The sequence below is a fragment of the Podarcis tiliguerta genome, assembly GCF_965153285.1.
Source record: "Podarcis tiliguerta genome assembly, chromosome: 2".
Classification (NCBI taxonomy): Eukaryota; Metazoa; Chordata; class Lepidosauria; order Squamata; family Lacertidae; genus Podarcis; species Podarcis tiliguerta.
In genome coordinates, this window is record NC_139535.1 from 3040495 (window position 1) to 3325664 (window position 285170).

At 45.9% G+C, this 285170-nt stretch overlaps 15 protein-coding genes across 21 annotated transcripts in view; 7 read left to right on the forward strand and 8 right to left on the reverse strand.

The window, feature by feature from the left end:
• Window positions 1-3251: 3251 nt before the first annotated feature.
• LOC310672881 (uncharacterized protein) lies at window positions 3252-60623 on the reverse strand (the record flags this gene model as incomplete). Its single annotated transcript, XM_083430533.1, has 4 exons — window positions 3252-5139; window positions 13934-14107; window positions 33255-33428; window positions 60263-60623. The coding sequence occupies 4 exons, from the start codon at window positions 60621-60623 to the stop codon at window positions 3275-3277; spliced, it is 2574 nt and encodes an 857-aa protein (XP_083286659.1). The 3' UTR covers window positions 3252-3274.
• On the reverse strand, window positions 23146-32675 carry LOC310670618 (uncharacterized protein). Its single transcript, XM_083426218.1, has 2 exons — window positions 32050-32675; window positions 23146-25606 (listed from the first exon to the last, which is right to left on the reverse strand). Exon 2 carries the CDS (start codon window positions 25125-25127, stop codon window positions 23742-23744), a length of 1386 nt encoding a protein of 461 aa, XP_083282344.1. The 5' UTR covers window positions 25128-25606; window positions 32050-32675; the 3' UTR covers window positions 23146-23741.
• Window positions 46307-50382, reverse strand: LOC310672781 (uncharacterized protein; the record flags this gene model as incomplete). Its single annotated transcript, XM_083430432.1, has 4 exons — window positions 46307-46320; window positions 48933-49498; window positions 49874-50063; window positions 50358-50382. The coding sequence occupies 4 exons, from the start codon at window positions 50380-50382 to the stop codon at window positions 46307-46309; spliced, it is 795 nt and encodes a 264-aa protein (XP_083286558.1).
• A 7863-nt stretch (window positions 60624-68486) lies between the features above and the next one.
• On the reverse strand, window positions 68487-92375 carry LOC310670301 (uncharacterized protein). Its single transcript, XM_083425439.1, has 4 exons — window positions 92275-92375; window positions 89931-90104; window positions 78667-81288; window positions 68487-68523 (listed from the first exon to the last, which is right to left on the reverse strand). The coding sequence occupies exons 2-3, from the start codon at window positions 90061-90063 to the stop codon at window positions 79424-79426; spliced, it is 1998 nt and encodes a 665-aa protein (XP_083281565.1). The 5' UTR covers window positions 90064-90104; window positions 92275-92375; the 3' UTR covers window positions 68487-68523; window positions 78667-79423.
• On the reverse strand, window positions 69345-71475 carry LOC310672882 (uncharacterized protein; the record flags this gene model as incomplete). The annotated part of the gene is made up of 2 exons (XM_083430534.1): window positions 70895-71475; window positions 69345-69967 (listed from the first exon to the last, which is right to left on the reverse strand). The coding sequence occupies exons 1-2, from the start codon at window positions 70959-70961 to the stop codon at window positions 69345-69347; spliced, it is 690 nt and encodes a 229-aa protein (XP_083286660.1). The 5' UTR covers window positions 70962-71475.
• Window positions 92376-100195: 7820 nt separating the features above from the next.
• Window positions 100196-145540, reverse strand: LOC310672883 (uncharacterized protein; the record flags this gene model as incomplete). The annotated part of the gene is made up of 5 exons (XM_083430535.1): window positions 145397-145540; window positions 143548-143721; window positions 117948-118121; window positions 106393-107402; window positions 100196-100330 (listed from the first exon to the last, which is right to left on the reverse strand). Exons 2-5 carry the CDS (start codon window positions 143678-143680, stop codon window positions 100196-100198), a joined length of 1452 nt encoding a protein of 483 aa, XP_083286661.1. The 5' UTR covers window positions 143681-143721; window positions 145397-145540.
• A 5544-nt stretch (window positions 145541-151084) lies between these two features.
• On the forward strand, window positions 151085-159439 carry LOC310670309 (uncharacterized protein). Its single transcript, XM_083425460.1, has 5 exons — window positions 151085-151231; window positions 153143-153306; window positions 154769-154942; window positions 155386-158069; window positions 159202-159439. Exons 2-4 carry the CDS (start codon window positions 153207-153209, stop codon window positions 157086-157088), a joined length of 1977 nt encoding a protein of 658 aa, XP_083281586.1. The 5' UTR covers window positions 151085-151231; window positions 153143-153206; the 3' UTR covers window positions 157089-158069; window positions 159202-159439.
• Window positions 159440-162227: 2788 nt separating this feature from the next.
• Window positions 162228-169442, forward strand: LOC310670434 (uncharacterized protein). 3 transcript variants are annotated; one of them, XM_083425797.1, is made up of 3 exons: window positions 162228-162238; window positions 166285-166458; window positions 166903-169442. In XM_083425797.1, the coding sequence occupies exons 2-3, from the start codon at window positions 166326-166328 to the stop codon at window positions 168435-168437; spliced, it is 1668 nt and encodes a 555-aa protein (XP_083281923.1). In that variant the 5' UTR covers window positions 162228-162238; window positions 166285-166325; the 3' UTR covers window positions 168438-169442. The 3 variants fall into 3 exon arrangements, with proteins under 3 accessions (XP_083281923.1, XP_083281922.1, XP_083281924.1); XM_083425796.1 differs by lacking the exon at window positions 162228-162238 and adding an exon at window positions 163254-163331; XM_083425798.1 differs by lacking the exon at window positions 162228-162238 and adding an exon at window positions 163254-163331 and having other exon boundaries at window positions 166906-169442.
• A 7830-nt stretch (window positions 169443-177272) lies between these two features.
• Window positions 177273-185269, forward strand: LOC310670540 (uncharacterized protein). The gene is made up of 2 exons (XM_083426043.1): window positions 177273-177350; window positions 183007-185269. Exon 2 carries the CDS (start codon window positions 183045-183047, stop codon window positions 184536-184538), a length of 1494 nt encoding a protein of 497 aa, XP_083282169.1. The 5' UTR covers window positions 177273-177350; window positions 183007-183044; the 3' UTR covers window positions 184539-185269.
• A 9782-nt stretch (window positions 185270-195051) lies between these two features.
• On the forward strand, window positions 195052-212024 carry LOC310670433 (uncharacterized protein). 2 transcript variants are annotated; one of them, XM_083425794.1, is made up of 3 exons: window positions 195052-195111; window positions 208867-209040; window positions 209485-212024. In XM_083425794.1, the coding sequence occupies exons 2-3, from the start codon at window positions 208908-208910 to the stop codon at window positions 211017-211019; spliced, it is 1668 nt and encodes a 555-aa protein (XP_083281920.1). In that variant the 5' UTR covers window positions 195052-195111; window positions 208867-208907; the 3' UTR covers window positions 211020-212024. The 2 variants fall into 2 exon arrangements, with proteins under 2 accessions (XP_083281920.1, XP_083281921.1); XM_083425795.1 differs by having other exon boundaries at window positions 209488-212024.
• On the forward strand, window positions 207834-229335 carry LOC310670337 (uncharacterized protein). 3 transcript variants are annotated; one of them, XM_083425532.1, is made up of 4 exons: window positions 207834-207846; window positions 223221-223394; window positions 224465-224638; window positions 225085-229335. In XM_083425532.1, exons 2-4 carry the CDS (start codon window positions 223295-223297, stop codon window positions 226692-226694), a joined length of 1884 nt encoding a protein of 627 aa, XP_083281658.1. In that variant the 5' UTR covers window positions 207834-207846; window positions 223221-223294; the 3' UTR covers window positions 226695-229335. The 3 variants fall into 3 exon arrangements, with proteins under 3 accessions (XP_083281658.1, XP_083281659.1, XP_083281657.1); XM_083425533.1 differs by lacking the exon at window positions 207834-207846 and adding an exon at window positions 219124-219144; XM_083425531.1 differs by lacking the exon at window positions 207834-207846 and adding an exon at window positions 219729-219747.
• An 8013-nt stretch (window positions 229336-237348) lies between these two features.
• Window positions 237349-244735, reverse strand: LOC310670862 (uncharacterized protein). Its single transcript, XM_083426677.1, has 2 exons — window positions 244578-244735; window positions 237349-238382 (listed from the first exon to the last, which is right to left on the reverse strand). Exons 1-2 carry the CDS (start codon window positions 244675-244677, stop codon window positions 237721-237723), a joined length of 762 nt encoding a protein of 253 aa, XP_083282803.1. The 5' UTR covers window positions 244678-244735; the 3' UTR covers window positions 237349-237720.
• A 10266-nt stretch (window positions 244736-255001) lies between these two features.
• LOC310670322 (zinc finger protein 202-like) lies at window positions 255002-268644 on the forward strand. Of its 2 annotated transcripts, XM_083425492.1 has the most exons (6): window positions 255002-255127; window positions 258512-259099; window positions 260181-260307; window positions 262620-262708; window positions 263706-263832; window positions 264844-268644. In XM_083425492.1, exons 2-6 carry the CDS (start codon window positions 258701-258703, stop codon window positions 266025-266027), a joined length of 1926 nt encoding a protein of 641 aa, XP_083281618.1. In that variant the 5' UTR covers window positions 255002-255127; window positions 258512-258700; the 3' UTR covers window positions 266028-268644. The 2 variants fall into 2 exon arrangements, with proteins under 2 accessions (XP_083281618.1, XP_083281619.1); XM_083425493.1 differs by lacking the exon at window positions 255002-255127 and having other exon boundaries at window positions 258492-259099.
• Window positions 268645-278730: 10086 nt separating this feature from the next.
• LOC310672884 (vomeronasal type-2 receptor 26-like) lies at window positions 278731-281905 on the forward strand (the record flags this gene model as incomplete). Its single annotated transcript, XM_083430536.1, has 3 exons — window positions 278731-278916; window positions 280130-280256; window positions 280767-281905. 3 exons carry the CDS (start codon window positions 278731-278733, stop codon window positions 281675-281677), a joined length of 1224 nt encoding a protein of 407 aa, XP_083286662.1. The 3' UTR covers window positions 281678-281905.
• Window positions 281906-283215: 1310 nt separating this feature from the next.
• LOC310672885 (vomeronasal type-2 receptor 26-like) overlaps window positions 283216-285170 on the reverse strand; it is a gene marked incomplete at its 3' end in the record, with an annotated part of 9009 nt that continues 7054 nt past the window's right edge. The window contains exon 5 of the mRNA XM_083430537.1: window positions 283216-283516. Coding sequence (XP_083286663.1) covers window positions 283216-283516 — 301 coding nt within the window. The remainder of the gene's footprint in view (window positions 283517-285170) is intronic.

The window sequence follows — 285170 nt, forward strand, 5'->3', positions numbered from 1 at the left end:
GCTCAAACTTGACACTTGCCTGAGGAGGTGTTCTAGGTTCCCCCCTCTGAGGGATCCTGTGCTATCCCTGCCTTGGACTCTGTCCCTGTGGTGGACCCTGTTGCTCTGGACCATGGTCCAGAGCAACAAGTTCCTCTTCCTCCTCAATGTCTGAGTCATAGAACGGCTGTGGAATCACATTTGGATTAGCGTGCAGACGTTTCCAACCAGCTTGCTCACAGAACTCAGCGCTATTGCTGATAACAAACCTAGACTGGTTTCCACTTGGGTATGCAAACCACCAGGCCTTTGAGCCAGGCTCATACCCTACAAAGATCATTCTTTTAGATCTTGGCTCACCTTTCTTGCGTAGAGCCTGTGGAATAAGCACCCAGGCCTCACAACCAAACACGAAGGTAGTGTACTTTAGGCTTCTTTCCATGCAGCAAGAAATAAGGTGTATTTCCTACACTAGAGTTGCACACTCTGTTTTGCGTATGAACTACAAATCTCCAGGCTTCAGACCAATATTTCTGGGGTAGCCCTGCATCCCACAAGATTGAAGATACCGCTTCCTGCACCGTCCTGTTCTTTCTCTCTGCCAGCCCATTCTGTTGCAGAGTATGGAGCGGTCAATCTGTGGCTAATCCCCTTCTCCCTAAAGAAATCCTGTAAGGCAGAACCTCTGTCACTTTGAAAACCATGCACTTTGGTGCAGAATGTTACCTCAACTGCGGTGATCCAATCCCTGATCATTTTAGCCGCCTCCCCTTTCATTTGAAGAGCAAAGGTCCAAGCAGACCTCGAGAAATCATCAATCAGAAGCAGAGAGAACCTTGATCCCCCCCAGTGACTCAACTGACATGGGCCCACACAAATCTACATGAATTAACTCAAAGGGTTGTGTGGTCTGTCTCTGACTTTGGATAGGAGCATGTCACAATCTTTGCCTGTTTACAAGCATTGCAATCTAAAAATTTGTCACAAGCCTTAAATTTGCACCCTTGTGTCAGTTCGGGTGCCTTCTTAACCCCCAATTCAGATGTGCGAAGCGCCTGTGCCAAATATGCGAACAACCATGGTGGGGCGCTACATTCACACATTGCCCCTTCGCATCTTCGGTGTCATCCTCTTTTGTAGAAAAATGCACATTTACAACAAACAAATTGCCTTTAGACTGCACTGTGTACACGTGCTTCCCATTCTTGGAAAACTCACATTGGGTACCTGCAAAAGACACATGAAAACCATCAGCAAGTAAATCATGCACACTTAACAAACAGTTGGCTAAGCCAGGCACCGCAAAAGCTTTGACTTCATGCTTAAGAAAGGAACAGAAGAAAAAGCCTGTCTGTGTTAGCCGTTTTTTACTTCCATCTGCGAGCGCCACGAATTTATCAGTTTTTACTGTCCTGCAATTCCTTAAAACACCAGCAGATGCCACTAGCGTGTTTGTGGCTCCTGAGTCGATGACGACAGCCAGAGTGTCTTGTTGTTGACATTCCTGGATCGCCATGGCAACAATCTCCTCGCTACCCCCCTCCTTGGGGCCTCTGCAGAAATCCTCTCTGGTTGTCACGGCAACAGACTCCCCCCGGCAGGGAGACTTGCCCACGACCTTCACAGTTTCCTTAGATGCAACTCTCTCAGTTGCCTTGGAGACCGGACTGCTCCCAGCGTTCTCACACAAATCCACAGCTCTTATCTTTACTTGCTCCAGGTGGCCGGCCTTAAAGCCTCTAGCTGCATTCAGCTTCGCACGGCTAGGCTTCAGCTCACGGCGTAAACAACTCTTGGCAGCTTTTGGAGAAAGAGGCGTCTCTGAGCTTTCACTGCTCACTGCCCCCCCCACTACTCACGGGGCTTCCAGGACATTTGCCTGCACCCCCTCTGATGGGTACGGGGCTCCCAACTCTTGGCCTCTCTCCAGGCTCCTCACACAGACACGTTGCAACATCCAAACAGCTCCCAGGCTCAGCAAAAGCACCAGCAGCATTGCCAGCAACAGCAACAGTCCCTTCGCCCCCCAGTGGGGGCTCAAAGCTCCTCCCAGCTGTGTGGTCGGCGCCATCTTGCCTCTCCATTTCAGGTGCAGCCACGTCTCAGCCCTTGCTTCCCAAACCAGCTCCACAAGCCTTTCGGAGGGATTCCCAAGCGGCCCTTGGCTGTTTTGCACCCAGGACAACTGGCACTACATGAGCATCCACATTCTCAGCCAAAAATGCAAGCACACGCTTCTCCATTTCACTTTGCACTGCAGCCTTTTCAGCCTCTGCTTTCCCAGCTGCATACTGTGGGGGCTGGACTACGTCCCATAGCTGCTCTCCCACCAGTAAGAGTTCCATTTCAAAACTCCATTGTAGCCAATTTTGGTTATTCAGTCTCTGACATGGTAGTTTAAACTCAAAGCCATGTCCCTGGGGCTGTGCCATGCCTCCCTTCTCCCTTCTGTGGCGTTTGCAAGAGTACTCACTCATTTACGCCAACTGGGTGTTCCGGAAAGACCTGGCATCGCAGCGCCCTCGCTCCGTCAGCCTCCTCCGATCTGCCCTCTGCTTTCTTTGGCAATCGATCAAACTGACGTTCCAAGCTCTTTCTCACACGCTTCGCGTTGGTCCATAACCTGTTCCTAGATTTATTGCTTTATTGTTTGGCGCCCAGCCACGCTTCCCCTGCGAGCCTCTGCAGCTTCTGTTTACGCAGTGTGGCTTTAGAGCGGTCATAAAGCAATTAGCCGAATTACACAGCGCCTGTGTGTCGAAAGGGCAGTAAATCAGTCCAGACTTTTCTTCTGTCCTAATATCTCTTCATTGGAAACAAAATAGCATATCTGCAATGCACAACAGCCATCCGTGTTAAGCTGCATTTTCTCTGCCTCCTCTCTCTCTCTCTCCTTGCAGCGGGTGAACTGAGTGCTTTCGATTTCCACTCAGTTGACAACATACCAAGCTGCTTTCGTCACGTCCTGGCTTACTTCCCTTGTAAGCCCGTCCCCGCAAGCACGAGGCATAGAAGGCTAACCCTTCACTACACCCAACAGTTTCTCCCCTGTATGAATTATTTGATGAGAAATGAGACTCTGCCTGTAACTGAAGCTCTTTCCACATTCCAAGCACTGATAAGGTTTCTCCCCTGTATGAATTCTTTGATGGGTAGTGATATTTTCCCTGCAGACGGAAGCATTTTCCACAGTCTAAGCAGTGATAGGTTTTCTCCCCTGTATGAATTCTTTGATGGGAAGTGAAACTTTCCGTCAGACGGAAGCATTTTCACAGTTTAAGCAGTGATAGGGTTTCTACCCTGTATGGATTCTTTGATGGGAAGTGAGATGCCCACTCTGACGAAAGCTCTTTCCACATTCTAAGCACTGAAAGGGTTTCTGCCCTGAATGAGTTCTTTGATGGGAAGTGAGATTGTGTCTGTGACTGAAGCTCTTTCCGCATTCCAAGCACTGATAGGGTTTCTCCCCGGTATGAATTCTGTGATGAGAAGTGAGCTCACCACTCTGACGAAAGCTCTTTCCACAATCCATGCACTGATATGGTTTTTCCCCTGTATGAATTCTGTGATGAGAAGTGAGCTCACCCCTCAGACGAAAGCTCTTTCCACAATCCAAGCACTGAAAAGGTTTCTCCCCTGTGTGAATTCTGTGATGGGAAGTGAGATCACCACTCAGACGAAAGCTCTTTCCACAATCGATGCACTGATATGGTTTCTCCCCTGTATGGATTCTTTGATGGGAAGTGAGACTTTCCTTCCAACTGAAGCTCTTTCCACATTCCAAGCACTGATAGGATTTCTCCCCTGTATGAATACTTTGATGGGAAGTGAGTCTTTTCTTGAAACTGAAGCTCTTTCCACATTTCAAGCACTGATAGGATTTCTCCCCGGTATGAATTCTGTGATGGGAAGTGAGACTGTCCTTTCGACTGAAGCTCTTTCCACATTTCAAGCACTGATAGGATTTCTCCCCGGTATGAATTCTGTGATGGGAAGTGAGACTGTACTTTTGACTGAAGCTCTTTCCACATTCCAAGCAGTGATAGGGTTTATGCCCTGTATGACTTCTTTGATGGGAAGTGAGATGGATGCGCTGACTGAAGCTCTTTCCGCATTCCAAGCACCGATAGGGTTTATGCCCTGTATGAATTCTTTGATGTAAAGCGAGTCTGCAGCTGTGACTGAAGCGCTTCCCACATTCGAAGCACTGATAGGGTTTCTCCCCGGTATGAATTATTTGATGGGAAGTGAGACTCTGCCTGTGACTGAAGCTCTTTCCACATTCCAGGCATTGATAAGGTTTCTTCCCGGTATGAATTCTTTGATGGGAAGTGAGACTGTCCTTTCGACTAAAGCTCTTTCCACATTCCAAGCAGTGAAAGGGTTTCTGCCCTGTATGACTTCTTTGATGGGAAGTGAGAGTCTGCCTGTGACTAAAGCTCTTTCCACATTCCAGGCACTGATAGGGTTTCTCTCCGGTATGAATTCTGTGATGGGAAGTGAGATTCTGCCTGTGACTGAAGCTCTTCCCACATTCGAGACACTGATAGGGTTTCTCCCCAGTATGAAGGTTTTGATGGGAAGTGAGACTCTGCCTGTGACTGAAGCTCTTTCCACATTCCAGGCATTGATAGGGTTTCTCTCCAGTATGAAGTTTTTTATGGGAAGTGAGATGTGACATATGACTGAATCTCTTTCCACATTCGAAGCACTGGTAGGGTTTCTCCCCGGTATGAATTATTTGATGGGAAGTGAGATGTTGTCTGTGAATGAAGCTCTTTCCACATTCCAAGCACTGAAAGGGTTTCTGTCCTGTATGACTTCTTTGATGGTAAGTGAGACTGTACTTTCGACTGAAACTCTTCCCACATTCAAGGCATTGATAGGGTTTCTCCTCTGTATGAATTCTTTGATGGGAAGTGAGACTGTACTTTCGAGTGAAGCTCTTCCCACATTCAAGGCACTGATAGGGTCTCTCCCCGGTATGAATTCTTTGATGGGAAGTGAGGCTATTCCTTCGAATAAAGCTCTTTGTTTGATGCGAGGTGGACAGGGAGCTCTGATGGATGTTCTCTCCACACTTTGAATATTTATCAGACTTCTCCGCTATGTGGATTCTGTTGTGGTCCTTCTTGTTCTTCCCCACCAATTCATCACCATCTGCAATGAAGAGAGAAGCTAATTAGAGCTTCAGGAAGAAATGGAGCTCCAGATTATTGAACAAAGTTAATGCATGCTTGTGATAGAGGAAGAACTGAGGAGAGTCAGATGTGAGGCCTTACTATAATTTTCACTGCCTTTTTAAGCTGGAATTTCTTGCCTTTTATCTGGGATAGATTTTGTCTGGCTCAGTCATGGATTCCAATCCATCTTGAAGGTCAGTCATCTATTTGGTCAACAAAATGCAGACAGAAGCAAAAGCAAAAATGAGACTTCCCTGCGTGGTGCGCTCAGTGATGGGTCGAGGGAAGTGCTCTCATACAGTCGAGCACACCCGATCGCTGTAAAAGGGGTGAGGGGAGAACGAGGGCGATGTAGACTCCCTTGGATAAAAGCCAGAAAAGAGGTCTCTAGCCAAAAAAGCACCAAAGCGGTACTAGAAGACTCTCCGTATGCCGGCACAAAATGTGGAAGGTGGCAGGAATAGTCCAGCACTTAAAAGGGGGCACTCCTAACAGTGAGATGAGGAAGCACCAGGTTTCTCCAAATATTACAGCTGGAAACTCCAACCCTGGCTCCCTTAAAACAGACTATACTATCAGCAATACGTTGGAGACTGGGAATAAAACTCTATTAAAAACAGTGACATAGAGTGAATTAGAAAAAGGAGGTTCATTCTGATGTGATTTTATAAATTGGGACTAAGAAGCTTTGTGAGGATTACGTTCTAAACTAAAAGAAGACAAAACATATCAAAGAAAATAAACAAATAACTGCAAGAACCCTGTTTAATGCTGTTTAAGCAGACTGAAGGTGCGTGGTGAGAAGTGGTGGCGAAGGTGGTGGGGAGAACGAGAGAAATTGAAAGAGGGAAGAGCCAGGATAATGAGGGACTGCAAGAGTGTTTTGAGAGCCAGGAGGGAGGAGACAAAGGAAGGAGAAAGGTTTGAGGGCAGATGAAGATGGTGGGGTCAGCTTGCTAATTGCTGACTCACCCTCCCCTTGGAAAGCAAACAGGAAATAAAGAAAGAGGAAGGACAGTTAAAAAGCATTCTGGGAATTAGGAACCGGGAAAGAAGACAAACCAAGGCTAGTAATAAAAGAAGGAAAAGTGCACAGCGCCATCTGGCAGACAATTTTAAAAGTGCAGGCAAAATGTGTTGATGTGCTCATCCTCTGTATTTGAAGCCGACTCCTCTATCTCTTCCATTATTAAATAGTGGGAATAATATTCATAACCTGACAGATCCCAACAGTTTGAAATATTAGAGACTTGGATGTTCTGGTCTTATTTAAAGACATCACCAGCCAAACCTGGGCCAAAGCATATTAACCTGTGTACATAAGAAAAAGAAATGGAAGGTCAAGATGGCTGAGAAGAAAATACAATCTAAAATAACTGTTACTGCCAGCTCCCAAGGTAGGAGACTTTCAATAGCAGAAACTGATCCCAATGCAGATTTGATAGCCAACATGAACAAAAATATAAATGATAAACTGGATTCAATGAACAATAAGATTGAACAACATTTAAAAATAATAATAGATCTCCAAGGTCAGGTAAAAGACCTGACAATAAAAAATGAGTTAGTCAAAACAGTTCAGGAATTAAAAATCAAGACAAATAAACAAGAAGAAGTGTCCAAACGGATTCAGGATGAAAATAAAGACCTGAGGAAAAATCAGGAGATTATACCGGATGACATAACAGAGATAAAGAAGGCACAAGAGCTATTATTAGATCAGATTGCCGTCTTGTACATGTAACAGCATCAAATGGTTCTGCACGAGGAATTCCTGAATCTCAAAATGAACAAATTGAGAATAAAATAATCCAAGAGTTAGCAAAGTGGATGGGAGTACAGGAAGACGAATTATTAATGGATGTGGACAAAATATTTAGGATCAGATCAGAAAGATCAAACATGTACAAAGGCCCAGGAGATTGCCTAGTGTTTTTAAACTCAAGGCTACTCAAAGACAAAATATTTCAAAAAGAAGCCAATGTAAATTAGTAATCGATGAACAGAAAATCTCAATTTTTAAGGAACTGCCAAAAAGATTAGTTGAGAAAAGACAAAATTATAAAATTCTCACAGATGCCTTAAAGAAAAATTCAATAAGATATAAGTGGGAATTTCCGGAGGGACTGACATTTACGTTAAAAGAAAGAAGGAAAAAACTAAGATCAATAGAAAAAATGGCAAAATTTTGAAGAAAGTGTAAAAAGGAACTTGGATTTAGAATTTTAACATAGTAAACAAGTTAAATAAAATTGAATAGAGACTGATGAACTTGAACATAATTTCTTGGAATGTAAATGGTCTTAATAGTAAATTGAAAAGAAAGCAAATAGAGTATATTCTGAAAAAGGGAAGATGGGATGTTGTATATTTGCAAGAAAGTAGCATGTAGCAAAAAGACATAGAAGGGTATTGATAAACAAGAAGCTAGGAACAGAATTTATATCATCAGATCCCAGAAAGAAAAGAGGTATTGTAACATATATAAACCCTCAAATAGAGACAAAACTAATTTTCAAGGATGAGAAAGGCAGGTTATTGGAGTTACTATTGGAAAAAGGGATGGAAAAAATTGTGGTGGTAGGGATTTATGCGCCAAATGGGAATAAATCACAGTATTTTAAAATAGTGCAAGATAAATTATTAGAATATATAGATGAGGAGATTATTCTATTAGGTGACTTCAACAGAGTCACCTCATTGGAATATGATCGCACTGACACAAGAAAGAAGTCAAAAGGTGGTAGACTTCCACAGACTTTTCCCCAAATGGTTGAAAATTTAAATTTAAAAGATGTTAGGAGATATAAACACCCACTAGAGAAACAGTTCACTCACTATTCACAGGGGAAAAAATCAGCAAGAAGGATCAATGGTATCTGGATCTCAAATAATTTAATGTTAAAAAACAAAACAAAAACAGAAATAAAACCTAAACTACTAACAGATCATAATTCAGTTACACTGGAATTAAGAGATAACAGAAAGGTAAAAAGAAGATGAAGAATGAAAAAATTTTAAATGATGAAAAGATTCTAGGTAAAGCACAGGAATTACTTAGAGAATTCTTCCAAATTAATAAAGAGCAAGATACAGAGAGTAGAATATGGGATGTGATGTAATATGGGATGTAATATGGGACGTGAGCAAAGCTGGTATAAGAAGATTTTATATTCAACAAAATGTGATTCATAAAAGAAATAGAGAAAAGAAAATGTATCAAATTAGAAAAGAAATAGAAGAAAATGAGAAAATATTAGCCAGACATCCAAAACAAGATCAAGATAGAGCTAATGTCAAAAATTATAGACCAATCTCTCTACTTAATGTGGATTACAAAATTCTTGCTAATATATTCAGGCTTGCTACAGAGGTTAAAAGCAACAAAAAAGGCTTCTATGGGTATGTTCGTAGCAAAAGGAAGAACAAAGAAACAGTGGGGTCACTCAGAGGAGAAGATGGTGAAATGCAAACAGGGGACACAGAAAGGGCTGAACTCCTCAATGCCTTCTTTGCCTCAGTCTTCTCCGATAAAGAAAACAATGCCCGACCTGAAGAATTTGGAGCAAATGATTCAGTAGAGAAAACACAGCCCAGAATAACTAAGGAGATAGTACAAGAATACTTGGCTAGTTTAGATGTATTCAAGTCTCCAGGGCCAGATGAACTGCATCCAAGAGTATTAAAAGAACTGGCAGATGTGATCTCAGAACCACTGGCAGTCATCTTTGAGAATTCCTGGAGAACAGGCGTAGTCCCGGCAGACTGGAGGAGGGCAAATGTTGTCCCTATTTTCAAAAAGGGGAAAAGAGAGGACCCAAATAATTACCGCCCAGTCAGTCTGACATCAATACCAGGGAAGATTCTGGAGCAGATCATTAAGCGAACAGTCTGTGAGCACCTAGAAAGGAATGCTGTGATCACCAAGGGTCAGCATGGATTTCTGAAAAATAAGTCATGCCAGACTAACCTGATCTCGTTTTTTGACAGAATTACAAGCCTGGTAGATGAAGGGAACGCAGTGGATTTGGCCTACCTTGATTTCAGCAAGGCATTTGACAAGGTGCCCCATGATATTCTTGTAAAGAAGCTGGTAAAATGCGGTCTTGACTATGCTACCACTCACTGGATTTGTAACTGGCTGACTGACCGCACCCAAAGGGTGCTCATCAATGGTTCCTCTTCATCCTGGAGAAGAGTGACTAGTGGGGTGCCACAGGGTTCTGTCTTGGGCACGGTCTCATTCAACATCTTTATCAACGACTTGGATGATGGACTCAAGGGCATCCTGATCAAATTTGCAGATGACACCAAACTGGGAGGGGTGGCTAACACCCCAGAGGACAGGATCACACTTCAAAACGACCTTGACAGATTAGAGAACTGGGCCAAAACAAACAAGATGAACTTTAACAGGGAGAAATGTAAAGTATTGCACTTGAGAGGCACAAATACAGGATGGGTGACACCTGGCTTAAGAGCAGTACATGTGAAAAGGATCTAGGAGTCTTGGTTGACCACAAACTTGACATGAGCCAACAGTGTGAAGCGGCATCTAAAAAAGCCAATGGAATTCTGGGCTGCATCAATAGGAGTATAGCATCTAGATCAAGGGAAGTAATAGTGCCACTGTATTCTGCTCTGGTCAGACCTCACCTGGAGTACTGTGTGCAGTTCTGGGCACCACAGTTCAAGAAGGACACTGACAAACTGGAACGTGTCCAGAGGAGGGCAACCAAAATGGTCAAAGGCCTGGAAACGATGCCTTATGAGCAACGGCTAAGGGAGCTGGGCATGTTTAGCCTGGAGAAGAGCAGGTTAAGGGGTGATATGATGTTGTTGTTGTTGTTTAGTCGTTCAATCGTGTCCGACTCTTCGTGACCCCATGGACCAGAGCACGCCAGGCACTCCTGTCTTCCACTGCCACCCGCAGTTTGGTCAGATTCATGTTTGTAGCTTCGAGAACACTGTCTAACCATCTCGTCCTCTGTCGTCCCCTTCTCCTTGTGCCCTCCATCTTTCCCAACATCAGGGTCTTTTCCAGTGTGTCTTCTCTTCTCATGAGGTGGCCAAAGTATTGGAGCCTCAGCTTCACGATCTGTCCTTCCAGTGAGCACTCAGGGCTGATTTCCTTAAGAATGGATGCGTTTGATCTTCTTGCAGTCCATGGGACTCTCAAGAGTCTCCTCCAGCACCATAATTCAAAGGCGTCAATTCTTCGGCGATCAGCCTTCTTTATGGTCCAGCTCTCAATTCCATACATCACTACTGGGAAAACCATAGCTTTTACTATACGGACCTTTGTTGGCAAGGTGATGTCTCTACTTTTTAAAATGCTGTCTAGGTTTGTCATTGCTTTCCTCCCAAGAAGCAGGCGTCTCTTAATTTCGTGGCTGCTGTCACCATCTGCAGTGATCATGGAGCCCAAGAAAGTAAAATCTCTCACTGCCTCCATTTCCTCCCCTTCTATTTGCCAGGAGGTGATGGGACCAGTGGCCATGATCTTCGTTTTTTTGATGTTGAGCTTCAGACCATATTTTGCGCTCTCCTCTTTCACCCTTAATAAAAGGTTTTTTAATTCCTCCTCACTTTCTGCCATCAAGGTTGTGTCATCTGCATATCTGAGGTTGTTGATATTTCTTCCAGCAATCTTAATTCCGGCTAGGGATTCATCCAGCCCACCCTTTTTCGCATGATGAATTCTGCATATAAGTTAAAAAAGCTGGGAGACAAAATACAACCTTGTCGTACTCCTTTCCCAATTTTGAACCAATCAGTTGTTCCATATCCAGTTCTAACTGTAGCTTCTTGTCCCACATAGAGATTTCTCAGGAGACAGATGAGGTGATCAGGCACTCCCATTTCTTTAAGAACTTGCCATAGTTTGCTGTGGTCGACACAGTCAAAGGCTTTTGCATAGCCAATGAAGCAGAAGTAGATGTCTTTCTGGAACTCTCTAGCTTTCTCCATAATCCAGCGCATGTTTGCAATTTGGTCTCTGGTTCCTCTGCCTCTTCTAAATCCAGCTTGCACTTCTGGGAGTTCTCGGTCCACATACTGCTTGAGCCTACCTTGAAGAATTTTAAGCATAACCTTGCTAGCGTGTGAAATGAGTGCAATTGTGCGGTAGTTGGAGCATTCTTTGGCACTGCCCTTCTTTGGGATTGGGATGTAGACTGACCTTCTCCAATCCTCTGGCCACTGCTGAGTTTTCCAAACTTGCTGGCATATTGAGTGTAGCACCTTAACAGCATCATCTTTTAAAATTTTAAATAGTTCAGCTGGAATACCATCACTTCCACTGGCCTTGTTATTTGCAATGCTTTCTAAGGCCCATTTGACTTCACTCTCCAGGATGTCTGGCTCAAGGTCAGCAACCACACTACCTGGGGTGTACGAGACATCCATATCTTTCTGGTATAATTCCTCTGTGTATTCTTGCCACCTCTTCTTGATGTCTTCTGCTTCTGTTAGGTCCTTACCACTTTTGATATATAAAAGGATGTCACATAGAGGAGGGAGAAAGGTTGTTTTCTGCTGCTCCAGAGAAGCGGACACGGAGCAATGGATCCAAACTACAAGAAAGAAGATTCCACCTAAACATTAGGAAGAACTTCCTGACAGTAAGAGACAGTAATTTGCTGCCAAGGAGTGTGGTGGAGTCTCCTTCTTTGGAGGTCTTTAAGCAGAGGCTTGACAACCATATGTCAGGAGTGCTCTGATGGTGTTTCCTGCTTGGCAGGGGGTTGGACTCGATGGCCCTTGTGGTCTCTTCCAACTCTATGATTCTATGACGTAGCAGTTGAGCTGGCTGGGCCCCAAACCTCTTTCTGCTCATCCTTAGAGCTGCTGAGAGACCCTAGAAGGTTGGGAATAGGATCTGGCTCCTGCTGTTTCTTAGCCACCTCCTCATTTTCCTTATTCACGCAAAATGGAGTGATTTTTTTGGTTGTACTTTCTTTAGAGAAGCTCTCTTTGGAGCAGGGCCCGTGGCACTCAGGGAGAGACCAGAAATTTTGTAACCACTCCAGGTCAACACCATATTTTCAATAATTCCTTTTTTTTAAAAAAATACTTGTTTTTATTAGAAATTCCAACATAACAATTTAAACAAAAATACATCATCCACATCATTCCCCGCCATTTCCCCCTAAAAAAGACAAAAGAAAAAAAACCCTCCCCACCGCCAAGACTTCCTTCAGCTCTTCTCTCTTAAATTCTTCAACACATAATTTTATCTGCATGTTATAAAATTGTAAAAACCCTCAATTTATCTCTATATATTACCAATAAAGAGTTTGTAATGAAGTTGGGAAATCTTAGAAGAAGAAGGAGAAGGAGAAGGAGAAGAAGAAGAAGAAGAAGAAGAAGAAGAAGAAGAAGAAGAAAGTTTGGGTTTGATATCCCGCTTTATCACTACCCGAAGGAGTCTCAAAGCAGCTAACATTCTCCTTTCCCTCCCTCCCCCACAACAAACACTCTGTGAGGTGAGTGGGGCTGAGAGACTTCAGAAAAGTGTGAGTAGCCCAAGGTCACCCAGCAGCTGCATGTGGAGGAGCGGAGACGCGAACCCGCTTCACCAGATTAGTAGACTACCGCTCTTAACCACTACACCACACTGGCTCTTAGCAAGTTAAAACTTTGGCTCATGCTAAAGAAAAGGATTATGGTAGAGCCAAACGCTGTAGAATTCTTGGAATGTGTATCTGCTTCTTTAATGGCAGACTTTCTGTCTCAAAGAGTGTGAATAAGTTATCTTCTCCATCTGCAGGAAGGAGGTTCACATTTAGCTGTTGACACCTGGCTATCTGAGATGCCGTTTCTGTGTGGAAAAGGTTATGAACCTTTACAACTCAAAGAATCTGGATTGGCTCTGGGAATGCTTTTCATCTTCAAGGCCTTTTGATAAACAGGATTCGGCTGTCGAGGCTCCTAACAAGCCTGAGATATTGTTCTATCTAACCACTGGCGAGTTGCTTTGTTGTTGTTTAGTCGTTTAGTCGTGTCCGACTCTTCGTGACCCCATGGACCAGAGCACGCCAGGCACTTCTGTCCTCCACTGCCTCCCGCAGTTTGGCGAGTTGCTAATTAATCTGAAGAACTGATTGGCTTTTGAGTTTTGAATCCACGTGGGTTCAAAGGGGATAAAACCTAAGGAAACCAACTTGCAATTCCCTAACATACCTTGCCATGTGAGACCATTGTCTTGCAAAGAGGACTTGCCCTGATGCCAGGGATGCGGAGAACAGTTCTGTTTCACACTTTCATTCTCGTTGTGAGCATGTTCTGTAGTTAGTGATACTGAAAAATGTTTTTATTTTCTGTTTGGGATTTGTAAGAGATGTGCCAACTTTTCTGTTTGAATAATATTGGTTTTTCATTGAATTCTGGAAAAAGGACTTTTTCCTTTTTCTATCTTTTGTGCCTTTCTGCCCGGGAAGCTAAACCAGTACCTGACCACTTAGTCGCCTACCAGAGCCTGATGGATTTCTGTCTGCGCCACAGTAAAGTGACACAGTGTGGGGCAGCCCGGTAAAACTGCAGAGAAATCTCCTTCCTTAGCTTACTTTTCAGGGCTGTTCTAAGATAAGGAAGTGGTGGCACCAAACTACTGTTTCTGTTTCTTTATGTTCTGAAAAAGTTTCGGCGCACCCCACTCACTCTCATCCGGGTCTTTCCAGAGTTGGAAGGCAGGCTGGAGAGGTGAGAGAGTGTGCACGAAGGATACACAAGCCCCAGTACCTCTCCATCTCCCCTCCCCTGGGACTCACCAGATCTCTCGGAGGTCCCTGGGAGGGAATGCTCAGAGGCTGTGAGGAGGGATGCAGGAGACAACCTGACCAGGTCAACCGTCCATCTTCCCCCTTCCATCCTCGCTAGGTTTACAGATTCAGTCTCTTTCATCCTTCCTGAGGAGTCGAGAAGCCACCACAAGCTGCAGGGTCCTGGGAGAGAGGAAGAAGGAAAGGGAGCCTCAGAGGCCCTGCCGGAATTCTCCTGCCCTAGATATTCCCCTGCTCCTGGAGAAGCACAAATGGGGCAGCCCCTTCCCAACAGAAACCCCATTTGAAACATCTCCAGTGATTCCCATTTAATCTGTTTGCACCTCACCCCACTTCGTAAGGCTGGCATGGTCTGCACACTAGTGACCTGAGAGTGGACCCCATTGAACTCAGAGGGGCTTATGGACAGAACTTGGTGCAAAACCCAGGCACCATCCTGTCCCCAAGCCTGAAAACTGCAGCCCCAGAGCATGGGCAGAAAATAGCCGAGTAGCTATTACATGTAGGTGCCCCCACGTCTCAATGCAAGAGATGACTTGGCAGTTGAGCTGGCTGGGCCCCAAACCTCTTTCTGCTCATCATTAGAGCTGCTGAGAGACCCTAGAAGGTTGGGAATAGGATTTGGCTCCTGTTGTTTCTTAGCCACCTCCTCATTTTCCTTATTCACGCAAAATGGAGCGATTTTTTTGGTTGTGCTTTCTTTAGAGAAGCTCTCTTTGGAGCAGGGCCCGTGGCACTCGGGGAGAGACCAGAAATTTTGTAACCACTCCAGGTCACCACCATCTTTTCCCTTAATTCCGTATCATGTTTCCTTATACCATTTGTAGCAATTAAAGCTTTTCTAACTTTAGTCTGCAGCAACTTCTGTGTCATTCACTTAGTGTTCTGCAGAATGCGGAGGCTAGACTGGTGACTGGGAGTTGCTGCTGGAACCATGTAAGACCGCTCCTAAAGGATCTACTTTCAAAGTGTTGGTGCTGACCTTCAAAGCCCTAAACGGCCTCTGCCCAGGATACCCGAAGGAGCATCTCCACCCCCATCGTTCAGCCTGGACCCTGAGGTCCAGCACCAAGGGCCTTCTGGTGGTTCCCTCAGTGCAAGTTACAGGGAAGCAGGCTGAGGGCCTTCTTGGTAGTGGCGCCCGCCCTGTGGAACACGCTCCCATCAGATGTCAAGGATATGAGTAACTATGTAACCTATGAGACACCAGAAGGCAGCCCTGTATATTATATGTGCTGGAAGCAGCCCTGAGTGTCTGGGGAAACCCAGTCAGATGGGTGGCAGGTAAATATTATTATTATTATTATTATTATTATTATTATTATTATTATTCACACAGGATGCTGATGACGTGGCAGCTTCACCCCAGTGCCTTGCCAGGGCAGGAGGGGCATGGTCTTCCTAAAAATATTGAGCTGATCAAGGCTGGGTGCAGCTCCTGCTCCCAAGAGTGGCACATGCCAGTCTGTGCACTTGCTCAGCTGGGAGGGGGCAGATGTTTAACAAGGTTGGAAACCAGATCTCACCCGGCCCTAGTGACTCCTCCCAAGAATCCGGGGAGCCAGAATTGGTTCAGGACCCTGGGAGTTGCAAGGAGACAGCTTCAGCCCTGCTGCCCAAGGACTGCAATTCCCAGAGTGCTCACCAATCCCCCCTTCTTGCCAGGGAACTCTGGGAATTGTAGTTGGGTAGATGGTGGGAGAAGGTCTCCCCTCCAGTCTCCACACTTGGGGGAGGGGGCTGTATCTCCCCACTCCACAGGGCTTCTCCTTCCTCGGATTCCTCGGATGCTTCTCTGTGTTATGAAATGCCACTTTCCCCTCAATCTGAAGGGGGCTTATTTGCATGCCCTCTTTTTGTTGCCCCAAAGACTCCTCCCCCAAAATGAAGGCAGCATCTTGATCCAAAGGAAGAACAGAGTTGCAGACCTGCTGGACACTCAGCCCCTCCCTGGCTTGGCAGAGAGGAACTGGGGGCAGGACCCTCTGCTCCCTGACTTGGGGGTCTCCCCCCCCCATGAATGACCTGAACAGGGGGGGGTCTGCCTCCTCCCTTGCAGCCCTGGGACCCCCTTCTCCCCGCTGCACCCCAAGGGGGAAGAGACTCACCAGATTCCAGGAGGGGCACCGAGGAAGTTTTTGCAAAACAGAGAGAAGAAAGCAGCCTCCTCTTTGCTCGCAGGAAGGGACTGAGCAGGGAGGGGCTTCTGCTCGGGAGGACCTTGCCCCCCCCGCCTCCCCTTCCTGTCCTCTCTAGGAATCCCGCTCTGCTCCTTTTAACCCTTGGCAAGCCGAGGGCACCCAGACCGCCCCTCCCTCTCCCTGCCGTTTTCCTGCTTCTGCGCTCTAGGGGCTGCCCTTCCTTCTCCATCTGGGCCAAGGACTCCAAGGCCCCCCCATCTTAGTCTGACTGACGACAAGGGAGGTGGGGGTTCCCGGGTACCATTCTGCCGTGTGCATCTGGATCCTTACTTTGAAATAATTGAATGTTAAGGGGCCTTTCCTGCAAGCGCCTTCCCTGGGACCCACCGGCAGGGTACGTGGGATCCGGCTGCGAAGTTGGGGACCTGCGGGGTTTCCCTGGAAGTCTCCTCCCCCCCCCCACGTTTCTCTTTTCCTGGGGGGCCAAGAGATGCTCCCCTGCCCTGCACCCCCAGGGGCCCCTTTGCGGAAACTGAAGTGCGATGCCCACCAAAGGGAAGGTGAAGGACCCCTGGACCTTTGTCCGCAGACAGCTCCCCCCCCCTTTCTTCCCCACACCAAACATAACCACAGTTTTGAAAATCCTTCATACTCTGGGCATGTGCAGATTTTGCAGCTTTCTGTAAACCAGAGGCAGGGAAGAAGTGGGCAAAGAACCACCTTGCAGAAAAGGGGCCTTGTGGGCTGAGGTGCAGGATCCCTGAGGATCCAGTACCGGAACAATTGCCCCCCCCCCCATCATAGAGGCGGTGGCACCCCCACCTGAATCGCAGAAATAGACTCCCGGAGGAGCCAGCAAGGGAGGCGGATGGGCAGAGAGGACAAAGAGATGAAGATGCAGTGATGGGGAAGGGAGGGGACCCCAAAAAGAGCCCTTACTGGGCCCCGGATCTATGCATTCTAGCTGCAAAGTGGGAACCCAACACCTGCAGGGCTTGCCTGGCAGGATGAAGCCCCTCCCCCCCGCAGATTACCCTCCCTCCACGCACAATAACATTGGAACATTCAAAAGGTAAAGGACCCCTGGACAGTTACGTCCAGTCAAAGGCGACTGTGGGGTTGGGGCGCTCGTCTCCGCTGTCAGGCCGAGGGGGCTGGCGTTTGTCCACAGACAGCTTTTCCGGGTCACGTAGCCAGCAGGACTAAACCGCTTCTGGACTAAAACTCCTAGGGGCCAAGGTCCCGTTGTCCCCCCCCCCCCAAAAAAAAAAGTTGATTGACATTAAAATGGTGAGGGGTGTGTGGCATCATCTCACCCATTAGACTGGGAGGAAGAGGGTATGGGGAGGGAAGCCCAGCCAAGCATTGCCAGGGGACGGTTGGGGGCGCTGGCAGATAATTTCCTGGAGGGGCTCCAGAGCTGCCTTGGCATCTTCCTCCTGCTCAGGAATCTGCTTGAAGTAAAGCGGGGGGGTGTCCTATTCCCATTGCACCCCCTTCCTCCAGGGAGGTTGGATTCATGGAATCCTAGGAACTGTCAGAGCCAGCCAGCCAAAACCACAGAGAGCATGTGATGAAGCTAACCCTTTATTAGCAGAAACAAAGATTGCTCCAGGGAGCCAGGAATAGTCAGCACTCAACTCTTCTCACTAGTTGCAGAGATCCGGGTGGAAGAATTTCAATGGTCTTACATCCGACCTTAAACAATATAGGTTATCTAGGCTAGCTAGAGAGCAGGGAGCAGATATAATGTGTCTTCAAGAAACCCATAAACCAAAGAAAAGACAAGAAGCCTTATTTAATAATTTAATGATTCAGCTTGGGAGGTATTAGCAGAAGCAAGAAGTAAAGCGAAAGCAAGAGGGGTAGCAGTCCTGGTAAATAGGAGAATAGATATTAAGATGACAGAAATGGTGTTAGACAAGGAAGGTAGATTTATGCTGCTTAATGGTAAACTGGAAAATGAAGTGCTAACAATAGTGAACATTTATGCTCCAAATAAAGGACAGAATAAATTCCTAAATAAAGGACTTTAAAAAATTTAGCAGTTCTCAGAGGGCAAAATTATTATAGCAGGCGATTTGAATATGGATATCACAAAAATTAAAACGATTCATTCAGTAATTTAAAGATTCATTTCAGTAATTTAAAGATGATGCTGTTAAGGTGCTACACTCAATATGCCAGCAGATTTGGGAAATTCAGCAGTGGCCAGAGGATTGGAGAGGATCAGTCTACATCCCAATCCCAAAGAAGGGCAGTGCCAAAGAATGTTCCAACTTCTGCACAATTGCACTCATTTCACACACTAGCAACGTTATGCTTAAAATTCTACAAGGCAGGCTTCAGTAGTATGTGGACCGAGAACTCCCAGAAGTGTAAGCTGGATTTTGAAGGAGCAGAGGAACCAGAGACCAAATTGCAAACTTGTGCTGGATGAAAGCTAGAGAGTTCCAGAAAGACATCTACTTCTGCTTCATTGACTATGCAAAAGCCTTTGACTTTGTCGACCACAGCAAACTATGGGAGTTCTTAAAGAAATAGGAGTGCCTGATCACCTCATCTGTCTTCTGAGAAATCTCTATGTGGGACAAGAAGCTACAGCTAGAAATGGATATGGAACAACTGATTGGTTCAAAATTGGGAAAGGAGTACGACAAGGCTGTATTTTGTCTCGCTGCTTATTTAAGTTATATGCAGAATTCATCATGCGAAAGGCTGGGCTGGATGAATCCCAAACATACCCAGCTCCCTTAGCCGTTCCTCATAAGGCATCGTTTCCAGGCCTTTGACCATTTTGGTTGCCAACCATAGAACTCTACTTCTCTGCATACCTCTGAAAGAGCACTGAACTCAGCCTCAGTGGATGAGAGCGCTATAAGACTTTGCTTCTTGGACCTCCATCCAACTACTGAGTTCCCAAACTTCACCACTAGGCCAGACACAGACTTGCGATCCTCAAGATTAGCCCAGTCTGAGTCCACGAAACAAGTCAGTTTGACTTCTCCTTGTGCGGGCAACCTAAGACAAAAGTCTTTGGTTTCCTGCAAATACCTCAGAACTCTCTTGATGCCATTCCAGGCTTGCACACTAGGGTTTGAAGCTTCCCTGCTGAGCAGATTGACAGCAAATGCTATATCAGGTCTGCTCCACTGGGACAAGTACAGCAAACTCCCTAGAGCTGACTGAAACACTTCAGCATTTTCGAACACAGCGCGTTCTACTTGCTGGCTGTCCTTCACAAAACTAGTCTCCATAGAACTCACTCCTGCACAATCACTCATCCTGAACTTCTGAAGTTGCTCAATTTTGCCTCTCTGGCTGAGCAAGAAGCTTCCATCCTGTGCACAGTCAACACTGACACCTAGATAGGTTTTGACAGCACCAAGCTGCTTAAGCTTGAACCGTTTACCTAGCTCTTTGGCAAACTTCTCTGCCTGTTCATCTGTCTCTGATAAGTATAACAAATCATCAACCCAAAGTTGAAGAAATTCTTGTATTGCACCTGATCCTCTCAAATAAGGGCAACTATCAGCAATACTTCTTCTGAAACCTAGCTCTTCTAAGGCTTCATTCAGGCACATGTTCCAGTTTCTAGCAGATTGACGTAATCCATAGATGGATTTGTGCAATCTCCACACAACACCCTGCCTCAAGTTCTCAAACCCCGGAGGAGGAATCATGTACAGCTCCTCCTGGAGATCTGAGTTTAGGTAGGCAACATCCACATCAAAGTGGTTTACCTCCCAGCCTCTCTATGCTGCACAAGCTAAAAGCGTTCTCAGAGTCTCCGCTCGTGACGTTGGCGAATACACCTCCGTGAAGTGTATTCCCTTTCTCTGAGTGAATCCTCGAGCAACTAACCTAGCTTTATACTGTGGTTCTCCAGCGTCAGTGGGTTTCAGGCGGTAAACCCACCTGCAACTCACAGCCTGCTTGCCCAGTGGCAACTCTGTGAGAACACACCTAGATCTTCCATGGACTTCATCTCTTTGTCCATTGCCCTATGCCACTTACCGGCTTCTTCCTCAGGTAAACTCTGAATATCCTCGAAGAATTCAGGTTCACATCTGGCTGAACCTACCCAGACGCCTGAAGCGTCATACCGATCAGGAGGCCTCCTTGTCCTCACTGATCTCCTCAGTGTGAACCCTGGTGTCACTGCTGCCTCACTGGGTCCAGCTAAATCATCCTCAAATTCAGTGTCTTCCCCCTCTGACCTGCTGCGCCTCTTGGGCCTTACAGCTGGTCCAGCAGGTAAGGAAGGCTCACTCTTTGGCTCAAACTTGACACTAGCCTGAGGAGGTGTTCTAGGTTCCCCCCTTTGAGGGATCCTGTGCTGTCCCTGCCTTGGACTCTGTCCCTGTGGTGGACCCTGTTGCTCTGGACCATGGTCCAGAGCAACAAGTTCCTCTTCCTCCTCAACGTCTGAGTCATAGAACGGCTGTGGAATCACGTTTGGATTAGCGTGCAGACGTTTCCAACCAGCTTGCTCACAGAACTCAGCGCTATTGCTGATAACAAACCTAGACTGGTTTCCACTTGGGTATGCAAACCACCAGGCCTTTGAGCCAGGCTCATACCATACAAAGATCATTCTTTTAGATCTTGGCTCACCTTTCTTGCGTAGAGCCTGTGGAATAAGCACCCAGGCCTCACAACCAAACACACGAAGGTAATGTACTTTAGGCTTCTTTCCATGCAGCAAGAAATAAGGTGTATTTCCTACACTAGAGTTGTACACTCTGTTTTGCATATGAACTACAAATCTCCAGGCTTCAGACCAATATTTCTGGGGTAGCCCTGCATCCCACAAGATTGAAGATACCGCTTCCTGCACCGTCCTGTTCTTTCTCTCTGCCAGCCCATTCTGTTGCAGAGAGTACGGAGCAGTCAATCTGTGGCTAATCCCCTTCTCCCTAAAGAAATCCTGTAAGGCAGAACCTCTGTCACTTTGAAAGCCATGCACCTTGGTGGAGAATGTTACCTCAACTGCGGTGATCCAATCCCTGATCATTTTAGCTGCCTCCCCTTTCATTTGAAGAGGAAAGGTCCAAGCAGACCTCGAGAAATCATCAATTAGAAGCAGAGAGAACCTTGATCCCCCCCAGTGATTCAACTGACATGGGCCCACACAAATCTTCATGAATTAACTCAAAGGGTTTTGTGGTCTGTCTCTCTGACTTTGGATAGGAGCATGTCACAATCTTTGCCTGTTTACAAGCATTGCAATCTAAAAATTTGTCACAAGCCTTAAATTTGCACCCTTGTGTCAGTTCGGGTGCCTTCTTAACAAACCCCCAATTCAGATGTGCGAAGCGCCTGTGCCAAATATGCAAACAACCATGGTGGGGCACTACATTCACACATTGCCCCTTCGCATCTTCGGTGTCATCCTCTTTTGTAGAAAAATGCACATTTACAACAAACAAATTGCCTTTAGACTGCACTGTGTACACGTGCTTTCCATTCTTGGAAAACTCACATTGGGTACCTGCAAAAGACACATGAAAACCATCAGCAAGTAAATCATGCACACTTAACAAACAGTTGGCTAAGCCAGGCACCGCAAAAGCTTTGACTTCATGCTTAAGAAAGGAACAGAAGAAAAAGCCTGTCTGTGTTAGCCATTTTTTCCTTCCATCCGTGAGCGTCACAAATTTATGTTTTTACTGTCCTGCAATTCCTTAAAAGACCAGCAGATGCCACTAGCGGGTTTGTGGCTCCTGAGTCGATGACGACAGCCAGAGTGTCTTGTTGACATTCCTGGATCGCCATGGCAACAATCTCCTCGCTACCCCCCTCCTTGGGGCCTCTGCAGACATCCTCTCTGGTTGTCACGGCAACAGACTCCCCCTGGCAGGGAGACTTGCCCACGACCTTCACAGCTTCCTTAGATTGCCTCAGTTGCCTTGGAGACCGGACTGCTCCCAGCGTTCTCACACAAATCCACAGCTCTTATCTTTACTTGCTCCAGGTGGCCGGCCTTGAAGCCTCTAGCTGCATTCAGCTTCGCACGGCTAGGCTTCAGCTCACGGCGTAAACAACTCTTGGCAGCTTTTGGAGAAAGAGGCGTCTCTGAGCTTTCACTGCTCACTGCCCCCCCCCACTACTCACGGGGCTTCCAGGACATTTGCCTGCACCCCCTCTGATGGGTACGGGGCTCCCAACTCTTGGCCTCTCTCCAGGCTCCTCACACAGACACGTTGCAACATCCAAACAGCTCCCAGGCTCAGCAAAAGCACCAGCAGCATTGCCAGCAACAGCAACAGTCCCTTCGCCCCCCGGTGGGGGCTCAAAGCTCCTCCCAGCTGTGTGGTTGGCGCCATCTTCCCTCTCCATTTCGGGTGCAGCCACGTCTCAGCCCTTGCTTCCCAAACCAGCTCCACAAGCCTTTCGGAGGGATTCCCAAGCGGCCCTTGGCTGTTTTGCACCCAGGACAACTGGCACTAGATGAGCATCCACATTCTCAGCCAAAAATGCAAGCACACGCTTCTCCATTTCACTTTGCACTGCAGCCTTTTCAGCCTCTGCTTTCCCAGCTGCATACTGTGGGGGCTGGACTACGTCCCATAGCTGCTCTCCCACCAGTAAGAGTTCCATTTCAAAACTCCATTGTAGCCAGTTTTGGCTATTCAGTCTCTGACATGGCAGTTTAAACTCAAAGCCATGTCCCTGGGGCTGTGCCATGCCTCCCTTCTCCCTTCTGTGGCGTTTGCAAGAGTACTCATTCATTTATGCCAACTGGGTGTTCCGGAAAGACCTGACATTGCAGCGCCCTCGCTCCGTCAGCCTCCTCTGATCTGCCCTCTGCTTTCTTTGGCAGTCGATCAAACTGACGTTCAGTCTTTTAAAGTCTTCCAAGCCCTTTCTCACACGCTTCGCGTTGGTCCATAACCTGTTCCTAGATTTATTGCTTTATTGTTTGGCGCCCAGCCACGCTTCCCCTGCGAGCCTCTGCAGCTTCTGTTTACGCAGTGTGGCTTTAGAGCGGTCATAAAGCAATTAGCAGAATTACACAGCGCCTGTGTGTCGAAAGGGCAGTAAATCAGTCCAGACTTTTCTTCTGTCCTAATATCTCTTCATTGGAAACAAAATAGCGTATCTGCAATCCACAACAGCCATCCGTGTTAAGCTGCATTTTCTCTGCCTCCTCTCTCTCTCTCTCCTTGCAGCGGCTGAACTGAGTGCTTTCGATTTCCACTCAGTTGACAACATACCAAGCTGCTTTCGTCACGTCCTGGCTTACTTCCCTTGTAAGCCCGTCCCCGCAAGCACGAGGCATAGAAGGCTAACCCTTCACTACACCCAACAGTTTTCCCCCTGTATGAATTATTTGATGAGAAATGAGACTCTGCCTGTAACTGAAGCTCTTTCCACATTCCAAGCACTGATAGGGTTTCTCCCCTGTATGAATTCTGTGATGGGTAGTGATATTTTCCCTGCAGACGGAAGCATTTTCCACAGTCTAAGCAGTGATAGGTTTTCTCCCCTGTATGAATTCTTTGATGGGAAGTGAGATGCCCACTCTGACGAAAGCTCTTTCCACATTCTAAGCACCAAAAGGGTTTCTGCCCTGAATGAGTTCTTTGATGGGAAGTGAGATGTTCCTTCCGACGGAAGCATTTTCCACAGTTTAAGCAGTGATAGGGTTTCTACCCTGTATGGATTTTTTGATGGGAAGTGAGATGCCCACTCTGACGAAAGCTCTTTCCACATTCTAAGCACCGAAAGGGTTTCTGCCCTGAATGAGTTCTTTGATGGCAAGTGAGATTGTGTCTGTGACTGAAGCTCTTTCCGCATTCCAAGCACGGATAGGGTTTCTCCCCGGTATGAATTCTGTGATGAGAAGTGAGCTCACCACTCTGACGAAAGCTCTTTCCACAATCCATGCACTGATATGGTTTTTCCCCTGTATGAATTCTGTGATGAGAAGTGAGCTCACCCCTCAGACGAAAGCTCTTTCCACAATCCAAGCACTGAAAAGGTTTCTCCCCTGTGTGAATTCTGTGATGGGAAGTGAGATCACCACTCAGACGAAAGCTCTTTCCACAATCGATGCACTGATATGGTTTCTCCCCTGTATGGATTCTTTGATGGGAAGTGAGACTTTCCTTCCAACTGAAGCTCTTTCCACATTCCAAGCACTGATAGGATTTCTCCCCTGTATGAATACTTTGATGGGAAGTGAGTCTTTTCTTGAAACTGAAGCTCTTTCCACATTTCAAGCACTGATAGGGTTTCTCCCCGGTATGAATTCTGTGATGGGAAGTGAGACTGTCCTTTTGACTGAAGCTCTTTCCACATTTCAAGCACTGATAGGATTTCTCCCCGGTATGAATTCTGTGATGGGAAGTGAGACTGTGCTTTTGACTGAAGCTCTTTCCACATTCCAAGCAGTGATAGGGTTTATGCCCTGTATGACTTCTTTGATGGGAAGTGAGATGGATGCGCTGACTGAAGCTCTTTCCGCATTCCAAGCACCGATAGGGTTTATGCCCTGTATGAATTCTTTGATGTAAAGCGAGTCTGCAGCTGTGACTGAAGCGCTTCCCACATTCGAAGCACTGATAGGGTTTCTCCCCGGTATGAATTATTTGATGGGAAGTGAGACTCTGCCTGTGACTGAAGCTCTTTCCACATTCCAGGCATTGATAAGGTTTCTTCCCGGTATGAATTCTTTGATGGGAAGTGAGACTGTCCTTTCGACTAAAGCTCTTTCCACATTCCAAGCAGTGAAAGGGTTTCTGCCCTGTATGACTTCTTTGATGGGAAGTGAGAGTCTGCCTGTGACTGAAGCTCTTTCCACATTCCAGGCACTGATAGGGTTTCTCTCCGGTATGAATTCTGTGATGGGAAGTGAGATTCTGCCTGTGACTGAAGCTCTTCCCACATTCGAGACACTGATAGGGTTTCTCCCCAGTATGAAGGTTTTGATGGGAAGTGAGACTCTGCCTGTGACTGAAGCTCTTTCCACATTCCAGGCATTGATAGGGTTTCTCTCCAGTATGAAGGTTTTTATGGGAAGTGAGATGTGACATATGACTGAATCTCTTTCCACATTCGAAGCACTGGTAGGGTTTCTCCCCGGTATGAATTATTTGATGGGAAGTGAGATGTTGTCTGTGAATGAAGCTCTTTCCACATTCCAAGCACTGAAAGGGTTTCTGCCCTGTATGACTTCTTTGATGGTAAGTGAGACTGTACTTTCGACTGAAGCTCTTCCCACATTCAAGGCATTGATAGGGTTTCTCCTCTGTATGAATTCTTTGATGGGAAGTGAGACTGTACTTTCGAGTGAAGCTCTTCCCACATTCAAGGCACTGATAAGGTCTCTCCCCGGTATGAATTCTTTGATGGGAAGTGAGGCTATTCCTTCGAATAAAGCTCTTTGTTTGATGCGAGGTGGACAGGGAGCTCTGATGGATGTTCTCTCCACACTTTGAATATTTATCAGACTTCTCCGCTATGTGGATTCTGTTGTGGTCCTTCTTGTTCTTCCCCACCAATTCATCACCATCTGCAATGAAGAGAGAAGCTAATTAGAGCTTCAGGAAGAAATGGAGCTCCAGATTATTGAACAATGTTAATGCATGCTTGTGATAGAGGAAGAACTGAGGAGAGTCAGATGTGAGGCCTTACTATAATTTTCACTGCCTTTTTAAGCTGGAATTTCTTGCCTTTTATCTGGGATAGATTTTGTTTGGCTAAGTCATGGATTCCAATCCATCTTGAAGGTCAGTCATCTCTTTGGTCAACAAAATGCAGACAGAAGCAAAAGCAAAAATGAGACTTCCCTGCGTGGTGCGCTCAGTGGTGGGTCGAGGGAAGTGCTCTCATACAGTCAAGCACACCCGATCGCTGTAAAAGGGGTGAGGGGAGAACAAGGGCGATGTAGACTCCCTTGGATAAAAGCCAGAAAAGAGGTCTCTAGCCAAAAAAGCACGAAAGCGGTACTAGAAGACTCTCCGTATGCCGGAACAAAATGTGGAAGGTGGCAGGAATAGTCCAGCACTTAAAAGGGGGCACTCCTAACAGTGAGATGAGGAAGCACCAGGTTTCTCCAAATATTACAGCTGGAAACTCCAACCCTGGCTCCCTTAAAACAGACTATACTATCAGCAATACGTTGGAGACTGGGAGTAAAACTCTATTAAAAACAGTGACATAGAGTGAATTAGAAAAAGGAGGTTCATTCTGATGTGATTTTATAAATTGGGACTAAGAAGCTTTGTGAGGATTACGTTCTAAACTAAAAGAAGACAAAACATATGAAAGAAAATAAACAAATAACTGCAAGAACCCTGTTTAATGCTGTTTAAGCAGACTGAAGGTGCGTGGTGAGAAGTGGTGGCGAAGGTGGTGGGGAGAACGAGAGAAATTGAAAGAGGGAAGAGCCAGGATAATGAGGGACTGCAAGAGTGTTTTGAGAGCCAGGAGGGAGGAGACAAAGGAAGGAGAAAGGTTTGAGGGCAGATGAAGATGGTGGGGTCAGCTTGCTAATTGCTGACTCACCCTCACCTTGGAAAGCAAACAGGAAATAAAGAAAGAGGAAGGACAGTTAAAAAGCATTCTGGGAATTAGGAACCGGGAAAGAAGACAAACCAAGGCTAGTAATAAAAGAAAGAAAAGTGCACAGCGCCATCTGGCAGACAATTTTAAAAGTGCAGGCAAAATGTGTTGATGTGCTCATCCTCTGTATTTGAAGCCGACTCCTCTATCTCTTCCATTATTAAATAGTGGGAATAATATTCATAACCTGACAGATCCCAACAGTTTGAAATATTAGAGACTTGGATGTTCTGGTCTTATTTAAAGACATCACCAGCCAAACCTGGGCCAAAGCATATTAACCTGTGTACATAAGAAAAAGAAATGGAAGGTCAAGATGGCTGAGAAGAAAATACAATCTAAAATAACTGTTACTGCCAGCTCCCAAGGTAGGAGACTTTCAATAGCAGAAACTGATCCCAATGCAGATTTGAAAGACGTGATAGTCAACATGAACATAAATATAAATGATAAACTGGATTCAATGAACAATAAGATTGAACAACATTTAAAAATAATAATAGATCTCCAAGGTTAGGTAAAAGACCTGACAATAAAAAATGAGCTAGTCAAAACAGTTCAGGAATTAAAAATCAAGACAAATAAACAAGAAGAAGTGTCCAAACGGATTCAGGATGAAAATAAAGACCTGAGGAAAAATCAGGAGATTATACTGGATGACATAACAGAGATAAAGAAGGCACAAGAGCTATTATTAGATCAGATTGCCGTCTTGGACATGTAACAGCATCAAATGGTTCTGCACGAGGAATTCCTGAATCTCAAAATGAACAAATTGAGAATAAAATAATCCAAGAGTTAGCAAAGTGGATGGGAGTACAGGAAGACGAATTATTAATGGATGTGGACAAAATATTTAGGATCAGATCAGAAAGATCAAACATGTACAAAGGCCCAGGAGATTGCCTAGTGTTTTTAAACTCAAGGCTACTCAAAGACAAAATATTTCAAAAAGAAGCCAATGTAAATTAGTAATCGATGAACAGAACATCTCAATTTTTAAGGAACTGCCAAAAAGATTAGTTGAGAAAAGACAAAATTATAAAATTCTCACAGATGCCTTAAAGAAAAATTCAATAAGATATAAGTGGGAATTTCCGGAGGGACTGACATTTACGTTAAAAGAAAGAAGGAAAAAACTAAGATCAATAGAAAAAATGGCAAAATTTTGAAGAAAGTGTAAAAAGGAGCTTGGATTTAGAATTTTAACATAGTAAACAACTTAAATAAAATTGAATAGAGACTGATGAACTTGAACATAATTTCTTGGAATGTAAATGGTCTTAATAGTAAATTGAAAAGAAAGCAAATAGAGTATATTCTGAAAAAGGGAAGATGGGATGTTGTATATTTGCAAGAAAGTAGCATGTAGCAAAAAGACATAGAAGGGTATTGATAAACAAGAAGCTAGGAACAGAATTTATATCATCAGATCCCAGAAAGAAAAGAGGTATTGTAACATATATAAAACCTCAAATAGAGACAAAACTAATTTTCAAGGATGAGAAAGGCAGGTTATTGGAGTTACTATTGGAAAAAGGGATGGAAAAAATTGTGGTGGTAGGGATTTATGCGCCAAATGGGAATAAATCACAGTATTTTAAAATAGTGCAAGATAAATTATTAGAATATATAGATGAGGAGATTATTCTATTAGGTGACTTCAACAGAGTCACCTCACTGGAATATGATCGCACTGACACAAGAAAGAAGTCAAAAGGTGGTAGACTTCCACAGACTTTTTCCCAAATGGTTGAAAATTTAAATTTAAAAGATGTTAGGAGATATAAACATCCACTAGAGAAACAGTTCACTCACTATTCACAGGGGAAAAAATCAGCAAGAAGGATCAATGGTATCTGGATCTCAAATAATTTAATGTTAAAAAACAAAACAAAAACAGAAATACAACCTAAACTACTAACAGATCATAATTCAGTTACACTGGAATTAAGAGATAACAGAAAGGTAAAAAGAAGATGGAGAATGAATGAAAAAAATTTAAATGATGAAAACATTCTAGGTAAAGCACAGGAATTACTTAGAGAATTCTTCCAAATTAATAAAGAGCAAGATACAGAGAGTAGAATAATATGGGAGGTGAGCAAAGCTGGTATAAGAAGATTTTATATTCAACAAAATGTGATTCATAAAAGAAATAGAGAAAAGAAAATGTACCAAATTAGAAAAGAAATAGAAGAAAATGAGAAAATATTAGCCAGACATCCAAAACAAGATCAAGATAGAGCTAATGTCAAAAATTATAGACCAATCTCTCTACTTAATGTGGATTACAAAATTCTTGCTAATATATTGACCAACAGGCTGAAGAAGGTCATGTCAGAATATATCCATAAGGACCAGGCAGGTTTTCTGGACCCCACTGAACTCAGTGGGGCTTATGGATAGATCTTGGTGCAAAAACCAGGCACCATCCTGTCCCCAAGCCTGCAAAGTGCAAGCCCAGAGCATGGGCAGAAAATAGCTGAGTAGCTATAACATGTGGGTGCCCCCACGTCTCAATGCAAGAGATGACCTAGTGGTGGGAGGAAAAAATCCTTAAATAAGAGACACGGGGGAATGATTAATGGACTTCAATGTCTGTACACTAATGCACAAAGCATGGGAAATAAACAAGATGAGCTTGAGCTCTTGGTACAGCAAACTAAATATGACATAATAGGCATCACTGAAACCTGGTGGTATAAGTCCCATGATTGCAATGTAATAATGGAGGGATACAATCTATTTTAGAGAAACAGACCAGACAAGAAAGGAGGAGGAGTGGCGTTATATGTCAGGGATGTGTATACCTGTGAAGAGATCCAAGATTTAGAACCTCAAAGCCAAAGTGAGAGCATTTGGGTCAAAATTAAGGGAGAGAAGAATAACAGTGACCTCATTGTGGGAGTTTACTATAGATCCCCAAGCCAAACGGAGGACATAGATGATACCTTCCTGGAACAGATGGCCAAGCATGCAAAAGGAAGGGAGATAGTAGTAATGGGGGACTTCAATTACCTGAATATTTGTTGGATGTCAAACTTAGCCAAGAGCATAAGGTCAAACAGATTCCTCACTGGCCTTGCAGACAACTTCATTGTCCAGAAAGTGGGAGAAGCAACAAGAGGAACAGCCATTTTAGATCTGGTCCTAACCAATGTTGATGACCTGGTTAGTGGGGTAGAAGTGGAAGGATAATTACGCGCGAGTGATCATGCTCTTCTGAAGTTTACTATACAGCAGAAAGGAGCAGCCAAGCATACTAGGACTCAATTTCTTGACTTTAAGAAAGCCGACTTCATAAAACTTAGGGAAGTGCTGCGTGAGATCCCATGGACAGTAATACTAAAAGGAAAGGGAGTTCATGATGGCTGGGAGTTTGTTAAGAGGGAGATAGTAAAAGCACAACTTCAGGCAATACCAATGAGACGGAAACATGGAAGGTGCCTAAAGAAGCCAGGGTGGCTATCTAAAGAACTTTTAACTGAGTTAAGATTAAAAAAGGATGTGTACAAAAAATGGAAAAGGGGGGAAACCACCAAAGAGGAATTCAAATAAATAGCCAGCACGTGTAGACACAAAGTCAGAAAAGCTAAAGCACAGAATGAACTCAGGCTTGCTAGAGAGGTTAAAAGCAACAAAAAAGGCTTTTATGTGTAGGTTCGTAGCAAAAGGAAGAACAAAGAAACAGTGGGGTCACTCAGAGGAGAAGATGGTGAAAAGCAAACAGGGGACACAGAAAGGGCTGAACTCCTCAATGCCTTCTTTGCCTCAGTCTTCTCCGATAAAGAAAACAATGCCCGACCTGAAGAATTTGGAGCAAATGATTCAGCAGAGAAAACACAGCCCAGAATAACTAAGGAGATAGTACAAGAATACTTGGCTAGTTTAGATGTATTCAAGTCTCCAGGGCCAGATGAACTGCATCCAAGAGTATTAAAATAACTGGCAGATGTGATCTCAGAACCACTGGCAGTCATCTTTGAGAATTCCTGGAGAACAGCGAAATCCCGGCAGACTGGAGGAGGGCAAATGTTGTCCCTATTTTCAAAAAGGGGAAAAGAGAGGACCCAAATAATTACCGCCCAGTCAGTCTGACATCAATACCAGGGAAGATTCTGGAGCAGATGATTAAGCAAACAGTCTGTGAGCACCTAGAAAGGAATGCTGTGATCACCAATAGTCAGCATGGATTTATGAAAAATAAGTCATGTCAGACTAACCTGATCTCGTTTTTTGACAGAATTACACGCCTGGTAGATGAAGGGAACGCAGTGGATGTAGCCTACCATGATTTCAGCAAGGCATTTGACAAGGTGCCCCATGATATTCTTGTAAAGAAGCTGGTAAAATGTGGTCTTGACTATGCTACCACTCAGTGGATTTGTAACTGGCTGACTGACAGGATCACACTTCAAAACGACCTTGACAGATTAGAGAACTCGGCCAAAACAAACAAGATGAGCTTTAACAGGGAGAAATGTGAAGTATTGCACTTGGGCAAAAAAAATGAGAGGCACAAATACAAGATGGGTGACAACTGGCTTGAGAGCAGTACATGTGAAAAGGATCTAGGAGTCTTGGTTGACCACAAACGTGACATGAGCCAACAGTGTGACGCGGCATCTAAAAAAGCCAATGCAATTCTGGGCTGCATCAATAGGAGTATAGCATCTAGATCAAGGGAAGTAATAGTGCCACTGTATTCTGCTCTGGTCAGACCTCACCTGGAGTACTGTGTCCAGTTCTGGGCACCACAGTTCAAGAAGGACACTGACAAACTGGAACGTGTCCAGAGGAGGGCAACCAAAATGGTCAAAGGCCTGGAAACGATGCCTTATGAGGAACGGCTAAGGGAGCTGGGCATGTTTAGCCTGGAGAAGAGGAGGTTAAGGGGTGATAGGATAGCCATGTTCAAATATATAAAAGGATGTCACATAGAGGAGGGAGAAAGGTTGTTTTCTGCTGCTCCAGAGAAGCGGACACGGAGCAATGGATCCAAACTACAAGAAAGAAGATTCCACCTAAACATTAGGAAGAACTTCCTGACAGTAAGAGCTGTTCGACAGTGGAATTTGCTGCCAAGGAGTGTGGTGGAGTCTCCTTCTTTGGAGGCCTTTAAGCAGAGGCTTGACAACCATATGTCAGGAGTGCTCTGATGGTGTTTCCTGCTTGGCAGGGGGTTGGACTCGATGGCCCTTGTGGTCTCTTCCAACTCTATGATTCTATGATTCTAGAGTTTTCACTACCGTTGTTGGCTGGAATTGCTTGGCTTTTATCCGGGATAGATTTTATTTGGCTGAATCCTGGAATCCACCCCATATGCAAGGTCAGTCATCTCTTTGGTCAATCAAATGCAGACAGAAGTAAAAGAAAAAAACCCCACACCTGACAGAAGTTACTTCAACTTCCCTAAAAACTCTCAAGCTGGCATTTAAGAAGGCCTGGGCAGTTCAGACAAACCTGCTCATTGTTTCAAAAGGCATGACTAGACAAAGAATATTCACAAACAGTTGATATCCCTCCATTCAGGGCTCACGGTGTGGATGTTAGAATCCCAGATGCTGTTGGTCTCCATCCAAATAGTGGAGGTTCATCACATAGAGGTATGTATGGGATTTCAAAACTGATCTTATGATCCAACAGGGAGCTTTACCGAGAGGGTGCGTGATTCCACGATTCCCCTCCTTGACTTCTTTATGCAGAGCTCTCTGGTCAGGATCCAGCAATGTCCATGCCTCAACAAACAGCAACGTCTTCATTTGCACACTCCCAACAGCATTTATCTCAATCTGGTTGGTCTCAATTTAAATTTATAAATCACTTTCTTCACTTGGAACCACCGTCCCATGTTCATGAGGAGACCAACTCTGTATTGTTTCATTGGTAGCAGTAAAGGAAAAATGACTATGACTCACACCTAATGTAAGCACAACAGTCACAAGAGCGCCTGACTAGGCATTCGGCTAGGAGATGTTGAATGTACTCTGTACTCTGTACTCTCCTATCTCTCCCTTTCCCCCCCCAATTTAAACCAATTCATGAACTCAGAACTCATACACTGACCACTAATGATAAACAATATGTTATAAATTTATTCTGCTAGTTTTGAGAGTCATATCAGAAGACTGAGAAGACTCAGTCTACATATTTGTATCATATATTAGTCCTATATGATCCTTGTTTTGAAAAGAAAATGAAAAGTTATTCCTAAAAGAAAAGAAAAAGGCAAAACACAGAGGCCCCATCTGCAGTCAATCCTGAAATTAGGATCAGGTACTTTAAAGAATCCTGGCTTCTAGTGCTGCACAATGGATCAGCGAGTTCTCTGACATCGGTAGGGCATACAGAGCACAGTACTGGCGCCAATACATCGCGGTGGCCGGGGAGCTGTGATGTATTCCTAGCTGAAATTCCCCGCAGATGTCAAAGGCGCAGTAAGACAGGCAGGTAGGTGGAGGAGACCAAAAAGGTGCCCACCTTCTCAATCTCCATCCACCTGCCTGCCTCATCCCACCCCCAAAATGAGCAAGCCCCAGTACCTCTCCAGCCCCATCCACACATGTCCCCATCTCCCCTTCCCTGGGACTCACCAGATCTCTCGGAGGTCCCTGGGAGGGAGCGCTCAGAGGCTGTGAGGAGGGATGCAGGAGACAACCTGACCAGGTCGACTGTCCATCTTCCCCCTTCCATCCTCGCTAGGTCTACAGATTCAGTCTCTTTCATCCTTCCTGAGGAGTCGAGAAGCCACCACAAGCTGCAGGGTCCTGGGAGAGAGGAAGAAACAAAGGGAGCCTCAGAGGCCCTGCAGGGATTCTCCTGCCCTAGATATTCCCCTGCTCCTGGAGAAACACAAATGGGGCAGGCCCTTCCCAACAGAAACCCCATTTGAAACATCTCCAGCGATTCCCATTTAATGTGTTTGCACCTCACCCCACTTCGTAAGGCTGGCATGGTACGCACACTAGTGATCTGTGAGCAGACCGCATTGAACTCAGAGGGGCTTATGGATAGAACTTGGTGCAAAAACCAGGCACCATCCTGTCCCCAAGCTTGAAAACTGCAACCCCAGAGCATGGGCAGAATACAGCCGAGTAGCTATTACATGTAGGTGCCCCCACGTCTCAATGCAAGAGATGACTTAGCAGTTGAGCTGGCTGGGCCCCAAACCTCTTTCTGCTCATCATTAGAGCTGCTGAGAGACCCTAGAAGGTTGGGAATAGGATCTGGCTCCTGCTGTTTCTTAGCCACCTCCTCATTTTCCTTATTCACACAAAATGGAGTGATTTTTTGGTTCTGCTTTCTTTAGAGAAGCTCTCTTTGGAGCAGGGCCCATGGCACTCGGGGAGAGACCAGAAATTCTGTAACCACTCCAGGTCAACACCATCTTTCCACTTAATTCCGTATCATGTTTCCTTATACCATTTGTAGCAATTAAAGCTTTTCTAACTTTAGTCTGCAGGTCCAGCACTGAGGGCCTTCTGGTGGTTCCCTCAGTGCAAGAAGAGAAGTTACAGGGAAGCAAGCTGAGGGGCTTCTCGGTGGTGGCGCCCTCCCTGTGGAACACACTCCCATCAGATGTCAAGGAAATAAAGAACCACACAACTTTTAGGAGACATCTGAAGGCAGCCCTGTATTGGGAAGTTTTTAATGTTTGATGTTTTATTATGTTTTTATATGTGCTGGAAGTAGCCCTGAGTGTCTTGGGAAACCCAGTCAAATAAGTGGCAGATAAATATTATTATTATTATTATTATTATTATTTATTATTATTCATACAGGATGCTGATGGCGTTGCAGGCATGAGTCTTCCTAAAAATATTGAGCTGAGCAAGGCTGGGTACAGCTCCTGCTCCCAAGAGTGGCACATGCCAGTCTGTGCACTGGCTCAGCTGGGAGGGGGCAGATGTTTAGCTGCTGATCCATCACAAGGTTGGAAACCAGATCTCCCCCGGCCCTAGGGACTCCTCCCAAGAATCCTGGGAGCCAGAATTGGTTCAGGACCCTGAGAGTTGCAAGGAGACAGCTTCAGCCCTGCTGTCCAAAGACTGCAATTCCCAGAGTGGTCTCCAATCCCCCCTTCTTGCCAGGGAACTCTGGGAATTGTAGTTGGGTAGATGGTGGGAGAGGGTCTCCCCTCCAGTCTCCACACTTGGGGGGGGGCTGTATCTCCCCACTCCACAGGGCTTCTCCTTCCACGGATTCCTCGGATGCTTCTCTGTGTTATCAAATGCGACTTCCCCCTCAATCTGAAGGGGGCTTATTTGCATGCCCTCTTTTTGTTGCCCCAAAGACTCCTCCCCCAAAAGGAAGGCAGCATCTTGATCCAAAGGAAGAACAGAGTTGCAGACCTGCTGGACACTCAGCCCCTCCCTGGCTTGGCAGAGAGGAACTGGGGGCAGGACCCTCTGCTCCCTGACTTGGGGGTCTCCCCCCATGCATGAGATGAACAGGGGGGGTCTGCCTCCTCCCTTGCAGCCCTGGGACCCCCTTCTCCCCGCTGCACCCCAAGGGGGAAGAGACTCACCAGATTCCAGGAGGGGCACCGAGGAAGTTTTTGCAAAGCAGGGAGAACAAAGCAGCCTCCTCTTTGCTGGCAGGAAGGGACTGGGCAGGGAGGGGCTTCTGCTCGGGAGGACCTTGCCCTCCCCCGCCCTCCCCTTCCTGTCCTCTCTAGGAATCCCGCTCTGCTCCTTTTAACCCTTGGCAAGCCGAGGGCCCCGAGACCGCCCCTCCCTCCCTCTCCCTTCCTGCTTCTGCGCTCTAGGGGCTGCCCTCCCTTCTCCATCTGGGCCAAGGACTCTGCATCAAGGGCCCCCCCCCCATCTTATGCAGACTGACGACAAGGGAGGTGGGGGTTCCCGGGTACCATTCTGCCGTGTGCATCTGGATCCTTACTTTGAAATAATTGAATGTTAAGGGGCCTTTCCTGGAAGCGCCTTCCCTGGGACCCACCGGCAGGGAACGTGGGATCCGGCTGCGAATTTGGGGACCTGCGGGGTCTCCTTGGAAGTCTCCGCCCCCCCCCCCCACGTTTCTCTTTTCCTGGGGGGCCGAGAGATGCTCCCCTGCCCTGCACCCCCAGGGGCCCCTTTGAGGAAACTGAAGTGCGATGCCCACCAAAGGGAAGGTGAAGGACCCCTGGACCTTTGTCCGCAGACAGCTACCCCCCTTTCTTCCCCACACCAAACATAACCACATTTTTGAAAATCCTTCATATTCTGGGCATGTGCAGATTTTGCAGGTTTCTGTAAACCCGAGGCAGGGAAGAAGTGGTCCTGTTGTCCCCCACCTCCCAAAAAGTTGATTGACATTAAAATGGCGAGGGGTGTGTGGCATCATCTCATCCTGGGAGGAAGAGGGTGTGGGAGGGAAGCCCAGCCAAGCATTGCCAGGGGACGGTTGGGGGCGCTGGCAGAGAATTACCTGGAGGGGCTCCAGAGCTGCCAGCCCCTTCCTCCAGGGAGGTTGGATTCATGGAATCCTAGGAACTGTCAGAGAGCCAGCCAGCCAAAATCACAGAGAGCATGTGAAGCTAACTCTTTATTAGCAGAAACAAGGACTGCTCCAGGGAGCCAGGAATGGTCAGCACTCAACTCTTCTCAGTAGTTGCAGAGATCCGGGTGGAAGAATCTGCAGCCCTGCCCTTTGCGGTTTTGAAGCACAAGAGCCAACTCCTAGGGGCTGATCGGCTTTGCCAATAAAATATTTGTGGGGTCCTGGCACCCCCAAAGTTAACTGGCACTGCCATTCAAATAAGAGTGTGTGCACGGCAAGCTGCAACTGCTAAGTTAAGGAGCTGAAGTGAAATAACTGGAAATAAGCTCAGCATTGGCCACCCTCTCTAGACACCTGTAACATCGAAGAGGAATAACTTAAAAGAAGCAACAGAAGTTTTAAAAAGCTGCACATTTACCACTTTGTTTAGAACCCTGTATCATACACTAAATTTAGTACAATTTATTATTAAGTTAACTGTTTCCTGAAAGAACATTATCTATCTCCTGACACATCCTCTGCTTTCTTCAACTTTGTTGTGTAAAATAAATCTTTCTTGTTTGTTCAACTTCTGCCAGAGTCTCCAAGGATCTTTGTTTACGTTCAAACAATAAGTGTAAGATACCCATTGTGGTTATATAGGCAGTCAGGACTGACTGAAGAAACAGTGGTACCTTGGGGGAGAGTGTCAATGATTAAAATGGTGCTATTACCAAAAATCCTATTTTTATTTCAAACTATCCCAATAATAATTGGGACAAAATATTTTAAAAGCTGGCAAAGAGACCTTGCCAATTTTATATGGCAAGGGAATCAAGCCAGAAGAAAATCAGAACTAATGATGGGGCTAAAAGAAATGGGGGGATTTGCAGTCCCAGATTTAAGAAGATATTTTGAAGCAGTGTGCTAGAGTTGGATGAAAGAGTGGATGTTACTAAAAGATACTGAAGTTTTGGAACTAGAAGGCTGGGACAAAATAAAGGGTTGGCATGGATATTTATTCTATGGCAAAATACAATTGCATAAAGGATTTATGAACCGCCTTGTGAGAAATGCCCTATTTGAGGTATGGGAGAGAACAAAAGAGCGAATTATAGAAAGAACTCCAAGGCTGACCTCTCCAATAGAGGGAACCTCGACATTAAAAAAAAATTTGCCTGGCCAACCTATAGAGATTTAGCAGAAGGAATGAAGGAAAATATCAAATTAAAAGAATACGAATAACTCAAAATACTGGGAATAAATTGGTTAGAATATTTCCAACTTAAGGCTACATATGAGAAAGATATAAAAACTGGGGGATTTGTGAATAAAATATCAAAATTAGAAAGAGAGGTTTTACAAAAAAAAAAACAAAAAACCACTCTCTAAAATATATAGATTATTAGATAAAGTCCTCCCAGATCAAGAAGTCAAAGCAGTGAATATTCTAAAGTGGGAACGGGATTTAAGATATACAATTGGTTCTGAAGATTGGAAAAAGTTTGGGGGGGGAAATATAAATTTTACAGCTTAGTATTCATTAAGAGAGAATTACCGTATTTTTCGCTCTATAAGACGCACCGGACCACAAGACGCACCTAGTTTTTGGAGGAGGAAAACAAGAAAAAAAATATTCTGAATCTCAGAAGCCAGAACAGCAAGAGGGATCGCTGTGCAGTGAAAGCAGCAATCTCTCCTGCTGTTCTGGCTTCTGGGATAGCTACGCAGCCTGCATTCGCTCCATAAGACGCACACATATTTCCCCTTACTTTTTAGGAGGGAAAAAGTGAGTCTTATAGAGCAAAAAATACGGTATATGAAGATGCACCACAGATGGTATATGGCACCAGACAGACTGGCAAAAATGAATAGATCAAATAGTAATAAATGCTGGAGATGTAATAGAATGAAAGGCACTCTATACCATATGTGGTGGACATGTCCAGAGATCAGAAAATTTTGGGAGATGATCCATGAAGAGATTTAAAAAATCGATAAAAGTATCATATATCAGAAGGGAGAAGCATATTTACTAGGAATCTTGAGTAAGCATATCCCCAAAGACAAAATTAACATCTTTCTGTATGCAAGAACAACAGCGAAAATGTGGGTAGCCAGTCACTGGAAAGGAAATTATATCCCAACAAAAGGGGACTGATTAAGTAAACTATGTGAGTACCTGGAGTTAGCAAAATTGACGGATTTAATAAGGCATAAATCCAAAACTATAATACAGAAACAATGGGAATGCTTAAATGAATATTTATACAAGCAGGGCTCAAATACGAAAGTTTGGTTGTGTTTAGACTAACCTTGTGAAGAATATAGAGAACATAAAGATTTGACGGATTATGAAAGAACCTAAGGAAGGGAAATGATTGAAGAACAGATGTAAAGGCGAGCAAGATAACGAAGAGACGTGCGGTGAATGCGGTGGAAGTCTTTTAAAATATTTTAAGTAGGATTTATATATTGTAATGCTTGGAGGAGTCAAAATTAAGGGGGTGAAGCAATTAGCAATTCAAGCTCAAGAGCTAGCCCAGGAAAATGAAAAAAAAGTAACTACACTATCTAAACAGGGGGCAGAATTGCCGGACCTCCAGAGAAGAGCTAATATGATTTTGGGAGGAATTCCGGAAGAAATACAGGCTAAAGAGTTGGAAGAAACTTTGAGAACCTGGCTATGCTCCACCTCCATAGTTCTGCCCAGACACTGAGGTCCAGCGCCGAGGGCCTTCTGGCGGTTCCCTCGGTATGAGAAGCCAAGTAACAGGGAACCAGGCAGAGGGCCTTCTCGGTAGTGGCACCCGCCCTGTAGAACGCCCTCCCATCAGATGTCAAAGAGAAAAATAACTACCAAACTTTTAGAAGACATCTGAAGGCAGCCCTGTTTAGGGAAGCTTTTAATGTTTAATATCTTATTTTATTTTAGTGTTTTGTTGGAAACCGCCCAGAGTGGCTGGGGAAACCCAGCCAGATGGGTGGGGTATAAATAATAATAAATTAGTAGTAGTAGTAGTAGTAGTACTCAAGGAGTTAGTTTGAAGGCAGAAGATGTGGAACGAGCCCATCACTGCCGAGGGCCCAAGGGGAGAAAATCCCCCAGGAGTGTAATAATTAAATGTTCTAGAGAGAAGCTGCAACAGCAGGTATACCAGACTTTGAAGAAAATCTGGGATATCATATAGTTAAAGGTATATATAGAGGAGAGTCCTTAAAGTCATTGCAGGAAGTAATAGAGAATATAGGTAACCAATATTGGTTAAAAACTGGAGGACTATACAACAAAATTTCCAAAGTCCAAGAGACAGGAAATAGGAGTTTAGAAGAGCCAATAGAGGAACTATACGAACAAATGAACAGACAACCGAACTTATTCAAAAGATGTGGAGTAAGGAAGAACAAGTTAGCGAAGCAACGGTTGGAAGGATAATGAAAGGAACAGATGAGATTAAAGTAAGCAAATTTAGAGAGCTGAAATTAAAATTATTTCTAAAATGGTACAGAACTCCAGCCCAGCTTGCTAATATGGTAGCAGGATTGAATTCTAGCTGTTGGCACTGTGAACAAGTCAAGGGATGGTTTTCCCATATGTACTGGGAATTCCCAGAGGTAAAGGAATTCTGGGAAAAAATCCTAAAGGTTATTAATGAATTTTTAAAAATGAAGCTTTCAATAGATTTTGATTTCATGACAATGGTAACATGGCAACAGAGAAAGGTGACCAGTTTACCTTCAAAGCTATGATATTAGCGGGAAAGGCAACGATAGCTTTAGGTTGGAAAGAGAGAGGAAAATGGACAGAAGAGGCATGGAATGTTTATTTGTTTGAACTTATTCAGTCGGACATTGTCGCAGTCACGACACAGGAAACAACGTGGAAGGTCAAGTCCACCACAATAAGGAACAGAGGGAACCCCTATCTTGAATGGATAAAAACTACTGGAACAGAAGACATCCGGTGGAAACTAAAGACGCTATGCCCGTGGTTGAGGATAATTGTTTGAACCCTTCCAATGGGTATGGGGGGGGGGAGGAGGGAAAGGAAAAAGTTGTACAAGAAATTTAAAAATTGTAAGAAGATAATATATGTATGTAAAAAATTGAATTTTTTTTTTTTAAAAAGAAAGCAATGCAAAACAGATTAATCAAGTCTAGACTTTTAAAAACAACTAAAGCAGCAATTTAACATGAATTTTACTATCTAACGAGATCATTGATCCATAAAATGAAAGCAATAATCAATGTACTGTACTATAAAAGAAAGAAGACAGTACTTTAGATTAAAATTATTATTTTTTCTTACCTGCACTGATGATAGACATTGTTTGGATGGGGGTTTTATGCATTGCCGCAGTCACGCAATCAATCAAAAACAGAGAACAAGCCACAGTCACAAAAATGAAAAAGCCAAATAAATTACTTTTAGCAAAAACAAAAGCACCAAATAAAAGCTCCAAATATCACCTCAGAACACTGCAATTGGAAATGGAAGGCTTTGATTACAATGGGGGGGGGACACAAATTAGTGCAACAGTGAAAACAGAAGCTCATCAGCATGTTCGGCTTCCGAAGCAAAGTTCGCAAACTGGAACACTGACTTCCAGGTTTGCAGCATTTGAGTTCAAAGTTGTTCAGGAACTAAGCTGTTTGAAAACCGAGGTACCACTGTATATAGACATGGCTGCCATACATCCAGAATTGTAAGCAGTGTCTGGGCGGAACTTGCTGAAATGTCCAGGAAAATCTCGACATATGGCAGCCCATGTCGCAAGTGTAGATTTCAGCAAACTTCACTCAAAATAGATACGCCGCCCCCCCCCCCAGTTCCTTCAAACCCTCCTCATAAGGCTTGGTTTCAGACCCTTGATGATCTTTTTTTTTTTTAAAAAAAATGATATTTATTGATTTTTCCAATAACATAACTGCAAAACAGAACATATCCAAAAGAGAGAAGAGAATAAAAAATAAAAAGAGAAAGAAAAAATACAATGACCCAAAAAAGTACATATAAAGAAAACCCTCTTCCCCACCCCACCAACACAAAAGTTTTCAAAAAACAAAACACCCAAAGAAAACAAAGAAAATTTTCATTTTTCAAATTCCTTCTTTTTTGACTTGGTTCCTCAGCCTCCTCCCACCTCCCTCTTTGTATTCCAGTTATTAATCCAGTCGGTAATTCCTTCCAGCTTTCACTGCTTTTTCACTTATTTACTTTTAACCCTTTTAACCTTATTTCTTCCCCAACATCTCCAAACAAATAGGCATCAAAAATATATATATATATAAAGTTAGCCAATCCCCAATTTCCTAGATAACAAGAAAAGATAATAAGAAAGAAGAAAAATAGCCTTAAATCTTCTGCTCTTTAAACCTATAATAATATACCCTTATATCCTAATGTCTTAAACTCTTTATCTTATTTCCCTGGAACCAGATAAAATCCTTCCATCATCCCCCCAAAATACTTATTCAAACCATATTACATTAAATTTTACTTAAAAATTTCCAATTTATCCCACCATCTCTTCCCCCCGGTTTCGGGTACTGCCAATCCTTTTTACAAATTTTAAAGTCTTTCCAGTCCACGAGATCAGTCATTCAACCAGGTTCTCTTATATCCGAGGCCTTCAGATCATCTTCCTGGCCTGTCTGCAAGATCTTTTTCGAGCCTAAAATTGTGTCCCAAAGCACTTTCCCCCAACGTCTCCTTTGACCCTCTTCAACAAGCTTGCCCAAACTCTATAATTCCACTTGTAGGCCAAGAAATAGTCCAAAGCTTGTTCCACACTCTCTTTAAAATTGCTAAGGTTCACTTTTCCAAACTTTCTCCAGACCCTTGATGATCTTGATTGAGTCTTCTGCATCATCTTCATGAAGTTCTCCCTTAGAATGTAGCAAGCTGTAAATCTTAAATTTACTTTCCACAGTTGTTCCCATAAAGCAAAGTCAATGTTTTGTCCTATATCTCTGGCTCAGCTTCTCATTCATGATTTTATCATTTCATTCTTTGTATCCCACTCAAGTATCATTTAGATAATATTTTAACCCTGGAGCCTAATAACTCCCTTTCTAACTGTGAGTTTTGTTCTGCAAATCCGTTTTAAAAAATCTGACTTAAATGTTGCATTCAACTGATGGTAAATTGACCAGTCTCCCTCCCACCTAGAGGAAGAAGTTCCCTTTATAGGGATCCCACATACAATTAAGCAATAGCACACGGCCCTAAACCTAACCTCCCAATACATCGACCTCAGCGGGTATTGGTCTGCTGTGTCAAAGTTTTACTGGATGTTTGGACAATATTGGCAAGAGCACCTGTAATCTCACAGTCACCACTTCCCCTGGAATAAGAATCACTTCCGTCCAAACCAGTAAGTATGTCTGTAATTATGACAATCTGACCAATGCCTAGATGACTTAAGCCCTCTATCGGACTCCTCTCCATGCCCCCCCCCCCCGAATATAAAGCGTGGTCCAATCCCCTGGACATTCTCAGACATACAGAAGTCCTTCTCAAGGTCTTGAAGGAATCTGAAGAGGTGATTCAAGCAACACAAAAGGAGATTTCTCCTAAAGAGCAGGAAGAACTTTCTGATAGTAAGAGTCAGCAGTGAAAAGGAACTCCCTCAAAAGGGGGTGGACTCTCCTTCATTGGAGGTATTTAAGAAGTTGAATGGCCATCTGTCATGGATGCTTGAAATGAGTTTTTTTTCTGCATTGGCGGGTGTTGGACTAGATTCCAAATATACCATTCTATTATTCACCCTGCTGTGAGTTCTGGAATTGACTTTTTTTACGAGGGAAATTTTATCTACATTCCATGCGCTGATATGCTTTCAAGCCTGTATGAATTATTTGGTGGGGCATGAGAGTGGCACTCTGACTGAAGCTCTTCCCACATTCCAAACACTAAGAGGTTTTCTCTCTTGTATGACATCTGTCCTGGCTCAGAAATAGAGTGGCTTGAGGAAGCCGAGAAAACGGAGCAAATAGAACAATCAGTGAGTAACAACGTTGGGGGAACCTCACCCCCCCTTAAGGAGGATGGCAATGACCCAACCCCTCTCCTCCCAAAGAAAGCTAATCCGTCCAAGAGGGCAAGAGCAGGAGCAGGAGGGATTCCTCCCACTCCTAACGGTGACCCACCCATGCCTCTAGAACAAGATATCAGAGGAGCCTGCTTTCAACCAATCCAGGATACGCACCCCTACCAAGAGATTTGCATGTTGTCTGCAGAAACTATGGTTCTGGTTCTCCAAAGACTGGATGAAATCCTCACCAGAATAGTTAACATTGAGAAACAATTGGATACTAGTTCCTCCCCTTTAAATGCCCAAGGGCTTAAAAGGATGATAAGAAATGACTCTGTTAATAACTCACCAACTCAAACTATGGATGAAGTGAGGTCCTGTCAAGTCTTGCAAACGAACCAGATAATGCTTGAGATTCACCGATACACTCATAAGTGGATGAACCGCAGACAAATTACTATGTCCTTGTCTCAGCTCCCGAATTACCATTACCGAAATGTAGATCTAGAAAATTTCCACTTCCTGCCTACCTTGAGAAACACCATGCGCCTATTTATGACCTTTAGGTCATCAACCCTCCCATCTCGACTCATGGAGATAAAGGATACCCTATGGTGGCTCCATTCTCTCCGCCCAGTGAGGGTATTTAAGGACAAAACTAGGAGGCAATTGGTCCTTTGCATTGAGTCAAAGCTAATGCGGATAAAGGAAACCAAGCTCAACACTAGAAAAACTAATTGCCCGAAGGAAGAAAAGAACTTTGTAAGCCTAGAATTACAAGACCTGAAGAAGAGCCTAATGAGTATAAAGACTGAGATTTCTACCCAAAATATAAGGGCAGTAGAGCCTAGAGCACAATATTTAAAGATTTCCAACAGCTCTTTATCCCATAGAAAGACATCAGTACAACTCATAGAATCATAGAATCATAGAATCATAGAGTTGGAAGAGACCACAAGGGTCATCGAGTCCAACCCCCTGCCAAGCAGGAAACACCATCAGAGCACTCCTGACATATGGTTGTCAAGCCTCTGCTTAAAGACCTCCAAAGAAGGAGACTCCACCACTCCCTGTTCCCTTTTTAAACGACACCAAATTAGATGAGGAATTTGGCGCCTCCGACATTTCTATGGCAACAACGCCTAAAGAACTCTATGTTGCTGACAATCTGGAGATATCCAGCACCAAATCTACATCTGGACCTTTGCCTAATGTTCCAAAAACTTATCAGAATGATCAGCCTTCTTTACTGTACTCCTGGCGAGACAGGATGGACAGATCTTTCGAATTTGAATCTGGCTCTTTTTTGGCCAGTGATCCACATTTTATAACACATACCTCATTAATACTCCACAGCCACAGATAGAACCAACAATCCTCCAATTAACCCAGGAGGGAGAGGGGGATTGACAGTTAATGAAACACCATGGGACTGTCCCCCCCGCTTGGGGTGCGGTTGGTTGGGTTTTATCTTCTAGGGATACTTACCCTATCAGACCTCCACCTCTTTCCCATACCATTTTGACCCAGGAGTCCTGGCCCAAGGATGACTTGTTATTGAGGGGATGTTACTCATCTATTGGGGAGGCTAGTATGGGATCTGGGATTTCCACAATTGAAGGGCTAGGGAGGAATGGCGGTGGGGCTAGATATCTCTATCGGCGAAGGGTCTCGAGATGCAGTGATCCTCGAACCCCTTCCAATCTACGCCCCATCCCAAGGGATGAGGGTAGGGAGAGCAAGGATTACACACCTCCGTCATTGGTGCTGTGCAATGCCAGGTCCGTAGGCAACAAAACTGCCACCATGCGTGACTTTTTTTATCTCGCAGGGGATTGACCTGGCTTGCGTGACGGAGACCTGGGTACGGGAAGGCGAAGTAGTCTACCTACATGAGATAACACCCCCAGGTTTCTCTGTCCTCCGTCAATCGCGGACTGTGGGTCGGGGGGGAGGAGTAGCGTTGTTATTCCGGGAGGATTGCTCTTTCAGAGCTCTGCCGTCACCAGCGATCTCCGGCATTGAATGTGTTGGTCTCGTGTGGGGCACCAAAGAGAGCTTGGCTGTCTGGCTGGTGTACCGACCACCCAGCACACCTGCAGCCACCCTGTCAGACCTGCTGGAGGTGGTGGCGGGCTGGGCCTTGGAGTTCCCAAACCTACTGGTTTTGGGAGACTTCAACGTCCATGCCGATGCCGCTCCCTCCTCACAGGCTCTGGACCTAGTGACTTCCATGGCAACACTAGGGCTCTCCCAGTTTGTTTTGGGCCCCACCCATCAAGCAGGCCACACGCTGGATCTGATCTTTGGGGCTGGCATCAGACCATGATCTGATCTTTGGGGCTGGCATAGATGTGATCATGCTCCCCGTTGTGGAAGTGCCATGGTCTGATCACTACGCTCTGAAAGCCAAGATTGACTTCCCGCTCCTCCGTGGCTCGGGTGGCGAACCTATTTGGGCTCATCCGCGAAAACTGATGGATCCTGATAGATTCCGACAAGCCTTGCGGAACCCTGCTCCTCCCGGCGACTCATTAGATGACTTGTTGAGGACTGGAATAACCGGCTCTTGGCAGCCATTGATGAGATCGCGCCTAAGCGCCCTCTGCGACCCCGTCGAAACTGGGCACCTTGGTTTACTGAGGAGCTCCAGAAAATGAAGCGGGATCTCAGACGGCTAGAGCGAGTATGGCGACGGACTCGTGATGGAGCCTCAAGAACATCTTATAGGACGCTTATGAAAGCCTATGAGATGGCTATGAAAGCTGCTAAAAAATCTTACTTTGCAGCTTCCATTGCATCCGCTAGCTCTCGCCCGGCACAACTTTTTAGAATAATTAGGTCAATAACGTCCTTAGGAGGACAACCAAATTTAAGCACAAATTCGACCCACAGCTGTGAGGCATTCACGAGCTTTTTTGCGGAGAAAGTCCTGTTGCTCTGCCGTGACCTCCCTGCCAATTTAGATACAGTGACTGAACTGGAGGCCCCTCGACTGACTTCAGGTCCAGTGTTGGACCATTTCGATCAGATACTCCCTACTGATGTGGATAGATTCCTCCAAGTTAGTAGGCCCACCACCTGCCTCCTTGATCCGTGCCCCTCTTGGCTGATTAGGGAGTGTCAAGATGTTACGCGGACCCCCCTGGTTGAAATTATCAATTTGTCCCTTGACACGGGGACATTCCCAGGGGAACTGAAGGAAGCAGTGGTGTGTTCACTCCTAAAGAAAACTTCATTAGATCCCTTAGACCTATCCAATTACCGTCCAGTTTCAAATCTTCCATACCTGGGTAAGGTAATTGAGAGAGCAGTTGCTGAACAGCTTGGTAGGTTTCTGGAGGAAACATCGGCATTAGATCCATTTCAGTCCGGTTTTCGTCCTGGTTTTGGGACGGAGACGGCTCTGGTTGCCCTAACAGATGATCTCCGTAGACAACTAGATCGAGGCGGGTCAGGACTGCTGATCCTTTTAGATTTGTCAGCAGCCTTTGACATGGTCGATCATGATCTTCTGGACCACCGCTTCGCAGACGTGGGGATACAGGGCATAGCCCATAACTGGTTGTGCTCTTTTATCTCTGGTCGGGGACAGAGGGTGGCACTAGGGAGGGAAATGTCGTTGCGCCACTCCTTGGTGTGTGGAGTGCCGCAGGGCGCAATTCTCTCCCTGATGCTTTTTAACATCTTTATGCGCCCCCTTGCCCAGATTATCCGGAGCTTTGGGCTGGGCTGTCACCAATATGCTGATGACACTCAGCTCTATCTGTTGATGGATGGCCACACAGACTCGGCCCCGAACACACTGACCAGATGTTTGGAAGCTGTGGCTGGATGGTTTTGTGGAAGCCGATTGAAACTAAATCCTTCGAAGACAGAGGTCCTATGGCTAGGTCGGGATGGCATGGGGATGAGGGACCAACTCCCTTCTCTTGCGGGGGCCCAATTAGTGCCATTGCCTTCGGTTAAGAGTTTGGGTGTAATCCTTGACGCCTCTCTTTCCATGGAGGCGCAAGTTACAGCAACAGCCAAGGTGACATTTTTCCACCTTCGCCGCATCAAGCAGTTGGTCCCTTACCTTTCCCGCCCCGACCTGGCCACAGTGATCCATGCGACGGTCATCTCCAGGCTTGACTACTGTAATTCGCTCTACGCAGGGCTGACCTTGAAGCTGTCCCAGAAACTCCAGCGGGTGCAGAATGCTGCAGCGAGGCTCCTCACGGGGTCTCTGCCATGGGAGCATATTCACCCAGTGCTTTTCAAGCTGCACTGGCTCCCGGTGGAGTACAGGGTCAGATTTAAGGTGCTGCTTTTGACCTTTAAAGCCCTTCACGGCCTAGGACCCTCGTACCTACGGGACCGCCTCTCCTGGTATGCCCCACAGAGAGCCTAAAGGTCCATAAATAACACCCTAGTGGTCCGAGGCCCTAAGGAAGTTAGATTGGCTTCAACCAGAGCCAGGGCCTTTTCAACTCTGGCTCCGGCCTGGTGGAACGCTCTGCCTCATGAGACCAGGGCACTGCAGGATCTGATTTCTTTCCGCAGGGCCTGTAAGACAGAGTTGTTCCGCCTGGCCTTTGGCTTGGAGCCAATTTGATTCCCTCCCTCCCTCTCTTTCTTTTTTCTTTTCCTTCTCCTCCTGCGATGAGGCTACATTTTAATATTTTAATGTTCCATTATTTTAATGTTGTATTTTACTTTTGTTTTTAAGTTGTAATCATTCAACTTCTTTTTATTATTGCTCGTAAGCCGCTCTGAGCCCGGCCTTGGCTGGGGAGGGCGGGGTATAAATAAAAAATTATTATTATTATTATTATTATTATTATTATTATTATTCCAAGCACTGATAGGGTTTTTCCCCTGTATGAATTCTGTGATGGGAAGCGAGACTGTGGCTGCGACTGAAGCTCTTTCCACATTCAAAGCACTGATAGGGTTTCTCCCCTGTATGGATTCTGTGATGGGAAGCGAGATGTGATCTGTGACTGAAGCGCTTCCCACATTCCAAGCACTGATAGGGTTTCTCCCCTGTATGAACTCTTCGATGCAAAGTGAGACTGCTGCTTTCACTGAAGCTCTTTCCACATTCCAAGCAGTGATATGGTTTCTCCCCTGTATGAATTCTTTGATGGGAAGCGAGACTGTGACTGTGACTGAAGCTTTTCCCACAATCCAAGCAATGATGTGGTTTCTCTCCTGTATGAATTCTTTTATGGATTATGAGATGGGGGCGTTGACTGAAGCTCTTCCCACATTCCAAGCATTGATATGGTTTCTCCCCTGTATGAATTCTTTGATGGGAAGCGAGACTGTGGGTGTGACTGAAGCTTTTTCCACAATCCAAGCACTGATGTAGTTTCTCCCCTGTATGGATTCTTTTATGGATTATGAGATGGGGGCTTTGACTGAAGCTCTTCCCACATTCCAAGCACTGATAGGGTTTCTCCCCTGTATGAACTCTTCGATGCAAAGTGAGACTGCTGCTTTCACTGAAGCTCTTTCCACATTCCAAGCACTGATGTGGTTTCTCTCCTGTATGAATTCTTTGATGCGAAGTGAGATTGCCCTTTCGACTGAAGGTTTTCCCACATTCAAAGCACTTATAGGGTTTCTCCCCTGTATGAACTTTTTGATGCAAAGTGAGCTTGGACTTTTGACTGAAGCTCTTCCCACATTCCAAGCACTTATAGGGTTTCTCCCCTGTATGAACTTTTTGATGCAAAGTGAGGCTGTCCTTTCGACTGAAGCTCTTCCCACATTCCAAGCACTGATAGGGTTTCACCCCTGAATGAACTTTTTGATGCAAAGTGAGGCTGTCCTTTCGACTGAAGCTCTTCCCACATTCAAAGCACTTATAGGGTTTCTCCCCTGTATGAACTTTTTGATGCAAAGTGAGCTTGGACTTTTGACTGAAGCTCTTTCCACATTTCAAGCACTGATAGGGTTTCTCCCCTGTATGAACTTTTTGATGCAAAGTGAGGTTGGACTTTTGACTGAAGCTCTTCCCACATTCCAAGCACCGATAGGGTTTCTCCCCTGAATGAATTATTTGATGGCAATTGAGATTTGAGCTGCTACTGAAGCTCTTCCCACATTCGAAGCACTGATATGGTTTCTTCCCTGTATGAATTCTTTGATGGGAAGTGAGACCCTGCCTCTGACTGAAGCTCTTTCCACATTCCATGCACTGAAAAGATTTCTCCCCTGTATGTATTATTTGATGCAAAGTGAGACTGTTTTTTCGACTAAAGCTCTTCCCACATTCCAAGCACTGATAGGGTTTCTCCCCTGTATGAATTCCGTGATGGGAAGTGAGACTTTGGCTGTGATGAAAGCTCTTCCCACATTCGAAGCACTGATATCGTTTCTTCCCTGTATGAATTCTTTGATGGGAAGTGAGACTCTGCCTCTGACTGAAGCTCTTCCCACATTCTAAGCACTGATAGGGTTTCCCCCCTGAATGAATTATTTGATGGGAAGTGAGACTCTGCCTTTGACTGAAGCTCTTTCCACATTCCAGGCACTGATAGGGTTTCTCCCCTGTATGAATTCTTTGATGAAAAGTGAGATGTATGCTTTGATTAAAGCTCTTTCCACATTCTAAGCACTGATAGGGTTTCTCCCCCGTATGAATTCTTTGATGGGAAGTGAGGTGATCCTTTCGACTGAAGCTCTTCCTACATTCTCTGCAGTGATACAATTTCTCTCCTCTGTGAATTCTTCCATGTGAAGTGAGGCTATCCCTCCGAATGAAGCTCTTTCGTTGATTGGAGGTGGACTGGGAGCTCTGGCCGATGTTCTCTACATACTCTGAATATTCATTTGATTTCTCCCATATGTGGATTCTGTTGTGGTCCCCCTTGTTCTTCCCTTCCCATTCATCACCATCTGCAATGAAGAGAGAAGCTAATTATCGCCTCAGGAAGAAATGGAGCTCCAGATTATTGAACAAAGTTCCCCGCTTCCCAGCTCAATGCGAGACTTGAGAGTGCTCCGTTTCAGCCTCAAGAGGACATCCTTGAAGTCTAACTTAACGGCATTGTAGATGTGTGGCATCTTCAACCCCCCAACATTTGAGTACGCCTGAGGGTGCCTGACTCTCTTGAAACCAATGGGGTGCCATTGCCAGCATACTGTGACCGGGGCGCAGATGACACAGAACCATCAAACCCACCAACTGACCTCTCCCCCAGCAATGCACTGCCATGTTAGGGTAAGTCGTGCTAACTTTCATCGCTGTGGAAAGTTATTGGCATGGCAAATAAAGAAGAGACAGAAAATGAATACAATAACAAATTTGGAAGTGGAAGGAAGAATTATACAGAACCCAGCTGAAATTAGGAGTGCTTTTCAAAAATACTTTAAACAGCTTTATTCTCAGCAACCCCAGAAGGAAGTAGACATAGAGGAATTTCTGAAAGTGAATGGGCTACCGAAAATATCTCAAGAAAGCAGATTAAAACTGAGCTACAGGATAACAGAACAAGAGGTTGAGAGTGCCATTCAGAATATGCAATTGGGCAAGTCCCCAGGACCTGATGGGCTGACCGCTAGATACTATAAATCATTGAAAGACTGGTTAATTCAGCCTTTGAAAGAAGTTTGTAATGATATACTTCAGGGGAAAAGAGCACCAGAAACGTGGAAAGAAGCTTTTGTCACACTTATACCAAAGATAGAGTCTGAAAAACATCAACTTAAGAACTACCGCCCTATATCATTGCTTAATGTGGATTACAAAAATTTTGCAGACATTTTGGCTAGAAGATTTAAGAAAGTTTTAATAGGGGAGATTCACAAGGACCAAGCAGGCTTTCTCCCAGGAAGGCATTTATCAGACAATGTGAGGAATATAATAGACATTTTGGAATTTTTATAGGAAAAAATAAATACAAAAGCAGTTTTGATATTTGTGGATGCGGAGAAAGCCTTTGACAACATTTCTTGGAGCTTTATGAAGAAGAATCTCCAAGGTATGGGGGTAGGCCAAGAATTTGAAAATGGTATAGGTGCAATCTATTCTGAACAAAAAGCTAAACTAATTGTTAACAATGTTGTGACTGAGGAATTCAGAATAGAAAAAGGAACACGACAAGGTTGCCCAATTTCCCCCCTGCTTTTTATATCAGTCCTGGAGGTGCTGTTGAACATGATTAGAAAGGACCAAATGGTCAGAGGGATACAGGTCGGAGTTAAACAATATAAATTAAGAGCATTTGCAGATGACTTAGTCTTGACATTGCAGGAGCCAGAATCTAGTGTGAAAAGAGTTTTAGAACTGATTCATGAGTTTGGTCGATTGGCAGGTTTTAAATTAAATAAAACAAAAACCAAGGTCTTGGTAAAGAACTTAACAGAAATTAAGAAAGAAAGGTTTCAGAATGAGACAGGTTTGACAGTGGTGAAAAAAGTGAAATATTTGGGAATTATTATTGTCAGTGTTTGTAAAAAGCAAAAAAGAAGGAAAGGGTTCTGACCTCCCTTTGTCTCCTCAGTCTCCTTGTCGGCACAAAAAGAGTCCACGAGAATATCCTTGCAGAGTTTTATTCTTAAAAGTCCTTGTGCAAAACACGACTGAATAACTATACACACCAGCACCAACCAACCAACCCAACCTCCAGACACCAGCCACAGCACAAACTAACATTTCTCACTTATATATATACAACTTGCTGCAAGCTGCTGAGTCATGCTGACCCAGCTTTATTCGCATTAAAGAAACAGCGGCCATTTTAGCCGTGACACCCCTTCTGTTTCTTAAATGCGAAAAACCCCAACAGAAACAATACATACATACATTATATACATAAACCCAGTTTTGTCATCAATTCACTATGACATACTGCTGGCAAAGGCTTGGTAAACAAATCAGCAATATTATCTTGTGACTGATAATACTCCAGTTTGATTACCCCATTCTGTACACAATCTCTCACATTCGCATGACGGATAGCAATATGTTTTGATGCGGATTTCATTATTTCCGAGCCTGCTAATGCAATGCACGATTGGCTATCTTCATACACTTGGATAGGCAAATCTACTTTACAATCTAGATCTTTTAGTATCTGTATAAACCACATGATTTCATTGCATGCTAGTGACAGGCTCCCATATTCTGCCTCACAGCATGAGGTCGCAACAAATCCTTGTTTCTTTGACCTCCATCCAATTATAGAATTGGCAAACATCATAACCATTCCGCTTGTAGATTTTCTGGTAGCTACACAGCTTCCCCAGTCCGCATCAACAAATACTTCTAGTTTTTCATCTTGTTTACTAGATATCTTCAAACATACATTTAATGTCCCCTTTAGATATCTGATAAGCCTTTTCAAAGCACACCAATCGGCAGTACTGGGTTTAGATACACGTTGGCTCAGAACATTTGTAGCACATGCAATGTCTGGCCTTGACCACTGGCTTAAGTACAACAGTGATCCTATTTTTGAGTGATACAACTCAGGCTGATCAAATTCATCATCACACACTGTCTTTGGGAAATCTGGTGTCATGGGAGTTTGAACTGGCTTGCAGTTTTCCATGCCAAACTGCTCTATCAAATGAATAATTTTCTCTTTCTGACTCAATAGGAAGCTTCCATCAGCTTCCTGCCTTACTTCTACTCCCAAGTAATTGCTTACAGGCCCTAAGGCTTTGAGCTTAAACCTCTTTTCCAGTTGGCTTGTGAGCTTCTGGATCTCATCTGTGGAACTCCCTGCTACAAGCAAATCATCAACAAAGACTAAGAGCAGTAGATATTTGTTGCCTGTCCCCTTGGTATACAGGCATGGATCAGCCACACTCCTTTTAAAACCAATTTTTACAAGGGCTTCATTTAAACACTGGTTCCAACACCTTCCACTTTGTTTGAGACCATAAACAGCCTTTTTCAAACGCCAGACTGCACCATTCCCCTCTTCAAACCCAGGGGGTTGTCTCATTAACACTTCATGGTCTAAATTTGCATGCAGATATGCAGCATCAACATCAAAATGGTGCACTGCTAGTTGTCTTACAGCAGCAATGGAAAGCATTAAACGAAAAGTTTCACTCTTTACAGTGGGAGAAAACACTTCATCATAACTCTCCCCTTTAATCTGAGTGAACCCTCTGGCTACTAATCTGGCTCGAAAACGTGGTTCCCCAGATGCAAGGGTTTTCCTTTTGTAAACTCACTTGCATGACACCACTCTGCCACCAGGTGGCGGCATTATGACCTCAAACACTTTGTTACGTTTAAAAGAGTCCATTTCTTCTTTCATGGCTTGTTCCCACAAAGCACGTTCTCCAGGGGGTAAGTCTAAGACTTCATTATAACTCTGTGGTTCCACACAACTCACATTGCATACTCTCACTCCTCCTAGGGTCAAACGCTGAGGAGGTACACCCTTGTTTGAACGCTGGGAGCGTCTAGGCACAACTACTTCTTCTTCCCCCCTTATCTCTGGCTCTTCTTCCTCTTCCTCTAGAGAAGTATTATCTATTGCCACATCTTTTGGGGAAATCTGTGCCTCCTCCTCATCCTGCTCCTGTGTTGCCAATGGCTGAGAAGAAGCCTCTTCTCTTACTTGCAGGGGCAGTAGGCAATCTGGGTTGGCATGGATCGCAGTCCATCTGTCCTGGTCAGCGAAGTCTGCACTTCGTGACAGAACCACGCGTCCTGGGCGTAAATTGAAACGCCACCCTTTGCCATAGGACTGATATCCCACAAACCGCAGTCTCTGCGCTCTAGCGCCCCCTTTCTGGTGCTGAGCTTTGGGGATATTTACATGTGCCCAAGCACCCCAGTTATGGAGCATTGTCCACTCTGGTTCTTTCCCAAACAATACACGATAAGGAATATCTTTTATAGAGCTAGACCAGGTTCTATTAATCAAAAAGTTCGCTGTCAGAAAAGCCTCGCCCCACAGCCTATGGTTGTGACCCAATCCTGCATCCACTAACAGGCAGTCCTTTACTGACTGTATTACAGCCCCACGTCTTTCACACAGACCATTTTCAGCAGGGCTATAAGGGTTAGTCAAGCGATGAGTGATCCCCTTACGTTGCAACCATGTCCCAAATTGTTTGTTCAGAAATTCTCTGCCCCTATCTGTTTGCAACTGCACAACAGGGCGAGTGAAGAGCTTTTCAGCTTGGGCAACCCATTCTCTGAATGTGGGGAAACACTCAGATTTCTCCTTTAACAAAAACAACCAACTGAAACGTGATTTATCATCTATTACCAGAAAAGCATATCTGGCGCCCCCTTCAGTCTTTTGTGGAAAAGGGCCTATCACGTCACAATGGACAAGTTCTAGAACCTCTTTAGATACTCTGTCACTTTTAGAAGCCACAGGCTTCCTCTTAGATTTGGCCATTTTACATACATTGCAATCTAGGAAACAGTTACAGCTATTTACTTTTAGATTCTTGCACACCTTTTGCATCTCTGAAAGGACACGGAAATTGGCGTGACCCAGTTTTCTGTGCAGTTCATGTACACACCCCTTATGAACTGGCAAATTATCCTGAACCACCTGGGCTGCTTTAACAGGCTTGTCCTGCATTACATATAACCCATTTTCCAACTTTGCATGGCCACATACCTGAGTTCCATTCTTTATCAGACAGCCATCCTGCGTGAACTTAACACTATACCCTGCATTAATCAGACAGCTTACAGACAGCAAACAATAGTCCAAACTGCTGACAAACAGAGTCTCTGGTAGAGTAGTGTTCAAGCACTGCAGGAAACATGTTCCCTGGCCAACAATCTTGCTTCTACGACCATCAGCAAGATAGATTGAGTCTTTTCCATCGGTTGGCTTCTCCAGGGTCTTAAAGTCCTCCCGACGGTTGCAGATAATCTTGCTGCTCCCAGAGTCCAGCAACCATGTTCCTCGAGGTATCTTCCTCTCCTCCCGAGAAAATGCAGACACAAACTGAGCAGAACGTGTGTTCTTCTTCCCTGAAGAGAACCCCTTCTGCTTACATTTCTGCGTCGATTGCTGTCTCTGCTCCACGTCGTCTCCTGGAAGTCTTGCCCTGCATTGACGTTGGAAGTGCACGGGTTGGTTGCATCTATAGCACCTCCTCACCGCCATGGCCAAGTCCAAACCTTGGCGTTGCTCCTTTGGCAGATTCTGCTGTTGGCCCCCTTTGCTGTAACTCCTCCGCTCTTGGAGTTCAGCCTGTCTATCTGACCTTCTTTCTGCTTCTTCGGTCAATCTTCCAACCACATACTCAAGGGTCAGATCTCGGGGATGCATACTCTCCATGCTGTTAATCACAGGCAACCAGCTTTCAGGCAAACTTGAAAGGATAATGTATGTTTGGTCAGTCTCATCATAATGCTTACCTCTCTGCTGTAGTTGAAGAAACAGAGATTTCAGCATTTGAAGATGAGTTGCCAAACTCTCACCTTCTTTCATAACAGTCCTGAACAGGCTTCTGGTCAGAGAAATTATAGTTCCAGCAGTTTCTCTGACATACATTGCTCTTAATAAATTCCAGCACTCAAATGCTGTGCTGGCATTTGCTACATGCAATAACTGAGAGTTGCTCAAGCACAGCATAATTTGGGCACGGGCCCTTTCATCCAGCCGTTTTTTCTCAGCAGAGTCAGTTCTCAAAACCTCAGTTTCAACACAGTCCCATAGTCCATCTCTCCTTAACAACTGCTGCATTTTAATTGACCAACTCAGCCAGTTGTTTTCTGAGAGAAGTTCAAAAGGGATGCCTCCCCCAATATTTACAACTTGGGGAGACTGGAAATCTGCCATCTCTGCTGGTGCTTGCTGAGCCCCTTCTGTGGGGCCTCCAGCAATCTCTCCTGACTCTCTCTTTAGAGTCCAACTGGATGGTCCTGGCTGGCACTCACCGGCTTCTAGCTGCTGCCTCTTGTTGACCCTCAGGTCCCGCCTGGCTCTGCAACTGGTGTAGCCGCTCTGTGAGTCGCCTACTGTGGTCCTCTAGCAGTTCAAACTGTTCCAGTAGCCGACGCTGAGTGCTTTCCTGATCCTCAGATCCTAGCCGCTCCAGCGTCACTGCAGACAGTTACAGCTTGCCACCAACTGCTCTAACGCACAGCCACTGGCTCCAGGCACCACCAGGACTCACCAGCTCCCTGCTGAGATGCTGTCAGTCGTTTTGCACTCTGCACATGCTCAGAAACACTGGGCCCATAACCTGTCAGTGTTTGTAAAAAGCAAAAAAGAAGGAAAGGGTTCTGACCTCCCTTTGTCTCCTCAGTCTCCTTGTCGGCACAAAAAGAGTCCATGAGAATATCCTTGCAGAGTTTTATTCTTAAAAGTCCTTGTGCAAAACACGACTGAATAACTATACACACCAGCACCAACCAACCAACCAACCCAACCTCCAGACACCAGCCACAGCACAAACTAACATTTCTCACTTATATATATACAACTTGCTGCAAGCTGCTGAGTCATGCTGACCCAGCTTTATTCGCATTAAAGAAACAGCGGCCATTTTAGCCGTGACAATTATGACCGCTAAAAATGGGAATTTATATAAAGACAACTATGACAAATGTTGGACGGAGATAAAGAAAGATCTAGAAATATGGTCTAACTTGAAACTCTCACTAATGGGTCGTATTGCCGTGATAAAGATGAATGTATTGCCAAGAATGTTGTTCTTATTTCAGACATTGCAGATTATTGACAAAACTGATTGTTTCAAGAGGTGGCAAAAAGATATATCTAGATTTGTCTGGCAGGGCAAAAAGCCAAGGATAAAATTTAAAGTATTAACTGATGTAAAGGAAAGAGGAGGCTTTGCCCTGCCAGACCTGAAGCTTTATTATGAAGCAGCAGCTTTCTGCTGGTGAAAAGAATGGCTACTTCTTGAAAACACAGACATTTTGGACTTAGAAGGATTTAATAATGCGTTTGGTTGGCATGCATATCTATGGTATGACAAGGTTAAAGTGCATAGAATGTTTAAAATTCACATTGTTAGGAAAGCATTGTTCAATGTATGGATTAGATACAAAGATCTACTTGAAAACAAGACTCCAAGGTGGTTGTCCCCAATGGAAGCAAAAGCACTAAAAAAACTTAATATGGAGGCCAATTGGCCAAAATATTGGGAGATTTTAGAACAAGATGGAGAAAAATGGAAATTACAGAGTTTTGACAAACTAAAAAATAGAGTCCGTAATTGGCTTCATTACCATCAGATAATGGAGGCTTACAAAATGGACAGAAAAATTGGCTTCCAGGTGGAAAAATCAAAATTGGAAACAGAATTGTTAGAACCCAAAACTAAGATTTTGTCAAGAATGTATAACTTGCTGTTGAAATGGAATACACAGGATGAGGAAGTGAAATCTGTAATGATTAAGTGGGCACAAGATGTGGGTCACAATATAATGCTAGCTGACTGGGAACGGTTATGGACCACTGGTATGAAATTTACGGCATCTAATGCCTTAAGAGAGAATATTATGAAAATGATATACAGGTGGTACATGACACCAGTCAAGCTGGCAAAAATCTATCATTTGCCCGATAACAAATGTTGGAAATGTAAAGAGGTTGAAGGTACATTCTTTCACCTTTGGTGGACGTGCCCAAGGATTAAGACCTTCTGGGAGATGATTTATAACGAACTGAAAAAAGTGTTTAAATACACCTTTCCAAAGAAACCAGAAGCCTTTCTCCTGGGCATGGTCAGCCAACAGGTGCACAAGAAGGACAGGACATTCTTCATGTACGCCACAACAGCAGCAAGAATACTCATCGCACAGTATTGGAAGACACAGGAGCTACCCACGCTGGAAGAATAGCAGATGAAAGTTATTGACTACATGGAATTGGCAGAAATGACTGGCAGAATCAGAGACCAGGGAGAAGAGACAGTGAAGGAAGATTGGAGGAAATTCAAAGACTATATACAGAAACATTATAAGATAATGAATACTTGATGACATCAGATTGACTGTAAAAGGTTATTAGTAAAAAAGTGTAAAGAAAAAGATCTAACATTTTTAGATATAAGGAAATGCAATTATATGTTATGCATTAGGATTATTATAAAACTAAAATAGGACAGAGGGAAAGAATTTGCTGACAGAACATACGATCTGGAATACAGAGAAGGGAGGTCTGGGGAAGTCGGAGAAATAAGTTAATGCAAAGAATACAAGGAGACAAAAATTGTTTTTAATATTTTTACTTTTCCTTTTTGTGCTTTGCTGCCTTGTGTTTGTGTGTTGTGGTGTTTTCTTGTTTATTCCTTTTTTGTTGTATTGTTTTTTTTTGCCTACTGTTGTTTTCTGTTTACTGTAAAATCCAATAAAATATTATATGAAAAAAAAAGAAAAAAAGAAGAAAAAAAATACAATAGTTTTCACATTTAAGAAGGCCTGGGTGATTCAGACAAGCCTGCTCATTGTTTTAAAAGGCATGACAAGACGAAGAATATTCACAGAGAAAACAGTTGATATCCCTCCATTCAGGGCTCACGGTGTGGATGTTAGAATCCCAGATGCTGTTGGTCTCCATCCAAATAGTAGAGATTCATCACATAGAGCAGGGATGTCCAACAGGTCGATCACGATCTACTGGTAGATCCCTGCAAGGTTTTGGTCAATCGCTGGCCCCCTCCCGGATCCTCCCTCCATTGTTGGAGAATGGAAGACAGAGCTTAGAAACCGAGGCTGGAGGCTGTTTTCCCCCCAGCGCTCCTTTGGTGAGTTGCTAATAAAAGCTCAACAACTTTGACCTGAACCCCTACAAAATAGGGGTAGATGACTCCCAGTTTTTAATTCTGTGAGTAGATCGCAGTCTCTTGGAAGTTGACCATCCCTGAAATAGAGGTATGTATGGAATTTCAAAATTGATGTTACGATCCAACAGGGGATTTTAACGAGAGGGTCCATGATCCCACAATTCTTCTCCTTGACTTCCTTCTGCAAAGCTCTCTTGTCAGGATCCAGCAACGTCCCTGCCTCCTCTGAAACAAGCAGGAACATCTTCACCTGCACACTCCCCATCAGCTGTTGCCTCAATCTAAATTTGGTCTAAATTTAAACTTTTTTCTAAATATCTTTCTACGCTTTGAATCTCCTCTCATTTTCATGAGGAGACCAACTCTGTATAGTTTAATTGGTAACAGAAGAGGGAAAATGACTATTACTCACACTTAATCTAAGCACAACGGCCACAAGAGCTTCTGACTGGGAATTCGGCTATGCCATGTTGAATGTTCTCTGTTCTCCGCTGTTTACCCTTTTTTGTTTCAATTTATACTAATTCATGAACCCAGAACTCATATACTGATCACCAACGAGGAACAACATGTTATTCCTGCAAATTTATTCTGCTAGTTTTGAGATGTACAAATGACAGGAGAAGAATGAGTCTATATATTTGTATCATTTATTAGTTCTATGATCCTTGTTTTTAAAAGCAATAAAAAGTTATTCCAAAAAGAAATGGATCAGTCACTTGTTCTGTTGCTCTGTTCTCTCCTATCTCTCTCTCTCTCTCCCCCCCGATTTAAACCAATTCATGAACTCAGAACTCATACACTGACCACTAATGATAAACCATATGTTATAGATATTCCTGCAAATTTATTCTGCTAGTTTTGACAGTCATATGAGAAGACTGAGAAGACTCAGTTTACATATTTGTATCATATATTAGTCCTATATGATCCTTGTTTTGAAAAGAAAATGAAATGTGATTCCTAAAAGAAAAGAAAAAGGCGAAACACAGAGGCCCCATCTGCAGCCAATCCTGAAATTAGGATCAGGTAATTTAAAGAATCCTGGCTTCTAGTGCTGCACAATGGATCAGCGAGTTCTCTGACATTGGTAGGGCATTCAGAGCACAGTACTGGCGCCAATACATCACGGTGGCCGGGGAGCTGTGATGTATTCCTAGCTCAAATTCCCCGCAGATGTCAAAGGCGCAGGAAGGCAGGCAGGTAGGTGGAGGAGCCCAAAAAGGTGCTCACCTTCTCAAACTCCATCCACCTGCCTGCCTCATCCCACCCCCAAAATGAGCATGCCCCAGTACCTCTCCAGCCCCATCCACCCATGTCCCCATCTCCCCTCCCCTGGGACTCACCAGATCTCTCGGAGGTCCCTGGGAGGGAACGCTCAGAGGCTGTGAGGAGGGATGCAGGAGACAACCTGACCAGGTCAACTGTCCATCTTCCCCCTTCCATCCTCGCTAGGTCTACAGATTCAGTCTCTTTCATCCTTCCTGAGGAGTCGAGATGCCACCACAAGCTGCAGGGTCCTGGGAGAGAGGAAGAAACAAAGGGAGCCTCAGAGGCCCTGCAGGGATTCTCCTGCCCTAGATATTCCCCTGCTCCTGGAGAAGCACAAATGGGGCAGCCCCTTCCCAACAGAAACCCCATTTGAAACATCTCCAGCGATTCCCATTTAATCTGTTTCCACCTCACCCCACTTCCTAAGGCTGGCATGGTCTGCACACTAGTGATCTGTGAGCAGACCCCATTGAACTCAGAGGGGCTTATGGATAGAACTTGGTGCAAAAACCAGGCACCATCCTGTCCCCAAGTCTGAAAACTGCAACCTCAGAGCATGGGCAGAAAATAGCCAAGTAGCTATTACATGTAGGTGCCCCCACGTCTCAATGCAAGAGATGACTTAGCAGTTGAGCTGCCTGGGCCCCAAACCTCTTTCTGCTCATCATTAGAGCTGCTGAGAGACCCTAGAAGGTTGGGAATAGGATCTGGCTCCTGCTGTTTCTTAGCCACCTCCTCATTTTCCTTATTCACACAAAATGGAGTGATTTTTTGGTTGTGCTTTCTTTAGAGAAGCTCTCTTTGGAGCAGGGCCCATGGCACTCGGGGAGAGACCAGAAATTCTGTAACCACTCCAGGTCAACACCATCTTTCCACTTAATTCCGTATCATGTTTCCTTATACCATTTGTAGCAATTAAAGCTTTTCTAACTTTAGTCTGCAGGTCCAGCACTGAGGGCCTTCTGGTGGTTCCCTCAGTGCAAGAAGAGAAGTTACAGGGAAGCAAGCTGAGGGGCTTCTCGGTGGTGGCGCCCTCCCTGTGGAACACACTCCCATCAGATGTCAAGGAAATAAAGAACCACACAACTTTTAGGAGACATCTGAAGGCAGCCCTGTATTGGGAAGTTTTTAATGTTTGATGTTTTATTATGTTTTTATATGTGCTGGAAGTAGCCCTGAGTGTCTTGGGAAACCCAGTCAAATAAGTGGCAGATAAATATTATTATTATTATTATTATTATTTATTATTCATACAGGATGCTGATGGCGTTGCAGGCATGAGTCTTCCTAAAAATATTGAGCTGAGCAAGGCTGGGTACAGCTCCTGCTCCCAAGAGTGGCACATGCCAGTCTGTGCACTGGGTCAGCTGGGAGGGGGCAGGTGTTTAGCTGCTGATCCATCACAAGGTTGGAAACCAGATCTCACCCGGCCCTAGGGACTCCTCCCAAGAATCCGGGGAGCCAGAATTGGTTCAGGACCCTGAGAGTTGCAAGGAGACAGCTTCAGCCCTGCTGCCCAAAGACTGCAATTCCCAGAGTGGTCCCCAATCCCCCCTTCTTGCCAGGGAACTCTGGGAATTGTAGTTGGGTAGATGGTGGGAGAGGGTCTCCCCTCCAGTCTCCACACTTGGGGGGGGGGCTGTATCTCCCCACTCCACAGGGCTTCTCTCCTTCCTCGGATTCCTTGGATGCTTCTCTGTGTTATCAAATGCGACTTTCCCCTCAATCTGAAGGGGGCTTATTTGCATGCCCTCTTTTTGTTGCCCCAAAGACCCCTCCCCAAAAAGGAAGGCAGCATCTCGATCCAAAGGAAGAACAGAGTTGCAGACCTGCTGGACACTCAGCCCCTTCCTGGCTTGGCAGAGAGGAACTGGGGGCACGACCCTCTGCTCCCTGACTTGGGGGTCTTCCCCCCCCATGCATGAGCTGAACAGGGGGGGGGGTCTGCCTCCTCCCTTGCAGCCCTGGGACCCCCTTCTCCCCGCTGCACCCCAAGGGGGAAGAGACTCACCAGATTCCAGGAGGGGCACCGAGGAAGTTTTTGCAAAGCAGAGAGAAGAAAGCAGCCTCCTCTTTGCTGGCAGGAAGGGACTGGGCAGGGAGGGGCTTCTGCTCGGGAGGACCTTGCCCTCCCCCGCCCTCCCCTTCCTGTCCTCTCTAGGAATCCCGCTCTGCTCCTTTTAACCCTTGGCAAGCCGAGGGCACCGAGACCGCCCCTCCCTCCCTCTCCCTGCCTGCCGTTTTCCTGCTTCTGCGCTCTAGGGGCTGCCCTCCCTTCTCCATCTGGGCCGAGGACTCTGCATCAAGGGCCCCTGGGGGTGCAGGGCAGGGGAGCATCTCTTGCCCCCCAGGAAAAGAGAAACGTGTGTGTGGGGGGGGGAGACTTCCAAGGAAACCCCGCAGGTCCCCAACTTCGCAGCCGGATCCCACGTACCCTGCCGGTGGGTCCCAGGGAAGGCGCTTCCAGGCCCCTTAACATTCAATTATTTCAAAGTAAGGATCCAGATGTACACGGCAGAATGGTAACGGGGAACCCCCACCTCCCTTGTGGTTCCTCTGCATAAGATGGGGGGGGGGGCTGACAGCAGAGACGAGCGCCCCAACCCCACAGTCGCCTTTGACTGGACGTAAAGGTCCAGGAGTCCTTTTGCTTTTGAATATCCCAGTGCTATTGTGCGTGGGGGGGGGGGGGTAATCTCCTGCGCAGGAGGGGCTTCATCCTGCCATGCAAGCCCTGCAGGTGTTGGATTCCCACTTTGCAGCTGGCATGCATAGATCCGGGGCCCAGTAAGGGCCCTTTTTGGGGCCCCTCCCTTCCCCATCACTGCATCTTCATCTCTTTGTCCTCTCTGCCCAGGCGACTGTGGGGTTGGGGCGCTCGTCTCCGCTGTCAGGTTGAGGGGGCTGGCGTTTGTCCACAGACACCTTTCCCGGGTCACGTGGCCAGCAGGACTCAACCGCTTCTGGCGCAACGGGGTACATTGGTGAAAACCAGAGTGCACAGAAATGCCACAACTGCTTCTCCTGGTATGTTTTTGAACTGCTAGGTTGGCAGAAGCTGGGACAGAGCAACGGGAGCTCAGCCCGTCGTGGGGATTCGAACCCCGACCTCCCTTGTCTTTCAGATGAGGGTCCCCTTCGCCCTCAGGCTTGACTCCCCAGGGATGGGATGGAAAGAGGCACAGGAGCCAACTCCTAGGGGCCAAGGTTCCATTGTCCCCCACCTAAATAAAATATTTGAGGCCCCCTCAAAAAAGTTGATTGACATTAAAATGTTGAGGGGTGTGTGGCATCATCTCATCCATTAGACTGGGAGGAAGAGGGTGTGGGGAGGGAAGCCCAGCCAAGCATTGCCAGGGGACGGTTGGGGGCGCTGGCAGAGAATTTCCTGGAGGGGCTCCAGAGCTGCCAGCGGGGGGGGGGGGGTCCTATTCCCACTGCACCCCCTTCCTCCAGGGAGGTTGGATTCATGGAATCCTAGGAACTGTCAGAGCCAGCCAGCCAAAATCACAGGGAGCATGTGAAGCTAACTCTTTATTAGCTGAAACAAGGACTGCTCCAGGGAGCCAGGAATGGTCAGCACTCAACTCTTCTCAGTAGTTGCAGAGATCCGGGTGGAAGAATCTGCAGCCCAGCCCTTTGCGGTTTTGAAGCACAACAGCCAACTCCTAGGGGCTGATCGGCTTTGCCAATAAAATATTTGTGGGGTCCTGGCACCCCCAAAGTTAACCGGCACTGCCATTCAAATACAATGTGTGCCCGGCAAGCTGCAAGAGCTAAGTTAAGGAGCTGAAGTGAAATAACTGGAAATAAGCTCAGCATTGGCCACCCTCTCTAGACACCTGTAACATCGAAGAGGAATAACTCAAAAGAAGCAACAGAAGTTTTAAAAAGCTGCACATTTACTACTTTGTTTAGAACCCTGTATCATACACTAAATTTAGTACAATTTATTATTAAGTTAACTGTTTCCTGAAAGAACATTATCTATCTCCTGACACATCCTTTGCTTTCTTCAACTTGGTTGTGTAAAATAAATCTTTCTTGTTTGTTCAACTTCTGCCAGAGTCTCCAAGGATCTTTGTTTACGTTCAAACAATAAGTGTAAGATACCCATTGTGGTTATATAGGCAGTCAGGACTGACTGAAGAAACAGTGGTACCTTGGGGGAGAGTGTCAATGATTAAAATGGTGCTATTACCAAAAATCCTATTTTTATTTCAAACTATCCCAATAATAATTGGGACAAAATATTTTAAAAGCTGGCAAAGAGACCTTGCCAATTTTATATGGCAAGGGAAGAAAGCCAGAAGAAAATCAGAACTAATGATGGGGCTAAAAGAAATGGGGGGATTTTCAGTCCAAGATTTAAGAAGATATTTTGAAGCAGTGTGCTGGAGTTGGATGAAAGAGTGGATGTTACTAAAAGATACTGAGGAAGGGAAATGATTGAAGAACAGATGTAAAGGCGAGCAATATAGTGAAGAGACGTGCGGTGAATGCGGTGGAAGTCTTTTAAAATATTTTAACTAGGATTTATATATTGTAATGCTTGGAGGAGTCAATATTAAGGGGGTGAAGCAATTAGCAATTCAAGCTAAAGATCTAGCCCAGGAAAATGAAAAAAAGTAACTACACTATCTAAACAGGGGGCAGAATTGCCGGACCCCCAGAGAAGAGCTAATATGATTTTGGGAGGAATTCCGGAAGAAATACAGGCTAAAGAGTTGGAAGAAACTTTGAGAACCTGGCTATGCTCCACCTCCATAGTTCTGCCCGGACACTGAGGTCCAGCGCCGAGGGCCTTCTGGCAGTTCCCTCGGTATGAGAAGCCAAGTAACAGGGAACCAGGCAGAGGGCCTTCTCGGTAATGGCACCCGCCCTGTGGAACGCCCTCCCATCAGATGTCAAAGAGAAAAATAACTACCAAACTTTTAGAAGACATCTGAAGGCAGCCCTGTTTAGGGAAGCTTTTACTGTTTAATATCTTGTTTTATTTTAGTGTTTTGTTGGAAGGCGCCCAGAGTGGCTGGGGAAACCCAGCCAGATGGGTGGGGTATAAATAATAATAAATTATTATTATTATTAGTAGTAGTAGTACTCAAGGAGTTAGTTTGAAGGCAGAAGATGTGGAACGAGCCCATCACTCCCGAGGGCCTAAGGGGAGAAAATCCCCCAGGAATGTAATACCGTATTATTTTTTTTCTTGTTTTCCTCCTCCAAAAACTAGGTGCGTCTTGTGGTCTGGTGTGTCTTATAGAGCGAAAAATACGGTAATTAAATGTTCTAGAGAGAAGCTGCAACAGCAGGTATACCAGACTTTGAAGAAAATCTGGGATATCATATAGTTAAAGGTATGTATAGAGGAGAGTCCTTAAAGTCATTGCAGGAAGTAATAGAGAATATAGGTAACCAATATTGGTTAAAAATTGGAGGACTATACAACAAAATTTCCAAAGTACAAGAGACAGGAAACTTCCAAAGTCCAAGAGTCAATAGAGGAACTATACAAACAAATGAAAATTAAAATTATTTCTAAAATGGTACAGAACTCCAGCCCAGCTTGCTCATATAGTAGCAGGATTGAATTCTAGCTGTTGGCACTGTGAACAAGTCAAGGGATGGTTTTCCCATATGTACTGGGAATTCCCAGAGGTAAAGGAATTCTGGGGGGAAATCCTAAAGGTTATTAATGAAATTTTTAAAATAAAGCTTTCCATAGATTTTGATTTCATGACAATGGGTAACATGGCAACAGAGAAAGGTGACCAGTTTACCTTCAAAGCTATGATATTAGCGGGAAAGGCAACGATAGCTTTAGGTTGGAAAGAGAGAGGAAAATGGACAGTAGAGGCATGGAATAGTTATTTGTTTGAACTTATTCAGTCGGACATTGTCGCAGTCACGACACAGGAAACAACGTGGAAGGTCAAGTCCACCACGATAAGGAACAGAGGGAACCCCTATCTTGAATGGATAAAAACTACTGGAACAAAAGACATCCGGTGGAAACTAAAGACGCTATGCCCGTGGTTGAGGATAATTGTTTGAACCCTTCCAATGGGTATGGGGGGGGGGAGTAGGGAATGGAAAAAAATTGTATGGGAAGTTAAAAAATTATAAGAAGATAATATGTATGTAAAAAATCCTGAACTCAAATAAAATAAAATAAAATTTTTAAAAAGAAAGTAATGCAAAACAGATTAATCAATTCCAGACTTTTAAAAACAACTCCTAAAACAGCAATTTAAAATGAATTTTACTATCTAATGAGATCATTGATCCATAAAATGAAAGCAATAATCAATGTACCGTACTATAAAAGAAAGAAGGCAGTACTTTAGATTAAAATTAAAATTATTATTTTTTCTTACCTGCACTGATGATAGACATTGTTTGGACGGGGCTTTTATGCATTGCCGCAGTCACACAATCAATCAAAAACAGAGAACAAGCCACAGTCACAAAAATGAAAAAGCCAAATAAAAACGCAATTTCTTTTAGCAAAAACAAAAGCACCAGATATAAGCTCCAAATATCACCCCAGAACACTGCAATTGGAAATGGAAGGCTTTGATTACAATGGGGGGGGGGGCGCAAATTAGCAGCGGAACAGTGAAAACAGAAGGAAGAAGGCTTTGATTACAATGCAGGGGGACACAAATTAGTGCAACAGTGAAAACAGAAGCTCATCAGCATGTTTGGCTTCCGAAGCAAAGTTCACAAACTGGAACACTGACTTCCAGGTTTGCAGCATTTGAGTTCAAAGTTGTTCAGGGACTAAGCTGTTTGAAAACCGAGGTACCACTGTATATAGACATGGTTGCCATACATCCAGAATTGTAAGCAGCGTCTGGGCGGAAATTGCTGAAATGTCCAGGAAAATCTGGATGTATGACAGCCCATGTCGCAAGCGTAGATTTCGGCAAACTTCACTTGAAATAGATACGCCCCCCCCCCCCAGTTCCTTCAAGCCCTCCTCATAAGGCTTGGTTTCAGACCCTTGATGATCTTGATTGACTCCTCTGCATCATCTTCATGAAGTTTCCCCTTAGAATGTAGCAAGCTGTAAATCTTAAATTTACTTTCCACAGTTGTTCCCATAAAGCAAAGTCAATGTTTTGTCCTATATCTCTGGCCAAGCTTATCATTGATGATTTTATCATTTCATTCTTTGTATCTCACTCCAGTAACGTTTAGATAATATTTTAACCCTGGAGCCTAATAACTCCCTTTCAAACTGTGAGTTTTGTTCTGCAAATCCGTTTTAAAAAATCTAACTTAAATGTTGCATTCAACTGATGGTAACTTGACCAGTCTCCCTCCCACCTAGAGGAAGAAGTTCCCTTTATAGGGATCCCACATACAATAAAGCAATACCACACGGCCCTAAACCTCACCTCCCAATACATCGACCTCAGCGGGTATTGGTCTGCTGTGTCAAAGTTTTACTGGACGGTTGGACAATATTGGTGAGAGCACCTGTAATCTCACAGTCACCACTTCCCCTGGAATAAGAATCACTTCCATCCAAACCAGTAAGTATGTCTGTAATTATGACAATCTGACCAATGCCTAGATGACTTAAGCCCTATATCGGACTCCTCTCCATGGCCCCCCCCCCCGGATATAGAGCATGGTCCAATCCCCTGGACATTCTCAGACATACAGAAGTCCTTCTCAAGGTCTTGAAGGAATCTGAAGAGGTGATTCAAGCAACACAAAAGGAGATTTCTCCTAAAGAGCAGGAAGAACTTTCTGATAGTAAGAGTCAGCAGTGAAAAGGAACTCCCTCAGAATGGGGTGGACTCTCCTTCATTGGAGGTATTTAAGAAGTTGGATGGCCATCTGTCATGGATGCTTGAAATGAGATTTCTGCATTGGCGGAGGTTGGACTAGATTCCAAATATACCATTTTATTATTCATCCTGCTGTGAGTTCTGGAATTGACTTTTTTACGAGGTAAATTTTATCTACATTCCATGCGCTGATATGCTTTCAAGCCTGTATGAATTATTTGGTGGGGCATGAGAGTGGCACTCTGACTGAAGCTCTTCCCACATTCCAAACCCTAAGAGGTTTTCTCTCTTGTATGAATTATTTGATGGGAAGAGAGACTCCGACTGTGACTGAAGCTCTTCCCACATTCCAAGCACTGATAGGGTTTCTCCCCTGTATGAATTCTTTGATGGGAAGTGAGACTGTGGCTGTGACTGAAGCTCTTCCCACATTCAAAGCACTGATATGGTTTCTCCCCTGAATGAATTATTTGATGGCAATTGAGATTTGAGCTGCAACTGAAGCTCTTCCCACATTCGAAGCACTGATATGGTTTCTCCCCTGTATGAATTCTTTGATGGGACGTGAGACCCTGCCTCTGACTGAAGCTCTTTCCACATTCAAAGCACTGATAGGGTTTCTCCCCTGTATGAACTTTTTGATGTAAAGTGAGGCTGTCCTTTCGACTGAAGCTCTTCCCACATTCCAAGCACTGATAGGGTTTCTCCCCTGTATGAATTCTGTGATGGGAAGTGAGACTGCTGCTGTCACTGAAGCTCTTCCCACATTCCAAGCATTGATATGGTTTCTCCCCTGTATGGATTCTTTTATGGATTATGAGATGGGGGCTTCGACTGAAGCTCTTCCCACATTCCAAGCACTGATGTGGTTTCTCCCCTGTATGAACTTTTTGATGGGAAGAGAGACTGTCCTTTCGACTGAAGCTTTTCCCACATTTCAAGCATTTATAGGGTTTCTCCGCTGAATGAATTATTTGATGGCAATTGAGATTTGAGCTGTAACTGAAGCTCTTTCCACATTCCAAGCACTGATAAGGTTTCTCCCCTGTATGAACTTTTTGATGCAAAGTGAGCGTGGACTTTTGACTGAAACTCTTCCCACATTCCAAGCACTGATAGGGTTTCTCCCCTGTATGAACTTTTTGATGCAAAGTGAGGCTGTCCTTTCGACTGAAGCTCTTCCTACATTCCAAGCACTGATACGGTTTCTCCCCTGAATGAACTTTTTGATGCAAAGTGAGGCTGTCCTTTCGACTGAAGCTCTTCCCACATTCAAAGCACTTATAGGGTTTCTCCCCTGTATGAACTTTTTGATGCAAAGTGAGCTTGGACTTTTGACTGAAGCTCTTTCCACATTTCAAGCACTGAAATGGTTTCTCCCTGTATGAACTTTTTGATGCAAAGTGAGGTTGTCCTTTCGACTGAAGCTCTTCCCACATTCCAAGCACCGATAGGGTTTCTCCCCTGTATGAATTCTTTGATGGGAAGTGAGATCCCCACTCTGACAAAAGCTCTTTCCACATTCCAGGCATTGATAGGGTTTCTTCCCTGTATGAATTCTTTGATGGGAAGTGAGACTCTGCCTGTGACTGAAGCTCTTTCCACATTCCAGGCACTGATAGGGTTTCTCCCCTGTATGAATTCTTTGATGGGAAGTGAGACTCTGCCTCTGACTGAAGCTCTTCCCACATTCCAAGCACTGATACGGTTTCTCCCCCGTATGAATTCTTTGATGGGAAATGAGGTGATCCTTTCGACTGAAGCTCTTCCTACATTCTCTGCAGTGATATAATTTCTCTCCTCTGTGAATTCTTTCATGTGAAGTGAGGCTATCCCTCCGAATGAAGCTCTTTCGTTGATTGGAGGTGGACTGGGAGCTCTGGCCGATGTTCTCTACATGCTCTGAATATTCATTTGATTTCTCCCATATGTGGATTCTGTTGTGGTCCCCCTTGTTCTTCCCTTCCCATTCATCACCATCTGCAAAGAAGAGAGAAGATAATTATCGCCTCAGGAAGAAATGGAGCTCCAGATTATTGAACAAAGTGCCCCGCCCCTCATCTCACCAAGAGACTTGAGAGTGCTCCGTTTCAGCCTCAAGAGGACATCCTTGAAGTCTAACTTAATGGCATTGTAGATGTGTGGCATCTTCAACCCCCCAGCATTTGAGTACGCCTGAGGGGTGCCTGACTATCTTGAAACCAATGGGGTGCCATTGCCAGCATACTGTGACCGGGGTGCAGATGACACAGAACGATCAAACCCACCAACTGACCCCTCCCCCAGCAATGCACTGCCATGTTCGGGTAAAGGTAAAGGTACCCCTGCCCGTACGGGCCAGTCTTGACTCTAGGGTTGTGCACCCATCTCGCTCAAAGAGGCCGAGGGCCAGCACTGTCCCAAGACACTTCCGGGTCACGTGGCCAGCGTGACATCGCTGCTCTGGCGAGCCAGAGCCGCACACGGAAACGCCGTTTACCTTCCCGCTAGTAAGCGGTCCCTATTTATCTACTTGCACCCGAGAGTGCTTTCGAACTGCTAGATTGACAGGCGCTGGGACCGAACAGCGGGAGCGCACCCCGCCGCAGGGATTCGAACTGCCGACCTTTCGATCGGCAAGCCCTAGGCGCTGAGGATTTAACCCACAGCGCCACCCGCGTCCCTGCCATGTTAGGGTAAGTCGTGCTAACTCTGCATCGCTGCCCCGGACCCCAACCCCACTCAGAGCGAAGGGGACGTGCTTCACATCCATTATTGAACAAAGTTAATGAATGCTTGTGATAAAGGAAGCACTGAAGTTAGATGTGAGGCCTTACAATAGTTTTCACATTTAAGAAGGCCTGGGTGGTTCAGACAAGCCTGGTCATTGTTTCAAAAGGCATGACTAGACAAAGAATATTCACAAACAGTTGATATCCCTCCATTCAGGGCTCACGGTGTGGATGTTAGAATCCCAGATGCTGTTGGTCTCCATCCAAATAGTGGAGGTTCATCAAATAGAGCAGGGATGTCCAACAGGTCGATCACGATCTACTGGTAGATCCCTGCAAGGTTTTGGTCAATCGCTGGCCCCCTCCCGGATCCTCCCTCCATTGTTGGAGAATGGAAGACAGAGCTTACAAACAGAGGCTGGAGGCTGTTTTCCCCCCAGCGCTCCTTTGGTGAGTTGCTAATAAAAGCTCAACAACTTTGACCTGAACCCCTACAAAACAGGGGTAGATCACTCCCAGTTTTTAATTCTGTGAGTAGATCGCAGTCTCTTCGAAGTTGACCATCCCTGAAATAGAGGTATGTATGGAATTTCAAAATTGATGTTACCATCTAACAGGGAATTTTAACGAGAGGGTCCATGATCCCATAATTCTTCTCCTTGACTTCCTTATCCAAAGCTCTCTTGTCAGGATCCACCAACGTCCCTGCCTCCTCTGAAACAAGCAGGAACATCTTCACCTGCACACTCCCCATCAGCTGTTGCCTCAATCTAAATTTGGTCTAAATTTAAACTTTTTTTCTAAATATCTTTCTACGCTTTGAATCTCCTCTCATTTTCATGAGGAGACCAACTCTATAGATATTCCTGCAAATTTATTCTGCTAGTTTTGAGAGTCATATGAGAAGACTGAGAAGACTCAGTCTACATATTTGTAACATTTATTAGTGCTATATGATCCTTGTTTTTAAAAGAAAAGGAAAAGTTATTCCTAAAAGAAAAGAAAAAGGCAAAACACAGAGGCCCCATCTGCAGTCAATCCTGAAATTAGGATCAGGTAATTTAAAGAATCCTGGCTTCTAGTGCTGCACAATGGATCAGCGAGTTCTCTGACATTGGTAGGGCATTCAGAGCACAGTACTGGCGCCAATACATCGCGGTGGCCGGGGAGCTGTGATGTATTCCTAGCTCAAATTCCCTGCAGATGTCAAAGGCGCAGGAAGGCAGGCAGGTAGGTGGAGGAGACCGAAAAGGTGCCCACCTTCTCAATCTCCATCCACCTGCCTGCCTCATCCCACCCCCAAAATGAGCAAGCCCCAGTTCCTCTCCAGCCCCATCCACCCATGTCCCCATCTCCCCTCCCCTGGGACTCACCAGATGTCTCGGAGGTCCCTGGGAGGCAACGCTCAGAGGCTGTGAGGAGGGATGCAGGAGACAACCTGACCAGGTCAACCGTCCATCTTCCCCCTTCCATCCTCGCTAGGTCTACAGATTCAGTCTCTTTCATCCTTCCTGAGGAGTCGAGAAGCCACCACAAGCTGCAGGGTCCTGGGAGAGAGGAAGAAACAAAGGGAGCCTCAGAGGCCCTGCAGGGATTCTCCTGCCCTAGATATTCCCCTGCTCTTGGAGAAACACAAATGGGGAAGCCCCTTCCCAACAGAAACCCCATTTGAAACATCTCCAGCGATTCCCATTTAATGTGTTTGCACCTCACCCCACTTCGTAAGGCTGGCATGGTATGCACAGTAGTGACCTGAGAGTGGACCCCATTGAACTCAGAGGGGCTTATGGATAGAACTTGGTGCAAAAACCAGGCACCATCCTGTCCCCAAGCCTGAAAACTGCAACCCCAGAGCATGGGCAGAATACAGCCGAGTAGCTATTACATGTAGGTGCCCCCACGTCTCAATGCAAGAGATGACTTAGCAGTTGAGCTGGCTGGGCCCCAAACCTCTTTCTGCTCATCATTAGAGCTGCTGAGAGACCCTAGAAGGTTGGGAATAGGATCTGGCTCCTGCTGTTTCTTAGCCACCTCCTCATTTTCCTTATTCACGCAAAATGGAGTGATTTTTGGTTGTGCTTTCTTTAGAGAAGCTCTCTTTGGAGCAGGGCCCATGGCACTCGGGGAGAGACCAGAAATTCTGTAACCACTCCAGGTCAACACCATCTTTCCACTTAATTCCGTATCATGTTTCCTTATACCATTTGTAGCAATTAAAGCTTTTCTAAGTTTAGTCTGCAGGTCCAGCACTGAGGGCCTTCTGGTGGTTCCCTCAGTGCAAGAAGAGAAGTTACAGGGAAGCAGGCTGAGGGCCTTCTTGGTAGCAGCGCCCTCCCTGTGGAACACGCTCCCATCAGATGTCAAGGAAATAAAGAACCACACAACTTTTAGGAGACATCTGAAGGCAGCCCTGTATTCGGAAGTTTTTAATGTTTGATGTTTTATTATGTTTTTATATGTGCTGGAAGTAGCCCTGAGTGTCTTGGGAAACCCAGTCAAATAAGTGGCAGATAAATATTATTATTATTATTATTATTATTATTATTTATTATTCATACAGGATGCTGATGGCGTTGCAGGCATGAGTCTTCCTAAAAATATTGAGCTGAGCAAGGCTGGGTGCAGCTCCTGCTCCCAAGAGTGGCACATGCCAGTCTGTGCACTGGCTCAGCTGGGAGGGGGCAGGTGTTTAGCTGCTGATCCATCACAAGGTTGGAAACCAGATCTCCCCCGGCCCTAGGGACTCCTCCCAAGAATCCGGGGAGCCAGAATTGGTTCAGGACCCTGAGAGTTGCAAGGAGACAGCTTCAGCCCTGCTGCCCAAGGACTGCAATTCCCAGAGTGGTCTCCAATCCCCCCTTCTTGCCAGGGAACTCTGGGAATTGTAGTTGGGTAGATGGTGGGAGAGGGTCTCCCCTCCAGTCTCCACACTTGGGGGGGGGGCTGTATCTCCCCACTCCACAGGGCTTCTCCTTCCTCCGATTCCTTGGATGCTTCTCTGTGTTATGAAATGCGACTTTCCCCTCAATCTGAAGGGGGCTTATTTGCATGCCCTCTTTTTGTTGCCCCAAAGACCCCTCCCCAAAAAGGAAGGCAGCATCTTGATCCAAAGGAAGAACAGAGTTGCAGACCTGCTGGACACTCAGCCCCTCCCTGGCTTGGCAGAGAGGAACTGGGGGCAGGACCCTCTGCTCCCTGACTTGGGGGTCTCCCCTCCCCATACATGACCTGAACGGGGGGGGTTGCCTCCTCCCTTGCAGCCCTGGGACCCCCTTCTCCCCGCTGCACCCCAAGGGGGAAGAGACTCACCAGATTCCAGGAGGGGCACCGAGGAAGTTTTTGCAAAGCAGAGAGAACAGGAAGGGACTGGGCAGGGAGGGGCTTCTGCTCGGGAGGACCTTGCCCTCCCCCGCCCTCCCCTTCCTGTCCTCTCTAGGAATCCCGCTCTGCTCCTTTTAACCCTCGGCAAGCCGAGGGCACCGAGACCGCCCCTCCCTCCCTCTTCCTGCCTGCCGTTTTCCTGCTTCTGCGCTCTAGGGGCTGCCCTCCCTTCTCCATCTGGGCCAAGGACTCTGCATCAAGGGCCCCCCCATCTTAGTCTGACTGGCGACAAGGGAGGTGGGGGTTCCCGGGTACCATTCTGCCGTGTGCATCTGGATCCCTACTTTGAAACGACTAAATCAGTGAATGTTAAGGGGCCTTTCCTGGAAGCGCCTTCCCTGAGACCCACCGGCAGGGTACGTGGGATCCGGCTGCGAAGTTGGGGACCTGCGGGGTCTCCTTGGAAATCTCCCCCCCCCACACACGTTTCTCTTTTCCTGGGGGGCCGAGAGATGCTCCCCTGCCGTGCACCCCCAGGGGCCCCTTTGAGGAAACTGAAGTGCGATGCCCACCAAAGGGAAGGTGAAGGACCCCTGGACCTTTGTCCGCAGACAGCTCCCCCCCCCCTTCTTCCCCACACCAAACATAACCACACTTTTGAAAATCCTTCATACTCTGGGCATGTGCAGATTTCGCAGCTTTCTGTAAACCAGAGGCAGGGAAGAAGTGGCCAAGGAACCACCTTGCAGAAAAGGGGCCTTGTGGGCTGAGGTGCAGGATCCCTGAGGATCCAGTACAGGAAGAACTGAACAGGGAAGAACTGCCCCCCCCCATCAGGTGGCACCCCCACCTGAATCGCAGAAATAGACTCCCGGAGGAGCCAGCAAGGGAGGCGGATGGGCAGAGAGGACAAAGAGATGAAGATGCAGTGATGGGGAAGGGAGGGGCCCCCAAAAAGGGCCCTTACTGGGCCCCGGATCTATGCATTCTAGCTGCAAAGTGGGAACCCAACACCTGCAGGGCTTGCATGGCAGGATGAAGCCCCTCCCCCCCGCAGGAGATTACCCTCCCCCCATGCACAATAACACTGGAATATTCAAAAGGTAAAGGACCCCTGGACAGTTACGTCCAGTCAAAGGCGACTGTGGGGTTGGGGCGGTTGTCTCCGCTGTCAGGCCGAGGGGGCTGGCGTTTGTCCACAGACAGCTTTTCCGGGTCACGTAGCCAGCAGGACTAAACCGCTTCTGGACTAAAACTCCTAGGGGCCAAGGTCCCGTTGTCCCCCCCCCCCCAAAAAAAAAGTTGATTGACATTAAAATGGTGAGGGGTGTGTGGCATCATCTCACCCATTAGACTGGGAGGAAGAGGGTGTGGGGAGGGATTTGTGCAATCTCCACACAACACCCTGCCTCAAGTTCTCAAACCCCAGAGGAGGAATCATGTACAGCTCCTCCTGGAGATCTGAGTTTAGGTAGGCAACATCCACATCAAAGTGGTTTACCTCCCAGCCTCTCTATGCTGCACAAGCTAAAAGCGTTCTCAGAGTCTCCGCTCGTGACGTTGGCGAATACACCTCCGTGAAGTGTATTCCCTTTCTCTGAGTGAATCCTCGAGCAACTAACCTAGCTTTATACTGTGGTTCTCCAGCGTCAGTGGGTTTCAGGCGGTAAACCCACCTGCAACTCACAGCCTGCTTGCCCGGTGGCAACTCTGTGAGTGAGAACACACCTAGATCTTCCATGGACTTCATCTCTTTGTCCATTGCCCTATGCCACTTACCGGCTTCTTCCTCAGGTAAACTCTGAATATCCTCGAAGGATTCAGGTTCACATCTGGCTGAACCTACCCAGACGCCTGAAGCGTCATACCGATCAGGAGGCCTCCTTGTCCTCACTGATCTCCTCAGTGTGAACCCTGGTGTCACTGCTGCCTCACTGGGTCCAGCTAAATCATCCTCAAATTCAGTGTCTTCCCCCTCTGACCTGCTGCGCCTCTTGGGCCTTACAGCTGGTCCAGCAGGTAAGGAAGGCTCACTCTTTGGCTCAAACTTGACACTAGCCTGAGGAGGTGTTCTAGGTTCCCCCCTCTGAGGGATCCTGTGCTGTCCCTGCCTTGGACTCTGTCCCTGTGGTGGACCCTGTTGCTCTGGACCATGGTCCAGAGCAACAAGTTCCTCTTCCTCCTCAACGTCTGAGTCATAGAACGGCTGTGGAATCACGTTTGGATTAGCGTGCAGACGTTTCCAACCAGCTTGCTCACAGAACTCAGCGCTATTGCTGATAACAAACCTAGACTGGTTTCCACTTGGGTATGCAAACCACCAGGCCTTTGAGCCAGGCTCATACCCTACAAAGATCATTCTTTTAGATCTTGGCTCACCTTTCTTGCGTAGAGCCTTTGGAATAAGCACCCAGGCCTCACAACCAAACACAAAGGTAATGTACTTTAGGCTTCTTTCCATGCAGCAAGAAATAAGGTGTATTTCCTACACTAGAGTTGTACACTCTGTTTTGCGTATGAACTACAAATCTCCAGGCTTCAGACCAATATTTCTGGGGTAGCCCTGCATCCCACAAGATTGAAGATACCGCTTCCTGCACCGTCCTGTTCTTTCTCTCTGCCAGCCCATTCTGTTGCAGAGAGTACGGAGCGGTCAATCTGTGGCTAATCCCCTTCTCCCTAAAGAAATCCTGTAAGGCAGAACCTCTGTCACTTTGAAAGCCATGCACCTTGGTGGAGAATGTTACCTCAACTGCGGTGATCCAATCCCTGATCATTTTAGCTGCCTCCCCTTTCATTTGAAGAGGAAAGGTCCAAGCAGACCTCGAGAAATCATCAATTAGAAGCAGAGAGAACCTTGATCCCCCCAGTGATTCAACTGACATGGGCCCACACAAATCTTCATGAATTAACTCAAAGGGTTTTGTGGTCTGTCTCTCTGACTTTGGATAGGAGCATGTCACAATCTTTGCCTGTTTACAAGCATTGCAATCTAAAAATTTGTCACAAGCCTTAAATTTGCACCCTTGTGTCAGTTCGGGTGCCTTCTTAACAAACCCCCAATTCAGATGTGCGAAGCGCCTGTGCCAAATATGGTGGGGCACTACATTCACACATTGCCCCTTCGCATCTTCGGTGTCATCCTCTTTTGTAGAAAAATGCACATTTACAACAAACAAATTGCCTTTAGACTGCACTGTGTACACGTGCTTTCCATTCTTGGAAAACTCACATTGGGTACCTGCAAAAGACACATGAAAACCATCAGCAAGTAAATCATGCACACTTAACAAACAGTTGGCTAAGCCAGGCACCGCAAAAGCTTTGACTTCATGCTTAAGAAAGGAACAGAAGAAAAAGCCTGTCTATGTTAGCCATTTTTTCCTTCCATCCGTGAGCGTCACAAATTTATCAGTTTTTACTGTCCTGCAATTCCTTAAAAGACCAGCAGATGCCAATAGCGGGTTTGTGGCTCCTGAGTCGATGACGACAGCCAGAGTGTCTTGTTGACATTCCTGGATCGCCATGGCAACAATCTCCTCGCTACCCCCCTCCTTGGGGCCTCTGCAGACATCCTCTCTGGTTGTCACGGCAACAGACTCCCCCCGGCAGGGAGACTTGCCCACGACCTTCACAGCTTCCTTAGATTGCCTCAGTTGCCTTGGAGACCGGACTGCTCCCAGCGTTCTCACACAAATCCACAGCTCTTATCTTTACTTGCTCCAGGTGGCCGGCCTTGAAGCCTCTAGCTGCATTCAGCTTCGCACGGCTAGGCTTCAGCTCACGGCGTAAACAACTCTTGGCAGCTTTTGGAGAAAGAGGCGTCTCTGAGCTTTCACTGCTCACTGCCCCCCCCCACTACTCACGGGGCTTCCAGGACGTTTGCCTGCACCCCCTCTGATGGGTACGGGGCTCCCAACTCTTGGCCTCTCTCCAGGCTCCTCACACAGACACGTTGCAACATCCAAACAGCTCCCAGGCTCAGCAAAAGCACCAGCAGCATTGCCAGCAACAGCAACAGTCCCTTCGCCCCCCGGTGGGGGCTCAAAGCTCCTCCCAGCTGTGTGGTCGGCGCCATCTTGCCTCTCCATTTCGGGTGCAGCCACGTCTCAGCCCTTGCTTCCCAAACCAGCTCCACAAGCCTTTCGGAGGGATTCCCAAGCGGCCCTTGGCTGTTTTGCAGCCAGGACAACTGGCACTAGATGAGCATCCACATTCTCAGCCAAAAATGCAAGCACACGCTTCTCCATTTCACTTTGCACTGCAGCCTTTTCAGCCTCTGCTTTCCCAGCTGCATACTGTGGGGGCTGGACTACGTCCCATAGCTGCTCTCCCACCAGTAAGAGTTCCATTTCAAAACTCCATTGTAGCCAGTATTGGCTATTCAGTCTCTGACATGGCAGTTTAAACTCAAAGCCATTTCCCTGGGGCTGTGCCATGCCTCCCTTCTCCCTTCTGTGGCGTTTGCAAGAGTACTCATTCATTTATGCCAACTGGGTGTTCCGGAAAGACCTGACATTGCAGCGCCCTCGCTCCGTCAGCCTCCTCTGATCTGCCCTCTGCTTTCTTTGGCAGTCGATCAAACTGACGTTCAGTCTTTTAAGGTCTTCCAAGCCCTTTCTCACACGCTTCGCGTTGGTCCATAACCTGTTCCTAGATTTATTGCTTTATTGTTTGGCGCCCAGCCACGCTTCCCCTGCGAGCCTCTGCAGCTTCTGTTTACGCAGTGTGGCTTTAGAGCGGTCATAAAGCAATTAGCAGAATTACACAGCGCCTGTGTGTCGAAAGGGCAGTAAATCAGTCCAGACTTTTCTTCTGTCCTAATATCTCTTCATTGGAAACAAAATAGCGTATCTGCAATCCACAACAGCCATCCGTGTTAAGCTGCATTTTCTCTGCCTCCTCTCTCTCTCTCTCCTTGCAGCGGCTGAACTGAGTGCTTTCGATTTCCACTCGGTTGACAACATACCAAGCTGCTTTTGTCACGTCCTGGCTTACTTCCCTTGTAAGCCCGTCCCCGCAAGCACGAGGCATAGAAGGCTAACCCTTCACTACACCCAACAGTTTTCCCCCTGTATGAATTATTTGATGAGAAATGAGACTCTGCCTGTAACTGAAGCTCTTTCCACATTCCAAGCACTGATAGGGTTTCTCCCCTGTATGAATTCTGTGATGGGTAGTGATATTTTCCCTGCAGACGGAAGCATTTTCCACAGTCTAAGCAGTGATAGGTTTTCTCCCCTGTATGAATTCTTTGATGGGAAGTGAAACTTTCCATCAGACGGAAGCATTTCCCACAGTCTAAGCACTGAAAGGGTTTCTGCCCTGTATGAATTCTTTGATGGGAAGTGAGATGTTCCTTCCGACGGAAGCATTTTCCACAGTTTAAGCAGTGATAGGGTTTCTACCCTGTATGGATTCTTTGATGGGAAGTGAGATGCCCACTCTGACGAAAGCTCTTTCCACATTCTAAGCACCGAAAGGGTTTCTGCCCTGAATGAGTTCTTTGATGGCAAGTGAGATTGTGTCTGTGACTGAAGCTCTTTCCGCATTCCAAGCACGCATAGGGTTTCTCCCCGGTATGAATTCTGTGATGAGAAGTGAGCTCACCACTCTGACGAAAGCTCTTTCCACAATCCATGCACTGATATGGTTTTTCCCCTGTATGAATTCTGTGATGAGAAGTGAGCTCACCCCTCAGACGAAAGCTCTTTCCACAATCCAAGCACTGAAAAGGTTTCTCCCCTGTGTGAATTCTGTGATGGGAAGTGAGATCACCACTCAGACGAAAGCTCTTTCCACAATCGATGCACTGATATGGTTTCTCCCCTGTATGGATTCTTTGATGGGAAGTGAGACTTTCCTTCCAACTGAAGCTCTTTCCACATTCCAAGCACTGATAGGATTTCTCCCCTGTATGAATACTTTGATGGGAAGTGAGTCTTTTCTTGAAACTGAAGCTCTTTCCACATTTCAAGCACTGATAGGGTTTCTCCCCGGTATGAATTCTGTGATGGGAAGTGAGACTGTCCTTTTGACTGAAGCTCTTTCCACATTTCAAGCACTGATAGGATTTCTCCCCGGTATGAATTCTGTGATGGGAAGTGAGACTGTACTTTTGACTGAAGCTCTTTCCACATTCCAAGCAGTGATAGGGTTTATGCCCTGTATGACTTCTTTGATGGGAAGTGAGATGGATGCGCTGACTGAAGCTCTTTCCGCATTCCAAGCACCGATAGGGTTTATGCCCTGTATGAATTCTTTGATGTAAAGCGAGTCTGCAGCTGTGACTGAAGCGCTTCCCACATTCGAAGCACTGATAGGGTTTCTCCCCGGTATGAATTATTTGATGGGAAGTGAGACTCTGCCTGTGACTGAAGCTCTTTCCACATTCCAGGCCTTGATAAGGTTTCTTCCCGGTATGAATTCTTTGATGGGAAGTGAGACTGTCCTTTCGACTAAAGCTCTTTCCACATTCCAAGCAGTGAAAGGGTTTCTGCCCTGTATGACTTCTTTGATGGGAAGTGAGAGTCTGCCTGTGACTGAAGCTCTTTCCACATTCCAGGCACTGATAGGGTTTCTCTCCGGTATGAATTCTGTGATGGGAAGTGAGATTCTGCCTGTGACTGAAGCTCTTCCCACATTCGAGACACTGATAGGGTTTCTCCCCAGTATGAAGGTTTTGATGGGAAGTGAGACTCTGCCTGTGACTGAAGCTCTTTCCACATTCCAGGCATTGATAGGGTTTCTCTCCAGTATGAAGGTTTTGATGGGAAGTGAGATGTGACATATGACTGAATCTCTTTCCACATTCGAAGCACTGGTAGGGTTTCTCCCCGGTATGAATTATTTGATGGGAAGTGAGATGTTGTCTGTGAATGAAGCTCTTTCCACATTCCAAGCACTGAAAGGGTTTCTGCCCTGTATGACTTCTTTGATGGTAAGTGAGACTGTACTTTCGACTGAAGCTCTTCCCACATTCAAGGCATTGATAGGGTTTCTCCTCTGTATGAATTCTTTGATGGGAAGTGAGACTGTACTTTCGAGTGAAGCTCTTCCCACATTCAAGGCACTGATAGGGTCTCTCCCCGGTATGAATTCTTTGATGGGAAGTGAGGCTATTCCTTCGAATAAAGCTCTTTGTTTGATGCGAGGTGGACAGGGAGCTCTGATGGATGTTCTCTCCACACTTTGAATATTTATCAGACTTCTCCGCTATGTGGATTCTGTTGTGGTCCTTCTTGTTCTTCCCCACCAATTCATCACCATCTGCAATGAAGAGAGAAGCTAATTAGAGCTTCAGGAAGAAATGGAGCTCCAGATTATTGAACAATGTTAATGCATGCTTGTGATAGAGGAAGAACTGAGGAGAGTCAGATGTGAGGCCTTACTATAATTTTCACTGCCTTTTAAAGCTGGAATTTCTTGCCTTTTATCTGGGATAGATTTTGTTTGGCTAAGTCATGGATTCCAATCCATCTTGAAGGTCAGTCATCTCTTTGGTCAACAAAATGCAGACAGAAGCAAAAGCAAAAATGAGACTTCCCTGCGTGGTGCGCTCAGTGGTGGGTCGAGGGAAGTGCTCTCATACAGTCGAGCACACCCGATCGCTGTAAAAGGGGTGAGGGGAGAACAAGGGCGATGTAGACTCCCTTGGATAAAAGCCAGAAAAGAGGTCTCTAGCCAAAAAAGCACGAAAGCGGTACTAGAAGACTCTCCGTATGCCGGCACAAAATGTGGAAGGTGGCAGGAATAGTCCAGCACTTAAAAGGGGGCACTCCTAACAGTGAGATGAGGAAGCACCAGGTTTCGCCAAATATTACAGCTGGAAACTCCAACCCTGGCTCCCTTTAAACAGACTATACTATCAGCAATACGTTGTGAGGATTACGTTCTAAACTAAAAGAAGACAAAACATATGAAAGAAAATAAACAAATAACTGCAAGAACCCTGTTTAATGCTGTTTAAGCAGACTGAAGGTGTGTGGTGAGAAGTGGTGGCGAAGGTGGTGGGGAGAACGAGAGAAATTGAAAGAGGGAAGAGCCAGGATAATGAGGGACTGCAAGAGTGTTTTGAGAGCCAGGAGGGAGGAGACAAAGGAAGGAGAAAGGTTTGAGGGCAGATGAAGATGGTGGGGTCAGCTTGCTAATTGCTGACTCACCCTCACCTTGGAAAGCAAACAGGAAATAAAGAAAGAGGAAGGACAGTTAAAAAGCATTCTGGGAATTAGGAACCGGGAAAGAAGACAAACCAAGGCTAGTAATAAAAGAAGGAAAAGTGCACAGCGCCATCTGGCAGACAATTTTAAAAGTGCAGGCAAAATGTGTTGATTTGCTCATCCTCTGTATTTGAAGCCGACTCCTCTATCTCTTCCATTATTAAATAGTGGGAATAATATTCATAACCTGACAGATCCCAACAGTTTGAAATATTAGAGACTTGGATGTTCTGGTCTTATTTAAAGACATCACCAGCCAAACCTGGGCCAAAGCATATTAACCTGTGTACATAAGAAAAAGAAATGGAAGGTCAAGATGGCTGAGAAGAAAATACAATCTAAAATAATTGTTACTGCCAGCTCCCAAGGTAGGAGACTTTCAATAGCAGAAACTGATCCCAATGCAGATTTGAAAGACTTGATAGTCAACATGAACAAAAATATAAATGATAAACTGGATTCAATGAACAATAAGATTGAACAACATTTAAAAATAATAATAGATCTCCAAGGTTAGGTAAAAGACCTGACAATAAAAAATGAGCTAGTCAAAACAGTTCAGGAATTAAAAATCAAGACAAATAAACAAGAAGAAGTGTCCAAACGGATTCAGGATGAAAATAAAGACCTGAGGAAAAATCAGGAGATTATACTGGATGACATAACAGAGATAAAGAAGGCACAAGAGCTATTATTAGATCAGATTGCCGTCTTGGACATGTAACAGCATCAAATGGTTCTGCACGAGGAATTCCTGAATCTCAAAATGAACAAATTGAGAATAAAATAATCCAAGAGTTAGCAAAGTGGATGGGAGTACAGGAAGACGAATTATTAATGGATGTGGACAAAATATTTAGGATCAGATCAGAAAGATCAAACATGTACAAAGGCCCAGGAGATTGCCTAGTGTTTTTAAACTCAAGGCTACTCAAAGACAAAATATTTCAAAAAGAAGCCAATGTAAATTAGTAATCGATGAACAGAACATCTCAATTTTTAAGGAACTGCCAAAAAGATTAGTTGAGAAAAGACAAAATTATAAAATTCTCACAGATGCCTTAAAGAAAAATTCAATAAGATATAAGTGGGAATTTCCGGAGGGACTGACATTTACGTTAAAAGAAAGAAGGAAAAAACTAAGATCAATAGGAAAAATGGCAAAATTTTGAAGAAAGTGTAAAAAGGAGCTTGGATTTAGAATTTTAACATAGTAAACAAGTTAAATAAAATTGAATAGAGACTGATGAACTTGAACATAATTTCTTGGAATGTAAATGGTCTTAATAGTAAATTGAAAAGAAAGCAAATAGAGTATACTCTGAAAAAGGGAAGATGGGATGTTGTATATTTGCAAGAAAGTAGCATGTAGCAAAAAGACATAGAAGGGTATTGATAAACAAGAAGCTAGGAACAGAATTTATATCATCAGATCCCAGAAAGAAAAGAGGTATTGTAACATATATAAACCCTCAAATAGAGACAAAACTAATTTTCAAGGATGAGAAAGGCAGGTTATTGGAGTTACTATTGGAAAAAGGGATGGAAAAAATTGTGGTGGTAGGGATTTATGCGCCAAATGGGAATAAATCACAGTATTTTAAAATAGTGCAAGATAAATTATTAGAATATATAGATGAGGAGATTATTCTATTAGGTGACTTCAACAGAGTCACCTCATTGGAATATGATCGCACTGACACAAGAAAGAAGTCAAAAGGTGGTAGACTTCCACAGACTTTTTCCCAAATGGTTGAAAATTTAAATTTAAAAGATGTTAGGAGATATAAACATCCACTAGAGAAACAGTTCACACACTATTCACAGGGGAAAAAATCAGCAAGAAGGATCAATGGTATCTGGATCTCAAATAATTTAATGTTAAAAAACAAAACAAAAACAGAAATAAAACCTAAACTACTAACAGATCATAATTCAGTTACACTGGAATTAAGAGATAACAGAAAGGTAAAAAGAAGATGGAGAATGAAAAAAATTTAAATGATGAAAAGATTCTAGGTAAAGCACAGGAATTACTTAGAGAATTCTTCCAAATTAATAAAGAGCAAGATACAGAGAGTAGAATAATATGGGAGGTGAGCAAAGCTGGTATAAGAAGATTTTATATTCAACAAAATGTGATTCATAAAAGAAATAGAGAAAAGAAAATGTATCAAATTAGAAAAGAAATAGAAGAAAATGAGAAAATATTAGCCAGACATCCAAAACAAGATCAAGATAGAGCTAATGTCAAAAATTATAGACCAATCTCTCTACTTAATGTGGATTACAAAATTCTTGCTAATATATTCAGGCTTGCTAGAGAGGTTAAAAGCAACAAAAAAGGCTTTTATGGGTATGTTCGTAGCAAAAGGAAGAACAAAGAAACAGTGGGGTCACTCAGAGGAGAAGATGTTGAAATGCAAACAGGGGACACAGAAAGGGCTAAACTCCTCAATGCCTTCTTTGCTTCAGTCTTCTCTGATAAAGAAAACAATGCCCGACCTGAAGAATTTGGAGCAAATAATTCAGGAGAGGAAACACAGCCCAGAATAACTAAGGAGATAGTACAAGAATACTTGGCTAGTTTAGATGTATTCAAGTCTCCAGGGCCAGATGAACTGCATCCAAGAGTATTAAAAGAACTGGCAGATGTGATCTCAGAACCACTAGCAGTCATCTTTGAGAATTCCCGGAGAACAGGCGTAGTCCCGGCAGACTGGAGGAGGGCAAATGTTGTCCCTATTTTCAAAAAGGGGAAAAGAGAGGACCCAAATAATTATCGCCCAGTCAGTCTGACATCAATACCAGGGAAGATTCTGGAGCAGATCATTAAGCGAACAGTCTGTGAGCACCTAGAAAGGAATGCTGTGATCACCAAGGGTCAGCATGGATTTCTGAAAAATAAGTCATGTCAGACTAACCTGATCTCGTTTTTTGACAGAATTACAAGCCTGGTAGATGAAGGGAACGCAGTGGATGTAGCCTACCTTGATTTCAGCAAGGCATTTGACAAGGTGCCCCATGATATTCTTGTAAAGAAGCTGGTAAAATGCGGTCTTGACTATGCTACCACTCAGTGGATTTGTAACTGGCTGAGTGACCGAACCCAAAGGGTGCTCATCAATGGTTTCTCTTCATCCTGGAGAAGAGTGACTAGTGGGGTGCCACAGGGTTCTGTCTTGGGCCGGATCTTATTCAACATCTTTATCAATGACTTGGATGATGGACTCAAGGGCATCCTGGTCAAATTTGCAGATGACACCAAACTGGGAGGGGTGGCTAACACCCCAGAGGACAGGATCACACTTCAAAACGACCTTGACAGATTAGAGAACTGGGCCAAAACAAACAAGATGAACTTTAACAGGGAGAAATGTAAAGTATTACACTTGGGCAAAAAAAATGAGAGGCACAAATACAGGATGGGTGACACCTGGCTTAAGAGCAGTACATGTGAAAAGGATCTAGGAGTCTTGGTTGACCACAAACTTGACATGAGCCAACAGTGTGACGCGGCATCTAAAAAAGCCAATGGAATTCTGGGCTGCATCAATAGGAGTATAGCATCTAGATCAAGGGAAGTAATAGTGCCACTGTATTCTGCTCTGGTCAGACCTCACCTGGAGTACTGTGTGCAGTTCAAGAAGGACACTGACAAACTGGAACGTGTCCAGAGGAGGGCAACCAAAATGGTCAAAGGCCTGGAAACGATGCCTTATGAGGAACGGCTAAGGGAGCTGGGCATGTTTAGCCTGGAGAAGAGGAGGTTAAGGGGTGATATGATGTTGTTGTTGTTGTTTAGTCGTTCAATCGTGTCCGACTCTTCGTGACCCCATGGACCAGAGCACGCCAGGCACTCCTGTCTTCCACTGCCACCCGCAGTTTGGTCAGATTCATGTTTGTAGCTTCGAGAACACTGTCTAACCATCTCATCCTCTGTCGTCCCCTTCTCCTTGTGCCCTCCATCTTTCCCAACATCAGGGTCTTTTCCAGTGAGTCTTCTCTTCTCATGAGGTGGCCAAAGTATTGGAGCCTCAGTTTCACGATCTGTCCTTCCAGTGAGCACTCAGGGCTGATTTCCTTAAGAATGGATGCGTTTGATCTTCTTGCAGTCCATGGGACTCTCAAGAGTCTCCTCCAGCACCATAATTCAAAGGCGTCAATTCTTCGGCGATCAGCCTTCTTTATGGTCCAGCTCTCAATTCCATACATCACTACTGGGAAAACCATAGCTTTTACTATACGGACCTTTGTTGGCAAGGTGATGTCTCTACTTTTTAAAATGCTGTCTAGGTTTGTCATTGCTTTCCTCCCAAGAAGCAGGCGTCTCTTAATTTCGTGGCTGCTGTCACCATCTGCAGTGATCATGGAGCCCAAGAAAGTAAAATCTCTCACTGCCTCCATTTCCTCCCCTTCTATTTGCCAGGAAGTGATGGGACCAGTGGCCATGATCTTCGTTTTTTTGATGTTGAGCTTCAGGCCATATTTTGCGCTCTCCTCTTTCACCCTTAATAAAAGGTTTTTTAATTCCTCCTCACTTTCTGCCATCAAGGTTGTGTCATCTGCATATCTGAGGTTGTTGATATTTCTTCCAGCAATCTTAATTCCGGCTAGGGATTCATCCAGCCCACCCTTTTTCGCATGATGAATTCTGCATATAAGTTAAATAAGCTGGGAGACAAAATACAACCTTGTCGTACTCCTTTCCCAATTTTGAACCAATCAGTTGTTCCATATCCAGTTCTAACTGTAGCTTCTTGTCCCACATAGAGATTTCTCAGGAGACAGATGAGGTGATCAGGCACTCCCATTTCTTTAAGAACTTGCCATAGTTTGCTGTGGTCGACACAGTCAAAGGCTTTTGCATAGCCAATGAAGCAGAAGTAGATGTCTTTCTGGAACTCTCTAGCTTTCTCCATAATCCAGCGCATGTTTGCAATTTGGTCTCTGGTTCCTCTGCCTCTTCTAAATCCAGCTTGCACTTCTGGGAGTTCTCGGTCCACATACTGCTTGAGCCTACCTTGAAGAATTTTAAGCATAACCTTGCTAGCGTGTGAAATGAGTGCAATTGTGCGGTAGTTGGAGCATTCTTTAGCACTGCCCTTCTTTGGGATTCGGATGTAGACTGACCTTCTCCAATCCTCTGGCCACTGCTGGGTTTTCCAAACTTGCTGGCATAATGAGTGTAGCACCTTAACAGCATCATCTTTTAAAATTTTAAATAGTTCAGCTGGAATACCATCACTTCCACTGGCCTTGTTATTTGCAATGCTTTCTAAGGCCCATTTGACTTCACTCTCCAGGATGTCTGGCTCAAGGTCAGCAACCACACTACCTGGGGTGTACGAGACATCCATATCTTTCTGGTATAATTCCTCTGTGTATTCTTGCCACCTCTTCTTGATGTCTTCTCCTTTGTTAGGTCCTTACCACTTTTGTCCTTTATTATGGTAATCTTTGTGATATGATAGCCATGTTCAAATATATAAAAGGATGTCACATAGAGGAGGGAGAAAGGTTGTTTTCTGCTGCTCCAGAGAAGCGGACATGGAGCAATGGATCCAAACTACAAGAAAGAAGATTCCACCTAAACATTAGGAAGAACTTCCTGACAATAAGAGCTGTTCGACAGTGGAATTTGCTGCCAAGGAGTGTGGTGGAGTCTCCTCCTTTGGAGGTCTTTAAGCAGAGGCTTGACAACCATATGTCAGGAGTGCTCTGATGGTGTTTCCTGCTTGGCAGGGGGTTGGACTCGATGGCCCTTGTGGTCTCTTCCAACTCTATGATTCTATGACGTAGGAGTTGAGCTGGCTGGGCCCCAAACCTCTTTCTGCTCATCCTTAGAGCTGCTGAGAGACCCTAGAAGGTTGGGAATAGGATCTGGCTCCTGCTGTTTCTTAGCCACCTCCTCATTTTCCTTATTCACGCAAAATGGAGTGATTTTTTGGTTGTACTTTCTTTAGAGAAGCTCTCTTTGGAGCAGGGCCCGTGGCACTCAGGGAGAGACCAGAAATTTTGTAACCACTCCAGGTCAACACCATATTTTCAATAATTCCTTTTTAAAAAAAAATACTTGTTTTTATTAGAAATTCCAACATAACAATTTAAACAAATTTACATCATCCACATTATTCTGCCCCATTTCCCCCTAAAAAAGAAAAAAGAAAAAAAACCCTCCCCACTCCCAAGACTTCCTTCAGCTCATCTCTCTGGTTTCGCAACACATAATTTTATCTGCATGTTATAAAATTGTAAAAATCCTCAATTTATCTCTATATATTACCAATAAAGCGTTTGTAATGAAGTTGGAAAATCTTAGAAGAAGAAGAAGAAGAAGAAGAAGAAGAGGAGGAGGAGTTTGGATTTGATATCCCGCTTTATCACTACCCTAAGGAGTCTCAAAGGGGCTAACATTCTCCTTTCCCTTCCTCTCCCACAACAAACACTCTGTGAGGTGAGAGGGGCAGCTGCATGTGGAGGAGCGGGGAATCGAACCCAGTTCACCAGATTAGGAGACTACCGCTCTTAAGCACTACACCACACTGGCTCTTAGCAAGTTAAAACTTTGGCTCATGCTAAAGAAGAGGATTATGGGAGAGCCAAACGCTGTAGAATTCTTGGAATGTGTATCTGCTTCTTTAATGGCAGACTTTCTGTCTCAAAGAGTGTGAATAAGTTATCTTCTCCATCTGCAGGAAGGAGGTTCACATTTAGCTGTTGACACCTGGCTATCTGAGATGCCGTTTCTGTGTGGAAAAGGTTATGAAGCTTAATTTACAACTCAAAGAATCTGGTCTGGCTCTGGGAATGCTTTTCATCTTCAAGGCCTTTTGATAAACAGGATTCGGCTGTCGAGGCTCCTAACAAGCCTGAGATGTTGTTCTATCTAACCACTGGCGAGTTGCTTTGCTGTTGTTGTTGTTTAGTCGTGTCCGACTCTTCGTGACCCCATGGACCAGAGCACGCCAGGCACTTCTGTCCTCCACTGCCTCCCGCAGTTTGGCGAGTTGCTAATTAATCTAAAGAACTGATTGGCTTTTGAGTTTTGAATCCACATGGGTTCAAAGGGGATAAAACCTAAGGAAACCAACTTGCAATTCCCTAACATACCTTGCCATGTGAGACCATTGTCTTGCAAAGAGGACTTGCCCTGATGCCAGGGATGCGGAGAACAGTTCTGTTTCACACTTTCATTCTCATTGTGAGCATGTTCTGTAGTTAGTGATACTGAAAAATGTTTTTATTTTCTGTTTGGGATTTGTAAGAGATGTGCCAACTTTTCTGTTTGAATAATATTGGTTTTTTATTGAATTCTGGAAAAAATGACTTTCCCCTGTTTCTGCCTTTTATGCCTTTCTGCCCGGGAAGCTAAACCAGTACCTGACCACTTAGTCGCCTACCAGAGCCTGATGGATTTCTGTCTGCGACACAGTAAAGTGACACAGTGTGGGGCAGCCCGGTAAAACTGCAGAGTAATCTCCTTCCTTAGGTTACTTTTCAGGGCTGTTCTAAGATAAGGAAGTGGTGGCACCAAACTACTGTTTCTGTTTCTTTATGTTCTGAAAAAGTTTCGGCGCACCCCACTCACTCTCATCTGGGTCTTGGAAGGCAGGCTGGAGAGGTGAGAGAGTGTGCACGAAGGATACACAAGCCCCAATACCTCTCAATCTCCCCTCCCCTGGGACTCACCATATCTCTCGGAGGTCCCTGGGAGGGAGCGCTCAGAGGCTGTGAGGAGGGATGCAGGAGACAACCTGACCAGGTCAACCGTCCATCTTCCCCCTTCCATCCTCGCTAGGTTTACAGATTCAGCCTCTTCCATCTTTCCTGAGGAGTCGAGAAGCCACCACAAGCTGCAGGGTCCTGGGAGAGAGGAAGAAACAAAGGGAGCCTCAGAGGCCCTGCAGGGATTCTCCTGCCCTAGATATTCCCCTGCTCCTGGAGAAGCACAAATGGGGCAGCCCCTTCCCAACAGAAACCCCATTTGAAACATCTCCAGCGATTCCCATTTGATGTGTTTGCACCTCACCCCACTTCGTAAGGCTGGCATGGTCTGCACACTAGTGACCTGAGAGTAGACCCCATTGAACTCAGTGGGGCTTATGGATAGAACTTGGTGCAAAAACCAGGCACCATCCTGCCCCCAAGCCTGAAAACTGCAGCCCCAGAGCATGGACAGAATACAGCCGAGTAGCTATTACATGTAGGTGCCCCCACGTCTCAATGCAAGAGATGACTTGGCAGTTGGGCTGGCTGGGCCCCAAACCTCTTTCTGCTCATCATTAGAGCTGCTGAGAGACCCTAGAAGGTTGGGAATAGGATCTGGCTCCTGCTGTTTCTTAGCCACCTCCTCATTTTCCTTATTCACGCAAAATGGAGTGTTTAGTCTGCAGCAACTTCTGTGTCATTCACTTAGTGTTCTGCAGAATGCGGAGGCTAGACTGGTGACTGGGAGTGGCTGCTGGAACCATCTAAGACCGCTCCTAAAGGATCTACTTTCAAAGTGTTGGTGCTGACCTTTAAAGACCTAAACGGCCTCGGCCCAGGATACCCGAAGGAGCATCTCCACCCCCCATCGTTCAGCTGGACACTGAGGTCCAGCACTAAGGGCCTTCTGCTGGTTCCCTCACTGCAAGAAGAGAAGTCACAGGGAAGCAGACTGAGGGCCTTCTTGGTAGTGAGGCCCTCCCTGTGGAACACGCTCCCATCAGATGTCAAGGAGATGAGTAACTATGTAACCTTTAGAAGACACCAGAAGGCAGCCCTGTATATTATATGTGCTGGAAGCAGCCCAGAGTGTCTGGGGAAACCCAGTCAAATGGGTGGCAGGTAAATATTATTATTATTATTATTATTATTATTATTATTCATATAGGATGCTGATGGCGTTGCAGCTTCACCCCAGTGCCTTGCCAGGACAGGAGGGGCATGAGTCTTCCTAAAAATGTTGAGCTGAGCCAGGCTGGATGCAGCTCCTGCTCCCAAGAGTGGCACATGCCAGTCTGTGCACTGGCTCAGCTGGGAGGGGGCAGGTGTTTAGCTGCTGATCCATCACAAGGTTGGAAACCGCATCTCACCCGGCCCTAGGGACTCCTCCCAAGAATCCTGGGAGCCAGAATTGGTTCAGGACCCTGAGAGTTGCAAGGAGTCAGCTTCAGCCCTGCTGCCCAAAGACTGCAATTCCCAGAGTGGTCACCAATCCCCCCTTCTTGCCAGGGAACTCTGGGAATTGTAGTTGGGTAGATGGTGGGAGAAGGTCTCCCCTCCAGTCTCCACACTTGGGGGGGGGGCTGTATCTCCCCACTCCACAGGGCTTCTCCTTCCTCGGATTCCTCGGATGCTTCTCTGTGTTATGAAATGCGACTTTCCCCTCAATCTGAAGGGGGCTTATTTGCATGCCCTCTTTTTGTTGCCCCAAAGGTAAAGGTAAAGGTACCCCTGCCCGTACGGGCCAGTCTTGACAGACTCTAGGGTTGTGCGCCCATCTCACTCAAGAGGCCGGGGGCCAGCACTGTCTGAAGACACTTCCGGGTCACGTGGCCAGCGTGACATCGCTGCTCTGGTGAGCCAGAGCCGCACACGGAAACGCCGTTTACCTTCCCGCTAGTAAGCGGTCCCTATTTATCTACTTGCACCCGGGAGTGCTTTCGAACTGCTAAGTTGGCAGGCGCTGGGACCGAACAATGGGAGCGCACCCCGCCGCGGGGATTCGAACTACCGACCTTTCGATCGGCAAGCCCTAGGCGCTGAGGCTTTTACCCACAGCGCCACCCACGTCCCGTTGCCCCAAAGACTCCTCCCCAAAAAGGAAGGCAGCATCTTGATCCAAAGGAAGAACAGAGTTGCAGACCTGCTGGACACTCAGCCGCACCCTGGCTTGGCAGAGAGGAATTGGGGGCAGGACCCTCTGCTCCCTGACTTGGGGGTCTCCCCTCCCCATGCATGAGCTGAACAGGGGGGGGGGGTCTGCCTCCTCCCTTGCAGCCCTGGGACCCCCTTCTCCCCGCTGCACCCCAAGGGGGAAGAGACTCACCGGATTCCAGGAGGGGCACCGAGGAAGTTTTTGCAAAGCAGAGAGAAGAAAGCAGCCTCCTCTTTGCTGGCAGGAAGGGACTGGGCAGGGAGGGGCTTCTGCTCGGGAGGACCTTGCCCTCCCCGCCCTCCCCTTCCTGTCCTCTCTAGGAATCCCGCTCTGCTCCTTTTAACCCTTGGCATGCCGAGGGCCCCGAGACCGCCCCTCCCTCCCTCTCCCTGCCTCCTTCTGCGCTCTAGGGGCTGCCCTCCCTTCTCCATCTGGGCCAAGGACTCTGCATCAAGGGCCCCTGGGGGTGCAGGGCAGGGAAGCATCTCTTGGCCCCCCAGGGAAAGAGAAACGGGCGGGGGGGGGGGAGACTTCCAAGGAAACCCCGCAGGTCCCCAACTTCGCAGCCGGATCCCACGTACCCTGCCGGTGGGTCCCAGGGAAGGCGCTTGCAGGAAAGGCCCCTTAACATTCAATTATTTCAAAGTAAGGATCCAGATGCACAGGGCAGAATGGTAACGGGGAACCCCCACCTCCCTTGTGGTTCCTCTGCATAAGATGGGGGGGGGGTGACAGTGGAGACGAGAGCCCCAACCCCACAGTCGCCTTTGACTGGACTTAAAGGTCCAGGAGTCCTTTTGCTTTTGAATATCCCAGTGTTATTGTGCGTGGGGGGAGGGTAATTTCCTGCGGGGGGGGAGGGGCTTCATCCTGCCATGCAAGCCCTGCAGGTGTTGGGTTCCCACTTTGTAGCTGGCATGCATAGATCCGGGGCCCGGTAAGGGCCCTTTTTGGGGTCCCCTCCCTTCCCCATCACTGCATCTTCATCTCCTTGTCCTCTCTGCCCAGGCGACTGTGGGGTTGGGGCGCTCGTCTCTGCTGTCAGGCCAAGGGGGCTGGCGTTTGTCCACAGACAGCTTTCCCGGGTCACGTGGCCAGCAGGACTCAACCGCTTCCGGCGCAACGGGGTACATTGGTGAAAACCAGAGTGCACAGAAATGCCACAACTGCTTGTACTGGTATGTTTTTGAACTGCTAGGTTGGCAGAAGCTGGGACAGAGGAACGGGAGCTCACCCCGTCTTGGAGGGGATTCGAACCCCAGCCTCCCTTGTCCTTCAGATGAGGGTCCCCTTCGCCCTCAGGGTTGACTCCCCAGGAATGGGATGGAAAGAGGCACAGGAGCCAACTCCTAGGGGCCAATGTTCCATTGTCCTCCACCTAAATAAAATATTTGAGGCCCCCTCAAAAAAGTTGATTGACATTAAAATGCTGAGGGGTGTGTGGCATCATCTCATCCATTAGACTGGGAGGAAGAGGGTGTGGGAGGGAAGCCCAGCCAAGCATTGCCAGGGGACGGTTGGGGACGCTGGCAGAGAATTTCCTGGAGGGGCTCCAGAGCTGCCAGCCCCTTCCTCCAGGGAGGTTGGATTCATGGAATCCTAGGAACTGTCAGAGAGCCAGCCAGCAAAAACCACAGGGAGCATGTGAAGCTAACTCTTTATTAGCAGAAACAAGGACTGCTCCAGGGAGCCAGGAATGGTCAGCACTCAACTCTTCTCAGTAGTTGCAGAGATCCGGGTGGAAGAATCTGCAGCCCTGCCCTTTGCGGTTCTGAAGCACAAGAGCCAACTCCTAGGGGCTGATCGGCTTTGCCAATAAAATATTTGTGGGGTCCTGGCACCCCCAAAGTTAACCGGCACTGCCATTCAAATAGAGTGTGTGCCCGGCAAGCTGCAACAGCTAAGTTAAGGAGCTGAAGTGAAATAACTGGAAATAAGCTCAGCATTGGCCACCCTCTCTAGACACCTGTAACATCGAAGAGGAATAACTTAAAAGAAGCAACAGAAGTTTTAAAAAGCTGCACATTTACTACTTTGTTTAGAACCCTGTATCATACACTAAATTTAGTACAATTTATTATTAAGTTAACTGTTTCCTGAAAGAACATTATCTATCTCCTGGCACATCCTTTGCTTTCTTCAACTTTGTTGTGTAAAATAAATCTTTCTTGTTTGTTCAACTTCTGCCAGAGTCTCCAAGCATCTTTGTTTACGTTCAAACAATAAGTGTAAGATACCCATTGTGGTTATATAGGCAGTCAGGAGTGACTGAAGAAACAGTGGTACCTTGGGGGAGAGTGTCAATGATTAAAATGGTGCTATTACCAAAAATCCTATTTTTATTTCAAACTATCCCAATAATAATTGGGACAAAATATTTTAAAAGCTGGCAAAGAGACCTTGCCAATTTTATATGGCAAGGGAATCAAGCCAGAAGAAAATCAGAACTAATGATGGGGCTAAAAGAAATGGGGGGATTTGCAGTCCCAGATTTAAGAAGATATTTTGAAGCAGTGTGCTAGAGTTGGATGAAAGAGTAGATGTTACTAAAAGATACTGAAGTTTTGGAACTAGAAGGCTGTACAAAATACAGGGTTGGCATGGATATTTATTCTATGGGAAAATACAATTGCATAAAGGATTTACGAACCGCCGTGTGAGAAAGGCCCTATTTGAGGTATGGGAGAGAACGAAAGAGAGAATTATAGAAAGAACTCCAAGGCTGACCTCTCCAATAGAGGCAACCTCGACATTAAAAAAAATATTGCCTGGCCAACCTACAGAGATTTAGCAGAAGGAATGAATGAAAATATCAAATTAAAAGAATACGAAGAACTCAAAATACTGGGAATAAATTGGTCAGAATATTTCCAATTTAAGGCTACATATGAGAAAGATATAAAAACTAGGGGATTTGGGAATAAAATATCAAAATTAGAAAGAGAGCTTTTACAAAATAATCAAAAAAACACTCTCTAAAATATATAGATTATTAGATAAAGTCCTCCCAGATCAAGAAGTCAAAGCAGTGAATATTCTAAAGTGGGAACGGGATTTAGGATATACAATTGGTTCTGAAGATTGGAAAATGTTTTGGGAGAAAAATCTAAATTTTACAGCTTAGTATTCATTAAGAGAGAATTATATGAAGATGCACCACAGATGGCACCAGACAGACAGGCAAAAACGAATAGATCAAATAGTAATAAATGCTGGAGATGTAATAGAATGAAAGGCACTCTATACCATATGTGGTGGGCATGTCCGGAGATCAGAAAATTTTGGGAGATGATCCATGAAGAGATTAAAAAATTGATAAAAGTATCATATATCAGGAGGGCAGAAGCATATTTACTAGGAATCTTGAGTAAGCATATCCCCAAAGACAAAATTAATATCTTTCTGTATGCAACAACAGCAGCAAAAATGTTGGTAGCCAGTCATTGGAACGGAAATTATATCCCAACAAAAGGGGACTGGTTAAGTAAACTATGTGAGTACCTGGAGTTAGCAAAATTGAAGGATTTAATTAGGCATAAATCCAAAACTATAATACAGAAACAATGGGAATGCTTACATGAATATTTATACAAGCAGGGCTCAAATACGAAAGTTTGGCTGTGCTTAGACTAACCTTGTGAAGAATATAGAGAACATAAAGATTTGATGGATTATGAAAGAACCTAAGGAAGGGAAATGATTGAAGAACAGATGTAAAGGTGAGCAAGATAACGAAGAGACGTGCGGTCTTTTAAAATATTTTAACTACGATTTATATATTGTAATGCTTGGAGGAGTCAAAATTAAGGGGGTGAAGCAATTAGCAATTCAAGCTAAAGAGCTAGCCCAGGAAAATGAAAAAAAAGTAACTACACTATCTAAACGGGGGGCAGAATTGCCGGACCCCCAGAGAAGAGCTAATATGATTTTGGGAGGAATACCGGAAGAAATACAGGCTAAAGAGTTGGAAGAAACTTTGAGAACCTGGCTATGCTCCACCTCCATAGTTCTGCCCGGACACTGAGGTTCAGCGCCGAGGGCCTTCTGGCGGTTCCCTCGGTATGAGAAGCCAAGTAACAGGGAACCAGGCAGAGGGCCTTCTCGGTAGTGGCACCCGCCCTGTGGAACGCCCTCCCATCAGATGTCAAAGAGAAAAATAACTACCAAACTTTTAGAAGACATCTGAAGGCAGCCCTGTTTAGGGAAGCTTTTACTGTTTAATATCTTATTTTATTTTAGTGTTTTCTTGGAAGCAGCCCAGAGTGGCTGGGGAAACCCAGCCAGATGGGTGGGGTATAAATAATAATAAATTATTATTATTATTATTAGTAGTAGTAGTAGTAGTAGTAGTACTCAAGGAGTTAGTTTGAAGGCAGAAGATGTGGAACGAGCCCATCACTGCCGAGGGCCCAAGGGGAGAAAATCCCCCAGGAATGTAATAATTAAATGTTCTAGAGAGAAGCTGCAACAACAGGTATACCAGACTTTGAAGAAATATGGGGTATCATATAGTTAAAGGTATGTATAGAGGAGAGTCCTTAAAGTCATTGCAGGAAGTAATAGAGAATATAGGTAACCAATATTGGTTAAAAATTGGAGGACTATACAACAAAATTTCCAAAGTACAAGAGACAGGAAACTTCCAAAGTCCAAGAGCCAATAGAGGAACTATACAAACAAATGGAAATTAAAATTATTTCTAAAATGGTACAGAACTCCAGCCCAGCTTGCTCATATGGTAGCAGGATTCAATTCTAGCTGTTGGCACTGTGAACAAGTCAAGGGATGGTTTTCCCATATGTACTGGGAATTCCCAGAGGTAAAGGAATTCTGGGGGGAAATCCTAAAGGTTATTAATGAAATTTTTAAAATGAAGCTTTCAATAGATTTTGATTTCATGACAATGGGAATACTTGGAAACATGGCAACAGAGAAAGGTGACCAGTTTACCTTCAAAGCTATGATATTAGCGGGAAAGGCAACAATAGCTTTAGGTTGGAAAGAGAGAGGAAAATGGACAGTAGAGGCATGGACTAGTTATTTGTTTGAACTTATTCAGTCGGACATTGTCGCAGTCATGTCACAGGAAACAACGTGGAGGGTCAAGTCCACCACGATAAGGAACAGAGGGAAGCCCTATCTTGAATGGATAAAAACTACTGGAACAAAAGACATTCGGTGGAAACTAAAGACGCTATGCCCGTGGTTGAGGATAATTGTTTGAACCCTTCCAATGGGTATGGGGGGGGGAGGAGGGAAAGGAAAAAGTTGTTCAAGAAATTTAAAAATTGTAAGAAGATAATATATGTATGTAAAAAATTGAATATTTTTTTTTAAAAAAAGAAAGCAATGCAAAACAGATTAATCAAGTCTAGACTTTTAAAAACAACTAAAGCAGCAATTTAACATGAATTTTACTATCTAACGAGATCATTGATCCATAAAATGAAAGCAATAATCAATGTACTGTACTATAAAAGAAAGAAGACAGTACTTTAGATTAAAATTATTATTTTTTCTTACCTGCACTGATGATAGACATTGTTTGGATGGGGGTTTTATGCATTGCCGCAGTCACGCAATCAATCAAAAACAGAGAACAAGCCACAGTCACAAAAATGAAAAAGCCAAATAAATTACTTTTAGCAAAAACAAAAGCACCAAATAAAAGCTCCAAATATCACCCCAGAACACTGCAAACTGGAAATGGATGGCTTTGATTACAATGGGGGGGGGGCGCAAATTAGCAGCGGAACAGTGAAAACAGAAGGAAGAAGGCTTTGATTACAACGCAGGGGGATACAAATTAGTGCAACAGTGAAAACAGAAGCTCATCAGCATGTTCGGCTTCCGAAGCAAAGTTCACAAACTGGAACACTGACTTCCAGGTTTGCAGCATTTGAGTTCAAAGTTGTTCAGGAACTAAGCTGTTTGAAAACCGAGGTACCACTGTATATAGACATGGCTGCCATACATCCAGAATTGTAAGCAGCGTCTGGGCGGAACTTGCTGAAATGTCCAGGAAAATCTCGACATATGGCAGCCCATGTCGCAAGTGTAGATTTCAGCAAACTTCACTCAAAATAGATACGCCCCCCCCGCCCCCAGTTCCTTCAAGCCCTCCTCATAAGGCTTGGTTTCAGACCCTTGATGATCTTTTTTTTTTTAAAAAAAATGATATTTATTGATTTTTCCAATAACATAACTGCAAAACAGAACATATCCAAAAGAGAGAAGAGAATAAAAAATAAAAAGAGAAAGAAAAAATACAATGACCCAAAAAAGTACATATAAAGAAAACCCTCTTCCCCACCCCACCAACACAAAAGTTTTCAAAAAACAAAACACCCAAAGAAAACAAAGAAAATTTTCATTTTTCAAATTCCTTCTTTTTTGACTTGGTTCCTCAGCCTCCTCCCACCTCCCTCTTTGTATTCCAGTTATTAATCCAGTCGGTAATTCCTTCCAGCTTTCACTGCTTTTTCATTTACTTACTTTTAACCCTTTTAACCTTATTTCTTCCCCAACATCTCCAAACAAATAGGCATCAAATATATATATATATATATAAAGTTAGCCAATCCCCAATTTCCTAGATAACAAGAAAAGATAATAAGAAAGAAGAAAAATAGCCTTAAATCTTCTGCTCTTAAAACCTATAATAATATACCCTTATATCCTAATGTCTTAAACTCTTTATCTTATTTCCCTGGAACCAGATAAAATCCTTCCATCATCCCCCCCAAAATACTTATTCAAACCATATTACATTAAATTTTACTTAAAAATTTCCAATTTATCCCACCATCTCTTCCCCCCAGTTTCGGGTACTGCCAATCCTTTTTACAAATTTTAAAGTCTTTCCAGTCCACGAGATCAGTCATTCAACCAGGTTCTCTTATATCCGAGGCCTTCAGATCATCTTCCTGGCCTGTCTTGCAAGATCTTTTTCGAGCCTAAAATTGTGTCCCAAAGCACTTTCCCCCCAACGTCTCCTTTGACCCTCTTCAACAAGCTTGCCCAAACTCTATAATTCCACTTGTAGGCCAAGAAATAGTCCAAAGCTTGTTCCACACTCTCTTTAAAATTGCTAAGGTTCACTTTTCCAAACTTTCTCCAGACCCTTGATGATCTTGATTGAGTCTTCTGCATCATCTTCATGAAGTTCTCCCTTAGAATGTAGCAAGCTGTAAATCTTAAATTTACTTTCCACAGTTGTTCCCATAAAGCAAAGTCAATGTTTTGTCCTATATCTCTGGCCCAGCTTCTCATTCATGATTTTATCATTTCATTCTTTGTATCCCACTCAAGTATCATTTAGATAATATTTTAACCCTGGAGCCTAATAACTCCCTTTCTAACTGTGAGTTTTGTTCTGCAAATCCGTTTTAAAAAATCTGACTTAAATGTTGCATTCAACTGATGGTAAATTGACCAGTCTCCCTCCCACCTAGAGGAAGAAGTTCCCTTTATAGGGATCCCACATACAATTAAGCAATAGCACACGGCCCTAAACCTAACCTCCCAATACATCGACCTCAGCGGGTATTGGTCTGCTGTGTCAAAGTTTTACTGGACGTTTGGACAATATTGGCAAGAGCACCTGTAATCTCACGGTCGCCACTTCCCCTGGAATAAGAATCACTTCCGTCCAAACCAGTAAGTATGTCTGTAATTATGACAATCTGACCAATGCCTAGATGACTTAAGCCCTCTATCGGACTCCTCTCCATGCCCCCCCCCCGAATATAAAGCGTGGTCCAATCCCCTGGACATTCTCAGACATACAGAAGTCCTTCTCAAGGTCTTGAAGGAATCTGAAGAGGTGATTCAAGCAACACAAAAGGAGATTTCTCCTAAAGAGCAGGAAGAACTTTCTGATAGTAAGAGTCAGCAGTGAAAAGGAACTCCCTCAAAAGGGGGTGGACTCTCCTTCATTGGAGGTATTTAAGAAGTTGAATGGCCATCTGTCATGGATGCTTGAAATGAGTTTTTTTCCTGCATTGGCGGGTGTTGGACTAGATTCCAAATATACCATTCTATTATTCACCCTGCTGTGAGTTCTGGAATTGACTTTTTTACGAGGTAAATTTTATCTACATTCCATGCGCTGATATGCTTTCAAGCCTGTATGAATTATTTGGTGGGGCATGAGAGTGGCACTCTGACTGAAGCTCTTCCCACATTCCAAGCACTGATAGGTTTTCTCTCTTGTATGACATCTGTCCTGGCTCAGAAATAGAGTGGCTTGAGGAAGCCGAGAAAACGGAGCAAATAGAACAATCAGTGAGTAACAATGTTGGGGGAACCTCACCCCCCCTTAAGGAGGATGGCAATGACCCAACCCCTCTCCTCCCAAAGAAAGCTAATCCGTCCAAGAAGGCAAGAGCAGGAGCAGGAGGGATTCCTCCCACTCCTAACGCTGACCCACCCATGCTTCTAGAACAAGATATCAGAGGAGCCTGCTTTCAACCAATCCGGGATACGCACCCCTACCAAGAGATTTGCATGTTGTCTGCAGAAACTATGGTTCTGGTTCTCCAAAGACTGGATGAAATCCTCACCAGAATAGTTAACATTGAGAAACAATTGGATACTAGTTCCTCCCCTTTAAATGCCCAAGGGCTTAAAAGGATGATAAAAAATGACTCTGTTAATAACTCACCAACTCAAACTATGGATGAAGTGAGGTCCTGTCAAGTCTTGCAAACGAACCAGATAATGCTTTAGATTCACTGATACACTCATACGTGGATGAACCGCAGACAAATTACTATGTCCTTGTCTCAGCTCCTGAATTACCATTACCGAAATGTAGATCTAGAAAATTTCCACTTCCTGCCTACCTTGAGAAACACCATGCGCCTATTTATGACCTTTAGGTCATCAACCCTCCCATCTCGACTTATGGAGATAAAGGATACCCTATGGTGGCTCCATTCTCTCCGCCCAGTGAGGGTATTTAAGGACGAAACTAGGAGGCAATTGGTCCTTTGCATTGAGTCAAAGCTAATGCGGATAAAGGAAACCAAGCTCAACACTAGAAAAACTAATTGCCCGAAGGAAGAAAAGAACTTTGTAAGCCTAGAATTACAAGACCTGAAGAAGAGCCTAATGAGTGTAAAGACTGAGATTTCTACCCCAAATATAAGGGCAGCAGAGCCTAGAGCACAATATTTAAAGATGTCCAACAGCTCTTTATCCCATAGAAAGACATCAGTACAACTCCCTGTTCCCTTTTTAAACGACACCAAATTAGATGAGGAATTTGGTGCCTCCGACATTTCTATGGCAACAACACCTAAAGAACTCTATGTTGCTGACAATCTGGAGATATCCAGCACCAAATCTACATCTGGACCTTTGCCTAATGTTCCAAAAACTTATCAGAATGATCAGCCTTCTTTACTGTACTCCTGGCGAGACAGGATGGACAGATCTTTCGAATTTGAATCTGGCTCTTTTTTGGCCAGTGATCCACATTTTATAACACATACCTCATTAATACTTCCACAGCCACAGATAGAACCAACAATTCTCCAATTAACCCAGGAGGGAGAGGGGGATTGACAGTTAATGAAATACCATGGGACTGTCCCCCCCGCTTGGGGTGCGGTTGGTTGGGTTTTATCTTCTAGGGATACTTACCCTATCAGACCTCCACCTCTTTCCCATACCATTTTGACCCAGGAGTCCTGGCCCAAGGATGACTTGTTATTGAGGGGATGTTACTCATCTATTGGGGAGGCTAGTATGGGATCTGGGATTTCCACAATTGAAGGGCTAGGGAGGAATGGCGGTGGGGCTAGATATCTCTATCGGCGAAGGGTCTCGAGATGCAGTGATCCTCGAACCCCTTCCAATCTACGCCCCATCCCAAGGGATGAGGGTAGGGAGAGCAAGGATTACACACCTCCGTCATTGGTGCTGTGCAATGCCAGGTCCGTAGGCAACAAAACTGCCACCATGTGTGACTTTTTTATCTCGCAGGGGATTGACCTGGCTTGCGTGACGGAGACCTGGGTACGGGAAGGCGAAGTAGTCTACCTACATGAGATAACACCCCCAGGTTTCTCTGTCCTCCATCAATCGTGGACTGTGGGTCGGGGGGGAGGAGTAGCGTTGTTATTCCGGGAGGATTGCTCTTTCAGAGCTCTGCCATCACCGGCGATCTCCGGCATTGAATGTGTTGGTCTCGTGTGGGGCACCAAAGAGAGCTTGGCTGTCTGGCTGGTGTACCGACCACCCAGCACACCTGCAGCCACCCTGTCAGACCTGCTGGAGGTGGTGGCAGGCTGGGCCTTGGAGTTCCCAAACCTACTGGTTTTGGGAGACTTCAACGTCCATGCCGATGCCGCTCCCTCCTCACAGGCTCTGGACCTAGTGACTTCCATGGCAACACTAGGGCTCTCCCAGTTTGTTTTGGGCCCCACTCATCAAGCAGGCCACACGCTGGATCTGATCTTTGGGGCTGGCATAGATGTGATCATGCTCCCCGCTGTGGAAGTGCCATGGTCTGATCACTACGCTCTGAAAGCCAAGATTGACTTCCCGCTCCTCCGTGGCTCGGGTGGCGAACCTATTTGGGCTCGTCCGCGAAAACTGATGGATCCTGATAGATTCCGACAAGCCTTGCGGAACCCTGCTCCTCCTGGCGACTCATTAGATGACCTTGTTGAGGACTGGAATAACCGGCTCTTGGCAGCCATTGATGAGATCCCGCCTAAGCGCCCTCTGCGACCCCGTCGAAACCGGGCCCCTTGGTTTACTGAGGAGCTCCGGAAAATGAAGCAGGATCTCAGATGGCTAGAGCGAGTATGGCGACGGACTCATGATGGAGCCTCAAGAACATCTTATAGGACGCTTATGAAAGCCTATGAGATGGCTATGAAAGCTGCTAAAAAATCTTACTTTGCAGCTTCCATTGCATCCGCTAGCTCTCGCCCGGCACAACTTTTTAGAATAATTAGGTCAATAACGTCCTTAGAGAGGGAGGGAGGGAATCAAATTTAAGCACAAATTCGACCCACAGCTGTGAGGCATTCGCGAGCTTTTTTGCGGAGAAAGTCCTGTTGCTCTGCCGTGACCTCCCTGCCAATTTAGATACAGTGACTGAACTGGAGGCCCCTCGACTGACTTCAGGTCCAGTGTTGGACCATTTCGATCGGATACTCCCTACTGATGCGTATAGATTCCTCCAAGTTAGTAGGCCCACCACCTGCCTCCTTGATCCGTGCCCATCTTGGCTGATTAGGGAGTGTCCAGATGTTGCGCGGACCCCCCTGGTTGAAATTATCAATTTGTCCCTTGACACGGGGACATTCCCAGGGGAACTGAAGGAAGCAGTGGTGTGTTCACTCTTAAAGAAAACTTCATTAGATCCCTTAGACCTATCCAATTACCGTCCAGTTTCAAATCTTCCATACCTGGGTAAGGTAATTGAGAGAGCGGTTGCTGAACAGCTTGGTAGGTTTCTGGAGGAAACATCGGCATTAGATCCATTTCAGTCCGGTTTTCGTCCTGGTTTTGGGACGGAGACGGCTCTGGTTGCCCTAACAGATGATCTCCGTAGACAACTAGATCGAGGCGGGTCAGGACTGCTGATCCTTTTAGATTTGTCAGCAGCCTTTGACATGGTCGATCATGATCTTCTGGACCACCGCCTCGCAGACGTGGGGATACAGGGCATAGCCCGTAACTGGTTGTGCTCTTTTATCTCTGGTCGGGGACAGAGGGTGGCACTAGGGAGGGAAATGTCGTCGCGCCACTCCTTGGTGTGTGGAGTGCCGCAGGGCGCAATTCTCTCCCTGATGCTTTTTAACATCTTTATGCGCCCCCTTGCCCAGATTATCCGGAGCTTTGGGCTAGGCTGTCACCAATATGCTGATGACACTCAGCTCTATCTGTTGATGGATGGCCACACAGACTCGGCCCCGAACACACTGACCAGATGTTTGGAAGCTGTGGTTGGATGGTTTTGTGGGAGCCGATTGAAACTAAATCCTTCGAAGACAGAGGTCCTATGGCTAGGTCGGGATGGCATGGGGATGAGGGACCAACTCCCTTCTCTTGCGGGGGCCCAATTAGTGCCATTGCCTTCCGTTAAGAGTTTGGGTGTAATCCTTGATGCCTCCCTTTCCATGGAGGCGCAAGTTACAGCAACAGCCAAGGCAACATTTTTCCACCTTCGCCGCATCAAGCAGTTGGTCCCTTACCTTTCCCGCCCCGGCCTGGCCACAGTGATCCATGCGACGGTCATCTCCAGGCTTGACTACTGTAATTCGCTCTACGCAGGGCTGCCCTTGAAGCTGTCCCAGAAACTTCAGCGGGTGCAGAATGCTGCAACGAGGCTCCTCACGGGGTCTCTGCCATGGGAGCATATTCACCCAGTGCTTTTCAAGCTGCACTGGCTCCTGGTGGAGTACAGGGTCAGATTTAAGGTGCTGCTTTTGACCTTTAAAGCCCTTCATGGCCTAGGACCCTCGTACCTACGGGACCGCCTCTCCTTGTATGCCCCACGGAGAGCCTAAAGGTCCATAAATAACAACACCCTAGTGGTCCCAGGCCCTAAGGAAGTTAGATTGGCTTCAACCAGAGCCAGGGCCTTTTCAACTCTGGCTCCGGCCTGGTGGAACGCTCTGCCTCATGAGACCAGGGCCCTGCAGCATCTGATTTCTTTCCGCAGGGCCTGTAAGACACGAGTTGTTCCGCCTGGCCTTTGGCTTGGAGCCAATTTGATTCCCTCCCTCCCTCTCTTTCTTTTTTCTTTTCCTTCTCCTCCTGTGATGAGGCTACATTTTAATATTTTAATGTTCCATTATTTTAATGTTGTATTTTACTTTTGTTTTTAAGTTGTAATCATTCATCTTGTTTTTATTATTGCTTGTAAGCCGCTCTGAGCCCAGCCTTGGCTGGGGAGGGCGGGGTATAAATAAAATATTATTATTATTATTATTATTATTATTATTATTATTATTATTATTATTATTATTATTCCAAGCACTGATAGGGTTTCTCCCCTGTATGAATTCTGTGATGGGAAGTGAGACTGTGGCTGCGACTGAAGCTCTTTCCACATTCAAAGCACTGATAGGGTTTCTCCCCTGTATGGATTCTGTGATGGGAAGCGAGATGTGATCTGTGACTGAAGCTCTTCCCACATTCCAAGCACTGATAGGGTTTCTCCCCTGTATGAACTCTTCGATGCAAAGTGAGACTGCTGCTTTCACTGAAGCTCTTTCCACATTCCAAGCAGTGATATGGTTTCTCCCCTGTATGAATTCTTTGATGGGAAGCGAGACTGTGGCTGTGACTGAAGCTTTTTCCACAATCCAAGCACTGATGTGGTTTCTCTCCTGTATGGATTCTTTTATGGATTATGAGATGGGGGCTTTGACTGAAGCTCTTCCCACATTCCAAGCACTGATAGGGTTTCTCCCCTGTATGAACTCTTCGATGCAAAGTGAGACTGCTGCTTTCACTGAAGCTCTTTCCACATTCCAAGCAGTGATATGGTTTCTCCCCTGTATGAATTCTTTGATGGGAAGCGAGACTGTGGCTGTGACTGAAGCTTTTTCCACAATCCAAGCACTGATGTGGTTTCTCTCCTGTATGGATTCTTTTATGGATTATGAGATGGGGGCTTTGACTGAAGCTCTTCCCACATTCCAAGCACTGATAGGGTTTCTCCCCTGTATGAACTCTACGATGCAAAGTGAGACTGCTGCTTTCACTGAAGCTCTTTCCACATTCCAAGCACTGATGTGGTTTCTCTCCTGTATGAACTTTTTGATGGGAAGAAAGACTCCGACTGTGACTGAAGCTCTTCCCACATTCCAAGCACTGATAGGATTTCTCCCCTGTATGAATTCTTTGATGCGAAGTGAGATTGCCCTTTCGACTGAAGGTTTTCCCACATTCAAAGCACTTATAGGGTTTCTCCCCTGTATGAATTTTTTGATGCAAATTGAGCTTGGACTTTTGACTGAAGCTCTTCCCACATTCCAAGCACTTATAGGGTTTCTCCCCTGTATGAACTTTTTGATGCAAAGTGAGGCTGTCCTTTCGACTGAAGCTCTTCCCACATTCCAAGCACTGATAGGGTTTCTCCCCTGAATGAACTTTTTGATGCAAAGTGAGGCTGTCCTTTCGACTGAAGCTCTTCCCACATTCAAAGCACTTATAGGGTTTCTCCCCTGTATGAACTTTTTGATGCAAAGTGAGCTTGGACTTTTGACTGAAGCTCTTTCCACATTTCAAGCACTGATAGGGTTTCTCCCCTGTATGAACTTTTTGATGCAAAGTGAGGTTGGACTTTTGACTGAAGCTCTTCCCACATTCCAAGCACCGATAGGGTTTCTCCCCTGAATGAATTATTTGATGGCAATTGAGATTTGAGCTGCTACTGAAGCTCTTCCCACATTCGAAGCACTGATATGGTTTCTTCCCTGTATGAATTCTTTGATGGGAAGTGAGACCCTGCCTCTGACTGAAGCTCTTTCCACATTCCATGCACTGAAAAGATTTCTCCCCTGTATGTATTATTTGATGCAAAGTGAGACTGTTTTTTCGACTAAAGCTCTTCCCACATTCCAAGCACTGATAGGGTTTCTCCCCTGTATGAATTCTGTGATGGGAAGTGAGACTTTGGCTGTGATGAAAGCTCTTCCCACATTCGAAGCACTGATATCGTTTCTTCCCTGTATGAATTCTTTGATGGGAAGTGAGACTCTGCCTCTGACTGAAGCTCTTCCCACATTCGAAGCACTGATAGGGTTTCTCCCCTGTATGAATTCTTTGATGGGAAGTGAGACTCTGCCTCTGACTGAAGCTCTTCCCACATTCTAAGCACTGATAGGGTTTCCCCCCTGAATGAATTATTTGATGGGAAGTGAGACTCTGCCTTTGACTGAAGCTCTTTCCACATTCCAGGCACTGATAGGGTTTCTCCCCTGTATGAATTATTTGATGAAAAGTGAGATGTATGCTTTGATTAAAGCTCTTTCCACATTCTAAGCACTGATAGGGTTTCTCCCCCGTATGAATTCTTTGATGGGAAGTGAGGTGATCCTTTCGACTGAAGCTCTTCCTACATTCTCTGCAGTGATACAATTTCTCTCCTCTGTGAATTCTTCCATGTGAAGTGAGGCTATCCCTCCGAATGAAGCTCTTTCGTTGATTGGAGGTGGACTGGGAGCTCTGGCCAATGTTCTCTACATACTCTGAATATTCATTTGATTTCTCCCATATGTGGATTCTGTTGTGGTCCCCCTTGTTCTTCCCTTCCCATTCATCACCATCTGCAACCAAGAGAGAAGATAATTATCGCCTCAGGAAGAAATGGAGCTCCAGATTATTGAACAAAGTTCCCCGCCCCCCAGCTCAATGCGAGACTTGAGAGTGCTCCGTTTCAGCCTCAAGAGGACATCCTTGAAGTCCAACTTAACGGCATTGTAGATGTGTGGCATCTTCAACCCCCCAACATTTGAGTACGCCTGAGGGTGCCTGACTCTCTTGAAACCAATGGGGTGCCATTGCCAGCATACTGTGACCGGGGCGCAGATGACACAGAACCATCAAACCCACCAACTGACCTCTCCCCCAGCAATGCACTGCCATGTTAGGGTAAGTCGTGCTAACTTTGCATCGCTGTGGAAAGTTATTGGCATGGCAAATAAAGAAGAGACAGAAAATGAATACAATAACAAATTTGGAAGTGGAAGGAAGAATTATACAGAACCCAGCTGAAATTAGGAGTGCTTTTCAAAAATACTTTAAACAGCTTTATTCTCAGCAACCCCAGAAGGAAGTAGACATAGAGGAATTTCTGAAAGTGAATGGGCTACCGAAAATATCTCAAGAAAGCAGATTAAAACTGAGCTACAGGATAACAGAACAAGAGGTTGAGAGTGCCATTCAGAATATGCAATTGGGCAAGTCCCCAGGACCTGATGGGCTGACCGCTAGATACTATAAATCATTGAAAGACTGGTTAATTCAGCCTTTGAAAGAAGTTTGTAATGATATACTTCAGGGGAAAAGAGCACCAGAAACGTGGAAAGAAGCTTTTGTCACACTTATACCAAAGATAGAGTCTGAAAAACATCAACTTAAGAACTACCGCCCTATATCATTGCTTAATGTGGATTACAAAAATTTTGCAGACATTTTGGCTAGAAGATTTAAGAAAGTTTTAATAGGGGAGATTCACAAGGACCAAGCAGGCTTTCTCCCAGGAAGGCATTTATCAGACAATGTGAGGAATATAATAGACATTTTGGAATTTTTATAGGAAAAAATAAATACAAAAGCAGTTTTGATATTTGTGGATGCGGAGAAAGCCTTTGACAACATTTCTTGGAGCTTTATGAAGAAGAATCTCCAAGGTATGGGGGTAGGCCAAGAATTTGAAAATGGTATAGGTGCAATCTATTCTGAACAAAAAGCTAAACTAATTGTTAACAATGTTGTGACTGAGGAATTCAGAATAGAAAAAGGAACACGACAAGGTTGCCCAATTTCCCCCCTGCTTTTTATATCAGTCCTGGAGGTGCTGTTGAACATGATTAGAAAGGACCAAATGGTCAGAGGGATACAGGTCGGAGTTAAACAATATAAATTAAGAGCATTTGCAGATGACTTAGTCTTGACATTGCAGGAGCCAGAATCTAGTGTGAAAAGAGTTTTAGAACTGATTCATGAGTTTGGTCGATTGGCAGGTTTTAAATTAAATAAAACAAAAACCAAGGTCTTGGTAAAGAACTTAACAGAAATTGAGAAAGAAAGGTTTCAGAATGAGACAGGTTTGACAGTGGTGAAAAAAGTGAAATATTTGGGAATTATTATTGTCAGTGTTTGTAAAAAGCAAAAAAGAAGGAAAGGGTTCTGACCTCCCTTTGTCTCCTCAGTCTCCTTGTCGGCACAAAAAGAGTCCACGAGAATATCCTTGCAGAGTTTTATTCTTAAAAGTCCTTGTGCAAAACACGACTGAATAACTATACACACCAGCACCAACCAACCAACCAACCCAACCTCCAGACACCAGCCACAGCACAAACTAACATTTCTCACTTATATATATACAACTTGCTGCAAGCTGCTGAGTCATGCTGACCCAGCTATATTCGCATTAAAGAAACAGCGGCCATTTTAGCCGTGACACCCCTTCTGTTTCTTAAATGCGAAAAACCCCAACAGAAACAATACATACATACATTATATACATAAACCCAGTTTTGTCATCAATTCACTATGACATACTGCTGGCAAAGGCTTGGTAAACAAATCAGCAATATTATCTTGTGACTGATAATACTCCAGTTTGATTACCCCATTCTGTACACAATCTCTCACATTCGCATGACGGATAGCAATATGTTTTGATGCGGATTTCATTATTTCCGAGCCTGCTAATGCAATGCACAATTGGCTATCTTCATACACTTGGATAGGCAAATCTACTTTACAATCTAGATCTTTTAGTATCTGTATAAACCACATGATTTCATTGCATGCTAGTGACAGGCTCCCATATTCTGCCTCACAGCATGAGGTCGCAACAAATCCTTGTTTCTTTGACCTCCATCCAATTATAGAATTGGCAAACATCATAACCATTCCGCTTGTAGATTTTCTGGTAGCTACACAGCTTCCCCAGTCCGCATCAACAAATACTTCCAGTTTTTCATCTTGTTTACTAGATATCTTCAAACATACATTTAATGTCCCCTTTAGATATCTGATAAGCCTTTTCAAAGCACACCAATCGGCAGTACTGGGTTTAGATACACGTTGGCTCAGAACATTTGTAGCACATGCAATGTCTGGCCTTGACCACTGGCTTAAGTACAACAGTGATCCTATTTTTGTGTGATACAACTCAGGCTGATCAAATTCATCATCACACACTGTCTTTGGGAAATCTGGTGTCATGGGAGTTTGAACTGGCTTGCAGTTTTCCATGCCAAACTGCTCTATCAAATGAATAATTTTCTCTTTCTGACTCAATAGGAAGCTTCCATCAGCTTCCTGCCTTACTTCTACTCCCAAGTAATTGCTTACAGGCCCTAAGGCTTTGAGCTTAAACCTCTTTTCCAGTTGGCTTGTGAGCTTCTGGATCTCATCTGTGGAACTCCCTGCTACAAGCAAATCATCAACAAAGACTAAGAGCAGTAGATATTTGTTGCCTGTCCCCTTGGTATACAGGCATGGATCAGCCACACTCCTTTTAAAACCAATTTTTACAAGGGCTTCATTTAAACACTGGTTCCAACACCTTCCACTTTGTTTGAGACCATAAACAGCCTTTTTCAAACGCCAGACTGCACCATTCCCCTCTTCAAACCCAGGGGGTTGTCTCATTAACACTTCATGGTCTAAATTTGCATGCAGATATGCAGCATCAACATCAAAATGGTGCACTGCTAGTTGTCTTACAGCAGCAATGGAAAGCATTAAACGAAAAGTTTCACTCTTTACAGTGGGAGAAAACACTTCATCATAACTCTCCCCTTTAATCTGAGTGAACCCTCTGGCTACTAATCTGGCTCGAAAACGTGGTTCCCCAGATGCAAGGGTTTTCCTTTTGTAAACTCACTTGCATGACACCACTCTGCCACCAGGTGGCGGCATTATGACCTCAAACACTTTGTTACGTTTAAAAGAGTCCATTTCTTCTTTCATGGCTTGTTCCCACAAAGCACGTTCTCCAGGGGGTAAGTCTAAGACTTCATTATAACTCTGTGGTTCCACACAACTCACATTGCATACTCTCACTCCTCCTAGGGTCAAACGCTGAGGAGGTACACCCTTGTTTGAATGCTGGGAGCGTCTAGGCACAACTACTTCTTCTTCCCCCCTTATCTCTGGCTCTTCTTCCTCTTCCTCTAGAGAAGTATTATCTATTGCCACATCTTTTGGGGAAATCTGTGCCTCCTCCTCATCCTGCTCCTGTGTTGCCAATGGCTGAGAAGAAGCCTCTTCTCTTACTTGCAGGGGCAGTAGGCAATCTGGGTTGGCATGGATCGCAGTCCATCTGTCCTGGTCAGCGAAGTCTGCACTTCGTGACAGAACCACGTGTCCTGGGCGTAAATTGAAACGCCACCCTTTGCCATAGGACTGATATCCCACAAACCGCAGTCTCTGCGCTCTAGAGCCCCCTTTCTGGTGCTAAGCTTTGGGGATATTTACATGTGCCCAAGCACCCCAGTTATGGAGCATTGTCCACTCTGGTTCTTTCCCAAACAATACACGATAAGGAATATCTTTTATAGAGCTAGACCAGGTTCTATTAATCAAAAAGTTCGCTGTCAGAAAAGCCTCGCCCCACAGCCTATGGTTGTGACCCAATCCTGCATCCACTAACAGGCAGTCCTTTACTGACTGTATTACAGCCCCACGTCTTTCACACAGACCATTTTCAGCAGGGCTATAAGGGTTAGTCAAGCGATGAGTGATCCCCTTACGTTGCAACCATGTCCCAAATTGTTTGTTCAGAAATTCTCTGCCCCTATCTGTTTGCAACTGCACAACAGGGCGAGCGAAGAGCTTTTCAGCTTGGGCAACCCATTCTCTGAATGTGGGGAAACACTCAGATTTCTCCTTTAACAAAAACAACCAACTGAAACGTGATTTATCATCTATTACCAGAAAAGCATATCTGGCGCCCCCTTCAGTCTTTTGTGGAAAAGGGCCTATCACGTCACAATGGACAAGTTCTAGAACCTCTTTAGATACTCTGTCACTTTTAGAAGCCACAGGCTTCCTCTTAGATTTGGCCATTTTACATACATTGCAATCTAGGAAACAGTTACAGCTATTTACTTTTAGATTCTTGCACACCTTTTGCATCTCTGAAAGGACACGGAAATTGGCGTGACCCAGTTTTCTGTGCAGTTCATGTACACACCCCTTATGAACTGGCAAATTATCCTGAACCACCTGGGCTGCTTTAACAGGCTTGTCCTGCATTACAAATAACCCATTTTCCAACTTTGCATGGCCACATACCTGAGTTCCATTCTTTATCAGACAGCCATCCTGCGTGAACTTAACACTATACCCTGCATTAATCAGACAGCTTACAGACAGCAAACAATAGTCCAAACTGCTGACAAACAGAGTCTCTGGTAGAGTAGTGTTCAAACACTGCAGGAAACATGTTCCCTGGCCAACAATCTTGCTTCTACGACCATCAGCAAGATAGATTGAGTCTTTTCCATCGGTTGGCTTCTCCAGGGTCTTAAAGTCCTCCCGACGGTTGCAGATAATCTTGCTGCTCCCAGAGTCCAGCAACCATGTACCTCGAGGTATCTTCCTCTCCTCCCGAGAAAATGCAGACACAAACTGAGCAGAACGTGTGTTCTTCTTCCCTGAAGAGAACCCCTTCTGCTTACATTTCTGCGTCGATTGCTGTCTCTGCTCCACGTCGTCTCCTGGAAGTCTTGCCCTGCATTGACGTTGGAAGTGCCCGGGTTGGTTGCATCTATAGCACCTCCTCACCGCCATGGCCAAGTCCAAACCTTGGCGTTGCTCCTTTGGCAGATTCTGCTGTTGGCCCCCTTTGCTGTAACTCCTCCGCTCTTGGAGTTCAGCCTGTCTATCTGACCTTCTTTCTGCTTCTTCGGTCAATCTTCCAACCACATACTCAAGGGTCAGATCTCGGGGATGCATACTCTCCATGCTGTTAATCACAGGCAACCAGCTTTCAGGCAAACTTGAAAGGATAATGTATGTTTGGTCAGTCTCATCATAATGCTTACCTCTCTGCTGTAGTTGAAGAAACAGAGATTTCAGCATTTGAAGATGAGTTGCCAAACTCTCACCTTCTTTCATAACAGTCCTGAACAGCCTTCTGGTCAGAGAAATTATAGTTCCAGCAGTTTCTCTGACATACATTGCTCTTAATAAATTCCAGCACTCAAATGCTGTGCTGGCATTTGCTACATGCAATAACTGAGAGTTGCTCAAGCACAGCATAATTTGGGCACGGGCCCTTTCATCCAGCCGTTTTTTCTCAGCAGAGTCAGTTCTCAAAACCTCAGTTTCAACACAGTCCCATAGTCCATCTCTCCTTAACAACTGCTGCATTTTAATTGACCAACTCAGCCAGTTGTTTTCTGAGAGAAGTTCAAAAGGGATGCCTCCCCCAATATTTACAACTTGGGGAGACTGGAAATCTGCCATCTCTGCTGGTGCTTGCTGAGCCCCTTCTGTGGGGCCTCCAGCAATCTCTCCTGACTCTCTCTTTAGAGTCCAACTGGATGGTCCTGGCTGGCACTTACCGGCTTCTAGCTGCTGCCTCTTGTTGACCCTCAGGTCCCGCCTGGCTCTGCAACTGGTGTAGCCGCTCTGTGAGTCGCCTACTGTGGTCCTCTAGCAGTTCAAACTGTTCCAGTAGCCGACGCTGAGTGCTTTCCTGATCCTCAGATCCTAGCCGCTCCAGCGTCACTGCAGACAGTTACAGCTTGCCACCAACTGCTCTAACGCACAGCCACTGGCTCCAGGCACCACCAGGACTCACCAGCTCCCTGCTGAGATGCTGTCAGTCGTTTTGCACTCTGCACATGCTCAGAAACACTGGGCCCATAACCTGTCAGTGTTTGTAAAAAGCAAAAAAAGAAGGAAAGGGTTCTGACCTCCCTTTGTCTCCTCAGTCTCCTTGTCGGCACAAAAAGAGTCCACGAGAATATCCTTGCAGAGTTTTATTCTTAAAAGTCCTTGTGCAAAACACGACTGAATAACTATACACACCAGCACCAACCAACCCAACCTCCAGACACCAGCCACAGCACAAACTAACATTTCTCACTTATATATATACAACTTGCTGCAAGCTGCTGAGTCATGCTGACCCAGCTTTATTCGCATTAAAGAAACAGCGGCCATTTTAGCCGTGACAATTATGACCGCTAAAAATGGGAATTTATATAAAGACAACTATGACAAATGTTGGACGGAGATAAAGAAAGATCTAGAAATATGGTCTAACTTGAAACTCTCACTAATGGGTCGTATTGCCGTGATAAAGATGAATGTATTGCCAAGAATGTTGTTCTTATTTCAGACATTGCAGATTATTGACAAAACTGATTGTTTCAAGAAGTGGCAAAAAGATATATCTAGATTTGTCTGGCAGGGCAAAAAGCCAAGGATAAAATTTAAAGTATTAACTGATGTAAAGGAAAGAGGAGGCTTTGCCCTGCCAGACCTGAAGCTTTATTATGAAGCAGCAGCTTTCTGCTGGTGAAAAGAATGGCTACTTCTTGAAAACACAGACATTTTGGACTTAGAAGGATTTAATAATGCGTTTGGTTGGCATGCATATCTATGGTATGACAAGGTTAAAGTGCATAGAATGTTTAAAATTCACATTGTTAGGAAAGCATTGTTCAATGTATGGATTAGATACAAAGATCTACTTGAAAACAAGACTCCAAGGTGGTTGTCCCCAATGGAAGCAAAAGCACTAAAAAAACTTAATATGGAGGCCAATTGGCCAAAATATTGGGAGATTTTAGAACAAGATGGAGAAAAATGGAAATTACAGAGTTTTGACAAACTAAAAAATAGAGTCCGTAATTGGCTTCATTACCATCAGATGATGGAGGCTTACAAAATGGACAGAAAAATTGGCTTCCAGGTGGAAAAATCAAAATTGGAAACAGAATTGTTAGAACCCAAAACTAAGATTTTGTCAAGAATGTATAACTTGCTGTTGAAATGGAATACACAGGATGAGGAAGTGAAATCTGTAATGATTAAGTGGGCACAAGATATGGGTCACAATATAATGCTAGCTGACTGGGAACGGTTATGGACCACTGGTATGAAATTTACGGCATCTAATGCCTTAAGAGAGAATATTATGAAAATGATATACAGGTGGTACATGACACCAGTCAAGCTGGCAAAAATCTATCATTTGCCCGATAACAAATGTTGGAAATGTAAAGAGGTTGAAGGTACATTCTTTCACCTTTGGTGGACGTGCCCAAGGATTAAGACCTTCTGGGAGATGATTTATAACGAACTGAAAAAAGTGTTTAAATACACCTTTCCAAAGAAACCAGAAGCCTTTCTCCTGGGCATGGTCAGCCAACAGGTGCACAAGAAGGACAGGACATTCTTCATGTACGCCACAACAGCAGCAAGAATACTCATCGCACAGTATTGGAAGACACAGGAGCTACCCACGCTGGAAGAATAGCAGATGAAAGTTATTGACTACATGGAATTGGCAGAAATGACTGGCAGAATCAGAGACCAGGGAGAAGAGACAGTGAAGGAAGATTGGAGGAAATTCAAAGACTATATACAGAAACATTATAAGATAATGAATACTTGATGACATCAGATTGACTGTAAAAGGTTATTAGTAAAAAAGTGTAAAGAAAAAGATCTAACATTTTTAGATATAAGGAAATGCAATTATATGTTATGCATTAGGATTATTATAAAACTAAAATAGGACAGAGGGAAAGAATTTGCTGACAGAACATACAATCTGGAATACAGAGAAGGGAGGTCTGGGGAAGTCGGAGAAATAAGTTAATGCAAAGAATACAAGGAGACAAAAAATGTTTTTAATATTTTTACTTTTCCTTTTTGTGCTTTGCTGCCTTGTGTTTGCGTGTTGTGGTGTTTTCTTGTTTATTCCTTTTTTTTTTTTTTGCCTACTGTTGTTTTCTGGTTACTGTAAAATCCAATAAAATATTATATGGAAAAAAAAGAAAAAAAAACGAAAAAAAACAAAAAAAAAAAAACAATAGTTTTCACATTTAAGAAGGCCTGGGTGGTTCAGACAAGCCTGCTCATTGTTTTAAAAGGCATGACAAGACGAAGAATATTCACAGAGAAACCAGTTGATATCCCTCCATTCAGGGCTCACGGTGTGGATGTTAGAATCCCAGATGCTGTTGGTCTCCATCCAAATAGTAGAGATTCATCACATAGAGCAGGGATGTCCAACAGGTCGATCACGATCTACTGGTAGATCTATCACGGTGGTGCTGGCCTTCCTGGCCACAAAGCCAGGGAACAAGGTGAGGAGATGGCTGGGGAAGAGTCTGGCCAACTCCATTGTCCTTTCCTGTTCCGGTATCCAAATTGTCATCTGCAGCATCTGGCTTGGAATCTCCCCACCCTTCCCAGACTCTGACATGCACTCCCAAGCTAGAGAGATCATCCTTCTATGCAATGAGGGATCTGTTGCCATGTTCTACACTGTCCTTGGCTACATACCTCTATTTCAGGGATGGTCAACTTCCAAGAGACTGCGATCTACTCACAGAATTAAAAACTGGGAGTGATCTACCCCTGTTTTGTAGGGGTTCAGGTCAAAGTTGTTGAGCTTTTATTAGCAACTCACCAAAGGAGCGCTGGGGGGAAAACAGCCTCCAGCCACGGTTTCTAAGCTCTGTCTTCCATTCTCCAACAATGGAGGGAGGATCCGGGAGGGGGCCAGCAATTGACCAAAACCTTGCAGGGATCTACCAGTAGACCTGAACCCCTACAAAACAGGGGTAGATGACTCCCAGTTTTTAATTCTGTGAGTAGATCGCAGTCTCTTGGAAGTTGACCATCCCTGAAATAGAGGTATGTATGGAATTTCAAAATTGATGTTACGATCCAACAGGGGATTTTAACAAGAGGATCCATGATCCCACAATTCTTCTCCTTGACTTCCTTATGCAAAGCTCTCTTGTCAGGATCCAGCAACGTCCCTGCCTCCTCTGAAACAAGCAGGAACATCTTCACCTGCACACTCCCCATCAGCTGTTGCCTCAATCTAAATTTGGTCTAAATTTAAACTTTTTTTCTAAATATCTTTCTACGCTCTGAATCTCCTCTCATTTTCATGAGGAGACCAACTCTGTATAGTTTAATTGGTAACAGAAGAGGGAAAATGACTATTACTCACACTTAATCTAAGCACAACGGCCACAAGAGCTTCTGACTAGGAATTCGGCTATGCCATGTTGAATGTTCTCTGTTCTCCGCTGTTTACCCTTTTTTGTTTCAATTTATACCAATTCATGAACCCAGAACTCATATACTGATCACCAACGAGGAACGACATGTTATTCCTGCAAATTTATTCTGCTAGTTTTGAGATGTACAAATGACAGGAGAAGAATGAGTCTATATATTTGTATCATTTATTAGTCCTTTGATCCTTGTTTCTAAAAGCAATAAAAAGTTATTCCAAAAAGAAATGGATCAGTCACTTGTTCTGTTGCTCTGTTCTCTCCTATCTCTCCTCCCCCCCCCGATTTAAACCAATTCATGAACTCAGAACTCATACACTGACCACTAATGATAAACCATATGTTATAGATATTCCTGCAAATTTATTCTGCTAGTTTTGAGAGTCATATGAGAAGACTGAGAAGACTCAGACTACATATTTGTATCATTTATTAGTCCTATATGATCCTTGTTTTTAAAAGAAAAGGAAAAGTTATTCCTAAAAGAAATGAAAAAGGCAAAACACAGAGGCCCCATCTGCAGCCAATCCTGAAATTAGGATCAGGTAATTTAAAGAATCCTGGCTTCTAGTGCTGCACAATGGATCAGCGAGTTCTCTGACATCGGTAGGGCATTCAGAGCACAGTACTGGCGCCAATACATCGCAGTGGGCGGAGAGCTGTGATGTATTCCTAGCTCAAATTCCCCGCAGATGTCAAAGGCGCAGGAAGGCAGGCAGGTGGAGGAGCCCAAAAAGGTGCCCACCTTCTCAATCTCCATCCACCTGCCTGTCTCATCCCACCCCCAAAATGAGAAAGCCCCAGTACCTCTCCAGCCACATCCACCCATGTCCCTATCTCCCATCCCCTGGGACTCACCATATCTCTCGGAGGTCCCTGGGAGGGAGCGCTCAGAGGCTGTGAGGAGGGATGCAGGAGACAACCTGACCAGGTCAACCGTCCATCTTCCCCCTTCCATCCTCGCTAGGTTTACAGATTCAGTCTCTTTCATCCTTCCTGAGGAGTCGAGAAGCCACCACAAGCTGCAGGGTCCTGGGGGAGAGGAAGAAACAAAGGGAGCCTCAGAGGCCCTGCAGGGATTCTCCTGCCCTAGATATTCCCCTGCTCTTGGAGAAACACAAATGGGGAAGCCCCTTCCCAACAGAAACCCCATTTGAAACATCTCCAGCGATTCCCATTTAATCTGTTTGCACCTCACCCCACTTCGTAAGGCTGGCATGGTATGCACAGTAGTGACCTGTGAGTAGACCCCATTGAACTCAGTGGGGCTTATGGATAGAACTTGGTGCAAAAACCAGGCACCATCCTGTCCCCAAGCCTGAAAACTGCAACCCCAGAGCATGGGCAGAATACAGCCGAGTAGCTATTACATGTGGGTGCCCCCACGTCTCAATGCAAGAGATGACTTAGCAGTTGAGCTGGCTGGGCCCCAAACCTCTTTCTGCTCATCATTAGAGCTGCTGAGAGACCCTAGAAGGTTGGGAATAGGATCTGGCTCCTGCTGTTTCTTAGCCACCTCCTCATTTTCCTTATTCACACAAAATGGAGTGATTTGTTGGTTGTGCTTTCTTTAGAGAAGCTCTCTTTGGAGCAGGGCCCGTGGCACTCGGGGAGAGACCAGAAATTCCGAAACCACTCCAGGTCAACACCATCTTTCCACTTAATTCCGTATCATGTTTCCTTATACCATTTGTAGCAATTAAAGCTTTTCTAACTTTAGTCTGCAGGTCCAGCACTGAGGGCCTTCTGGTGGTTCCCTCAGTGCAAGAAGAGAAGTTACAGGGAAGCAAGCTGAGGGGCTTCTCGGTGGTGGCGCCCTCCCTGTGGAACACACTCCCATCAGATGTCAAGGAAATAAAGAACCACACAACTTTTAGGAGACATCTGAAGGCAGCCCTGTATTGGGAAGTTTTTAATGTTTGATGTTTTATTATGTTTTTATATGTGCTGGAAGTAGCCCTGAGTGTCTTGGGAAACCCAGTCAAATAAGTGGCAGATAAATATTATTATTATTATTATTTATTATTTATTATTCATACAGGATGCTGATGGCGTTGCAGGCATGAGTCTTCCTAAAAATATTGAGCTGAGCAAGGCTGGATGCAGCTCCTGCTCCCAAGAGTGGCACATGCCAGTCTGTGCACTGGCTCAGCTGGGAGGGGGCAGATGTTTAGCTGCTGATCCATCACAAGGTTGGAAACCAGATCTCCCCCGGCCCTAGGGACTCCTCCCAAGAATCCTGGGAGCCAGAATTGGTTCAGAACGCTGGGAGTTGCAAGGATACAGCTTCAGCCCTGCTGCCCAAAGACTGCAATTCCCAGAGTGGTCTCCAATCCCCCCTTCTTGCCAGGGAACTCTGGGAATTGTAGTTGGGTAGATGGTGGGAGAGGGTCTCCCCTCCAGTCTCCACACTGGGGGGGGGGGGGCTGTATCTCCCCACTCCACAGGGCTTCTCCTTCCTCGGATGCTTCTCTGTGTTATGAAATGCGACTTTCCCCTCAATCTGAAGGGGGCTTATTTGCGTGCCCTCTTTTTGTTGCCCCAAAGACCCCTCCCCAACAAGGAAGGCAGCATCTTGATCCAAAGGAAGAACAGAGTTGCAGACCTGCTGGACACTCAGCCCCTCCCTGGCTTGGCAGAGAGGAACTGGGGGCAGGACCCTCTGCTCCCTGACTTGGGGGTCTCCCCCCCCCCATGCATGAGCTGAACGGGGGGGGGGTCTGCCTCCTCCCTTGCAGCCCTGGGACCCCCTTCTCCCCGCTGCACCCCAAGGGGGAAGAGACTCACCAGATTCCAGGAGGGGCACCGAGGAAGTTTTTGCAAAGCAGAGAGAATAAAGCAGCCTCCTCTTTGCTGGCAGGAAGGGACTGGGCAGGGAGGGGCTTCTGCTCGGGAGGACCTTGCCCTCCCCCGCCCTCCCCTTCCTGTCCTCTCTAGGAATCCCGCTCGGCTCCTTTTAACCCTTGGCAAGCCGAGGGCACCCAGACCGCCCCTCCCTCCCTCTCCCTGCCTGCTTCTGCGCTCTAGGGGCTGCCCTCCCTTCTCCATCTGGGCCGAGGACTCTGCATCAAGGGCCCCTGGGGGTGCAGGGCAGGGGAGCATCTCTTGACCCCCCAGGGAAAGAGAAACGTGGGGGCGGGAGACTTCCAAGGAGACCCCGCAGGTCCCCAACTTCGCAGCCGGATCCCACGTACCCTGCCGGTGGGTCCCAGGGAAGGCGCTTCCAGGAAAGGCCCATTAACATTCAATTATTTCAAAGTAAGGCTCCAGATGCACACGGCAGAATGGTAACGGGGAACCCCCACCTCCCTTGTGGTTCGTCTGCATAACATGGGGGGGGGGGGCTGACAGCAGAGACGAGAGCCCCAACCCCACAGTCGCCTTTGACTGGACATAAAGGTCCAGGGGTCCTTTTGCTTTTGAATATCCCAGTGCAATTGTGCGTGGGGGGAGGGTAATCTCCTGCGCAGGAGGGGCTTCATCCTGCCATGCAAGCCCTGCAAGTGTTGGGTTCCCACTTTGCAGCTGGATTCCATAGATCCGGGGCCCCTCCCGTCGTGGGGATTCGAACCCCGACCTTCCTTGTCCTTCAGATGAGGGTCCCCATCGCCAAACAGGGCCCTCAGGGTTCAGAGAAGACTCCCCAGGGAGGGGGTGGAAAGAGGCACAGGAGCAAACTCCTAGTGGCCAAGGTTCCATTGTCCCCCCCCCAAAAAAAGTTGATTGACATTAAAATGGTGAGGGGTGTGTGGCATCCCTGTGTGGGAGGGAAGCCCAGCCCAGCATTGCCAGGGGACGGTTGGGGGCGCTGGCAGAGAATTTCCTGGAGGGGCTCCAGAGCTGCCAGCGGGGGGGGGGGGGGTCCTATTCCCACTGCACCCCCTTCCTCCAGGGAGGTTGGATTCATGGAATCCTAGGAACTGTCAGAGAGCCAGCCAGCAAAAACCAGAAAGAGCATGTGAAGCTAATTCTTTATTAGCAGAAACAAGGACTGCTCCAGGGAGCCAAGAATGGTCAGCACTCAACTCTTCTCAGTAGTTGCAGAGATCCAGGTGGAAGAATCTGCAGCCCTGCCCTTTGCGGTTTTGAAGCACAAGAGCCAACCCCTAGGGGCTGATCGGCTTTGCCAATAAAATATTTGTAGGGTCCTGGCACCCCCAAATTTAATGGGCCCTGCCATTCAAATAGAGTGTGTGCACGGCATCATATGATCAATTTTGCTGGACAGTGATTGCCTGGGCCCTTCTATTATTTTATTCAAGTCGGCACATCTGCTGAGAAGTAAGCCAACTCAGATCAAGGTGCTTTTGGAAAAAACTAGTTTTCTGGATCCATTTCAATTGGGTTTTAGGCCCAGTTTGGGCCCAGAAACTGCTTTGGTCGCCCTGTATGATGATGACCTCTGTCGAGAGTTAAGGGAAACATGTCCCTGTTCATTCTTCTCGACCTGTCAGCGGCTTTTGATACCATCGACCATGGTATCCTTCTGGACCGACACTCCGAACTAGGAGAGTTTGGCATGACTTTGTGATGGTTCCAGTCCTAGTTGGATGGTCGTTCCCAGAGGGTGGTACATGGGGAGTCCCGCAGGGCTCAAGCCTATCCCCCAGGTTCTTAAACATCTACATGAAACTGCTGGGTGGGGTTATCTGGAGGTTTGGAGTACGTTGTCAGCAGTATGCTGATGACACTCAGCTCTGTTTCTCCTTTACATCTGCAGGTGAGGCAGTGGAAGTGCTGGACCAGTGTCTTGCCTCTGTAATGGACTGGGGAGCTAACAAACTTAAGCTCAATCCAGATAAGACCGAGGCACTGTTAGTGGGTGGTTTGTCAGCATCGCCCTTGAGCCAGTGTTACCAACTGGACTCATCCACCTCAGCCCCGACTGGGCTAGGCGAGCTGGATGGCACTTCCAGAGACCACCTTCCTCTGTGGAACAGGTCCAAGTGCCGTGGACTCACAACTCAGAGCTGTGAGCACCGCAAATCACTCCAACAAGAAAACAGTCGTTGTGCAGCAGAGTACAGCAGAGCATAAATCACTCGGACGACAGCGCTGAAGAATATCTTCTTTTATTCACTAATAGCTACTGTACTATACACTATATACAAATGGAGATGCTAGACTGCACTGAGTCTTACAGCTGCTTTCTGCAGCGACCTTATCTACACAGAGATAACACTCAGTCTTTCCGACACACTGACTGACTCACTCCCTGACCGACTCTCTCTCTCTCTGGCTGACTCACACACTGAGTGTGGTGCTGGAACAGAATAAGTAGATATAAGAACACGCCTCCTCCTCTCTGCAGAGTCAGGAGACTGATGAGGAGATTCTTGGGTATGGGAGGGGTGAAATCTCCTCATGGTTCCCTAGGCCACCTGCTCTTCACGGGGTTACGTTTTCTCCGAAGGAGCAGGTTCACAGCTTGGGGGTACTCCTGGAGCCTTTGCTGTCGCTCAAGGCTCAGGTGGCCTCGGTGGCCCAGAGTGCCTTCCATCAGCTTTGGTAGTAGAAGTAGAAGCTATGAGGATACTGTCTACTTGGATCTCATTTAAGTCAGGAAGGGAAAGAGCAGAATCCCAAACCAGTTATGAAGGGTGTGGTGACCCCCTGGGTCTTCTATACTGTCAGAAGTACCTCAGGAGCGTGGAAACTAACAGAAAGTAGCACCTTGTTTAAGAATCAAAATATTAAGCTGCAACAACTAAGTTAAGGAGCTGAAGTGAAATAACTGGAAATAAGCTCAGCATTGGCCACCCTCTCTAGACAACTGTAACATCGAAGAAGAATAACTTTAAAAAAGCAACAGAAGTTTAAAAGAAGCTGTGCATTTACTACTTTGGTTAGAAGCCTGTAACACACACTAAATTTAGTACAATTTATTAATAGGTTTACTGTTTCCTGAAAGAACATTATCTATTGTTCTGTAAAATAAAACTTTCTTGTTTGTTCAACTTCTGCCAGAGTCTCCAAGGATCTTTGTTTATGTTCACACAGAAAGATAATCCTATTTTTATTTTAAACTATCCCAATAATAATTGGGACAAAATATTTTAAAAGCTGGCAAAGAGACCTTGCCAATTTTATATGGCAAGGGAAGAAAGCCAGAATAAAATCAGAAATAATGATGGGGCCAAAAGAAACGGGGGGATTTGCAGTCCCAGATTTAAGAAGATATTTTGAAGCAGCGTGCTGGAGTTGGATAAAAGAGTGGATGTTACTAAAAGATACTGAAGTTTTGGAACTAGAAGGCTGGGACAAAATATAGGGTTGGCATGGATATTTATTCTATTGGAAAATACAATTGCATAAAAGATTTACGAACCGCCTTGTGAGAAAGGCCCTATTTGAGGTATGTGAGAGAACGAAGGAGAGAATTATAGAAAGAACTCTATGGTGGACCTCTCCAATAGAGGCAACCTCGACATTAAAAAAAAAATTGCCTGGCCAACTTATAGAGATTTAGCAGAAGGAATGAATGAAAATAGTGGTACCTCAGGTTAAGTACTTAATTTGTTCCGGAGGTCCGTACTTAACCTGAAACTGTTATTAACCTGAAGCACCACTTTAGCTAATGGGGCCTCCCGCTGCTGCCGCGCCGCCAGCGCATGATTTCTGTTCTCATCCTGAAGCAAAGTTCTTAACCTGAAGCACTATATTTCTGGGTTAGTGGAGTTTGTAACCTGAAGTGTATGTAACCCGAGGTACCACTTTATCAAATGAAAAGAATACGAAGAACTCAAAATACTGGGAATAAATTCGTTAGAATATTTCCAACTTAAGGCAATATATGAGAAAGATATAAAAGCTAGGGGATTTGGGAATAAAATATCAAAGTTAGAAAGAGAGGTTTTACAAAATAATAAAAAAACTCTAAAATATATAGATTATTAGAAGTCCATGAAGAGATTAAAAAATTGATAAAAGTATCATATATCAGAAGGGTAGAACCGTATTTACTAGGAATCTTGAGTAAACATATCCCCAAAGACAAAATTAACATATTTCTGTATGCAACAACAGCAGCGAAAATGTTGGTAGCCAGTCATTGGAACGGAAATTATATCCCAACAAAAGGGGACTGGTTAAGTAAACTATGTGAGTACCTGGAGTTAGCAAAATTGACGGATTTAATAAGGCATAAATCCAAAACTATAATACAGAAACAATGGGAATACTTAAATTAATATTTATACAAGCAGGGCTCAAATACGAAAGTTTGGCTGTGCTTAGACTAACCTTGTGAAGAATATAGAGAACATAAAGATTTGACGGATTATGAAAGAACCTAAGGAAGGGAAATGATTGAAGAACAGATGTAAAGGTGAGCAAGATAATGAAGAGACGTGTGGTGAATGCGGTGGAAGTCTTTTAAAATATTTTAACTAGGATTTATAAATTGTAATGCTTGAAGGAGTAAAAATTAAGGGGGTGAAGCAATTGGCAATTCAAGCTAAAGAGCTAGCCCAGGAAAATGGAAAAAAAGTAACTACACTATCTAAACAGGGGGCAGAATTGCCGGACCCCCAGAGAAGAGCTAATACAATTTTGGGAGGAATTCCGGAAGAAATACAGGCTAAAGAGTTGGAAGAAACTTTGAGAACCTGGCTATGCTCCACTCCATCGTTCTGCCCGGACACTGAGGTCCAGTGCCGAGGGCCTTCTGGCGGTTCCCTCGGTATGAGAAGCCAAGTAACATGGAACCAGGCAGAGGGCCTTCTCGGTAGTGGCACCCACCCTGTGGAATGCCCTCCCATCAGATGTCAAAGAGAAAAATAACTATCAAACTTTTAGAAGACATCTGAAGGCAGCTCTGTTTAGGGAAGCTTTTAATGTTTAATAGGTTCGAATCCCCGCAATGGGGTGCGCTCCTGTTGCTCGGTCCCAGCGCCTGCCACCCTAGCATTTCGAAAGTAGATAAATAGGGACCGCTTACTAGCGGGAAGGTAAACGGCGTTCCCATGTGCTGCGCTGGCTCACCAGATGCAGCTTGTCATGCTGACCACGTGACCTGGAAGTATCTGCGGACAGCGCTGGCCCCCGGCCTCTTAAGTGAGATGGGTGCACAACCGTAGAGTCGGACACGACTGGCCCGTATGGGCAGGGGTACCTTTACCTTTTTACTACTACTAGTAGTAGTAGTACTCAAGGAGTTTGTTTGAAGGCAGAAGATGTGGAACAAGCCCATCGCTGCCGAGGGTCCAAGGGGAGAAAATCCCCCAGGAATGTAATAATTACATTTTCTAGAGAGAAGCTGCAACAGCAGGTATACCAGACTTTGAAGAAAATTAAAGAGTTGAGTTTCCAAGGGGAAAGAGTGTGGGTGAGTCGAAATGTATGCCAGGCTACTTTAAGGCAAGAATGCACAAAAACTGCATAATAACAACATAATGTTTTGCAGCCGAATTTTATAAGGAGATGGTAGAAATTTTGGCCCCGGAACAAGAACAACTTTTTAACAGTATACTAGAAGGGAAAAAGGCCCCAGAAACATGGAGAAAGGCAGAAATAATGGTAATCTTAAAACCAAACAAAGACCCTAAAGAAGGAGGTTCATATAGTCTATAAGTCTATTAAACCTATAAGTCTATTAAACCAAGATTATAAAATCTTTGCCAAAATTATGGCAAACAGGCTAAAAAAATGCAACCCCCCCAAATAATAAAAGAAGACCAATATGGATTTGTTAAGGGCAGGAATGTCACTCATCCGAATAGAAATATTACTAATATATGATATCACGGACAAGTAAAATAGTTCGGGCTACTGAAATTAGATGTCTTTAAAGCACTTGATACACTCTCACAGGAATTTTTATGGGAAATAATGACAATATATGGAATAGGAGAGGTTTATCAGTTCGCGAAGGGATGCGGGTGGCACTGTGGGTTAAACCACAGAGCCTAGGGCTTACTGATCGGAAGGTCGGTGGTTCGAATCCCCACAACGGGGTGAGCTCCTGTTGCTCGGTCCCACCTCCTGCCCACCTAGCAGTTCAAATGTACGTCACAGTGAAAGTACCGGCGGGAAGGTACCTCCCGGCGGGAAGGTAAACGGCGTTTCTGTGCACTGCTCTGGTTCGCCAGAAGCGGCTTAGTCATGCTGGCCACATGACCCGGAAGCTGTACGCCGGCTCCCTCGGCCAATAAAGCGAGATGAGCGCCGCAACCCCAGAGTCAGTCACGACTGGACCTCATGGTCAGGGGTCCCTTTACCTTTATCAGTTCGTGATACAAGAACTATATAAGGAAAGAACAGCAGTGGGGAGAGTTAATGGGGAATACTCCCAACCTTTCCCAATACACAGAGGCGTTTGGCAAGGGTGTCCTCTTTCGCCGTTCCTATTTATAATGGCTATAGAACAACTAGTGGAAAGGATAAGGAACTGTGGAAGGATAGAGGTCTATAGGATTGGGGAAAAGGAGATGAAAATCAATGTTTGCAGATGATATTATTGGAATCATAACAAATCCTAAGGAAGAGATAAAAGAATAAAAGATAATATTCGAAGATTTTGAGGAATATTCTGGATTAGGGGTAAATACAACAAAATCAGAAATAATGTGTTGTTGTTGTTTAGTCGTGTCCGCCTCTTCGTGACTCCATGGACCAGAGCACGCCAGGCACTCCTGTCTTCCACTGCCTCCGGCAGCTTGGTCAGACTCATGCTGGTAGCTTCAAGAACATTATCCAACCATCTCGTCCTCTGTCGTCCCCTTCTCCAGAAAAAACGTAATAAACAACATAACAGGAATGGGCCTGGGGTCTAAAAGAATAAAATACCTAGGCATCAAACTCTGCAGAAATATTAACAAGACTGCAGAATTCAACTATTAGAAGGTATGGAATAAAACACTAAAGGGTATGAAAAGATGGAGAAACAAAACTCTAAGCATTACAGCTGGAGTCAAGGTTACTAAAATGTTATGCGTCCCTAAGCTGAGCTATCTCTTTCAAGCTATCCCACTAGAGATGAGAAAACAGCAAATGAAACAATGGAATTGTGAGATAAGACAATGGATATTTGGAAGTAAAAAATCAAGGATGCAAAAGAGATTTGTGTACAACCACAAGTCAGAACTAGGGTGGGGCCTCCCAAACATTTACAATTATTACAAAGTTGTTCAATTTAAAAATTTACTAGAAATTGCAGTTGAAAACAAACAAAAGTGGATCAAATTTGAGGATGAGGCAAACAATGGCGCAGTAAGATTTGGAATTTTCCAAAATAATGTAATGAAAGATTTGAAATCTGCAATAGGCACCAGGAAATTGGCATTAGGTTTATGGAGGAAATGGCAACCTTTCTGGTTAAAAGGATTTCTCTAAGTGCACCCTTAGAAAGTATTTATGAGGTAACAGATGATCCCAAATGGTGGAAAATTCTAAACGCTAAGGGATATCATATAGTTAAAGGTATGTATAGAGGAGAGTTGTGCTGGTCCCGGGGGGGGGGGGGTGTTACCGTGTGGTGTGGTCTGGGTCGAGGGTCTGGAGGCTGTCCATCAAGGGCGAAGCGGGGTCCAAGGCAAGGAGCCGGGCGTGGTCAGGAACTCCAGAAGAGCAGGTCAGGGTGCTGGCAGGAACAGGTTTCCAGTGATGTTGCTCCCGCAACCTAGGACTGGGCTGACTGGCCTTTATCTCCTCTGAGTCCTAGGGTGGTCCCAGCCCACAGGTGACTCGCCTCTCCTGGCCTTAAGGCGAGCACTCCTCCTGAGAGAACCTAGTTCCCTCCGCCTCTATGCCCTGAGCCTCTGCAGCTCAGGAGAGGCTGGAGGGTTACTGGACCCAGAGGCAACCTCACCTTCCCCTGACAGAGCTGGGAGAGGAGCACCTGCAGGCAATGGGTCCTCAATTGCCTCCAGAGCCAGAGTGGATTCATCTGGTGTCTGCTCCTGAGGATCTGGCACAGGTGCGGGCCCTTCAGATTCAAGCCCCTGCCCCGGCTCAGCCGGCCCTGGAGGCAGGGACTCCTGTGCAGGCTGGGATTCCTCAGATTCAGCCTCTGAATCAGATTCCCAGGCCATCACAAGAGTCCTCAAAGTCATTTAAGTAATAGAGAATATAGGTAACCAATATTGGTTAAAAATTGGAGGGCTATACAACAAAATTTCCAAAGTCCAAGAGACAGGAAACAGGAGTTTAGAAGAGCCAAGAGAGGAACTATACAAACAAATGAACAGACAACCCAACTTATTCAAAAGATGTGGAGTAAGGAAGAACAAGTTAGCGAAGCAACGGTTGAAAGGATAATGAAAGGAAAAGATGAGATTAAAGTAAGCAAATTTTGAGAACTGAAATTAAAATTCTTTCTAAAATGGTACATTTTAAAATTTTTAATTAAATTTTATTTAACATAATTATTACAAAATACAAGCAAAATACATACATACATACGTTTTTTCAGATAAGCAAACATATATAAAAAAGGGAAAAAAAGAAAAAGGAAGAAAAGAAAAAGAAAAAAATAAGAAGAAAAAATGGAAGAATTTCTTCCAAATTTATTCTACAAATATCTCAATAATAAAATTACACTGCACTTCATATATCCTGGGCCAGCTGCCTGGTCGGCCATGGCTTCTGGCTCTTCCCAAATGCACCCCAACGAAGGGGGAGTGCAGGTGTGGCGGGAGCAAACTGTGCTGGTCCCAGGGGGGTTACCATGAGGCGTGGTCTGAGTCCGGTCCTGGGTTGAGGGAAACAGGAGTTTAGAAGAGCCAATAGAGGAACTATACAAACAAATGAACAGACAACCCAACTTATTCAAAAGATGTGGAGTAAGGAAGAACAAGTTAGCGAAGCAACGGTTGAAAGGATAATGAAAGGAAAAGATGAGATTAAAGTAAGCAAATTTTGAGAACTGAAATTAAAATTCTTTCTAAAATGGTACATTTTTAATTTTTTTATTAAATTTTATTTAACATATGTCAGGGAACTGCCATCGGAGCAGGAGGAGGTGAGAGGGCTCTCGGACGATGGTGGAGAGGGCACCAGTAGGGGGAGGGATAGCCCATACGCTGGGGAAGGAAATCAGCGTAACACCAGTGGAGAAGGGGAGGAGATATAGGAAGCGGAGAGCTGGCTCCAAGACTCTTCGCAGGAGACAAGCGGAGAGGGAACAAGTGCTCCGTTACCCACACCCACAGCGCGTAAAAAGGTTGCGCGCAGGCAACGGGGGAGGAGACTGGGCGTGAAGCAGCTTTTATGTTGGAAGCGGTTTAAGAAACGCCCATTGACAGATTCTGCCAGCGACTGAGGCAGCCACGATATAGAGGCTGCTCTGTCAGAAAGGGTTCAACCATGCAAGACAGCCACGAGTGAAGGCAATTTACGCACAAGCAATCCCTAGAACCACAACAGCAATCCGTCAATCACTTATGTTGCTTGTGCGCAGCGTGGAGGAGACACAGCATGAGCGTGACCAAGGGAGCCGGAGCCCCAGAGGGCGCAGCTGGAGGACAGAATCTGGTAGAGAGAAACCGAGACTTGGAACAGCATGTAGCTCTCCTAACGGCGAGGCTGGATGAAAGGCGCGCTCAGGATGCACAGGTCAGACCCACCCCCATCGCCAGGAAGGTACCTGGGTTGGTGCAGAAGTTTGGGGGGGACCCCCAGTACTATAATGCGTTCCGAACAGAAATAGAATATGCCCTAGATCTGCAGCATGATGATTTTGCAGACGACTCAGAGAGGGTCGCTTACGTGGTGGGGCACCTTCAGGGCGGGGCTAGAGACTGGATTAGGCCCCTTATGGCCACGCAGAATGCTGCCCTGAAGGATCTCAGGAAGTTCTTCCAAGCAATGGACGCGATGTATTCAAATGAAGTGGCACAGAGTGTGACCAGGAGGGAGCTGATGAGATGCAAGCAGGGGAGCCAATCAGTCCGGGAATATTGGTCACGTTTTGCTATGTTAATTCACCGTCTTGGATGGTCGCTGGAGGCGGAGCCTGTTCAAATGCTGTTTGAGGAGGGCCTTTCTGCTAGCGTCAAGGACGAACTGTCAAGGGCGCCCCGTCCCCAGAACATGGATCAGCTAACCAAAACTGTGCTTGCCATTGAAGTACGTCAGGAAGCGCGCGCTCAGGAGAAGCGCGAGGGAAAAGGAGGGGAACGTTGCCTTGACTACCGCATTCCTGACATACCAGGAGAACTTTCCCAGGCTGGGGAGCCTATGGAAGTGGATGGGGGGAGGGCCAGCAGCATTTTGAAACCCAGGGAAGGTCGCAAAAGGGATTGGAAGGCGGGGAAAAAATGCTTTCTTTGCCAGCAGCCAGGGCACTTTGCCAGGTTCTGCCCTCAGAGGAAGGCGTGGCCAGGAATGGCTGGAACTGCTGCCAGTGGGGAGGAACAGCCAGAGCCTGAGCAGATGCCGGGAAACGAGAGAGCCTGGCTGCCCAGCAAAAGAGAGGGCAGCCAGGCAAACGACCAATAAAAGTTCCCCAACCTGAGCCCCCAGGGCAGCCATAGCTGTTGAAGTGGTGCTAGAACTCCCAAACGGGTACCCAGTCAAGGTGGAAGGGTTGCTGGATTCAGACAGCTCCTGCAATTTCTTCAGCAGGGACTTTGCCCTAGAGCACCAACTCCATTTATTACCTTTGGACTTTCCCTTGCAAGTGAGCACCATAGATGGGAGGGAGATTCTGGGAGGAGAAGTTACACACCAGACCCCCCCAATGCGAATGAGGGTGTCTAGGCACACAGAAACCATTGCCTTCCATGTGACCAAGCTAGCTGGACCTCCAATCATACTGGGAATGAGCTGGCTAGCCCTGCATGACCCAGTAGTGTCTTGGCACCAGCAGTCAGTCACCTTTGGATCTACGTACTGCTTGGAGCACTGTTGGGGGGGGAAACCCCCAGAATGACTGTGGCCAGGGTGGCTGGGCTGGCAGTGGGAACAAAGGGGGAGGTGCCAAGACAATATGCTGACCTAAGGGAGGTCTTCAGCGAGAAAGAGGCGGACAAACTACCCCCCCCACCGGCCCTTTGACTGCCAAATCAACCTGGTCCCTGGGGCGCAATTACCAACGGGAAAATTGTATGCCATGTCTGACAAGGAGATGGAGGAGTTGAGGCAGTTTATTGACAAGAATCTGAAGAAAAGGTTCATAAGAGAATCAAAGGCGGTAGGGGGCAGTCCAGTGTTCTTTGTGGACAAAAAAGAGACAAACCAGCCCAGATTGGTCGTGGACTATAGGTCGTTGAACTTGATTTCAGAACCAGTGACCTTCCCCATGCCCAGGATTGACGACATTTTAACGCAAGTGAGGCGAGGAAATTTTTTTACTAAACTGGATCTCCGGGGTGCGTACAACCTGATTAGAATAAGAGAAGGGGACGAATGGAAAACCACCATGTTCACCCCCCTGGGGGCGTTTGAGTACTTAGTTATGCCCTTTGGATTACAATCAGGCTCCGCCTGCTTTCAAGCGTTTATGCACCACGTGTTGGGTCCCCTGCTGTTCAAGAACTGTGTGGCTTTTCTGGATGACGTTTTAATCTATTCGGACAATGAGGAGCAACATGTCAGAGACGTCCGGGAAGTGCTAAAAAGACTGCATAAGCACCAGCTGTGGGTGAAGCTGGAAAAGTGCCAGTTCCATGCCAGAGAGGTCGAGTTTCTGGGGTACAGGCTGTCGGACAAGGGTCTGGCCATGGACCCGAGCAAGGTGCAGGCGGTGCTGGAGTGGAAGGCACCCAAAACCCGGAAGGACATGCAGAGGTTCCTAGGGTTCAGTAACTTCTACAGGAAGTTCATCAAGAACTTTACCCACCTGACAGCGCCCATCACCGATTGTCTCAGCAGCAAGAAGTTCGTCTGGACAGGTGCCCAGCATTCCTTTGAAAGGCTGAAGAAGGCGTTCGCTTCAGAAGAGCAGCTCCTGCATGTGGACCTGACGAAGCCCATGAGGTTGGAAACCGACGCGTCCGACCGAGCCATTGGGGCGGTCCTTCTCTTGCAGGGGGGAGCCGAAGGGGAGTGGAGACCGTGTGCCTTTTTCTCGAGAAAGCTGAGCAAATCGGAGCAAAACTATACTGTATATGACCGCGAACTGCTGGCGATCTATGCGGCGTTCCAATGATGGAGACATCTGTTGATAGGAGCGCAACACAAGATTCAGGTCTGCACTGACCACAAGAACCTAGAATACTGGAGGACGGCATGAGTACTCAACCAGAGACAGATTCGATGGGCGCAGGAATTCTCCAAGTTTTCCTTTGAAATCCGGTACGTACCGGGAAAGGAAAACGTGAGAGCAGATGCGCTCTCCCGTAAGCCGGAGTACATGGAAGGAGAAGGACCACCTGAGATACGACATGTGATCCCCGAGGACCGATGGGTGTGCGGGGGAGCGTTGGTAGGTAAAAGGGAGCTGGGGGAACTCACTCGAAATGACGAGTTCGCCCAAACAAAAATCAGAGAACTCCGAGAAGGTAGGGAGAACCACGGAGGATTCGAAGAAAGGGGAGGGTTGTTGTACTACAGGGGGGCACTGTATGTCCCAGGGGAAAACCTAAGGGGAAGGGTGCTCAAGCAACTCCACAACAAGCCCACGGCGGGTCACTTTGGACAACACAAGACCATGCTGCTGGTCACCCAGGACTTCTGGTGGCCAAGGGTAAGGGAAGACGTACGAGAATATGTGCGGGGGTGCGACCGCTGCCAAAGAGCCAAGGGAGAGAGGGCGGCTCCGGCGGGGTTACTGGAACCCTTACCCACACCGGGAAACCCTGGGAGGTGGTGTCCATTGATTTTATGACCGATTTGCCCAAGTCCAGGGGGAAAACAGCAGTCATGGTGGTAGTTGACCTACTGACCAAGATGTGCCATTTCATAGCCTGCTCCCACGCGGTAACGGCAGAGGAAACAGCCAAGTTGTTTGTGGAGCACATCTTCAGACTACATGGTGCCCCCACGAGGGTCATCTCCGTTCGCGGGAAACAATTTACTTCCCGGTTCTGGAGGAAGCTCATGAGCTTATTGCAGGTCGAGGTGGGATTCTCAACGGCGCGACACCCAGAAACCAACGGGCAAGCAGAAAGAGCGAACAGGATACTCCAACAATACCTACGATGCTACGTAGGGGAGAGGGAGAACGATTGGGTAGAGAAGTTGGCGCTGGCGGAGTTTGCATATAACAACACCGAACATGTGTCCATGGGTATGAGCCCGTTCACGGCCAACTATGGGTGTCATCCCAGGGCCTTCCCGGGGAGGGGGGAGGAAGGATGGAGTGTACCAGCGGCAGAACAGTTCTTGGAAGAAATGGAGGCCTTGCATCAACAACTTAGGTGGAACTTGGAGCGGGCAAAGGAAGTCTACAAGCGGCAGGCCGATAAGCACCGCAGGGAGGGAGAAGCCATACGGGTGGGAGATAGAGTGTGGTTGTCTACCAAAGGGTTACCCCTAAAGGGAGGGTGCAAGAAATTGCAACCAAGGAGACTGGGGCCTTTTGAGGTAACACAGCAGGTAAACCCAGTGGCATTCAAACTTAAACTGCCCAACAGCATGAAAATACACCCGGTGTTCCATAGGTCCCTACTCTCACTGTACAGGGAGAGGCGGGAGTTTCCAGAGCAGGGGGGAAGAAACACCACCCACCCGCAGGTGGAGAGGGAACACCGAATGCGCGCCACGGAAATACTCGATTCAAGGTGGCGAGGGCGTCAGGTGGAATACTTGGTAGCCTGGGAGGGGGAGCCCGAGTCCGATAACACGTGGGTCCCAGCTGAGGCGGTCGAGGACGGGTACCTCGTGGAAGAGTTCCACCACCTATTCCCGAGGAAACCCAAACCACCAGTGAGATTCTGGGAGGAGGAGTCTGGCACCACAGACGATGAGGAGGATTTTGTCGGTTTCCCTGCCTCAGAGGAGGCATCTGAGGAAGAAGAGACAAACTGGGGAGCCCACCCCACAGAAAGGTGTAGAGGGGGGTGGGAAGCAGGTTTTGAATCAGCAGAGGATGACGACAGCTCCTTCTGGGGATTCCCGGCATCGCCGGCCGAGGACAGGGACGAGGATAGGTCAAAGGGTCGGTCTGGAGGTGGAGGGGGTCCTGGGGGGGGAGGTGGATGTCAGGGAACTGCCATCGGAGCAGGAGGAGGTGAGAGGGCTCTCGGACGATGGTGGAGAGGGCACCAGTACGGGGAGGGATAGCCCATACGCTGGGGAAGGAAATCAGCGTAACACCAGTGGAGAAGGGGAGGAGATAGAGGAAGCGGAGAGCTGGCTCCAAGACTCTTCGCAGGAGACAAGCGGAGAGGGAACAAGTGCTCCGTTACCCACACCCACAGCGCGTAAAAAGGTTGCGCGCAGGCAACGGGGGAGGAGACTGGGTGTGAAGCAGCTTTTATGTTGGAAGCGGTTTAAGAAACGCCCATTGACGGATTCTGCCAGCGACTGAGGCAGCCACGAGATAGAGGCTGCTCTGTCAGAAAGGGTTCAACCATGCAAGACAGCCACGAGTGAAGGCAATTTACGCACAAGCAATCCCTAGAACCACAACATAATTATTACAAAATACAAGCAAAATACATACAAATACATACATACATACATAGTTTTTTTCAGATAAGCAAACATATATAAAAAAAGAAAAGAAAGAAAAAGAAAAAAAATAAGAAGAAAAAATGGAAGAATTTCTTCCAAATTTATTCTACAAATATCTCAATAATAAAATTACACTGCACTTCATATATCCATTTTAAGCAACTTTTTATGTTATTCCATATTTTTCCCATACAATCTCATACAAATATTCTAATCAATGTTTTCCCTATCTTTCATAAATCTATTCTAAACACAACCAATATCTTACACTTAATCCTTGTCTATAATCATTTTAACAGTTCCATTGGACCCTCGGCAGCGATGGGCTTGTTCCACATCTTCTGCCTTCAAACTAACTCCTTGAGTACTACTACTAGTAAAAAGGTAAAGGCACCCCTGCCCGAACGGGCCAGTCTTGACAGACTCTAGGGTTGTGCGCCCATCTCACTTAAGAGGCCGGGGGCCAGTGCTGTCCGCAGACACTTCCGAGTCACGTGGCCAGCATGACAAGCTGCATCTGGTGAGCCAGCGCAGCACATGGGAACGCCGTTTACCTTCCCGCTATAAAGCGGTACCTATTTATCTACTTACACTTAAGGGTGCTTTCGAACTGCTAGGTGGGCAGGAGCTGGGCCGGACGACAGGAGCTCACCCCGCCGCGGGGATTCGAACCACCGACCATGCGATCGGCAAGTCCTAGGCGCTGAGGTTTTACCCACAGCGCCACCCGCGTCCCTAAGTTCATAATTAACAATGAAATAACTGAAGAATTCCAAATTGAAAGAGGCACCAGACAAGGATGCCCTCTAGCCCCACTTTTGTTTATTATGACCCTGGAAACACTCCTAATAGCGATAAGAAAGGACCCAAAAATCAAGGGGATTAGTTTAGGTAATAGACAATATAAAGTTAAAGCATTTGTAGACGATGTAATCATTACTACAGAAAACCCAGAAGAAAGTATACAAGAAGCACTAAAGAAATTGTTTGAATATGGAGGAGTATCAGGCTTTAAGTTAAATAAAGAAAAATCTAATTTATTAACAAAAAATATGGGGGTAAAGGAACAGGAAGAATTGGAAAGAGTAACAGGCCTTAAAATTACCACGAAAGTGAAGTATTTGGGGATATGGATCTCAAATAAAAATAGCAATTTGTACAAGGATAACTATGTGAAGAAGTGGAAGGAAATAAAAGGACATTGAAATAAATGGAATAAATTGAATTTGTCTTTATGGGGAAGGATATCCTTGATAAAAATGTCAATTCTACCAAAAATGCTCTTTCTTTTGCAGACGATCCCAATAATTATCGGGACAAAATGTTTTAAAGGTTGGCAAAGGGATCTTTCTAATTTTATCTGGCAAGGTAAGAAGCCAAAAGTAAGGTTCAAAGTACTGATGGAGCCTAGAGAAAGGGGCGGGTTCACAGTCCCAAACCTCAAGCAGTATTTTGAGGCTGCATGCATGACATGGCTGAAAGATTGGATGTTACTGACAGATACCGAAATCTTAGACCTGGAGGGCTGGGAAAACGTTTTCGGGTGGCATGGCTACCTGGGTCACGATAAAATAAAAGCACATAGAGGATTCACTAATCATTTGGTGAGAAAGGCCCTATTGGAGGTTTGGGAAAGAAATAAAACAATAGTAACTGCCAAAGTCTGGAATAACCTTGTGAAGTGAAAGGATACGAAAGAAGGATTTATATCTAGAGGTTATGATAGAGATGATAAAGATAACAGGAAAACAGGAAGACACAATGAGAGATAAAGGAGGTGCTGTGGGATTGGTGGAAGTCAATGTCTTGTTGTTTTAGTGTTTATAATATTAACTTGTAAGATATGGATTTGTTTTTTCATTTTGTCTTTGTTGTTGCTTTTTTTAGTTTTCGAATGTTGATTTTTGTGTGTTGTGTATTGTTATTTTCTTATATCTTTCATGTTGTTGTGTGGAAAATGCTAATAAATTTTTTTAAAAAAGATTCTGAATCTACCATTCTATTATTAACCCTGCTGTGAGTTCTTGAAATTGACTTTTTTCGAGTGAAATTTTATCCACATTCCATGCGCTGATATGCTTTCAACCCTGTATGAATTATTTGGTGGGCCATGAGAGTGGCACTCTGACTGAAGCTCTTCCCACATTCCAAACACTAAGAAGTTTTCTCTGTGGTATGAATTCTGTGATGCAAAGCGAGACTGCGGCTGTGACTGAAGCTCTTCCCACATTCGAAGCACTGATATGGTTTCTCCCCTGTATGAATTCTTTGATGGGAAGTGAGATGTTTTCTGTGAATGAAGGTCTTCCCACATTCCATGCACTGAAAGGGTTTCTCCCCTGTATGAATTATTTGATGACTAATGAGACTCTCCCTGTGACTGAAGCTCTTTCCACATTCCAAGCACTGATAGGGTTTCTCCCCTGTATGAATTCTTTGATGGGTAGTGAGATTTACCTTCAGACGGAAGCATTTTCCACAGTCTAAGCAGTGAAAGGGTTTCTGCCCTGTATGAATTCTTTGATGGGAAGTCAGACCGCTGCGTTGACTGAAGCTCTTTCCACAGTCTAAGCAGTGATAGGGTTTCTCCCCTGTATGAATTCTTTGATGAGAAGTGAGACTTTCCGTCAGACGGAAGCATTTTCCACAGTCTAAGCACTGAAAGGGTTTCTGCCCTGTATGAATTCTTTGATGGGAAGTGAGATGGTGTCTGCGACTGAAGCTCTTTCCACATTCCAAGCACTGAAAGGGTTTTTCCCCTGTATGAATTCTTTGATGGGAAGTGAGATTTTCTGTCAGACGGAAGCATTTTCCACAGTCTAAGCACTTAAAGGGTTTCTGCCCTGTATGAATTCTTTGATGGGAAGTGAGATGTTGTCTGTGACTGAAACTCTTTCCACATTCCAAGCACTGATATGGTTTTTCCCCTGTATGAATTCTGTGATGAGAAGTGAGCTCATCACTCTGACGAAAGCTCTTTCCACAATCGAAGCACTGGTATGGTTTTTCCCCTGTATGAATTCTGTGATGGGAAGTGAGACCACCCCTCAGACGAAAGCTCTTTCCACATTCCAAGCACTGATATGGTTTTTCCCCTGTATGAATTTTGTGATGGGAAGTTAGCTCACTACTCTGACTGAAGCTCTTTCCACAATCCAAGCACTGATATGGTTTTTCCCCTGTATGAATTCTGTGATGGGAAGTGAGACCACTACTATGACGAAAGCTCTTTCCACAATCCAAGCACTGATATGGTTTCTCCCCTGTATGAATTCTTTGATGGGTAGTGAGATGTTCCTTCCGACGGAAGCATTTTCCACAGTCTAAGCAGTGATAGGGTTTCTGTCCTGTATGGATTGTTTGATGGGAAGTGAGATGGTGTCTGTGACTGAAACTCTTTCCACATTCCAAGCATTGATAAGGTTTCTCCTCTGTATGAACTTTTTGATGGGAAGTGAGATGCTCACTCTTACGAAAGCTCTTTCCACATTCCAAGCACTGAAAGGGTTTCTGCCCTGAATGAGTTCTTTGATGGGAAGTGAGATTGTGTCTGTGACTGAAGCTCTTTCCGCATTCCAAGCACTGATAGGGTTTCTCCCCAGTATGAATTCTTTGATGGGAAGTGAGATTTTCCTTCAGACGGAAGCATTTTCCACAGTCTAAGCAGTGATACGGCTTCTCCCCTGTATGAATTGTTTGATGGGAGGTGAGAAAGTCCTTTCGACTGAAGCTCTTCCCACATTCCAAGCACTGATAGGGTTTCTCCCCAGTGGGAGAAATGAAGCTATTCCTTCGAATTAAGCTCTTTGTTTGATGGGAGGTGGACGGGGAGCTCTGATGGATGTTGTTTCCACACTTTGAATATTTATCGGACTTCTCCACTATGTGGATTCTGTTGTGGTCCCTCTTGTTCTTCTCCTCCAATTCATCACCATCTGCAATGAAGAGAGTAGCTAATTAGAGCCTCAGGAAGAAATGGACCTCCACATTATTGAACAAAGTTTATGAATGCTTGTGATAGAGGAAGAACTGAAGAGTGTTAGATGTGAGTCCTTACTAGAGAGAGAGGGAGAGAGGGAAAAATAGTGGAAGTGAACAGCTGGCTTCGCAATTGGTGTAAACAGGAACGGTTTGGATTCTTAGATCACAGACTGCAGTTTCTTGAAGATGGACTTCTGACAAGCGATGGGCTGCACCTCACAATGGTTGGGAGGAATGTTTTTGCCAAAAATCTCAGAAACCTCATCAGGAGGGCTTTAAACTGACTAATGTGAGGGAGGGAGACAGTGCTCCTGAAGGTAGGAGTCTATCAACTGATGAAGATGATCATCCAAATGTCATAGACCAAATGGAGCAAACAGCACGCAGACCTAGTGGTGGGAGGAAAAAATCCTTAAATAAGAGACATGGGGGAATGATTAATGGACTTCAATGTCTGTACACTAATGCGCAAAGCATGGGAAATAAACAAGATGAGCTTGAGCTCTTGGTACAGCAAACTAAATATGACATAATAGGCATCACTGAAACCTGGTAGGATAAGTCCCACGATTGGAATGTAATAATGGAGGGATACAATCTATTTCAGAGAAACAGACCAGACAAGAAAGGAGGAGGAGTGGCGTTATATGTCAGGGATGTGTATACCTGTGAAGGGATCCAAGATTTAGAACCTCAAAGCCAAAGTGAGAGCATTTGGGTCAAAATTAAGGGAGAGAAGAATAACAGTGACCTCATTGTGGGAGTTTACTATAGATGATGCCTTCCTGGAACAGATGGCCAAGCATGCAAAAGAAAGGGAGGAAGTAGTAATGGGGGACTTCAATTACCCAGATATTTGTTGGATGTCAAACTCAGCCAAGAGCATAAGGTCAAACAGATTCCTCACTGGCCTTGCAGACAACTTCATTGTCCAGAAAGTGGGAGAAGCAACAAGAGGAACAGCCATTTTAGATCTGGTCCTAACCAATGCTGATGACCTGGTTAGTGGGGTAGAAGTGGAAGGATCATTAGGCGCGAGTGATCATGCTCTTCTGAAGTTTACTATACAGCGGAAAGCAGCAGCCAAGCATACTAGGACTCAATTTCTTGACTTTAAGAAAGCCGACTTCATAAAACTTAGGGAAGTGCTGGGTGAGATCCCATGGACAGTAATACTAAAAGGAAAGGGAGTTCATGATGGCTGGGAGTTTCTTAAGAGAGAAATAGTAAAAGCACAACTTCAGGCAATACCAATGAGACGGAAACATGGATGGTGCCTAAAGAAGCCATGGTGGCTATCTAAAGAACTTTTAACTGAGTTAAGATTAAAAAAGGATGTGTACAAAAAATGGAAAAGGGGGGAAACCACCAAAGAGGAATTCAAACAAATAGCCAGCACGTGTAGACACAAAGTCAGAAATGCTAAAGCACAGAATGAACTCAGGCTTGCTAGAGACGTTAAAAGGAACAAAAAAGGCTTTTATGGGTATGTTCGTAGCAAAAGGAAGAACAAAGAAACAGTGGGGTTACTCAGAGGAGAAGATGGTGAAATGCAAACAGGGGACACAGAAAGGGCTGAACTCCTCAATGCCTTCTTTGCCTCAGTCTTCTCTGATAAAGAAAACAATGGCCGACCTGAAGAATTTGGAGCAAATGATTCAGCAGAGAAAACAAAGCCCAGAATAACTAAGGAGATAGTACAAGAATACTTGGCTAGTTTAGATGTATTCAAGTCTCCAGGGCCAGACGAACTGCATCCAAGAGTATTAAAAGAACTGGCAGATGTGATCTCAGAACCACTGGCAGTCATCTTTGAGAATTCCTGGAGAACAGGCGAAGTCCCAGCAGACTGGAGGAGGGCAAATGTTGTCCCTATTTTCAAAAAGGGGAAAAGAGAGGACCCAAATAATTATCACCCAGTCAGTCTGACATCAATACCAGGGAAGATTCTGGAGCAGATTATTAAGCAAACAGTCTGTGAGCACCTAGAAAGGAATGCTGTGATCACCAATAGTCAGCATGGAGTTCGGAAAAATAAGTCATGTCAGACTAACCTGATCTCGTTTTTTGACAGAATTACAAGCCTGGTAGATGAAGGGAACGCAGTGGATGTAGCCTACCTTGATTTCAGCAAGGCATTTGACAAGGTGCCCCATGATATTCTTGTAAAGAAGCTGGTAAAATGCGGTCTTGACTATGCTACCACTCAGTGGATTTGTAACTGGCTGACTGACCGGACCCAAAGGGTGCCCATCAATGGTTCCTCTTCATCCTGGAGAAGAGTGACTAGTGGGGTGCCACAGGGTTCTGTCTTGGGCCCGGTCTTATTCAACATCTTTATCAACGACTTGGATGATGGACTCAAGGGCATCCTGATCAAATTTGCAGATGACACCAAACTGGGAGGGGTGGCTAACACCCCAGAGGACAGGATCACACTTCAAAACGACCTTGACAGATTAGAGAACTGGGCCAAAACAAACAAGATGAATTTTAACAGGGAGAAATGTAAAGTATTGTACTTGGGCAAAAAAAATGAGAGGCACAAATACAAGATGGGTGACACCTGGCTTGAGAGCAGTACATGTGAAAAGGATCTAGGAGTCTTGGTTGACCACAAACTTGACATGAGCCAACAGTGTGACACGGCAGCTAAAAAAGCCAATGCAATTCTGGGCTGCATCAATAGGAGTATAGCATCTAGATCAAGGGAAGTAATAGTGCCACTGTAATCTGCTCTGGTCAGACCTCACCTGGAGTACTGTGTCCAGTTCTGGGCACCACAGTTCAAGAAGGACACTGACAAACTGGAACGTGTCCAGAGGAGGGCAACCAAAATGGTCAAAGGCCTGGAAATAATGCCTTATGAGGGACGGCAAAGGGAGCTGGGCATGTTTAGCCTGGAGAAGAGGGGGTTAAGGGGTGATATGATAGCCATGTTCAAATATATAAAAGGATGTCACATAGAGGAGGGAGAAAGGTTGTTTTCTGCTGCTCCAGAGAAGCGGACACGGAGCAATGGATCCAAACTACAAGAAAGAAGATTCCACCTAAACATTAGGAAGAACTTCCTGACAGTAAGAGCTGTTTGACAGTGGAATTTGCTGCCATGGAGTGTGGTGGAGTCTCCTTCTTTGGGTGTCTTTAAGCAGAGGCTTGACAACCATATGTCAGGAGTGCTCTGATGGTGTTTCCTGCTTGGCAGGGGGTTGGACTCGATGGCCCTTGTGGTCTCTTCCAACTCTATGATTCTATGATTCTAGAGTTTTCACTGCCTTTGTTGGCTGGAATTGCTTGGCTTTTATCTGGGATAGATTTTATTTGGTTGAATCCTGGAATCCACCCCATATGCAAGGTCAGTCATCTCTTTGGTCAATCAAATGCAGACAGAAGTAAAAGAAAAAAAAACCCCAAACCTGACAGAAGTTACTTCAACTTCCCTAAAAACTCTCAAGGTGGCATTTAAGAAGGCCTGGGCAGTTCAGGCAAGCCTGGTCATTGTTTAAAAAGGCATGACTAGACAAAGAATATTCACAGAGAAACCAGTTGATATCCCTCCATTCAGGGCTCACGGTGTGGATGTTAGAATCCCAGATGCTGCTGGTCTCCATCCAAACAGTGGAGGTTCATCACATAGAGGTATGTATGGAATTTCAAAACTGATATTATGATCCAACAGGGAACTTTACCGAGAGGGTGCGTGATTCCACAATTCCCTCCTTGACTTCCTTATGCAGAGCTCTCTGGTCAGGATCCAGCAATCTCCAAAGAGCCAGTGTGGTGTAGTGGTTAAGAGCGGTAGTCTCGTAATCTGGGGAACCGGGTTCGCGTCTCCGCTCCTCCACATGCAGCTGCTGGGTGACCTTGGGCCAGTCACACTTCTTTGAAGTCTCTCAGCCCCACTCACCTCACAGAGTGTTTGTTGTGGGGGAGGAAGGGAAAGGAGAATGTTAGCCGCTTTGAGACTCCTTAAAGGGAGTGAAAGGTGGGATATCAAATCCAAACTCTTCTTCTTCTTCTTCTTCTTCTTCTTCTTCTTCTTCTTCTTCTTCTTCTTCTTCTTCTTCTTCTCCATGCCTCAACAAACAGGAACATCTTCATTTGCGCACTCCCCATCAGCATTTATCTCAATCTGGTTGGTCTCAATTTAAATTTATAAATCACTTTCTTCACTTGGAACCACCATCCCATGTTCATGAGGAGATCAACTCTATATTGTTTCATTGGTAGCAGTAAAGGAAAAATGACTATGACTCACACCTAATCTAAGCACAACAGTCACAAGAGTGCCTGACTAGGCATTCGGCTAGGAGATGTTGAATGTACTCTGTACTTTCCTATCTCTCCTTCCCCCCCCCCCCCAATTTAAACCAGTTCATGAACTCAGAACTCATACACTGACCACTAATGATAAACCATATGTTATAAATTTATTCTGCTAGTTTTGAGAGTCATATGAGAAGACTGAGAAGACACAGTCTACATATTTGTATCATTTATTAGTCCTATATGATCCTTGTTTTTAAAAGAAAATGAAAAGTTATTTCTAAAAGAAAAGAAAAAGGCGAAACACAGAGGCCCCATTTGAAGTCAATTAGGATCAGGTAATTTAAAGAATCCTGGCTTCTAGTGCTGCACAATGGATCAGCGAGTTCTCTGACATCGGTAGGGCATTCAGAGCACAGTACTGGCGCCAATACATCGCGGTGGCCGGGGAGCTGTGATGTATTCCTAGCTCAAATTCCCCGCAGATGTCAAAAGCGCAGTAAGACAGGCAGGTAGGTGGAGGAGACCGAAAAGGTGCCCACCTTCTCAATCCCCATCCACCTGCCTGCCTCATCCCACCCCCAAAATGAGCAAGCCCCAGTACCTCTCCAGCCCCATCCATCCATGTCCCCATCTCCCCTCCCCTGGCACTCACCAGATCTCTCGGAAGTCCCTGGGAGGGAACACTCAGAGGCTGTGAGGAGGGATGCAGAAGACAACCTGACCAGGTCAACCGTCCATCTTCCCCCTTCCATCCTTACGAGCTTTGCAGGATCCGTTTCTTCCATCCTTCCTGAGGAGTCGAGAAGCCACAACAAGCTGCAGGGTCCTGGGAGAGAGGAAGAAACAAAGGGAGCCTCAGAGGCCCTGCAGGGAGTCTCCTGCCCTAGATATTCCCCTGCTCCAAGGGAGAAGCACAAATGGGGCAGCCCCTTCCCAACAGAAACCCCATTTGAAACATCTCCAGTGATTCCAATTTAATCTGTTTGCACCTCACCCCACTTCGTAAGGCTGGCATGGTATGCACACTAGTGACCCCATTGAACTCAGTGGGGCTTATGGATAGAACTTGGTGCAAAAACCAGGCACCATCCTGTCCCCAAGCCTGAAAACTGCAGCCCCAGAGCATGGGCAGAAAATAGCCGAGTAGCTATTACATGTAGGTGCCCCCACGTCTCAATGCAAGAGATGACTTGGCAGTTGAGCTGGCTGGGCCCCAAACCTCTTTCTGCTCATCATTAGAGCTGCTGAGAGACCCTAGAAGGTTGGGAATAGGATCTGGCTCCTGCTGTTTCTTAGCCACCTCCTCATTTTCCTTATTCACGCAAAATGGAGTGATTTTTGGTTGTGCTTTCTTTAGAGAAGCTCTCTTTGGAGCAGGGCCCGTGGCACTCGGGGAGAGACCAGAATTTCTGTAACCACTCCAGGTCAACACCATCTTTCCACTTAATTCCATATCATGTTTCCTTATACCATTTGTAGCAATTAAAGCTTTTCTAACTTTAGTCTGCAGCAACTTCTGTGTCATTCACTTAGTGTTCTGCAGAATGTGGAGGCTAGTGACTCCTCCCAAGAATCCTGGGAGCCAGAATTGGTTCAGGATCCTGAGAGTTTCAAGGAGACAGCTTCAGCCCTGCTGCCCAAAGACTGCAATTCCCAGAGTGGTCACCAATCCCCCCTTCTTGCCAGGGAACTCTGGGAATTGTGGTTGGGTAGATGGTGGGAGAGGGTCTCCCCTCCAGTCTCCACACTTGGGGGGGGCTGTATCTCCCCACTTCACAGGGCTTCTCCTTCCTTGGATTCCTTGGATGCTTCTCTGTGTTATGAAATGCGACTTTCCCCTCAATCTGAAGGGGGCTTATTTGCATGCCCTCTTTTTGTTGCCCCAAAGGTAAAGGTAAAGGTACCCCTGCCCGTACGGGCCAGTCTTGACAGACTCTAGGGTTGTGCGCCCATCTCACTCAAGAGGCCGGGGGCCAGAGCTGTCCGAAGACACTTCCGGGTCACGTGGCCAGTGTGACATCGCTGCTCTGGCTCGCCAGAGCCGCACACAGAAACGCCGTTTACCTTCCCGCTAGTAAGCGGTCCCTATTTATCTACTTGCACCCGGGAGTGCTTTCGAACTGCTAGGTTGGCAGGCACTGGGACCGAACAACGGGAGCGCACCCCACCGCGGGGATTCGAACCGCCGACCTTTCGATAGGCAAGCCCTAGGCGCTGAGGCTTTTACCCACAGCGCCACCCACGTCCCGTTGCCCCAAAGACTCCTCCCCAAAAAAGAAGGCAGCATCTTGATCCAAAGGAAGAACAGAGTTGCAGACCTGCTGGACACTCAGCCCCTCCCTGGCTTGGCAGAGAGGAACTGGGGGCAGGACCCTCTGCTCCCTGACTTGGGGGTCTCCCCTCCCCATACATGACCTGAACAGGGGTCGGGGGTCTGCCTCCTCCCTTGCAGCCCTGGGACCCCCTTCTCCCCGCTGCACCCCAAGGGGGAAGAGACTCACCAGATTCCAGGAGGGGCACCGAGGAAGTTTTTGCAAAGCAGAGAGAACAAAGCAGCCTCCTCTTTGCTGTCAGGAAGGGACTGGGCAGGGAGGGGCTTCTGTTCTGGAGGACCTTGCCCTCCCCGCCCTCCCCTTCCTGTCCTCTCTAGGAATCCCGCTCGGCTCCTTTTAACCCTTGGCAAGCCGAGGGCACCGAGACCGCCCTCCCTCCCTCCCTCTCGTTTTCTTGCTTCTGCGCTCTAGGGGCTGCCCTCCCTTCTCCATCTGGGCCAAGGACTCTGCATCAAGCCCCCCCCCCCCCCCATCTTATGCAGACTGACGACAAGGGAGGTGGGGGTTCCCGGGTACCATTCTGTCGTGTGCATCTGGATCCCTACTTTAAAATGACTAAATGCTCAGAAGTGGGCACCCCTTGAGAAGGAGGGGGGGTGCAAAGTGGGTAAAAAGGGTGAGCATCCATCTTTGGCAGATACTTTCCTTGCGACCCTTGCATTGCAGGGGTGAGGTGTGTGTTGGACTATGCAGAGGAAACCTGTGTAGATTTACTCAAAAGGAAGCCCCGGTGGGGAGAAAGATTGAATTGGTATCACCCAAAAAAGTTGACCTTATTTTATTGGTTATTAAAATGGAAAAATGAATAAATATTATTATTAAAAAATGGGTCAGTGAAGATGATTGGTAAAGGCTTTGGGGGAGCTTAACTTTTATCTCCTCTCTACCTATCCTTATGGCACACAGCACATGATTGGCAATATCTGTCATTAAATATTGGGGGGGGGGTAGATAAATTACACGTTGAGGCACAAACAAGCCGTTTGAATGGCAATGCCCAGCAACTTTTTTTTGCCTCTTCTTGAACAGTGGATGATTTCCTGCGGCCCTCCCCCTGCTGCTGTAAGGGTCAGGGTGCTGCCAGTGGGTCCTGGCTGGTTGCCTAGGAAAGTATAAAGACAAGGAAAAGTTTCTTGCAGTCCTCCCCTCCACCCCAGCTTACAGAGAGAGGCCATAGAACCCAGCCTCTTGGGTAATGGCGTTGTCCCAAGCAAATCTCCATCCCTTTCTCTCCCACTTCCTCACTCATCATCATCACCTCCTCTACAGGTGCCACTAAATGCCCTCTGTCTTTGAGCTCTTTGCTCTCCTACTTTTAAGGCTCACTGGGTTCTGGGACATGGTGGGTCTGGAATGCTTTCTAGTGACAATTGGTCAGCCAGCTGCTGCTCTGGCTCTCCTATGATTTCCCAACTTTCCCCCTCATCTGCCCTGTGACCTCCCTCAAACCTGTGCTATAAATCTATGCTGCCTTCCTCCCTCTGTCCCCTTCCCCTCAGTGTTACAGTCACAGCGTCTCTTAACATCCCTTCACTCTAAAAACAGTTGTTATACTTCAATTTCTGTTAGAGAGGTGTTTCAGAGCCAGTGTGGTGTAGTGGTTTAGAGCGATAGACTCATAATCTAGGGAACTGGGTTCGTGTCTCCGCTCCTCCACATGCAGCTGCTGGGTGACCTTGGGCTAGTCACACTTCTCTGAAGTCTCTCAGCCTCGCTCACCACATAGAGTGTTTGTTGTGGAGGAGGAAGGGAAAGGAGAATATTAGCTGCTTTGAGACTCCTTCGGGTAGTGATAAAGGGGGATATCAAATCCAAACTCTTCTTCTTCTTCAGTTGAATAATACAACATAGCGTCCTTCCCTGATCAGTGCCCTGGTTCAGGTGCGAGGGGCACTTTTCCTCAGTCCCCCTTCTCTCTAAGCAATCCAACTCCTGAGGTAATTCCAAAATGGTGTAACAGACCCAGGGGATCCCCTCCCCCCTTGTGACTGGCTTGGCGGTCTTCTCTCCCTGTCACGGTCCGGTTCACGGGCGATTGAAGTCTCGGCTGGGAATGTTGGGAGCCGGGGCAAGATGGGGTGGGAACAGGAACAGGAGTCCAGAAGCCAGGAGTTGGGAAGCCAAGAGTCCAAGGGTCAGAGAGCTGGGAGTCAAGAAGCAAGGAGTCACGAAGGCAGGGGTCCAAGGAGCAAGGAGTCACAAAGGCATGGGTCCAAGGATCAAGGAACCAAACGCAGCAAGGCAGGCAACGTGTTGCTGTGGCAAAGAGCTGAAGGGAGAATGCTGACCTTATACAGTAGTACCTCAGGTTAAGTACTTAATTCGTTCCGGAGGTCCGTTCTTAACCTGAAACTGTTCTTAACCTAAAGAACTACTTTAACTAATGGGGCATCCCGCTGCCGCTGCGTGATTTCTGTTCTCATCCTGAAGCAAAGTTCTTAACCCGAGGTACTATTTCTGGGTTAGTGGAGTCTGTAAGCTGAAGCGTATGTAACCTTAAGCGTATGTAACCCGAGGTCCCACTGTATCCCTTCGCAGCTCTTGCCACCAGGTGCTGTGAGTTACCAATTGGCCTCACCTGTGAGGCCGTGCCTTGCCTCTTCAGAATAAACTTAGGAAGGCCCCAGTCTGGTCACAGGGCCTGGCTCCTGTACGCACACCTGACACTCCCTAGAAGAACTGCCCCCTCCTGACTGGAAGGTGACCTAGGGGGAGCCTGAATTCCCCCAGGTTCTGCTGCTCCTGCCTCAGTAAGCCCTTCCCCAGACCCGCAACCGAGTCTCCCTCTCCAAGCTGAGAGGGTCTTTCCTCTCGCTATGCACAGTCTCCTCAGGGTGGGTGTTCAACCCAAATCAGAACCATTTTTCCCTCAGACAAATCCTCTCCTCCTCCCACCTCCAAACAGTCCCTCTTCTCAAATCCAGCCCTGTTTCTCCTCTCAGATCAAGCTCTTTCCCTCAACCTGAGCCCCCTCTCTTAACTTCTCAAGTCAAGCCCTTCTCCAACTCTCTTCCCTCAGAAACAGCTCCTTCTATTTTCCCTCCAAAAGTGCTGGCTCCGCCCCCTCCGTCTTGGGAACCAATCAGAGAGAGGCTCCGGCCCTCTGGCGGAATTTCGGGGGAACTGCATCACCAGACTGCTGCCCCTCACATGTCATTTTGATATCTTAGTATTATTATTATGCATAAAGCAAATGGGAAAAGTAGTGCGTAATGGCTCATTCGGGAGGGCGTCAGTTTGCCTGGACTCCAGTTCATTTCGCCATCACAAAGTGCATCTAGGTTTCTGCTTCATGGAAGCTTTCCTCTCCTCCGCCTGTCCGTGCTTTTCCCCGTCCTCCTCTCCCCCCAATAGAGGAATAAAGGAAGCCAACCAGCCCCGTATTGGTCTTGCAGCCTGGCTCTGGCCTCCCGCCGCCCCTGAGGATCTTAGAATCGTAGTGTTGGAAGGGGACCCGAGGGTCATCTAGTCCAACCCCCTGCAATGCAGCGCTCTTTTGCCCAACATGGGTCTCGAACCCACAACCCTGAGAGGAAGAACCCCCCAGGCTGTACCCACTGAGCCATCCCACCTTTCCCAGCGTGGGAGCCTAGCTGAGCTTTGCCGAGTCATGTCCTGAATCTGGCGGGATCCGGATGCCTCCCACTTTCTCCCTGGGCAGGAATCGCTGAGCGGCGATGCCGCGTAAGGGTTAAGGAGAGCGAGAGAGCCCGGTTGCCTAGAGCGGCCTGGAAAAGGCCCCTCTCTCCGTCCTTCCGACTCGCCTCCTCTTTCAGCTTGTCTTGGGAGGCCTGTGGGGCGGTGAGTCCTTTGGGCGAAGGGGAGGCTGTGGGGCGACGGGGGGGGTGCAGAGGAGGCTGTTGGGGGCTAAGGGATGAATGGGAGGATCCCCTGGGTTGGTGGGGGGGGGGGAGGGAAGCCATGGGACCCAAGGCCTCTGTTACGGAAAAATCTGGGCACGAGAATGCTCTGCTACCCAGCTCGTCGGACTAAGTCCGCGGGTCCCTGAGGAGGAAAATGAGATCAGCCGGAGACAGGAGCAAACTGCAGGAGATCCCACTTTATTGCGCAACAAGGTTCAAGACGAGATTGAACCCCGAGAAAGGGGTGACATGAACTTTTAAAAGTTCCCTCCATGTCCCATGATACAGTGCAAAAATACATCATACTGACATCATGAATACATTAAAGAGGGGTTGGGTTACATAGTTCACGTCATGAATACATTTGGAGAAGGTTGGGTTACACAGGATTAACATATAGAGGAAGGAGGGGGAGATATGCAGAGTCCGGGATACGCATAGATAAGCGCATCCTGAGTACCGGTGATGAGAGAACAATAGTCCATATGCACATAGTCTGCCACCTGGCATTGCCCGGAGGAAGGGCTGGACGGAGTGATTAGGTCGGATTAAGGTCTTCCTGAGTACGTGACTCTCCGCTTGAGGAATTATGGAGGTGGGGAAGGTGTCATGGAGTCCTGGAGAGACTGAGTTGATCGAGACCAAGAACAAGAGAATCGGAGCTACGGTTGATTTTATATGATTTTCCGAAGATTTTAGCTCCCTTTTGTCTATTTTATATTGCTTATTGAAATCGGAAACAAAATTGATACATTGTAACTGGTTTTGACACTTTTACGAGTTCACGGGTTTCGGTTCCATTGTTCTCCCAGCAGGGAGCCGTCAGCAGCTTGTCAAGAGGTTAAATGAGGCGTGCAAGGCTAGCTGAGCTAGTTCTGCACGGGCAAATGCATGGTTCTGATTGGCTAAAGCGCGGCCATAGACCGCAATGGAGAGTGTAGTTTCACGGTCTACTCACTATGTAGATAGGGCGAGGGAAGGCATAGAAATATTGGGCTTATTTTGCCCGTAATAGAGAGATAGAAAAGAGCGCTTTATTTGTGGGGTTAGGGTAAAGTGTGGTGCTTAAGTAACAGTGTGGGGACGAAGAGGGTCCTCGAGGGTTTCGGCTCTCTTGAGGTCATTGCCTCGGACCCTTCGCTTTCCGGCGGGAGCATGGGGAAGAGGTGCCCCCCCCCCCTCCGTATCAGCCTCTGACGTCCCAGCACACCCCACCCACCCATGACCCCCCGGGGGGGGGAGCGAGCTGTTTGGGGGGCTCGGAAGTGGGCACCCCTCGAAAAGAGGGGACTCCAAGTGGGGAAGGAGGGTGGGCCTCCATCTTTGGCAGACGCTTTCCTCGCGACCCCTGCATTGCTGGGGGTTGGACTAGATCACTCTCGGGGTCCCTTCCATTTCCACAGTTCTATAGTTCTGGGGGGTGGAGCATTGGAGCCAACTCCATGGGGCCAGGAGGGGTTTGGCCCCCACAGTAAAACATGGAGGTTGTCTGTGCATTGCATCATGTGATATTATATGGAGCAAGGCTTGCTGCCACACCCCCCCCCCCAATATTTAATTCAAGTTTGCACCCCTAGGGTAGAGAAAGGGTGTGATAGGAATTTTGTTTATATATATTATATATATATAATTTTATTAAGATTTTCACATAAGGGAAAAGAAAAATACAAAAGTGATAAAGAAAAACAATTAAAAACAATTCAATTTTCATAATATATCTTGCATTTGCTTGCTTCCCGGACCTCCCCACACCTCCCCTCTTTGTATTCCAGTTCAATTTATTTATTCAGCAAATCCTTTCCCTCTATCCTATCCTTATCTTGGTCTTAATATATTATGCCTTTAAGTTTTCATCTGTTAACATTCCATTTTTCCATATTCCTTCGTACCATTGTTACTAAAAACCCCTTAACCTCCATCCAACATCATTCTAACATTCATTAATTTTATAATATTTCTGTAAATAGTCTTAGGGTGTGATAGGAATTTTGAGGTCTTAGATATATGTTAAATGTTCATAACCTCGAACAATTTTTGATTCCCAAACTGTCCCAAACTGACCAAATGTTTTCTCTGCAAGGTTAAAGGAAAATGGAAAAGCCTCCCCATTGTCCTTTCCTTCACAAATCCTATCTTAAGGGTATGTCTGTGTTTGAACAGGGTGAGCCTGTGACCTGACTCAGGAACTAAGTATTTATCATTACTAAGTATTTATCAGTACAAAAGACTGGCCAGGCTCCCCAGGGTATCCAATCAAGTAAGCAGAGTATCCAATCAAGTAACGTGCCAGACAGGAGATAAAGGACAGGAGAAAAGCAACATTCAAATTTCTGTTTTAGACTGCCTTTTCTGTGATGTAGGTTTGATTTATCTGGGATGGTGGTCTTGAGCTACAGGGTGGTGTTACCGGAAAAATCCAAGGGCTCCCTTGGACAAAAAGTAAAGACACCAACCAGAGTAAATTGGAGCAAATCAGCAGCCTGTAGGCTTGGCCTTTATTGTACTGTTGCAGCAGGGTGTTCCCCTCACTCGCAGGAGAGAGGAAAGACCCAGAAAATGGTGTGCAAGACCTTATAAAAACTTTTGAAATTCCCCTCCTCTAGGTCAAGCCCACCCCCAGGAACATCATGAATACATTACAGAAAGGAGGGGTTGAGGGAGGAGTTGTGGTGGTAACCTGAGTGTCCTGTCACCTGGCTGGTTCCCCTCTTTCCCCTCCCCATGAGTCATTTTCTGAAGACAAAAGGTAGTCGCAGTTTCCTGCCCCCTGAGGGGGAATCCAATCACTGTTCTTTTGTTATAGTCCCTGTTGAATCCACTCGTGTATGCAGTCTGTTGTGTAGTTGATGGTCTTCTGTCTGAGACCATCAGGGTTGGCATAGCAACTGGGCAGGGCTCCTGTGGATGTGCTGCTATGCTCAAGGGATTATGGTGGCCTGTATCAAACCTTCCCCATTTTGTAGTCCTTCCTTGCAAATCTGATGTATGGTTGATTTTCTATGAATTTATAACAGAAGTGTAGCGTATGTAGGGTGTGAGTGTTTGTGAAGTCTGTACAAACTGAATGATGGGGGGGGGGGTTTCCTGCTACAGTGGCAATTTCAAAATGTCTATATAAGGCCTTGCACGCCATTGTTCTGGGTTCCTCCTGTCCTGTGTGTGGTGAATGAGGACCCTGTTGCAACAGATCAATAAAGATCAGGCTTACTAGCTGCTCTGCTTCTCAATATTCTCTGGTTGGCCTCAGTTATTTTCTCCTACTAATAGGAAAAAGGGCAGATTTTGTTTACAACAAGAGAGAGACGTGTCCCTTGGGAGAAAGGGCTCCATCTTGGGCGCTGGCAGGGAAATCTCCAGAGGCAAGATTTCCAAGATGGCAGAAAAAAAGGAAGTCCGAAGGAAAGGAGTGTTTTTAATGGAGTTAAGGAGAGCCTCTTTCAGGCATGAGCCTGCTGGGTTTCGGGAGGAAATCACCCTACTTTTCCTGTAGGTGGAGTTGCTGGGATGCCTCTTAGGGAGGGAAATCTCTGCAGGGGTCTAGGGCTGCCTTGGCTTCTCCCACCACCACCACCACAACTTGTTTAAACTTTGAGGTCTGCGAAATATTTTGAAAGAGGCTGGATCTGATCATCATCATTGCCATCTGAGGCTAGGAGAGGTGTGCTGAGTTCCAGGGGGTTGTGTGAGAAATGAATGGATGGGAGCTGGAGGGGGAAATGACCCCCCCCCCACACACAAAAGTCAAGAAAGCCCTGGCTGGAGGAAGGGAGTGGAGCAGTCTTCTCCAAAGTATTCACCTGGTACATGTTTCTAGGTGTCACAGAAGAGGAGGAATATGCAGAGCAGACCTGTGCATATTTACTCATAAGGAAGCCCCCATGAGGAGAGGACAGATTGAATTGGTATTACCAAAAAAAACCTTAAAAATGGGGCTCCTGTTGGGAAGGGGGAACCCCTTTGGGGCTTTTCTAGGGGCAGCAGAATGTTTTGGGCAGGAGAATCCCTGCAGGGCCTCTGAGGCTCCCTTTGCTTCTTCCTCCCTCCCTCCCAGAAACCTGCATCTTCTGAGCTCCTCAGGAAGGACCAAAGCGCCTGAACCTGCAAACCTAGCAAGGATGGAAGGAGGAAGATGGACAGTTGACCTTATCAGACTGCCTCCTGCATCGCTCCCCAAAACCTCTGGGCGTTTTCTCCCAGGACACTCAGAGACATCTGGTGAGTTCCTATGGAGTGGAGATAGGGACACAGAAGGATCGATAGATGGATGGTGAAGAGGAAAACCTTCTCCCAGGCTTTTGAATGTTAGGTGCTATTTCCACTGCGGGACTCCTGGCTAGTTGCTAATCTCCCCTTCTTGGGCAAGGTTCTTAAAAAAAAAAAATCTGGACTTTTAAACAAAAATATTTTTTTTATTACAAAAAAAAAATTACAAATCCATAAACGAAGATTACCCTGAATCTTGTGGCTTCCCCCCATCCCCTCCGTTGGTCCTAATATTACCATCTACAACTGCATATAATCCATTGTCCATATTTTTCTGTTCATCCAAGTTATCCATAATCTTTAATACCTTACAAGTGCAGTTAAAATCCTTCTAATGCTTTCATCTGCTTACAGCAGTCTCCTAGAGAAATTGTAATATCCCTATTATTATTATTTATCCCAACCATATAGGCAGCTGGGTTTTCTTTTCATTTCTCCATTAGGGGTGTGTGTTCATGAAGCATGCGTACTAGTTCTTAAACTATCATCTGCTATTTCTCCTTGTGATCTCGAGTCACCTCGAAACTATAAATCTATCACTCTCAGGTTCAGCATGGGCCTTCAACACATTCTTTCACAGGTAACACCCTGTTTCTTAGACTTAATTGCACCCTCTAACACGGAAAGGAGTTTAGGGAGAATCCTTTGATATAAAATATTTTATTAAGTTTTACATAAAAGACGAAACAACAAGAAATACACAACAACAAAAACAAAAAAAAAACCACAAAACGGCAAAAAGTATCAAAAAGAAGAAAAAAACCAAAAATAAAAACAATTTTATCTTCATTATAATCCTTGCATTAACTTATTTCTCCGACTTCCCCAGACCTCCCTTCCCTGTATTCCAAATCATACATTCAAATAACAAATCCCTGCCCTCTGTCTTAATTAAATTTTAAATCTTAATTTTAGTATCCTAATATAACTTGATCTTCTTGTATCTTAAAAAATTAGATCTTTTAATTTTTTAAACTTTTTACTAAAAACCTTTTACATTCAATCTGATGTCTTCTAACATTCATTAATCATATAATATTTCTGTAGATAATCTTTAAACTTCCTCCAATCTTCTTTCACCGTCTCTTCTCCCTGGTCTCTGATTCTGCCAGTCATTTCAGCCAGTTCCATGTAGTCCATTACTTTCATCTGCCATTCTTACAGAGTGGGTAACTCTTGTGTCTTCCAATACTGTGCGATGAGTATTCTTGCTGTTGTTGTTGCATACATTAGGGAGAATCCTTTGATTCAGCTAAGGATTCATTTTTATTCATTTATTCCACATTGGAGCAGGACCTATTTTTCTTGCTTGGTGGGTTTCAAGTGGAAGGCACCCTCTTTCACCATGGCAACAGTGAAAGACTTACCCTTCAACAGCTAAATGTGAAGCTCCTTTTGTTTCTTATTCCCTCAGGAACCTGCGGCTTGTTTTCGCTTGGGAGCTCCTCAGGAAGGATGAAAGAGTCTGATTCTGCAAACCTAGCGAGGATGAAAGGAGGAAGATGGACGGTTGATCTGGTCAGGCTGCCTCCTGCATCCCTCTCCAAAACTGTTGAGCATTCCCTCCCAGGGCCATCGGTGAGATCTGGTGAGTTGCAGGGGATAAGATGTGGGCGCAGGGGTGGAAAGAGACAGGAGGAGGGAAACACATTGGAAAGGGGAAAAGATGGAGAGGAGAGAAAAGGCAGGAAGAAGGAAGCAGAGAGGCCTTTTCCCATGCTCCTCTTTGTTTCCGGAATCTGCTTTCATAGAGGAGCCAGAAACCTTTTTCCTCTCACAGCGTTTTGATTTTACATGTTTTCCCCGCACTACATAATTAAATGATGATGATTACCTTGGCTAATACAGAAATATGGGTAAAAGGTGTTGTGGAAATGCTTTCAGTAATTATAGATTATTTATTTATTTATTTATTTGAAACACTTTTATTTTTTTCTAGACAATTATAATTATGTATGTAATTTATATATCGCCCTTCATACAAAGATGTTCCTTGAAACCCTAAAATCATTTCTCCCTTTTCCTCCAAAGCAGGTGGTGCAGACAATCGACAGAACTCTGCAGAATGTGGAATGAGTTTTATTGATGGTGGAAACCTTACAAACCACCAACAAACTCACACAGGGGGAAAACCATTTCAATGTAATGAGTGTGGAAAGAGCTTCTGTCAGAGGGTGAAGCTTTCAAATCATCAACGAACTCACACGGGGGAAAGACCATTTAAATGTATGGAATGCGGTAAGAGTTATAGTCGTAAGGACGTTCTTAAACAACATCAGCAGGTTCATACAGGGGAAAAACAATATGAATGTGTGGAGTGTGGGAAGTGCTTCCGTGAGAGTGGAAAACTTAAAAGACATCAACGGACTCACACAGGAGAGAAACCATTTAAATGTATGGAGTGTGGAAAGAGCTTCAGCGAAAGTTGGACCCTTCATATGCATCATCGAAGTCACACAGGGGAGAAACCATTTAAATGTATGGAGTGTGGAAAGAGCTTCAGACAAAATTCAGCCCTTGCTTTACATCGTTACACCCACACAGGGGAGAAACCATTTGAATGTATGGAGTGTAAAAAGAGCTTCGGTGACAGGGGAACACTTAGAAAACATCAACTAATTCACACAGGGGAAAAGCCATTCACATGTATGGAGTGTGGAAAGAGCTTCCGTCATATTTGTTCACTTCGTTTACATCAACGGACTCACACAGGGGAGAAACCATTTGAATGTCTAGAGTGTGGAAAGTGGTTCAGAAGAAAGACACACCTCACTTCACATCGGCGAACTCACACAGGGGAGAAACTATTTAAATGTCTGGAATGTGGAAAGACTTCCACTGATAGTCAAACACATGCAGAACATCAACGAACACACACAGGAGAGAAACCACTTACATGTATGGAGTGTGGAAAGAGGTTCCGTTATAGCAGCTCACTTACTTCACATCAGCGAACTCACACAGGGGTTAAACCATTTAAATGTATGGAGTGTGGAAAGAGCTTTGGTCAGAGTGTCCAGCTTACTATACATCAGCGAACTCACACAGGGGTTAAACCATTTAAATGTATGGAATGTGGAAAGAGTTTCCGTCAGAATGCACACCTTTACATACATAAACATACTCACACAGGGGTGAAAGACTTTAAATGCTTGGAGTGTGGAAAGAGCTTTAGTCGACGAAATAGACTTAGTGAACACCAGAGAACTCACACAGGGGAGAAACCATTTAAATGTATGCAGTGTGGAAAGAGCTTCAGTCACAGTGGAGCCCTTAGCACTCACCAGCAAACTCACTCAGGGGTGAAACACTTTAAATGCCTGGAGTGTGGGAAGAGCTACAGTCGACGTGATAAACTTCGTAAACATCAGAGAACTCACACAGGGGTTAAACCATTTAAATGTATGGAGTGTGGAAAGAGTTTCCATCAGAGTGCACAGCTTGCTTTACATAAACGTACTCACACAGGGGAGAAACCTTTTAAATGTATGGAGTGTGGAAAGAGCTTCAGTTGGAAGAATCAGCTTAATTCGCATCAACGAACTCACACAGGGGAGAAACCCTTTAAATGTATGGAGTGTGGAAAGAGCTTCGGTGAAAGTTGCTCCCTTAATATTCATCATCGAACCCACACAGGGGAGAGACCATTTAAATGTATGGACTGTGGAAAGAGTTTCCGTCGGAGGACACACCTTACTTTACATAAACATACTCATACAGGAGTGAAACACTAAATGCTTGGAGTGTGGAAAGAGCTTTAGTCAACGTGAGCAACTTAGTGAACATTCACTCGATGTTCATTCTTTTACATAGAATTCTAGAATGCTGGAGTTCACCCTGGACATAATTTGAGGGGTTTTTGGATGGGGCAGTGTGGAAACACATTCACTGTATTTTGTTCACTTCTCTGGAACAAATGAACCTCAAAGGCAGATTAGCATGACATTCCACCAAGAGGTTCAGTGCTGTCACTTGTGGACTGAATCAGGACAATGGATATTTTTCACAATATGTGGGTTAATCGTATTCACAGTGCCAACTCCAGTGGTACCTTGGTTTAAGAACAGATTAGTTTATGAACAACTAGGAAACAGAACATGTTCCGCTTCCTGTTGAGTGTGTTCTGTTTGTAAATTGAGTCCCCCGCTGCTAATCAGAGGCTTCCTGTTGAGTCTGTCAGCTGTTGAGTCCAGAGCACCCACGCAACACAGAGGTGTTATTTGGAGCTTTTGTCTTTGCTATTTTTTTGATTTTTTGTTTGTGTGGCTTTTCTTTTTAACTGTGACTTATTTGTTTTATGGCACTGACTTTTGACTGTGGCTTGTGACTTCGTTTTTGTGACTGTGTGGAACCCAGTTCAGCTACTGGTTGATTGTGTGACTGCAGAAATGTATAAAAGCCCCCCATACAAACAATTACTATCATCAGTGCACGTAAGACAATATTGTCTTATTTATTTTATTGTACAGTACATTGATTATTGCCTTTTATGGATCAGTGGTCTTGTTAGATAGTAAAATTCATGTAAATTGCTGTTTTAGTGGTTGTTTTTCATTGTCTGGAATGGATTAATCCATTTTCCATTACTTTTTATTGGAAAGCACGCCTTGGTTTAAGGACAGACTTCCTGAACGGATTAAGTTTGTAAACCAAGGTATCACACTGATTTTGTGTGTGAAAACAGCCATTAATAAAAGCAATGGACTTGTAATCTGGTGAACCGGGTTGGCTTCCCCGCTCCTCCACATGCAGCTGCTGGTTGACCTTGGACTAGTCACACTTCTCTGAAGTCTCTCAGCCTCACTCACCTCACATAGTTTTTGTTGTGGGGGAGGAAGGGAAAGGAGATTGTTAGCTGCTTTGAGATTCCTTAAGGGGAGTGAAAGGTGGCATATCAAGTCCAAACTCTTCTTCTTCTTCTTGACTGGGAAGTCATGAAGGAAGAGGTTAAAGCTGTCATGATTCAATGCGCCCAGGATTTGGGGTATAACATAGATATAAAAGAGTGGGAAAATTTATGGAAAGTAAATTTGAAATTAACAGCGTGCTATACCTTGAGGGAACATTTCCCAAACATGCAGTACTGTTGGTATTTGACCCCATGGAAACTTTCAAAAATGTATAAAAACGTTTCTAGTAATTTTTGGAGATTTGGAGAAGGAACAGGCACAATGTTCCATATGTGGTGGCTATGTAAAAAAAAAAAAGCAAGGTTTTCTGGGATGACATTTATATAGAACTTTTAAAAATGTTAGATGTTTGTTTCGCAAGAAACCCAGAAGCCTTTTTATCACAGGCCCCGATATTCCTAGAAATGTAAGAGAGGTCTTTTTATATGCCACTGTTGCCGCTAGAGTCCTAATAGCGACAAATTGGAAGAGTGATAAAAGTTCCTTCCAGGTTAGAATGGTTACAAGAATTGGTCTAATATGCAGAGCTAGCCAAGCAACCGAAAAAATAAAACATAATTCAAAACTTGTACTTATTTCAAAACGGGAAGTTTTAAGAAGATATCTTAAGAACAGTTGTTGCAGCTTGAACTCAGTCACAGCCTTTGAATAATGTCTGTAGCTGTTTTAAGTAAGAAAAAGGACACAGAAATAATATTTTATTATACAACAAGTGGATATGTTTTTGCAATAAGTCAGTAATGGTGAAGAAGAAGAAGAAGAAGGAGAGTTTGGATTTTATATCCCGCTTTATCACTACCCGAAGGAGTCTCAAAGCGGCTAACATTCTCCTTTCCCTTCCTCCCCCACAACAAACACTCTGTGAGGTGAGTGGGGCTGAGAGACTTCAAAGAAGTGTGACTAGCCCAAGGTCACCCAGCAGCTTCATGTGGAGGAGCGGAGACACGAACCCGGTTCACCAGATTACGAGACTACCGTTCTTAACCATTACACCACACTGGTTAAATGAAGTATGGAGACGACGGGAAGTCAGATGTATATTAAGAATATTTTCTTTGTCAGAAAATACAGTTTTATCTTAATTTTATTTTCTTTGTAAACAATGGACATGAATGTATGTTTTTTTACTTTGTTTAAGTCCAATACAATAAAGCATTTTTTAAAGAAGAAAAAAATATTTGCTATACCACTTTATATCTTAAAGTAAAAAAACTCAAATCTGCTTGCAACACATTAAAACATGAAATAAAGCAATCCAGAATAAAACACATTTATGCTTTGAGGGGGAAAATTCATCTCTGTGACATTTTGCTTTCTCTGTATTTATTTACCTACTTAAATTTTTATAGCTACCCCAATGCAGAAGGACTTCAAGAGGGCAGGATGGTGTAGTGGTGAGAGTGTCAGACGAGGATATGGGAGATCGGCACCCAAATCAGGTGGGTTTCCCCACCTGATTTATGGGGCGCTAAGGGGGCTTTCCCCCATGTCTTTTGTTCTTTGCCTCCCTCACTGTCACCTTCCCCGTTTCCCAGGGACAGTCCCGGGATTTGCAGATCTGTCCCCAAAATGTCCCCGGATTTCATTAAATGTCCCCGGGGAAACGTGGCGGCAGTGCGCTTCGCTTGGCATCCCGATGCTCATGCTCATCCCTCCCCTTTATGCCCCTTTCCTCTTTGGGGCACGCCAGCCATGCTCGGATTCTTTCGCCAAAGGTGTTATTTTTTTGGGGGGGAGGGGCGGCCTCCTCCGGCTCCGGCCTTCTTCACCATGCCCGGTCCATGATGGGAAGCAGCACTCCTGGATCGCTCTCAGCTCCGGTGGCTCTGATCCCAGGACCTGGGTGCTGCTGCTGCTGCTTCGCTCTCCGTCACGGCATCAGCACCCAGATGGCTTCACTCTCACTCTCTCTCCGCCCCCCCCAGCAGCCCATTCTCTTACATTCCCTACTGTTGCTTTAAATTGCAGCTGACCTCCTGTCAGCATCCCCAAGCCCTTACTCCACCTCTCTTCTACAGTTTTGAGCCTTTCCCTCGCTCAAATTTATGGGGCGCTAAGGGGGCTTCCCCCCATGTCTTTTGTTCTTTGCCTCCCTCACTGTCACCTACGAACTCATTGTTAAAACCGTGTTTATGGCAGACAGTCTTACTCGGCTACGAGTGATCGCCAAAGAAGAAGCAGAAACTCTATAGAATTTTACTTGCCTCCAAATGTAAAGAAGTCCCAGCGAAGGAAAAATGGATACAAAAACTTAGGGAATATGCAGAAATGGTGAAACTTACCCAGACAGATAAGAAATCAAGATAACAAACTTTTTATAAAAGAATGGAAATGGTTTATTGAATTTTTACGGATAAAGTGTAAACAGATAAGAACATTCGTAGGATTATTGTAATAAGTGTATATTTGTAAAGTGGATGAATGAAAGAGCAATTTAAGTCGATTTGGATATGCAGAGGATACGAAAAATAAATTTAAGGAACTGCGGAAAGAGAGGGAAGAAAGTCAAATTTTGAAATGTTAAGATGATTGTAAATTTGATGAAATGCATAAATGATTTTTTTAAAAAAGAAAACAACACTCCATGGTTGGTTCCTCCAATGGGAGAGGAGTGCTGGGCTGCACTGGGGGCGCCTGCAGGCACTGCCTGCTTTGTGCCCTCTCAAAAATCCGCCCCGGGGCCACTGCCCTGCTGGCATCACCCCCATGCATCGCCCCTGTCACAGGGTGGTTGTGGGGAGAAGAGGGAGAAGAGGTGTGTACGTCGCCTGCAGCTTGTGGAAGGAAAGGCATGTTGCCAATGTAAAAATAATGCAACATATTTGGGGTGCCAATGAATAAAATATTGTGGGGGTCCAGGTAATCTGCGTCCTGCATAATTGATCACATGACGCAGTGCACCCCCCCCCCATTTGACTGGCAGTGCCCATCAACTTGAAGGGAAGGACCCGGCCCCCACAAATATTTTATTTGGGGGGGGGGTGAAGCCCCTAGAGCTCCTAGGAGGTGGCTCCTGTGCAACATATTAAACCCACTAAAGCAGAGAGAAGGCGGCAGTCAGATGCCTTACACTCGTCAGGGAGAGGAAGAATGAACTTAAGGAAGGACACGCCAAGCCAGGCAGGTAAGCGAGGGGGAAAGGAAAGATGCTATGGCGGAAGGGGAGGGGGGCGCTCTTAGGTTACAGATCTGGCCAAGTTCTTCCAGAGACGCATTTGCAAAGCGCTGGCATCCTGAGCGTGGTCCATCTTTCCACAAGAGCATTTGATGCCATGTGCACCCCCAACATAATGTGTGTGTGTGTATATGTACATACTGTGTGTGTATATATATATATATGTGGGCATCACTTTCACGGCAATATACATATATATATATAGATTGCTGTGAAAGTGATGCCCACGAGGAGCAACTAACGCTTGTTGGCTTTCAAGAAGCTTTGTGAAAAAGATTGATAGAAATGTATAAAAGAAAGGTTAAGACTAAGAGAAATAAAGTGCAATATAAATGTAAGAAATGTGAGATGTAGTGAGATTATGGAGAATTGTCAGATAGGCTGATGGAAGTCCAAAAGATGCTTATGTTAAAACAAATGTTAAATTTGGATAAAATATTTGTTGGAAATTGAATGAAAATTATTTATTAAAAAAAAAAAAGTGATGCCCACGAGGGCCCCTATCCTCCAGCCAGGCTGGTTTTGAACCCAAGCCTCAAATCCAGCGCCCTTCTCTGCGGGATCCGGATCCCTCCCCCTGCCTTGACCCGAAAAACACAACTGGCGAGGCGCGCAGGCAGTTCTATTTGGGGAGGAGAGGGAGGGTGAAGGGAATAGAGAGCGCCCGGCTGCCTAGAGAGGCCTGGGAACAGACCCTCCCTCTGTCCCCCCCCCACCTCTCCTCCCCGCTCGTCTTGGGTGGTCCCTCCTGATGCAGAGGAAGGTGCGCACGAGAGAGATGCGCCGCGCAGGGCGAGGGGTGAGTCGTGCCAAGGGGGAGATTTCGTGGGTGGGGGACCCGAATACGAGGATGTTGGGGGGCTGAGGGAGGAAGGGAAGGAAGCCCAGCCTTCTTGCTCCTGCTCAGGACTCTCCTTTAAGTCACATCCCTGCACAAGGCGAGGGGCGTCCTATCCCCCCCCCAGCCTTTCTTCCCTGAAATCTGGATTCCTGCCCCCTTCCTCCTCCCAATGGGGAAGCCGGATCTTCTGGGGGATCCAAACGTGGGGCGCTGCCTTACACCGAGTCCGCCCTTCGGTCGACGTGGGTCAGGATTGTTTAGGGTTGCTGCCGCCTTTGTTCTGGCAAAATACAAGCAGGGCGGTGAGGGGGGCACGCGCGGGATTCTTTATTATTATTACTATTTGGCGCTGAATTGACTTCAAAGCGACCCATTACAATCTATTGCAGCCTAATTCCCCTCTGTGGAATTTTATAAAAATGCCTGCATTGTTTTCCGTCTTTCTTTGTGTCCTGGCCATAGTCTTTTCTAGTGTGCATGGACTGGGGGGAGGGGCTACGGTGGAAAGGAAGCCAGGCTGGGGGAAGTGAGTTGGGGGAGGACCTGGCAGCCAGCAGAGTGGCTTGGGCGGGGAAATAAAAATAATTGCTATTATTGTGGGGTTTTTTTTATTGAAATAACTGGGAACTTGTGGCCAGGGAGGCTGGAATGCCAAAGCTCCCATCTAACAGAGATAAAAGTAAACGCAAAGGGCATGACTCTAGTCATGATGATGATGATGATGATGATATTATATATATCCCACCCATCTGGCTGGGTTCCCCCAGCTATTCTAGGCGGCTGGGTTTTCTTGCATGGTGGGTTTCAGGAGAAAGGCACCCCTTTTTCACCGCAGAAATAGTGAAAGACTTACCCTTCAACAGCTAAATGTCTGGGGCAGGAAAATGCTTGCAGGGTCTGTGAAGCTCCTTTTGTGTCTTCTTCCCTCTGAGGAACCTGCAGCTTGTTTTGGCTTCTGAGCTCCCTAGGAAGTTTGACTTGGTCAGGCTGCCTCCTGCATCCATCCCTAAACCTGTTGAGCATTCCCTCCCAGGGCCCTCAGAGACATCTGGTGAGTTGCAGGGGAAAAGGGCAGGGATGGATGGAGACAGGAGGGGGGGGGAACACATTGGCAAGATGTTGGACAAATATGTCCCAGGGATCATTACCCAGAGGGGCACCAATTTACTCTGTGTAAAAAAGGAGTCTACACCACAATCTTTTTTTTTTTTAAGTAATATTTATTAAAAGTTTCAGGATTACAGAAAAGAAAAAAGCACTACACTACATAAAAAAAAGAAAAAAGAAAAGAAAAAGAATACACAAAAATACATAAAAACCAATACAGCAATACAACAACAAAAAAAGAAAAAGAAAAAACACACAAATCCCATATTGCATATCTTTAACTTCCATTTGCTTGTTTCATTGACCTCCTCACAACTCCCTTTTTGTATTCTAGTTTAATTATTTCAGCAATTTTTTTCCATCTTTCTCAATTTTTATTGACTAATTTATCTTAACAATTTAACTTATTAATTAACTCAGCAAATCCTTCCCATCTTTCCCCATATTCTGTTATTCAATTTGCCTTGATTTATTTAACCTTATCTTACCGTAAAATACCTTAAAGCTTAAAACTTAATACTTATTTATACATAACTCCTTACATCATTTCTACTAAAGCCAGGTAGTTTCATTCCAACATTTCCCTAATATTCATTAATTTTACGCTAATTCCCTAAATAAGAATTTTTCTTTATAAATTTTCTTCCAATCTTCATCCAACATCTCTTCTTCCTGGTCTCGGCTTATGTCAGTCCTTACTGTCCATTCCATCTAGTCCATCAACCTGGTAATCTTATGTCCGAGGCTCTTAAGTCTCTTCCATGTCCCTTCTGCAGATCTTCTTCTTCTTGTTTATACCTGCACTTTTCCTTGTCTTTTGTTGGTCTCTTTCTTAATTTCTTTCCTTTCTCATTGAGGAGTAGGTCTCTGGGAGGTTCCAGCCCAAAATTATCTCCATCTCCCTTCATCAGACCAGCCCATTCCCCACAGTCCCACTCCCCACAAGCATCAGTGTAATCCAAAAAATATTTAAGAATATATTTCAAAGTCCCTCCGAAGTTAAGAACCTCCTCAGCTCCAGACTCCCCCTGGCCCACTCCAACTTCAATCTTCAAAAACAGTGGCTTATGCTCCTGCAGGGCCTCGGGTCTCTCTATTTGTATTATTTGAGGTGCAACCGCAACCTCCTCCATTATCTTTTGCTCTTGCACTTGCCCAGTCAATACAGGTTCCTGAGTTGGTCCCTGAAGGATTTCTGTATCCATATTCCCTGCTTGTCCGCAGTTACTGACCACAACAGTCATCAAATCCATTTTCTCATTCATCAAATCCATCTTCTCATGCATCTGTTCCAACAAAGCACTTGTCTTGCATAACGCAAGCACCAAAACTTCCTCCCAGCACATTTTTATTCAAGGTCAAAGGACTGGTCCCACAATCTTAATCTCACAGCTGTAAAGTCCCCAAGTAGACTGCAGCAACAATTTAACAAGCTCCCTCTAGAGGAGGCAATTTCTATTTGTATCCATCTTTTTAAGGCGAGTCCAACAAAGGAAAGTTACTTTCATTTTTCAGATATTTTGTTTCTTTAAAATGCAAAAGGCAACATTGGAATCAGTTCATTTCTCTTTTTTAGCTATCTGTCAAAGTGTTCCAATTCACAGTCAATGAACACCTCCAACGATTTCTAACTCTGACACCCCGTTCCCAGGTTTGAGACGGTGGAAATTTGTCTTTTTTACTCCCTCTCCTGCAGGCTTAAACAGTCAAAGTCCCCCCCCCCTTTTCTCCTGCTTCCAAGGGGGTTTTAGTGGTTATAAATGAAGGAAATTTAGGCTTCTATAGACAACTTTCCAGGCTTTAGCTTACAAGGTTTTTGCTTCAGTCTGTTTACAAAAAGCGGAAGGCGGACTTCCTGTTTTGAACCTTCCCGCTTCGGTGCCAAATTAAGGTGTTTCTTGATCCAATTTTCCGTTTCTACTCACGGGTACTTGTTTTAAATCCAATTGTCCACAGGAAAAAGTCAGCGCTCTCCGGCAATGGCTATGCGGCTTCACTCCGTGAAAGTAGCAATCAGTTCGCAGCACCGCGCCACTCACCCCACTTCACTCAGGAGCCCCAAAATGGGGTACCCCGTGAGTAGGGGAGGCGCTCCTGGTGCCCTGCCGAACCCCACGTTCCCAGGCTTCCTCCACCTGGGATTTCTAGTGGGTCCCCACCTTCGCTGCGGTGGGAAGACCCAGTTTCCACGGAGCCAGTTCCTCCGGTCGGAGGAACACCGCCATTCGCTGATGGCACTAACCCGGAAGTCCAGGAGTCTACACCACGATCGGGCATCACTAGATTTATTGTCGTAACAGGACTGAACGGGCGACCCCTCAGCTCATGCTGTAAAGGAGTGCTCATTCCAGCTTACATCACACGTAATTTATAACCTAAAAGCGTTCGAATATGCCTCCTACAATTCCTATTGGTTAAGAAATTGCAGTTTACAGGCTACCCAATCTACCTACACATTATCCCTCTAATATGTACCCCCCATCAATAACATGCATCCCATGTCCATTCAGATAGCGATTTCTCCTTTAGGGGTGTGTATTCATGAAGCGTTTGAGCATGCGTACTAGTTCTTAAACTATCACCCGCTATTTCTCCTTGTTATCTTGAGTCACCTCTAAACTATAAATCTATCACTCTCAGGGTCAGCATGGGCCTTGAACACATTCTTAGTCTTTCTTAGTCTTAATTGCACCCTCTAACACGGAAAGGAGTTTAGGGAGAATCCTTTGATTCAGCTAAGGATTCATTTTTATTCATTTATTCCACATTGGGGCAGGACCTATTTTTCTTGCTTGGTGGGTTTCAGGAGGAAGGCACCCTCTTTCACCATGGAAACAGTGAAAGACTCATCCTTCGACAGCTAAATGTGAGGCTCCCTTTGTTTCTTCATCCCTCAGGAATCTAAAGCTTGTTTTCGCTTGGGAGCTCCTCAGGAAGGATGAAAGAGTCTGATAATGCAAACCTAGCGAGGATGGAAGGAGGAAGATGGACGGTTGACTTGGTCAGGCTGCTTCCTGCATCCCTCTCCAAAACTGTTGAGCATTCCCTCCCAGGGCCCTCGGTGAGATCTGGTGAGTTGCAGGGGGTAAGATATGGGCGCAGGGGTGGATAGAGACAGGAGGAGGGAAACACATTGGCAAGGGGAAAAGATGGAGAGGAGAGAAAAGGCAGGAAGAAGGAAGCAGAGAGGCCTTTTCCCATGCTCCTCTTTGTTTCTGGAATCTGCTTTCATAGAGTAGCCAGAAACCTTTTTCCTCTCACAGCGTTTCGATTTTACATGTTTCCCCCCCCACTACATGATTAAATGATGATTATTACCTAAACTAATACAGAAATATGGGGAAAGGGTGTTGTGGAAATGCTTTTAGTAATTCTAGATTATTTCTTTTTTTGAAACATTTCTACCACTTTTATTCTTTTCTAGACAATTATCATTATTTATGTAATTTATATATCTCCCTTCATACAAAGATATTCCTTGAAACCCTAAAAGCATTTATCCCTTTGCTCCAAAGCAGGTGGTGCAGACAATCGACAGAACTCTGCAGAATGTGGAATGAGCTTTATTGATGGTGGAAACCTTACAAACCATCAACGAACTCACACAGGGGAAAGACCATTTGAATGTATGGAATGTGGAAAGAGTTATAGTAGTAATGACACTCTTAAACAACATCAGCGAATTCATACAGGGGAAAAACAATATGAATGTGTGGAGTGTGGGAAGTGCTTCAGTGCGAGTGGAAAACTTACAAGACATCAACGGACTCATACAGGAGAGAAACCATTTAAATGTATGGAGTGTGGAAAGAGCTTCAGTGAAAGTTGGTCCCTTCATATGCATCATCGAAGTCACACAGGGGAGAAACCATTTAAATGTATGGAGTGTGGAAAGAGTTTCAGTTATAGTTCAAGCCTTGCTTTACATTATTACACCCACACAGGGGAGAAACCATTTAAATGTATGGATTGTAAAAAGAGCTTCAGTGACAGGGGAACACTTAGAAAACATCAACTAATTCACACAGGGGAAAAGCCATTCACATGTATGGAGTGTGGAATGAGTTTCTGTCATATTGGTAAACTTCGAGTACATCAACAGACTCACACAGGAGAGAAACCATTTGAATGTCTAGAGTGTGGAAAGTGGTTCAGAAGAAAGACACACCTCACTTCACATCAGCGAACTCACACGGGGGAGAAACTATTTAAATGTTTGGAATGTGGAAAGACTTCCACTGATAGTCAAACACATGCAGTGCATCAACGAACTCACACAGGGGTTAAACCATTTAAATGTATGGAGTGTGGAAAGAGCTTTGGTCAGAGTTCCCACCTTCGTACACATCAGCGAACTCACACAGGGGTTAAACCATTTAAATGTATGGAGTGTGGAAAGAGCTTCAGTCAGAGTGCACACCTTAACACACATAAACATACTCACACAGGGGTGAAAGACTTTAAATGCTTGGAGTGTGGAAAGAGCTACAGTCGACGTAATAAACTTAGTGAACATCAGAGAACTCACACAGGGGTTAAACCATTTAAATGTATGGAGTGTGGAAAGAGCTTTGGTCAGAGTGCACACCTTAACATACATAAACATACTCACACAGGCGTGAAACAGTTTAAATGCTTGGAGTGTGGAAAGAGCTACAGTCGACGTGATAAACTTTGTAAACATCAGCAAACTCACACAGGGGTTAAACCATTTAAATGTATGGAGTGTGGAAAGAGTTTCCATCAGAGTGCACAGCTTGCTTTACATAAACGTACTCACACAGGGGAGAAACCTTTTAAATGTATGGAGTGTGGAAAGAGCTTCAGTTGGAAGAATCAGCTTAATTCGCATCAACGAACTCACACAGGGGAGAAACCCTTTAAATGTATGGAGTGTGGAAAGAGCTTCGGTGAAAGTTGCTCCCTTAATATTCATCATCGAACCCACACAGGGGAGAAACCATTTAAATGTATGGAGTGTGGAAAGAGTTTCCGTCGGAGGACACACCTTACTTTACATAAATGTACTCACACAGGGGTGAAACACTAAATACTTGGAGTGTGGAAAGAGCTTCAGTCAACGTGAGAAACTTAGTGAACATTCACTCAATGTTCATTCTTTTACATAGAATGCTGGAGTTCACCCTGGACATAATTTGAGGGATTTTTGGATGGGGCAATGTGGAAACACATGGACTTTATTTTGCTTACTTCTCTGGAACAAATGAACCTCAAAGGCAGACTAGCATGACAATGAACCAAGAGGTTCAGTGCTGTCACTTGTGGACTGAATCAGGACAATGGATATTTTTCACAATATGTGGGTTAATCGTATTCACAGTGCCAACTCCAGTGGTACCTTGGTTTAAGAACAGATTAGTTTATGAACAACTAGGAAACAGAACATGTTCCTCTTCCTGTTGAGTGTGTTCTGTTTGTAAATTGAGTCCCCCACTGCTAATCAGAGGCTTCCTGTTGAGTCTGTCGGCTGTTGAGTCCAGAGCACCCACGCAACACAGAGGTGTTATTAGGAGCTTTTGTCTTTGCTATTTTTTTGATTTTTTGTTTGTGTGGCTTTTCTTTTTAACTGTGACTTATTTGTTTTATGGCACTGACTTTTGACTGTGGCTTGTGACTTCGTTTTTGTGACTGTGTGGAACCCAGTTCAGCTACTGGTTGATTGTGTGACTGCAGAAATGTATAAAAGCCTCCCATACAAACAATTACTATCATCAGTGCACGTAAGAAAAAAATATTAATTTTGGGTTTTATCATCTACAGTACTGTCTTATTTATTTTATTGTACAGTACATTGATTATTGCCTTCCTTTTATGGATCAGTGGTCTTGTTAGATAGTAAAATTCATATTAAATTGCTGTTTTAGTGGTTGTTTTTCATTGTCTGGAATGGTTTAATCCATTTTCCATTACTTTTTATTGGAAAGCACGCCTTGGTTTAAGGACAGACTTCCTGAACGGATTAAGTTTGTAAACCAAGGTATCACACTGATTTTGTGTGTGAAAACAGCTATTAATAAAAGCAATGGACTTGTAATCTGGTGAACCGGGTTGGCTTCCCCGCTCCTCCACATGCAGCTGCTGGGTGACCTTGGACTAGTCACACTTCTCTGAAGTCTCTCAGCCTCACTCACCTCACAGAGTGTTTGTTGTGGGGGAGGAAGGGAAAGGAGATTGTTAGCTGCTTTGAGATTCCTTAAGGGGAGTGAAAGTCCAAACTCTTAGGCATTAGACATAATAGGCATCACTGAAACCTGGTGGGATAAGTCCCACGATTGGAATGTAAAAATGGAGGGATACAATCTATTTCAGAGAAACAGACCAGACAAGAAAGGAGGAGGAGTGGCGTTATATGTCAGGGATGTGTATACCTGTGAAGAGATCCAAGATTTAGAACCTCAAAGCCAAAGTGAGAGCATTTGGGTCAAAATTAAGGGAGAGAAGAATAACAGTGACCTCATTGTGGGAGTTTACTATAGATCCCCAAGCCAAACGGAGGACATAGATGATGCCTTCCTGGAACAGATGGCCAAGCATGCAAAAGGAAGGGAGATAGTAGTAATGGGGGACTTCAATTACCCGGATATTTGTTGGCTGTCAAACTCAGCCAAGAGCATAAGGTCAAACAGATTCCTCACTGGCCTTGCAGACAACTTCATTGTCCAGAGGGTGGGAGAAGCAACAAGAGGAACCGCCATTTTAGATCTGGTCCTAACCAATGTCGATGACCTGGTTAATGGGGTAGAAGTGGAAGGATCATTAGGCGCAAGTGATCATGCTCTTCTGAAGTTTACTATACAACGGAAAGCAGCAGCCAAGCATACTAGGACTCAATTTCTTGACTTTAAGAAAGCCGACTTCATAAAACTTAGGGAAGTGCTGGGTGAGATCCCATGGACAGTAATACTAAAAGGAAAGGGAGTTCATGATGGCTGGGAGTTTGTTAAGAGGGAGATAGTAAAAGCACAACTTCAGGCAATACCAATGAGACGGAAACATGGAAGGTGCCTAAAGAAGCCAGGGTGGCTATCTAAAGAACTTTTAACTGAGTTAAGATTAAAAAAGGATGTGTACAAAAAATGGAAAAGGGGGGAAACCACCAAAGAGGAATTCAAACAAATAGCCAGCACGTGTAGACACAAAGTCAGAGAAGCTAAAGCACAGAATGAACTCAGGCTTGCTAGAGAGGTTAAAAGCAACAAAAAAGGCTTTTATGGGTATGTTCGTAGCAAAAGGAAGAACAAAGAAACAGTGGGGTCACTCAGAGGAGAAGATGGTGAAATGCAAACAGGGGACACAGAAAGGGCTGAACTCCTCAATGCCTTCTTTGCCTCAGTCTTCTCCGATAAAGAAAACAATGCCCGACCTGAAGAATTTGGAGCAAATGATTCAGTAGAGACAACACAGCCCAGAATAACAAAGGAGATAGTACAAGAATACTTGGCTAGTTTAGATGTATTCAAGTCTCCAGGGCCAGATGAACTGCATCCAAGAGTATTAAAAGAACTGGCAGATGTGATCTCAGAACCACTGGCAATCATCTTTGAGAATTCCTGGAGAACAGGCGAAGTCCCGGCAGACTGGAGGAGGGCAAATGTTGTCCCTATTTTCAAAAAGGGGAAAAGAGAGGACCCAAATAATTACCGCCCAGTCAGTCTGACATCAATACCAGGGAAGATTCTGGAGCAGATCATTAAGCAAACAATCTGTGAGCACCTAGAAAGGAATGCTGTGATCACCAATAGTCAGCATGGATTTCTGAAAAATAAGTCATGTCAGACTAACCTGATCTCATTTTTTGACAGAATTACAAGCCTGGTAGATGAAGGGAACGCAGTGGATGTAGTCTACCTTGATTTCAGCAAGGCATTTGACAAGGTGCCCCATGATATACTTGTAAAGAAGCTGGTAAAATGTGGTCTTGACTATGCTACCACTCAGTGGATTTGTAACTGGCTGACTGACCGGACCCAAAGGGTGCTCATCAATGGTTCCTCTTCATCCTGGAGAAGAGTGACTAGTGGGGTGCCACAGGGTTCTGTCTTGGGCCCGGTCTTATTCAACATCTTTATCAACGACTTGGATGATGGACTCAAGGGCATCCTGATCAAATTTGCAGATGACACCAAACTGGGAGGGGTGGCTAACACCCCAGAGGACAGGATCACACTTCAAAACGACCTTGACAGATTAGAGAACTGGGCCAAAACAAACAAGATGAATTTTAACAGGGAGAAATGTAAAGTATTGCACTTGGGCAAAAAAAATGAGAGGCACAAATACAAGATGGGTGACACCTGGCTTGAGAGCAGTACATGTGAAAAGGATCTAGGAGTCTTGGTTGACCACAAACTTGACATGAGCCAACAGTGTGACGCGGCAGCTAAAAAAGCCAATGCAATTCTGGGCTGCATCAATAGGAGTATAGCATCTAGATCAAGGGAAGTTATAGTGCCACTGTATTCTGCTCTGGTCAGACCTCACCTGCAGTACTGTGTCCAGTTCTGGGCACCACAGTTCAAGAAGGACACTGACAAACTGGAACGTGTCCAGAGGAGGGCAACCAAAATGGTCAAAGGCCTGGAAACGATGCCTTATGAGGAACGGCTAAGGGAGCTGGGCATGTTTAGCCTGGAGAAGAGGAGGTTAAGGGGGGATATGATAGCCATGTTCAAATATATAAAAGGATGTCACCTAGAGGAGGGAGAAAGGTTGTTTTCTGCTGCTCCAGACAAGCGGACACGGAGCAATGGATCCAAACTACAAGAAAGAAGATTCCACCTAAACATTAGGAAGAACTTCCTGACAGTAAGAGCTGTTCGACAGTGGAATTTGCTGCCAAGGAGTGTGGTGGAGTCTCCTTCTTTGGAGGTCTTTAAGCAGAGGCTTGACAACCATATGTCAGGAGTGCTCTGATGGTGTTTCCTGCTTGGCAGGGGGTTGGACTCGATGGCCCTTGTGGTCTCTTCCAACTCTATGATTCTATGATCGCTCTTCATCTTCTTCTTGACTGGGAAGTCATGAAGGAGGAGGTTAAAGCTGTCATGATTCAATGAGCCCAGGATTTGCGGTATAACATAGATATAAAAGAGTGGGGAAATTTATTGAAAGTAAATTTGAAATTAACAGCGTGCTATACCTTGAGGGGAAATTTCCCAAACATGCAATAGTGTTGGTATTTGACCCCATGGAAACTTTCAGAGATGTTTCTAGTAATTTTTGGAGATTTGGAGAAGGAACAGGCAAAACGTTCCATATGTGGTGGCTATGTAAAAAAAATCAAGGTTTTCTGGGATGACATCTATATAGAACTTTTAAAAATGTTAGATGGGATGGGATGACACTGTTGCCGCTAGAGTCCTAATAGCGACAAATTGGAAGAGTGATAAAAGTTCCTTCCAGGTTAGAATGGTTACAAGAATTGGTCTAATATGCAGAGGTAGCCAAGCAACCGAAAAAATAAAAGATAATTCAAAAGTAGTATACTTCTTTCAAAACGGGAAGTTTTAAGAAGATATCTTAAGAACAGTTGTTGCAGCTTGAACTCAGTCACAGCCTTTGAATAACTTCTGTAGCTGTTTTAAGTAAGAAAAAGGAGACAGGAGAAATAATATTTTATTATACAACAAGTGGATATGTTTTTTCAATAAGTCAGTAATGGCGAAGAAGAAGAGTTTGGATTTGATATCGCGCTTTATCACTACCCGAAGAAGTCTCAAAGTGGCTAGCATTCTCCTTTCCCTTCCTCCCCCACAACAAACACTCTGTGAGGTGAGTGGGGCTGAGAGACTTCAAAGAAGTGTGACTGGCCCAAGGTCACCCAGCAGCTGCATGTGGAGGATCGGAGACGCGAACCCGGTTCCCCAGATTACGAGACTACCGTTCTTAACCATTACACCACACTGGTTAAATGAAGTATGGAGACGACGGGAAGTCCGATGTATATTAAGAATATTTTCTTTGTCAGAAAATATAGGTTTCTCTTAATTTTATTTTCTTTGTAAACAATGGACAGGAATGTATGTTTTTTCCTTTGTTTAAGTTCAATAAAGCATTTTTTAAAAAAGAAAAACAAATCATTTCTATACCACTTTATATCTTAAGGTAAAAAAACTCAAATCTGCTTGTAACACATTAAAACATGAAATAAAGCAATCCAGAGTAAAACACATTTATTATGCTTTGAGGGGGAAAATTCAGATCCATCTCTCTGACATTTTGCTTTCTCCGTATTTATTTACCTACTTAAATTTTTATAGCTACCCCAATGCAGAAGGACTTCAAGAGGGCAGGATGGTGTAGTGGTGAGAGTGTCAGACGAGGATATGGGAGATCGGCACCCAAATCAGGGTTACCAGATGTCCCCGTTTCCCGGGGACAGTCCCCGGATTTGCAGATCTGTCCCCAAAATGTCCCCGGATTTCATTAAATGTCCCCGGGGAAACGTGGCAGCAGTGCGCTGCGCTTGGCATCCCGGTGCTCATGCTCATCCCTCCCCTTTATGCCCCTTTCCTCTTTGGGGCACGCCAGCCATGCTCGGATTCTTTCGCCAAAGGTGTTATTTTTTGGGGGGGAGGGGCGGCCTCCTCCGGCTTTGGCCTTCTTCACCATGCCCGGTCCATAATGGAGAAGAACTGCTCCTGGATCGCTCCCAGCTCCGGTGGCTCTGATCCCAGGACCTGGGTGCTGCTGCTGCTGCTGCTTCGCTCTCCGGCGCGGCATCAGCACCCAGATTGTCACCACAGGACTTCACTCTCTCTCTCTCTCTGCCCCCCCCAGCAGCCCATTCTCTTACATTCCCTACTGTTGCTTTAAATTGCAGCTGACCTCCTGTCAGCATCCCCAAGCCCTTATTCCACCTTTCTTCTACAATTTTGAGCCTTTCCCTCACTCAAATTTATGGGGCGCTAAGGGGGCTTCCCCCCATGTCTTTTGTTCTTTGCCTCCCTCACTGTCACCTACGAACTCATTGTTAAAACCGTGTTTATGGAAGACAATCTTACTCGGCTACGAGTGATCGCCAAAGAAGAAGCAGGAACTCTATAGAATTTTACTTGCCCCAAAATGGAAAGAAGTCCCAGCAAAGGAAGAATGGATACAAAAACTTAGGGAATATGCAGAAATGGTGAAACTTACCCAGAAGGATAAGAAATCAAGATAACAAACTTTTTATAAAAGAATGGAAATGGTTTATTGAATTTTTACGGATAAAGTGTAAACAGATAAGAACATTCGTAGGATTATTGTAATAAGTGTATATTTGTAAAGTGGATGAATGAAAGAGCAATTTAAGTCGATTTGGATATGCAGAGGATACGAAAAATAAATTTAAGGAACTGCGGAAAGAGAGGGAAGAAAGTCAAGTTTTGAAATGTTAAGATGATTGTAAATTTGATGAAATGTATAAATGATTTTTTTAATAAAAAAAAAACACTCCATGGTTGGTTCCTCCAACGGGAGAGGAGTGCTGGGCTGCACTGGGGGCGCCTGCAGGCAGTGCCTGCTTTGTGCCCTCTCAAAAACCCGCCCCGGGGCCACTGCCCTGCTGGCATCACCCCCATGCAACGGCCCTGCCACAGGGTGGTTGTGGGGAGAAGAGGTGTGTATGTCGCCCGCAGCTTGTGGAAGGAAAGGCAGGTTGCCATTGTAAAAATAATACAACCTATTGGGGGTGCCAATGAATAAAATATTGCGGGGGGTCCAAGTAATCTGCGTCCTGCATAATTGATCACGTGACGCAGTGCACGCAGCCCATTTGAATGGCAGTGCCCATCAACTTGAGGGGAAGGATATTTTATTGGGGGGGGGGTATGAAGCCCCTAGAGCTCCTAGGAGGTGGCTCCTGTGCAACATATTAAACCCACTAAAGCAGAGAGAAGGCGGCAGTCAGATGCCTTACACTCGTCAGGGAGAGGAAGAATGAACTTAAGGAAGGACACGCCAAGCCAGGCAGGTAAGCGAGGGGGAAAGGAAAGATGCTATGGCGGAAGGGGAGGGGGGCGCTCTTAGGTTACAGATCTGGCCAAGTTCTTCCAGAGACGCATTTGCAAAGCGCTGGCATCCTGAGCGTGGTCCATCTTTCCGCAAGAGCATTTGATGCCATGCACACCCCTAACATAATGTGTGTGTATATGTATGGGTATATATATATATATACTGTGTGTGTGTATATATATATATATGTGGGCATCACTTTCACGGCAATATATATATAGAGATTGCTGTGATGCCCACGAGGGCCCCTATCCTCCAGCCAGGCTGGTTTTGCACCAAAGACTCAAATCCAGCGCCAAGCCAGGCGGGTAAAGGAGGGGGAAAGGAAAGATGCTATGGCGGAAGGGGAGGGGGGGGGGCTCTTAGATTACAGATCTGGCTAAGTTCTTCCAGAGACGCCTTTGCAAAGCGCTGGCATCCTGAGGGTGGTCCAAGAGCATTTGATGCCATGCACACCCCCAACATATATATGTGTGCATATGTATATATGCATATATATATATGCCATGAAAGCGATGCCCACGAGGACCCCTATCCTCCAGCCAGGCTGGTTTTGCACCAAAGACTCAAATCCAGCGCCCTTCTCTGCGGGATCCGGATCCCTCCTCCTGCCTTGACCCGAAAAACGCAACTGGCGAGGCGCGCAGGTAGTGCTATTTGGGGAGGAGAGGGAGCCAAGGGGAGGGGGAAGGGAATAGAGAGAGCCCGGCTGCCTAGAGAGGCCCGGAAATAGACCCTCCCTCTGTCCCCCCCCACCTCCCCTCCCCGCTCGTCTTGGGTGGTCCCTCCTGATGCAGAGGAAGGTGCGCACGGGAGAGATGCGGCGCGCAGGGCGAGAGGTGAGTCGTGCCAAGGGGGAGATTTCGTGGGTGGGGGACCCGAATACGAGGGTGTTGGGGGGCTGAGGGAGGAAGGGAAGGATCTCTGGGAGGGACGCCCAGCCTTTTCCCTCCTGCTCAGGACTCTCCTTTAAGTCACATCCCTGCAGGAGGCGAGGGGCGTCCTATCCCCCCCCCCAAGCCTTTCTTCCCTGGAAGCTGGATTCCTGCCCCCTTCCTCCTCCCAATGGGGAAGCCGGATCTTCTGGGGGATCCAAACGTGGGGCGCTGCCTTACACCGAGTCCGCCCTTCGGTCGATGTGGGTCAGAATTGCTTAGGGTTGCTGCCGCCTTTGTTCTGGCAAAATACGCGCAGGGCGGTGAGGGGGGGGGCGCGCGCGCGGGAGTCTTTATTATTATTACTATTTGGCGCTGAATTGACTTCAAAGCGACCCATTACAATCTATTGCAGCCTAATTCCCCTCTGTGGAATTTTATAAAAATGCCTGCATTGTTTTTCGTCTTTCTTTGTGTCCTGGCCATAGTCTTTTCTAGTGTGCATGGTCTGGGGGGAGGGGCTACGGTGGAAAGGAAGCCAGGCTGGAGGAAGTGAGTTGGGGGAGGACCTGGCAGCCAGCAGAGTGGCTGGGGCGGGGAAATAAAAATAATTGCTTATTATTGTGGGGTTTTTTTTTATTGAGGTCACTGGGAGCTTGTGGCCAGGGAGGCTGCAATGCCAAAGCTCCCATCTAACAGAGATAAAAGTAGACGCAAAGGGCATGACTCTAGTCATGATGATGATGATGATGTTATTATATATATCCCACCCATCTGGCAGTGTTCCCCCAGCTATTCTAGGCGGCTGGGTTTTCTTGCATGGTGGGTTTCAGGAGGAAAGCACCCCCTTTTCACCGCAGAAATAGTGGAAGGCTTACCCTTCAACAGCTAAATGTCTGGGGCAGGAAAATGCTTGCTGGGTCTGTGAAGCTCCTTTTGTTTCTTCTTCCCTCTGAGGAACCTGCAGCTTGTTTTGGCTTCTGAGCTCCCTAGGAAGTTTGACTTGGTCAGGCTGCCTCCTGCATCCATCCCTAAACCTGTTGAGCATTCCCTCCCAGGGCCCTCAGAGACATCTGGTGAGTTGCAGGGGAAAAGGGCAGGGATGGATGGAGACAGGAGGGGGGGGGAACACATTGGCAAGATGTTGGACAAATATGTCCCAGGGATCATTACCCAGAGGGGCACCAATTTACTCTGTGTAAAAAAGGAGTCTACACCACAATCTTTTTTTTTTTTAAGTAATATTTATTAAAAGTTTCAGGATTACAGAAAAGAAGAAAAAAGCACTACACTACATAAAAAAAAGAAAAAAGAAAAGAAAAAGAATACACAAAAATACATAAAAACCAATACAGCAATACAACAACAACAAAAGAAAAAGAAAAAACACACAAATCCCATATTGCATATCTTTAACTTCCATTTGCTTGTTTCATTGACCTCCTCACACCTCCCTTTTCGTATTCTAGTTTAATTAGTTATTTCAGCAAATTCTTTCCATCTTTCTCAATTTTTATTGACTAATTTATCTTAACAATTTAACTTATTAATTAACTCATCAAATCCTTCCCATCTTTCCCCATATTCTGTTATTCAATTTGCCTTGATTTATTTAACCTTGTCTTACCGTAAAATACCTTAAAGCTTAAAACTTAATACTTATTTATACATAACTCCTTACATCATTTCTACTAAAGCCAGATAGTTTCCTTCCAACATTTTCCCTAATATTCATTAATTTTACGCTAATTCCCTAAATAAGATTTTTTCTTTATAAATTTTCTTCCAATCTTCATCCAACGTCTCTTCTTCCTGGTCTCGGGTTATGTCAGTCCTCACTGTCCATTCCATCTAGTCCATCAACCTGGTAATCTTATGTCCGAGGCTCTTAAGTCTCTTCCATGTCCCTTCTGCAGATCTTCTTCTTGTTTATACCTGCACTTTTCCTTGCCTTTTGTTGGTCTCTTTTTAATTTCTTTCCTTTCTCATTGAGGAGTAGGTCTCTGGGAGGTTCCGGCCCAAAATGATCTCCATCTCCCTTCATCAGACCAGCCCATTCCCCACAGTCCCACTCCCCACAATCATCAAGGTAATTCAAAAAATATTTGAAAGTATATTTCAAAGTCCCTCCAAAGTTAAGAACCTCCTCAGCTCCAGACTCCCCCTGGCCCACTCCAACTTCAATCTTCAAAAACAGTGGCTTATGTTCCTGCAGGGCCTCGGGTCTCTCCATTTGTATTATTTGAGGTGCAACCGCAACCTCCTCCATTATCTTCGGCTCTTGCACTTGCCCAGTCAATACAGGTTCCTGAGTTGGTCCCTGAATGATTTCTGTATCCATATTCCCTGCTTGTCTGCAGTTACTGATCACAACAGTCATTAAATCCATTTTCTCATTCATCAAATCCATCTTCTCATGCATCTGTTCCAACAAAGCACTTGTCTTGCATAACGCAAGCACCAAAACTTCCTCCCAGCACATTTTTATTCAAGGTCAAAGGACTGGTCCCACGATCTTAATCTCACAGCTGTAAAGTCCCCAAGTAGACTGCAGCAACAATTTAAACAAGCTCCCTCTAGAGGAGGCAATTTCTATTTGTATCCATCTTTTTAAGGCGAGTCCAACAAAGGAAAGTTACTTTCATTTTTCAGATATTTTGTTTCTTTAAAATGCAAAAGGCAACATTGGAATCAGTTCATTTCTCTTTTTTAGCTATCTGTCAAAGTGTTCCAATTCACAGTCAATGAACACCTCCAACAATTTCTAACTCTGACACCCCGTTCCCAGGTTTGAGACAGTGGAAACTTGTCTTTCTTTACTCCCTCTCCTGCAGGCTTAAACAGTCAAAGTCCCCCCCCCCTTTTCTCCTGCTTCCAAGGGGGTTTTAGTGGTTATAAATGAAGGAAATTTAGGCTTTTATAGACAACTTTCCAGGCTTTAGCTTACAAGGTTTTTGCTTCAGTCTGTTTACAAAAAGCGGAAGGCGGACTTCCTGTTTTGAACCTTCCCGCTTCGGTGACAAATTAAGGTGTTTCTTGATCCAATTTTCCGTTTCTACTCACGGGTACTTGTTTTAAATCCAATTGTCCACAGGAAAAAGTCAGCGCTCTCCGGAAATGGCTATGCGGCTTCACTCCGTGAAAGTAGCAATCAGTTCGCAGCACCGCGCCACTCACCCCACTTCACCCAGGAGCCCCAAAATGGGGTTCCCCGTGAGTAGGGGAGGCGCTCCTGGTGCCCTGCCGAACCCCACGTTCCCAGGCTTCCTCCACCTGGGATTTCTAGTGGGTCCCCACCTTCGTTTCGGTGGGAAGACCCAGTTTCCACGGAGCCAGTTCCTCCGGACGGAGGAACACCGCCATTCGCTGATGGCACTAACCCGGAAGTCCAGGAGTCTACACCACGATCGGGCATCACTAGATTTATTGTCGTAACAGGACTGCACGGGCAACCCCTCACCTCATGCTGTAAAGGAGTGCTCATTCCAGCTTACATCACACATAATTTATAACCTAAAAGCGTTTGAATATGCTTCCTACAATTCCTATTGGTTAAGAAATTGCAGTTTACAGGCTACCCAATCTACCTACACATTATCCCTCTAATATGTACCCCCCATCAATAACATGCATCCCATGTCCATTCAGATAGCAATTTCTCCTTTAGGGGTGTGTATTCATGAAGCGTTTGAGCATGCGTACTAGTTCTTAAACTATCACCTGCTATTTGTCCTTGTTATCTCGAGTCACCTCTAAACTATAAATCTATCACTCTCAGGGTCAGCATAGGCCTTGAACACATTCTTAGTCTTTCTTAGTCTTAATTGCACCCTCTAACACGGAAAGGAGTTTAGGGAGAATCCTTTGATTCAGCTAAGGATTCATTTTTATTCATTTATTCCACATTGGGGCAGGACCTATTTTTCTTGCTTGGTGGGTTTCAGGAGGAAGGCACCCTCTTTCACCATGGAAACAGTGAAAGACTTATCCTTCAACAGCTAAATGTGAGGCTCCCTTTGTTTCTTCCTCCCTCAGGAATCTAAAGCTTGTTTTCGCTTGGGAGCTCCTCAGGAAGGATGAAAGAGTCTGATAATGCAAACCTAGCGAGGATGGAAGGAGGAAGATGGACGGTTGACTTGGTCAGGCTGCTTCCTGCATCCCTCTCCAAAACTGTTGAGCATTCCCTCCCAGGGCCCTCCGTGAGATCTGGTGAGTTGCAGGGGGTAAGATATGGGCGCAGGGGTGGATAGAGACAGGAGGAGGGAAACACATTGGCAAGGGGAAAAGATGGAGAGGAGAGAAAAGGCAGGAAGAAGGAAGCAGAGGGGCCTTTTCCCATGCTCCTCTTTGTTTCTGGAATCTGCTTTCATAGAGTAGCCAGAAACCTTTTTCCTCTCACAGCGTTTCGATTTTACATGTTTTCCCCCCCACTACATGATTACCGTATTTTTCGCCCTATAGGACGCACTTTTTCCCCTCCAAAAATGAAGGGGAAATCTGGGTGCGTCCTATGGGGCGAATGCAGGCTTCGCGGACCTCTCCGCTAGCAGCGGGAACGCTCCCGCTGCTGGCGGAGAGGTGCCTGCATGCCGAAGCCTGCGCGCGCTGAGCTCAGCGCGCCCAGGCTTCGCGGACCTCTCCGCTAGCAGCGGGAACGCTCCCGCTGCTGGCGGAGAGGTGCCTGCATGCCGAAGCCTGCGCGCGCTGAGCTCAGCGCGCCCAGGCTTCGCGGACCTCTCCGCTAGCAGCGGGAACGCTCCCGCTGCTGGCGGAGAGGTGCCTGCATGCCGAAGCCTGCGCGCGCTGAGCTCAGCGCGCCCAGGCTTCGCGGACCTCTCCGCTAGCAGCGGGAACGCTCCCGCTGCTGGCGGAGACGTGCCTGCATGCCGAAGCCTGCGCGCGCTGAGCTCAGCGCGCCCAGGCTTCGCGGACCTCTCCGCTAGCAGCGGGAACGCTCCCGCTGCTGGCGGAGAGGTGCCTGCATGCCGAAGCCTGCGCGCGCTGAGCTCAGCGCGCCCAGGCTTCGCGGACCTCTCCGCTAGCAGCGGGAACGCTCCCGCTGCTGGCGGAGAGGTGCCTGCATGTGGAAGCCTGCGCGCGCTGAGCTCAGCGCGCCCAGGCTTCGCGGACCTCTCCGCTAGCAGCGGGAACGCTCCCGCTGCTGGCGGAGACGTGCCTGCATGCCGAAGCCTGCGCGCGCTGAGCTCAGCGCGCCCAGGCTTCGCGGACCTCTCCGCTAGCAGCGGGAACGCTCCCGCTGCTGGCGGAGAGGTGCCTGCATGCGGAAGCCTGCGCGCGCTGAGCTCAGCGCGCCCAGGCTTCGCGGACCTCTCCGCTAGCAGCGGGAACGCTCCCGCTGCTGGCGGAGAGGTGCCTGCATGCGGAAGCCTGCGCGCGCTGAGCTCAGCGCGCCCAGGCTTCGCGGACCTCTCCGCTAGCAGCGGGAACGCTCCCGCTGCTGGCGGAGAGGTGCCTGCATGCGGAAGCCTGCGCGCGCTGAGCTCAGCGCGCCCAGGCTTCGCGGACCTCTCCGCTAGCAGCGGGAACGCTCCCGCTGCTGGCGGAGAGGTGCCTGCATGCCGAAGCCTGCGCGCGCTGAGCTCAGCGCGCCCAGGCTTCGCGGACCTCTCCGCTAGCAGCGGGAACGCTCCCGCTGCTGGCGGAGACGTGCCTGCATGCCGAAGCCTGCGCGCGCTGAGCTCAGCGCGCCCAGGCTTCGCGGACCTCTCCGCTAGCAGCGGGAACGCTCCCGCTGCTGGCGGAGAGGTGCCTGCATGCCGAAGCCTGCGCGCGCTGAGCTCAGCGCGCCCAGGCTTCGCGGACCTCTCCGCTAGCAGCGGGAACGCTCCCGCTGCTGGCGGAGAGGTGCCTGCATGCGGAAGCCTGCGCGCGCTGAGCTCAGCGCGCCCAGGCTTCGCGGACCTCTCCGCTAGCAGCGGGAACGCTCCCGCTGCTGGCGGAGAGGTGCCTGCATGCGGAAGCCTGCGCGCGCTGAGCTCAGCGCGCCCAGGCTTCGCGGACCTCTCCGCTAGCAGCGGGAACGCTCCCGCTGCTGGCGGAGAGGTGCCTGCATGCGGAAGCCTGCGCGCGCTGAGCTCAGCGCGCCCAGGCTTCGCGGACCTCTCCGCTAGCAGCGGGAACGCTCCCGCTGCTGGCGGAGACGTGCCTGCATGCCGAAGCCTGCGCGCGCTGAGCTCAGCGCGCCCAGGCTTCGCGGACCTCTCCGCTAGCAGCGGGAGCACTCCCGCTGCTGGCGGAGACGTGCCTGCATGCCGAAGCCTGCGCGCGCTGAGCTCAGCGCGCCCAGGCTTCGCGGACCTCTCCGCTAGCAGCGGGAGCCAGCACTGGGCTCCCACGGCTTGCAGAGAGCTGCCTGTTTGGGGGCTGGGGTCGGGGGAAGCTCGGGCTTCCCCAACCCCGCGCCTGGGGGGGAAATAATTTTTTTCCTTTATTTCCCCCCCAAAAAACTAGGTGCGCCTTATGGGACGGTGCGTCCTATAGGGCGAAAAATACGGTAAATGATGATTATTACCTAAACTAATACAGAAATATGGGAAAAGGGTGTTGTGGAAATGCTTTTAGTAATTCTAGATTATTTCTTTTTTTGAAACATTTCTACCACTTTTATTCTTTTCTAGACAATTATCATTATTTATGTAATTTATATATCTCCCTTCATACAAAGATATTCCTTGAAACCCTAAAAGCATTTATCCCTTTGCTCCAAAGCAGGTGGTGCAGACAATCGACAGAACTCTGCAGAATGTGGAATGAGCTTTATTGATGGTGGAAACCTTACAAACCATCAACGAACTCACACAGGGGAAAGACCATTTGAATGTATGGAATGTGGAAAGAGTTATAGTAGTAATGACACTCTTAAACAACATCAGCGAATTCATACAGGGGAAAAACAATATGAATGTGTGGAGTGTGGGAAGTGCTTCAGTGCGAGTGGAAAACTTACAAGACATCAACGGACTCACACAGGAGAGAAACCATTTAAATGTATGGAGTGTGGAAAGAGCTTCAGTGAAAGTTGGTCCCTTCATATGCATCATCGAAGTCACACAGGGGAGAAACCATTTAAATGTATGGAGTGTGGAAAGAGTTTCAGTTATAGTTCAAGCCTTGCTTTACATTATTACACCCACACAGGGGAGAAACCATTTAAATGTATGGATTGTAAAAAGAGCTTCGGTGACAGGGGAACACTTAGAAAACATCAACTAATTCACACAGGGGAAAAGCCATTCACATGTATGGAGTGTGGAATGAGTTTCTGTCATATTGGTAAACTTCGAGTACATCAACAGACTCACACAGGAGAGAAACCATTTGAATGTCTAGAGTGTGGAAAGTGGTTCAGAAGAAAGACACACCTCACTTCACATCAGCGAACTCACACGGGGGAGAAACTATTTAAATGTTTGGAATGTGGAAAGACTTCCACTGATAGTCAAACACATGCAGTGCATCAACGAACTCACACAGGGGTTAAACCATTTAAATGTATGGAGTGTGGAAAGAGCTTTGGTCAGAGTTCCCACCTTCGTACACATCAGCGAACTCACACAGGGGTTAAACCATTTAAATGTATGGAGTGTGGAAAGAGCTTCAGTCAGAGTGCACACCTTAACACACATAAACATACTCACACAGGGGTGAAAGACTTTAAATGCTTGGAGTGTGGAAAGAGCTACAGTCGACGTAATAAACTTAGTGAACATCAGAGAACTCACACAGGGGTTAAACCATTTAAATGTATGGAGTGTGGAAAGAGCTTTGGTCAGAGTGCACACCTTAACATACATAAACATACTCACACAGGCGTGAAACAGTTTAAATGCTTGGAGTGTGGAAAGAGCTACAGTCGACGTGATAAACTTTGTAAACATCAACAAACTCACACAGGGGTTAAACCATTTAAATGTATGGAGTGTGGAAAGAGTTTCCATCAGAGTGCACAGCTTGCTTTACATAAACGTACTCACACAGGGGAGAAACCTTTTAAATGTATGGAGTGTGGAAAGAGCTTCAGTTGGAAGAATCAGCTTAATTCGCATCAACGAACTCACACAGGGGAGAAACCCTTTAAATGTATGGAGTGTGGAAAGAGCTTCGGTGAAAGTTGCTCCCTTAATATTCATCATCGAATCCACACAGGGGAGAAACCATTTAAATGTATGGAGTGTGGAAAGAGTTTCCGTCGGAGGACACACCTTACTTTACATAAATGTACTCACACAGGGGTGAAACACTAAATACTTGGAGTGTGGAAAGAGCTTCAGTCAACGTGAGAAACTTAGTGAACATTCACTCAATGTTCATTCTTTTACATAGAATGCTGGAGTTCACCCTGGACATAATTTGAGGGATTTTTGGATGGGGCAATGTGGAAACACATGGACTTTATTTTGCTTACTTCTCTGGAACAAATGAACCTCAAAGGCAGACTAGCATGACAATGAACCAAGAGGTTCAGTGCTGTCACTTGTGGACTGAATCAGGACAATGGATATTTTTCACAATATGTGGGTTAATCGTATTCACAGTGCCAACTCCAGTGGTACCTTGGTTTAAGAACAGATTAGTTTATGAACAACTAGGAAACAGAACATGTTCCGCTTCCTGTTGAGTGTGTTCTGTTTGTAAATTGAGTCCCCCACTGCTAATCAGAGGCTTCCTGTTGAGTCTGTCGGCTGTTGAGTCCAGAGCACCCACGCAACACAGAGGTGTTATTAGGAGCTTTTGTCTTTGCTATTTTTTTGATTTTTTGTTTGTGTGGCTTTTCTTTTTAACTGTGACTTATTTGTTTTATGGCACTGACTTTTGACTGTGGCTTGTGACTTCGTTTTTGTGACTGTGTGGAACCCAGTTCAGCTACTGGTTGATTGTGTGACTGCAGAAATGTATAAAAGCCCCCCATACAAACAATTACTATCATCAGTGCACGTAAGAAAAAAATATTAATTTTGGGTTTTATCATCTAGAATACTGTCTTATTTATTTTATTGTACAGTACATTGATTATTGCCTTCCTTTTATGGATCAGTGGTCTTGTTAGATAGTAAAATTCATGTTAAATTGCTGTTTTAGTGGTTTTTATTCATTGTCTGGAATGGTTTAATCCATTTTCCATTACTTTTTATGGGAAAGCACGCCTTGGTTTAAGGACAGACTTCCTGAACGGATTAAGTTTGTAAACCAAGGTATCACACTGATTTTGTGTGTGAAAACAGCTATTAATAAAAGCAATGGACTTGTAATCTGGTGAACCGGGTTGGCTTCCCCGCTCCTCCACATGCAGCTGCTGGGTGACCTTGGACTAGTCACACTTCTCTGAAGTCTCTCAGCCTGCCTCACCTCACAGAGTGTTTGTTGTGGGGGAGGAAGGGAAAGGAGATTGTTAGCTGCTTTGAGATTCCTTAAGGGGAGTGAAAGTCCAAACTCTTAGGCATTAGACATAATAGGCATCACTGAAACCTGGTGGGATAAGTCCCACGATTGGAATGTAAAAATGGAGGGATACAATCTATTTCAGAGAAACAGAGCAGACAAGAAAGGAGGAGGAGTGGCGTTATATGTCAGGGATGTGTATACCTGTGAAGAGATCCAAGATTTAGAACCTCAAAGCCAAAGTGAGAGCATTTGGGTCAAAATTAAGGGAGAGAAGAATAACAGTGACCTCATTGTGGGAGTTTACTATAGATCCCCAAGCCAAACGGAGGACATAGATGATGCCTTCCTGGAACAGATGGCCAAGCATGCAAAAGGAAGGGAGATAGTAGTAATGGGGGACTTCAATTACCCGGATATTTGTTGGCTGTCAAACTCAGCCAAGAGCATAAGGTCAAACAGATTCCTCACTGGCCTTGCAGACAACTTCATTGTCCAGAAAGTGGGAGAAGCAACAAGAGGAACAGCCATTTTAGATCTGGTCCTAACCAATGTCGATGACCTGGTTAATGGGGTAGAAGTGGAAGGATCATTAGGCGCAAGTGATCATGCTCTTCTGAAGTTTACTATACAACGGAAAGCAGCAGCCAAGCATACTAGGACTCAATTTCTTGACTTTAAGAAAGCCGACTTCATAAAACTTAGGGAAGTGCTGGGTGAGATCCCATGGACAGTAATACTAAAAGGAAAGGGAGTTCATGATGGCTGGGAGTTTGTTAAGAGGGAGATAGTAAAAGCACAACTTCAGGCAATACCAATGAGACGGAAACATGGAAGGTGCCTAAAGAAGCCAGGGTGGCTATCTAAAGAACTTTTAACTGAGTTAAGATTAAAAAAGGATGTGTACAAAAAATGGAAAAGGGGGGAAACCACCAAAGAGGAATTCAAACAAATAGCCAGCACGTGTAGACACAAAGTCAGAGAAGCTAAAGCACAGAATGAACTCAGGCTTGCTTTGTTTAGTCGTTCAGTCGTGTCCGACTCTTCGTGACCCCATGGACCAGAGCACGCCAGGCACTTCTGTCTTCCACTGCCACCCGCAGTTTGGTCAGATTCATGTTTGTAGCTGCAAGAACACTGTCTAACCATCTCGTCCTCTGTCGTCCCGTTCTCCTTGTGCCCTCCATCTTTCCCAACATCAGGGTCTTTTCCAGTGAGTCTTCTCTTCTCATGAGGTGGCCAAAGTATTGGAGCCTCAGCTTCACGATCTGTCCTTCCAGTGAGCACTCAGGGCTGATTTCCTTAAGAATGGATGCGTTTGAGAGGCTTGCTACAGAGGTTAAAAGCAACAAAAAAGGCTTTTATGGGTATGTTCGTAGCAAAAGGAAGAACAAAGAAACAGTGGGGTCACTCAGAGGAGAAGATGGTGAAATGCAAACAGGGGACACAGAAAGGGCTGAACTCCTCAATGCCTTCTTTGCCTCAGTCTTCTCCGATAAAGAAAACAATGCCCGACCTGAAGAATTTGGAGCAAATGATTCAGTAGAGAAAACACAGCCCAGAATAACAAAGGAGATAGTACAAGAATACTTGGCTAGTTTAGATGTATTCAAGTCTCCAGGGCCAGATGAACTGCATCCAAGAGTATTAAAAGAACTGGCAGATGTGATCTCAGAACCACTGGCAATCATCTTTGAGAATTCCTGGAGAACAGGCGAAGTCCCGGCAGACTGGAGGAGGGCAAATGTTGTCCCTATTTTCAAAAAGGGGAAAAGAGAGGACCCAAATAATTACCGCCCAGTCAGTCTGACATCAATACCAGGGAAGATTCTGGAGCAGATCATTAAGCAAACAATCTGTGAGCACCTAGAAAGGAATGCTGTGATCACCAATAGTCAGCATGGATTTCTGAAAAATAAGTCATGCCAGACGAACCTGATCTCATTTTTTGACAGAATTACAAGCCTGGTAGATGAAGGTAACGCAGTGGATGTAGCCTACCTTGATTTCAGCAAGGCATTTGACAAGGTGCCCCATGATATTCTTGTAAAGAAGCTGGTAAAATGTGGTCTTGACTATGCTACCACTCAGTGGATTTGTAACTGGCTGACTGACCGGACCCAAAGGGTGCTCATCAATGGTTCCTCTTCATCCTGGAGAAGAGTGACTAGTGGGGTGCCACAGGGTTCTGTCTTGGGCCCGGTCTTATTCAACATCTTTATCAACGAATTGGATGATGGACTCAAGGGCATCCTGATCAAATTTGCAGATGACACCAAACTGGGATCGGTGGCTAACACCCCAGAGAACAGGATCACACTTCAAAACGACCTTGACAGATTAGAGAACTGGGCCAAAACAAACAAGATGAATTTTAATGGGGAGAAATGTAAAGTATTGCACTTGGGCAAAAAAAATGAGAGGCACAAATACAAGATGGGTGACACCTGGCTTGAGAGCAGTACATGTGAAAAGGATCTAGGAGTCTTGGTTGACCACAAACTTGACATGAGCCAACAGTGTGACGCGGCAGCTAAAAAAGCCAATGCAATTCTGGGCTGCATCAATAGGAGTATAGCATCTAGATCAAGGGAAGTTATAGTGCCACTGTATTCTGCTCTGGTCAGACCTCACCTGGAGTACTGTGTCCAGTTCTGGGCACCACAGTTCAAGAAGGACACTGACAAACTGGAACGTGTCCAGAGGAGGGCAACCAAAATGGTCAAAGGCCTGGAAACGATGCCTTATGAGGAACGGCTAAGGGAGCTGGGCATGTTTAGCCTGGAGAAGAGGAGGTTAAGGGGGGATATGATAGCCATGTTCAAATATATAAAAGGATGTCACCTAGAGGAGGGAGAAAGGTTGTTTTCTGCTGCTCCAGACAAGCGGACACGGAGCAATGGATCCAAACTACAAGAAAGAAGATTCCACCTAAACATTAGGAAGAACTTCCTGACAGTAAGAGCTGTTCGACAGTGGAATTTGCTGCCAAGGAGTGTGGTGGAGTCTCCTTCTTTGGAGGTCTTTAAGCAGAGGCTTGACAACCATATGTCAGGAGTGCTCTGATGGTGTTTCCTGCTTGGCAGGGGGTTGGACTCGATGGCCCTTGTGGTCTCTTCCAACTCTATGATTCTATGATCGCTCTTCATCTTCTTCTTGACTGGGAAGTCATGAAGGAGGAGGTTAAAGCTGTCATGATTCAATGAGCCCAGGATTTGCGGTATAACATAGATATAAAAGAGTGGGGAAATTTATTGAAAGTAAATTTGAAATTAACAGCGTGCTATACCTTGAGGGGAAATTTCCCAAACATGCAATAGTGTTGGTATTTGACCCCATGGAAACTTTCAGAGATGTTTCTAGTAATTTTTGGAGATTTGGAGAAGGAACAGGCAAAACGTTCCATATGTGGTGGCTATGTAAAAAAAATCAAGGTTTTCTGGGATGACATCTATAAAGAACTTTTAAAAATGTTAGATGGGATGGGATGACACTGTTGCCGCTAGAGTCCTAATAGCGACAAATTGGAAGAGTGATAAAAGTTCCTTCCAGGTTAGAATGGTTACAAGAATTGGTCTAATATGCAGAGGTAGCCAAGCAACCGAAAAAATAAAAGATAATTCAAAACTAGTACTTCTTTCAAAACGGGAAGTTTTAAGAAGATATGTTAAGAACAGTTGTTGCAGCTTGAACTCAGTCACAGCCTTTGAATAACTTCTGTAGCTGTTTAAAGTAAGAAAAAGGACACAGGAGAAATAATATTTTATTATACAACAAGTGGATATGTTTTTTCAATAAGTCAGTAATGGCGAAGAAGAAGAGTTTGGATTTGATATCGCCCTTTATCACTACCCGAAGAAGTCTCAAAGTGGCTAGCATTCTCCTTTCCCTTCCTCCCCCACATCAAACACTCTGTGAGGTGAGTGGGGCTGAGAGACTTCAAAGAAGTGTGACTGGCCCAAGGTCACCCAGCAGCTGCATGTGGAGGAGTGGAGACACGAACCCGGTTCCCTAGATTACGAGACTACCGTTCTTAACCAATACACCACACTGGTTAAATGAAGTATGGAGACGACGGGAATCAGATGTATATTAAGAATATTTTCTTTGTCAGAAAATATAGGTTTCTCTTAATTTTATTTTCTTTGTAAACAATGGACAGGAATGTATGTTTTTTCCTTAAGTTCAATAAAGCATTTTTTTAAAAAGAAAAACAAATCATTTCTATACCACTTTATATCTTAAAGTAAAAAAACTCAAATCTGCTTGCAACACATTAAAACATGAAATAAAGCAATCCAGAATAAAACACATTTATGCTTTGCAGGGGAAAATTCAGATCCATCTCTGTGACATTTTGCTTTCTCTGTATTTATTTACCTACTTAAATTTTTATAGCTACCCCAATGCAGAAGGACTTCAAGAGGGCAGGATGGTGTAGTGGTGAGAGTGTCAGACGAGGATATGGGAGATCGGCACCCAAATCAGGTGGGTTTCCCCACCTGATTTATGGGGCGCTAAGGGGGCTTTCCCCCATGTCTTTTGTTCTTTGCCTCCCTCACTGTCACCTTCCCCGTTTCCCAGGGACAGTCCCGGGATTTGCAGATCTGTCCCCAAAATGTCCCCGGATTTCATTAAATGTCCCCGGGGAAACGTGGCAGCAGTGCACTGCGCTTGGCATCCCGATGCTCATGCTCATCCCTCCCCTTTATGCCCCTTTCCTCTTTGGGGCACGCCAGCCATGCTAGGATTCTTTCGCCAAAGGTGTTATTTCGGGGGTGGGGAGGGGGCGGCCTCCTCCAGCTTTGGCCTTCTTCACCATGCCCAGTCCATGATGTGGAAGCAGCGCTCCTGGATTGCTCCCAGCTCTGGTGGCTCTGATCCCAGGACCTGGGTGCTGCTGCTGCTGCTTCGCTCTCCGTCGCGGCATCAGCACCCAGATTGTCACCACAGGACTTCACTCTCTCTCTCTCTCTGCCCCCCCCCCAGCAGCCCATTCTCTTACACTCCCTACTGTTGCTTTAAATTGCAGCTGACCTCCTGTCAGCATCCCCAAGCCCTTACTCCACCTTTCTTCTACAGTTTTGAGCCTTTCCCTCACTCAAATTTATGGGGCGCTAAGGGGGCCTTCCCCCATGTCTTTTGTTCTTTGCCTCCCTCACTGTCACCTACGAACTCATTGTTAAAACCGTGTTTATGGAAGACAATCTTACTCGGCTACGAGTGATCGCCAAAGAAGAAGAAGAAACTGTATAGAATTTTACTTGCCCCAAAATGGAAAGAAGTCCCAGCAAAGGAAGAATGGATACAAAAACTTAGGGAATATGCAGAAATGGTGAAACATACCCAGAAGGATAAGAAATCAAGATAACAAACTTTTTATAAAAGAATGGAAATGGTTTATTGAATTTTTACGGATAAACTGTAAACAGATAAGAACATTTGTAGGATTATTGTAATAACCTGCAGTATTATAAGTGTATATTTGTAAAGTGGATGAATGAAAGAGCAATTTATGTCGATTTGGATATGCAGAGGATACGAAAAATAAATTTAAGGAACTGCGGAAAGAGAGGGAAGAAAGTCAAGTTTTGAAATGTTAAGATGATTGTAAATTTGATGAAATGTATAAATATGAAAAGCAAAGAAAATAAATCTTTTTAAAGAAAACAAACTCCATGGTTGGTTCCTCCAATGGGAGAGGAGTGCTGGGCTGCACTGGGGGCGTCTGCAGGCAGTGCCTGCTTTGTGCCCTCTCAAAAATCCGCCCCGGGGCCACTGCCCCGCTGGCATCACCCCCATGCAACGCCCCTGTCACAGGGTGGTTTTGGGGAGAAGAGGGAGAAGTGTGTACGTCGCCCGCAGCTTGTGGCAGGAAAGGCAGGTTGCCGAAAATAATACAACATATTGGGGGTGCCAATGAATAAAATATTGTGGGGGTCCAGGTAATCTGCGTCCTGCATAATTGATCACATGACGCAGTGCACACCCCCCATTTGAATGGCAGTGCCCATCAACTTGAGGGGAAGGACCCAACCCCCTCAAATATTTTATTAGGGGGGGGGTATGAAGCCCCTAGAGCTCCTAGGAGGTGGCTCCTGTGCAACATATTAAACCCACTAAAGCAGAGAAAAGGCGGCAGTCAGATGCCTTACACCCGTCAGGGAGAGGAAGAATGAACTTAAGGAAGGACACGCCAAGCCAGGCAGGTAAACCAGCGCTCTTAGGTTACAGATCTGGTCAAGTTCTTCCAGAGACGCCTTTGCAAAGCGCTGGCATCCTGGGGGTGGTCCATCTTTCCGCAAGAGCATTTGATGCCATCCATGCACACCCCCAACATAATGTGTGTGTGTATATGTATAGGTATAAATATATATATATATATATATATATATATGTATGTATATATATATATATATATTTATAGGTGTATGTGTATGTGTGTATATATATATATATATATATATATATATATATATATATATACTGTATGTTTTGGTGTCCTCGGGTGTCTTCCCGTGTAAAAGTTGGGGTGTCTAGGCGACGTTTCGACGAGGTCTCACTCGTCATCTTCAGGCTGGTGCTTTCGGCTTCTTGTTACTGGAACAGAGCAGGATCTCAGTGTTTGAGTTCCTATAAATACTGTTGAGGAGGTGTGGTGTATAGCCTCCAATGTTCTGGGCAGAGAGGAGGTTCCCAGGCTAGTGTGCCTTTTCTTCTTTTGTTCCTTAATTACTTGAGGGATAGGAACTCAAACACTGAGATCCTGCTCTGTTCCAGTAACAAGAAGCCGAAAGCACCAGCCTGAAGATGACGAGTGAGACCTCGTCGAAACGTCGCCTAGACACCCCAACTTTTACACGGGAAGACACCCGAGGACACCAAAACCTGCATTCCTGTACCCGTGAAAATCTACGAAAGCAAATATATACTGTATGTGTGTATATATATATGTGGGCATCCCTTTCACGGCAATATATATATAGATATATAGATTGCTGTGAAAGTGATGCCCACGAGGGCCCCTATCCTCCAGCCAGGCTGGTTTTGCACCAAGCCTCAAATCCAGCGCCCTTCTCTGCGAGATCCGGATCCCTCCTTCTGCCTTGACCCGAAAATATGCAACTGGCGAGGCGCGCAGGTAGCGCTATTTGGGGAGGAGGGGGAGGGGGAAGGGAATAGAGAGCGCCCGGCTGCCTAGAGAGGCCTGGGAACAGACCCTCCCTCTCCCCCCCCACCTCTCCTCCCCGCTCGTCTTGGGTGGTCCCTCCGGATGCAGAGGAAGAGATGCGGCGCGCAGGGCGAGAGGTGAGTCGTGCCAGGGGGGAGATTTCGTGGGTGGGGGACCCAAATACGAGGGTGTTGGGGGGGGGGCTGAGGGAGGACGGGAAGGATCTCTGGGAGGGACGCGCAGCCTTTTTCTTCCTGCTCAGGACTCTCCTTTAAGTCACATCCCTGCAGGAGGCGAGGGGCGTCCTATCCCCCCCCCCCAGGCTTTCTCCCCTGGAATCTGGATTCCTGCCCCCTTCCTCCTCCCAATGGGGAAGCCGGATCTTCTGGGGGATCCAAACGTGGGGCGCTGCCTTACACCGAGTCCGCCCTTCGGTCGACGTGGGTCAGAATAGGGTTGCTGCCGCCTTTGTTCTGGCAAAATACGAGCAGGGCGGTGAGGGGGGCGCGCGCGCGGGAGTCTTTATTATTATTATTATTATTTGGCGCTGAATTGACTTCAAAGCGACCCATTACAATCTATTGCAGCCTAATTCCCCTCTGTGGAATTTTATAAAAATGCCTGCATTGTTTTTCGTCTTTCTTTGTGTCCTGGCCATTGTCTTTTCTAGTGTGCATGGTCTGGGGGGAGGGGCTACGGTGGAAGGGAAGCCAGGCTGGAGGAAGAAAGTTGGGGGAGGACCTGGCAGCCAGCAGAGTGGCTGGGGAAACCCTGCCTGATGGGCGGGGAAATAATAATAATAATAATAATAATAATAATTGTTTATTATTGTGTGGGGGGGGGGTTAATTGAAATAACTGGGATCTTGTGGCCAGGGAGGCTGCAATGCCAAAGCCATGTAACAGAGATAAAAGTAGACGCAAAGGGCATGACTCTAGTCATGATGATGATGATGATGTTATTATTATATATATCCCACCCATCTGGCTGGGTTCCCCCAGCTATTCTAGGCGGCTGGGTTTTCTTGCATGGTGGGTTTCAGGAGGAAGGCACCCCTCTTTCACCACAGAAATAGTGAAAGACTTACCCTTCAACAGCTAAATGTCTGGGGCAGGAAAATGCTTGCAGGGTCTGCGAAGCTCCTTTTGTTTGTTCTTCCCTCTCAGGAACCTGCAGCTTGTTTTGGCTTCTGAGCTCCCTAGGAAGTTTGAAAGAGTCTGATCCTGCACACCTAGCGAGGATGGAAGGGGGAAGATGGACGGTTGACTTGGTCAGGCTGCCTCCTGCATCCCTACCCAAAACTGTTGAGCATTCACTCCTAGGGCCCTCAGAGAGATCTGGTGAGTTGCAGGGGAAAAGGGCAGGGATGGATGGAAACAGGAGGGGGCAAACACATTGGCAAGGTGTTGGACAAATATGTCCCAGGGATCATTACCCAGAGGGGCGCCAATTTACTCTGTGTAAAAAAGGAGTCTACACCACAATCGGGCATCACTAGATTTATTGTCGTAATAGGACTGCACAGGCGGCCCCTCAGCTCACGCTGTAAAGGAGTGCTCATTCCAGCTTACATCACACATAATTTATAACCTAAAAGCGTTCGAATATCCCTCCTACAATTCCTATTGGTTAAGAAACTGCAGTTTACGGGCTACCCAATCTACCTACACATTATCCCTCTAATATGTACCCCCATCAATAACATGCATCCCATGTCCATTCAGATAGCAATTTCTCCTTTAGGGGTGTGTATTCATGAAGCATGCGTACTAGTTCTTAAACTATCACCTGCTATTTGTCCTTGTTATCTCGAGTCACCTATAAACTATAAATCTATCACTCTCAGGTTCAGCATGGGCCTTGAACACATTCTTTCACAGATAACACCCTGTTTCTTAGTCTTAATTGCACCCTCAACAAGGAAAGCAGTTTAAGGGGAATCCTTTGATTCAGCTAAGAATTTATTCCACATTGGAGCAGGACCTATTTTTCTTGCATGGTGGGTTTCAGGAGGAAGGCACCCTCTTTCACCATGGAAACAGACATCCTTCAACAGCTAAATGTGAGGCTCCCTTTGTTTCTTCTTCCCTCAGGAACCTGCAGCTTGTTTTCGCTTGGGAGCTCCTCAGGAAGGATGAAAGAGTCTGATTCTGCAAACCTAGCTAGAATGGAAGGAGGAAGATGGACGGTTGACTTGGACAGGCTGCCTCCTGCATCCCTCTCCAAAACTGTTGAGCATTCCCTCCCAGGGCCCTCCGTGAGATCTGGTGAGTTGCAGGGGGTAAGAGATGGGCGCAGGGGTGGATAGAGACAGCAGGAGGGAAACACATTGGCAAGGGGAAAAGATGGAGAGGAGAGAAAAGGCAGGAAGCAGAGAGGCCTTTTCCCATGCTCCTCTTTGTTTCTGGAATCTGCTTTCATAGAGGATCCAGAAACCTTTTTCCTCTCACAGCGTTTTGATTTTACAGGTTTTCCCCGCACTACATGATTAAATGATGATTATTACCTAAACTAATACAGAAATATGGGAAAAGGGTGTTGTGGAAATGCTTTTAGTAATTCTAGATTATTTCTTTTTTTGAAACATTTCTACCACTTTTATTCTTTTCTAGACAATTATCATTATTTATGTAATTTATATATCTCCCTTCATACAAAGATGTTCCATGAAACCCTAAGAGCATTTCTCCCTTTTCCTCCAAAGCAGGTGGTGCAGACAATCGACAGAACTCTGCAGAATGTGGAATGAGCTTTATTGATGGTGGAAACCTTACAAACCATCAACGAACTCACACAGGGGAAAGACCATTTGAATGTATGGAATGTGGAAAGAGTTATAGTAGTAATGACATTCTTAAACAACATCAGCGAATTCATACAGGGGAAAAACAATATGAATGTGTGGAGTGTGGGAAGTGCTTCAGTGCGAGTGGAAAACTTACAAGACATCAACGGACTCACACAGGAGAGAAACCATTTAAATGTATGGAGTGTGGAAAGAGCTTCAGTGAAAGTTGGTCCCTTCATATGCATCATCGAAGTCACACAGGGGAGAAACCATTTAAATGTACGGAGTGTGGAAAGAGTTTCAGTTATAGTTCAAGCCTTGCTTTACATTATTACACCCACACAGGGGAGAAACCATTTAAATGTATGGATTGTAAAAAGAGCTTCAGTGACAGGGGAACACTTAGAAAACATCAACTAATTCACACAGGGGAAAAGCCATTCACATGTATGGAGTGTGGAATGAGTTTCCGTCATATTGGTAAACTTCGAGTACATCAACAGACTCACACAGGAGAGAAACCATTTGAATGTCTAGAGTGTGGAAAGTGGTTCAGAAGAAAGACACACCTCACTTCACATCAGCGAACTCACACGGGGGAGAAACTATTTAAATGTTTGGAATGTGGAAAGACTTCCACTGATAGTCAAACACATGCAGTGCATCAACGAACTCACACAGGGGTTAAACCATTTAAATGTATGGAGTGTGGAAAGAGCTTTGGTCAGAGTTCCCACCTTCGTACACATCAGCGAACTCACACAGGGGTTAAACCATTTAAATGTATGGAGTGTGGAAAGAGCTTCAGTCAGAGTGCACACCTTAACACACATAAACATACTCACACAGGGGTGAAAGACTTTAAATGCTTGGAGTGTGGAAAGAGCTACAGTCGACGTAATAAACTTAGTGAACATCAGAGAACTCACACAGGGGTTAAACCATTTAAATGTATGGAGTGTGGAAAGAGCTTTGGTCAGAGTGCACACCTTAACATACATAAACATACTCACACAGGCGTGAAACAGTTTAAATGCTTGGAGTGTGGAAAGAGCTACAGTCGACGTGATAAACTTTGTAAACATCAGCAAAGTCACACAGGGGTTAAACCATTTAAATGTATGGAGTGTGGAAAGAGTTTCCATCAGAGTGCCCAGCTTGCTTTACATAAACGTACTCACACAGGGGAGAAACCCTTTAAATGTATGGAGTGTGGAAAGAGCTTCAGTTGGAAGAATCAGCTTAATTCGCATCAACGAACTCACACAGGGGAGAAACCCTTTAAATGTATGGAGTGTGGAAAGAGCTTCAGTGAAAGTTGCTCCCTTAATATTCATCATCGAACCCACACAGGGGAGAAACCATTTAAATGTATGGAGTGTGGAAAGAGTTTCCGTCAGAGGATACACCTTACTTTACATAAACATACTCACACGGGGTGAAACAGGAACGGATTGTCTGGAACGGATTAATCCATTTTCCATTACTTTCTATGGGAAAGCACGCCTTGGTTTAAGAACGCCATGGTTTAAGAATGGACTTCCTGAACAGGTTAAGTTTGTAAACCAAGGTATCACACTGATTTTGTGTGTGAAAACAGCCATTAATAAAAGCAATGGACTTGTAATCTGGTGAACCTGGTTGGCTTCCCCGCTCCGCGACATGCAGCTGCTGGGTGACCTTGGGCTAGTCACACTTCTCTGAAGTCTCTCAGCCTCACTCACTTCACAGTGTTTGTTGTGGAGGAGGAAGGGAAATGAGATTATTAGCTGCTTTGAGACTCCTTAAGGGGAGTGAAAGGTGGGATTTCAAGTCCAAGCTTGCGTTCCCAGAATGTCACCAGTTTTCATTAAATGTCCCCTGGAAAACATGGCAGCAGCGCGCTTCGCTTGGCACCCCGATGCTCATGTTCATCCCTCCCCTTTATGCCCCTTTCCGCCCCCCCTCTCCCCTAGCAGCCCATTCTTTTACATTCCCTACTGTTGCTTTAAATTGCAGCTGACTTTGTGTCAGCATCCCCAAGCCCTTACTCCACCTCTCTTTCGGTATAGAAACTGTATAGAATTTTACTTGCCCCAAAATGGAAAGAAGTCCCAGCCAAGAGAGAATGGATGCAAGAACTTATGGAATATGCAGAAATGGTGAAACTTACCAGAAGAATAAGAAATCAAGATAATAATTTTTTTAATAAAAGAATGGAAATGGTTTATTGAATATTTACAGATAAACCTTATCTGAGATTTATTGCTCGCGGGAAAGGTCCCGCAAGCTTCCATTGCGCAGTCTGCTTTTCCGGACTTCTGAGCATAGCAGAGTAAAAACACAGCGTTCAAAGCCCTTAGCCTTCTGTCTTCTGTGCGTGCCATTAGTGTGCATAAATCAAGAGCCTACGCAGCTTCTCCTAAGCTAAAAGTGTTTATTATTACAGCAGCAGTAAATTATCCAGTATCAAACAGAATGTGAGACATGTCTGTTCCCTACAAAAGCGAAACCAGAATAGAACAAAGAAAAACAGATCCCAGATGTGAGGCAGGATCCCTCCGCCCCACAGAAGGCAGGATGCATACACTGAGCTGTTTAACCCCGAAAGCTCAGGTTCTCCTCACACCCCCTCTCGTCCTGTGCTACTGGGGACCAGTAAGTATCACCATTTACCCCAACTTCAAACCTCCATAGAACTCCCCATGACGCTGGAAGCTCAAAGGTTTCATTTACCCATCTGCCAGGTTGTCGTGGCTTGTACAGTACTTCATCCACACCAAACCTGACTATACACTTTGACACACATTCTGGAATCGTATGTCTATATGCTTTGTTCTGGCCTTAAACTGCCCAGATTCTGCCAACTTCAGACAGGGTGGATTGTCCTTCTAAACATTGATGGGCAGGCAACAATCCCCATAGATCTCTTGCACCAGGCATCTATGGAACACCAGTTCCCGGCATAACTCTGACGGTGTGCTGAACTCAGCCTCAGTAGAGGACAGCGCAATGAGACTTTGCTTCCGGGACTTCCACCCAACTAGAGATTCCCCAAACTTTATTACCATCCCAGATACGGACTTCCTGTTATCCAGATTTGCCCAGTTGCTATCTGCCCAGCAAGTGAGCCTAGTCTCACCTGCAGCTGACAGCTTGAGATTGAAGTCCTTGGTATCCTGCAGGTAATGCAGCACCCGCTTGATACCATGCCAGGTGTTTACACTGGGCTTTGTAGCTTCCCTGCTGAGGAGATTGGTAGCAAAAGCAGTGTCTGGCCTGCTCCATGGGGACAGATACAACAGACTACCCAGAGCTGATTGCAAGAGCTCAGCGTTCTCAAACACCACGCATTCTGTTAGCTGACTGTCTTTCACATAGCTTGTATCCATGGGTGTCAACCCCTGCACAATCAGACATTCTGAACTTCTCAAGCAACCGCTCAGTCTTGCCTTTTTGACTGAGCAAGAAGCTTCCATCTTCAGTCCTGTCTATCTGTACACCTAGGTAGATCTTTACTGCACCTAGGTTCTTGAGCTGAAACCGCTTTCCAAGCTCTTTGGCAAACTTTGCACCTGTTTGTTTGCCCCTGAGACATGTATGATGTCATCGACAAAGATCAACACCATTTCCTGTGACTCTCCTGACCCTTTAAGGTACAGGCAGCTGTCAGCAAGACTCTTCCTGAAACCTAGCTTCTCTAAGGCTTCATTCAGGCACAAGTTCCAATTTCTGGCCAGTTGCTTTAAGCCATAAATGGACTTGTGAGGCTTCCATATAGTATTTGGCCCATTGCCCTCAAACCCTGGAGGAGGAAGCATGTACAGATCCTCCTGGAGGTCTGAGTTCAAATAGGCCACATCCACATCAAAGTGATGCACCTGCTTACCTCTTTGTGCAGCAATGGCTAAGAGCATGCACAGAGTTTCACTTCTGGAAGTAGGAGCATATACCTCAGTAAAATGCAGCCCCTTCTGCTGCGTGAACCCTCTGGCTACTAACCTAGCCTTGTACTGTGGTTCTCCAGTTGCTGTGGGTTTAAGACGGTAAACCCAGAGGCTGCTCATGGCCTGTTTGCCCGCTGGCAACGTCGTGAGAGAGAACACACCTAGAGACTCCATTGAGCTCATCTCCTGCATTGCCTCCTGCCATTTCCTGGCTTCTTCCTGAAGCAGTTTCTGAACATCCTCAAAACTCTCAGGTTCTCACTGTGCCATACCAACCCACACAGTTGTGACTGCAAACCTGTCAGGAGGTTTACCTTTCGTTGTGCAAGCTGAACGTCTCAACCCGGTTTCAGGTACTCGCTCTGACCCTCTAGGGCCAGCTAGAATGTCCTTGGTGTCAGAGGGTTCCCCCTCTGACTTACTGCACCATCTAGACTTCTCAGCTGAACCTGTGGGTGAGTAAGGAGCACTTCTCTGTTCAAGCTTCACAGCTTTTGGAGAAGTTCTTCCCTCTACCTGCTCTGGGTCGGGACTCTGCCTCAGCAGCAGGTTCAACCTCAACCTCTTCCTCATCATCAGAGTCAAGCAGACTCTCTGAAAGAACATCAGGGTTCCCATGTAAGCGTGTCCACCCATTCTGCTCACAGAATTCAACACTGTTGCTGAGCAGAATCCTGGACTGATTGCCTGTTGGATAGGCAAATCTCCACCCCTTGGTCCCTGGCTCATACCCACAGAAAACCATCTTTTGGGACCTAGGGCCATCCTTTCTGCACTTGGCCTTTGGCACAAGGACCCAAGCCTCGCAGCCAAATACACCTTGGGCTTCTTGCTGTGCAGCAGGAAATAGGGTGTGTCCCCTACAAGAGAACTTCAATGACTGGTTCAACGTGAAATTAGAATTTTTCCAGGCCTCCCCCCCAAAAGCGCTGGGGGAGCCCGGTATCAAACAGCAATGCTGCGGACATCTCCTGCAGCGTTCTGTTCCTGCGTTCTGCAACGCCATTCTGTTGGGGACTGTCAACCTGTGATGTATTCTCTTCTGGCAGAAGAAACTTTGCAGTGCAGACATGGTGAAATCCCCACTGTGGTCAGTCTGAAAGTTACACACATGTGTGGAATATTGCAGTTCCACTGCCGCAATCTAGTCTCTGATCAGCGGCACAGCCTCACTCTCGTGTTTCAATATGAATAGCCACTCATTTCTAGAGAAATCATCTATCAGAGTGAGAGCATATTTGGCCCCGCCCAGACTGGCTACTGGCATGGGGCCACACAAATCTACATGCACCAGCTCAAAAGGTCTGGTGGTCACTCTTTCAGACCTTGGGTAGGAGCACGTTTTCATCTTTGCCTGCTTACAAGCCCTGTAATCAATAAATTTAGCACATGACTTCATTTTGCACCCCTCAGTGCACTCTGGGATCTTCTTCACGTAATCCCAGGACACGTGACCCATTCTCTGTTGCCAAAGATGATGGCATGCATCATGGACTGGAACGTTGGCACATTGCGCTTCAGCTGCCTCAGTGGTAACTGGACCTGCAAGAGAAGCTTCTAGCACAAACAGCCTATCTTTACATTTCACACTGGCCAGTTGTTGCCCATCCCTGGAAATAAAACACGTTAATCTCAAAACAGACTCTGCAACCATCAGCAAGAAGAGCGGCAACAGATAGCAGACAGCAGGACAATCCGGGGACGACAAACGCCTCTATCGACTCCTGTAAGAAAGAGCAGAACAGTGAGCCAGATTGTGTCAGAGGACGTTTGGTTCCATCTGCAAGACATACAGATTTCCCAGAGGTGCAGTTCTGCAAAAGACCACTAGATGGCACAAGGTGGTGGGAGGCACCAGAATCGATTACAAAGGTCAGCACAGCGTCCTGTTCACACCCCTTTACTGTTGCCATGGAAGCTGCTAGGTGCCTTTGTTCAGAGCTATCCCTGCCAGTTCCCTTTGTTTTCTGCTTCCCATGTTTCGCAGATGTGCTGGGTCTTATCTGTTGGTTGCTACAGGAGATGACCTTGGGTCTTTCCGGAGCCTCTACAGGGCAGTCTCTCACGAGATGGGAGGGGGACCCGCATCTGTAGCAGCATCTTGAAGCAAATGCCCGCACAGTATCCCCTCCACTCCTTTCTACGTTCCCTGCACCCCCACCTTTGGGTGCACAGCCTGGGCCTGAAGCTCAAACCCCAGCTCTCTATCTCCTGGCCTCTTCATCACGTGGCCTCCCGGAGATAAAGCAGCAGCTCCCAGCTGTGGTTTCAGGAACGTGGCCTTCAGTTCCCTCACGGCCCTTGGCTCCCACTCGGCCCTTGGCTCCCGCTGTGGTTACACAAACCCTCTCCAGCGCCTGCCAAGCAGCCTGAGCCATCTTGAGACCCTCAAAGCATCCATGCTAGCTCTCAGCATACACAGCACAGTGGTGCCTCGCAAGACGAAATTAATCCGTTCCGCGAGTCTCTTCGTCTAGCGGTTTTTTCGTCTTGCGAAGCAACCCTATTAGCGGATTAGCGCTATTAGCGGTTTAGCGGCTATTAAAGGCTATTAAAGGCTTAAGGGATTAGCGGATTAGCTGCTAAAAGGCTATTAGCAGCTTAGCGCCTTAGAAAAAGGGGGTGGGGAGCGGAAAAAAAATCGCAAGAATCGCAAGACATTTTCGTCTTGCGAAGCAAGCCCATAGAGAAATTTGTCCTGCGAAGCGCATTGAAAAATGGAAAACCCTTTCGTCTAGTGGGTTTTCCGTCTTGCGAGCCATTTGTCTTGTGGGGCACCACTGTACCTGCTGCTCTCTCTTCAGAGCAGCCGCCACGTCTGCTGCAGCAGCTCCAGCAGCAGCCTGGAAGGGTGGAGTTGGTTCCCTCTGAGTGCAGCTCCAGAGCCCTGTGGCCAAAAACCATCCCCTTGCTTTTCTTGACCAGACCTCCCAATTCTGGCTGTTGAGCCTTTCAAACGGGACATTGAAAGTCCCTTGAAGTTCTGCCATCTCCTCCCCCGGGGCTCAGTACTCACGCGTGCCAGCCGTCTTCCGAGGAGAGGCCTCCAGCCTGCAGCACACAGCTTTGCAGCAGCTTCAGCCAGCAAGCTCTACTGCCTCTGCTCTCAGCACCAGGCAGGATCTCAGAGCTGGACTTCTCTGTAGTTCTTCAGCACACAGCACAGTACAGACACGAAAGCTCTGCTTGCCTTTACAGCATAACTCTGCGTCCATAACCTGTCAGATTTATTGCTCAGGGGGGAAAGGTCCTGCAAGCTTTTGTTGCGCAGTCTGCTATTCCGGACTTCTGAGCGTAGCAGAGTAAAAACACAGTGATCAAAGCCCTGAGCCTTCTGTCTTCTTTGTGTGCCGTTAGTGTGCATAAATCAAGAGCCCACACACCTTCTCCTAAGCTAAAAGCGTTTATTATTACAGCAGCAGTAAATTATCCAGTATCAAACAGAATGTGAGACATGTCTGTTCTTTACAAAAGCGAAACTAGAATAGAACAAATAAAACAGATCCCGGATGTGACGCAGGATCCCTCCGCCCCACCGAAGGCAGGACGCATACACTGAGCTGTTTAACCCTGTAAGCTCAGGTTCTCCTCAAACTGTAAACAGATAAGAACATTCGTTGGATTATTGTAATAATCTGCTGCATTATAGGTGTATATTTGTAAAGTGGATGAATGAACGAGCAATTTAAGTAGATTAGGAGATGCAGAAGATATGAAAAATAAATTTAAGGAACTGCGGAAAGAGAGGGAAGAAAGTCAAGTTTTGAAATGTTAAGATGCTTGTAAATTTGATGAAATGTATAAATCTGAAAAGAATAAATAATTTATTTATTTTTAAAAACAACCTCCATGGTTGGTTCCTCCAATGGGAGGGGGTGGTTGGGCTGCACTGGGGGCGCCGGCAAGCAGTGCCTGCTTTGTCACAGGGTGGTTGTGGGAATAAGATGGAAAGCAGTGAGAAGAAGTGTGTACGTCACCTGCAGCTTGTTGAAGGAAAGGCAGGTTGCCATTGTAAAAATAATACAACATATTGGGGGTGCCAATGAATAAAATATTGCGGGGGTCCAGGTAATCTGCGTCCTGCATAATTGATCACATGACGCAGTGCACGCACCCCATTTGAATGGCAGTGCCCATCAACTTGAGGGGAAGGACCCGGCCCCTCAAATATTTTATTGGGGGGGGGGTGAAGCCCCTAGAGCTCCTAGGAGGTGGCTCCTGTGCAACATAGGAGGTGGCTCCTGTGCATAGGAGGTGGCTCCTGTGCACCTCCTAGGAGGTGGCTCCTGTGCAACATATTAAACCCACTAAAGCAGAGAGAAGGCGGCAGTCAGATGCCTTAAACCCGTCAGGGAGAGGAAGAATGAACTTAAGGAAGGACACACCAAGCCAGGCAGGTAAACCAGCGCTGGCATCCTGAGGGTGGTCCATCTTTCCACAAGAGCATTTGATGCCATGCACACCCCCAACATGTATATGTATATACTGTGTGTGTATATATATATATGTGGGCATCCCTTTCACGGCTATATATATATATATACATATATATTGCTGTGAAAGCGATGCCCGCGAGGGCCCCTATCCTCCAGCCAGGCTGGTTTTGCACCAAAGACTCAAATCAAGCTCCCTTCTCTGCGGGATCCGGATCCCTCCCCCTGCCTTGACCCGAAAAACGCAACTGGGGAGGCGCTCCCGAGGTGCGCAGGTAGCGCTATTTGGGGAGGAGGGGGAGGGGGAAGGGAATAGAGAGCGCCCGGCTGCCTAGAGAGGCCTGGGACCAGACCCTCCCTCTGTCCCGCCCCCCACCTCCCCTCCCCGCTCGTCTTGGGTGGTCCCTCCTGATGCAGAGGAAGGTGCGCACGAGAGAGATGCGCCGCGCAGGGCGAGGGGTGAGTCGTGCCAAGGGGGAGATTTCGTGGGTGGGGGACCCGAATACGAGGATGTTGGGGGGCTGAGGGAGGACGGGAAGTATCTCTGGGAAGGAAGCCCAGCCTTTTCCCTCCTGCTCAGGACTCTCCTTTAAGTCACATCCCTGCACGAGGCGAGGGGCGTCCTATCCCCCCCCCAGCCTTTCTTCCCGGGAATCTGGATTCCTGCCCCCTTCCTCCTCCCAATGGGGAAGCCGGATCTTCTGGGGGATCCAAACGTGGGGCGCTGCCTTACACCGAGTCCGACGTGGGTCAGAATTGCTGAGGGTTGCTGCCGCCTTTGTTCTGGCAAAATACGCGCAAGGCGGTGAGGGGGGGCGCGCGCGCGCGATTCTTTATTATTATTATTACTATTTGGCGCTGAATTGACTTCAAAGCGACCCATTACAATCTATTGCAGCCTAATTCCCCTCTGTGGAATTTTATAAAAATGCCTGCATTGTTTTTCGTCTTTCTTTGTGTCCTGGCCATAGTCTTTTCTGGTGTGCATGGTCTGGGGGGAGGGGCTACGGCGGAAAGGAAGCCAGGCTGGGGGAAGTGAGTTGGGGGAGGACCTGGCAGCCAGCAGAGTGGCTGGGGAAACCCTGCCTGATGGGCGGGAAAATAATAATAATTGCAATTATTGTGGGTTTTTTTTTATTGAGGTCACTGGGAGCTTGTGGCCAGGGAGGCTGCAATGCCAAAGCTCCCATCTAACAGAGATAAAAGTAGAAGCAAAAGGCATGACTCTAGTCATGATGATGTTGATGTTATTATATACATCCCACCCATCTGGCTGGGTTTCCCCAGCCATTCTAGGCGGCTGGGTTTTCTTGCATGGTGGGTTTGAAGAGGAACGCACCGCTCTTTCACCATGGAGACCGTGTGTGGTGTCTCCACACACAGGGAGACTTACCCTTCAACAGCTAAACCTCCGGGGCAGGAAAATGCTTGCAAAGGGTCTCTGAGGCCCCTTTTGCTTCTGGCTAGTTTCTATTCTCCCCTTCCTGGGAAAGGTTCTTTTTTAAAAAATGTTGTTTTTTTAAAGTAACAAATACATTTATAACAAAATAAATTACAAATCCATAAACAGAGATTACTCTGCATCTCATGACTCCCCCCCACCCCATCCCCTCTGTGGGTCCTAATATTACCATCTACAACTCCATAGCAGTCCGTTTTCCATATTTTCCCATCCATCTGAATGGTCCGTGATCTTTAATACCTTACCAGTGTGGTTAAAATCCTGCTAATGTTTTCATCTATTTACAATGGTCTCCTAGGTAAATTATAATTCCCCCCCCCCCATTCTTTTAAAAGTTCTTGTCCTCTTACTTTTCTCAAGAAGATCCTCTTTCAGGTCATCGTCGTCATCATCATCACAACAATAACAATAATGTTATTATTTCTATCCCAGCCATCTAGGCAGCGGGGTTTCCTTGCATGGTGGGTTTCAGGAGGAAAGCACCCCTCTTTCACCACAGAAATAGTGAAAGACTTACCCTTCGACAGCTAAATGTCTGGGACAGGAAAATGCTTGCAGGGTCTGTGAAGCTCCTTTTGTTTCTTCTTCCCTCGCAATCTATCGTAACCACCTGCACCACCGGGGCCTGGTAGAGACCCCAAGGTCTCCTGCAATGCTTTTGCAAAGTTTATTGCAGATAAAGTCGCTCAAATTCGGAAAGAGGTAGACTCCACCGTGGGAGCAGGGCCAGGGCGGGAGAGTGCTAGAGTTCTGTCTAGTCTTGTTACATAGGATCAGTTCCAATCTGTTACCTCCGAGGATGTGGACAGGCTGCTTGGACAAGTGAAACCGACCACCTGTCTCCTTGATCCTTGCCCATCTTGGCTGATAAAAGCGAGCTAGGAAGGACTGGGCGATGGGCTCTGTGGGGTGGTGAATGCTTCCCTCTGTGAGGGAGCCTTCCCAGACCCGCTGAAAGAGGCGGTCATTAAACCGCTTCTTAAAAAAACATCTTTAGACCTGACCAATATGGCCAACTATCGCCCAGTCTCAAATCTACCATTCTTAGGCAAGGTGATTGATCGGGTGGTTGCTGAACAACTCCAAGCACACCTGGAGGATGCGGACCATTTGGATCCCTTCCAATCGAGATTCAGGCCTCACCATGGGACTGAAAATGCCTTGGTCGCGCTGGTTGATGATCTCCGGCGGGCTAGGGACAAAAGTGAGAGCTGTTTCCTAGTTCTGCTGGATCTCTCAGCGGCGTTTGATACCATTGACCATAACATCCTTCTGGACCGTCTTGAGGGGCTGGGAGCTGGGGGTACTGTCATTCAGTGGTTCCGCTCCTTCCTCCTGGGCCGTGTCCAGAAAGTGGTGGTGGGGGATGAGTGTTCAGACCCCGGGCCCTCACTTGTGGGGTGCCTCAGGGTTCTGTCCTCACCCCCATGCTTTTTAACATCTATATGAAGCCGCTGGGAGAGATCATCAGGGGGTTTGGGCTGGGTGTTCATCAGTATGCAGATGACACCCAGCTCTACCTCTCCTTTAAATCAGAACCAGTGAAGGCGGTAAAGGTCCTGTGTGAGTGCCTGGAGGCGGTTGGAGGATGGATGGCGGCTAACAGATTGAGGTTGAATCCTGACAAGACAGAAGTACTGTTTCTGGGGGACAGGGGGCGGGCAGGTGTGGAGGACTCCCTGGTCCTGAATGGGGTAACTGTGTCCCTGAAGGACCAGGTGCGCAACCTGGGAGTCATTTTAACTCACAGCTATCCATGGAGGCACAGGTTAATTCTGTCTACCTGCTCCATCTGGTACGCAGGCTGAGTCCCTACCTGCCCGCCGACTGTCTTGCCAGAGTGGTGCATGCTCTAGTTATCTCCCGCTTGGACTACTGCAATGCACTCTACGTGGGGCTACCTTTGAAGGTGACCCGGAAATTGCACCAACGGTTCCCTCATTGCGAGAAGTGAGGTTACAGGGAACGAGGCAGAGGGCCTTCTCAGTAGTGGCACCCACCCTGTGGAACAACCTCCCTTCAGATGTCAAGGAAATAAGCAGTTATCCTATTTTTAAAAGACATCTGAAGGCAGCCCTGTTTAGGGAAGTTTTTAATATTTAATGCAGTATTGTTTTTAACATGTGATTGGAAGCCGCCCAGAGTGGCTGGGGAATAAATTATTATTATTATTATTATTATTATTATTATTATTATTATTATTATTATTATTATTTCAGGAACCTGCAGCTTGTTTTGGCTTCTGAGCTCCCTAGGAAGTTTGAAAGAGTCTGATCCTGCAAAGCTAGCAAGGATGGAAGGGGGAAGATGGACAGTTGACTTGGTCAGGCTGCCTCCTGCATCCCTACCCAAAACTGTTGAGCATGGACTCCTAGGGCCCTCAGAGAGATCTGGTGAGTTTCAGGGGAAAAGGGCAGGGATGGATGGAAACAGGAGGGGGGAAACACATTGGCAAGGTGTTGGACAAATATGTCCCAGGGATCTTTACCCAGAGGGTGTCAATTTATTTGTGGGGCATAGGAATTTGTTCATATATTTTTCTCAAAATATAATCTGCCCCCCCCCCCAAGTTCTGAGGGACAATGGACTGGCCCCCTGCTGAAAAAGTTTGCTGACCCCTGGTATAGAGTCTCACAGGTGTCCCCTTAAGTTGGTGGGCTTCTGAGGTCCCAGCGGCAACAGAACTCCGTCGGACCTGTCATGCGCTAAAGGTGTCGTCCGGGCTTCGCTAGGTGAGGTTGGTGATCTGGGTTTACCTGCCTGCATGCTCCACCAAAATTGTTGGACAAATTATGTCCCAAGGAATCTTCACCCAGAGGGTGTCAATTTACTCTGTGTAAAAAAGGAGTCTACACCACGATCGGGCCCTCCTACAATTCCTATTGGTTAAGAAATTGCAGTTTACTGCTTCCCAATCCACCTACACATATGGACTCGATGGCCCTTGTGGTCTCTTCCAACTCTATGATTCTATGTCCCCCACCAATAACATGCATCCCATGTCCATTCAAATTAGCCGTTTCTCCTTTAGGGGTGCGTGTCCATGAAGTGTTTGAACACATGTACTAGTTCTTAAACTATCACCTGCTTTTTCTCCTTGTTATCTCGAGTCACCTATAAACTATAAATCTATCACTCTCAGGGTCAGCATGGGCCTTGAACACATTCTTAGTCTTTCTTAGTCTTAATTGCACCCTCTAACACGGAAAGGAGTTTAGGGAGAATCCTTTGATTCAGCTAAGGATTCATTTTTATTCATTTATTCCACATTGGGGCAGGACCTATTTTTCTTGCTTGGTGGGTTTCAGGAGGAAGGCATAAGAGGAAGACCCCCCCCTTTCACCATGGAAACAGTGAAAGACTTACCCTTCAACAGCTAAATGTGAGGCTCCCTTTGTTTCTTCATCCCTCAGGAATCTAAAGCTTGTTTTCGCTTGGGAGCTCCTCAGGAAGGATGAAAGAGTCTGATAATGCAAACCTAGCGAGGATGGAAGGAGGAAGATGGACGGTTGACTTGGTCAGGCTGCCTCCTGCATCCCTCTCCAAAACTGTTGAGCATTCCCTCCCAGGGCCCTCCGTGAGATCTGGTGAGTTGCAGGGGATAAGATATGGGCGCAGGGGTGGATAGAGACAGGAGGAGGGAAACACATTGGCAAGGGGAAAAGATGGAGAGGAGAGAAAAGGCAGGAAGAAGGAAGCAGAGAGGCCTTTTCCCATGCTCCTCTTTGTTTCTGGAATCTGCTTTCATAGAGGAGCCAGAAACCTTTTTCCTCTCACAGCGTTTCGATTTTACATGTTTCCCCCCCCACTACATGATTAAATGATGATTATTACCTAAACTAATACAGAAATATGGGAAAAGGGTGTTGTGGAAATGCTTTTAGTAATTCTAGATTATTTCTTTTTTTGAAACATTTCTACCACTTTTATTCTTTTCTAGACAATTATAGTTATTTATGTTATTTATATATCTCCCTTCATACAAAGATATTCCTTGAAACCCTAAAAGCATTTATCCCTTTGCTCCAAAGCAGGTGGTGCAGACAATCGACAGAACTCTGCAGAATGTGGAATGAGCTTTATTGATGGTGGAAACCTTACAAACCATCAACGAACTCACACAGGGGAAAGACCATTTGAATGTATGGAATGTGGAAAGAGTTATAGTAGTAATGACACTCTTAAACAACATCAGCGAATTCATACAGGGGAAAAACAATATGAATGTGTGGAGTGTGGGAAGTGCTTCAGTGCGAGTGGAAAACTTACAAGACATCAACGGACTCACACAGGAGAGAAACCATTTAAATGTATGGAGTGTGGAAAGAGCTTCAGTGAAAGTTGGTCCCTTCATATGCATCATCGAAGTCACACAGGGGAGAAACCATTTAAATGTATGGAGTGTGGAAAGAGTTTCAGTTATAGTTCAAGCCTTGCTTTACATTATTACACCCACACAGGGGAGAAACCATTTAAATGTATGGATTGTAAAAAGAGCTTCAGTGACAGGGGAACACTTAGAAAACATCAACTAATTCACACAGGGGAAAAGCCATTCACATGTATGGAGTGTGGAATGAGTTTCTGTCATATTGGTAAACTTCGAGTACATCAACAGACTCACACAGGAGAGAAACCATTTGAATGTCTAGAGTGTGGAAAGTGGTTCAGAAGAAAGACACACCTCACTTCACATCAGCGAACTCACACGGGGGAGAAACTATTTAAATGTTTGGAATGTGGAAAGTCTTCCACTGATAGTCAAACACATGCAGTGCATCAACGAACTCACACAGGGGTTAAACCATTTAAATGTATGGAGTGTGGAAAGAGCTTTGGTCAGAGTTCCCACCTTCGTACACATCAGCGAACTCACACAGGGGTTAAACCATTTAAATGTATGGAGTGTGGAAAGAGCTTCAGTCAGAGTGCACACCTTAACACACATAAACATACTCACACAGGGGTGAAAGACTTTAAATGCTTGGAGTGTGGAAAGAGCTACAGTCAACGTAATAAACTTAGTGAACATCAGAGAACTCACACAGGGGTTAAACCATTTAAATGTATGGAGTGTGGAAAGAGCTTTGGTCAGAGTGCACACCTTAACATACATAAACATACTCACACAGGCGTGAAACAGTTTAAATGCTTGGAGTGTGGAAAGAGCTACAGTCGACGTGATAAACTTTGTAAACATCAGCAAACTCACACAGGGGTTAAACCATTTAAATGTATGGAGTGTGGAAAGAGTTTCCATCAGAGTGCACAGCTTGCTTTACATAAACGTACTCACACAGGGGAGAAACCTTTTAAATGTATGGAGTGTGGAAAGAGCTTCAGTTGGAAGAATCAGCTTAATTCGCATCAACGAACTCACACAGGGGAGAAACCCTTTAAATGTATGGAGTGTGGAAAGAGCTTCGGTGAAAGTTGCTCCCTTAATATTCATCATCGAACCCACACAGGGGAGAAACCATTTAAATGTATGGAGTGTGGAAAGAGTTTCCGTCGGAGGACACACCTTACTTTACATAAACGTACTCACACAGGGGTGAAACACTAAATACTTGGAGTGTGGAAAGAGCTTCAGTCAACGTGAGAAACTTAGTGAACATTCACTCAATGTTCATTCTTTTACATAGAATGCTGGAGTTCACCCTGGACATAATTTGAGGGATTTTTGGATGGGGCAATGTGGAAACACATGGACTTTATTTTGCTTACTTCTCTGGAACAAATGAACCTCAAAGGCAGACTAGCATGACAATGAACCAAGAGGTTCAGTGCTGTCACTTGTGGACTGAATCAGGACAATGGATATTTTTCACAATATGTGGGTTAATCGTATTCACAATGCCAACTCCAGTGGTACCTTGGTTTAAGAACAGATTAGTTTATGAACAACTAGGAAACAGAACATGTTCCTCTTCCTGTTGAGTGTGTTCTGTTTGTAAATTGAGTCCCCCACTGCTAATCAGAGGCTTCCTGTTGAGTCTGTCGGCTGTTGAGTCCAGAGCACCCACGCAATACAGAGGTGTTATTAGGAGCTTTTGTCTTTGCTATTTTTTTGATTTTTTGTTTGTGTGGCTTTTCTTTTTAACTGTGACTTATTTGTTTTATGGCACTGACTTTTGACTGTGGCTTGTGACTTCGTTTTTGTGACTGTGTGGAACCCAGTTCAGCTACTGGTTGATTGTGTGACTGCAGAAATGTATAAAAGCCCCCCATACAAACAATTACTATCATCAGTGCACGTAAGAAAAAAATATTAATTTTGGGTTTTATCATCTACAATACTGTCTTATTTATTTTATTGTACAGTACATTGATTATTGCCTTCCTTTTATGGATCAGTGGTCTTGTTAGATAGTAAAATTCATATTAAATTGCTGTTTTAGTGGTTGTTTTTCATTGTCTGGAATGGTTTAATCCATTTTCCATTACTTTTTATTGGAAAGCACGCCTTGGTTTAAGGACAGACTTCCTGAACGGATTAAGTTTGTAAACCAAGGTATCACACTGATTTTGTGTGTGAAAACAGCTATTAATAAAAGCAATGGACTTGTAATCTGGTGAACCGGGTTGGCTTCCCCGCTCCTCCACATGCAGCTGCTGGGTGACCTTGGACTAGTCACACTTCTCTGAAGTCTCTCAGCCTCACTCACCTCACAGAGTGTTTGTTGTGGGGGAGGAAGGGAAAGGAGATTGTTAGCTGCTTTGAGATTCCTTAAGGGGAGTGAAAGTCCAAACTCTTAGGCATTAGACATAATAGGCATCACTGAACCCTGGTGGGATAAGTCCCACGATTGGAATGTAAAAATGGAGGGATACAATCTATTTCAGAGAAACAGACCAGACAAGAAAGGAGGAGGAGTGGCGTTATATGTCAGGGATGTGTATACCTGTGAAGAGATCCAAGATTTAGAACCTCAAAGCCAAAGTGAGAGCATTTGGGTCAAAATTAAGGGAGAGAAGAATAACAGTGACCTCATTGTGGGAGTTTACTATAGATCCCCAAGCCAAACGGAGGACATAGATGATGCCTTCCTGGAACAGATGGCCAAGCATGCAAAAGGAAGGGAGATAGTAGTAATGGGGGACTTCAATTACCCGGATATTTGTTGGCTGTCAAACTCAGCCAAGAGCATAAGGTCAAACAGATTCCTCACTGGCCTTGCAGACAACTTCATTGTCCAGAAAGTGGGAGAAGCAACAAGAGGAACAGCCATTTTAGATCTGGTCCTAACCAATGTCGATGACCTGGTTAATGGGGTAGAAGTGGAAGGATCATTAGGCGCAAGTGATCATGCTCTTCTGAAGTTTACTATACAACGGAAAGCAGCAGCCAAGCATACTAGGACTCAATTTCTTGACTTTAAGAAAGCCGACTTCATAAAACTTAGGGAAGTGCTGGGTGAGATCCCATGGACAGTAATACTAAAAGGAAAGGGAGTTCATGATGGCTGGGAGTTTGTTAAGAGGGAGATAGTAAAAGCACAACTTCAGGCAATACCAATGAGACGGAAACATGGAAGGTGCCTAAAGAAGCCAGGGTGGCTATCTAAAGAACTTTTAACTGAGTTAAGATTAAAAAAGGATGTGTACAAAAAATGGAAAAGGGGGGAAACCACCAAAGAGGAATTCAAACAAATAGCCAGCACGTGTAGACACAAAGTCAGAGAAGCTAAAGCACAGAATGAACTCAGGCTTGCTAGAGAGGTTAAAAGCAACAAAAAAGGCTTTTATGGGTATGTTCGTAGCAAAAGGAAGAACAAAGAAACAGTGGGGTCACTCAGAGGAGAAGATGGTGAAATGCAAACAGGGGACACAGAAAGGGCTGAACTCCTCAATGCCTTCTTTGCCTCAGTCTTCTCCGATAAAGAAAACAATGCCCGACCTGAAGAATTTGGAGCAAATGATTCAGTAGAGAAAACACAGCCCAGAATAACAAAGGAGATAGTACAAGAATACTTGGCTAGTTTAGATGTATTCAAGTCTCCAGGGCCAGATGAACTGCATCCAAGAGTATTAAAAGAACTGGCAGATGTGATCTCAGAACCACTGGCAATCATCTTTGAGAATTCCTGGAGAACAGGCGAAGTCCCGGCAGACTGGAGGAGGGCAAATGTTGTCCCTATTTTCAAAAAGGGGAAAAGAGAGGACCCAAATAATTACCGCCCAGTCAGTCTGACATCAATACCAGGGAAGATTCTGGAGCAGATCATTAAGCAAACAATCTGTGAGCACCTAGAAAGGAATGCTGTGATCACCAATAGTCAGCATGGATTTCTGAAAAATAAGTCATGTCAGACGAACCTGATCTCATTTTTTTGACAGAATTTCAAGCCTGGTAGATGAAGGGAACGCAGTGGATGTAGCCTACCTTGATTTCAGCAAGGCATTTGACAAGGTGCCCCATGATATTCTTGTAAAGAAGCTGGTAAAATGTGGTCTTGACTATGCTACCACTCAGTGGATTTGTAACTGGCTGACTGACCAGACCCAAAGGGTGCTCATCAATGGTTCCTCTTCATCCTGGAGAAGAGTGACTAGTGGGGTGCCACAGGGTTCTGTCTTGGGCCCGGTCTTATTCAACATCTTTATCAACGACTTGGATGATGGACTCAAGGGCATCCTGATCAAATTTGCAGATGACACCAAACTGGGAGGGGTGGCTAACACCCCAGAGGACAGGATCACACTTCAAAACGACCTTGACAGATTAGAGAACTGGGCCAAAACAAACAAGATGAATTTTAACAGGGAGAAATGTAAAGTATTGCACTTGGGCAAAAAAAATGAGAGGCACAAATACAAGATGGGTGACACCTGGCTTGAGAGCAGTACATGTGAAAAGGATCTAGGAGTCTTGGTTGACCACAAACTTGACATGAGCCAACAGTGTGACGCGGCAGCTAAAAAAGCCAATGCAATTCTGGGCTGCATCAATAGGAGTATAGCATCTAGATCAAGGGAAGTTATAGTGCCACTGTATTCTGCTCTGGTCAGACCTCACCTGGAGTACTGTGTCCAGTTCTGGGCACCACAGTTCAAGAAGGACACTGACAAACTGGAACGTGTCCAGAGGAGGGCAACCAAAATGGTCAAAGGCCTGGAAACGATGCCTTATGAGGAACGGCTAAGGGAGCTGGGCATGTTTAGCCTGGAGAAGAGGAGGTTAAGGGGGGATATGATAGCCATGTTCAAATATATAAAAGGATGTCACATATCGAGGAGGGAGAAAGGTTGTTTTCTGCTGCTCCAGACAAGCGGACACGGAGCAATGGATCCAAACTACAAGAAAGAAGATTCCACCTAAACATTAGGAAGAACTTCCTGACAGTAAGAGCTGTTCGACAGTGGAATTTGCTGCCAAGGAGTGTGGTGGAGTCTCCTTCTTTGGAGGTCTTTAAGCAGAGGCTAGACAACCATATGTCAGGAGTGCTCTGATGGTGTTTCCTGCTTGGCAGGGGGTTGGACTCGATGGCCCTTGTGGTCTCTTCCAACTCTATGATTCTATGATCGCTCTTCATCTTCTTCTTGACTGGGAAGTCATGAAGGAGGAGGTTAAAGCTGTCATGATTCAATGAGCCCAGGATTTGCGGTATAACATAGATATAAAAGAGTGGGGAAATTTATTGAAAGTAAATTTGAAATTAACAGCGTGCTATACCTTGAGGGGAAATTTCCCAAACATGCAATAGTGTTGGTATTTGACCCCATGGAAACTTTCAGAGATGTTTCTAGTAATTTTTGGAGATTTGGAGAAGGAACAGGCACAATGTTCCATATGTGGTGGCTGTGTAAAAAAAATCAAGGTTTTCTGGGATGACATCTATAAAGAACTTTTAAAAATGTTAAATGTTTGTTTCACAAAAAAACCAGAAGCCTTTTTATCACAGGCCCCGATATTCCTAGAAATGTAAGAGAGGTCTTTTTATATGCCACTGTTGCCGCTAGAGTCCTAATAGCGACAAATTGGAAGAGTGATAAAAGTTCCTTCCAGGTTAGAATGGTTACAAGAATTGGTCTAATATGCAGAGGTAGCCAAGCAACCGAAAAAATGAAAGATAATTCAAAACAAGTATTTATTTCTAAATGGGAAGCTTTCAGAAGATATCTTAAGAAAAGTTGTTGCAGCTTGAACTCGGTTACAGCCTTTGAATAACATCTGTAGCTGTTTTAACTAAGAAAAAGGACACAGGAGAAATAATATTTTATTATACAACAAGTGGACATGTTTTTTCAATAAGTCAGTAATGGCGAAGAAGAAGAGTTTGGATTTGATATCGCGCTTTATCTCTACCCGAAGAAGTCTCAAAGCGGCTAACATTCTCCTTTCCCTTCCTCCCCCACATCAAACACTCTGTGAGGTGAGTGGGGCTGAGAGACTTCAAAGAAGTGTGACTGGCCCAAGGTCACCCAGCAGCTGCATGTGGAGGAGCGGAGACGCGAACCCGGTTCCCCAGATTACAAGAATACCATTCTTAACCATTACACCACACTGGTTAAATGAAGTATGGAGACGACGGGAAGTCAGATGTATATTAAGAATATTTTCTTTGTCAGAAAATATAGTTTTCTCTTAATTTTATTTTCTTTGTAAACAATGGACAGGAATGTATGTTTTTTCTTTGTTTAAGTTCAATAAAGCATTTTTTAAAAAAGAAAAAAAATCATTTCTATACCACTTTATATCTTAAGGTAAAAAAACTCAAATCTGGTTGCAACACATTAAAACATGAAATAAAGCAATCCAGAATAAAACACATTTATGCTTTGAGGGGTAAAATTCAGATCCATCTCTGTGACATTTTGCTTTCTCCGTATTTATTTACCTACTTAAATTTTTATAGCTAACCCAATGCAGAAGGACTTCAAGAAGGCAGGATGGTGTGGTGGTGAGAGTGTCAGACGAGGATATGGGAGATCGGCACCCAAATCAGGGTTACCAGACGTCCCCGTTTCCCGGTGACAGGCCCGGGATTTGCAGATCTGTCTCCAAAATGTCCCCGGATTTCATTAAATGTCCCTGGGGAAACGTGGCAGCAGCGCGCTGCGCTTGGCATCCCGATGCTCATGCTCATCCCTCCCCTTTATGCCCCTTTCCTCTTTGGGGCACGCCAGCCATGCTCGGATTCTTTCGCCAAAGGTGTTACTTTTTTGGGGGGGAGGGGTGGCCTCTTCCGTCTTATGCCTTCTTCACCATGCCCAGTCCATGATGGAGAAGTGCTCCTGGATCGCTCCCAGCTCCAGTGGCTCTGATCCCAGGACCTGGGTGCTGCTGCTGCTGCTTCGCTCTCCGTCGCGGCATCAGCACCCAGATTGTCACCACAGGGCTTCACTCTCTCTCTCTCTCTCCGCCCCCCCCAGCAGCCCATTCTCTTACATTCCCTACTGTTGCTTTAAATTGCAGCTGACCTGTCAGCATCCCCAAGCCCTTATTCCACCTTTCTTCTACAGTTTTGAGCCTTTCCCTCACTCAAATTTATGGGGCGCTAAGGGGGCTGTCCCCCATGTCTTTTGTTCTTTGCCTCCCTCACTGTCACCTACGAACTCATTGTTAAAACCGTGTTTATGGAAGACAATCTTACTCGGCTAGGAGTGATCGCCAAAGAAGAAGAAGAAACTGTAGAATTTTAAAAAGGTAAAGGTACCCCTGCCCGTACAGGCCAGTCTTGACAGACTCTAGGGTTGTGCGCCAATCTCACTCAAAGAGGCCGGCGGCCAGCGCTGTCCGAAGACACTTCCGGGTCATGTGGCCAGCGTGACATCGCTGCTCTGGCGAGCCAGAGCCGCACACGGAACGCCGTTTACCTTCCCGCTAGTAAGCGGTCCCTATTTATCTACTTGCACCTGGAGGTGCTTTCGAACTGCTAGGTTGGCAGGCGCTGGGACCGAACAGTGGGAGCGCACCCCGCTGCGGGGATTCGAACCGCCAACCTTTCGATCGGCAAGCCCTAGGCGCTGAGGTTTTACCCACAGCGCCATCCGCGTCCCTGTATAGAATTTTACTTGCCCCAAAATGGAAAGAAGTCCCAGCAAAGGAAGAATGGATACAAAAACTTAGGGAATATGCAGAAATGGTGAAACTTACCCAGAAGAAGAAGAAATCAAGATAACAAACTTTTTATAAAAGAACGGAAATGGTTTATTGAATTTTTACGGATAAACTGTAAACAGATAAGAACATTTGTCGGATTATTGTAATAACCTGCAGTATTATAAGTGTATATTTGTAAAGTGGATGAATGAAAGAGCAATTTAGGTCGATTTGGATATGCAGAGGATACGAAAAATAAATTTAAGGAACTGCAGAAAGAGAGGGAAGAAAGTCAAGTTTTGAAATGTTAAGATGATTGTAAATTTGATGAAATGTATAAATATGAAAAGCAAAGAAAATAAATCTTTTTAAAGAAAACAAACTCCATGGTTGGTTCCTCCAATGGGAGAGGAGTGCTGGGCTGCACTGGGGGCGCCTGCAGGCAGTGCCTGCTTTGTGCCCTCTCAAAAATCCGCCCCGGGGCCACTGCCCTGCTGGCATCACCCCCATGCAACGCCCCTGTCACAGGGTGGTTGTGGGGAGAAGAGGTGTGTACGTTGCCTGCAGCTTGTGGAAGGAAAGGCAGGTTGCCATTGTAAAAATAATGCAACATATTGGGGGTGCCAATGAATAAAATATTGCGGGGGTCCAGGTAATCTGCATCCTTACCTCTCTTGCCCTGACCTAGCCACTGTGATCCACGCGATGGTCACCTCCAGACTGGATTACTGTAACTCGCTCTACGTGGGGCTGCCCTTGAGACTGACCCAGAAACTCCAGCGGGTGCAGAATGCCGCAGCGAGACTCCTTACGGGGTCTTCGCTGCGAGATCACATGCATCCGGTGCTATACCAGCTGCACTGGCTCCCGGTGGAGTACAGGATCAGGTTTAAGGTGCTGGTTTTAACCTTTAAAGCCCTATACGGCCTAGGACCCTCGTACCTACGGGACCGCCTCTCCTGGTATGCCCCACAGAGGAACTTACGCTCGTCAAATAAAAACATCCTGAAGGTCCCAGGCCTCAGAGAGGTTAGGCTGGCCTCAACTAGGGCCAGGGCTTTTTCGGCTGCGGCTCCAACCTGGTGGAACGCTCTGTCACAAGAGACAAGGGCCCTGCAAGACTTGACATCTTTCCGCAGGGCCTGCAAGACAGAGCTGTTCCACCAGGCCTTTGGTCAGGGTGCAGCCTGACTCCCTCCTTTGGCAATCTTTACAAAACTTTAGTTTATGGTTGCCATCAATTTTGAATTTGATCTTAATTAATTTTTTATAATGTTTTATAATGTTGCACTATTTTAGTGTTGTTAGCCGCCCTGAGCCCGGCTTCGGCTGGGAAGGGCGGGATATAAATAAAATTTATTATTATTATTATTATTATTATTATTATCCTGCATAATTGATCACATGACGCAGTGCACCCCCCCCCCCATTTGAATGGCAGTGCCCATCGACTTGAGGGGAAGGACCCGGCCCTCACAAATATTTTATTGGGGGGGTGTGAAGCCCCTAGAGCTCCTAGGAGGTGGCTCCTGTGCAACATATTAAACCCACTAAAGCAGAGAGAAGGCTGTAGTCATTTACACTGGTCAGTGGGAGGAAGAATGAACCTAAGCCTTTCTAAGGAAGGACACGCCAAGCCAGGCAGGTAAAGGAGGGGGAAATGAAGGATGCTATGGCGGAAGGGGAGGGGGCGGGGGCTCTTAGGTTACAGATCTGGCCAAGTTCTTCCAGAGACGCCTTTGCAAAGCACGTGCATCCTGAGGGTGGTCCAGCTTTCCGCAAGAGCATTTGATGCCATGCACACCCCCAACATAATGTGTGTGTATATGTATATGTATAGGTATATATATATACTGTGTGTATATATATATATATATATGTGGGCATCACTTTCACGGCAATATATATAGAGAGAGATTGCCATGAAAGCGATGGCCGCGAGGGGCCCTATCCTCCAGCCAGGTTGGTTTTGCATCCAAGCCTCAAATCCAGCGCCCTTCTCTGCGGGATCCGGATCCCTCCTCCTGCCTTGACACGTAAAACGCAACTGGCGAGGCGCGCAGGTAGTGCTATTTGGGGAGGAGGGGGAGGGTGAAGGGAATAGAGAGCGCCCGGCTGCCTAGAGAGGCCTGGGAACAGACCCTCCCTCTGTCCCGCCCCCCCACCTCCCCTCCCCGCTCGTCTTGGGTGGTCCCTCCTGATGCCGAGGAAGGTGCGCACGAGAGAGATGCGCCGCGCAGGGCGAGGGGTGAGTCGTGCCAAGGGGGAGATTTCGTGGGTGGGGGACCCGAATACGAGGGTGTTGGGGGGGGGGGCTGAGGGAGGACGGGAAGGATCTCTGGGAGGGACGCCCAGCCTTCTTGCTCCTGCTCAGGACTCTCCTTTAAGTCACATCCCTGCACGAGGCGAGGGGCGTCCTATCCCCCCCCCCAAGCCTTTCTTCCCTGGAAGCTGGATTCCTGCCCCCTTCCTCCTCCCAATGGGGAAGCCGGATCTTCTGGGGGATCCAAACGTGGGGCGCTGCCGTACACCGAGTCCGCCCTTCGGTCGAGGTGGGTCAGAATTGCTTGGGGTTGCTGCCGCCTTTGTTCTGGCAAAATACGAGCAGGGCGGTGAGGGGGGGCGCGCGCGGGAGTCTTTATTATTATTATTACTATTTGGCGCTGAATTGACTTCAAAGCGACCCATTACAATCTATTGCAGCCTAATTCCCCTCTGTGGAATTTTATTAAAATGCCTGCATTGTTTTTTGTCTTTCTTTGTGTCCTGGCCATAGTCTCTTCTAGTGTGCATGGTCTGGGGGGAGGGGCTACAGCGGAAGGGAAGCCAGGCTGGGGGAAGTGAGTTGGGGGAGGACGTGGCAGCCAGCAGAGTGGCTGGGGAAACCCTGCCTGATGGGCGGGGAAATAATAATAATAATTCTTTATTATTGTGGGGTTTTTTTTATTGAGGTCACTGGGAGCTTGTGGCCAGGGAGGCTGCAATGCCAAAGCTCCCATCTAACAGAGATAAAAGTAGACGCAAAGGGCATGACTCTAGTCATGATGATGATGTTCTTATATATATGCCACCCATCTGGCTGGGTTCCCCCAGCTATTCTAGGCGGCTGGGTTTTCTTGCATGGTGGGTTTCAAGAGGAAGGCACCCCTCTTTCGCCATGGAGACTGTGTGTCTCCACACACAGGGAGACTTACCCTTCAACAGCTAAACCTCCGGGGCAGGGAAATGCTTGCAGGGTCTCTGAGGCCCCTTTTGCTTCTGGCTAGTTTCTAATCTCCCCTTCTTGGGAAAGGTTCTTTTTTAAAAAATGTTGTTTTTTTAAAGTAACAAATACATTTATAACAAAATAAATTACAAATCCATAAACAGAGATTACTCTGCATCTCATGACTCCCCCCACCCCACCCCATCCCCTCTGTGGGTCCTAATATTACCATCTACAACTCCATATCAGCCCGTTTTCCATATTTTTCCATCCATCTGAATGGTCCGTGATCTTTAATACCTTACCAGTGTGGTTAAAATCCTACTAATGTTTTCATCTATTTACAATGGTCTCCTAGGTAAATTATAATTCCCCCCCCCCCCCAATTCTTTTAAAAGTTCTTGTCCTCTTTTCTCAAGAAGATCCTCTTTCAGGTCATCATCGTCATCATCATCACAACAATAACAATAATGTTATTATTTCTATCCCAGCCATCTAGGCAGCGGGGTTTACTTGCATGGTGGGTTTCAGGAGGAAAGCACCCCCCTTTCACCACAGAAATAGTGAAAGAGTTACCCTTCGACAGCTAAATGTCTGGGACAGGAAAATGCTTGCAGGGTCTGTGAAACTCCTTTTGTTTCTTCTTCCCTCGCAATCTATCGTAACCACCTGCACCACCGGGGCCTGGTAGAGACCCCAAGATCTCCTGCAATGCTTTTGCAAAGTTTATTGCAGATAAAGTCGCTCAGATTCAGAAAGAGGTAGACTCCACCGTGGGAGCAGGGCCAGGGCGGGAGAGTGCTAGAGTTCTGTCTAGTCTTGTTACATAGGATCAATTCCAATCTGTTACCTCCGAGGATGTGGACAGGCTGCTTGGACAAGTGAAACTAACCACCTGTCTCCTTGATCCTTGCCCATCTTGGCTGATAAAAGCGAGCCAGGAAGGACTGGGCGATGGGCTCTGTGGGGTGGTGAATGCTTCCCTCTTTGAGGGAGCCTTCCCAGACCCGCTGAAAGAGGCGGTCATTAAACCGCTTCTTAAAAAAACATCTTTAGACCTGACCAATATGGCCAACCATTGCCCAGTCTCAAATCTACCATTCTTAGGCAAGGTGATTGATCGGGTGGTTGCTGAACAACTCCAAGCACACCTGGAGGATGCGGACCATTTGGATCCCTTCCAATCGAGATTCAGGCCTCACCATGGGACTGAAAATGCCTTGGTTGCGCTGGTTGATGATCTCCGGCAGGCTAGGGACAAAGGTGAGAGCTGTTTCCTAGTTCTGCTGGATCTCTCAGCGGCGTTTGATACCATCGACCATAACATCCTTCTGGACCGGCTTGAGGGGCTGGGAGCTGGGGGCACTGTTATACGGTGGTTCCGCTCCTTTCTCCTGGGCCGTGTCCAGAAAGGGGGGGGGAGATGAGTGTTCAGACCCCGGGCCCTCACTTGTGGGGTGCCTCAGGGTTTCTTTCCTCTCCCCCATGCTTTTTAACATCTATATGAAGCCGCTGGGAGAGATCATCAGGGGGTTTGGGCTGGGTGTTCATCAGTATGCAGATGACACCCAGCTCTACCTCTCCTTTAAATCAGAACCAGTGAAGGCGGTGAAGGTCCTGTGTGAGTGTCTGGAGGCGGTTGGAGGATGGATGGTGGCTAACAGATTGATGTTGAATCCTGACAAGACAGAAGTACTGTTCTTGGGGGACAGGGGGCAGACTGGTGTGGAGGACTCCCTGGTCCTGAATGGGGTAACTGTGCCCCTGAAGGACCAGGTGCGCAGCCTGGGAGTCATTTTAACTCACAGCTATCCATGGAGGCGCAGGTTAATTCTGTCTACCTGCTCCATCTGGTACGCAGGCTGAGTCCCTACCTGCCCGCCGACTGTCTTGCCAGAGTGGTGCATGCTCTAGTTATCTCCCGCTTGGACTACTGCAATGCACTCTACGTGGGGCTACCTTTGAAGGTGACCCGGAAACTGCAATTAATCCAGAATGCGGCAGCTAGACTGGTGACTAGGAGTGGCTGCTGGGACCACGTAACACTGGTTCTGAGAGATCTGCATTGGCTCCCAGTACGTTTCCGAGCATGATTCAAAGTGTTGGTGCTGACCTTTAAAGCCCCAAACGGCCTCGGTCCAGTATACCTGCAGGAGTGTCTCCACCCCCATCGTTCACTGAGGTCCAGCGCCAAGGGCCTTCTGGCGGTTCCCTCATTGTGAGAAGTGAGGTTACAGGAAACCAGGCAGAGGGCCTTCTCGGTAGTGGCTCCCACCCTGTGGAACACCCTCCCTTCAGATGTCAAGGAAATAAGCAGTTATCCTATTTTTAAAAGACATCTGAAGGCAGCCCTGTTTAGGGAAGTTTTTAATATTTAATGCAGTATTGTTTTTAACATGTGATTGGAAGCTGCCCAGAGTGGCTGGGGAGATTGGAAGCTGCCCAGAGTGGCGGGGAATAAATTATTATTATTATTATCATCATCATCATCATTATCATTATTATTATTATCTCAGGAACTTGCAGTTTGTTTTGGCTTCTGAGCTCCCTAGGAAGTTTGAAAGAGTCTGATCCTGCAAACCTGGCGAGGATGGAAGGGGGAAGATGGACGGTTGACTTGGTCAGACTGCCTCCTGCATCCCTACCCAAAACTGTTGAGCATTCCCTCCTAGGGCCCTCAGAGAGATCTGGTGAGTTGCAGGGGAAAAGGGCAGGGATGGATGGAGACAGGAGGGGGGGAAACACATTGGCAAGGTGTTGGACAAATATGTCCCAGGGATCTTTACCCAGAGGGCGTCAATTTCTTTGTGGGGCATAGGAATGTGTTCATATATTTTTTTCAAAATATAATCCGTCCCTCCCCACAAGTTCTGAGGGACAGTGGACTGGCCCCCTGCTGAAAAAGTTTGCTGACCCCTGGTATAGAGTCTGACAGGTCTCCCCTTAAGTTGGTGGGCTTCTGAGGTCCCAGCGGCAAAAGAACTCCGTCGGACCGGTCATGCGCTAAAGGTGTCGTCCGGGCTTCGCTAGGTGAGGTTGGCGATCTGGGTTTACCTGCCTGCATGCTCCACCAAAATTGTTGGACAAATTAAGTCCCAAGGAATCATTATCCAGAGGGCGTCAATTTACTCTGTGTAAAAAAGGAGTTTACACCACGATCGGGCATCACTAGATTTATTGCCGTAACAGGACTGCACAGGCTCACGCCGTAAAGGAGTGTTCATTCCAGCTTACATCACACATAATTTATAACCTAAAAGTGTTTGAATATCCCTCCTACAATTCCCATTGGTTAAGAAATTGCAGTTTACAGGCTTCCCAATCCACCTACACATATGTCACCCATCAATAACATGCATCCCATGTCCATTCAAATTCGCCGTTTCTCCTTTAGGGGTGCGTGTCCATGAAGCGTTTGAACATGTGTACTAGTTCTTAAACTATCACCTGCTTTTTCTCCTTGTTATCTCGAGTCACCTCTAAACTGTACATCTATCACTCTCAGGGTCAGCATGGGCCTTGAACACATTCTTAATCTTTCTTAGTCTTAATTGCATCCTCTAACACGAAAAGGAGTTTAGGGAGAATCCTTTGATTCAGCTAAGGATTCATTTTCATTCATTTATTCCACATTGGGGCAGGACCTATTTTTCTTGCATGGTGGGTTTCAGGAGGAAGGCACCCTCTTTCACTATGGAAACAGTGAAAGACATCCTTCAACAGGTAAATGAGAGGCTCCTTTTGTTTCTTATTCCCTCAGGAACCTGCGGCTTGTTTTCGCTTGGGAGCTCCTCAGGAAGGATGAAAGAGTCTGATTCTGCAAACCTAGCTAGAATGGAAGGAGGAAGATGGACGGTTGACTTGGTCAGGCTGCCTCCTGCATCCCTCTCCAAAACTGTTGAGCATTCCCTCCCAGGGCCCTCAGCGAGATCTGGTGAGTTGCAGGGGATAAGAGATGGGCGCAGGGGTGGATAGAGACAGGAGGAGGGAAACACATTGGCAAAGGGAAAAGATGGAGAGGAGAGAAAAGGCAGGAAGAAGGAAGCAGAGAGGCCTTTTCCCATGCTCCTCTTTGTTTCTGGAATCTGCTTTCATAGAGAAGCCAGAAACCTTTTCCCTCTCACAGCGTTTTGATTTTACATGTCCCCCCCCCCCACTACATGATTAAATGATGATGATTACCTAAACTAATACAGAAATATGGGAAAAGGGTGTTGTGGAAATGCTTTTAGTAATTATAGATTATTATTATTTTTTGAAACACTTCTACCACTTTATTTTTTTCCTATACAATTATCATTCTGTATGTAATTTATATATCTCCCTTCATACAAAGATGCTCCTTGAAACCCTAAAAGCATTTCTCCCTTTGCTCCAAAGCAGGTGGTGCAGACAATCGACAGAACTCTGCAGAATGTGGAATGAGCTGTATTGATGGTGGAAACCTTACAAACCATCAACAAACTCAAACAGGGGAAAAACCATTTCAGTGTAATGAGTGTGGAAAGAGTTATAGTAGTAATGCCACTCTTAAGCAACATCAGCGAATTCATACAGGGAAAAAGCAATATGAATGTGTGGAGTGTGGGAAGTGCTTCAGTGCGAGTGGAAAACTTAAAAGACATCAACGGACTCACACAGGAGAGAAACCATTTAAATGTATGGAGTGTGGAAAGAGCTTCAGCGAAAGTTGGTCCCTTCATATGCATCATCGAAGTCACACAGGGGAGAAACCATTTAAATGTATGGAGTGTGGAAAGAGTTTCAGTTCTGGTTCAAGCCTTGCTGTACATCATTACACCCACACAGGGGAGAAACCATTTGAATGTATGGAGTGTAAAAAGAGCTTCAATGACAAGGGAACACTTAAAAAGCATCAACTAATTCACACAGGGGAAAAGCCATTCACATGTATGGAGTGTGGAAAGAGCTTCCGTCATATTAGTTCACTTCGTTTACATCAACGGACTCACACAGGGGAGAAACCATTTGAATGTCTAGAGTGTGGAAAGTGGTTCAGACGAAAGACACACCTCACTTCACATCGGCGAACTCACACAGGGGAGAAATTATTTAAATGTTTGGAATGTGGAAAGACTTCCACTGATAGTCGAACACATGCAGAACATCAACGAACACACACAGGAGAGAAACCACTTAAATGTATGGAGTGTGGAAAGAGCTTTGGTCAGAGTGGAGCCCTTAGAACTCACCAGCAAACTCACACAGGGGTTAAACCATTTAAATGTATGGAGTGTGGAAAGAGCTTCAGTCAGAGTTCCCACCTTCGTACACATCAGCGAACTCACACAGGGGTTAAACCATTTAAATGTATGAAGTGTGGAAAGAGCTTCAGTCAGAGTGCACACCTTAACACACATAAACATACTCACACAGGGGTGAAAGACTTTAAATGCTTGGAGTGTGGAAAGAGCTTCAGTCGACGTGATAAACTTAGTGAACACCAGAGAACTCACACAGGGGAGAAACCATTTAAATGTATGCAATGTGGAAAGAGCTTCAGTCAGAGTGGAGCCCTTAGCTCTCACCAGCAAACTCACACAGGGGTGAAACACTTTAAATGCGTGGAGTGTGGGAAGAGCTACAGTCGACGTGATAAACTTAACAAACACCAGAGAACTCACACAGGGGAGAAACCATTTAAATGTATGGAGTGTGGAAAGAGTTTCCATCAGAGTGCACTGCTTGCTTTACATAAACGTACTCACACAGGGGAGAAACCTTTTAAATGTATGGAGTGTGGAAAGAGCTTCAGTTGGAAGAATCAGCTTAATTCGCATCAACGAACTCACACAGGGGAGAAACCCTTTAAATGTATGGAGTGTGGAAAGAGCTTCAGTGAAAGTTGCTCCCTTAATATTCATCATCGAACCCACACAGGGGAGAAACCATTTAAATGTATGGAGTGTGGAAAGAGTTTCCGTCGGAGGACACACCTTACTTTACATAAACGTACTCACACGGGGTGAAACACTAAATGCTTGGAGTGTGGAAAGAGCTTCAGTCAACATGAGAAACTTAGTGAACATTCACTCGATGTTCATTCTTTTACATAGAATTCTAGAATGCTGGAGTTCACCCTGGACATAATTTGAGGGATTTTTCGATGGGGCAGTGTGGAAACACATTCACTGTATTTTGTTCACTTTTCTGGAACAAATGAACCTCAAAGGCAGACTAGCATGACAATGAACCAAGAGGTTCAATGCTGTCACTTGTGGACTGAATCAGGGCAATGGATATTTTTCACAATATGTGGGTTAATCAGATTCCCAGTGCCAACTCCAGTGGTACCTTGGTTTAAGAACAACTTAGTTTATGAACAACTTGGAATAAGAACGCTGGAAACCTGTAAGTAGGTGTTTGGGTTGGTGAACTTTGCCTTGGAAACAGAACATGTTCCGCTTCCTGTTGAGTGTGTTCCATTTGTAAATTGAGTCCCCCACTCCTAATCAGAGGCTTCCTGTTGAGTCTGTTTGCCGTTGAGTCCGGAGCACCCACATAACACAGAGATGATATTTGGAGCTTTTGTTTTTGCTATCTTTTGTGTTTTTGTTTGTGTGACTTTTTCATCTTTTTTTTACTGTAACTTGTTCTTCGTTTTATGGTACTGACATTTGACTGTGGCTTGTGACTTCGTTTTTGCGACTGTGACTTGTGACTTCGTTTTTGTGACTTGTTTTTGTGACTGTGTGGAACCCAGGTCAGCTACTGGTTGATTGTGTGACTGCAGAAATGGATACAGGGAATCAGGCAGAGGGCCTTCTCGGTGGTGGCGCCTGCCCTGTGGAACACCCTCCCAGCAGATGTCAAGGCAATAAACAACTATTTTACTTTTAAGAGACAACTGAAGGCAGACCTCTTTAGGGAAGTTTTTAATGTCTAATGCTGTATTGTTTTTAATATTCAGTTGGAAGCCAACCAGAGTGGCTGGGGAAACCCAGCCAGATGGGCGGGGTATGAATAATAAATTATGATTATAAAAGTCCCTCATCCAAACAATTACTATCATCAGTGCATGTAAGAAAAAAAAATAATTTTAATTTTTATCATCTACAATACTGATTTATTTTATTGTACAGTACATTGATTATTGCCATCCTTTTATGGATCAGTGGACTTGTTAGATAGCAAACTTCATGTTAAATTGCTGTTTTAGGGTGTGTTTTTTCATTGTCTGGAATGGATTAATCCATTTCCCATTACTTTCTATGGGAAAGCATGCCTTGGTTTAAGGACAGACTTCCTGAACATATTAAGTTCGTAAACCAAGGTATCACACTGATTTTGTATGTGAAAACAGCTATTAATAAAAGCGGTGGACTTGTAATCTGGTGAACCGGGTTCGTGTCTCTGCTCCTCCACATGCAGCTGCTGGGTGACCTTGGGCTAGTCACACTTCTCTGAAGTCTCTCAGCCCCACTCACCTCACATAGTTTTTGTTGTGGGGGAGGAAGGGAAAGGAGATTGTTAGCTGCTTTGAGACTCCTTAAAGGGAGTGAAAGGCGGGATATCAAGTCCAAACTCTTCTTCTTTTTCTTGACTGGGAAGTCAAGGAGGAGTAGGTTAAAGCTGTCATGATTCAATGGGCCCAGGATTTGGGGTATAACAGATATGAAAGAGTGGGAATATTTATGGAAAGTAAATTTGAAATTAACAGTGGGCTATACCTTAAGGGGAAATTAAAAAAAAAAAAAATGCAATACTTTTGGTATTTGACCCCATGGAAAGTTTTAAAAAATGTATAAAAACGTTTCTAGTAATTGTTGGAGATATGGAGAAGGAACAGGCACAATGTTCCATATGTGGTGGCTGTGTAAAAAAAATCAAGGTTTTCTGGGATGACATCTATATAGAACTTTAAAAAATGTTACATGTTTGTTTCCCCAAAAAACCAGAAGCCTTTTTATCACAGGCCCCGATATTCCTAGAAATGTAAGAGAGGTCTTTTTATACGCCACTGTTGCCGCTAGAGTCCTAATAGCGACAAATTGGAAGAGTGATAAAAGTTCCTTCCAGGTTAGAATGGTTACAAGAATTGGTCTAATATGCAGAGCTAGCCAATCTAGCCAAAAAAATAAAAGATAATTCAAAACAAGTATTTATTTCAAAATGGGAAGTTTTAAAAAGATATCTTAAGAACAGTTGTTGCAGCTTGAACTCGGTCACAGCCTTTGAATAACATCTGTAGCTGTTTTAAGTAAGAAAAAGGACACAGGAGAAATAATATTTTATTATACAACATGTGGATGTGTTTTTGCAATAAGTCCATAATGGTTAAATAAAGTATGGAGACAACGGGAAGTCCAGTGTTAAATCTTTTCATATGAGCATTTGAGGAAAGAAAAAGCCACCTCAAATGCTGGAGGAATAATTTTTTTTTATGATCCCGTCAGTATTTTCAATGCTACTATTGCAGAGAGTCACATGATTGGATGTTTCCATTTCTTATCATTCTTTGTGTATAAGTGGAAGTCAGGTTGACGAACCTCTGCTCTTTGATTCTCTCTCTCTCCAGACAGAGAGATGTGTGAGAAGACACTCACGCCATGTTTCTTTCGTTTCCTTTGCTGTAAATAATAAATGCTTGACGCCACATTTCCTGTGCAATCTTGCTTTCGCTGACTCTGCTATGTGTTCACATATCTTTCGGATGTGTGCTGAAGAGTTTACAGGACTCCGACAGGTGGGCGTCCCCCTGCCCCTCTGACCAAAGAATTCTGCATCCTGCTTGGGACATTTGCAGGAAATGTAATGGGCTTGGGAGGACCTCCAGGAAAGTGTGCGTCCCTCCATGAGAACCAGCCACCCGTTCACAAGAACATATGCAGAGCGCTGCTGGATCAGTCTGAAGTCTGCTTCAGGCAACAAGCACTGCATATCCCACGGAAAGGTGTCAGCAGCCAGCAAATGTCTGTAGCATATGCCCATTTAGAATTTGCTGATACATGGCATCTGCATTCACATTCAAGAGGGAACCAGATGTGCACACATCTGAGATGGGGGACACCTGGCTCTGCAGCCTCCTTCTGGCCAGGAAGCTCTGCTCCGACCTCCTGTTGCCATTGCCATTGCTGCTTCCCTCAAAGGGGCACCACCGCCAAACCACTCTGCTTCTCACTCTGCATCACCAAGCCAGCTCGCCTGTGCTGGTCCCGGGGGGTTACCGTGCAGCGTGGTCGAAGTCAGGTCCTAGGTCGAGGGTAAGGAGGCTGTCCGTCAGGGGCAAAGTGAGGTGCAAAGCGAGGAGTCTGCCGTGGTCAGGAACGCAGGAGAGCAGCTCAGGGTGCCGGCAGGAACAGGTTACCAACGAGGTTGTTCCCGCAACCTGGGACTGGGCTGACTGGCCTTTATCTCCTCTGAGGCCTAGGGCGGTCCCGGTCCACAGGTGACTCGCCTCTCCTGGCCTTAAGGCGAGCACTCCTCCTGAGAGAACCTAGTTCCCTCCACCTCTCTGCCCTGAGCCTCTGCAGCTCAGGAGAGGCTGGAGGGTTACTGGACCCAGAGGCAACCTCACCTTCCCCTGACAGAGCTGGGAGAGGAGCACCTGCAGGCAATGGGTCCTCAATCGCCTCCAGAGCCAGAGTGGATTCATCTGGTGTCTGCTCTGAGGATCCGGCACAGGTGAGGGCCCTTCGGCTTCTTCTTCTTATTTTTTTTTACTTTAATTTTTATTAGTTTCAATTCATTATACAACGCCAAACATTAAAACAAGAAAAAAGACAAAACCAAAGAACAACAAAGAAAAGAAAAACATTGCATAACATAAAACGCCAACAAATTAAACTTACAATAACTAAATAACACAACAATAATTGACTTCCCTTCAATTCGGTTTCGGATTATGTTACAAAAGGTTTTCTATCTGCAGTTTTGTTTTCTTAAAACTCTTTACGTCGCAGGCGTTATATCGAGCCTACTGTGATTTTAAATTTTTTTACATCTGTTTCAATATATGTCATAAATTTATTCCATTCATTATTAAACTTTGTACCTTTTTGGTTTCTTATTTTCTGTGTCATTTTTGCCAATTCTATATATTCAAATAGTTTAGATTGCCAATCATTTATAGTTGGGATTTTTGATGTCTTCCAGTTTTGTGCTATTAGTGTTCTAGCAGCCACTGTTGCATATTGGAAAAGTGTTTGGTCTTCCTTTTTAATTTCTTCTCCAATTATCCCCAGAAGGAAGGCCTCGGGTTTTTTTTTAATTACCTCACCAGACCACCACATGTGATAAAAATTGCCTTCCTTAATCTTACATTTCCAGCATGATTTGTCTCTGGTTTTGTACATTTTTTCTAATTTTACAGGCGTGATGTACCACCTGTACATCATTTTTTCCATGCTCTCTCTAAGTGTTGTACATGCGGAGAATTTCATGCCTTTATTCCAAAGTTTCTTCCACTTACCAAACTCTATGTTGTATCCAAAGTCTATCGCCCATTTCACCATTACTTCTTTTATTTCTTCATCTTTGGTATCCCATTCTAGCAACTGGCTGTACATTTTTGATAGGAGTTTTGATTTGTTTCCCAATATTTCTACCTGGAATCTGGATTTTTTTCCGCTCATCCCAATCTTTTTGTCTTTGGTCCACAAAGCGTTGATTTGGTGAAATTGGATCCAGCCTGTTAGTTTATTCTTTATCTCTTCATATGGCCTAATCTTCCATCCATTTTCTGTTTTTACTAACAAATCTTCATAAGTCCATCTTTCTCCTTCAGTATTTATTTTTGTTGTTGTTAAGATGTCGATTGGTGATAACCACCAAGGGGTGTTTCTTTCCAGTAATTTTTTGTTTCTCTCCCATACTTCCAACAGTGGCCCTCTAATAATATGATTAGAAAATCCTTTGTGGGCCTTTTCCTTATTACGCCACAAATATGCGTGCCAACCAAATCTTATATTGAAACCTTCTAAATCGAACAGGTCTGTGTTTTTAATAACAATCCAATCTTTAACCCAGCAAAGGCACGAGGCGGTGAGGGCCCTTCAGGTTCAAACCCCTTCCCCGGGTCAGCCGGCCCTGGAGGTGGGGACTCCTGTGCAGGCTGGGATTCCTCAGGTTCAGCCTCTGAATCAGATTCCCAGGCCATCACACCGCCAATCAAAAGGTGGGGCCTCAAAATGTCCAGAAATTTTGCGTCCAGCTCTCCCCATTGTAGTCATCCCCCTTCCATGCATGTACTCCCTTGTTAGCAGCACTTGTTTGCAGTTGAGAGAGCCCAACACCTAAGCAGTGAGAGGAGGAAACTCTGTTGACATTTCCGTTCCACCTTAAGGAACAGACATGGGATTGTTACGTGTCACATGTCTGTTTACATTTCAGCACAGTATGCTGGGAACTTGTGTGTATAGCTTTTGCTTTTCTTGTTCTCTCTGAGATGACATGAGAGATAGACAACATGTTTCTTTGTCCTGATTTATGATTACTAAATCTCTAGTTGTAGTATGCTTTCAAAAGCCTCACGCCTATTCTGTGTGCGCAGTTCTATCTGCTGATAGTGTGTCCTGGCTTTTAAGCTTTTAAGCCCAGGTTGCTGATGGAAGGAGATGGCACAGCTGGGGCTTGCAAGCTGGCCTCCCAGCCCTCTGCGTGTCAACAAGCTCCTCCTCCTCCTCTGTGGGACAGGGAAGTCGGAAGAGCCGCTGAAGGGCAGGAACGGAGCTGAGGGCAAGGGCTGCGGCAAAGGCCTGGTGAGCTGCAGGTTGGGCCACCCCAATCTAACTCATCAGATGCATGCCATGATGCTGAAATGAACGGTAGTCCATAAAAACTTATACCATCATAAATTTGCTACTATATAGATTTGCTATTTTGTGGAGTGAAAACACTAGAGACAATATATCATATAATTTTGGACTGTCCTCTGTCTGACATTCTTTAGAGAGAGACCTACTGGAGACCCATTTGAAGCTTAAAGTATCTACTTCAGGCATCCCCAAACTCAGCCCTCCAGATGTTTTGGTACTACAATTCCCATCATCCCTGACCACTGGTCCTGTTAGCTAGGGATGAGCTAGGGAGTTGTAGTCCCAAAGCATCTGGAGGGCCAAGTTTGGGGATACCTGAGCTACTTGCAATGAATTTGTAATTCATCATTATGTAAAGATTTCATATGTGTCAGGGGTTCAGGAGCAGAGGCACAGGATAAGGAGGAAATGGAGAGTGAAGGGGAGGAGTCCGAAGGAAATGTCAGCGATGACAGCGATCTGAGGTCTCTGAGTCTTTCCAGTGAATCGGACGATTCACAGAAAGGAGCTCCCATGGTCAGGGCAAGGGGAGTGCCCAGGGGAACACCTCGGGAAGAAGGGGGCAGAGGGGACTCAGAGAGTAGCAGTTGGAAATCCGGGCCCACGTCCCCCCCAGAGTGCAGTAGGGGGGAGGAGTCCCAGGCATCGGGATCAGGTGGCGCGCTGCCAGCGGGAGAACATGAGGCAGGATTGACCACACCTCCGTCGGGGAGTGAGGAAACGGTCATCAGGAAAGTTAAACGCGCGCGCGCGCCAAGTTCAAATGTACAGGAGGGAGGCACAGTTGGCAGCCCGGGAAGAGAGCCGGGTCCTAAAGCCCGCCGAAGAGAGCGGGAGGAGTCAGGGGGGTCATCGTCAGCCTCAGAAGAATCCAGGGAGACAGGGGCCCCGGAGGGCAGCAGGACCCAGAGGAGAAAGAAGAGGTGGAGTAAAGCTAGAGTCTTAAACTGGTGTACAGGGGGCGGAGACTCAGATGGAGCTTCGCCGGTCTAAAGTCTAGACGTAGAGCTGGAGCGCTGCGGCGTGGAAATGGAAACTGTACTTCAATAAAGACTTTTGTACATAAATACCAGCCAGCGTTGGTCCTCTGTGAGCTGGGACCAGGAGCCAGCCCTGACAATATGCATATTGCAACATTAATAATAAATAAATTATTCAAAAAAGAATTTGCAATCCAATATCTGTTGAGGAATGGTATACGTACTTGAAACCATGGAGATGGTTTCAGGATATTTAGCAGAGATTTTAAAAATTAAATTGTTTTAATTAAATGTTTAAATGGATGGTTTCCCCTCTGTGTCTTTTATGATTTTATTGTCATGCAAAAAATATATATTTTTTGCTTTTAATTTTTAAATTATTTATACCCCACCCATCTGGCTGGGTTTTCCGAGCCACTCTGGGTGGCTTCCAGCAAAATATTAAAATGCAATAATTGCTGAATAGAATAAAGGCTAAATAGATGAGGCTAAATATATTACATTGTTGGTTTCATCATTTTCTTTCTGCAGCAGAGTTCCTTTTACAGAAAATATTTCCTGCATCTCTTAATTCTTTACAGCAGCAGCAACATTCCAGCTATCTCTGGAATAAACACCATTTGTTTGTGTTTTTCTCTCTCTCTCTTTTTGTTGTTTCTCAGAGTCTTTATTATTTACACAACTTTACGCTGGTCATTAATATAAAAAGGTAAAGGTACCCCTGCCCATACGGGCCAGTCTTGCCAGACTCTAGGGTTGTGCGCCCATCTCACTCAAGAGGCCGGGGGCCAGCGCTGTCCGGAGACACTTCCGGGTCACGTGGCCAGTGTGACAAGCTGCATCTGGCGAGCCAGCGCAGCACACGGAACGCCGTTTACCTTCCCGCTGGTAAGCGGCCCCTATTTATCTACTTGCACCCGGGGGTGCTTTCGAACTGCTAGGTTGGCAGGCGCTTGGACCGAACAACGGGAGCGCACCCCGCCGCAGGGATTCGAGCCGCCGACCTTTCGATCGGCAAGCCCTAGGCGCTGAGGCTTTTACCCACAGCGCCACCCGCATCCCCGGTCATTAACATAGAAACAAACAAAAGAAACATAATAATTGTCTCTTTTTAGCCATGCAGCCAGAGACCTAATGCTGACCCATTCACATACTCATTTACACTGACCCAGACTGAGTTGATCGCATGCCCTGAGAAGGACACCTCTTGCTGGGGAAATTTTCTGTTGCCTAGCAACTTGCTCAAGGCCATAGAATCATAGAGTTGGAAGGGACCCAAGGGAAGGGACCTCAACTAAAGCATCCATGGCATATGACCATCCAATCTTTGCTTTAAAAACTCCATGGAAGGGGAGTCCACCACCTCCCGAGGGAGTCTGTTCCACTTTCAAACAGCTCTTACTGTCAGAAAGTTCTTCCTGATGTGTAGTAGGCATCTCCTTTATTGTAAGTTGAAGCCATCGGTTCGGGTTCTATCCAGCTTGAACAGAACCCCGTCGTTCCTCAAATGGAAGTAAGCCTGCTCTTCATTTGAGCTGATGGCCTATGAGAGGACCAGGGAGAAGACCATGCCCCACGATATAGTATGCCCCACGGAGAACCTGAAGGTCCATAAATAGTAACACCCTAGAGGTCCCGGGCCCTAAGGAAGTCAGATTAGCCTCAGCCAGAGCCAGGGCCTTTTCATGCGTGACCGCCGAAAACCGGAAGTAACCCATTCTGGTACTTCTTGGTTTTGGCAGGTCCATAACCCGAAAAAACACAACCTGAAGTGTCTGTAACCCGAGGTATTACTGTACACACATGTACTTGTCCATGTGGAGATGTCAGTATTGTATCTGTAGCTCAATTGCTGCTGGCTTGCACTCTTAAGGATTTGAGGAGCGACGTTATTACCCCTCTGCTACTATCCATCCCAGCTCAGCTGTGTCCTTTCTTCTTCTAGATGAAAATGAAGATAAACAGCAGACAGGAAAAACTGCAGAATATTTAAGCAGGGGCAACTAGAATATGTTCTGTTATCTGATTCTCTTTCTAACATTGCACAATTTATTTATTTTTAATCAAAAGAAATCCTATTGCTTGCTTCCCATGTTTTATCTGCGGCCAGAGGATCGTGTATTAATTCTGGCCTTTGTATTGATGTCAATGCGGGTGGCGCTGTGGGTTAAACCACAGAGCCTAAGACTTGCCGATCAGAAGGTCGGCGGTTCAAATCCCCGCGACGGGGTGAGCTCCCGTTGCTCAGACCCTGCTCCTGCCAACCTAGCAGTTTGAAAGCACGTCAAAGTGCAAGTAGATAAATAGGTACTGCTCTGGCGGGAAGGTAAACGGCGTTTCCGTGTGCTGCTCTGGTTTGCCAGAAGCGGCTTAGTCATGCTGGCCATATGACCCGGAAGCTGTACGCCGGCCTCCTCGGCCAATAAAGCGAGATGAGCGCCGCAACCCCAGAGTCGGCCACGACTGGACCTAATGGTCAGGGGTCCCTTTACCTTTTACAACTTCCCTATTTTGCATAGCTACGGCAAGCATTTGGCTGTCTCCTCAGCGCTTTGTGTTTTAGTCTATAGCTTTGGCTAGTGGCTGATGCAAATTCAGAAGGAAGGGGTGAGGGGAAGACTCCCGAGGGGAAGGGCAAAGGCAGTGAGGAGGAGGAGGAGGACCCCAAGGAGACAGAGATGCAGGAAGACATGGGCAAGCAAGTAAATAAAGGGAAGGGGTGGGAAGATGCCCACCATGGCCCCTCGAACATTCCTCAAGTCTCCCCACGGAGCCTCAACTCATCAGTTGAAAACCATTGGGCTAGAACAATTAAAATTTGAACTTGACAAAACTCAAAGTGTTCTGCCCAACATCAACATGGGGGGGAAAGCCCAGGCCTGTTCCCAAAACACTTGGGCACCTGAGACAATGCACAAAATGGCACCCACCAAGGAAGAAGGGGTGAGTGAAGATCTACATCAGGAACAAAGGGGGAGGGGAATAAAGATAATCCATATTGGGATCTGCTTCTCCTATAGATCCTGCCACCCACTTGGTTGGACCGGTTCTGGGGGCATCACTCTGGATACACCTTGTAGAGAAGAGGGGATGCTCAGTGAAGAAGAAGAGGAGGAGGAGGAGGAGTTTGGATTTGATATCCCGCCTTTCACTCCCTTTAAGGAGTCTCAAAGCGGCTAACATTCTCCTTTCCCTTCCTCCCCCACAACAAACACTCTGTGAGGTGAGTGGGGCTGAGAGACTTCAAAGAAGTGTGACTGGCCCAAGGCCACCCAGCAGCTGCAGGTGGAGGAGCGGGGAAGCGAACCCGGTTCACCAGATTACGAGTCTACCGCTCTTAACCACACCACCACACTGGCTCTCAGTGAAGTCCCTCCTCCGCCCTTCCTGGCCCTGAACAACAGTCCTGCAGTGCTTTCCTGCTGAGTAGGTTCTGTCACCAAGCACTTGAGGGTCACTGACAGCCCCAGAAAAAATGGTGGGAAATGGAGTGAACAAAACATGGTCAGATGTGGGGGTCCAGGAGCAGCACCCCTTATGCCCCCAGCCAATCCCTTTGCATTTATGCAGAGGCTAAAACCATCTCCCTCCCACTCGCACCTTCTCCCCCCAAAAGAGAGGAAATCCCTGGCCTCTTGTGGACTTGGAACTCCCAAGACCGTGAAACCCAAGGCAACCTAAGCCCAGGGGGATACCAAATTAATGAGACTGACAATCACACACACTCCAATCAAACTGTGATACTTTGTTTGAATAAATGGAAGGCAGGAAGGAAGAAAAGAGGTCAAACAGATTACGAGATAAAGTGAGGTACTGTAGCTCTTAAAAATTGTCTACTCATGGTCTATTGACTTAATATAGCATTCAAAGCTCATTGATGAGTAGCACAGGGGATGGTCAGTGTTCCTGTGGTATGGAAAATGCAGCCAATGAGTTTTAAAATACCGAATTATTTTTTAGTACAGAAATCTTTTCACTCAGCTGGAAAATCGTATTATAAAAATGGTATTCAAAGGGTTACGTAAAGTTCAGGTAGTGAGCACCTGTTGTATCTCAACAGTGATGCTGGTCGAAAGGACAAGGTAGGTCCATCGTTTGGGCAGTGAAAAGGGGGCATCAAAACTCAGCTCACTCACCACCAAGACTCCAGATTCACACTCTCCCCTGAATTATCTAGCATTACCTCTTGTGCACTAGATTAATACATGTGCCTACAAATTTACATACAAACACCGGAACACCACACAAACTCCATACATTTAAACTTTATTTTCCCCTTTATGAGTTTGTAGATGTTTAGTAAGTCCTGACCCATCCCTGAAGCTCTTTCCACACTCCATACATTTAAATGGTTTCTCCCCTGTGTGAGTTTGTTGATGTCTTCTGCAATTTGCCCTATAAGTGAAGCTCTTTCCACATTCTATACATTTATATAGTTTTCCTCCTGTGTGGATTTGATGGTGAATATTAAGTGTTGAACCAGTACTGAAAGTCCTTCCATACTCCATACATTTAAATAGTTTCTCCCTTGCGTGAATTCGATGATGTCGAGTAAGGTGTCCGCTCCTATTAAAGCCCTTTCCACACTCCATACATTTAAATGGTTTTTCACCTGTGTGAGTTCGCTGATGTAAAGTAAGTGCGCTGTTCCTATTGAAGCTCTTTCCACACTCCATACATTTAAATGGCTTCTCCCCAGTGTGGGTTCTTTGGTGTGAAGTAAGGTGTTCCTTCCGGCTAAAACATTTCCCACATTCCATACATTCAAAAGGCTTCTCTCCTCTGTGAATCCGCTGATGTGCCCTCAGGTATGAATGATGACGGAAGCAAAATCCACATTCCACACATTTAAAAGGTTTCTCCTTTACTCCCAATGAAACTACAGGTGGTCCTCTAGAGTTCCGGCTGTCTTCTCCATCACCTGCATGGCAAGGGAAGGAAAATCTTGTTAGGCTTTCAAGGTAGAGGAAAAAGTTACCAAACACACAGGCCCATTTAGCACATCTCTTATTTTAACAGACTTTCCACCTCTTCCTGTCTGTGTTCCAAGTTTTTAGGAAAGGAAATTCTGTCAGATTATAACAACAACACTCGCTGGTGTGTTCAGAGGCTCCAATTCTTAGCGAAGCTCTTGCAGCGCTCCACACACTCAAATGGCTTGTCCCCTGTGTAAGTAAGGTTTGTAAACTGACAGAAGCACTTTCCACACTCCATGAATTCAAATGGTTTCTCCCCTGTTTGAGAAGGGGAGGGATGTCCAGAGATTAGCTATGCATTACGTCAGAGCTTTCCAAGATGAGTGTCACAGTTTGCTAGTAAACCCGAATTACTGTGTCGCAAAATGAGGCATGATTAAAAACTGTTTCACCAACATGAAAAGTTTGGAAAGCTCTGCGTTAGGTTAAAAACGGCTTTCTTTTATTCATATTTTGCAGTAGAAAACAACCAAGTATCTGAGGGTCACTTGAAGGCTGATAAACATGTATTTATGTATGTGTGTGTGTGTGTGTGTGTGTGTGTATGTGTATATATATATATATATATATATATATGTCAGGGAACTGCCATCGGAAGGACAGGAGGTGCAAAGGCTCACGGAGGTTGAAAGAGACGCGGCAGCTGAAGAGGGAACCAGTAGGGGGAGAGCAGGAACTTCAAGGGAAGGTGAGTCGGAGGGATGGCTCAGAGACGCTTCCAGCGAAAACAGCGGGGAGGTCTCAGGACCTCCTATAGGGACACCCATTCCTCGCCGGAAACTGTCACGCCGAGAGTCCAGAAGACGTGTTTCCGTTAAGGAGCTTTTATGTTGGAAACGATTCCGAAAGCAACCACTTTCGGATTCTGCTAGCGATTGATGCAGCCATGCTGGAGGGGCTCCGTCACAGGGAGAGGTTTGAAAACCTGATCAAACTCTGAGGGACTTGCATTTTACGCACAAGCAGCTCATCATCCCATCACAGCAATCCGAAAGTCACCGAAAGCCAGCTTGTGCAGGGAGAGGCATCATGAGCGACCCAGCCGGAACCGGAGGAGCAGGAGCAGCTGGAGGGGGTCCAAGCCTAGAAGAAAGGTACAGGGCGTTGGAGATCCAGCTTGCCATGCAAACGGCGAGGCTTGAGGAGAGGAGGGCTCAGGATGCAGAAAAGGGGAAGGAGAAAGCCACCCCACTCGCCAGAAAGGTGCCAGGATTGGTGCAGAAATTCGGGGGGGATCCCAGAAACTATCATGCCTTTAGAACAGAGATGCAATACGCTCTCAACCTGCAGTTTGATGACTTCCCCGACGAGGAATCACGAGTGGCTTTTGTAATTGGCCATCTCGAATCGGGGGCGAAGGACTGGGTTAGACCCCTGATGGCAGTGAATAATGAGATCCTAAAGGACACGAGGAAGTTTTTTCGTGCCATGGACCTGATGTTTTCCAGCGACATTGAGCAGGGAGTGGCGCGGAGGCAGTTAATGGCTTGCAAACAGGGGAGCCGATCTGTCCGTGAGTACTGGACTGAGTTTACTATGTTGATTCATAAATTGGGGTGGGACCTATCGGCGGAACCCATCCAGATGCTTTTCGAAGAGGGGCTTTCTTCGGCCCTTAAAGATGAACTTTCCCGGGGGCCCAGGGCGGAGTCTATGGACCAGCTGACCAAATCCGCGCTGGCCATAGGAGCGCGCCAGGAAGCGAGGGCTTTGGAAAGGCGGGAAGGGAAAGGAGAACGTTGGAGGGAGCTCCGCATTCCAGACATTCCAGAGCCACCTTTCCCGCCGGGAGAGCCGATGGAAGTTGGAACAGCGCGGGCGCGCGCAGTTTCAAATCCCAGTGAAGGGCGGAAGAAGGAGGGAAAGAGCGCCAAGAAATGTTATCTCTGCCAACAGCCAGGGCACTTTGCCAGAGTTTGCCCGCAAAGAAAGGAATGGCAAGGGATGGCAGGAGCTGTTGGGGAGAAGGAGGAGGAAAGCAAGGAGCAAGTAAAAGCCAACGCCTGGCTGCCACCGTTGGGGCACAGCAGCCAGGCCAAAGAGCAGTGAAAGTGCCCACGCCAGACCCTCCCAGACCTGCTTTAGTGATAGAGGTGTTGCTAGAGCTACCAAACGGACACCCACTACAGATCAAGGCACTTTTGGATTCAGGCAGCTCCTGTAATTTCATGAGTAAGGAGTTTGCAGCGGAGCACCAGATACAGACCATCCCTTTAAGTAACCCCTTGCAGGTGACCACGATTGACGGCAGAGAGCTGTTGGGAGGAGAAGTTAGCCAACAGACAGTCCCGATGATAATGAGGGTGGCAAGGCACACCGAACGGATAGCGTTTAATGTGGCCACCTTGGGAGGAGCTCCCATCATTTTGGGGATGAGCTGGCTGGCGCTACACGATCCGCTAGTGGGCTGGCATCAGAGGGTGGTCTCCTTTGGATCAGCGCATTGCCTGGAACACTGCAAGCAGGGGAAGGTCCCGGGAGGAGCCAGAGTCACCCTAGCCGGGATGGAAGTAATGGATAAAGGGAAGGTGCCCCCGCAATACGCAGATCTGAGCAACGTATTCAGCGAAAGGGAAGCAGACAAACTGCCGCCGCATAGACCCTTTGACTGTCAAATCAACCTACTCCCTGGGGCCCAACTCCCAGTGGGCAAGCTGTACGCCATGTCAGACAGGGAGATGCAGGAGTTGAGGGAGTTCATTGACAAAAACCTGAAGCGAGGTTTCATCAGAGAGTCCCGAGCGGTGGGGGGCAGCCCAGTGTTCTTTGTGGACAAAAAAGACACAGATAAGCCGAGACTTATAGTTGACTTCAGGGCCCTGAATGCAGTGTCGGAACCCCTGGCTTTTCCTATGCCCCGAATTGATGACATTTTGACCAGGGTGAGGAAGGGGAAGATTTTTACAAAACTGGACCTGCGGGGGGCGTACAATCTGATACGCATAAGGAAGGGGGATGAATGGAAGACCACCATGTTCACCCCTTTGGGAGCATTTGAATACCTCGTTATGCCCTTCGGTCTACAAGCAGGCTCGGCGTGCTTTCAAAGTTTTATGAACCACGTCTTGGGACCTTTGCTCTACAAGAATTGTGTGGCCTTTTTAGATGACGTGTTGGTGTATTCGGAAGATGAGGAGCAGCATGTGAGGGACGTGCGAGAAGTGTTGAGCAGGCTGCAAGCCAATCAGCTGTGGGTGAAACTGGAGAAGTGCCAGTTTCATACCAAGGAGGTGGAATTCCTGGGGTACCGCTTGTCAGACAAAGGATTGGCCATGGATCCAGGCAAGGTCCAAGCGGTACTGGAATGGAAGATACCGAAGACCAAGAAGGATGTGCAAAGATTCCTGGGGTTTGGGAACTTTTATCGGAAGTTCATCAAGAACTTTGCACACTTGACGGCGCCCATCACCGACTGCCTCAGCAGCAAGAAGAAATTTGTTTGGACGGCGGAGGCGGAGCGAGCATTTGAAGAACTGAAAAGGGCTTTCGCCTCGGAAGAACAACTTCTGCATGTGGACTTACGAAAACCCATGAGAGTGGAAACAGACGCGTCCGACCGGGCGATCGGGGCGGTACTTCTTCAACCGGGAAGGAATACGTCGGAGTGGAGACCGTGTGCCTTCTTCTCGAGGAAGCTGAATAAGTCCGAGCGGAACTACACGGTGTATGACAGGGAACTACTCGCCATTCACGAAGCGTTCCGGAGGTGGAGACATTTGTTAATTGGGGCACAACACAAGGTGCAAGTGTGCACCGACCACAAGAATTTGGAGTATTGGAGAACAGCTCGAGTGCTCAACCAACGACAAGTGAGATGGGCACAGGAATTCTCCAAATTCCACTTTGAAATTTGTTATGTGCCAGGCCCAGAAAACGTCAGGGCGGACGCTCTCTCACGCAAACCAGAGTATTTGGGGGGGGAGGGGGCAATCGAAGAGAGACATGTCATCCCTGAGGACCGCTGGGTGTGTGGGGCGGCGCTGGTGGGGCGACGAGAACTGGTAGAGGAAACGGAAAATGATGAGTATGCCCAGGATAAGCTCAGAGGTCTCAGGGGGGAGGGCGAGAGCCCCGAAGGTTTTGAGGAAAGAAATGGGGCATTGTATTACAAAGGGGCACTGTATATACCAGAAGGTGAATTGAGGGGAAGAGTACTCAAGCAGTTGCACGATAGCCCCACGGCGGGACATTTTGGGCAACACAAGACCATGTGGATGGTTATCAGGGAGTTTTGGTGGCCCAAGGTGAGGGAAGGAGTATGTAAGAGGGTGCGACCAATGTCAGAGAGCCAAAGGGGAAAGAAGGGCACCGGCAGGGTTATTAGAACCATTACCCACACCAGAACGGCCTTGGGAAGCGGTATCAATAGATTTTATGACGGATCTGCCGAAATCCAAGGGGAAAACAGCCATCATGGTAGTAGTAGACCTGTTAACTAAGATGTGCCACTTTGTAGCATGCTCACATGCAGTCACAGCGGAAGAAACAGCGAAGTTGTTTGTAGAACACATCTTTAGGTTGCACGGCGCCCCCTTGAGGGTGATCTCAGACCGCGGCAAACAATTTACTTCCAGGTTCTGGAGGAAGCTCATGAGCTTGCTGCACGTGGAAGTCAATTTTTCGACTGCCCGGCACCCTGAAACCAACGGGCAGGCGGAAAGAGCAAATGGCATCCTCCAACAATATCTGAGGTGCTATGTCAATGACAGAGAGAACGATTGGGTCGAAAAGTTGGCGCTGGCAGAATTTGCCTACAATAATGCGGAGAATGTGTCCACAGGGATGAGCCCCTTTTTGGCTAATTATGGGTGTCACCCCAGGGCATTTCCAGGGGATGGAGGCGAGAGATGGAGCGTCCCAGCGGCCGAACATTTTGTAGAAGAGATGGAAGCGATCCATCAGCAGCTCCAGCTCAACTTAGAAAGGGCCAAGGCACAATATAAGAAGCAGGCAGACAAGAACAGAAGGGAAGGTGAAACCATAAGGGTGGGGGATCAGGTGTGGCTGTCAACCCAAGGGTTGCCGTTCAAAGGGGGTTGTAAAAAATTAAGACCCAAGAGATTGGGACCCTTTGAGGTCATTCAGCAGGTCAACCCAGTGGCTTTCAAACTCCGGTTACCCAACCACATGAAATTGCACCCAGTGTGCCACAGGTCGTTACTGTCACCATACTGGGGGGGACGTGAAGGGGAGCACACCAGGGGACCAGCCTTGGAAGAAAGGGAAAGCAGCAACCATGTAGCGGAAATCCTCGATTCCAGGTGGAAGGGAAATCAGGTGGAGTATTTGGTGGCGTGGGAAGGGGAACCGGAGTCAGAAAACACCTGGGTGACTGCAGGTGAGGTCAATGACGAGGTTTTAACAGAAACGTTCCACCTACGATTCCCGAGGAAACCACAGCCGGTAGCAAGGTTTAGGAGGGAGTATTTCGGCACCACCGACGAGGAAGAGGAACTGGAAGGATTCGCGGAGTCGGAGTTAGAAGAGGGAATGGACTCCGATGACGAGGAGTACCGAGAGACCAGGGACAGCAACAAGTGGAGGGAAGTGTTCAAAACTTCGGACGATGAGGAAGGTTCTTTCAGGGGTTTTACCTCTTCACAACCCGTAGGGGAGGAGACGGGAGGGGGTGAAGGGGGCCCTGGAGGGGAGGTGGATGTCAGGGAACTGCCATCGGAAGGACAGGAGGTGCAAAGGCTCACGGAGGTTGAAAGAGACGCGGCAGCTGAAGAGGGAACCAGTAGGGGGAGAGCAGGAACTTCAAGGGAAGGTGAGTCGGAGGGATGGCTCAGAGACGCTTCCAGCGAAAACAGCGGGGAGGTCTCAGGACCTCCTATAGGGACACCCATTCCTCGCCGGAAACTGTCACGCCGAGAGTCCAGAAGACGTGTTTCCGTTAAGGAGCTTTTATGTTGGAAACGATTCCGAAAGCAACCACTTTCGGATTCTGCTAGCGATTGACGCAGCCATGCTGGAGGGGCTCCGTCACAGGGAGAGGTTTGAAAACCTGATCAAACTCTGAGGGACTTGCATTTTACGCACAAGCAGCTCATCATCCCATCACAATATATATATATATATATATCCTCTCTGTCCTTTCCACTTGCCAGGGAGTTTTGCTTCTCGCTCCTGGTACTCACCAGATCTCTCTGAGGGTCCTGGGAGAGACCAGTCAGAGGTTTTGGGGAGGGATGCAGGAGACAGACGGACCAGGTCAACCGTCCACCTTCCTCCTTCCATCCTCGCTAGGTTTGTAGAGTCAGCCTCTCAAATCCTTCCGGAGGAGCTCAGATGCTGAAACAAGCTTTAGATTCCTGGGAGGGAGGAAAAAAGGAGTCTCAGAGCTCTTGCAAGGATTTTGCAATTTCCAGCTTCATCATTTTGATGTACACATCCTCCCTCCCCCCCCCACGGGGGCTACAGCTGGCTTATAGCAATAATTCCCTTTCATTCCACTGATCTGTTGAAGAGGCTGTGCATGGTCCCTTCCCTCGCACATTCATCCGGTGCTATACCAGCTGCACTGGCTCCCGGTGGAGTACAGGATCAGGTTTAAGGTGCTGGTTTTAACCTTCAAAGCCCTATACGGCCTAGGACCCTCGTACCTACGGGACCGCCTCTCCTGGTATGCCCCACAGAGAAACTTACGGTCTTCAAATAAAAACATCTTGAAGGTCCCAGGCCACAGAGAGGTTAGGCTGGCCTCAACTAGAGCCAGGGCTTTTTCAGCTGCGGCCCCGATCTGGTGGAACGCTCTGTCACAAGAGACTAGGGCCCTGCGGGACCTGACATCTTTCCGCAAGGCCTGCAAGACAGAGCTGTTCCACCAGGCCTTTGGTCAGGGTGCAGCCTGACTCCCTCCTTTGGCAATCTTTACAAAACTTTAGTTTATGGTTGCCACCAATTTTGAATTTGATTTTAATTAATTTTTTATAATGTTTTTATAATGTTGCACTATTTTAGTGTTGTTAGCCGCCCTGAGCCCGGCTTCGGCTGGGGAGGGCGGGATATAAATAAAAAAAATTATTATTATTATTATTATTATTATTATTATTATTATTATTATTTTCCCTCCACAACAATCCTGCGAGGTAGGTTAAGATGGGAGGTTGCAATTGTCTCAAGGTGACCATGGGAGCTTTCTGGGGAAGCTGGGATTTGAACCTAATAGCTGAGGGCGTAACTATGTGCATTGGGCAGGTAGGGTAGGGGCAACGCAGAGCTCACACAATGATCCCTGATTATTGGAATCCGAATGCCAAGAACAAATGACCCCTTGAAATTCCCAGAGGGCACCAAAAACTACAACCTGGTTTTTGTCTTTTTTGTTGTGCTGGGGTTTCTGAGTGGCGTGGCCTGTTCAGAACTCCGCTTTTCTACTTTTTCCAGAGAAAGAAGCATTTCCTCCACAACACCACCTGTGTTATGTACTAAGCTTGGATCCTCTGGTCAGACCTCACCTGGAGTTCTGGGCACCACAGTTCAAGGAGGACACTGACAAACTGGAACGTGTCCAGAGGAGGGCAACCAAAATGGTCAAAGGCCTGGAAACGATGCCTTATGAGGAACGGCTAAGGGAGCTGGGCATGTTTAGCCTGGAGAAGAGGAGGTTAAGGGGGGATATGATAGCCATGTTCAAATATATAAAAGGATGTCACATAGAGGAGGGAGAAAGGTTGTTTTCTGCTGCTCCAGAGAAGCGGACACGGAGCAATGGATCCAAACTACAAGAAAGAAGATTCCACCTAAACATTAGGAAGAACTTCCTGACAGTAAGAGCTGTTCGACAGTGGAATTTGCTGCCAAGGAGTGTGGTGGAGTCTCCTTCTTTGGAGGTCTTTAAGCAGAGGCTTGACAACCATAGGTCAGGAGTGCTCTGATGGTGTTTCCTGCTTGGCAGGGGGTTGGACTCGATGGCCCTTGTGGTCTCTTCCAACTCTATGATTCTAGAACAATAGGCAGGTAGGATCCTAGAATGCAACAACTGATTGGCCTGCAGGAGAAGACCAATCAAGCTCCAGGAGGGAAGCAGAATCAGCCAATCAGACGGGACTCATTGTGTAAATAATGTATATAAAAGCCTGAGGTTTGGGGGAAATTCAGTCACTGTTTTACAAGCCACAATAAAGAGCATGAAATCACTACAGGACTCTGAGTATATTTCAACCACTAAACTTGGGGGCGGGTGGCAGGGACCAAAATGTTTTGGGCAGGCCTTGTCTGCATATTCCTCCTCTTTTTATGTGCAGGAGGTGAAATCTCTTGGGGATGCCTTTGCATGAGTGGGGGCCCGCCAGCCACTGCTTCCACAGTAAAAGAGGGGAACCTCCCTTCTGAACCCCACCACTCAAGGAAGGAGGAGTAGTGCCTGGCGTCCCAAACTGGACTCGCCCCTCTCTTGCAAAGCCCCCTCCCTCCTCTTTCTCTTTGCAGATTGACTCTGTCTCAACGGAAATCCTGATAGCAGCAGCAGCAGCAGTAGAAACCCAGGAAAAGTGCGGGGAGGGGTAATCTCAGCCCATGCGTGGGAGCCGGGAAGCGGGACCCTAACACCCCTCCCCCGGACGCCTACGTTGGAAGAGGACCCCCTACGCCGCACCACCTCCTTCCTTGAAACTTTGCATTAAATTCTGGAGAGGAAGTTTCTCTCACTTTCCCCAGCGCCCTCCCCCGCTCCCACGTCGCCAGGTCCGCATTAAAAACAGCTCACTTTCATTCTCCCCGTCCGGAACCTTTGCTTGGCTGCCGCTGCCCGACCCCCCCGACCCGTGCCTGGGCTTCTCATCTTGGACTCCCCCCCCCCCCTTGCAAAGCCCTCTCCCTTCCCTTTGCACTCTCCCCATTGACTTGAAGCATCAGCGACCCTGTGCAGTGGGAGGTTGCGCACCCCCTCCCTTAAAATGCACCCACCTCAGCCTTCCTTACAACGCCCTCGAGTCTATCTTATCTAGCTTTATGTTGTTTAGGTATCTCTCCGGTCCCACTCTCGCCCCTTTCAATGCGTGCAGAGATGGGCTCCGCTCCCAGGTTGGCCAAAAGGGACCCAGCAAGACGCCCAACAGGCGAGAGAGAAGCCGGCTGGTCCCAGAAGAGGGAGGTGCAAGAGAGGCGTGTGGTACAATGAGTGGAAACACCTGTTTTCTGCTCCTTCCGCAGACGCTCACCTAAAGCCGGTTCCTTTATTTTTGGGTTGTGTGCGTTGCAGTGGCGTAGCGTGGGTTGTCAGCACCCGGGGCAAGGCAAGTAATTTGCACCCCCCCCCACTGCACTGTCCCTCCCCCAGATAGTCCCTCGCTCTCTCTCCGCACCGCACCGCACGCCTGGCACCCTCCCCTCCACAGTGGGCGGCGACCCGGCGGCTCGGATCGGATTCGCACAGCCAGCACTGCAGTGAGAGAGAGTGAGTGAGCCAGGTAGGGGCAGAGAGCTGCGAGTGCGAGCGCTCCCCCCCAGATGTTGCGCCCGGTGCGGCCAGCCCCCCCTGCACCCCCCATGCTACGCCACTGGTGCGTTGGCTTATACTTATTTCTTCCTATCATAAAATCAAGACTCCGTTATGTGGCAAGGGAAACTCCTCTAAGTGCTCTACCAAAACAAAAACAAAAAAGGTTAGAACGATAAAAACAGCACTAAGAATGAATGGACCAGCAGCCTGCTCGGTAATCGCGAGGCAGGCAGTTCCGCAGCGTCAATGCTGCCACATGAAACGGCTGTGTTCTTAGAAATGTGGAAGGGCTGTTAGGTGGGGCAGCACAGATTCTCCCCACTGAAGTGGTCGTGTGGGGCACATGTGGGGTAAGCTGACAGGTCAACTGGTCCCCAGGTTGTTAAGGGATTTATACCCAAAGTCAAATTCGGCTGAACTTAACCATCCAGGGATAATTAAAGGGAATATGAATTTAAGAAATGCATAAAAGGTAAAGGTAAAGGGACCCCTGACCAATAGTCGTGACTGACTCTGGGGTTGCGGCGCTCATCTCGCTTTATTGGCCGAGGGAGACGGCATACAGCTTCTGGGTCATGTGGCCAGAATGACAAAGCTGCTTCTGGCGAGCCAGAGCAGCGCACAGAAACGCCGTTTACCTTCCCGCCGGAGTGGTACCTATTTATCTACTTGCACTTGACGTGCTTTCGAACTGCTAGGTTGGCAGGAGCTGGGCCCGAACGACGGGTGCTCACCCCGCTGCGGGGATTCGAACCGCCGACCATGCGATCGGCAAGTCCTAGGCTCTGTGGTTTAACCCACAGCGCCACCCGCGCTGTGCATAAGAAGTGATAAAATTGGTGGATCATCAGAGGTGCTGATGGAAGTCAAAAAAAAAAAAAAAAAAAAGATTGAATAAGTGGTGAAGTTTTGTGGTATGTATTATAAATTATATTTATACTTACGCACCACTTAATGTTAAAATTAATAAAAATTATTATATAAAAAAAGAACTTAACCATCCAGGGGTCCTTTACCTTTTTAAGGACTCAGACACAAATAAGACATTTGCTTGGCATGTCCCTGCCTACAAAAGTTCCCTGATTGATGTATGATAGTATTATAGAGTTGGAAAGAACCACAAGGGTCATCTAGTCCAACCCCCTGCAATGCAAAAAAATAATAATTCTCCAATGTGGAGCTACCCAAGGGCACCAAGTGGACTTCATGGCCAAGTGGGGATTTGAGCCTGGATCTCCCAGGTCTTAGTTCAACATACTAGCCAGTACACCATACTGCAGTAGGTTTAAGTGTGAGCAGTAGGGCACCTTGTGGTATTTGACAGCTTTTGTGGCATTCATACACTATTATACTATCATACACTTATCATACACCTGAAGGAGCATCTCCACCCCCATCGTTTTGCCCGGACACTGATATCCAGCGCCGAGGGCCTTCTGGCAGTTCCCTCATTGCGAGAAGCAAAGCTACAGGGAACCAGGCAGAGGGCCTTCTCGGTAGTGGCGCCCGCCCTGTGGAACGCCCTCCCAGCAGATGTCAAAGCGATAAACAACAGCCAGATGGGCGGGATAAAAATAATAAATTATTATTATTATTATTATTATTATTATTATTATTATTGAATTGGCGAGGTTGAGATCTGCATCGGTGAGATGATAATTACAAGAGGAAACCAACTGAGCCAGTTAAACCAGTCTTTGTAAAAAAATTGGCCTTAAGAAAAGAGATTCGTTGTCATAGTTAGACTGACACTTCCAATTCTCCCTTTCCCTTCTATTTCTGCCCTTTGCGCCTTTTCCAATTGCATTCTGAGACTTTCTTGATATCAGCATGCTCAGTTCTAAGCATCTGCGCTCATCAAATCTTTATTAGCAGCTCTTAGCTCAAACATGATCACTCAGTCCATGTGGGGTTCCTCTTAAGGTTTCGTTATTGCTAGTCAGCTTGCCACCCTTAACTCCTTTACCTTGTGCTGTTTTTTTGGGCTACTTGGGAACTTTGCCTTGCCCACCTGTCAACTTTGTCCCCAGAGGCAAACCCAATAAAGATCTGGTCCATGGAGCCAAAAATGTTCTCCACCCTCGCTCCAGAGGACCACACTAATTCAGCTTAGCTGGGAAGAGCCAATCAGGATGGGTCTGGGAAAGCTAATAGAGACTTCTACATGCCTCAAGAAATCGGGCTGGGGGGTCTAGCATAGAAGCATAAATTCCATACTTTTCTAAACCATACCAAGGTTGAATTCACTGATAAGCTATCTGATCAACACACAAATACATTATATTTCTTCTTAAAGCAATAGCATTTGTCCAGCCCCCTTATCCAACTTGTCTTTCAAGCTATAAGCTTCTGGATGGCAGACACCTGTATATTGTGTAAAACTCTGTAAGGTGCCCTACACTGATGGTATGTTACATATAATAGACTGGGGGGAAATCCAATGGCAGGAACTGCTGGAATGAGCAATTTATGATGCATCAGAAGGTCGGCGGTTTGAATCCCCGTGACGGAGTGAGCTCCCGTTGCTCAGTCCCTGCTCCTGCCAACCTAGCAGTTCGAAAGCACGTCAAAGTGCAAGTAGATAAATAGGTACCGCTTCAGTGGGAAGGTAAACACCGTTTCTGTGCGCTGCTCTGGTTCGCCAGAAGCGGCTTAGTCATGCTGGCCACATGACCTGGAAGCTGTACGCCGGCTCCCTCGGCCTATAGAGCGAGATGAGTGCACAACCCCAGAGTCGGTCACGACTGGACCTAACGGTCAGGGGTCCCTTTACCTTTACCTTAGATCTCCGTCTCACCAACCCTTTCTTCTTCCTCTGAAAATAGTAAATATTAACAGTGAAATTCCTCCTTCCTCTATCTTCCACAACATCGGCCCTACTGCACACCACACCTAATAGTGTGTCATTTACACCTCAAGTTTCTCTGTTGTGTCTATGCTGTCAGAATCATGACAGAGGTGTGCATTATGCATGGTGTTGTTAGAAATCAAGCCTTTATCAGGAGAAACTGGCAACTCTCCCAGGCACCCGGCTTGGTCTCCTGTTGACCCCCCTGTCTGCTTTCCCGGCAAGATCCAGGCAGAGGTTGCGATAGGCGATCCTTCTCAGCGTGAGAAGAACACCCCCCCTCTTTCCTGCCCCCCCCCGGCAGGGGAAAGAGATAGACAGAAAACGTATTTACATGCCTTTATTTCTGTCTTTGCAGCATTACAAAAAACATGACTGCTCTCTTCAAACTCCAGCAGCCGAGAGAGCAAACACTTCCTGTACAGCTCATATTACACTCTGAGCTAATTCCGGTGCCCTCTGCTTCCCACGGACAGTCCCAACATCATGTGATGTTGTTTTCAAGCAATCAGCTCGCAGCGGCATTGTTTCTATATCGTAACAGTTGTGAACGAAGATGGGGAAAAGTCTTTCTCTGGCTTTAGTAATTCTAGAACCCTGTGGTGCCAATGCAATGTAGCTTAGTACGAGGAAGTTCAGGACAAAGGAAATAAAGTACTGGGGCAACCCAGTCAGATGGGTGGTTTACAAATATTATTATTATTATTATTATTATTATTATTATTATTATTATTACTACGGTGCATTTGCTCCCACAATAAGAAGGGATGCCTCTGTTCGTACCTAGAGGAAAGTTCATAAGTCGAAGCACCTACTGAAGTTCGTAACTGGAATCGTATGTAAGTAGAGCCGTATGTAAGTCGAGGTTCCACTGTATATATGATTTTACCTAAAAAACCCCAAACCTGCTCCATATTTTCCTCTTCCATGTGACAGCCCTTGAGATATTTGAACATGGCTAACATCAGGTTTAAGGTGCTGGTTTTAGCCTTTAAAGCCCTATACGGCCTAGGACCCTCGTACCTACAGGACCGCCTCTCTTGGTGTGTCCCACGGAGGACCTTACGGTCTTCAAACAAAAACATCTTGGAGGTCCCGGGCCACAGGGAGGTTAGGCTGGGCTCAACTAGAGCCAGGGCTGTGGCCCCGATTTGGTGGAATGCTCTTTCACAAGAGATATGGCGCTGCGGGACTTGACATCTTTCTGCAGGGCCTGCAAGACAGAGCTGTTCCACCAGGCCTTTGGCCAAGGCACAGTCTGACCCCCTCCTTCTGTAATCCTCATAGAACTCTAGCCCAAGGGTTGCCATTAATTTGATTCTGAATTGATTTTAGAATGAATTGATTTTAGAATGTATTTCAATTAATTGATTGTGATTTTATGTAAACTGTGTTACTTTGTTAGCCGCTCTGAGCCCGGCTTTGGCTGGGGAGGGTGGGATATAAATAAAAATTTATTTATTTATTATTATTATATCTCTCAAGTGCCCTTTTTTCAGGTTAAAAATACCCTTCTCATTCAACCGTTCCTCAAAAGGCCTCGTTTCCAGAGCCTTGATCAGCTTGTGCGTCCCCCTCTACACATGTCCCAGATTGTCAACATCCTTCTTAAACATCCTCCTTTGCCTGAAGCTCTTTCCATGATTTTAGTACTTAAGAACATAAGAAGAGTCTGCTGGATCAGGCCAATAGCCCATCTAGACCAGCATCCTGTTTTCACAGTGCCCAACCAGATGCATGCAGGAAGCCTGAACATAAGAGCAACACTCTCCCTTCCTTCTGTGGTTTCCAGCAAGAATTACAAAACACACAGCAAAGCAAAGCGCAGAGATTTAGGCTGTTAGGCCTTTAAAATACCCCCTTCTAAGTTTTCCCCAAAGCTCCCCATTTCACCTTAGCATACATAGAGATCACAAGCTCGGCAAGTTAAAAACCATTTACTTACAAACCCTTCAAAGGTCAGATTCATGTGCTTTCCCATACAGCAGCAAGAAAAGACAGGCAGTTTAATTTTGTTTCAAAATGTGGCAAATGTTGCTACGTTATTTGTATAGAAACACAAAGATGGCTTGCTAAAGGCAGGTGGTCTAAGCTTGGAGCAAAGACACCCTTACTAATCAGTTCACATGGTGGAAAGGAAAGAGAACAAAGAGTTTGGTAAGCCTTCCTCCGAAGGTGAGGGAGTGTGACCTAACAACAACAACAACAACAACAACTTCTTCTTCTTCTTCCTCCTCCTCCTCCTCTTCTTTTGCGATCACTTGTAGCCGAGTAAGATTGTCTTCCATAAACACGGTTTTAGCAATGAATCCATAAGTGACTGTGGAAGCCAATTCTGGATCCACATGTCCTTCCACAGTGGGGACATTGCCTAACTAAGCCTGACAGGACAGTGTATTCTGTGCCAGTCCTGAAGGTACTGGATTTGTGACTGATATGCTCATTCGCCTTCAGAAGTAAACTCTGCTGGATGAAGCTAATTGCCTCTGGTCTATTTTTTGGTGTTTTGGCATTGTTCCCCCCACCCCTTCTCCACACACCCCCTCCCCCCGCTTTCCCTGGCTGGGTATCTGCATCCCACCGACCCCTCTCTCCTTGCTCTGCACTTTGCATCCTGGGTAAGGGGATCACTCCTTGCACCCCTCACTTTGCACTCACCAGAAGCTCCTTGGCCAGCTGAATGGTTTTGAAGTGTGTGTGTGTGGGGCACGAAGTGGGGTCCTCCTCTTGCTTTCCCCCCTGACTCTCTGGGACCTTTTCACTCCCTTTCTTTAACCTTTCCCGCGCCTCGTTCGGCAAAAGCCGAACATCCCATTCCTAACAACAACAACAACAACTTATTATTTATACCCCGACCATCTGGCTGGGAACTCTGACAATCATAGCTCTGCGAGGAAAGGATCTCCTAACAATTCTTCGGACCTTTAACAAAAATTTGTACTGTTACCTGAAAAATCCGAGGGCTCCCTTGGACAAAAAGTAAAGACACCAACCAGAGTAAATTGGAGCAAATCAGCAGCCTGTAGGCTTGGCCTTTATTGAACTGTTGCAGCAGGGTGTTCCCCTCACTTGCAGGAGAGAGGAAAGACACAGAACAATGGTGTGCAAGACCTTATAAAAACTTTTGAAATTCCCATCCTCTAGGTCAAGCCCACCCCCAGAAACATCATGCATATATTACAGAAAGGAGGGGTTGAGGGAGGAGTTGTGGTGGTAACCTGAGTGTCCTGTCACCTGGCTGGTTCCCCTCTACCCCTCCCCATGAGTCATTCTCTGAAGACAAAAGGTAGTCGCAGTTTCCTGCCCCCTGAGGGAAGATCCGATCACTGTCCTCTGCCGAATCCACTCCCATATGCAAGTTCTTTGTGATCCTGATTGTCCTCTGTCTGGGATCATCAGGGTTGGCATAGCAACTGGGCAGGGCTCCTGTGGATGTGCTGGGATGGTGAAGGGATTATGGCGCCCTGTATCAAACCTTCCCCATTCTGTAGTCTTTCCTTCATGGAGTAAAATAAAAGTGGAACAGTGCAAATCTGATGTATGGTTGATTTTCTATGAATTTATAACAGAAGTGTAGCGTATGTAGTGTGTGAGTGTGAGTGTGTGTGAAGTTTGTACAAACTGAATGATGGGGTGTGTGTGTGTTCCTGCTACAGTACTGTATGAATGTGATCTGAGCCAAGGAGGCAGCTCAGGCAGCTGGCCAGTTTCAGGGAGGAGTTTAGGAGACAAGAGATAAAATCTAGAAAGGCTAGAAAAGCGCAAAAGTTTTGCCTGAGCGACTTTTCTCTCTCGTTCCTGTGCGCGATACATTTAAATCCGTGTTCCTCAAACTTGGGTCGCCAGCTGTTTTTTTTTAGACTACAACTCCCATCATCCCTAGCTAGCAGGACCAGCGGTCAGGGATGGTGGGTACTGTAGTCCAAAAGCAGCTGGAGACCCACGTTTGGGAAACCCCGATTTAAAACCTGCCCTGCCAGAAATAATCGTGGGAACCGTAGTTTTCCAAGGGTGCTGGAGCTTGCAGTTCTGTGCGCGTTAAGCAACAGTTCGTTGGATTCTTTTTTGGGTGCTTCAAACGTCCTGCTTATTTTTTTTATTGTATTGCTTTGTCTTTACAAAGACACACAAAAGTCCCAAAGCCACTTAACATCAAGATGAAACACCAGCAAGTGAAATTAACTAGAAGCCTTTTTTAAAAACAACAACAGAAGAACAGGGAACGCAATGCAACGCGAGAGAGAGCGGGGGTAGGGGGGGAATTCAGCAGTCTAAAGGTTAACGCGAGAGAGTCGTCCTTCCTAGAGAGGCGCCTCAGAAGAAAGAGGAAGGCCCACTTCCTGCCTGCGCCACCCCCCACCCCTCCTGCCACCATTCCCCTGGCAAAAGAGCATCTGGTGAGTGCAAAAGGGCCTCTCCGGGAAGGGGCGATTCCCCAGGGAGGAAAGAGCAGGGGACGGCATTGCATTCTTGCAATTGCATTGCACTGTTGCAATGCAGTGAATTGCATTGTTGCAAATGCATTGCATTACAGCGTTGCAATACGTTGCATTGTTGCAAATGCAATGCATTGCAGAGGAGTGGGCTTTGGTCGGTCCCGTGGGGAGAAAAGCCCAAGGCAGGCAGAAGGAGGCAGACAGGGATCTCCTGCACCGCCCCTCTTTTTTCAATCCCTACAAAGGGAGACGGGGGGGGCACCTCCAGGCTGTCACTATTGGGGGTGGGGGCAGGGATTCCAACGCATACGGGATCTACAGGTTTGCACAACTGTCGCCAAAGGCCCACTATTAATATAAACCAGGGGTCAGCAAACTCTTTCGGCAGGGGGCCAGTCCGTTGTCCCTCAGACCTTGTGGGGGCCGGACTATATTTTGGGGGGGGGGGGAAAGAACGAATTTCTATGCCCCATAAATAACCCAGAGATGCATTTTAAATAAAAGGACACATTCTAGTCATGTCAAAACACGCTGGTTCCCGGACCGTCCGCGGGCCGGATTTAGAAGGCGATTGGGCCGGATCCGGCCCCCGGCCTTAGTTTGCCTACCCATGATATAAATTAAAAGCCAGATTTTTTGGACCCTCTCCAGACGGTCTCCTTTGTTGAGTCCTAAGCCTGATTGGCTTTGCTTTGCGGAAAGCTTGCGCGGTGCTTAAAGCAGTCCCCCCCCCCTTCGTTTTGCTTGTAGAGCTCAAACCTCACCACATTATTATTATTGTTTTTATTATTAGTTATGAATTTTGTATATCACCCGTTTCCTGAAAATCGCAGGGCGGTTGACAACATAAAAATACAAAACGAGAACGCAAAAGGCAGAGACTAACCCATAACCCTCCTCCCGCAAACACAGTTACAAACTGCAAAAAGGAAAAAATAAAAATGTAATAGATCCCGCCCCGCAATGCTTGAATCCGCTTTTAATTGAGCAAACCTCTGTTTCCTGCTGTGTAAATTTGAAAAGAGGAAGCCATCACACTGTACATTTAAAGCAGTCGGATACCACTTTAAGCAGTCATGCCTCTCCTCCCCACAAAGCACCCTGTGAACTGTAGTTTTTTAAGGGTGCTGAGAGTTATTAGGAGACACCCCCCCTTCCTCTCACAGAGCTACAATCCCCAGAGTGGCTTAGTAATCAACCCCCCTTCCCAGGAAACTGTGAAATGTAGGGGGGTGTCTCTTAATAACTCTCAACACCCCTTTAACAAACTGCAGCTCCCAGGATGTTTTTTGTGGAAGCCATGAATGTTTAACATGGTATCATAGAATTGTAGAGTTGTGAGGGACCCCTAAGGGTCATCTAGACCAACCCCTGCAATGCAGGATTATCACAGTTCTTTAAATGTGTGGTGTGAATAGGCCTCTATCAGGACCACTGGTCCACCTTCATCAATATTTTTAATAATAATAATAATAATAATAATAATAATAATAATAATAATATTCAATATTGTTTAAAAACAACAGCCATTTAGGGCTTTAAAGGTCAGCACCAATACTTTGAATTTTTCTCTCTTAAAAAATCTTTATTGATTTGAATTTAAAAATACCAAAACACAACGACTTTTAATACAAATACAAAGCAAAAAAGATATAAAGAAAATAAAAAAGAGAAAAAATACATAATACTATACATTCCATATATGTAAATGCCATATCATATATACACAGAAATTCATATCAATACAAGCTAACATAAAAGAACAAAAACATCACTGTGAATTTGCTAAAAAAGACTTCCCAGCATTTTCATTTACTGTATCTCTTCTTTCCTTTATAATGCACAGTCTCAAATTAACTTAATCATTTTCGTACGTGCAAACACAATATCCTTTCCACCTTTTATTTGCAAGAATCACTCTAGTTCTGCCAGGAGATTCTTATTCTTACAATAGTTTTTTAGGTATTCTTTAAATATTCTCCATTCTTTATATACACTCTGTTTCGATTGATCTCTTACTCTCCCTGTCATCTTTGCTAGCTGGAGATATTCTGTCATTAGGGCTTGCCACTCTGCTATTGTAGGTATCGCTTCATTTTTCCAATTTCTTGCCACTAATATTCTGGCTGCCGTTGTTGCATCCATGAACAATGTTTCACAATTTTCTCAATGGAATTTGCCACCTGCCCATTGTGCCTTGGTTCTCAAACGTTGCGGAAGTCTAACTGTCTTCCAGAAAGGATTCTGTTTGACAACTGAGGTATTATTAATAATACTAAAAATAATAATACAGTTATACCTCATGTTTGCTTCAGGTTGTGCGTTTTCAGGTTGTGTTCCATGGTGACCCGGAAGTAACGGAACGGGTTACTTCCGGGTTTCGCCACTCACACATGCGCAGATGCGCAAAATGACGCCACGCGCATGCACCGAAGTGGCAAATCGCGCCCTGCGCAGACGTGGGTTGCATTCTTTCCAGGTTGCGAACGGGACTCCTGAATGGATCCCATTCGCAACCAGGGGTACCACTGTAATAAGAAAAAATCAGAGGACGTTTTCTGGCCTCCAGCTATTGATCTGGCTGCAGCCAAGAGGAAATGAATAAGATATTTATGGAGGAGTTTGAGGCCAGGGAAAACAAGAGAAGGGGCTACTTTGTGGGTGGCCCAGTTCTTGATTTTAGAAATGCAATCAAAGATTGCGTCGCCAACACTGTAGAGACCTAGAGGCAAAACCACTGCATGTGGGTGCATAACTTATTAACTTACTTATTACCCTGCCATTCACGCTAAGGTGCCAGGGTGGGTTGTTGTTGTTTAGTCGTTTAGTCATGTCCGACTCTTCGTGACCCCATGGACCAGAGCACGCCAGGCACTCCTGTCTTCCACTGCCTCCCGCAGTTTGGTCAGACTCATGTTTGTAGCTTCGAGGACACTGTCCAACCACCTCGTCCTCTGTCGTCCCCTTCTCCTTGTGCCCTCCATCTTTCCCAACATCAGGGTCTTTTCCAGGGAGTCTTCTCTTCTCATGAGGTGGCCAAAGTATTGGAGCCTCAGCTTCATGATCTGTCCTTCCAGTGAACACTCAGGGCTGATTTCCTTCAGAATGGATGCGTTTGATCTTCTTGCAGTCCATGGGACTCTCAAGAGTCTCCTCCAGCACCATAATTCAAAAGCATCAATTCTTCGGCGATCAGCCTTCTTTATGGTCAAGCTCTCACTTCCATACATCACTACTCCAGGGTGGGTTACAGCATTACAAACAGTATTTTTATTTTTTTCCCCAAACAGCTCTTCAATCTCTGGTTCCTCACTGAGCCTTAACATTTGCCTGTTTTTCCTGCAGGCAGAAGCCAGTTGGTTGCTAGCTGGAATCGTCCGCACCTGCTTGTGAAAATACCTTTGCTCCACGCAGAAGAGCTCCATCCCTTTGCAAGCCTCTGATCCGGACAGCTCTTGGCTTTAACAAGAGAGAAGTTGGCGGGAGAATATATTTACGGCGATCTCGGAAGCTGCCTTGGTGTACAGAGCGAAGATGGAGGAGCGAACCGCAGCTGGCCCTGATGCTGTTGAGATTGGGAGCCATGGGACGTACAGGGAAAAGTCTGTCCCAGAGATCCTGGGGGTGGACGATGCCAGCTCTGATGACCAACGCCAGCGCTTCAGAGGGTTACTCTACCAGGAGGCCAAGGGACCCCGAGAGGTTTGCAGCCGACTCCACAGTCTCTGCCGTCTGTGGCTGAAGCCGGAAAGGCTCACCAAGGCCGAGATGCTGGACATGGTGATTCTGGAGCAGTTCCTGGCTGTCCTCCCCCCGGAGATGGAGAACTGGGTCAGGGAGTGCGGAGCGGAGACCAGCTCCCAGGCGGTGGCCCTGGCCGAAGGCTTCCTCCTGAGCCAGGTGGAGGGGAAGAAGCAGGGAGAGGAGAAACAGGTGAGAGAATATTTTCATCTCTTTTTTTATTAACATATAAAACACATACATATACATTTACACAATACACGTACACAACACACTACCTAATTTTCCTAACATAAAACATACCTACGTTGCTGTATATAATACCTACCTATACTATACATAGAGGGGCGCGAGTGGCTCTGTGGGTTAAACCACAGAGCCTAGGACATGCCGATCAGAAGGTTGGCGGTTCGAATCCCCATGACGGGGTGAGCTCCCATTGCTCGGTCCCTGCTCCTGCCAACCTAGCAGTTCAAAAGCACGGCAAAGTGCAAGTAGATAAATAGGTACCACTCCAGTGGGAAGGTAAACGGCGTTTCCGTGCGCTGCTCTGGTTCACCAGAAGTGGCTTAGTCATGCTGTACACCGGCTTCCTTGGCCAATAAAGTGAGAAGAGCTCCGCAACCCCAGAGTTGGCCACGGCTGGACCTAATGGTCAGGGGTCCCTTTACCTCTTATACTATACATATCAACATACCTACACGCCTACCCCATACGGACACCCACCAAGTGACTTGACTTCCACCTGTTCTTGTTACGCTATTTTATCCAACCATCTCGTCTTCTGTTGTCCCCTTCTCCTTGTGTCCTCCATCTTTCCCAACATCAGGGTCTTTTCCAGGGAGTCTTCTCTTCTCATGAGGTGGCCAAAGTATTGGAGCCTCAGCTTCACGATCTGTCCTTCCAGTGAGCACTCAGGGCTGATTTCCTTAAGAATGGATGCGTTTGATCTTCTTGCAGTCCATGGGACTCTCAAGAGTCTCCTCCAGCACCAGAATTCAAAAGCATCAATTCTTCGGCGATCACCCTTCTTTATGGTCCAGCTCTCACTAGTGATTTGAATCATGATATAAATCGTGATTTAAATTGATTAGATTTAAATCAAATCCGCCCTAGTGGCAGGTGGGCCATTCTCTGCTTCCTGTGTTCCTGTTCCAGCCCCACTGAGTGCTGCAGAGTTTTGCAGAGCTGGAAGAAGATGATGCTGAAAATCCATCCCAGTCCCCTAGTTCTCTTCCCTGCTCCCTGAATCAAATCTTGGTTGCTGTTTCAGGTGCCACGGTCCCTCCCGCAAGCGGTCACTGATTCCCTCGAGTCAGAAAAGCACATTCCTAATGCCTGCAAGAAGTCACTCTGCGTGGGAATCGCGCCAGAGATTCGGACTCAAGATGCGTCGCTGGGTAAGGGAGGGTTTCCTGTTCCTTGAATTTCTGGGTGCTAGAATGTTCTCCAGGAAAATGTCTAGATCTCCCTCTTCCTTTTTGTGGATGCCTGTAATTAATGAGCCGCTGATCTCGCCTGTGGGGGGTGCCTGTCCATCTCTGAGTGTGGGTCCTCCCCCCCCCCAACTCCCAGAGCTTATTCCTCTCTCAGCCTGAGGGTTGAATTCACCATAACTCTAAGCTGGGTATGACTGCACGCAACAAGTTCCGTTTGCATGACAAGAGTAAATCTGTTTGGAGTTTTTTCTTAACTCTCCAGAACAGATTTAGCAGAGGGAAAAATCCCACTGCAATAGTAGATTTGTCCGAACACACAATTGAGTCGAATCCCATCTTGTCTCCTGTTTTAATTAATGTATTGATTCAATGTCATTGTTTTGCCACGCATTTCAGTTATGTTTATATTTTAATTTTAACGTTTTCCTCCTCCTTCTCTCCTCTTCTCCCTCCTCTCTCTTTTTAAAACCGATCTATGGGGAATCTCAAAGTGGCAAATTAAATGACTTGGTGACCATAATGTTTTATTGTTGTTGATGATTATTTATGTCCCTTTATATTATCTTGTTACCAAGTACTGTTCTGTTGTAGCGGTCTCAGGTTATATCCCAGTATCGCAGCACGCTAGTAAAAAGTATAATTTAAAACATCCTAAAAACAGTTTAAAGCAGTCACAATTATCCTCAGGGTTGCCAGGATTTTAGCCTTCAAATGCCTGCTTTTAAACGCCTTAATATGCACAACTACATTATATTATAAGGTGGTATATATATTTAGAAGTATTTTTGAAATATTTATATTTTATTAAATTTTCACATAATCCATCTTAGCTACATCACAAATAACCATTTTTGTTTTTTCTTTGACTTTCCATATTGTTTGATAAAGACATTATAATTCAGATCTCTTAACTGCCTTCTTGTTCATAACAATACATTCAATATAAACCCAACAAGAAGAAATTCCACTCTTCTAGTCTGGCAGTTAGCTTTGCTGTTTCAACACAGCCCATTAATTTTATTAACCCATTCATCTGTTGTGGATGTTGTTTCCTCTTATATTTAGAAGTATTATTCCTTTTGTTTATTATCTGATTTATATCCCATCATTCCCTCCTAAAGGAGTTCAGGTTGGCATTGCGATTATGAAATCATTGCATTATACTTGTAGCGTTTTAGAGAAAACGCTGATACCTTTTAGTTCGTGGTCGCCCCTTCAAATTAACCAAGTAATAAAAAAAGTTGATCGCATGGGCATAACAGCAGCAGTTATCTCCCGCTTGGACTACTGCAATGTGCTCTACATGGGGCTACCTTTGAAGGTGACCAGAAACTGCAATTAATCCAGAATGTGACAGCTAGACTGGTGACTGGGAGTGGCTGCCGAGACCACATAACACTGGTCCTGAGAGATCTGCATTGGCTCAGTACGTTTCCAATCACGATTCAGTGTTGGTGCTGACCTTTAAAGCCCTAAATGGCCTCAGCCTAGGATACCTGAAGGAGCGTCTCCACCCCCATTGTTCCGCCCGGACACTGAGGTCCAGCGCCGAGGGCCTTCTGGCGGTTCCCTCATTGCGAGAAGTGAGGTTACAGGGAACCAGACAGAGGGCCTTCTCGGGAGTGGCGCCCGCGCTGTGGAATGCCCTCCCTTCAGATGTGAAGGAAATAAGCAGCTATGTTATCTTTAAAAGACATCTGAAGGCAGCCCTGTTTAGGGAAGTTTTTAATATTTAATGCTGTGTTGTTTTTAACACTTGATTGGGAGCCACCCAGAGTGGCTGGGGAAACAGCCAGATGGGCGGGGTATAAATAAATTATTATTATTATTATTATTATTATTATTATTATTATTATTATTATTACAGTGGTGCCCCGCAAGACGAATGCCTTGCAAGATGGAAAACCCGCAAGACGAAAGGGTTTTCCGTTTTCAGAGGTGCTTCGCAGGACGAATTTCTCTATGTGCTTGCTTCACAAGACGAAAATGTCTTGCGATTCTTGAGGGTTTTTTTCGCTCCCCAACCCCTTTTTCTAAAGCGCTAAGCTGCTAATAGCCTTTTAGCCGCTAATCCGCTAATCCCTTAAGCCTTTAATAGCCGCTAATAGCACTAATCCGCTAATGGGCTTGCTTCACAAGACGAAAAAACAGCAAGACGAAAAGACTCGCGGAACGGATTCTTTTCGTCTTGCGAGGCACCACTGTATTATTATTATTATTAGCACTGCTTTTCTAAAAGCAAAAACAACATCTGTTTTTGCCATCTTCTGCAGCAGGCAATGGTGTGTTGTCCCTGACTGTCTCCGAATCATCTCTCATTTGTGACAGAGCAACAGCAACAGCTTCTGCACAGTCAACTCGGGTAAGGACCGTCAGAAAAACGTGTACACGGGAGTCTCCACGTTCGACAGATTCAGAGAAGTGTAGAGATGGAAGGGACCACATGAGGGTTAGCTAGTCCAGCCCCCTGCAATGCAGGAATCACACCTGAAGAATCCCTGCCAGATGGCCACCTGACCTTCCTGCAGCCAATCAGAAGCCATGTTTCGGTTTCTGAATGTTTTGGAAGTCGAACGGACTTCCGGAACAGATTCTGTTCTACTTCCAAGGTACGAGTGTATATTGGGTTCCTGTCATATGTTGATAGAGATGTTAAACCCATCAAACGACACACAACAGAGGCTGCGAGTTCTGCTTATTTTGCTTAGGCAAAAGTTTGACTCCAGAGGGGTGGTGGAGGTAGTTTGGAAGGGGACACTCATTTCTTGCAAATCGGAAATCTTGCAGAATCTGTTAGTCAATCTTTCGTTTGTATGCCACCTTTCCAAAGTTAAAACCATGCATAAGGCAGCTTACAACATGTATAAAAAAATTACATAACTACAGTGGAGCCTTGGTTCTTGAACGCAATCCGTTCTGGAACTCCATTCAACTCCATTTGAAAACCAAGGCGCGGCTTCTGATTGGCTGCAGGAGCTTACTGCACTCAAGCTGAGGCCACGTTGGACGTTCAGCTTCCGAAAAACATTTGCAAACTGGAACACTTACTTCCGGGCTTGCAGCGTTCAGGAGCTGATCTGTTTGGCGACTAAGCCGTCCGGGAACCAAGGTAGCACCGTGCAAGCATAACATAAGTAGTCGTAAACAATAAGTGAAGCATCAAAAAGCGCACAACCCAATTGAACAATTTCCACATAAGTAATAATATCCAAAATAAAGGTGCAAGAAATGAACAGTGACAGCAGCAGCAACCATTTCCACAACAATTGCTCCCTCTAAAAATACCCTAGTCCAAGATATATATGTATAAATTAAGATATATGTAACTTGAAGGAGGTGGCGTTTTCTTCCTCATTCAGGGTCCCATGGCCTTTGAGGAAGTGGCCGTGTGTTTCACCGAGGAGGAGTGGGCTCTGCTGGATCCGGGCCAAAGGGCTTTGCACGGGGAAGTGCAACTGGAGAATTACTGGAACGTGGCCTCTCTGGGTAAGGGCCACACTTTGTTAAGTTCCAACAATTTGTTATAATACAACACAGCTTTTAAAAATGCAGTCATAAAATATAGAGTGGATCTTGAAAATATGTCAGGTGTCCAAGGCATATGATGAAAACGATATACAGTGGTAACTTGGTTCTTGAACTTAATCCATTCCGGGAGTCTGTTCCAACCCCTGAAACCTTTCGAAAACCAAGACACGGCTTCCGATTGGCTGCAAGAGCTTCCTGTGCTCAAGCGGAAGCCACGTCAGATGTTTGGCTTTCGAAAAACGTTCGCAAACCAGAACACTTACTTCCAGGTTTACGGTGTTTGGGAGCCAATTTGTTCGGGAGCCAAGCCATTCGAGTACCAACGTACCACTGTAATGAAGTTGCCAGACACACTTCTGTAAGGAGGGAGTTCTACAGCTTATTGTCTGCCACCATCACTATCCTGAGCTTCGGGGGGTGGGCTTCTTGGAGGTCTGTAGGAAAAGAGGCAGTTTTTCATATATTTGAGGCCTGGATGATTTATGGTTTTAAACACAAGCATGAGTACCTTGAATTGGGCCTGGGAATTAACCCGTTGTATGGTACCCAGTGTAGCTTGGAACTGTAAGTAAATCATTTTAAACTTACTTAGCAGTGTGTGGTCTGTTCATTGCAAAAGGGGTAGATCAACTTACGTGCACCTGAGATGGGATAAAGAAATGCAGCTGTTTGAAAACATGTGTTATATGAGATTTAAGTGGAACCCCAGGCAGTAATTTGGCCGCTGCAGTTTGGACCAGTTGAAGTTTCTAAGTCATCTTCGAGTGCAGCCCCAATCAAATCTGGACAGCACAGTCTAGGAACTTGTAGGATGTGTAGAGCAGTTCTGGAAGGAATGTGGAAGCAGAACCACACCTGTACGACACATTCTTTGCAGCAATAAATTTGGCATGATGGGGGATGAAAAAAATACTTCCTCCTTGTTCCCCTGCTTTGTCCGCTAACCAAGTTTCTCTCTCTGTATTCCAGAAGGTGATGAGTGGGAGCATAAGACTGATGAAGGGACATATGGAGAGTCGTCGGAAAGGAACAAGAATCTAGAAATGGAAGAGGAGATTGGAGATCAAGTTGAGCCTGAAAAGCAGGAAGGAAATCAAACAGAGATGTGGATGAACGAATCTGTTACGTGGCAGGGTGACAATTTCCCCGAAATCTTAGTTCAGCAGGGAAAACAGAAAGGGCAAAGAAAAAATGTCTGTCCGGTATGTGGGAAAAGCTTCAATCGCAAGTCAGACCTTAATGTTCATTGGAGAATCCACACAGGAGAGAAGCCATACAAATGCTTGGAGTGTGGAAAGAGTTTCCGGCAGCTAGCAAGCTTCTCATCACATCAAAGAATTCATACGGGAGAAAGGCCATATAAGTGTTCCGAGTGTGGAAAGGGATTTTACGACAAATCGAGCCTGGTCATCCACCAAAGAATCCACACAGGGGAGAAACCATATCAGTGCTTGGTATGTGGAAAAGGCTTCCATCAAAGCTTCGGCCTGACTTCCCACCAAAGAATCCACACCGGGGAGAAACCGTACGTTTGCTCGGAATGCGGGAAGAGCTTCTACGATAAGCCACACCTTACTAGACACCAAAGAATCCACACGGGGGAGAAACCATATACTTGTACGGAATGTGGAAAGAGCTTCAGCCAAATCACGAGCTTCACTTCCCATCAGAGAATCCACACCGGGGAGAGACCCTTCATGTGCTCGCACTGCGGGAAGAGCTTTTACGACAAGTCCAACCTTCTCACACACCAAAGAATCCACACCGGAGAGAGACGATATGAGTGTCAGGAGTGTGGGAAGACCTTCAGTCAGAAAAAGAGCCTCACCTCCCATCAAAGCATACACACAGGAGAGAAACCGTATCAGTGCCCGGAGTGTGGGAAGTATTTCAGGCAGCAAACGGACCTTACTTCACACCAGAGAATCCACACTGGGGTGAGACCTTTCCAGTGTCTGGAATGTGGGAAGAGGTTTTACAGAAAAGCGGATCTAAACAGACACCAAAAAGTTCACGCTGGGGTTGGGAGACCCATCATTGCTTGGAGCGTTGAAATGGCTTCAGATGGCGTATCCATCTTATGCCCTCTAGGGGAATTCACAGAGGAAAGCCAGTGTATGGCTTCTGAGATTAAGCAAGAACCCTGTTGCTAGCACAGCCCTTATTAGCCATCAGAGAACCCACACAGGGAATTCAACTCCTCTGCCCCAAATGAATACTTGGGAGTGTTGGGGAGCGTAAAAGAAGCTTTCGGAGAATTGAAAAGCTTGCTGACTTATTTTGTGACATTTCAGTTGGCCCAAAGAAAGGTTTTGCCTTACTGTGGACTTCTTATTTTGTACTTCCATTTTTTGCACTTAAGATTTCTGTAAAAAGAAAGTTTTCATACTATTCTGAACAAACGAATGAAAGCTTCAAGCCTGGCAGATGCAAGAGTTAACCATGACACAGATTGTGAAACTGGTTTTGGACCATGGTTTCTGTTGGACCAGCTTCTCATATGAGCACACTTGGAGATCAAGGTCATCTACGTAGGCCCTCTTGTCAATTCCAAACCTACGCCTGGGGAGGGGCCTTCCTCTGTAGCCACACCCTACCCATGGAGATTTCACAGAACCGTAGAGTTTGAAGGGACCACGGGGACCACCTAGTCCAACCCCCTGCAATGCAGGAATGTTTTTGCCCAGCGTGGGACTTGAACGCCTTGGCCCTTAGATTAAGAGTCTCATGCTGTACCAACTGAGCTATCCCGGGTGACTTGTCCCCCCTCTCTGATTCATGGCCTTTCCTTGCAGTGTTAAGACCAGCCTTATGTTTAAGCACTAGCCTGATAGCCTTAGGAGACAAGGAATTGTGGGCAGGCAAGTGAAGGGGGCAGTATTCTGTACCCTCTCTTGAGTTCAGCACAAAATGCAAGTGGCTTGTCAGAGGAGGGTTTCTGGCACTATTTCCAGGCCAGCATGATGGTAAGAAAATAATAGTGGCAGGCCAGTAATTTTTGTGAACTTATTTATAAGGTCGGTTTATTTTAGGGAGGTCTTCAGCGTTTGGAAGTTGGGTTTGATTGATTGATTGATTGATATGCCATAATTGATATATAATCTTTGTGGGATATTTTCAATGTTACTTCCTTCTTTTTCTTCTAGATATTGCATGGCCATGATTGCATAAGTAACATACATATTTGGTTTACGCGCCTTGTATTTTCACAAAGCATCTTCACTGCAGCATTTTTTTAATCTCTTAGGATGGGGTGGGAGAGGAGGCAAAATGGAAAGCTGTTTGTGAAGTTTGTTTTTGTACCTTTCTGCTTTCTGCTTGGTGCTGTCTTCTCCTTTTTTTGTGTACAGTGGTACCTCGGGTTACATAGGCTTCAGGTTACATAGGCTTCAGGTTACAGACTCTGCTAACCCAGAAATATTACCTTGGGTTAAGAACTTTGCTTCAGGATGAGAACAGAAATCGTGCTCCAGCGGCACGGCGGCAGCAGGAGGCCCCATTAGCTAAAGTGGTGCTTCAGGTTAAGAACAGTTTCTGCTTAAGTACGGCCCTCCGAAACGAATTAAGTACTTAACCCGAGGTACCACTGTAATCAATTTATATTGAAAGTTTTCAACATCAAATGCAATAAAAGCCTAATAATAATAATAATAATAATAATAATAATAATAATAATTTATTATTTACACGCTGGCTGGGATTCCGCAGCCACTCTGGGCGGCTCCCAACAGAATCTTAAAAACATGATAATACATCAATAAAAGCTTCCCTAAACAGGGCTGCCGTCAGATGTCTTCTAAAAGTCAGATACAGTGGAACCTTGGTTGTCGAACCCTTCGAAGCTGAACAATTTGGAACCTGAACACCGATAATCCGGAAGTGAATGCTTCAAACGATTTTCAGAAGCCGTACAGCTTCCAAGCCGCATTTTTCATTTTTTTCCCATTGACTTTGCAGCCAGCCCATTGATCCTCAGTTTTTGAACTTTTTGGAAGTTGAACGATTTTCTGGAATAGATGTAAGTTCGAAAACCGAGGTTCCACTGTAGTTGTTTATTTTCTTGATGTCTGATGGGAGGGTGTTCCACAGGGCGGGTGGCACCACCGAGAAGGCCCTCTGCCTGGTTCCCTGTAACCTCACTTCTCTCAGTGAGGGAACTGCCAGAAGGCCCTCGGAGATGGACCTCAGTGTCCAGGCTGAAACTAATATAAAAAAGGGAAAAGAGCAAGAATAACAAAAGCAAGACAATAAAGATGGAAAAGAAGAAAAAGGGACTATAAAGCCCTATAGTAAAATGATTTCTTCATCCTTATTCCACACAAAGAAGAGTTCTGAACCCTCCCAGCGCTCACAAAGAATCATAAAGTTGGAAGGGACCCTGAGGGTCATCTAGTCCAACCCCCTGCAATGCAGGAATACTCAGCTGCCCCGGACGGGGATCGAACCTGCGACCTTGGTATTATCAGCATCACGCTCTAACCAACTGAGCTATCCAGGCTCCCTCTATAACTGATACGTAACCTTTGTGGGATATTTTCACTGTTGCTTCCCCCCACCCACAAACCGCGCTATTTCTGGCTTGTTGATTTTGTTCTCTTCCTTTTGAAATACTTCTTGTTCGTGCTTGCATATGTTGTTGCTTTTAATTGCATATTATTATTATTATTATTATTATCTTCATCATCATCATTTTCCTTAGCAGCATTGAACTATATATGGAAAGGAAAGGCATAAGCATTGAAAGCAAATCAATAAAGGATAACATATGGACACACGAGTTCTTTACTGTGTGAGAAGGGATTAGAATCATAGAATCATAGAGTTGGAAGAGACCACAAGGGCCATCGAGTCCAACCCCTTCCAAGCAGGAAACACCATCAGAGCACTCCTGACATATGGTTGTCAAGCCTCTGCTTAAAGACTTCCAAAGAAGGAGACTCCACCACACTCCTTGGCAGCAAATTCCACTGTCGAACAGCTCTTACTGTCAGGAAGTTCTTCCTAATGTTTAGCTGGAATCTTCTTTCTTGTAGTTTGGATCCATTGCTCCGTGTCCGCTTCCCTGGAGCAGCAGAAAACAACCTTTCTCCCTCCTCTATGTGACATCCTTTTATATATTTGAACATGGCTATCATATCACCCCTTAACCTCCTCTTCTCCAGGCTAAACATGCCCAGCTCCCTTAGCCGTTCCTCATAAGGCATCGTTTCCAGGCCTTTGACCATTTTGGTTGCCCTCCTCTGGACACGTTCCAGTTTGTCAGTGTCCTTCTTGAACTGTGGTGCCCAGAACTGGACACAGTTCTCCAGGTGAGGTCTGACCAGAGCAGAATACAGTGGCACTATTACTTCCCTTGATCTAGATGCTATACTCCTATTGATGCAGCCCAGAATTGCATTGGCTTTTTAAGCTTTTTTTAGCATTATCTGATGCCCTCAAGGCTCTTTGGGCTTTCTTGGGACACCTGGAATGGTTCAGAGGACGGCCCGTTCCTGAGGGGTGTAGGGTCTGCAAGGTAGCAACTCTGCAACTCCTATTGGCTGCTGGAGCACAGCTGCTCTGTTGAAATGCATTCATCACCAAATGGCTATAGGTAGTCTAGAACTAGAGCATCTAATGCGGGGATCCAGGCAGAAGTCTCTCCCTGGGATCGAACCTGAGATCTTCTGCTTGCAGTGCAAACCTCTCTCTCTTCTCTCTTTGGCAATCACTCGTAGTGAGTAAGATTGTCTTCCATAAACATGGTTTTAAAAGTGAATACGTACGTTAAGTGACTGTGGAGGCCGATTCTGGATCCACACGTCCTTCCACAGTGGGGACATAGGTTTCCGGGTGGGAGTTGATCACGGTGTGGATGTTTATACAGTGGTGGCTCGCAAGACGAAAAGAATCCGTTCCGTGAGTCTCTTCGTCTAGCGGTTTTTTCGTCTTGCGAAGCAAGCCCATTAGCGGATTAGCGCTATTAGCGGCTTAGCGGCTATTAGCGGCTATTAAAGGCTTAAGGGATTAGCGGATTAGCTGCTAAAAGGCTATTAGCAGCTTAGTGCCTTAGAAAAAGGGGGTGGGGGGCGAAAAAAAACCCCAGGAATCGCAAGACATTTTCGTCTTGCGAAGCAAGCCCATAGAGAAATTCGTCCTGCGAAGCACCTCCAAAATGGAAAACCCTTTCGTCTAGCGGGTTTTCCGTCTTGCGAGGCATTCGTCTTGTGGGGCACCACTGTACTACATTTTTTTTAGATTTGCCTTGAGAGAGTCTTTAAGCCTCTCTTGTTGACCACCAGCATTACGCTTTCCATTTTTAAGTTCGGAATAGAGTAATTGCTTTGGAAGATGATAATCCGGCATCTGCACAACACAATGCTGCGCTGCAGCATCTCATTAACTCTAATTCCCCTTGCTGAGGTCCCCTCACAAATGCTCTCCCCCTGAGCTATGGCCTTTCCTCTTGTGGATCTGTTTTCCTCCAGCTCTGCACCTGCTCTTTGAGCCACCCTGTACAGGGTGGGGGTGATGCTTCACCTCCTAATTATAGGAATCATAGTGATTTAGTTCTCTTTTTTTCTTGCCCCAAAACTCAAGGGACTGACCCCCCAAGCATCACCTTATTTATGTTATTGTGCAAATAACAGACATCTCAGAAAGGAGAAATCCACGAGGCAACTTAATGCAACAAGAAATGCCTATTTAAATACCTCCTGAGAAACCAAAAGCTTGAGGCAGGCACGGACTCTGCCCGTGTGAAGACACTGTGTCATCCCTCTGCTCTTAATGTCACCGGGGGCTTGGTCCTGCTTCTAATTTGCTGCTTACTATGCTGGGAGCAGCCACAACAGAGGCAATGAGAGCCAGAGTGATGCTGTTGCTGCTGCTGTTGCTGCTGCTGCTGCGATTTGTAGGCTCTGGGATGCCACAGGTGGAATGCCCCTTGAACGTGGAGAGGGATGTTCCAGATGCGTTGAATTATTACATGCCAGGAGACCACCTCGTAAGTGGGGTCATTTCTACAACACATGTTTTCCATGCAGCCAACAGTTTCCGCGAAGCACCCCAAATGGTGCTCTTTGGGTAAGCACTTCTGTGACAATTGGTTTCATGCTATTTTACTCAGCTATGTTTTCCCCCACTGCAGGAATCCTTATTTGCCAGGGACAAGTCCTGCTTTCTGGAAGTGTCCGTCCGTGGAGATGCAAAAAGCCAATGGATGTCGCTTCCATCCTTTGTCTTCCCACCTGCAAGAAGCAAAACAGCGACCCATTAAGTTGCTAACATATTGAAGCTGAATCCTAAAATAAGTAGGCTACGTGTTCCCAGTTCTGGAGTTCGGAGGTGGGCAGGTGGCCTGATGTGGGTGGGATTGGGCTCCTTTGCAAGGAGCAGGTCCATAACTTGTTGGTTCTCCTGGATCCAACATTGTTACTGACCAGGATGGCAATATTTTACCTCCACTGCAAAGGCAGCATTTCCCTGAATACCAGTTGCTGTGAATCTCAGGTGGGCTGTTGCACTTTTTGATGGATGGGTTCCGTTTAGAATTCATATAATCCCCGTGTGTTTGGGGATATGCCAGTTTGTTTGCAGACACAACTCAAGGTGTCAGGGATGAAACTAGGCTTTCTTTCACCCGGGTCAAAGATTCAGTTTGGCACACACACATGCAATAATAATAATAATAATAATAATAATAATAATAATAATAATAATAATAATGGAAACTGATAATGATCAGGCACATACCAGAGACTAAGTCCAGCGTAAGTCTGGCACATAGCAGAGAGTAAAAATGCGTAAGATTGCAGTATACGGCTGCAGAATCTTTACACAGTTACCTGGGAGTAAGCTCCATCAAATTCAGTGGGTAGGAAAGGCTTGGCGTTCAGTGAGTGGTAAAGGCTTGCCGTTAAGGCTCTAAAGAATGAAAGAATAAACAAAGTATACGCCCCAAGATTGCTGGCTGCCGAACCACTGCAATTAAAGAATTTAAAGTGGATTGGCTACATTTCCCTTCCAAATTACAGGAAGGGATAAACGCAAACCGCTTTGTATGTCAGCATCACATTTCTTTCATTGCAAGTATTTTATTTTCAATATAAAGAGGACTCAGTTTTTGTAGCTCATTGTATGCAGCAGTGGCCATTGTGTAAACATGTATGTTGTCCTCCAGATCCAAACACACCCACCCACCCACCCACCCACACACACACACACAGAGAGAACGCAAAAGCAAGCAATACTCCAAAGTACTTATTTTGTTTTTTATTGTTTTTGTTGTTTTTGTTGTCACTTGAGAAAGGAAGTTTATTTCAAGCTTCTAAGGGGGTAATACAAACCATAGATAATAAAAAGCATTAGAAACTATTCCAAAATTGGTTGTAGCTTTAAAATAAAAATCCAAGCAGGTTTTACAATGAAGAACGCTATTCAATGAAATTGTTTAAAAAGACTTTAAAAGTATTGGCTTTGCCATCTTTGCTAACCCATTTTTTTAAAAAAAGAAGCTGGGCATAAATATTTCGTGCATTCATATGCATTATTTGGTGTTGCATATTATATATCTCGGTACAGCATTTAAGTTATCACTGAAGAGTCCACCTCAGTGCACTTATAAATAGTGTAGTCTTATAGTACTTATAGTACTTATATAGTACTTATATAGTAATAAGTACTTGTAGTACTTATTTTGTGAACTTGACATTTAAATTGTTTAACCCTGATAAAAGCTCCTGTTCCGAAAAGGGACAGGAGTTGGTGTTCAACCTCTTCACCACTTTTAATTGACCTCTGAGGCGTTGAGGGAAGCAAGCAACAAAACTTCCCCTTTTCAACTTTGCTTGTGCCTTTCCCACAATTTCTCTCTCACACACAGTTCCAAAAAACGGGGAAAGAGGAAGGAGGTTCGTTCACTTTTGCCTCTCCAGGTTTTCCTGCTTCCCCTTGCAAATAATCATCCCTCTGGTGCTCAGCAGTTCTCCACTCCATGACTATGATCAGAGCTGGCTAGGCAGGAAACCCAGGCAGGCTGGGAGCCTCAGTGGCACCCCTCTAGAGCAGGGGTAGGCAAACTAAGGCCCGGGGGCCGGATCTGGCCCAATCGCCTTCTAAATCCGGACCAAGAATGGTCCAGGAATCAGTGTGTTTTTACATGAGTAGAATGTGCCCTTTTATTTAAAATGCATCTCTGAGTTATTTAGGGACGCAGGTGGCGCTGTGGGTTAAACCACAGAGCCTAGGACTTGCCGATCAGAAGGTCGGCGGTTCGAATCCCCGCGACCAGCACGTCAAAGTGCAAGTAGATAAATAGGTACCGCTCCGACGGGAAGGTAAACGGCGTTTCCGTGCGCTGCTCTGGTTCGCCAGAAGCTGCTTGGTCATGCTGGCCACATGACCCAGAAGCTGTATGCCGGCTCCCTCGGCCAATAAAACAAGATGAGCGCCACAACCCCAGAGTTGTCCACGACTGGACTTAATGGTCAGGGGTCCGTTTACCTTTTTTTTACTGAATTATATGTAGGGCATAGGAATTCATTCATTTCCCCCCCAAAATATAGTCTGGCCCCGTACAAGGTCTGAGGCACAGTGGACCGGCCCCCTGCTGAAAAAGTTTGCTGACCCCTGCTCTAGAGGCTTCACCCAGAACTGAAAGCCCAACTAGCCCCCCCCCCATTATCTATGGACCTGAAGGTATTCACGTTAGTGTTGGAAGCCGCTAAACCTCTGCTCCTCCAGCTGCAGCACCAGCTACAAAGCAGAGACAGGCCAGTGCTGCTAGAACTGTTTCAACTCTTGAATTTGTGTGGATTTTGTTGCTCCTGCTGTTTGTTTCAGAGAGGGGAGATGTGCCTGGGAAGAGAGGAGTAGGGGGTCTATCACAGTGGTTTAGGGAAGGGGGGGTAAGGTGTGGGAGGTGGGGCAGGCTGGGAAAAGGGCATATGGCACCAGCAGTTATTATCATGCCATGTGCCAGCCCTTCCTCTAACCTGGGAAATTGTGGTTGTCCTATAAGCCAGCCCTCTTCTTGGCAGGTTGGATCTGAAAAAGACGTCCCTCATTCATGATTGTGAACCTTTCAGTGTTCAAGTATTCAAATGCCTCTCCTTTTGTGGGGTTTAGAGCTGCCATGCATCCGGGATTAGTCTGTCGATAATAGCATCCGGGTGGAATTTCCCAAAATTGGGACTGCCCAGGGAAACCCATGTGGGAAGTGTCTGGATTTTCAGTTTTTGAAATAAGGCAACCCGGGGGGGGGGGGGGAGGTTGAGGTGTTGCTTAACTGGCAAGCAGCTATCTATCTTATAACAAGCACACACAAACGAGGATCTGCTGTGTTGCTTCATGCTAAAGTCTGTACCAACACTGTGATGTCCAGAGACTAAGGATTAAGAAGGCAGGGATTTGACATGTTTTCATTGGCTAAAGAATGACATTATGATACACACTTTGTTGCAGGCAAGCAAGGCTCATAGCCTACTGGTACCTCTTGTCCTTCCAGATTGCCATTCATGAGATCAACCAGGACCCCAGGATCTTACCCAACATCACCCTGGGCTACAGCATCTATGAGAACTATTTCGATGCAAGGGTGACCTATGACGCCATTGTAGATTTGCTCTCTCCTGGGCAAGCAAATGTTCCAAACTACCATTGTGGAAGACAGAGCAAGCAGCTGGTTTTAATTGAAGGGGTTGACTCAGACACTTCCAGCCAGATTTCAAGCATTGCGGCAATCTACAAAATCCCCCAGGTATGAAGGCACAACCACAAGTACGCGATAGAATAGTACATCTTTTCCAGACGTTGTTCAAAAAAGGAAGGGCTGTTCTTCCAACTAGAATAGCCAGTAACCTGAGCCCCTTATTCCAATGAATGGAAGAAGAAGAGTTTGGATTTGATATCCCGCCTTTCACTCCCTTTAAGGAGTCTCAAAGTGGCTAACATTCTCCTTTCCCTTCCTCCCCCACAACAAACACTCTGTGAGGTGAGTGGGGCTGAGAGACTTCAAGGAAGTGTGACTGGCCCAAGGTCACCCAGCAGCTGCATGTGAAGGAGCGGAGACGCGAACCCGGTTACCCAGATTACGTGACTACCGCTCTTAACCACTACACCACACTGGGGATGGAGAGAACCAATGAAATCACCTGCTGAATGCTTTGAAACTCTGCAGAATATGGCTCTCCGTGCCCATAATTTTCAGTTAATAAATAATATCGGAGCTTAGTCGTGAAAATAAATGGAATTCTCCATCTCTTCCCTGTCCTACTAGGTCAGTTACGCTTCTGTTTATCATGCTCTTGACAAAATACAATCTTCTTTCGTCTACCGTGTGACCCCAAATGAAGAACCCCCAAGCTCCGGCATTGTCAGACTACTACTGCATTTCAGGTGGACTTGGATCGGACTCATAGCTGCTGACACTGACAATGGAAAAAGGTTTCTGAGCACCTTGGCGCCTGTGCTTGCTAAGGGTGGTGTCTGCGTTGCCTTCTCACAAACCTTTTCACGAGGCTTCTTTTTTATAGCCGATGTTTACATAAAGCTCCGGCAGAAGATTTCACTTTCCATGGACAGGCGAATCAATGTGTTTCTCTACTATGGGGACTCTCAGTCCCCCTCAGAAGCTGCACATACACTAGAAATAGTGAGTGAAACACTGAAACCCGTGACTGGAAAAGTTTGGGTCACGATAGCTTTGTCATATATCAGCTCCAAAACATCGCCCAAGAAACTTCAGAACCAACACATTCATGGCTATTTATCTTTATTTATCCAGACGAAAGAAAGAATGAAACATGATGATAATCTACCAGTTCCACCTCATAGAGAGGGCAATCCAGTTTGGCGAAAAGGATATCATTGCTTGTATTCAAAGCACGTTTTATCTGTGAAAGGCCAGAACCAATGCAAAGTGAGAGAGAACCTGGAAGGCTTCCCCCAAGGTGTCCTCGAGAGAAGCCTGTTTCAAGACACCGACAGCATTTACAACACTGTCCGAGCTCTGGCACAGGCCTTAAATGCGGCCTCCTCATCGAGATCCACACAGATGGTGATGGTGGGTGGAAACAGGTGGGAAGGTGGGCAGCTACAACCATCTCAGGTATTCCTTTCTTCCTCTGCTGATCTGTAGGGCTATGAATCCTTTGGAAAGTTCCACACTGCAATTGCTACTTGAATTAAATATGCCAACAGGGAAAGCGGCTGTTACTCAGAGGTAGAGGTCACAATTTCAGTCTCTGGGATCTCCTGGTGAACTTGTGAGAGAGCCCTATCTGAAATGCTTCAAAGTTTTTCAAAACATTTTTTTATTACTTTTTCAAATTTTACCACTTCTTCTAAACAACCATTGAAAGAAATCTCTCTTATCTGTTTACAACTAATCCAGAATGTGGCAGCTAGACTGGTGACTGGGAGTGGCCGCCGGGATCACATAACTCTGGTCTTGAAAGACCTACATTGGCTCCCAGTACGTTTCCGAGCACAGTTCAAAGTGTTGGCGCTGACCTTTAAAGCCCTAAAAGGCCTCGGCCCAGTATACCTGAAGGAGCATCTCAACCCCCATCATTCAGCCTGGACACTGAGGTCCAGCACTGAGGGCCTTCTGGCGGTTCCCTCATTGCAAGAAACAGGGAAACAGACAGAGGGCCTTCTCGGTAGTGGCGCCCGCCCTGTGGAACGCCCTCCCATCAGATGTCAAAGAGATAAACAACTACCTGACATTTAGAAGACATCTGAAGGCAGCCCTGTTCAGGGAAGTTTTTAATGTGTGACATTTTAATGTATTCTTAATCATTGTTGGAAGCTACCCCGAGTGGCTGGGGAAACCCAGCCAGATGGGCGGGGTATAAATAATAAATTATTATTATTATTATTATTATTATTATTATTATTACTACTACTACTACTTCCCACCCAGCCTTCCATGGTGTTATTTTCTTACCTTAGAAAGCTGCTATATTACTTATATTTTATCCATTATATACATTGATAAACTACCCATTCTCATCTGCTGGTATACTACAAATCCTGCACTCCCTTCAACATAGCCACAATATTTTTGCAAATATTCCACATAATATTTCAAAACTTCAAGAATTTCCCCCCTCATTCTCTTCTTCAATTCTCTGTTAGTCTAGCCACCTCAGCATATTCCATCATCCTTCATAAACCAATCTTCTTTTGTTGGGACTTCTTTTTCCAGTTTTTGCGCATAGGCTATTATTGTCGCTGTCGTAGTATGCATAAACAAATCGGACAGTTCCTTCGGAAGCTATGGTCCAATGATACCTAACAGAAAGGCCTCAGGTTTCGTGGGAATCATCACTTTAAATGTTTTTTAAAACTCATAAACCATTTCCCAATAACCTTTTACCTTTCTGCAGGCCCACCGCTAACAGGTACTTGCGTTACTCTTATACATTTTTGCTATTTCATACAGTTAATCAGTGTCAACGATATTGATCTTCAATCACATTGCGACCATTTTTTTAAAAAAGTGTGGCCACTATGTGTCTAGAAGACATGTGTAACAGAGCAGGTTAGAAATAGCCAATTTCTGGTGGGGCTCCGCTACGGGCGCCACGGAAGATGGCCAACAATACCATCTCTCCAGCTCACACGAGGTAATTTTGAGGCTGAGATGGGAGTAATCAGCCTCCCTTTTTCTTCCCGGTGGAAGGGAAGATGCAGTCTCATCTGCGGCTGCCCACAAACCACCCTCGAGTTCGTAAAGAAGGAGGGGGTGGGGGCACTGGATGGAAAGCCCTCGAGGGAGCTTGTATCTCCTGGACGCTGTCTCTGTGAGTGCTTCAAGTTCCATTTCTTAAGATAAAAGATTGGATTTAAGATTTATGGACATGCTTCGAGCGAAGAATGGGTATTTAATCTGCTAAGTCAGCCACTGAGATGCTAAGAGTGATGGAGTGGAAGAAAGATAACATCAAAGAATAACATCTAAGGTGATATGTTGAAACGGAACGGAAAGGAGGGGGGATAAAACATTTTCTTTTCTTATTACAATATTACCTAACAACCCCGCCCCCAGAAGAACCGTCTATACTACTTATAGCAAGTGAGATTGGAAAATATAAACTGTGTGGAAACAATAATATTAACTAAAGCTTTTGTTCTATGAAATATTTGGACGAAGATAAAAGACTTTCTTGTGACACACTATTTAATCGATCCGTCATTATGAGACAGACTGTGTTGCAGAGATTAATAGTCATAGGGGGAGGCAAGCTCTGACTTTGTTATTATATTTGCATTTCAAGTTCGATTTGGCAAACCTCCCCTGGAAAGACTAATGTTTGGTGCAACCTGTCTGAGAAAATTAATGAGCAAACGCCTAGATTTTATTTCATCGGAACTTTTGGAAGGACTTTTGGATGGATTCAGCATAAACACCAGCGTGTGAGGACACACTGCAAATAAAAGACTTACCAGCTGCAAAAGGGGGAAAAAAAGGGAGAGTCATACAAAGTTCACACAGTAGTATATTATTGCTCACTTCAGGTCGCCTGTGGAAACAACTCAGAGGCTATGAAAAAAAAGAAGGATAATAACAAGAAGATTTAAAGAAGGGACTATTGACACTCAAGGCAGTAGAAATATGAGATGATTGGACTCCACTGAACTCGAAGCATGGGAACCCCCAACAAAAAAATTATAATTTGGCAAAATATTTGGACTTTATGATATGTATTTGTACAATTTGGAATATTTAATGTGATTTGATTGGATTGTTAAAATGGAAAACTTGATAAAAATTAATTATTTTTTTTAAAAAAGAAATAGCCAATTTCTGGATTTTCTTTATCATTCTAGCTTCACCCTTTCTTGAGAAATGTCAGGCTTGGAAATACTTCTATGGGCGGAGTTTATTTGGATGAGAATGGGGAAGTGACAGCTGACTTTGACATTGTGAACTTTGTGATGCTTCCCAATAATTCTCTTCATGAAAGGAAAGTTGGGCACATGGAGAGGTGCGGATCCCGAGACGTAAAAGTCACAATTGATCAGAATGCCATTGTGTGGCCTCTTTCGTTTAACGAGGTGGGTTAAACCATTCATTTCATTCTGTAACTTATCTCAAGTTCTAATGATTCTTTTTGTATTATCCATAAGACAGTGTCTCTGAAGCTCATTGAAAAATAGAAAGGGTTTACTTGGGGTTACAAAGTGACCCTCATAAAATGACCGACCAATGAGCAATGAAAGAGGGTGGAGTAGGGAAGGGAAGGGATATTGGAAAAGCAGAAGTAGTCTCTTCTCATGTTGAATACAGGAGGTCAGGAGACTGAAACCAGCAACACCGAAGAGCTGAACTAACTCTTTGCAGAGGTTATCGCGAAGTGCACTTTTATGCATGTTCATCCAAAATCAAGACCTTCTGACCTTCAGCATTACTGCAGTCTTGTTTCTTTAGTGTGACGCGGCAGCTAAAAAAGCCAGTGCAGTTCTGGGCTGCATCAATAGGAGTATAGCATCTAGATCAAGGCAAGTAATAGTGCCACTGTATTCTGCTCTGGTCAGACCTCACCTGGAGTACTGTGTCCAGTTCTGGGCACCACAGTTCAAGAAGGACACTGACAAACTAGAACGTGTACAGAGGAGGGCAACCAAAATGGTCAAAGGCCTGGAAACAATGCCTTATGAGGATCGGCTAAAGGAGCTGGGCATGTTTAGCCTGGAGAAGAGGAGGTTAAGGGGTGATATGATGGCCATGTTCAAAGATATAAAAGGATGTCACATAGAGGAGGGAGAAAGGTTGTTTTCTGCTGCTCCAGAGAGGCGGACACGGAGCAATGGATCCAAACTACAAGAAAGAAGATTCCACCTAAACATTAGGAAGAACTTCCTGACAGTAAGAGCTGTTCGACAGTGGAATTTGCTGCCTAGGAGTGTGGTGGAGTCTCCTTCTTTGGAGGTCTTTACGCAGAGGCTTGACAACCATATGTCAGGAGTGCTCTGATGGTGTTTCCTGCTTGGCAGGGGGTTGGACTCGATGGCCCTTGTGGTCTCTTCCAACTCTATGATTCTATGATTTAAATAGCAGCTCCTGGAGGGCTTGATCATGATTGGGACTGTGGTTTGTGGGGAAGGAGTTTAACCTTTTCATTCCATGTCACACCACTCGTGAACATTATTTCCAATCGCCACTCCACTAGAGCTGCTACTTGGCTTGTGAGGGAATCCATTGTTAACTCCAGTGATTTTCCATAGCTAGAAATCCCCCTAACTCTTGCTGCTCTGTCCTTATGGGTAGACCGTGCCTCATTCCAGATGTACAGAGATCTGTCACCCTGGGGACTTCAAGGTAATCCGGGAAGGAGAGGCCCTTTGCTGCTATGATTGCCTTCCCTGCATGGAAGGAACAATCTCTACCAAGGAAGGCAAGTGATTGCAGGGGAAAGGGAGGCGTTCAAGAATGGGACAATGGTTCTATAGGCATTGTTGGAACTTGGAAGAAATGACAGGGCTGGGAACTGATTAGGGTGATGGATGATTCAGCAACCCCCCACCCCAAAGTTATTTATTTGTATCATCATCATCATCATCATCACCAATGCTGATCTTTGTCATTTAAGCAAGATATAAATTGGTCATCCGCTTACTGGGTAAGAATATTCATCTGACTAGTCCTAACATTTGTATTCTATGGTAAAATACAATTCAGGAAGGCGACAACCCAGCTCTCATCTGCTGGAAATTCTATTTCTGGCTTGGGGGGGACCGCAGGTTCAGCCTGTGCCATGCATGACCTCTCCCACTTCCATACTTCCCTTCCATTTTTCATTTGTAGGTGGCATGAAAATTTTCGCTACAAGACATGTATTTTGTGGAATGTAATAGAACTCTTGTGGAGATACGAATGATGCTAAAGTTACTCTTCTTCTTTCCAGATGCAGACCACTGTACCAAATGTCCAGAAGATCAGCATCCAAACAAGGAGCAAGTTCGATGTGTCCCCAAGATTATAACTTTTCTGTCCCATGGAGAACCTTTAGGGATCATCTTGGCTTCTTTCACACTGTTATTGTCCTTCATGACTTGCCTCGTGTTAGGAGTCTTCATTAAATACAAGGAAACTCCCATCATCAAAGCCAACAACAGGGACCTGTCCTACATACTCCTCTTCTCGCTCCTGCTCTCCCTTTTGTCCTCCTTCTTCTTCATTGGTCAGCCAATGAACACAACCTGCCTCCTCCGACAAATGGCCTTCAGTATCATCTTCTCAGTTGCTGTGTCTTCTGTCTTGGCAAAAACCATTACTGTTGTGCTGGCTTTCCTGGCCACCAAGCCAGGAAACAGGGTGAGGAGATGGCTGGGGAAGAGTCTGGCCAACTCCATTGTCATTTCCTGTTCCTGTGTCCAAGTTGTCATCTGCACCACCTGGCTGGGAATATCTCCTCCTTTCGCAGACTCTGACATGCACTCCCAGGCTGGGGAGATCATCCTGCAATGCAACGAAGGGTCTGTGGCCATGTTTTATGTTGCCCTTGGCTACATGGGCTTCCTGGCTGCCATCTGCTTCACGGTGGCTTTCCTAGCCAGGAAGCTGCCTGGGGCCTTCAATGAAGCCAAGCTAATCACCTTCAGCATGCTGGTCTTCTGCAGTGTTTGGGTGTCCTTTGTGCCCACCTACCTGAGCACCAAGGGGAAGTACATGGTAGCCGTGCAGGTCTTCTCTATGTTGGCCTCCAGTGCTGGGCTCCTGGGCTGCATCTTCATGCCCAAGTGCTACATTATTGTACTGAAGCCTCATCTGAACACAAAGGAGCATCTGACAACAAAAACAAAAGATGGAATTTGATTCTTAATGCACTTTTCCCACCAAGGGAATCTGCGTGCAGCACAATACTTATGAAAAGAAGCTATTTCCCTTTCAGGTGTTTATTATGAGCTGCTCTTGCAACTATTTTTTAATCTATCCAAAACCTAACATGTCATTTCCAAAGTGAATGCACAGTTATCCCAGGACAATCAGAGGCCCTTTTGATTTAATGTCTCACTAAATAGGAACCCTTTTCAGAACTTGATTCAGATATATCCTCTTAATATGCCCGGGTGATCTTTATATCTGTGTCACCCTGACCAATGTTGCATGATCTTATTTTCCACAAATAAATTTGTATATGTAACATATATGCCGCACGCAGAGTCTGACATTTTCTTCCTTTTGTGCAGAAGTAAGTGGATTTGGCTCTGTGTAAGTATGCTCAAGGCTGCACCACTGGAATATCCAGTGGAAAGCTGTATATGTTTCAAATTATTTCACTTTGTTTTTGTGACCACTTCTTGTAAATATTCCTCTCCCTGTTTCTGCCTCTGAGCAAAACATAGCAATTCCCTTCCCTGATATATAGGGAAGTTCCACAGGAGGTTTTGCAATTCAGCATTTTAAACCTTAAACTCCCAATGTATTGCCTCTAACCCCTTTTTTGTTGTTTTTGTAGATACGCAAAATAATCTGCTTCTAAAGGTATTAGGAAATTGAAGACGAATTCTGAAAACTTAGAGATGTTCTATCTTCCATGTTCTTGAGTGGGAAGATGGTCTGAGCTAAAAGGGGCTGCGCTCCTCTGGGTGGAAGAGGTCCCACAGCTTTGGAGTCCAACAACCTTGTCACTGGAAGCTCAGATTTCACTGCTCACGTTAGTGCTTAAGACCCAGTGAGCTAGCATGGGAAAGTGCTAGTGGATAATAATAATAATAATAATAATAATAATAATAATAATAATAATTTTATTATTTATATCCCACCCATCTGGCTGGGTTGCCCCTGCCACTCTCTGTATACTTTTATCTTTACAAAGTTTACTTCTACGACCAGAAGAACTGTATTGTATTAGATGAGTTCATGATGTACCAGCCTCTCTTAAACTTGTTGCTTTCCATGAGACAATAAACACTCTATACTTTGAACTGAACCGCGTGGCAAATGAGTTTTCTTAAGTAAAAAACTCTGGAAAAGGCTGAATCATAGAATCATAGAATCATAGAGTTGGAAGAGACCACAAGGGCCATCGAGTCCAACCCCCTGCCAAGCAGGAAACACCACCAGAGCACTCCTGACATATGGTTGTCAAGCCTCTGCTTAAAGACCTCCAAAGAAGGAGACTCCACCACACTCCTTGGCAGCAAATTCCACTGTCAAACAGCTCTTACTGTCAGGAAGTTCTTCCTAATGTTTAGGTGGATCATGCCTAGCAGCCATTAATAGCCTTTGCCTTCATGAATTGGTTTAATCCTCTCTTAAAACCTTCACTGCCTCCTCTGGGAGTGAGTTTCATAGTTTGTTTCCTGTTAAGGGAGGTTGCTGTTCTCTGTATGTTGTCTAGGCTAGTGTGTTCATACCTGGGGGATTTTGTAGGTTCCCAGCATAGTTGAAATCTGGAGTGAGGTGTCAGAGTTGAACCCTTCAATGAAAACCAAGGGCTTCTTCTCTCTTCCGCAGTGGTAGTTTGGGACATTGGCCCTCCCAGGAGACAGCAGATCTAGCGTGGCATCATAGGTCATCCTTGCATCGAAATAATTGTCATAGATGTCATAGCCCAGGGTGATGTTGGGTAAGATCCCGGGGTCCTGATTAATCTCATGGATGGCAATCATGAAAGACAGGAGATACCAGTATGCTACCATATCTGCTGCCCTGCAACAAAGCATGAAGCCTAATGTCAGTCTCCGTTCAGTGAAAAGTGTCAAGTCCCTGCTTTCTTAACCCTATAAGAAATTGCAGCCACAAGAATGAAGCAAAACAGAACATCCACATCACATAATCAGCCATCTGTGAGCTTGTTGGAAGCTGAACGGCTGCTTGCCAGTTAAAGGGAGACAGAAGCATATTTGAGCACTTGTGTGCTGGAAGCAGGGAGTGAATACAACCCTCAAATATAATGAGCAAAAATTTGTAAAAGGACGGGACACTAGTTCAAGGGGAGTGGTAGGTTTTAAAGAGTTTGTTTCTTTATTTTTTAAAAAAGAAGAGATGTAAAACAGAGATCTTCACCAGTCATATAATTCCTGCATCTAATTGTTATTGCTGTTCTTATCCTATTTAGTACCTACCTTGCACCCTAATGTCCCAGGGCAGGTGAACTGTACTGGCTGCCAGTTGATTTCTAGACTCAATTCAACCTGATTGTATGTTAACTTATAGATAGATTGTGACAATTTAATAGTTATAGTCCTGCTCCTTTCAGAGGAGTGCAGATCAGGCCATCTTCACATTTCCCAAGTCAAGAAGTTGGGACGCAGATGATCTCTGGATCTTCATGATTCACCATCAATTTGTTTGTTTTTTCCAGTGGAAAAAAAAAGGAGGGAAGCAATGCACATACATTTTGTGTCTTCAATGGGCAAACTCTAGAAAGCAGGACTTGTCCCTGGCATATAAGCATTAGAGGCTTGGGCAGTCACAGCTAAGCACAACCGTATTAAAGAATATGCTATGTATATATGCCTACCCATCAATCACAATTTTGTCTGCTGTGCAGAAATTGCATGGGGAAATGCAGCGTACCTTGAACCAAAAATATAAGGGGTGGCGAGGAAATCATGTCCATCATAAAAAATTCGTAATTTAGATATAACCCCGCTTATGAGGTGGTCTCCTGGCTCGTAATAATTCATTGCATCTGGATGGTCCCTTCTCAAGTTCAATGGGCATTTTGCTTTCCGCATCCTAGAAGCTGCACAGGGAAGCAGCAGCAGCAGCAGCAGCAACAACAGCATGAATAAGAGCATCACTCTGAGTCTGCCTCCTGTCATTACGTCTGTTGTCACTGCTCTCAACTTAGCAAGAAGCGAATTAGATGAAGCCCAAAGTCTCCAACAAGACCGAAGCCCCAGAGAAAATGTGAGGAAAGAGAGGATACGAACTTTCACACTGGCAGAATCCCTGCCTGCCTGGAAGATAAGTCAAAGCCCTCGATGGCACAAGAGGTCTTTAAATATGCAGCAAGCATTTCAAGCTCTGATTTCTGAAATATCTGTTCTTTGTGTCAAAAGTGGGTACATTGCTTGAGTTTTGCCAAGGAATAAATCACTATGATTATGATAGGTATGTGGGGAATAATCCTCTCTGGAATCACTGTGGATCTTGGGCAGCAGCTGCAGAGCTGGAAGAAAATATCACAATCTGATTTCTCTTTGCTCTAGAGGGTAGGGCTCGAACCAATGGCTTCAAGTTAAAGTAATGGAGACTGCAACTAAAAATCAGGGAAACTTTCTGAGAGTAAAAGCTGTTTGAAAGTAGAATGGTCCCCCTTGGGAGGTTGTGGGCTTCGCTTCCTTGGAGGTTTTTA

Bases quoted from the DNA above. Each gene is read 5' to 3' on its own strand.
- LOC310670337 (XM_083425532.1), top strand. From the start codon at position 223,295: ATGGAAGGGGGAAGATGGACGGTTGACTTGGTCAGACTGCCTCCTGCA. The intron at 223,395-224,464 runs GTGAGTTGCAGG...TTATTCCCTCAG, and splicing joins AGGGCCCTCAGAGAGATCTG to GAACCTGCGGCTTGTTTTCG. The intron at 224,639-225,084 runs GTGAGTTGCAGG...TTTGCTCCAAAG, and splicing joins AGGGCCCTCAGCGAGATCTG to CAGGTGGTGCAGACAATCGA.
- LOC310670322 (XM_083425492.1), top strand. From the start codon at position 258,701: ATGGAGGAGCGAACCGCAGCTGGCCCTGATGCTGTTGAGATTGGGAGC. The intron at 260,308-262,619 runs GTAAGGGAGGGT...CATCTTCTGCAG, and splicing joins GACTCAAGATGCGTCGCTGG to CAGGCAATGGTGTGTTGTCC. The intron at 263,833-264,843 runs GTAAGGGCCACA...TCTGTATTCCAG, and splicing joins CTGGAACGTGGCCTCTCTGG to AAGGTGATGAGTGGGAGCAT.
- LOC310670433 (XM_083425794.1), top strand. From the start codon at position 208,908: ATGAAAGAGTCTGATAATGCAAACCTAGCGAGGATGGAAGGAGGAAGA. The intron at 209,041-209,484 runs GTGAGTTGCAGG...TTTGCTCCAAAG, and splicing joins AGGGCCCTCCGTGAGATCTG to CAGGTGGTGCAGACAATCGA.
- LOC310670309 (XM_083425460.1), top strand. From the start codon at position 153,207: ATGGAAGGAGGAAGATGGACAGTTGACCTTATCAGACTGCCTCCTGCA. The intron at 153,307-154,768 runs GTGAGTTCCTAT...TTATTCCCTCAG, and splicing joins AGGACACTCAGAGACATCTG to GAACCTGCGGCTTGTTTTCG. The intron at 154,943-155,385 runs GTGAGTTGCAGG...TTTCCTCCAAAG, and splicing joins AGGGCCATCGGTGAGATCTG to CAGGTGGTGCAGACAATCGA.
- LOC310670618 (XM_083426218.1), bottom strand. From the start codon at position 25,127: ATGTCACATCTCACTTCCCATAAAAACCTTCATACTGGAGAGAAACCC.
- LOC310670862 (XM_083426677.1), bottom strand. From the start codon at position 244,677: ATGGAAGGAGGAAGGTGGACGGTTGACCTGGTCCGTCTGTCTCCTGCA. The intron at 238,383-244,577 runs GTGAGTACCAGG...CTTGCCATGCAG, and splicing joins AGGACCCTCAGAGAGATCTG to GTGATGGAGAAGACAGCCGG.
- LOC310670540 (XM_083426043.1), top strand. From the start codon at position 183,045: ATGAGCTTTATTGATGGTGGAAACCTTACAAACCATCAACGAACTCAC.
- LOC310670434 (XM_083425797.1), top strand. From the start codon at position 166,326: ATGAAAGAGTCTGATAATGCAAACCTAGCGAGGATGGAAGGAGGAAGA. The intron at 166,459-166,902 runs GTGAGTTGCAGG...TTTGCTCCAAAG, and splicing joins AGGGCCCTCGGTGAGATCTG to CAGGTGGTGCAGACAATCGA.
- LOC310670301 (XM_083425439.1), bottom strand. From the start codon at position 90,063: ATGGAAGAGGCTGAATCTGTAAACCTAGCGAGGATGGAAGGGGGAAGA. The intron at 81,289-89,930 runs GTGAGTCCCAGG...TCTTCATTGCAG, and splicing joins AGGGACCTCCGAGAGATATG to ATGGTGATGAATTGGTGGGG.